The 288,358-nt window shown below is 43.0% G+C and overlaps 7 protein-coding genes and 1 long non-coding RNA gene across 20 annotated transcripts; 6 read left to right on the top strand and 2 right to left on the bottom strand.

The window, feature by feature from the left end:
* Window positions 1-92,093: 92,093 nt before the first annotated feature.
* Window positions 92,094-121,661, top strand: RIPK2 (receptor interacting serine/threonine kinase 2). Of its 3 annotated transcripts, none has more exons than XM_077351965.1 (11): window positions 92,094-92,851; window positions 107,430-107,583; window positions 108,977-109,132; window positions 109,984-110,141; window positions 111,955-112,004; window positions 112,346-112,507; window positions 114,578-114,663; window positions 114,808-114,903; window positions 115,791-115,896; window positions 120,048-120,212; window positions 121,072-121,661. In XM_077351965.1, the coding sequence occupies exons 1-11, from the start codon at window positions 92,676-92,678 to the stop codon at window positions 121,401-121,403; spliced, it is 1,641 nt and encodes a 546-aa protein (XP_077208080.1). In that variant the 5' UTR covers window positions 92,094-92,675; the 3' UTR covers window positions 121,404-121,661. The 3 variants fall into 3 exon arrangements, with proteins under 3 accessions (XP_077208080.1, XP_077208079.1, XP_077208081.1); XM_077351964.1 differs by having other exon boundaries at window positions 111,904-112,004; XM_077351966.1 differs by lacking the exon at window positions 92,094-92,851 and adding an exon at window positions 103,866-104,094 and having other exon boundaries at window positions 111,904-112,004.
* Window positions 121,662-121,806: 145 nt separating this feature from the next.
* LOC143844611 (Y+L amino acid transporter 2-like) lies at window positions 121,807-164,356 on the top strand. Of its 4 annotated transcripts, none has more exons than XM_077351967.1 (10): window positions 121,807-127,434; window positions 137,678-138,186; window positions 142,066-142,191; window positions 152,302-152,446; window positions 153,109-153,232; window positions 155,377-155,480; window positions 157,308-157,404; window positions 159,391-159,540; window positions 161,235-161,418; window positions 163,156-164,356. In XM_077351967.1, exons 1-10 carry the CDS (start codon window positions 127,403-127,405, stop codon window positions 163,245-163,247), a joined length of 1,563 nt encoding a protein of 520 aa, XP_077208082.1. In that variant the 5' UTR covers window positions 121,807-127,402; the 3' UTR covers window positions 163,248-164,356. The 4 variants fall into 4 exon arrangements, with proteins under 4 accessions (XP_077208082.1, XP_077208084.1, XP_077208085.1 ...); XM_077351969.1 differs by having other exon boundaries at window positions 137,674-138,186; window positions 163,156-164,355; XM_077351970.1 differs by lacking the exon at window positions 121,807-127,434 and adding an exon at window positions 127,447-128,140 and having other exon boundaries at window positions 163,156-164,355.
* On the top strand, window positions 131,019-136,680 carry LOC143844614 (uncharacterized). Its single transcript, XR_013234058.1, has 3 exons — window positions 131,019-131,224; window positions 133,191-133,239; window positions 136,420-136,680. It is a non-coding gene; the product is annotated as an uncharacterized LOC143844614 (long non-coding RNA).
* On the top strand, window positions 142,240-147,305 carry LOC143844613 (uncharacterized). Its single transcript, XM_077351971.1, has 4 exons — window positions 142,240-145,570; window positions 146,073-146,156; window positions 146,335-146,418; window positions 146,714-147,305. The coding sequence occupies exons 1-4, from the start codon at window positions 144,949-144,951 to the stop codon at window positions 147,205-147,207; spliced, it is 1,284 nt and encodes a 427-aa protein (XP_077208086.1). The 5' UTR covers window positions 142,240-144,948; the 3' UTR covers window positions 147,208-147,305.
* A 14,102-nt stretch (window positions 164,357-178,458) lies between the features above and the next one.
* OSGIN2 (oxidative stress induced growth inhibitor family member 2) lies at window positions 178,459-189,136 on the top strand. 7 transcript variants are annotated; one of them, XM_077351959.1, is made up of 6 exons: window positions 178,459-178,709; window positions 182,081-182,235; window positions 183,421-183,557; window positions 184,914-185,120; window positions 185,866-185,957; window positions 187,854-189,136. In XM_077351959.1, exons 1-6 carry the CDS (start codon window positions 178,666-178,668, stop codon window positions 188,896-188,898), a joined length of 1,680 nt encoding a protein of 559 aa, XP_077208074.1. In that variant the 5' UTR covers window positions 178,459-178,665; the 3' UTR covers window positions 188,899-189,136. The 7 variants fall into 7 exon arrangements, with proteins under 7 accessions (XP_077208074.1, XP_077208075.1, XP_077208071.1 ...); XM_077351960.1 differs by having other exon boundaries at window positions 178,462-178,709; window positions 184,914-185,105; XM_077351956.1 differs by lacking the exon at window positions 178,459-178,709 and adding an exon at window positions 178,759-178,919.
* Window positions 189,137-193,936: 4,800 nt separating this feature from the next.
* On the bottom strand, window positions 193,937-220,826 carry NBN (nibrin). 2 transcript variants are annotated; one of them, XM_077351953.1, is made up of 16 exons: window positions 220,592-220,826; window positions 216,711-216,844; window positions 215,277-215,425; window positions 213,739-213,898; window positions 212,012-212,115; window positions 208,610-208,727; window positions 208,042-208,232; window positions 206,769-206,866; window positions 205,537-205,672; window positions 202,705-202,983; window positions 201,666-202,125; window positions 200,593-200,679; window positions 199,212-199,367; window positions 197,790-197,903; window positions 197,330-197,379; window positions 193,937-195,618 (listed from the first exon to the last, which is right to left on the bottom strand). In XM_077351953.1, the coding sequence occupies exons 1-16, from the start codon at window positions 220,647-220,649 to the stop codon at window positions 195,591-195,593; spliced, it is 2,322 nt and encodes a 773-aa protein (XP_077208068.1). In that variant the 5' UTR covers window positions 220,650-220,826; the 3' UTR covers window positions 193,937-195,590. The 2 variants fall into 2 exon arrangements, with proteins under 2 accessions (XP_077208068.1, XP_077208069.1); XM_077351954.1 differs by lacking the exon at window positions 220,592-220,826 and adding an exon at window positions 219,670-219,866.
* A 74-nt stretch (window positions 220,827-220,900) lies between these two features.
* On the top strand, window positions 220,901-236,365 carry DECR1 (2,4-dienoyl-CoA reductase 1). The gene is made up of 10 exons (XM_077351955.1): window positions 220,901-221,055; window positions 223,192-223,391; window positions 224,674-224,731; window positions 224,881-224,967; window positions 226,113-226,260; window positions 227,684-227,783; window positions 228,461-228,533; window positions 230,138-230,284; window positions 231,963-232,025; window positions 232,315-236,365. Exons 1-10 carry the CDS (start codon window positions 220,975-220,977, stop codon window positions 232,372-232,374), a joined length of 1,017 nt encoding a protein of 338 aa, XP_077208070.1. The 5' UTR covers window positions 220,901-220,974; the 3' UTR covers window positions 232,375-236,365.
* Window positions 236,366-239,615: 3,250 nt separating this feature from the next.
* Window positions 239,616-269,428, bottom strand: CALB1 (calbindin 1). Its single transcript, XM_077351952.1, has 11 exons — window positions 269,220-269,428; window positions 268,630-268,706; window positions 260,946-261,020; window positions 251,847-251,930; window positions 251,697-251,753; window positions 246,787-246,864; window positions 245,861-245,916; window positions 244,191-244,230; window positions 244,039-244,092; window positions 243,820-243,891; window positions 239,616-241,530 (listed from the first exon to the last, which is right to left on the bottom strand). Exons 1-11 carry the CDS (start codon window positions 269,299-269,301, stop codon window positions 241,417-241,419), a joined length of 789 nt encoding a protein of 262 aa, XP_077208067.1. The 5' UTR covers window positions 269,302-269,428; the 3' UTR covers window positions 239,616-241,416.
* Window positions 269,429-288,358: the final 18,930 nt, after the last annotated feature.

The following is a 288,358-nucleotide window of genomic DNA, read 5'->3' as shown; positions in this document are numbered from 1 at the left end:
GCATAGCATTGTATTCCACTGAGGTCTCTCCCTGCTCCAAATCCCACCTGCTCTGAGCTCCCCCCCCCCAAAAAAAAAAAAGTCTCCTGCTATTTCCCAACCTAGAGCTGGCAACTCTAACCTCAAGCCTGCCTGCCCCACTTTACTCCCATTGTTCTTTAACAAACATTATTATTATTATTTCAATTTATTACCCGCCACTCCCAAGTGGCTTGTGGCAAGTTGCAATGGTCTGAATAAAATCCCCAATAAAACTCCCATTAAAACCCAAGACATAAAAGCACATAAAAACATAGCAAAAAGGGCAGAAGGAGGAGGTTGGTTTTTATACATGCCCTACCCTATGGAGTTTCAAAGCAGCTTACAATCACCTCCCTTCCTCTCTACAGAACAAGCAGCTTGTGAGGCAGATAGGGCTTAGAGAATTCTGGCAGAACTCTAATTGGCCCAAGATCAGCCAATAGATTTCACATAAGGCTCTTCCCTTCCCCAATGTATGACTTGTACTATGCTCAATTCTAGGCAGAACAGTCAAGGATTCTACTACTTTTTCCCATTTATTTCCAGATATGAATGCTGTTGTCATTAGTTTTGATCAACTGCATTTTCTTAGTTGTCAATGTTTGTTTATTTCTTTGGTTCCTTTAGTTGCCATTTATATTTGCATGCTTCTTGATACTATTTCTTTGTACATGACATTTTAATGCATTTCTATGCAACAGAAAAATTAATAACTGTGTATTTTACAGGAAAATAAATTCAAAGAAACAGAAAATGGCACAAAAACAAAGCCTTGTGGGTTGTTTCCCATAAAGGAAAAGCAACACTGGGATGGAGGTATTTGAAGCCATCAAGCTTGCAAAGTTTGACCTCATCCCTACCTTCTGTACTAACAATGCAAGCCTGAATTTTGCCATCTGAAATCCATTGAAGCCAATGAGCTTAGAAGAATACAACTAGGCATAGGGTTATGCTACATTGGATCCCGTAGAGCAGTTTCACTAGCAATGGTAAGGAACTGTATTCATTAGGGGAAGTTTTCTTGTTTTGGAGGAAAGTGTCATCTGCAGCTGAATGGACCCAAAAGGATTCAACCTTTCTTGTTTCATTTTTCTGGCACTGATACTCTTGAATTAGCTCCCATGTGCGCTTTCATCTCAGATTGTTGTCGTATGCAGGAGTATCTATAATTTGACTATAAAACAAGAGGAAAGAAACAAAGTGGCTAAGGAAAGTAGTACGGGGGGAGTAATTAGTCTTAAAGATGCATATCTCACTAGCTCTGGGTGATATTAAATTGCTCCACATTATACATTTTGGTTCCGTTGCATTTCCATCCCCAGCGCCCATTATTACAGGAGTGAGCAACTTGTCCAGCACAAAGAAATTCTCATTGACCTTTAATGTATTCCACACAATGGAAATGCAGTATAAGCCAGAGGTTCACAAGACATTTGCATATTTTCATGATTTACTTCATTTGCTCTAAATTAACATTCACATGTTGGGAACCAGACCATCGCCTATGGACATGTTTCTTCTGTGGTACCATTAGTACAATTTTTAGAATAAGATTGGAAGTTGCATTTGTTCAAAAATTGGAGGGGGGGAGTCTATCAATTCAGGCACCCTTGATTCTGATTAATACCATTTTACAATTGCAAAGGTAGACCAACACTGAACTTGGTAGACTCAAAAGGACATGGTGAAATGATCTGTGGATGTATACACCTCCTTTATCAGCACATGAGAGCCAGTTTGGTGTACTGGTTAGGAGTGTGGACTTCTAATCTGGCATGCAAGGTTTGATTCTGCGCTCCGCCACATGCAACCAGCTGGGTGACCTTGGGCTCGCCACGGCACTGATAAAACTGTTCTGACCGGGCAGTGATATCAGCGCTCTCTCAGCCTCACCCACCCCACAGGGTGTCTGTTGTGGGAAGAGGAATGGGAAGGCGACTGTAAGCCGCTTTGAGCCTCCTTCGGGTAGGGGAAAGCGGCATATAAGAACCAACTCTTCAACATGTTGATAGAGTATTCAGCCACGGACCTCTCTTCAGATGAGGAAGTAGGAGAAAGTCAGGACTGTTTTTTTCCCAATGAACAGAGGTATAGAGATCTTGCCACACAAATAATTATACTTAATGGTTTAGCATTTTATCACATTACTGGCTCACATTACTGGCTCACAAAGATGCCAAACTACAGGAGAGCTTGCAGAAATACAATCATTCCCAGATTACAGAGATCAGTTCCCTTGGGGGAAAAATGGGTGTTTTGCAAGTGGGCTGAATGCTATTAAACCGGGGCCGGATTTACATGAAAAGAGGCCCTCGGTTATTCCACTTATGTGGCCCTTTCACCTCCCATTTTTAAGTTTGTAAATTACATGAGAGATAATAAAATACATAATTACTGTGATATATATCAATATGTTAAATGAAACATGTTGTGATTGGTACTAAACTTTATAAAAAATGTGGAATATAGGCCCCTCTTGATCTTGAGGCCCTAGGCTGAAGCCTAGTTAGCCTACAGGAAAATCCGGTCCTGTATTATACCCTCACCTCCCCAGGCTCTGTCCCCAGATTTACAGGAATTTCCCAAGTTAGATTTGGCAGCCCTATGTGGCTTATTGGTTTCAGGAAAGTTTTGATTTTTTAAGAAGATGGACACAAGAACAAAGAGCAATGAAAATGGGGAGATGAAGACAAAGCAATATTCATCCTCACTTCTAGACAGCATGGCTCCTGGGACAGAGATATGGGAACTTATTTGTTTGTTTGTTTGTTTGTTTATTTTGCAGACCAGTTTCTCTCCCAACTATTGATTAATGATGATGAGGATAAAGTTCATGCTGCAGAAGATTTTAAAAACATGCATTCCCACATTTAAAAAGACTTCCTCAGCTGTGACTCAGGCTCAGACCAATGTGAACTCAGGTCCATTTTGCAATGGTGCTCATGTTCACCCCACCACTATCCAGCCTTCCCTGACAGTTCACTCTTCTTTACACATATGCACAATTACTTCTGAGGAGACAAAAGGGGTCATCGGTAGCCACAACTTGATAATGGCAGAATAGGCTTGTCAAGCATTTCCCTAATTTGAAATTACTTTCCCGAATCATTTTCTGCCAAGGAGGATAAGATTTGCAGTGCTCTTTGCCTTCTGAGTCAATGATTTCCAGTCAAGCAGAGGGCCATTAAATAATTTCCAGTTAAGGAGAGCTCTCTTTTCCACCAGTAGACCCCCTTCCTTCCCCCAAATTGAAGGTTTTTGTGCTTGAGGAGGAGGTAAAGAACTGCCAGGGGCCATCGCTCATTGGTAGACCATCAGTTTTCTGTGTAGAAAATCCCAGATTCAATCCTTGCCATTTCCAGTTTTAAAATGTCAGGAAGTTGGTGAATTTAAAGCCCATTACCTAAGACACTGGAGAACAGCTGCCAGGTAGAGTAAACAATTCTTAGCTCAGTGAGCTGACTCAGTATGAAGCAACTCCATGTGTTCACGGTGTGGGGTTTTCACCAAATCCACTCTTCATGTAAGAATTCAAGAGAACTTTGAAGATTAATACAAGGACATGTCAGAAGCATTGACAGAACTAGTGTAACACCGAGGTATGCCAGGGGAATTTTCACATCATCATTACTATTTAAATAAATAGAGGGTCACCTCATATGTGACTTGTTCCTTGATGGAGATAATCTCTATTTAAGAAAGAAATGCGTATACGTTGTGTGAAAAACACATGAGTGACCATTTTGCCAGCCATCCATCAGTCATGATTTTTCACTCATGATCATTTGCAGAGGTGTAGATTCATTTTCCCCCTACACAAAAATGATCACCATGTAGTAAAAATGTCACATGGGAAACAGCAAGACATTTTGTTCATTCGTGCCTTGTGACAGATTAATCATAATAGAATCGCACTCCAAATGACCTAAAATATGAGATGCTCATGTTGACAGAGTGAAAACTGAGCAATAAGGAACACCGCCAAAGTTCTACCAGATTTTAAAGAGGGGAAACAAGAAATGTGAACAGTATGGCACAGCATTTATGTATTTAGACGCATTACTGTGCAGGGAGCTTTATAGAAGCTCATAAACAAAAGTCAGGTCCTTACTCCAAAGACCTTGCCCTCTAAATTCAGCTGAGATACTGAAAAGAAAGGAAAGGGGATGCTCATTGCTCTAGAAACCTAGATATATTCTTGCCTACTCTTTTTCTTCATGAATATCTTTAAAATCAGTATCAGCAAAACTGTAATGAATAAAACTCCTCCTTATTAGAAAGAAATTGTTTGGGTTGCACATTTGCCAGCATTTTGCATATGGGCGAATTTCACACTTTCCTTTTGGTCAGCTTGTCAGGGTTTTAGATTTAGATTTTGCACTGCATTGGTTTACATTTTCTTTTTAAAATAACCAATGAAGAGTGAAGACACATAATTGTAAACCCACAATGTTTAGCTGAGGTATTATGGGGAATAAATGTTTTCATTGGCAAGGTTTTCAGATAAATGACCTCTTTAGACTATAAGCACAATAATTGCTCATCAATAGATATATCTGACCCCCAAAATTCTTCTTAGATAATCAACACAAATTTGAATTTTACTAGATCAAATGCTTTTCTTATTTGTGCCCCCTTTATAACTAAGAATTCTCAAGCAACTCATTCCAGACAAGGGATTATGTTGTGTCAAAGGTTTCTGAAAAGGAATTAACTTGTATTACCCACATGCTTTACTCCACAAGCATTCCAGATCAGAGTATATGTCCTTACAATACATACAAAATTTCCCTTTACCAAGCAGCTGTGGTTTGGGGGTACATTTATCAGCATATTGTGTAGGTTGGTTTCGACTGAAGCCTGCTCATTTGCTCCTTTTCTTTTCTTTTTCAAGTAAAGCTCTTCACCATAGTCCAGGGAGTATTATTTGCAGCAGGAAATGTTGCAAAAAGTCTTGAAAAAAAGATTTTTAAAAAAATCTGCATGTGGCACCATTCTCACCACTGTACAATTTTTGATGTACAATTTTTGATTGTACATTATGCTCCCCCCTCATAGCGGCTGATGCATTTCCCCCCACAGTATTTGCAACTAGCTTTACAACTATTTTTCTTTTATGACAGTGCCAAAGATGCCTGCTTTTGCATGCATAAACACTAGTGTTTTTTAGTCTCTTCATATGTGCCTCCATACACCAATGGATGCAGGGACAGCTTCTAGTCCCTTGTCTACCAATGTGAGCTTGAGGTGCCCCTTGTTCGGCACAGACCTTCCCACCTCTGCTATGATAACATTACACCAGCAGAAATGAATTTATTCATTCCCTCAGAGGCATTTCAATCCACTCTCTACAAGAAACATCATACTTCTGAGGGGGAAAGGTGGTAGTGTTGGCATTCAAAAGGCTGTGTGCCCCCATGGAAATTTCTTGTTGCGGTCTCCATGTCCATGAACTACAATTCCCATGAGGCCCTGCCAGCAGCATGTGCCAGAGTGGCAGTCAGGTGACACTACAGCTGACCATGGCCTGCCAATGAGAGTCTTTTCCCATCCCCTTTCTACTAGGCTTTTTTTTTGCCTTTCCCGACAGTCATGTTTACATTGGGTCTAGATATGCAGTTCATACAAAATGTCTGGCTCCACCACCCCTTTAAATCTGTTTATTCTGAGATTTCTTGAGATCAGATATACTCTTTAGCGGAGAACACAAAATGTTAAAATATTTCTGAACAAAAAGATCTGAGAATATTGACCCACAGGTTTAACCTCCCATTTTTCTCCTTGGACTTTGACGTTGCACCTATTTTCATCATCAAGCTTGAGTTCTAGGATATGAAAAAGATATTATGAACACATTCAAAATACTCATCCTTCCCTGACCCATGCATGAATAATAACAAGCTGCCACTATATAATTGTACAGAAATAATACTGCCCAAATTGGGGAGTATAGCTTTCAACTAAGAGTGACCCCGGAATGGTATATCATAATTATTTAAATGCATTTGCAATTAGATATGAAATATAGCCAGTAAGAGACTTCAAAAAGCTAGGAATTTGATCAGCTTCCTGAGGGACTGCTGGTGACCTCTGGCCCTAAAGATGTACATAGCTGCTGTAGTTTAGTCAGTGAGGTAAGAACTCCCAAACATCTAGTGCAAAACAAAGAATTATGGAGAAATCTTTTTTAGAAATATCCAAGAGAGGCTGCAACCCCAAGAAGTCTCATTAAATGCAGAGCATTAGCATAAACATGCTCTGGATCTGACTGGTAGCTTCAAATACTAACAATACAAAACTATTTAGAGTTACTCCAGTCTAAACCCATTGGAATCAGTGGCCTTAGACTGGAGAAAGATTGCACTGTAAATTTTAAAACTTAAAATAAAACCTATATTTTACACACCTTCATATATGCTGTCATGGATATATGATCCATGCCTGGAAGCAAGACTTCTCTTTCCCTCAGCTGAGCACAAAGTCAAGCATGCATACCATTGTCTCCATGGAAACAGCAGTTCAGCAAACACCCAAACTTGAGCAGGCCTGATAAGTGACAGCTCCTTCCTTATTAAGAAATGTCCTTCAGTCCAGAGTGACGTTTGAATCCCATGTGGGATGGAACTGCATTTGTCTAAAGGTCTCCAGATACTAATAAATTACTCAGCATATACATTCAAATCAGGAAGGAATATGACAGTTGGAATCTTTTAAACTGGTTTAGCCAAATCTCTGGGGATGCTGGCATAGAGAGCTGGCAATTGAAGCTAGAAACATAATGATCCAGAAGGAACTAGATATACCATTAATATCAAAAAGGTGGCAGAGCAGCTTTCAAGGGAAGCCCAGGGGGGGAAGCCAACAGAAACTGGCTGATCAGTGCAAGAAATGGGAGACAGCTAAATATCAAGCTAAATATCTGCTGTTAATGGTGGCAGGTCTTCCCTGATAAAGAGGCTCTTCCACCAATATAAGAGCTTCTTCCAATGGAGAAAGAACCATTGATAGCAGAATGGAACTCTGGGATCTTTCCCAATGGTTGGTCAGTTCAACCCTTTCCATATGATTTTTTTTTTGCCTTGACCACTTGCTGTATCAGGCTGCAGTGAGATGATGATGATGATGATTCATTTAACTTATATATTGCCACTTTCCAAAGACTCTACCAAACACAAAAACCCCTATATAACCCCCACCCCCATCTAGCCCTAAGACCACAAGACCCCTTAAAAGCCACAAGATTGATAGCCAAAATTCCCTAGACCAGGGGTAGTCAAACTGCGGCCCTTCAGATGTCCATGGTCTACAAGTCCCATGAGCCCCTGCCAGCATTTGCTGGCAGGGACTCATGGGAATTGTAGTTCATGGACATCTGAAGGGCCGCAGTTTGACTACCCCTGCCCTAGACCCCCGAGCAGACCTCTCTGGAGGTGGGGGTGTCGATGTAATACCAAATCAAGCCTGAAGAGGGCGCGTGTCATTCTTAGCACTAGTCTGAAAGATTTTTTCTTCTCCACTATTTTTCAAACTCTGCAATGTGTTTATGTTCTACAGTGAAGAACTTCATTTTCTGCTTTCATTTAAGTGTGGAAATTAATCACCGGGGACTGTAATTAAACATATGATGCTTGAGGAAAGTAGAATAAAATTTGAAGTAGAACATCTTTAGCCTGCATTTTGTCCTCAACATGTTAGATAATGCTTAATGAAGCATTTTACATCCTATTAAAGCTTTATAGCACACGGCACCTCCTCCTTTAAAAATGTCCAGAGCCAGCATATAATTACAGTTTAAAATTAGATAATACTTATCAAATGTAAACACATTATATAACTCTCCCTCTGTAATGGAATAGCAATGTTTATGCGGCTTGTTGCAATGGCAGGAAGCTTCCATAAAACATGTGCATTTGCTGACTAAAATGTATCTCTGCTTTATAGGGTAAGTATATGGTACTAGCAATCTATGTGGTCAGGGGGATTTTTAGGAAAGTTCAACATTTACTGCAGCCAAATCCCAGGTAAAATGCCGCTGCCAGCTAATAGCTGTAATCAGGTCTTGCCCTAGACAAAATGGTGCCCCCAAACTGGATTGTTGTTTCTCCACAGTTCAACTTTTAGGATACTTCATTTTTAAAAACATATAAATACACAAAGGCAAGAGCAATGATAAAAGCCGGGGAGGAGGGCCAATAACAGTTATTCGGAAAATGCCAAAAAACCCACACATACCAAATCCTCACCTGCTGGTGGAAGCCAACAATTGAAGGAGGCAGGTGCATCTCGCTGGGCCATCCTCCAGTGTTGACCCGTAGAACTGGGTTTCAGTCTTAGGGGGCAACATCACAGAAAGGCCTTGGCCTTGATGCCATGTGTGTTGGTCTTCAAGACAATGGTTAGCTTTTGAGTGAAAAAGGAGTGTTGGATTAAATGGGTCCCTGGTTTCATTCTTAAGATGCTGCACTTTGTCAAAAGGCAAAGCATCATTAAACAAGCATTGTCTCTTCACTGTTGTAAGGTATACCTGGAGGAGTATCACCTCTGGGTTGGGAAATACCTGCAGTCTTTGGAGATGGAGCCAAGAGTGGGCAGGATTGATGGTGGAGAATATAATGCTATGGAGTCCACCCTTCATAGCAGCCATTTTCTCCAGGGGTACTGATCTTCGTTGCCTGAAGATGAGCTGTAAAGCTGGGGGATCCCCAGGTTCTGCCTGGGAGCCCACATCCCTATGGCAACAGGGCATGACTGAGACCCAAGCTTATCTAGTGGCTTTTGGAGTCTGTAATTGTAAGACCAGCACCTGCCTTCCTTATTCACTGAAAGTTGCTCATATCCAAATGCCACTGACTGGGTGAGTAATCTGTTCAATCTTGGTGGATGGACTGCTAAAGGCTGTAGGTAGCATTTTTATTACTTTATAAGTCCAGCCAAAAACAAGAGCATCCAGCACTGAGCAGTGGAGGAGAGATGAGACTAAAAGACCCTGCAGGTTCTTAAGTGGATACATGGGATTTGCTTTTTATTGTTTTACTGAGTACAACTCATTAGGACCGTCTCAAAATCCCATTTCTGGAGGTTATAAAGATCCTGTATTTTAAGTTTCCTTGTGTATGCATAGCATTTATGTTTCTGTTATATATGTGGCTGTTCAGTGCGTTATTTTTAAAAAGTGCCACCATTCATATATAATGCGCCACCGAGACCCATTATGCACGGGGGGAATAACGCACATTCGGGGTGGAATGGCGGCAACTAAAATCATGGATAATGCACGGTGCCGACTGCAACCAGCCGCAGCTTCGGTGCATGCCGCCGAAAAAGCCGCGTTAGCGAAACACGGAAGAAAGCGCAGCTTCTGGGTGACCGGGGCGCAACCAGAAGCGGTGCCCGAATCGCAGCGTGCATAATCGGTTACTCCGGGTTTTGCCGCCATTGCGCCCCATCCCATGCATAACCGGTGTGCATCGCGTCTTCCCCCTCTGTGTTTTCTATGTGACCCAAAATCGCCGGTTCGGTGGCCGTGCATAATGGGCCCAATACCCCCGTCAGGACTTGGGAAAGGCTCCCCAAAAAGGTACCAATGCTCAGTACTAGTGAGTACAGCACACAAAAAAATGGGCTTGTTAAAATGTAATATTTCAAGTTTATTATGAAATATGTTAACTTGAATACCTCCCTTTTTGGATAATCATTTCTTGACTCGAAATACCCCCAAATACGTAGGAGGATCTATGCATCCCAGGGTTAGATTGTGTTACATCCTGTATGGTTGCATCCCACATTGCTCCTCAGCCAGCTTGGTGTAGTGGTTAGGAGTGTGGACTTCTAATCTGGCGAACTGGGTTTGATTCCCCGCTCCCCCACATGCAGCCAGCTGGGTGACTTTAGGCTGGCCACAGCACTGATATAGCTGTTCTGACCGAGCAGTGATATCAGGGCCCTCTCAGCCTCACCCACCCCACTATTGTGGGGAGAGAAAAGGGAAGGCCACTTTGAGACTCCTCCTGGTAGAGAAAAGCAGCATATAAGAACCAAATCTTTTCTTCTGACTCAGTGTGCACATGTGCAAACTTATATACAATCATCACCTTTTCTTTTTAGAACTATTATGATACACAGAGTTCCTAAGAAATGCATCTAAAACATATTGGGGGGAAATAATGCATTATGTTGAACTGTAAATCCATTTGTGGATTAGCAGTCTAACATTTACTATGCAAGATAATTATGTGCCCCGTTAAAGAAGCTTATTTTGCTGATTAGACTTCTTTCAGATGACTACCCATAATAGCTGGTAGGCTAGAAACAAATTAAGTTTGGAGACAATGTGCTTTCATGACTAAGGAAATCATTAAATTAATTCCTTTTCCTTTTTGCTCCCTAGTTTATATTTTATTTTACAAACAGTTGTGGGCAAATTCAGATAATTCCCTGGAATGTTGAACAAATGCATGTAAGAAAATAATGTATAATGAATTATTACCATATCAACAGTCTGTCAACACTTCTGCTTATTGGGCTGAAATGAGTTTGCATTCATGCTGGAAAGGCACAACCGAAAGACAAAGAAACTGGTGCTTTCTTGTCTGTTTATTTGTTTGTTTTGCCATCAAGTCACAGTTAATTAATGGCAACTACGTAGAGCAGGGGTAGTCAAACTGCAGCCCTCCAGATGTCAATGGACTACAATTCCCAGAAGCCCCTGCCAGCATTCGCTGGCAGGGGCTTCTGGGAATTGTAGTCCATGGACATCTGGAGGGCCGCAGTTTGACTACCCCTGACGTAGAGTTTTCAAGGCAAGAGATTTCCAGAGATGGTTTGCTGCTGTGCAGTGACTCTGGTTTTCCGAAAGGATAGATTCATGTGGGTAGCCGTGTTGGAATGAAGTAGCACAACAACAACTGAGTCCAATAGCACCCTTAAGACCAACTCTGAGGAAGTGTGCCTGCACACGAAATCTCACGGCCTGAATAAATCTTGGTTGGTCTTAAAGGTGCTCCTGGACTCAAATTCTGGCTTTCCTTGGTAGTCCAAATGCTATCTGATGAGATTGGGCTAGTCTCCTCTTGGGGGGAGGGGGGCCTTTAACAGCCTTATAGGCCCCCAGGCAAAGCAGTGCACTGGGACCCTACCTACATAACTATTCATAGGAATAAAAGCATAAATAATTATCAATAAAAGTAGACATGTTTATTGGTACCTCCAACAAAATCAGTCCTTAAACAATAAAAAAATCATAGTTTATACAGCATAGATTAATCATACAACTGTCCATTCACATATCACAAAATATCAATGTACACAGAGATTAGCATGTAAGTTTGTGAGCACCCTGGGCAAATGCCCAGAGTGCCCAATCGTTAAAACAGGCCTGCCTGCACTGTCCACGTCAGAGCTCCTTGTAAAGTTTTTACCATTAATATAATAAGCATCTTCAGCCTGTCACCCACTGGTGACCTAAGTCTCCTTCAACTGCTGTAAAAGAGGCATTTGATGCATCTTGTTAAGTAGGGCAGAAGAACAACTGGGTTTCAGTAGCTAATTTTACATGGATCATCTAGTATTGTACAGACCCCCTTTTTTGTACAGGGAGAGTTCTATCAGTGCTGGCTAACTGCTAACTTGAATTCTTGTAAGGAATGTCAAACAAGCTGTATCTTGGTCTGATCCAGCAAATAATTTCTCATGTTCTTAAACAAAAGTTCCTACTCAGGATTAAAGCATTGTTCAAGGATTCTGAATATTCACTCTCCGACCGATTATGCGTATAACAACGATGTCATCCCAGCCATCACCCAGCCCTGGTCCAACCCAGCACCTTGGATGACCCACGGTAAGCTTCCGCATTCCCTTTGATGCTGTGGGTGCCATCCGCAAACCTGCACATAATGGAAGAGGGACATCAAATGTCTGTCAGTTTTGCGGAGCCACAGAATTGGACGGGGCGTTCTCCCACCCCACACTGTCGGAAGAGCGGCATGCAAAAGACCCAAAAGACCAAGGGATTAATTCCGGCACTCCTAGATCTAAAAATCAAGAAAGTAATTTTTCCAAGACCACATACTAGCCAAGTTTCATACAACAATTACTCTGGTAGTTGTAGCAATGAGGGATAAGGTGCTAGATACAGAATGAAGCTTCCTGAATTTTAAAAAAAGCCATAAAATATAAGTAACTTATTTTTAAATTGTGCAAAAATAATCAAAACAGCAGTAAACAGCGAGAATAAAAATAATAAAGCTAAAGGTTATAGTAATCACTTTTACAAGCAATGGCCAGATATTACCAAAAGTAGACTGAGTGCATCAAGGTTCCAAAACCTAATCAAGTCTTCTGGTCAATAAGACCCACATGAAATTAAAGTGCCCCAGATCAAGGTTCATCCAAGCACAGAGGCAAAGCAGAAGCTAAGGCCTGATTGAAAAGTAGAATGAAAAACCACTAGAGTGTTGGCTTGATTCTAATTATCCAATCAGAAGGATAGCAAATGATGTAACCTAACCATCAAACCTGTTGCTAAGGAGATGATCTAACCAATTAGAGGGGTTTGCCAGTTAAACTGGATGCCCTGCAGCTGCATTGGGTTCAGTGGAAGAAACACCTCCCCTCCCCTCCCACCCCATGAGCTCAGGTGCTAACAAGACAGGATGAGCCCTCCCAGATTCTCATGTCCTTAAAGCTATCAGGTCTTATGGCTTGGCCAACAGCTACCTTCCATCTCCCTTATGTGAGTCATTGAATGTTCAAAACAGCTTGCTGTGTTTCAGAAAAAGAATTTTCCATCTTTACTAGGCCTCATCCTGAACGAATGTTTGAAATTTGAACAAGAAACTGCATAGCGAGATTAATTTCTTGAAAGGGGAATATACATTTTCTAAACAAATTCTAAATAAAAGGATTCTCATGACGGCAACTTGTTTGGACTACAATTTTTGATTAAGGTCAGGATGCATCCACTCCTTCCTGGAGCAAGAAGGGCACCTTATATGTAAAAAAGAAAAGATGGAGAGGTGGTATGTAATGATATAATCCTAATGAGGTTTCATGCAGCTGGTAGATAAATTAGAAGATTCCTGCGTCATCAACATAAACTGTTGACAGGGCCTTCCAATGAGGGGATGAATGGTTTTATGTGTAATTATTATAGCATTGGGATATAGCTTCTAATTCCTAGTGGTTTATATTTCCCTACAACTGCACAGTCAACAGAAAACTATCATTTAATTGCATTTCCCCTTTGTACCTCTGCGCCTCTGTTCTTCCTTCTGCCCCAGCAGGAATGAAACATTTTTCAATCATGATGAAATGCAAATCCAACAAAGCGCTTCCATGTACAGTTCAACAAGACTGGCTTCAGGATGGTGGAAGTGATTCACATAGCTCTGTCATACTGACTGGAAAGTAAGAAGTTTGTCAACTTCCAGGTGAGGTCTGGAGATCATCCAGTTATGACTGCTTTCCTGACTACAAAGATCAATTCCCTTGGAGTAAATGGCTCCTTTGGCATCTAACATTATGCTTTGCTGAAGTCCCTTTAGTCTCCCTCCTCAGGTTTTATCCAGGAATTTCCCAACCCAGAGTTGGCAACCCTATACCAAATCCCCCCCCCCCCCAAGTGCTGGAAAGGGAGGGGAGGAAGAAACCCTTCAGCCACAGAAAGGCTTCAGTGGATCCAAATCTAGATCTGGTGAGAACCCAGGTTCTAATCACTAAGCCATGGGAGCTTAGTAGTTAAATGCAGGATAGTCACATTCAGCCTAACAAGGTTGTTGTTAGAATATGCAAGATCTCGAGTGTACATGATTCCGAAGCATTAGAAGTATATTCTACAGGGGACATCAGAGGAGATATGTATTTAGTACTGTTAGATTAGAAATTTCCTGATTTTTTTCACATACTCCCCTCCTCCTCTGGAGACTTTCTGCTCCTTTGAGCACACTTCCTCTCTGCTTGCCTCCAGAATAACACAGAACGAACACAACGTAACAGTTCAACAGTTAAACTATTAGGTCTCTGTCTCCTCTCCTATGTTTCTAAATAAAACAACTTTATTCTGTAAGCAGCCTGGTACTGTACTCCTCTTTGCAATTTAAATTCTGCCAACAGTTTTGTGAGGATGAAATGGAATGAGGGGAGAGTACACCATTTTGAGTTCTTTAGAAAATAAGGTGGGGATAGACTGACCAAATAGGTTATTCAAAGGAAAGCCAAGAACAATTAAACAAAATAAAAGACAAGCCTAGTGAAATGGGTACAGCATGACAATTGTGTAGCATTTGGTTTCAGATCCATGTCAACCAGATACACAAAAAGTCCTTGAATCACAACTGTAGGGCTTACCATGGGGAAATTACTCTGATCCTTTTTGACTCAGGCTCTTGATATGATGTTGCTTCAGTGAAGGCAGAGACAGATATAAATGCCTGCATTTTTTTCAACATCCACAAGCTCCCCATTTTATCGTATCCCCGACAGAACCACAACTGCTTCAGTGTCCAGATTGCACCTTTGGTACTATAATCCTCGAGGTTTTAAAACTCCTCGAACTAGAGGTATCAAAAAAGCATGATCCCGATTCAATGCTTTTGGATTTTAATGCAAACTTCAGTCAGTTTATCTAAGAAAATAAGACCCCTGTGGGATCAGACCAGTGGGGAGGGCTAAGAGAGGATGCAAATAGTCCAACGTCCTCCTGGTGGTGTTCCACACAGAGCGGCCATTCAAGCCAATACCTCCCGATTCTGCCACACTGACAGCAATCCTAAAAACACTTTCCTGGGAGCAATCCCTATTGACTAAAATGAGACTTGCTTTTGAGTAGACCTGTTTAGGATTATTCTCGTTGTGTGTCCAGTCCACAGGGCAAGTAAACACAATCATATCCCTCATCCTTCTAGGAAGTCTGTTCCAAAATATTGAATGAAAAGTAGGAGAAACTACCAAAAATATTCACCGCCTTCCGCCTCTTCCCCCGTTTCCAAAATCAACGCAAGCCATAGAGAGAGGTGCAGAGCATGGAGCAAAGGGATTATTTAGCACATTGAATCTCCTTCCTCATATGTGAGGCTTTGCTTTTAATCTTAGCTTCACAAAGAAAGACTAGTGCCATGAATAAAGTTGCCAGGTCTAAACTAGGAAACTCCTGGAGATGGGGGGTTTGGGCAGGGGAGGTACTTCAGTGGAGTGTAATACTATAGAGCCAGTGAGATAGAGTGGTTAGAAGCAGCACCCTCTAATCTGGAGAAGCAGCATCCTTTAATCCAACAGTCCTCAACCCCCGGTCCAGGGACCGGGACCGGTCTGTAGATCAGTTGGTACCAGGCCACGGCTCCTCCTCGTCCTTCTTCCCGGCTGCTGCCTCGGGGGCTGCCCTGCCACTCTGCCACTGGCTCACCTTTGGTGCTCTCCAGCAGCTGCCATGGCTGGGGCTCCCCCTCGGCATGGCACTGCGCAGCTCCTGCTAGCTGCGCCCCCAGTGGTCGGCGGGAAGTCAGGGTCATCAGTGGGAAAGCAAGTGGAGCAGGGGTTCAGGCGGTGGTGGCGACATCCCACAGCAAAAGACTCTACCCCCCTTAGTAAAATTGTCAAGCGTCAACTAGTCCCTGGTGATAAAAAGATTGGGGACCACTGCTCTAATCCACATGCAGCCAGCTCAGTGACCTTAGCCTAGTTACAGTTCTCTTAGGGCTGTTTTCCCAGAGCAGTTATCTCAGAGCTCTGTCAGCCCCACCTACCTCACAGAGTGTCTGTTGTGGGAAGAGGAAGGGAAAGGTGTTTGTAAGTTGCAACTCTTCTTCTGTTTCTTGAGACCACCCTCCAGAGCAGCCATTTTCTCCAAGGGGACTGAACTCTGTTCTCCAGAGATCAATTGTAATTCCAGGAGATCTCTAGGCCTCACCTGGAGTTTGGTAACCCGAGCTGCGAGTTATTGTTGTTGTTTGCAAGCTAATGTTAAGAATTCCAGCACACTCTTCAAGCTATTGATTGCATTAATGACTACTGGAGAACAATTTTGTACCCGGTGGAAACTGGTCCACTCTGGGGGTTAGCCAGACGGGACTGCAGCGTGCATGATGCACAAGCAATGTAATTTATTAGTTACCACATGGGTTTCATTGCTGTGCAATGCCATCTATTGAAACTGGATACAGCACTGAGCTAATTAGGATAAACGACTCAGCACAGTTAGAGCAGAAAGGTCAAAAAGAAAAACAGATTTCTTTAAATGGAACTAACAGTGTGGCGAGGAAGGGAGACAGGAAGAAGAACTGCCTGAGCAGAGAAGGGTTTATAATCAGGTTTTTGTCTCTGTCAAGGGAGGTATTATTGACTATCTGCATTGCAACTTTATATGTTCTAGCTAATGCCCATGCATGTAGCTGTTTGTTCTTCCATGTGCAAATTATCATTAAACTGCTTTGCTGATGAATAGGGAAGTCCAGGTTTTATTACTTCAGTGATTCTCAGGGAGCTCGCTGGCAATTAGGTCTATTTATTTATTTGGCCATTGCTCTGCGCTGACGTTAATTCAGCTCAGCCTTAGCCAAACCCAGGGCACATCATTATTTAGGACCAGCGTGTTATTGGAACGGACTTCATTGGAGGGAGGTCAAGGACTTGAGCAAGCTGGGACTGTTCAGCCTGGAGAAGAGGAGGTTGAGAGGGGACATGATAGCTCTCTTTAAGTATTTGGAAGGTTGTCACTTGGAGGAGGGCAGGATGCTGTTTCTGTTGGCTGCAGAGGAGAGGACACGTAGTAATGGGTTTAAACTTCAAGTACAACGATATAGGCTAGATATCAGGAAAAAGTTTTTCACAGTCAGAGTAGTTCAGCAGTGGAATAGGCTGCCTAAGGAGGTGGTGAGCTCCCCCTCACTGGCAGTCTTCAAGCAAAGGTTGGATACACACTTTTCTTGGATGCTTTAGGATGCTTAGGGCTGATCCTGCGTTGAACAGGGGGTTGGACTAGATGGCCTGTATGGCCCCTTCCAACTCTATGATTCTATGATTCTGTGAAGAATGCTCAGATGTCTCACCATCAGGCATTACTGAGCTTGTCCTGAATGGTGGGAGCACATATAGACCTGAATTCTACCACTTCACAGAAATTTGAAGCCCTGGCCTAAGCAGCCTTCTTCCAACTTAAGCAGCTATTCAGTTTCAAAGAGTGTTGTTTTTTTTTTTTTTTACATCTCTGACTTTCAACAAACCTTTGAGAGCCAGTTTGGTGTAGTGGTTAGGAGTGCGGACTTCTAATCTGGCATGCCAAATTCGATTCTGCGCTCCCCCACATGCAGCCAGCTGGGTGACCTTGGGCTCGCCATGGCGCTGATAAAACTATTCTGATCGAGTAGTGATCTCAGGGCTCTCTCAGCCTCACTCACCTCACAGGGTGTCTGTTGTGGGGAGAGGGAAGGGAAGGCGACTGTAAGCCGCTTTGAACCTCCTTTGGGTAGAGAAAAGCGACATATAAGAACCAACTCTTCTTCTTCATTTGAATTACTTATATGCAGAATTCTCTCAACATTCAGAGAATCATACATCTGGGAGGAGCCGTACAGGCTGTCTAGTCCAATCCCCTGCTCAATGTAGGACCAGCCTAAAGCATCCAGGATAAGTATCTGTCCAGCCCCTGCTTGAAGACTGCCAGTGAAGGGGAGCTCACCATCTCCTTAGGCAGTCCATTCCACTGCTGAACTACTCTGAATATGAAAAAGAATCCCTGATATCTAGCCGATATCATTCAACATGTTATTTAAACTCACTACTGTGTGTTTAAACTGCCCATGCCCAGCTGAGGAGAAACAGAATACAAGTTTTATTCTACTCCTGCCAAATTCCTGGCTCCTCTTGGGAACTTTATGACCATTTTTCAGTATTGCTACATTTTTCACCAACAACTTTTTCAACATTATTTGTTAAGATTCTCCTTCTCTTCCCCCCCCCCCAGCTCTGCACCAGAGGTCCTCTGTAAGACATCATGGTGAATTTGCTAACTGATTACTACGAATTAGTGTATTACTGTGATCTGGCCTAAAGTTACATATAAGTTAGTTGTTCTTTCAGGGGGAGCTAATGGTCAAGAAAGACACAGCAGAGCTTGGAGAAGGTATCAGCCCTCTATCTGAGAGGAAATGGCAGATATGAGTGAAAAAAATGTCAGTATGGAAGTTGGAAGAGACAGAACAGGAGAAAGTCAGACTGAGAATTGTGCAGTGAAGCAGTGCATGGCATGGGGTCTCTCTTCTCTCTGAGGACATGTGGAGTATCCATTCTTCCGCCTTGCTGGAGTGCCTTGCTGCCTCCACCACCTGTGTTCTGTTTGTACATGAAGTAAATGTTACAAAGACACTCTAAATCTCTAGAGCTCTGTCATCCTGAGAAACCTGAGCACAGCACTTGGCACTTCCTACTGCTTAGGGAAGCGAGGACAGGCAACGATATTATCGGATCCTAGCCTTCTGCTTGCCTGAAACCAACACCATGCATTAAGCCTGAAAAGACTCCAGGATCCTTTTCATGAATAGGAATTTGTTCATCCAAGGATACCTGTCATTTTTCTACCCGGGCCCTTTCCTGCCATACAAGTTCTTTCAAGTGATGATCTAATAGCCTCACAGGTTCTCGTTCTGGCTTCCTGCTACTCATATATTCCAGGCGGATGGGTGCTCTCATATGAGAGAGTCTACAAGAGGAGTACTACAAGGAAGGAGAAGTCAGAAAGGGGAGAAGAATAGAAAACGTTTTGTCAGTAGTGCTTGTTAGAAGAGCCTGACAGTGGGTCTGAGAGCACAGTTCAGTATTAGAGCGGTCTATTAACTTATGGTGTGCAGCTGAAAGATAATGTAGGGAAGGGGGGGATGATACTTGTCCTCCTTTTATCCACCAAGCCTCAAAGAGAGGGGAGAAAATCCTGGCAGACCAAAGCCTTTCTTTTCCTATTTTGTTAGAAATTCTGACCTAGTATAGTTAAGCAATGTTAGCATCGTGGCTTGTCCTTTAGAGCTTCATATGTATTTTCAGTATTGCTATTTTTATTTTTTTAATCCAAAATAAACTCGGGGAGGGGGAGGTTAAGCAACGGCCTCCTCCCCCCTTTCGGCCACTGCTGCGTCAAGCTCGCAGGCATGCTCCAATGCAACCCATGTACTGCAAGCAGAGAATCCTTCCGTGCAGCTAGCACACAGCCCTGTTCCTGCCGAAGGCGATCTGTGCATGTGAAGCATTGGGCATTTTGGTGATGAGGCAAAATATAAATCTTTCACAGATATAGCTACTGGAGGGTGAGGGAGAGCAGGCCTCTGAGCAATGTGCAGAATGGCTGCGGCTTGAAGTCAAGCGCCTGGCTTCAAGGAGGCACATGAACATGGCTGGCAAAGAAGTGGTGGCAAAGAAGAAAAGGAGGGGAGAGTTCTGCTGGCCAATTGGGGGAAATCACTCTGGGCCCAACTAGATAGGACAGCATCCTCGTGTCTGCCACAAGGATATTGCCACCGTTAAGAACGTCACCAGGTGGTCCCGAAGTACAGCAGGGCAAATCATCTTTTTCCCCACTACTTGACTGCACAAGTGTCAAAGTGGGGCACTGCCATTTCAGCACTTGAGAAAGAGGGTGGATCAAGAGCACCCCTTCCTGCTGCTCACTGACATTGTTTTTAATTGCCTGTATTAGGCTTTCAGAGCCTCTTGTAGCGCAGAGTGGTAAGGCAGCAGATATGCTGTCTGAAGCTCTTCCCGTGAGGCTGGGAGTTCAATCCCAGCAGCCCGCTCAAAGTTAACTCAGCCTCCCATCCTTCTGAGTCAGTAAATGAGTACCCAGCTTGCGGGGGGGGGGGGTAAACGGTAATGACTGGAGAAGGGAATGGCAAACCACCCCCTATTGAGTCTGCCAAAAAAACACTAGAGGGCGTCACCCAAGGGTCAGACATGACTCGGTTCTTGCACAGGGGGATACCTTTACCTTTACCTTATAAGGCTTTCAAATGGCAGTGATGTCCCTGTGGCAGACACGAGGATGGCATCACATCAAATTTGGCCCTCAGAAATGTGCTCGCCACATGTTCATGCAAGCTGGATGAGTAGGATTCCATTCCATGCCAAGATAATCTATTCATGCTTGTATGAAACCCACAAGAGAAGTCTCAAAGCACACCGTGGTGGAATTCCTCCTCCTTGTTTCTTGTCAGCTTCCTCATCTGAAAGAACTACTGATCATGACTAGCCACAAGCCTAGCGGCACACAGGAAGGGAAACTGGTGGCTGGTTTGTTTTTAAAACTGGCAGCTGTCCTGCTGTGTTGTGGGAAGCGCAGGTTTGATTTGAGAGTCCTCTGTACTTAACTAGGAAGTATTGATTTACCAAATCTGTCTGGAAGATACAAAACAAAAGTTTCAAGAACAAAACACTTACACGCCAAGGGCTAGCAGGAAAAAGATTAACTCCTCTTGCACCTTTTAGATGGACAGTAGTAATTGCTGCCTACAAGCAGTGGGCATATTGCTGAATCCATTGCCGAAGAACTGCTGGGGAGCATGAAGGTTTATATCAGTTGCAATAACACACATGTTTTTTCCCCTTCCTCCTGGACCGTTTCTGCACCAGAGGCTTCACACCGGGCTGCAGGCTGAAGTTTGAGCTGGGGCAGGTTGCCCCGCCTCTTCCTGCTCCCGCACAGGGAAGCATTTGGCCTGGTGCACCTCATCCACTCTGGATTTGTGCTCCTGCATGGTGGCCAGTGCAGTGAAGTTCCCAGTGCAGAAACAGTCCCTGGTCGCACAGTACTACTACCTAGAGTGATTAAGTCACAGGATTAAGAAGGCGAACAAACCGGTCAGTCCTAGAGGAGATCAGCCCTGACTGCTCCTTAGAAGGCCAGATCCTGAAGATGAAACTCAAATACTTTGGCCACCTCATGAGAAGGAAGGACTCCTTGGAGAAGAGCCTAATGCTGGGAGCGATCGAGGGCAAAAGAAGAAGGGGACGACAGAGAATGAGGTGGCTGGATGGAGTCACTGAAGCAATCGGTGCAAACTTAAATGGACTCCAGGGAATGGTAGAGGACAGGAAGGCCTGGAGGATCATTGTCCATGGGGTCGCAATGGATCGGTCACGGCTTCGCACCTAACAAAACAACAAGTAGTATTTAAGGCGAGATGTATTATAATGACTACTTGTTTAAAGTAGTCAGGAAATAGGTTGCTTTTCAAAATATGGTAATCCATATTTTTTAAATATATATTATAATATATTTCTATGATAATAGAATGGCTAGTGAGCTAGGATTTGTGAGATTCCTGGTTCCAATCTGCCAAAAACTCATTAGGTAGCTTAGGCAAGCTACTTATCTCACCCCAGCTCCCCAGATCCATAGGCATAGGGTGGGGGAACATGCCCACTCACTTTGGTGGTAGTGCCCTGAAGCCAGGTAAGGGGCTACAGCTGGTGCTTCTGAGGTGGGGAGGGCTCCCTGGTGTGCCCGTACTGAGGGTGAGGCACCTGGAGCTCAGCCTTCTCTATTTCTCAGTGGTTCTTCTCAGCCATTGTCCACTCGTGCAGATGAAGTGCAGGATGCCCTGCAGCCTGACCTCTCCGTGGTCCAGGGCTGGCTGCTGTGGTAGCTGCTTCAAGGGGCAGCAGCAGCGGCTATGGCAGCTGGTTCCCCAGAGATGTGGCCTGCTCAGCCTCCATTGCTGTCCTGGACAACAGTGGTGGGGGTATTGCCGTTCCTTCCTCTGAAGGTTCAGAATGCATGGCCAGGGAGGTCTTCATGGCGATGTGTCCTAGAGAAGTAGTGGGGCAGCTCTATATACAGGCTTGCCTGTATTGGGGGTACCCAGGTTGCAGCAGAGCTGGAGCTAGGGGGTTGGGGGGCACCCGAGAGACATCAATGGAGGCTGGGCCATAAATTGAGCCCAGCATCTGCCAGCTGGCACATGGAAACCAAGTCTGAGGCAAAGCCTGCCATGCCATGCTGGAGGGGGAGGCTCCAGGGGCCCACGGACCTAGTTTCTCTGACTCCATGCCCAGACATGGACAGAGTCTCCAGCCCTCACCTGGAGGTTGGCAACCCAAGGTGGGTTGGTCCCCTAACTACCCAGTTAACACAAAAATTGCCCCTTTAACAAAGCATTCTAGCTATGGGCCTGCAGCTCCCCCATCTACATCCCTCATAGAAATGATACTGGTCTCCCTTACTGGCCTATTGTAAGGATTATAATGATGTTGTATATGTGAAGCACTTGGAATTTCAGAAGCACTATATAAGTGTAATTATTCTTATTGAAAAGCATCATTCATGCTTAGATTCGTTTGCCTGCATATTCAGGAGTGCTAGAGGACACAGGACAGCATTTTTATCAGCAGAGATGCCTCCATGAGAGAAAGCACGAACGTGTGATCCCATTAACATATAGCATCCCAAGGACAGTTCACAGGACCAAAATATAAGCGTGTGAACTAGCCCAGAGAAAACTCTCTATCTGGAGTTTTTCCCTTTCTGGAATATACAACAAAGCACAAATCTGACCTCGAAGCTTGATTTATTTATTCTCGGTTCTGACTGTGGTTTCCTTAAGTAGCTGGGGGAAAACCTCTGCATATTTGCATTAACCAGTATTATTTTTCATTCAGATCTATCTCTTTTTGACCCTTCAGCTGCTGGGGGAAATAAATCATGTTATTACTCAAATCTAAAACCAAGATTTATCTCACTTGGCATAATAAATCTTGTTTAGAATGCAGACATTAAAAAAAAATACGGAACTCAATGATTCGGTTGTCAAAAAAATGTTAACGTTGCGACAAAATCAACAAAAGCCAGGACATTTAAATTTCATGTCAAATCTCATCCACATAGCACCTCATTAAGCCTCATTGTCACATCCTGTGACATTTCCAAAGTCATCTGCATTCACTCAGTAATGGGCAACTTATGGACAGGGTCCTGAGCCAATAAAATTCAGGATTGGAATCTGCAAAATTTCTCTGCTCTGGTGGCCTGTCCCAGCTGCATTCCTCTCCTGGCAAATCTCAAACATATTGAAAAGCTGGATGCTGTGCAGCACACAGCTAGGCAGTTCGGTGAAGATCAGCCTAGCCATCATTTTGAGGAGAGGCGGGGGTTATGTGTAAGAGTGTACCTTTTATTCTGCTTTCGTTTTTCTTCTCCATACTTGCTTGGTGTTGCAGTTCTTTCCAGATCCTAGAGGAGGAGGGGAGTGTTCTACAGCAGGGGTAGTCAACCTGTGGTCCTCCAGATGTTCATGGACTACAATTCCCATGAGCCCCCTGCCAGCAAACACTGGCAGGGGGCTCATGGGAATTGTAGTCCATGAACATCTGGAGGACCACAGGTTGACTACCCCTGTTCTACAGGACTACTGTACTAACATAACAAATAGTTACAAAAACTTGACTATAGACAGAACAAAGTTTGAGCCAGGGGCACCTTTAAGACCAACAAAGTTTTATTTAAGCCATCAGCTTTCATATGCAAGCACACTTCTTCAGATACAGTGACTACAAGCAGTTACAAAACAATCTACTGACTTAATTGAGCTGTTTCGCTGTGTCTTCAAGGCTTGGAAAAATGGGAGGTGGGTGTTAGGGACTAATTTTACAAAATAATTGTAGATATTTGTGTCTATAGTATAAATCATAGTTGATTGAGTGGGCCAGTGGCTCAAAAGTCAAGCACTTGCTTTGTATGCCAACAACCCCAGGTTCAACCGCTGGTATATCCAGTTAAAAGGATCAAGTAATACATCATGTGAAAGACTTTGAGCTAAAAACCCTGGAGAATGACTCAGTCAGAACAGACAATATCGACCTTGATGGACCAGTGATCTGACTCACTATGAGGCAATTCAATACTTCTAGCTCATTTAACAGCCAGTGAATATATTAATTGCATCTATGCAGTACAGTAACTGACTCCCTTTTTTAAAAATATTGTTCAACTGAGCAGGTAGCAAAACAAAATATATGACTCCTCTTCCCTAATAAATTGTATCACAAACAATCAAAGGAACTGAAAATCACTAATACATTTAGATTTATGAAAAAGTAGTCAACCCCTTAAGTTGGAAGTATGGCCATGTGACATATTTGAACATGACAGTTTTTCAGAAATAAGGAAATCTTGGCTGAGAGAGTCGTTGTCGAGCCAATAGCTTAATACTCCCTGAAACCCATGATGGCCCCTCAATTATTGTATTCCAGTTGCACATTGAGCTCCTGACGATTCCAAGGGGAGTTTCATGTGCTTTGCTAATGATATGATTGGCTTCCATTTTTGGACCTAAAATATACAAGACAAATGTACATCATTCCAGTTCTCCCCTTTGAAAAGGTCTGGATTATCACAGCATCACATGTGAAAAGGTACAGGCCATAAATACAAATGTTTGCATAGCCCAGTGAGCTGTGCCCTTTTGTTTGAAGCTCCCGCCCCCACCCTGTCAGACATGTTGTTAGAAGTAATGACAGATAAGAAAGCTGTTAGAATAGCCATGTGACAGAGTTATTGGAACAGTGTTTCCAGCTATCCCTCGAGGTTAGATATCCTTCCAGACTCAAGAATGATGCCCTGTCAAACCATCCGTCAGAAGAATCAGGACTGGCATCCCAATTCTATGGATCCACTGAAGCAAACTGAAAGCACAGATTCTAGGACAGCGCAGATAGGGAACACCACACCTCAAATGACTCCTGAGGAGAAAAATGTCAAAAGGCTATTTGACTTCCTTTTAGTTAAAAAAAAAAATCCAAGCACTTTATTTTTAAATGTAAGAGACCCATGTAGTATAAGAAATTATAGCATATTTTGTATGTAACATATAGTGTGCTTATTCACTTTGTAAAAAGACAAATGTGGACATATACACTGTTGTTTTCTTCCTCCTCAGTTATTTATTCCATCCTATAAAGAACATAACAAAAAAGAAACAATCATATATTGAAGAAAATCATTTTACTGCCCTCATTAGATTTTTAAACACGTTTGAGTTATGCTTAGAATTGTTTTTAGTCCCCATTTGAACTTTTCACATTGTTCCTCTTTCTCCCACTTAATCCTTACAACAAGGCATACATGACTTGAATTTAGCCAGTGTACATGTTGAACATGTCTTGGTATTTATCATAAAATGTATCCCTTTGAGGCATTCTGACAGAAGACTTCTGCTTCTCCTTGGATAGAGCCACAAACCCCACAGATGGTGTTAACTAGAATGAGCTCAAACAGACCAAGGCATTTGTAGTTCTGTGGCATTCCAAGAATGTTTCCCTGAAAATCAGGCACACCAGGAGCCCAGATTGGATTGGCCATGCAATCTTCGTGATCAGAAACGGCCCAAAGAATCCCTCTTTGCCCCATTGCAGGTAAGGTAAAGGTAAAGGTAAAGGTAAAGGTAAAGGTAAAGGTATCCCCTTGAGCCGGTTGCTGGGATTGAACTCCCAGCCTCATGGGCAGAGCTTTCAGACTGCATCTCTGCTGCCTTATCATTCCGCGCCACTGCAGATACAGATAAAGATACATATTTCCCCAACAGTACAAATAACATTTCCTTTATACCATTTCAGATTGAGTTTAGACTACCCACACCTTGCTGATCCAAATAAGCGCATTGATGAGGTAGGACTCAAACATGAGAATTTCCTAATTTACAGCTCAGTCTCTAGAAGACAGGCTGGCAATCCATGGCACAAACAGCAGTATGAGAGATCATTATTTTTGTCTTGCAGGGCCAATTTTCTATCCAAGGAACTGAAGTGATTCCTGAAGGCACTGGCTGCTTGCTCCCAGTGTGTCCAGCTGTACACAATCCAGACATACCCTTTTATTTGTCAACACCTAGCATCCTTGATGATGGAAAGTGCCATCCAGTTACAGCTGACGTATGGTGACTCCTGTCAAGGCAGGAGAGATTGAGAGGTAATTTGCCATTACCGACTTCTGTGTCATGACCCATCCAAAGACTAGCCAGGATCAACCCTACTTAGTTCCCAAGATCTGGTGAGATTGGGCCAGCTTGGGCATACTTACTGATTATCATGATGGAATTTTTGGTACGTAGAGGTAAAGGTATCCCCTGTGCAAGCACCGAGTCATGTCTGACCCTTGGAGTGACGCCCTCTAGCATTTTCATGACAGACTCAATACGGGGTGGTTTGCCAGTGCTTTCCCCAGTCATTACCGTTCACCCCCCAGCAAGCTGGGTACTCATTTTACCGACCTCGGAAGGATGGAAGGCTGAGTCAACCTTGAGCCGGCTGCTGGGATTGAACTCCCAGCCTCATGGGCAGAGCTTTCAGACTGCATGTCTGCTGCCTTACCACTCTGCACCACAAGAGGCTCTTATTTTGGTACTTACCCCTATTATATTCTATATTATCCCTCATTAGCAGAATGATCCAAATTGGACTATAGACACATTACAGGAACTGTAAGATGTATAGCAGAGATATCTGTATGGTTAGAACTGGGCCAGGCCTCTATCAAAGCTAAAACGTGGTTTCACTCTCTTAAACACAGGTTAAAGAGTCATTTTCTCCACTAACAAGGATGTTCTGCTTTATGAGTGAGATGCAAGGAATAGTCAAGAAACATCTAGTTTTGGCCTAGCAAAGTATGATATATTGAAACTCAGGAAAAGTGAATATTTACTATTAAGAAACTTATAAGGGACCTAGATCACTTTTACTCAGTTATACAAGCTCAGAGAGTATATGCCACCTTCTTTTATTTTTAAACACATTGAGATAATTCAGTCTCTGTATAGTCCCAAAAAATGTTCTTTAGAAGTCCAATGCTGTCTTTGTATGATACTTTAAAGTGAGATCACTTTGTGTTCACAGAAAAGAAAACTCAAAAGTTAATTGGTTTTTGAAGAATAGACATCAGCATTGTCAGTAAACTTATTCAGCTGTCATTACTAAGAAAGATAGAAAAATCAGCACTCTTCTAACTATTAAATACAAGAACTGGAAATCAGGTTTCAAGCACCTTTTTATCTCCAATTATCCCAGCCTATGTTAAATATTTAACAGTTCCTAGTTACAGTGGATCCAGAAGTACAGGCAGGATTTCAAAGAGGCAGAGGAACTAGAGATCAAATTGCCAACATACGCTGGATCATGGAGAAAGCTAGGGAGTTCCAGAAGAACATCTACTTCTGCTTCATTGACTATGCTAAAGCCTTTGATTGTATGGAGCACAACAAATTGTGGCAAGTTCTTAAAGAGATGGGAATACCAGAGCATCTTATTTGTCTCTTGAGATATTTATATGCAGGTCAAGAAGCAACAGTGAGAACTGAACATGGAATCACTGATTGGTTCAAAATTGAGAAAGGAGTTCGGCAAGGCTGTATACTGACACCTTGCCTATTTAACTTGTATGCGGAGCACATCATGAGAAAGGCGGGATTAGAGGAGTCACAAATTGGGATCAAGATTGCAGGGAGAAATATCAACAACCTTAGATATGCAGATGATACCACTCTAATGGCAGAAAGTGAAGAGGAACTAAAGAGCCTGTTGATGCGGGTGAAGGAGGAGAGTGCAAAAGTTGGCTTGAAACTCAACATCAAGAAAACAAAGATCATGGCATCCGGCCCTCTCAGTTCCTGGCAAATAGATGGGGAAGAAATGGAGATAATGACAGATTTTATTTTCCTGGGCTCCAAAATCACTGCAGATGGGGACTGCAGCAAAGAAATTAAAAGACGCTTGCTCCTGGGGAGGAATGCTATGGCAAATCTAGACAGCATCCTAAAAAACAGAGACATCACCCTGCCAACAAAAGTGCGTTTAGTCAAGGTTATGGTCTTCCCAGTTGCAATGTATGGCTGCGAAAGTTGGACCATAAGGAAGGCCAAGCATCAAAGAATTGAGGCTTTTGAACTCTGGTGCTGGAGAAGACTCTTGCGAGTCCCTTGGACTGCAAGGCAAACCAACCGGTCAGTCCTAGAGGAGATCAGCCCTGACTGCTCTTTAGAGCCCTCAGTCCTAGATGAGATCAGTCCTGACTGCTCTTTCATCCTGAAGATGAAACTCAAATATTTTGGCCACCTCATGAGGAGGAAGGACTCCCTGGAGAAGAGCCTGATCCTGGGAACGATCAAGGGCAAAAGAAGGGGACAACAGAGAATGAGGTGGCTCGATGGAGTCACTGAAGTAGTAGGTGAAAACTTAAATGGACTCCGGGGAATAGTAGAGGACAGGAAGGATCATTGTCCATGGGGTCACGATGGGTCGGACACGACTTCACACCTAACAATAACAGTTACAGTAGAATATTCATGGTCCTACAGCTGAGCACTGCCCCTTCAGCAATCTTATACGGGTGAAATTGTAATCTGCCTTACTTGGATAGGTTTTGGCAATGCATCTGAAAAAGGTTGGACTCCTTGTCCCATCCGATATTGGAGTGCCCTTGTTATAAATTTTATTGAAAGCTCTAGATCACCCCTATTTTAGCAATCTTATCTTCTATTGTATCAAAAGACAACACTATCACTTGGTAGATAGAGATTCAAGGACTACATTGGCTGTAGCCAAATATCCACCACGTTTTCCTTTTTTAAAAAAAGGTAAATTATTATTATTATTATTATTATTATTATTATTATTATTATTATTAATTGGATTTATTTCCCGCCACTCCCCGCAGGCTCGTTGCGGGTCACAGCAGTCCTATCCCCATTAAAATACCCATTAAAAGACTTTAAAACAATCCCAACATGGCAGAACTTATTATTCCCACCCCTGCTATCAGAGCGGCAGGGAGGGTGGGGAGGAGATGCTAGGTCTGGGGGGGGGGAATGTTGGCACTCATTTGCTGACCCCGGCCTCAACCAAAAACCCAGCGCAAGAGCTCCGTCTTGCAGGCCCTGCGGAAAGCTGGTAAATCCTGCAGGGCCCGCAGCTCACCCGGGAGCTCGTTCCACCAGGTAAGGGCCAGGACCGAAAAGGCCCTGGCCCTGGTCGAGGCCAGGCACGCTTCTCTAGGGCCAGGAACGATCAGGAGATTCTCCCCCGCTGAGTGTAAAGCCCTGCGGGGGATATAGGGCGGTAGGCGGTCCCTCAGGTATGTGGGTCCCAACCCGCATATAGCCTTAAAGGTCAAAACCAGAACCTTGAACCTGATCCGGGCAGCAATTGGCAACCAATGCAGGTGCCTCAGCACAGACTGGATATGGGCCCTCCAAGGTGTATCAGTGAGGACCCGAGCAGCTGCGTTTTGCACTAGCTGGACTTTCCGGATCAGAGACAAGGGTAGGCCGGCGTAGAGCGAGTTACAGAAATCTATTCTGGAGGTGACTGTCGCATGGATCACTGTAGCCAAGTGGTCAGGGGACAGGTAGGGCACTAGTAGTCGGGCCTGGCGAAGACAGAAAAACGCCTGACCCGCTACTCTCTTGACCTGAGCCTCCATAATCAGGGAGGTATCAATGGTCACCCCCAAATTCCTGGCCTGGGGCGCAATAGTAAGTTGCGATCCTGCCAGGGTGGGTAAGCGCGCTACCTGGTCCTGCCCTCTGCCTCCCAGCCACAGGACCTCCGTCTTGGAGGGGTTGAGTTTCAGGCGACTCTGCTCGAACCATTCTATGTCAAGGATTGAACCAGGAACCTTTGATCTGTGAAGTGCATTTCCTTACATTCCAGGAGCTTGTAATGTAAAGGTATCCCCTGTGCCAACACCGAGTCATGTCTGACCCTTGGAGTGATGCCCTCTAGCATTTTCATGGCAGACTCAATACGGGGTGGTTTGCCATTCCCTTCCCCAGTCATTACCGTTTTACCCCCCAGCAAGCTGGGTACTCCAAGTGTCCTTATTTGTTGCTCAAGATCATCAGTTCAAAGGAGCTTGAAAGACAGGAAAGAACTACCCAATGGCTACTGGGCCACTGTCCATTATGATTACTACAAACCACTGTGACGTTAATCATACAGCTTCTCATCACCACAATTGAAGCATATCCCCTGAAAAGGAGTTCTGGGGAGCTTGAGACATATCTGATGAACTATGTAAGGAGTTCATAGTCTGACAAAGAGTGCTTGCACTCATAAACTCACACCCTGAATAAATCTTTGTTGTTCTTAAAGGTGCTACTGGACTCTGATTTTATTGTTCTAAAATACAAATGTGACTAGCTTTTAAGGCCTCAGATTCTTCCTCTTTGTTTTCGCTGTAACATACTAATACATTTTCCTGTTGGGAATCTGCCCATACATCATACTTATTGAATCTGTGTCTTTCCCTTAAGATACCCTTAGATTAGCAAATGCTGTTTCCATACTACTTTGAATAAGTCCCATTGACGTCCACTGAACTGACTTTGAAAAAAATGGGTTAAGATTCTCAGTTACAGCACTCTCAGGCTGTTTTCTAGGAAGATGCTGGATATCATCCTTTGGAAGACCAACAGAGCCTCAGGCCCAGTTCAATTACCCTGGGGACACTGCTGACATGTAACTCAAAAGATGTTAAAACGGTCTAATAGGAAATAGTTTTAGGAGATATTACTCAATGTGTTAAGTGCTCTGAGCTTGTAATGTTCCCTTTTTCTCCCTAATTTGGAAGGCCCAGCAGTAAGCTCAGTGCAAATTAATCAGATTTTGATTAGAAGAACTACAAATCTGACAGACGTGGAAATTCTACAGACATTCTACAAAATGTCTGGAAGCTTGGAATTAATCACTGTTAGGACTCTTGCTACCATATTGTAGAAACATCAGTGTTATCTTACAGGCAGGCTGTGTCACAATGCCCTAGTGCTAGACTGGAAGTAAACTATTGAGATCTTCCATCTTAATTGTATGAACACAAGTGATGTTGTCGCTTGATACCATTTCAAAGGCATTTCTCCACGGCTGCTACTTTATGATCCATTGACTTGGTGTCCAGATAGAGTAAATGTATCCAAACTATGCTACAGGAAACTAATAAAAGGTCAAGAGATGAGTCACTTTCTGTAGTCTCTTGTCAATTCAACCAATGGTTCAGGCTGAAGCCTAAGGAAAACCATGAAAGTTTCTCTTTCTGAGAAATAGGGGCAAGCTGGCTGTAGCTTCAAAGAATAAGGGAAGGGAAATGGCAGCACAGGTGCCAGTCAGACCATTAGGCCTGAAAATTTTAAGGCCCAAAGAATCTGGCAAGACTTATTACATCTCATTAGCATACAGACTTATGTAAATATGCCAGTCCCCCCAGTTTTACAGCTCACCTCTAGGCAACAGAGATCTGTTCTCCTGGAGAAAATGGCTATTTGGGAGGGTGAGATTCATAACATTAAACTCCACTGAAGTCATTCCCCCATCCCCAAATCCCTCCCACTCTCAGCTCCACCCCCAACCCAGACCTGGCAACCCTTGGCCTATGAGCCAAGCAGGAGGCTTAATTGGACCTGATGCAGCTGCAGAGTATCTGGTCTCATTAGGGCAAATCACCAGACTGGTTGTCACCTGGTTAGCCACACAATTTATTGTCCCAGTTACATCACCAGCCAAATTAGTTAATACCTGGATTTTGAACCAAAGCTTATTTATTTATTTATCATACTTCTATACCGCCCTCCCCGGAGGCTCAGAGCGGTTTACATTATAACAGAGAACCATACATAAAACAGTCTGTAGAACATGTACATCGATAACCAACAATTGCAACCAAACACAACACAGTATTATTATTATTATTAAGGTGCTCAGATATTTAACATTATTTTGTCCTCTCTGTTCACTGTTTTTTTATTGTGTATGCCTGCACAATCTTTTAAAGTATCACTTTAATTATAGGGATTTCTTTATTCTTGAATTTTGAGCTTCAATGTGAATCCAGTTCTTTAGCTCATATTGGCTACAGCTACCAGCTCTTATATTTTGAGTTCTTTAACCTTTGGCCTCTTAATTGCCAGAATAGGGTACCCCAGAAGGTCTGCAGACAGAGTGGAAGATAGGCTGGAAACCTCATCTCCTCTGCACTGTGATCCTGATCAAATGTGAGCATGACTTTAAAAAAAATGCAGAGAGTTCTGTGCACAGAATCTTCAGTATCTTGTGTGGCTTGGCTATCAGCCATTTTCAGTTAAAGGAGATCTCAATGTTCAGTCCCCCAACCTCAGGAAATGGAGGAATGGGAGGAAAAATGTTCTCCAACCTGATGCTCAAGGAAATTCCCCATGACTCTGTGGCCTTTGTCATATAAATTAGGGGGGATTTCTAAAGTATCAAGGTTATGTCACATTCCTCCAACTCCACTCTCCCCAGGCACTGCCCTTTAAATATCTTGGCATTTGCCAAAGCAGTGCTAGCAACCTTAACCCATGCCTTGGGCTGGGAGAGCTGCTGCCATTTAAGATAGGACTGGCAAGATGAAACCTTAGCCTGCTTCTTTAAAAGTCAGCATCTCATACTCTTTACATTTTTAATTGCTGATACTATTCATCTGTTTCTACTATGTAATCAAAGATAGTCAAGTAATGGCCTCCTTTTCCCCATATCCTGAAATGTTTTGGGCCTCCTCTCTGATTCTGGTCTCCAGCCATTCTCTGCCATTGTTGTTTATAGACCACAGAGTTTCAAACTGAAATAGGCATTTGCAATACCTGTGTTTTTTTTCCAAGTGGCCCTAAGTCAGCAAAATACACACAATATATCTCAACTTCCATACAGTATATCTCAAAAGTGAAGTATGATAGACTATTACACCGTGACATTTATCTTCACCCATTAAAAGGATAACTCACCACTGGTGTAAAATAGCTATGAAGATAAATGCTTCAACAGAGGCATGGGGGCATGGGTAAGATATACTGTGTACTCTATATTCCATTTCATTATTAGATTTTTAAAGAAAGGTTTTTTGCTTAAGAAGCTTCAAGGGAACAGCTGCAATGAAGCCTAATGACAATTGATCGAGTCCTTAGCAAATACAGATGTTGTTTGTGTTCAAGCCTGAATATTAGTATTAATTTTTCTTTAAATAGGAGGAACCCATCCAGCTCATTCAGGAAATTGTATATAGGCATGGACATAAGCTCATCTTCTTATTGATTTTTTTGGTTATTTATTAAATCTTTAGTGCTGTGTTCAGGTTTCTAAGAACTCTGGAGTGGTAAAGACTTCAGGTACAACTCTCTGTTGTTTGAGAGAGAGGATATTCTGGGAGTGTTTACCTTAATTTTTCTGCAGTTCTGCATATGTGATGTGTGACTCTGTAGGGGTGAAACAGATGTTTCCTGATCTAGATCTTTGTATATTTGTTGATATTTTGTCAGCTGTTCTAATTTTCTGGGTTTTGCTATGATTAGATGTCTATCGTACACACATGGGGTATCATATTTATACACAATATAAGTAAAATTTTTAAGTAGGCATGCTATGTACTTTGATGCAGTGAGGAAAAAACATTTCACTCAAAGATGACTGTGCATGTCACACACAGCTTTGTCAAGGGCACTGTAACACAACAGCCTCTTAGAATGTTCCACCATCCTTTCCCCCTTCTCTTCCCTGATTCCACATTGGTGCATGATGACACGCATGTGCTTGCCAAGCAAACTCAATGATATCCGAGGCAAACTGTTAATCAGATAGCCTCAGCGGTTTTTGTTGAAATTGATCCCAAGCACTGTATCAAGCAGCTTCATGTCTGCCCAGCTGCCACTGGAGCGACAGAGGCAAGGGGGTGCCTTTGTAATAACTTTTAGAATAAGTAACATGGATTTGACCACCAGTGCAATCCTAGACAGAGTTCCTTCTAAACCCAGTTCCTTGAATGGTACGTTTTTTCAGTTATGGGGAAAGGGGCAAGAGATGTCACAGAATCACTTGCTGTTCATTCCTTCTTTGTGCCTGTGCAGGTTGATACATCCTTTAAATCAGTGGTCCCCAACCTTTTTATCACCGGGGACCGGTCAACACTTGACAATTTTACTGAGGCCCTTTTGCCAAGGGACATCGCCGCCTGAGCCCCTGCTCCGCTTGCTTTCTCGTCGGCACCCCTGACTTCCTGCTGCCCACTGGGGGGCGCTGCCAGCAGCAGCTGCACAGTGCCATGCCGAGGGGGAGCCCCAGCCATGGTGGCCACTGGAGAGCATCAAAGATGAGCTGGAGGCAGAGTGGCAGGGCAGTCCCCGAGGCAGCAGCCGGGGATGAGGACCAGGAGGAGCCACGGCCCGGTACCGACTGATCAATGGACCGATACCAGTCTCCAGACTGGAGGTTGGGGACCACTGCTTTAAATGAATGACATGGGCCAATTTCCTGCCTTTTGCACCTATGCAGCTAGGAGCATCTGTCAGTGAAGTGATCACAATAACTGACTTCGAGAATAGCTAGGTTCATGGACAAGCAGACACTGAATGAACAAAGAGATATCTTGGCCTACCACTTAAGAGTAGCAGTAAAAAGACCAAGATCACAAACTTTAAGCTTTTGATCAGCTCATGCAGGGTATTTAATCTCATCTCCCTTCATTCCATGGCATCCTAAACATCTCAACATAAGATTCTGCCTGGAGAAAGTTAAGGATTTGTTGGCTGGTCAGCAAAAAGGAAACATCTCCAACCATTTTGGAGCACCATAGAAGTGATGGATAGAGAATCCTGGAGTTGCTGTACCAAGAGCTTCCCTTTCATCCTCACTCTACAAAATTGGGAAACAATTAACTGCAGTGCCTAATACTGAGCAGAAATTGGGGAGGGGGGGCTGTTTTATGAATTCCTTGAAAATAGCCCTTCATTCACTGTTTTTTTAAAGGATCCTTAAGAATTGATGGAAATGTTTGATGGACTGCTGAGGCAACTGTGCTATTATTCTCTGGTTTGCTTTCAAATGACAATGGTGCTCCTGTTCTCACATCAATTCTTACACCCATTCAGTTGGCAGTCACACTTCTCAGCACCTAGGAATCATCGAATTCCACCCTAAGTGGAGAGCATGACACCATCAGGTACCCAAATATGACTGTGATCATAACAGTGGCATGAGGCCAAATAGCCAAGATGATCCTAGATTGGTTAGGATATATGTTTGGCTAAAAGAGATGCCACAGAAGCTGCCGATCAGGCTAACAAACAGCATGAACAAGAGTGCATAAAAGAGGATTTGGGAAACATTTTTGTCCCCCTGAAAGCATAGCTTTTCATACTGCTTCATGAGCACATCTGATGCAGGCCTTGCTGTGTAACCACAGACATGCCTGGAAGCTGGAAGCTGCTATGAACTGGCTGGCACTGTCTATAAACCTGGCACCTTAAACAGATATCCCATCTGTCCAATGAGCAGCTAAATGCTGGACATATCTCCAAGTGGATAATCACGCATTCCTCGTGACCCTCAGGTGGCCACCAAAAGAGCTTCCAATAAATCTGTTCTTAAAGATCTACGCTTGGCATGTGTGAGCCTCATTTGGTTTGGGACCATAGTGCCTGCCCCCTGTACTGTTTTCTCTACTTGAATTAATCCCACTTTTTGTCTCACAAAGGAAATGTATGTGGACTAATGGCTTTACACATGTCTCCTTAAAGGGCAAATAACAGCTTCCCAAGACCATTTAATGTGGTCCCAATCTGCATTCTCTTGCTTGGGAATTAAGTTTCAACTCCTGGCTCACACCTGATCAGAAGTTCTCAGACATATGCATCATCCCTCAGTCAGCAAGTAACAGTAAAAAAAGCATTTTGAAATCCCCACTTGGAGTCCCAAATCTCCTTTTCTGTACTAAATGTTGCAAGCTAACCAGCACAACAGTGAAGGACTGACCTGGATTTTCTTTTATTATTATTAAGCTAATAAACCAACTGTGAACGTGTCAGATTTCCAGTAGGCTTCATGTCAGGAACAATTATGGAGACAGCGCTCGCAGAACACACCATCTTCACGCTGAGAAGATAAGAAAAAATTGCCACCGTGTGGGTGCTTTCCCCCTTCTGGGCAAGTTCAGTCTGTCTAGTAATACTGGCAATATTTACGGTTTTAGCTTCACTGGTGCTAATGAGATAACATATCAAAGTCTTTCTATTACTCATGTAAATACCTGGCAGTTTCCCACTATGTGTGGAAACAGAATGCAGAAAATCTATGAGCCTCTTAGGGAAATAATACTGTTTTCTTCCAAACAAAAGACTTATAATTTTGCATTAAAATCATATTCTGTTGACATACGAAAATATCCCTGCAAATGTGTAAGAATACTGTCTGTAGTAATAAGACTTATCTATCCTCCAGCCTAGCTTTGTGACGTGGGAAGATAACTCTGTGATTCTGCTCAGGATCCCTGTAACTCATTGCTAGGCAATGGAGAACTATAAATTAAGTAGAATTTCTCCAGGAAAGCTCTGGTTCATCCTGTGGCAAAAGATTCAACATCCTTCCAAATCAAGCAAGATAGTGTTACTAGAGGAAATAATTTCTCAGAGGTGTACTGGAAAGTATGAAGCAGTGCCACCCTTCAAAAATTCGCACCAAGAAGCCAATGGTAGCTATAAACTGGAGGAGGGCACCACAAAGCATTGGGTGGACTAGCTGACTTCCCATTTCCTAATGTAAATAACAATCTCAGTCACTGGTGGTACTATTCTTTGGTTACCTTAAAATCAAGCACTGTACATACACAAGAGCAGAGCAATCCAGTTTGAAATTTTAACACTTGTTTCATGTAATAGTACGTTTGAATCTGGGGAAATACATGGAGAGCATCGTCATTGCACAGAATAAAGAAGTCTGCCTCATTCCTGTCTGTTCTTGAGCCCCTTCAAATCCTAGAAGGGTCATTTCTGGGGCCACGGAACCCATACTGAGAAATAACCACTTGAGTAAAGGGCTGGAGTAAAGTGAGACAAGGGGGTGAAACTGATTCTTTCCCCTCTTTCCACACATACAACTCTACCTAAGGGAGGAGGCAATTTCATCCCATTGTTTTCTCCTCACTCTGTGGCTTATTTATGTGCACAGTCACTCTAGGAGAGGCAGTCTGGGCTGTTGGGGCTGGGGATTCATTTCCCCCAGTCCTTGTTCAAATAAAGAATATGACCAGATTGGCTGGACCTTGCTAGGTGGCCAATTGGGGGGGGGGGCAGGGAGTTGAGACTATTTAAACAAGCACATTAAATGCATGGGTTCAGTAAGACATGGACACTCAGCTCCAAACAACCAACAACTTTACTGGAACAGGAAACACTAAACAAAGATAACCAGAACTGTGGAATTTACATACATTTTAGAACCTCCCACCAAGACACGCCATTGGCTGTTATTGGAGGCTTGTGATGGATCCATAAAGTCAGTCTGTGATTGGCTGTAAGCCCGAGACCAGCCAATCCTCAGTAAGAATTCAGGATCCTAGTCTTGGCTTCCAACCTCGAAGCTTCTTGGTGGCCACAAACACAACAGTCCCCATGCTGCAGCATTCTGCATCCTTCCTATATCAAGGGTTCATCGGAACATAAGCCATGTGTTGTTTTACTTTACAATATTATATCTGAAGGGGGAAGTATTAATTGCTGTTCAAGATACATAAGATGGGTTCATTTGTTGCATACACATCCTATTGCAATGTCCCTCCAAAGATTTCATTTAAAGTGTACAATATTAACTGGCATGAGGACCAGAGCCTTCAGTGCTCAAACATTCTATTCAGAAACTCCATGATGCCCTATGCACCAACAGAATAAAGTGAGGGTCAAAAGCATACAGCCTTTGCTGGCATTGGATAACAAAACCATATGAATTAGCTTAGGAATGAACCCTTCCCTCCTAATCAAGCACTTTTGGTGAGTCATGACAAGCTACACAACTCGGATCATTTGTACCTCTCATCCAATACAAGAAGCCAGACTTCCTGTATCTATCATTAATTGTAGCTGAATAATTCCCTGCTAGTGACACAAGCCAAATGTAAAAGTTTGAAATGGAGGTCAGAGGGAAGCAAGAGGGGTTTGTGCAGCTTTACAGAGCAATTTAATCATAAATGGCTTTAAAAAAATAAACCTCCAGTGAAGGGACGGATAGTTGTAATGCAAATGTCAAAGTGTGGTTGAGTTTGTTTTCTTTATTTAAAAAAATGCTGATTATTTGTATATGGGGAATATTTTTCAATGCTCAGTATGTTTCATTTCCCATGTGTAGGCTCTCTACTTTAAGAAACCTACATATGCAAGGATCCCTTTGGAGAAGTCATTAGGATACAAAAACAAGCACAAAATACTTCACAAATGATCCCAACTGACTTGGATAGGATACCTTTGTTGAATTAAAATTTCAGAAGGGCCATTCATTAATCCAAGCAGCATACTGGGATTTCATTGGCAGCTGAGATTGTACTCTCTGAGAGTAGTGGTAATGTGCTCCATGACAGCCAGTGTGCTGAGTGAACTCTCATATGGGGGGGGGGAGCTGCCTCATGAAGACTTTGCTATTAACTGGGAGAAGGGCTGCCCAAAATTAAGCATTTTTAAAGTAAGACACGGGCACTACAACACAAACATTTCATATTGAGCCCCAAAACTGCATGGACATGGTCAAGAAAATCGGTCCCTTGTTACCAAGAATTAATTAATTAATTCAATCAATCAATCAATTTATATGCTACCCCATGCCCTTAACAGCTGCTCAGTCACATAGTATAGGATGTAACTATTTTTTTCTGCTTATTAGAAAGGAATAACGCTATTCTGGAAAGAAAAACCTTGTGGAACAAGAGCTGTTGGAAGGACAGTAAATGGATGAGACTGAATGAAAAAGCTAGCGAGATTAACACATACACAGAATAACGAAGACTAGAGGATGAGCAGCATTTGAGAACAACAAAGACTAGAGGTTGGACAACATTTGACCAGCTACTTCTACCTTCTGGATTCATGAAATATTCCTGAGACTAGGAATCAAGCCCGCTGTACTCACAATACAGCAGGCGCTAGATCGTGGTCTCGGTGCAGGCGAGCCTGCAGGCCGCCGGCACGCGGGACATGGCGGCCTGACATTTAAAAATATTTTTGATTTCTTTATTTATTTTGCTCTCCCATATCATAGATTGGCACTATAGCCACTCCACTACATCCCACATTCCAATGAGGCAACCAAGACCACCTCTAACATGTTTTCTTCTCATTCCAAGAGTTCCCTTACTTTTCTGCTTGTAGAAATTCTCAGGACATGGGAATTCCTTTCATCATGCCTCCTGCCAATCAGAAAGCTCTTCTGTGAGTTCACTAGGATTCCTGTATCTCCCAAAACATGAGAAATCAAATTCTTTGTATTCTATTCTCTCAACTATTTTAACTGATGATGCCAGAACCCTCTAGAAAAGTGCTGCAATCTGCCTTCCATGATGTGGCCCTGGAGTTCAGTTTTGTTGCTGTGCTCTCTTATGCCTTCCATGGGAGTTTCCATGTGCTATCCCTTGGAATTTCTTCTGTACTTTAATCTCTGTATCTAACCACAGCAAACATCCCTCTGGCTGGCTCAGAACACTTTGTCTCATTCCACACACACTTTTTATCACCGGGGACCACTCAATGCCGGGGACCACTCAACACCTTTTACTGAGGCCTGGTGGGGGGGGGGGGGTAGTTTACTCCTCTACTCTCAACCACTGCCCTAACGCTCTCTGATCGCTATGGTAATGTTTAAACATCCCTTCAAAATAGGATACAGACACGCCACAACAATGAAGTGTGTTGTAAAGGGCTGGGGGGAGGGATGAAGTAAAGTCCGGGGGGGGGGAGAAAGCGTCCTTCGGGGCCCACCTTCAATTAGTCGAAGGACCACATGTGGTCCGTGGCCCACAGGTTGGGGATCGCTACACTAGACAATGCACTTTCAATGCACTTTAGAAGTACATTTTCCTATTTTGCACAGGAAAATCCAGCTGCAAAAGCACATTGAAAGTGCATGGTCCAACGTGTGCAGAGTGAGCCAAAGACGTCTGTGTAGTCCTGAAGTCCCTGAGGCTCACTTCAATGTTTTCATGCAGTTGCGAGGGTTAGGAAAGGGTTAAGTACCCTGTTGTACTCACCAGTTTGTGTTGTCCTGTCCAGAGCTTCCACAACCACAAAAGATACTGGATTGTAAAATCTGTTTTCCTCATAAGTGACGTTTGGCCTAAGCATTTTTAATATGTCACTCTTGGCCTCAAGATCAAACCAACCAAATCATATTTAAATTGTGCACAATGATTTAAAGAGGGGCTGTGGCTCAGGGATAGGACAGTTGCTTTGCATGCAGACAGCCCCAGGTTCAATCCCCAGCAGCTCCAGTGGGAAAGACCAGGAAGCAAGTGATGTGAAAGCCCTCAAGACCCATGGGGGCCCGGGTCAGAGTAGACAGTGCTGACTTGGATAGACCAGTGGTCTGCTTCCAAAAGAGAGGCTTCATGTGTGCTCATGGGCATCAGTAAATTCACACAAACCTTAACCCAGCTCAAAAATCTTGACATGCCATTCTTTCTGGGAATGGAAGAGAACAGATCGGGTAGAGGCACATTCAAGGAGCAGGAATAATGATGTTTATCCTTTCAAAAAAATTATAATGGAGGAATGTGCTGTCCAGCACAGGAACGAAGTTTGTACAACCGCCTTATAAGTGAGAGAATGAAAAATTCAGAACTGGGAAATCAATGGGATAAAATAATAAGACCGCTATTCTGCTCCAGAAAAGACAAACTGGATAAGTATTCCTGTAGTGGCTTCCTTTTCTGGCTGTAGAATGGAGGGTTTTCAGCACAGAATCACCCACAAGTTAACAAGAGGCTACGGTTCCTTCTATAGTCAGGAGTCTGGCCTGATTACAGGTATGTAGAGCAGATAACACCAATGGCAGGATCAATACTGAAATGAAAATAATAACACGTAGGAGCTGAAAAAAGAAGGGTAGTTTTTGGATAGCTATTACTTTTCCCTCGAGCAACTGAATGGCGTCTTGTTCAGTCTCTTGCCGCCTATCTATCAAAGTGAGCTGCAAAAGGAAATTTTGAAGAGTACAATAATAGAAACCTGCTGCATTGGCAAGTGTAATACAAAAGGATGTTGCTAACTGTCAGGCTTGCATCAATACAAGGGAAGTACAGCAGCAGGGTATTGTATTGAAGTGCTTTCTGAGATAACTGCAGCAGATAGTCTTGCAAGGACTGTTGACCTTTGGATAGTGACATTCTTGTTGGTATTTATTTACTTGTGAATGTGTAGCCTCCTTCACTGCTGCAAAGGCTCAGGGCAAGGGGTGCTTACAAAATTCTTTGCATCTGAATCACTCCCATTGTTGAGGATTTCAGTGTGCCAGGCCTAGCTTTCAGGATGGCCCTGGTGCGTTAAGAGATCTACCATGCTCTCATTTTTGATGTGCAGACTTTGCTTAGACCACGTTCCGCAGTTTCCAACTGAAGGCCTTCTCTTTCCCTTGCTGATGTGCGTGGATTGAATCAACACCCAAATGGGGATCTTGATGTGCCTGCTCCCTTGTACTGGGATGCGTTTTAACCCTGCAATTTAATCGCTGGGTGCATGATTAAATCGGAATGCAAAAAGGAATGCTGATGTGATTTTGATTGCATCGAGATTCCTTGATACATGGTGTTTTAATCAAGGTTCATCGGCAATCTCTAAGGGGTGGGGAGGGGATATGTAAGTTGAAAATTGCAGTGAACTGTGCATGAATAATAATTAAGTGATGTTGCAACCACTTGTGGGGTTTTCAAGGCAATAAGAAGAAAAGAGCTGGTTGCTTGTACCCTGCTGTTCACTACCCAGAGGGGTCTACTGACCCATCCACCTAGGTATAACCTTCTCCCTACCAATGCTAGGTTTAATTTCAATGTCTCATTCTTTTGGGGTTAACCTGAAAATCCCTAGTATGATTTCACTCTCTCCTTGTCTGTTTGTTTTTGCATCATTTCCTGTTTCTTGCCCATTTCTAAAATATTATTTATGCACTAATAAAGTAGCATAAGACATATAAATGGCCTGTATTGTATGTGTGAATTGCCATTATTTGGGGGCTTTTTGCACGGCTTCAAAATTGCACAATGGTTGCTAATTGGAAACGCTATTGATTTGCCTTAACGCACGACGTCGTAGACAATCTGCAACACTCCTGAAACCGATCAGCAAAAAGCGCTTCGTTGTAGCGCTTTCAGGGGAATCCCAAAAAGTGGATTCACCCTCCGGAAAGCGCTACACTCTTGCAAACAATCTGTAACACTAGCGATAAAGACCTGTGCGTTACCATTGTTGCGGTTTCTTCAAAGTCCCTCCTCCTGAGCCTGTCCTCCAAACTTCCGGCGAAGCGATCGCCATTTTTTTTTCTCCGAGCGAGCGGGGATAAACGCACCAGCGAGCCTCTTTCTGTTTAGAGGCTTCCCTGGCTTCAGTCCTTTACCTTTAGTCACTAAGCACAAACCACATAAAAGCCCGTTTGCTGAAATAAAGTCCCTTTATTTTTTACACATTAATTCAGCCGAAAATCGGGCCCGTGAGAGGGGGGGGGATTTTTTTTTTATCACTCGAGGCAGCGTGGCAACGATCATACGATCAAACGACAGCTCACATTAGGCAGCTGGATGGGTCTCTCCGTTGCAACGAATCTACCTAGATTCGTTGCTATGGGTCTGTTTTTTTTTTTAAAAACCTTTCTTAAAGGGAAAGGGGCTGTTTGGGAGCATGCTAACGGCTGCCCATTGGCTGCTTGACGGCCAGGGGCGGGACGAGCTTGGCAATAGCGCTTCCTTTCTAGCGATTTCCGCCGAGACCGGAAGCCTGTGGGAAACGCTAAAAAACGCAACTGATTCCACTACAAAGGCAGGTATGCATAACGACGAATTCCACTATTTTAAATGGCGATTTTTCATTCCGCAAACAATTTGCAACAAAGATCCCCGTGTGTAAAGGCCCTTGTTGTTCACCCAGCGTACACATTACAAAAAAAAAACACATGACAACACAGCAGTGAAAAGTGAAGAGCAACAATAGAAACAAACAAAAACAGAGAACTTCCTGTCATTCCTGTCCAGCACATGCTACTTGAGATATTTTAATCAAAGATACCTGAACTGAACCAGCACCTTTTGCATTCAGTGCCCATACTCTGCAACTCAGCCACAGCCCCTCTCAGCTGCAATTCATGTGCTCATCTTTCTCTGCCCAGGGTGGGTAATTATCTGTAACCGCTCCGGGAGCGGTAGGAATAAAGCCCTAAGGGCATTGTGGGCGGAGAAAGGGTGGAGCCTGTCCATGATAAAAACTCGAGGAGCCAATCGGGAGCTGTGCAGCTCCCGATTGGCCCCTCCAAGTGTCAGTCCATGGCGCCCACTGACTGCATTTTGAGGCAGTAGCACGGAGCGCCTCCCGACCCCTCCTCCCCCAGACCTCGCCTCCGTCGCTACTGTGAGAACAAAAACACATCTCATTTCTTTGTGTGCCTAACCATTCTGCTTCTGCCCTTTTGCCTTGAGACTGCCGACTGAGGCAAGGGCTTGGGGGTAGTGGGGTGGGGTGGATTTGGGAGCTGCTTTGCACTGCCTTAAAGCTGTAAATTCCACTCACTGCCCTTTTGCCTTGAGACTGCCGGTAGCGGAGGCGACAGCTGAGGGTGGTGGGGTCGGGAGCAGCTTCACGCCACCTCATAACTTTAACTTTCACTCAGTGGCTGCATGGCCCAATCAGGAGCCACTGACCAGCAGACAGCTCTGTGATATTTCCCCGCCCCCTTCCCAAGCCGCTCGCGAAATGCCCACCTCCACTTGCCGTGCAAGAACAACGCCGAGACCACGCACCTCCAGGAAACGAGCCCTCGGCCCCAGAACTCCATGCCTCGCCCCTTCCACCCCTCCCTCCCCCCTCCCCCCGATATACCGAGAGTGAGACAGCTCGAGGACACAGTTCTGGCTGGCAGACAGACAGGACATAAAGACCTATCTGGAAGGCTGGCTGGAGAGATCGACGCATGGGGGTCAGAAAGGCAGAGACAGAAACACAGATGGAGTGATCCAGCCAGAGAGAAAAAGAAAGACCAGAGACATACACAGGAACGAGCCGTGGAAGGCAGGACAGAAAACCATCCGGTTACCAGCGACAGGGCTGGCAGGGAAACAGACAGGAGATCAGGGGAGCCTGGATAGATGGGTGCGCAGATAGAAGGAGGGAGGACACAAAGACACACAGAGAGCGAGGGAGATTGAGATATAAAGGCACAGAGACACAGACAGAGATATACAAGAGAGAGAGAACAAGGAAGACAGTTTTCTTAAACTTACTTTCTTAAACTCTCCCATCCATTCTGCCCAAATACCACTAACACCCTGCCACCACGGGCACTCTCTAATCTTCCCTTTCTAGTGCCCATTGTATTTTAAACATACAATGGGCTTTAAATCTAGTTAGAAAATAAATACAAAAAACAACCTATCAAACTCCAACTCAATTTAATTAAACAGCTTTAAAAACCAACAGATGCTGAAGTCCCCAAACAAATGGCTTCACCCCAATTCCCCAAAGCCAGGCAGAATACAAATATTATACAATGCTTCCTAAACATAATTTTAATAAACATGTCTTCCAAGCTTACACTGTGAAGGTATCAGTAAGAACTAACAAATTAATTCCTTGTGCCAAAGCTAAATCGCCATTACAAATGATGCTGTGGACACGGCAATAGCCACTCAAACCACTAACCTATTGCTTGCCATGCTTTGCTCCTGGAGAACACCAGCTCATCATTGCTCAGGGTCAAGGATTCATCTGTTGCTTTAAAAGCTTTACGGTGCCATTAGTGACTGGGAAGATTTTGTAGAGGGGCAGGTAACTGAGGTTGCAGCTTTATGGTCTTTTATTGTCGCTTACAAACTCTGATATTATCCACTCAGGACAAAAGTGAGACAATCAAGCTTCCTTCTCTGCTTGAGACAATGTCAACCACCAGATATTTATTTGCCATAAAGCATGCATAGCTTTCATGCTCATCCAGCATGGGGTCCTGTAAAAAATTAGAGCTGACATCAGCGAACAGTCTGACTGGGTATATGGCTGATGTCCTAGCAGGGGATCCATCAATAAGGGGATCTGGACTGCTGCTCTTCCCTCTTCTTCACCTTGGTGCTTGTTCATCTTAATATTCTGGAACTAGTCCCCAAGGCTATCTGGGGAAAGGCTGGCAAACTAGCAACAGTTGCAAAGAGGAGCATCTGCAGCAGTCCCATTGGTATCTTCACCCACTTCCTCCTGGAAAACTGCCAGCCCCAAGTCAAAACATTCCTGGAGATTTGGGGAGGGAAGGACTTCAGCTGTGTAAAATCCCATAAAGTCCACCCTACAAAGCTGCCATTTTCTCCAGAGGAACTGATAATTGTAGTCTGGGGATCGGATCAGTTGTATTTCCAGGAGATATTTAGGCCCCACCTGGAGGTGGACAACTCTATCCTCTGGGTTAGTAGCAGGGATTGGGCCCTACTGCGATGTGGGCACTATGTAGTAGTTGCCCCTTCTTCCCACCATTGCCTACTCATTTGCTCCTCTTTCATTGTGGGATGGTGCTATACAACATACATGGTTTAGAAGGGGAAGGAGTAGCCACCAATGCTGGACTGCCCAAACAGGCACCATAAGAAGGAAAAATATAATGTACTTTAGGTGAATGCACTTAATTTCATTTCACACAACAAAGCCATTGGATCTCTCTGGCCAACACATGTTTCTCAGAATGTGTGACACTGAGATATATATCTTCAAGAAAAAGAAACGAAAGTGCTTAGCAAATGTTGCTTAAATTGTGTGCTAATTTGTTTTATGTTTGTAAAGATTACATACAGCTCTTATACCTCTTAATGACCTCCAAGTGTAAGATCTACTATTACTTACCCATTATGGCACAAACACAGAGATTGTTTAGCCAAGATGTCAAAGCTGGCCCATAGCAATCAAAAGGACATCTCCACAGGAGACAAGGAACATATGGCACATACAAAATTCTGACAATTTACTGAATTTTCATCTATACATGGGAAATCTGCTTTCCTGAACTTGAATCAAATGCCAGACTTCACTCTCCCCACTACTGCTTTAGTGTTACTCTCTGTCTCTTGTTTCCTGTGCAAGGCTATATAAATACATGTTCCTCTTTGCAGAAGAGGCCTCTTTCCTGTGGTCTCATTACATTAGACTACAGAAAATAAGAGTGCTACCAAGAGAACCAATTTAGGCAAAGGAATTGTTTCTCAACAAGCACAGAAGCAGTTTAACAAGTTGTCAATTTGAAACATTTCAACAGGAGACAGAAGAGAAACACTACAGTACTACCTCAGCTCCTGAGATGACTTAAAGCAGGAGAGAAGGCACTTGATAGCAAGAAAGAAGGAGCTCAAGTATGCAGAGTTTGTCTCTTTCTTGATGCCTCCACTTCTGTCATGGCATCACTAGAATAAAACAGCAGGAAGATAAAGAAAGGGCTAAGTAGGTTTTGAAGAGGTCAACCCTATCTTGCAAGCATGAGCTATGGAAAATTCAGAAAGTTTTTGTGTTTTTGTTCAGCAGTCACATTTCCAAACACACAATCCACATGAGGAAACACAAGTTCTTTGCAAGAATTGGAAGAGACTCTTGAACTGGGTTCAATAAGGCATGGATTTGCCTGTGTGCCAAAACATCAGCTCTTTATTGATCACACACAACTGAACTTAAAACAACAGCCCACTTCCCAAACATATACAGTTCGGAGGTTGCCACTAAAGTGATTGGCCCTAAGTGCTGCCCCCACTGGATAAATACAACCACCAATAAGCAGCTGAATCCTGCAAGCTAGCCAGTGGTGATTATGCATTCCCTATGCTAGCGCTAGGATCCAAGCTCCTGATCTCTGTTGCCCTGCATGCCCAACAGACTACCACTTGGGACAGTATCAGGAGTCATCATGGATGGCAGCTTCCAAGATCTGTAGTCCTGCAATCTCCTATTTCTAGTAGGAGGAACAATGAAAGGAGTGTAGCTCAACTCTTTCATGTTCCTTTTGGGTCAATTGGCACAGTTGGGGCTAAAGGGATGTGAAAATTGTGCTCCACTCATTCTAGTATCACTGCAATTGAGAAAGAGCAATGGTTTACTCCAAACCAAAGAGACAGCAGCTGTAGATGAGGAGGTCAATGGACATTCTATGACGTGGGACCCATAAAAAACGGAAGCTGGCCATGGCTTCTTCTTTTATTCTCCTACATTAATTTTATTACAGCCACTAAATTGTTTCAAACTGATGGTAAAAGAGCCCAGCTACAAACAAAGATTTCATAGAATTGTCAAAGAGCATTATTGACAGTGAAATAAAAGAATTCCGGGGGGGGGGGGCATGCCTGAGTGATGAAATTAAGCCTGTCAAACATATTCTACTTACTAACTAACCTTGCAAGAAAAAAGAAAGATTAGCAAAAGATTGAAATGCACCAGTGCTGATGCCACTTTAGTTGGGCATTAATCAGCATGCACCCCACCACCATTCCACTAAGCAAAATTTGATACAGCCTTCCTCAAGCTGTATCAAAGGCATTGATGTGGTCGCTAATACAACAGGAAATGATCCTTTCATAACACAATACAGAAAGGATACTTTTGCCACTTGAACAATTGATCCTTTCAAAACTAAAAATGTGAGGAATCATCTATAATAATATTTAATCCAGTAGATCTGTAGGATTGTAAGCAAAAACAAAACATGTTTCTCTCTGTAATTAAATGGGGGGGGGATTGCACACCCCTACTATCCTTAGCTTGGCTGGCTCAAATACAAAAGAACCATTTTATTGTTAGAAGATTTCAATCCAGAAATATCTCAATCTGTTGCAGAATATGACAATAGTAATCTCTTTAAAATGCCAGTTTGGTGTAATGGTTAGGAGTGTGGACTTCTAATCTGGTGAGCCGGGTTTGATTCCCTGTTCCTCCCCCACATGCAGCCAGCTGGGTGACCTTGGGCTTACCACAGCACTGATAAAGCTGTTCTGACCGAGCAGTAATATCAGGGCTCTCTCAGCCTCACCCACCACACAGGGTGTCTGTTGTGGGGAGAGGAATGGGAAGCATTGGTGGGGAGAAGGGAAGGCGATTGTAAGCCACTTTGAGACTCCTTCAGGTAGAGAAAAGTGGCATATAAGAAACAACTCTTCTTCCTCTTCTAGAATGAGTACGATCCTGCTGACCTTATGAGTAATTATGAGCAGGTCCACTGTTATATCTTATCCTCCTATATCAATAATTTGATTACAGCCCAGTTCCTAGCAACTTTGCCTTACTTTTGCACTCCTGGAAGACTGTTGTTGGAATGACCTACTGATCCTCATTTGAATGATTTTTCTTCAACAATGGATTTGGAACAAAAATCATGACCCTGAAGCATCCAGCAGCCACTGGAAAATTACTTTAAAAGTCTGCTGTACTGCCTGGCTCCTTGCCGACGGCGTGCCGTTGCTAGCTCACACTTGGAAGCGTACACTTTTTTACATGCCATTACAAACATGGGGGAGGGGGGGAGGAGACTATTGGCAATGACATGCCAGAAGCCTATCCTGAAAAGGGCAGCAGCCAGACATGACTGCTTAGACCCAAGTGGGAGTGGGAGAGTTGACCTGCAAAGGATGTTCTACAGGACAGCAGGCACCAGATTTTCCCATGAGTCAACCTTGGATCCAGATCAGTGTCTTATTCTTTAAAAGAAGACCCCCATAAATATCCACACACAATTACTTTCCCATATCTAAATTGTGATCCTTGGTCTTTCTCAAGCTGCAGAATTCCTTCCAAAGGCTGATATTAGACTTCAGTAAGATGAATGTGTTGTTAGCTTCAGCTTGAACAAGGGCAAAGTTTAATGTCAGAAGTAATTTGAAAAAGAATGAAAACCATTTCAGCTTTGGGGGATGCTTTTCTAGCTCTCTACCAGACATGCCAATGATACTTTTTATGTTCCTATTAAGGAAGGTTACAGAGGGAAGTCATCTGAGTCGGCTGAACTTCACATGTACCTTATGTGTCCAAACCCCCTGTTCCCTCTGTCATTCGAGCATGCAGTCTAGAGAAGAGCTGGAACAGAATATAATGAGGACTACAATTTCAGTTGCAACTTGAAAGAGCTTCTCACAGTTTGTTATTTCAAATAACAATCCATCACATTAAGTGAGGCAGACATGGATGTTGGCATGTGTCTTCCCTAAAGCAGATAATCACGAACCCAGTGTCTCATCTTCAAAACAGGACTAAGGCTCACCTTAACCTTTTCTCTATCTGTCATAAACATGGAGGTGGTGATCCCTTTCCTTTATCATTAAGCTCATTTGATCAAACCCCTTAAGCAAAAGGGGGAAAAAAACACACACCTTACAGCAGAGCAAAACTAACAAAACAGACAAAGCTAGTGGACTGTAACAGAATACATCAGAATGGACAAGAAGGTAAAATACCAAGATTATATAATAAAAGTCTAAAATTTATTTTAAACATTATGTAAAATCTTGTAAATTCATAAAATTTATCTTAAAATTATAAAACACACAGGAGGATAACAGTGGACCTAAGCAAATAAGGTCAGAAAGCTCATATTCATTTTAGCATTTAGAGGAGATCACTATTGTCATATTTTGCAAGTGAGTTATTTCTGAATTAAGGTTGTCTAACAATAGATATTGCACCCAGGATTCAACTAGGAGTAATCCAAAGAGCCCTGGGAACAACACATTGATCACAAAATAGCAAAAGATTGTCTACCTCCCCATTGCACCAGAAGCACAACCCAAACCACTCTGAAAGTGGAATCTTAGCCTAGTGCCCTCTCAGTTGTGCAGTCAGCAGGACACTCAATCTAGCAAGCATAAATGCATGCTTATGGCTAGACTCTGAAAAAAAAGGCTGAAATTTAATGAGGGGCCAAACAGGGAGGAATCCCCAGTGCAGAACTGGAGCATATATGCCTTGCCCAGGTCAATCACTCCCATCCTGATCATCTTCAGTGCTTCCTGATAATCCATATTCCTGATCCTACTAAGGAAAAGGCCAAGACATTCAAGCTTATTAATGACATGACTCTCCCAAGCACTTCTGAAATTATTTTCCTTTTAAAAATGCAGGAGCCCCTCCGGGCATTGGGCAGACTACAGGCAACGATTCAAGCCGGGTGCTCCAATGAACGCTATGCAAACTCCACTCTAAGTGCACTTTCTGTGATCCAGTTAGGCACTCCTGCCATCCAGTGAAGGAACGGAAGAAGTGTATGATCTATAGACTCAGAAACTCCTTTTATCCAAATGCCTGCTTCAGACAAGACCTGAGAGATTGTTTTAGCATTCAAAACTTCAATGGCTGCAGGTACGGGCTGACCTTTAAAAAAAAATACCAGAATCAAGGAGCATTTTTATTGGTCCTAGCAATTTCAGTTTCTGAGTGTTTTTAATTTTATTTTGGCATATTTTCAGAATTTATGTATTTTATACTGACAATGTAATCCAGAGTCTTTTTGAGAAAGGGTGGAATAAAAGCCAAAGAATAGACAAACAAGGGCTTTCCAAGTGAGATTATGGCTAAATGTAACTCTTGGGTATTTCAAATGACAGTTCAAGTCTTCTGTCTAAAAGAAAGCTGTCGTAAAAAAATCCTCATTATTTTAGATTTACATAAAGATTAAAAAGTGGCTGGGTAAGGAGACAGGCTTGTTTGACACCATGTAAAAAGTGGCTATCCCTAGTAGCTCTGCCCCTTACCATGTACCTCCTATGACAATATTTTTGCTGAAATGTGGTAGACATCTTGCTGCACTTGTTTAGAATGCCTGTGCGCAACAAACATAATCAAAATGATCTTGGAAGCTCTTTCATATTTCTGTGACTTCCATAATCCATAAGATTCCATATGGTTGAAGTTTAAAACTGCTGTGTCTAAATACACCTCTGCAGCCATCATATCATTTCTTGACTTGGACAGCACTCAATAAAACAAAAGTCAGCTTTTTTTGAAGGGGGGTTATCATTTACAGCAGCTGCCCAACAAGCCCAGCTTATCCCAAATTAGTCGGGGCTTGGAGGCTAAGTAGAGTCAGCCACTGTCAGTATTTGGGTGGAAGACCACCAAGGAAGACTGAGGTTGCTATGAAAAAAGAAGGCAGTGGCAAACCTCCCTTGCTTATGTCTTGCCTGGAATAGACTGGATGGACTCACCATAAGTCAGTTGCAACTCAATGACTTCTTCTTCTATCATTTATGATAGAAAGAGTGTCGCTGTACTTTTTTCCCCAGACAATGAGCATTAAAAAGCCAGAACAGAATGACCCTACTGAACCCTTGCATTCTGGCTTTGGAACACTCACCCACTTTCACCCCCACGGCTATTATGAATCCGAGGACGTTTCTTTTCTCAAGGTTCAGTAGAAGTACCATTGTGTTTGACACATTTTGCAGAACTCTCACTTGTATATGAAATTAATGCATCTATGCAAAGATACACATGCTCAACGTATTTAATCATATGCTGCCTTTAAAGATATAAATCATGACCTAGGTGCCACATGCCCACTGGAGGATGGAGATGCTCGAGTCCTGTTTTGCCAGGTCCTTGATTTGCATGGGAGTGGATGTGGGGGCAGAAAAAATGTTGCTAAGCCTTCAGTCTTGCTCATTTCAAAGTGCAGCCTATTTTTTAAGGCAGGATTGCCTGCTAAATATGGGAAGTGTTTGATCCCATCAAGTGGTTTGCTTGGCGGTCCAAAACCTTCACCATCTCCTCTGAAGTACAAAAGCATAACCATAGCTGTTGCCTAAATGTTTATGCCACTGATCTTGCAATGCTTGCTTTTCTACAAATATAATAATAAATTGCACTTAATTGATGAATAGAATTTTTGCCAGCTTATTTACTTGTTTTTTGTGTGCTTGATTTTTACCACGATGTGAGGTGGACTGTTTTGTTGCAATCACCTGTTAAGACATTCATTAAAAACAGATTCAAAACTGAGAGCTGCCATGTCTTGTGAAGGAAGAAAATGCCCCCCCCCCAAAAAAAATACCCAATCCTAATCCTGCAGTACCTAATCCTTTGTTATCATAGCTTTATCCTTCTTCCCTAAGCACTGGCTCTCCATAGAATGTCAATACCATTCAAATATAATTCAAAGGCATCTTTGTCTGAGATCGTATCTTCTGAATTCTTTAAGGCATCTGCTTAACCAGGGAGACTGACATAAGTGAGAAAAGCACTGGCCCACTGGCAATTCTGGCGCATTATTTTTAATTTCTGTTCAGCCACATTGCTCCATTTTGTCGATTGCACATTCCTGTGACATTGGCTACAGTGACATCTACTGCTGTCTGAGAGATTTTTAGGGAAAGGCACAACAGCAGAAATACATATTGTTCTGTTGGATTCATATTTATACCCTCCCCACAAACAAAAATCACCCATTTTTGGCAATACAAACCATCTCCAGAATAGATCTAAGCAGGTTCAGTGCCATCCAGAACACAGTTATACCCTTCTAAGGCCATTGACTCCAAGGGACTTAGAAAGGTGTAACTCTGCTTGGGATTGCTCTGTTTGGACTGCTTTGAATTTTACTTTAGATTGACTAGTGCCTTCTGATTCCTGAATGGTCAACTGCATGCCAGTTCCATGCCAGTTCCATTTGGAGGGCTGAAACTCTGGAGTGTCACTGACAGGTATTTAACTATTCAAAGTCATGTCCAAGCTGGTAAGAAGTTACCAGAACCACAAAAAACCCAACTGGAAACAGGCAGGAAATTAAAAGGGTGAGTGTCTATATAACATCAATTAATTACAAAATTATACAGCTTTCAATTCAAAATAGTGTCCATGCTGGTAAGAAGTTACCTCTGAAACTTCTTTCTCTCCCAAATATTATACTAACTCCAGGTGCTTCTTTAGGACTGTTGAACTTTGTATGATGGAGAATTTCTGTTCTCACCTGGACAGTTCAAATGGCACAGCTCTCACTGAGGTTGTTCTTATCTGATTGCATTTCTGAATGAGTATGAAGGAGCTACTTAGGAATGGTAATCAGGGAGCATACAGCTATAAAGAGTGAACTTCACTCCCAAGGACAAAGTCTAGAATCCCAAAGTGGTTGAAATAAGTCAAAGAAAGGTTTGAAGGAACCCAAGGTAATGGTGGTCTTCAGCCTTCACTACTGACACCCATTAGTGGGGCTTCTACCTAGTTGGGTCCCAGACTATACAGGCCAGCTTATATTTCGCTTTATTGCAAAGAAGATGCAACCTGGCAGTGATGTCCACTTGCAACCTCTCTTCCAAGGCCCTGACTCATGGAAGAACAGTTGGCTCCAGTGTCAAGGCCAGCAGCCATCCAGCCCTCAAATCAGGGGTGTGACTTGCCCCAGACTGGGCATATGGGCACACAGCACATCACTGGTGTCCAGGAAGGGCTTGGGGACATGCACCATTTGGGAGAAGGTCAGCCAGTCATTGGAGCTCATAACAGGTTTACCAGCAAGGACCCCATCTTGAGGGGGACAGCATCCCAGTTGGCCTTCACAGTTCTCCCCAGCTCCACCAACTGAAGCATGTGCACTATGACTGTCAAGCGTTGCAAGAACTCACAACAGGCTTCTTTATAAAGAAAGCGTTTATTGAGAAGTTACTTCATACACCTAAGCTAGAAAAGTCAATTCTGCCTGAAATCACAATTGCCACCCCTTTTCAATAGTATTCTCCCGCCCAAACCTTGAAGGTTCCCAAAGGAGGGGGGAGAGGGGCACCAGGTGCCATAAACCAAAGTGTTACTTCTTACACGTCCTTGGGCATCTCCGGATGAGATAGATGTTGTGGTTACAAAAGGCAGACCCGGCTGGCCGGTTCAAAAGACAAATAATTCACAGCTCCCTGAGATAACAGGCTACAGCAAAATAGTTTCGATTTCAGGCATGCAAGCATAATATATGGGGCTTGGGTTATAAAGAGGCCCCAGCAGGAAATGTAAAATGCAAAGCAACCAAACATGGAGAAACCCAGGTTAACCCATGGCAGGACCAGGCACTGATCCTGACAATGACTATGCCCAACAGTCCTGCTGGCTACTCTGAAGTCTGCTGTGAGATGCATGGTTCTCTGGAGAGCTGTGTCTCCATCATCACCACTGCAGCTACATCTCTATGATGAAGAATAATTGGCCATCTATAGCAATCATCTCACCAATGTGGTGACTGCTTCCTGGGCCTTCCATGTAGCCCTTTTGACCTCTTGGAGGGTTGCCTGCATTGATGTCCCAACCACGGCAGCCTGAGTGTGGGGAGCCTTTCTTGGAGGGGCCTCCTGCTCCCGTTCCCCTTTTCCCTGCTAAGAGGGAGTGGGCTTCTTCTTCCTCCCACTGGCCAGCAACATACTGGGAGGGAGCACCTTTTGCAGGAACCTGTATAGAACAGGAGAGGGCAAGCACTGAGGTGGGCTTGCACCCCTCCAGACATGGGTGACTGCCACACTTGAAACTGTGTCACACAGGGGCCATTGGGAAGAATGCAGAAATGTGTTCAGGCTGTGGCCCTATGACTGGAGTGTTGGAAACAGCTTTCCGTGTGATGTCTCTTAACTTGTGACTCTGACAGGAAACTCTCTTTACCATGGAGTTAGGGAGGCAGAGAGGAACACTGACCTCTCACCTTTCTCATCTCACTGACCTGTCCTTAGAGGTTAATTTCCTGTTCCTGAGTCTCCTCTCTCTCTTTCTCCTTCATCCTTCAAGCCTGCAACACGGAAGGCACAAAGATGCATCTCTCTGGCTATCCTGCTATTTACACTATAATAGGAATTTTCTGTTTACCTTTTTAAGCATAGTATGGGGGTCTGGGCTGTCTTCACAGCTCCTGCCCTTTCCAGCCTACATGAGGCCGAGCAGCCATAGTAGTGGTAAAGATGGGGGGAGGGAGTTAAAGGGGGGTGAAGGGTGCAGGGGGTGATGTCACTTCTGGTGACATGTCACATCCAAGGGGTGAGGCAGTGAGGCATGGCCAGGTGACATCACTTCCGGGGGTCCTCAAAGCCTGAACATTCATTTCAGGAGTTCCTTTGTAGTCAGAAGGCCAAGAAGGGTTGGTCCAACATCAAAACGTTCATGATTGTCCACAGTTTGCAAACCGTGAACCAATATGAACCACAGTTCGTGCCCATCCCTAAGAACAATTAATCTGCCCTAATTTACTATGCGGCAGTCTCACGTTAAAGTAAAATAGCAAAAGCTAATTTCTGTTTCCTCACTGTGCTCAGATCCCTGCTGATCCGACTGTGGCCCAAGTGGCAAATGTCTTCAGCCGTGCAAAACTCTAACCATTTGCATTCCACTTTTCTATTACTATTCTGGACATGAAGCTGCACTTTCCCTTGTTTCGTAGCTTCCTACGGCTTGCTGGGCAAAATGTACAATTAGCAAGGCTTATCAGAAGGAAGCCTCCGAACAGATCACTGCACAGACATTGCAAGTTAATGGTATGTGAAGCATCAGCACAATCGGTACTGACTGTGCTCAAGTCTCAGAGTCTTGGCAGCTTCTACAAGGGATGCAAAGTCAAAGGGAACGCTTCTTAGAGGTGGGGCCTGGGGCACCAATGGCAATGCAGGCGGTATTTGCTTCTACAGCCAAGGGGTCATCTTAGCTCTTTCTGCAGAGCGTATGCCTGCTTTCCTCTTCCCCTAGCTCCAGCACACACATGAGACCGCACCATAACAGATCTGTTGGAGAGCGATGGCTGTCTGTGTTCACGCTTCCTCTGTAGGGTTAACAGAAACCAAAAGGTCTGTGGAAAACCCACCTACCTAGCTTAACAATGCAAAACAGATGACGTGTTTATTTCAACAATGTGGTTTTTTTTTGAACAAGAATATATTAAAGAACAACACAACTGATACAAAGACAAATGAGAACCGTAAGCGTGGTTCCAGCGGGCCAATGAAAATATATACAACCGATAATACAGTACTAACAACCCAGAGAAGGGTAATGAATGTCAACAAAGTTTGCCAGCCAAGTACAAAGGGTGGCTGTTTTATCTTCTCCAAACAAAACAGGTATTCCCCCAGATTTGGCAGGCTGAGGTTTCTTTCCCACAAAAAGGCCATTATCTCTGTTTAACTTTGAAAAACTGATCCTGCTCTTCAAGATTTATTAGTGGTAAGGTGTGTCATTATGTTAGAAGCCTTTTTTGATTCATAGACATACAGATTTACAGTACTGGTCTGCCCCTGGAAGAAGCCTGATGGGGTGCATGGGGTGTGAATTCCCCTTGGAATACCTGCAACTATCTCTATTCAGGTCTACCTTTGTTCCTGATCCAGGAACTTCAGCTGGTCCAGAATGCAGCTGCTAGGCTCCTTACAGGAACCGGATGGAGGAGCACATTTGACCAGTGCTCTCCAAACTGCACTGGCTTCAGACTGAAAACCGAATTAGTTTCAAGGTGCTGGTTCTTACCTTTAAGGCCCTAAACAGTTGGGACCTGCAGGACCTCCTCCTCCGTTATGACCCTCAGAGAAGCTTATGATTGAGCATGCAAAACCTGCTCAAGATCGCCTGCCCCAGAGAAGTTAAATTGGCCTCAACTAGAGCCAGGGCTTTCTTGGCCCTGGCACTGACCTTGGTGGAATGATCACGCAAGTGAGGTCAGGGCCCTGTGGGGTCCTCAAGCCGTTCTGCAGGGCCTGTAAGACAGCCATTCCACTGGGCCTATGACTGAGGTCTACCATCAGCAAACTGGCCTCCCTAAAAATGATGAAGATAATACTGACAGCAAATGTTGTATTTTACTCCCTCCCCCCATTGGCATTGGGAAAAGGAAGGAAATCATAAGCTCCTAGATTTTAAAATGTACTGGTTTTTTAATGTAAAACGTTTTAGATCTATTTTTATTATGAACGGTTGTAAGTTGCCCCGAGTCTTCAGGAAAGAGCAACATATGAAGTAGATTATAAACAAATACATAAATGCCAAAAGTGGAATAAAATAATCAGAATTAAATTGTTCCCTACAATATTGCCACTGCTGCAGCAGACAATGGAGTACTATAAAAGCTTGGTCTAGTGGTTACAGGCCGCCATTCTTAACCTGGAGACCCAAGCTTAATTCCTTCACATGCAGCCAGTTGGGTGACCTTGGGTGACCTGTCACAGCCCTGCTAGAGCTTTTCTCAAATAACAGTTCTGTCCGAGCTCTCTCAGAGCCCCACCTACCTCACAGGGTACCTGCTCTGGGAAGAGGAAGGGAGGGCTATTGTAAGCCACTTTGAGACTCCTTCGGGTAGTGAAAAGTGGGAAACAAAAATCAACTCTTCTTCTTCCATAACCACTAATGTCTCTGGCTTCATTCTCAGCCATTGTTTTGTAGAACCTTTGCAACATTTACAGAATTGTGGCTCACCTGAGACTGTTTGCATTGTTTTGCTACAAATCATATGAGATACTTAGGGCCATTCCGCACAGATTCTTTGTAGCAGGAGTGTGGCAAATTGAAATCGCTACAAAAATGCGGTTATGCACAAAGTTGTTGACAATCTGCCACACTCCTGAAACCAATCCGCAAAAAGCGCTTCATTGTAGTGCTTTCAGGGAAATCCCAAAAAGTGGATTCACCCTCCGGAAAGCGCTACACTTTTGCAACAAATCTGCAACACTAGCAGGAAAGTTCTGTGTGTTACCATTGTTGCGGTTTCTGCAAAGTCCCTCCCCCTGGCTCTCTCCTCTGATCTTCCGCCAAAGCGATTGCCTTTTTTTTTTCTCGGAGCGAGCAGAAATCAACGCACCAGCAAGCCTTCATTTACCCGGCGAGGCTTCCCCAGCTGCAGTCCCTCCCCAGAGCTGTTTTAAGTCACCAAGCACCACACAGCCCCGTTTGCTGGTTTATTTTCCCTTTATTTTCGGCCAAAAATCGCGCCCATGCGGGGGGGGGGGTATTTTTTTTCACTCAGGGGGAGCGTGGCAATGATGAAATGTCAGCTCAAACACCACCTGCTAGCTAGATTGGTCTCTCCGTTGCAACGAATCAACGCAGATTCGTTGCAACGTGCGTGTGTTTTTTTTAAAAACTTGCCTCAAATGGAAAGGGGCTTTTTGGGAGCATGATAACGGCCACCCATTGGCTGCTCGTTTGATTGACGGCCAGGGGCAGGACAAAGCTCGGCAATATCGCTTCCTGGCTAGCGATTTTTGCCGAGACCAGAAACCTGTGGGAAACCATAGAAACGCAACTGGATTCCACTACAAAGGCATAATGACGAATTCCACTATTTAAAATGGCGTTTTTTCGTTCTGCAACCAATTTGCAACATAGATCCTGGTGCGGAATGGCCCTTAGTGTTTGGAAGAGCTAGACTCCATAGAAGCATGTTTTTCTTCTTTACACATTCTAAGTTTGCCTGGATCTTGTGGGCTGCTTCTTCAATTAATAGCTGTTTAATAGTTGACCGCAATACAGCAACCACAAGCAGCTGTAAATTTTAATTGCAACTGATAGGCCAGAGAGGAGCCATCTTAGATCCATTTTAGTTTAGAGTCATTTTAGATGGCTGCTTAAGCAAGCACACGTGCAGAGCAGAATGTGGCAGCTGATAGGCTGAAGACTAAAATCCATTGTTCTGTGATCTGTGTTAGACAAGACAGGACATGCTCAAGGCTGCTACAACATCTGCTAGATTACAGCTGAGACTGTAGCCATCTTAAAGAACAATGGGCAGCTTGTGGACTGCATTCAGCAAACCTGCAAGATAAGGGAGGCCAGGGCACAGCTGATAAAGAGGCTGAGAAGAAATGTGAATAGGGCATTGTGCAGCAGTAGGCAGGCCAACCTTGTGTGGAGACCAATAATTTTTCTTATAGCCATAGCATGATGAGTGATGTATTCTACATAAAGACCCAAGTGTAGAGGCTGTATAATCAAAAGGTAATTTATGCATGCTCGAGAAGCTGTTTACAATGTACTATAAAAGCTAATACTATAGTGCCCTGGGTGGATCTCTGGCTGTCTTGCTGTGAGTATCTTTTGATTGCAATAAAAGTTTCGCTCTGTTTGTTTATGCTTCAATTTATTACTCTCCATTCTCAGCCAAGGCCAGATCGTGGCAACTTACAGCATAGAGAAATACAATATAACATTAGAATAAAAGCCACAATTATTAAAATCAGTAAAATCAAATACCCCTAGAAGTGGCAACCAAATCCCTGCATCTCCCGCGCCCTCCCTGGAGCCACCTCCCCACATCGGACTCCATGTATTGCGCGGATGAAAGATATAATGCCAAATATTAAATCATGCATGAGAGGGGGACCCAAAAGATCTTCCAGCCCTAGCCTCAGCCAAATGTCTGGTGGAAGAGCTCCATTTTCCAGGACTCACTGAACTGTGACTGCGCCAGGGCCCTAAGCTCATCCGGGAGCTCATTACACCAGGTGGTGGCCAGGAGCATATGGACACAACAATACATTAGGCTTTTTTTTCTTAGTTGTAAAAGAGATCAGGATGGTAACAGGCATCCTTAGGAAACTGCTCAAGAAACATAGCCTTTATGGGAGGTGCAGGAGTAGATAATCCGATTTGACCAATATGATCCCTGAGCACCTCAGTCCTTCCCTCCCTCAACATGGAGGACTCCGATAATGAAGGGAAGGGCCATGGCCTCATTATCCCTTTGAGTTATCCCGTCTCTCCCTTCATTCAGGGAGAGAAGCTAATCAGAAGCAGTCCTCCTCCTCCGGCAGCAGAAGCCTAAGTATCTCACAGCGGCCCTGAGACTCCACACTCACCGATCCCAAGCCTCTAGAGACTCTGGTGATGCTGTTGACCCAGCTACCAGACTGAGCTGACTCTACACTGGTCCTCTGGTTACACCACCCACTGGATAAGAGACTTGCTCCATGTTCTTGGTCCCAGTTGGCTGCCATTGTCCTCCAGGAGTAAGTCCCTGTCACTCAGCTGAGCAATAGTGAGATCAAAACCAGAGGCAGGTACCTGGTCAATTTCCAAGACAGCCCTACATCCAAGAAAGCCTTGCAGTAGTTGGTGAGCAGTCAGATATGCTGGGCCCAGCTAGGCAGGAATAACTGGTGTGACTGTGGCAAGCAATTAAAGTGTATCATTTGATCTACCCAATGGCTAAGCCTTCATAACATCGAAAGTTTGGATTTGGCTCCTGGTTTTGCTCATGCATTTCTTATTTATATCCTGCTTTTCTCCCTGGTGGGAACCCAAAGCAGCTTACTACATCCCTTCTTCCACTTTATCTTCACAATAACTTATGAGGCAGCTTAGGCTGTATGAGCATGACAGGCTCAAGTCACCCGTGAGCTTTCATGGCAGGGCAGGGATTTGAACTTGTTCCTGATCCTAGTCTGACTCTAACCTCTATACTACATCAGCTGTCCCAGTACATCACACCAAGGATTCCTTAAGAATATAGGCTGGGCTTCTATCAGGCTTCAGTTGTGGAAACCAGGAGCAATGCATTTTCACAAGGTGGTATGAACAACCTGACCTACAAAGCAATGTGCTACTAATCCATATTAAGTCAAACACTCCTGCTACTTTGTGCAGCAACACACTAAAGACAAAATAAGGCAACAGACACTAATAAGACGTCTATGGGCTCTTTTCCCAAACCTCGAAACGGTTTGTGGAAACACATCCTGCAACCATTTGAGTGGGAACCAAGTGAAGTATGAGTCATGGGAAGATGCAAAGAAGTGTCACAAAAGTTGACATTAAATAACCAAGAGAAATGAGAAGTAATTTTGAACAAAAGCAGCTGAACAAGCAACAGATTGTCAAGTCCAGCAAACACTGGGAAAGGGAGATAATGAAGCAGGGCAAACCGTTGTGAGGAGACTAAATGAAGTCAGAGAATGGAGAAAAATAAATAAATGTTGAAAGAATAGTTAAATCTCAGAAGAAAGGCTATGGAACCAGCCAAGCCTTTAAAAGCTGCTCAATGTTGAGGCGCACAACAATCCAAGAGGACACGGAAAGAATAAGAAAACTGGGAATAAAGGATTCTCCCAGCAATGTAGAATAATCTTTTGAGCGACATGAATGGTCTCATCTAGAGATATCATATTTACCGTAGCTGTGGCAATCTCCAGGTTGCACGAATGATGCCAAACATTTCAGAACTTCAGATAGCCATGAGGTGGCTGCGTTTCAATTACTGCTGTTATGAAGAGGGGGATTTCTTTTTTTTTTCTGAAATTCACATTTTAGATATAGCTATCGATTCTTCTTATTCTCTGTTTGAGGCATTTATCTTTCATTTTCCTTTGTAGAGAAATCAATGCCATCTTTCTTCACTTCAGCCCTTGCAGTATATTATGCGCCACTGTGGGTGCTATAGCATGGGGACGAACTTCTCGGAAGACCTTGCTTGCCTCTGAGCATCTACAGAGTGAAATTCTAAGATTTTGCAGAACTTCCCCATCTGCTCTTCTCTCTTTGAATTTGTCTTTGATCAACATGAAGTTGATTAAAAACAAATCCCTAAATGGAGAAGAAGTTGTTGGTTTTCAGGGAGAAATTTGGTAAAAGAGGAAATTAAAAGAATTAATTGACTGGAGTGGGTCATAAGGACCAGACAACTTCGGTCTAGGTTAAGGGCAAAAGTATCCCCTGTGCGAGCACCGAGGCATGTTTGACCCTTGGGGTGACGCCCTCTAGCATTTTCATGGCAGACTCAATACGGGGTGGTTTGCCAGTGCCTTCCCCAGTCATTACCATTTTACCCCCCAGCAAGCTGGGTACTCATTTTACCGACCTCGGAGGGATGGAAGGCTGAGTCAATCTTGAGCCGGCTGCTGGGATTGAACTCCCAGCCTCATGGTCAGAGCTTCAGACAGCATGTCGGCTGCTTTACCACCCTGCGCTACAAGAGGCTCTTTTTTGCTCCATCTATATCGGCTCAATTCAAGGTGCTGGTACTGATATATAAAGCCTTATGTGGATTAGGGTCAGCATACTTTACAGACTACCTTCTCCCTGATTAACCTAACTGTCCACTCTGGTCATTTTCAGAGGTTCTGCTTCACAGGCAAGCCAAGAAAGGACCTTTTTAGTCATGGCACCAAAACTTTCAAACTCCCTTCCTTGGGAGATTCCTCTGTCTGCCTCTATCATCAACTTTCACCAGCAAGTAAAGACTTCTTTGGTTTGTCTGGTATATCTCCAATAACGGTCAGTGGCCCTCTGCCCAGTTCTGGCTTTGTGTATTAGCACTTATTTTGTCCATAATGTATTAATGCTGAAATAATTTAACGTGTTGATGTTTGCCACCTTGGAAAAGCCGAACAGAACTATTTTAAATAAGTCATCATTTCAGTGAATTGAACCATAGAGATAGCGGGACAGAAGAAGAAGAGCTGGTTTTTATACTTGAAGGTTTCTCAAAGTGTCTTACAAACACCTTTCCCTTCCTCCCCCCACAACACACATCCTGTGAGGTATGTGGAGCTGAGAGAGACAACTGCTCTGTGAGAACAGACCTAAGAGAACTGTGAGTAGCACAAGGTCACTCAGCTGGCTGCATGTGGAGGAGACGGGAATCAGATCCAGTTCTCCAGATTACAATCCACCACACTTAACCACTACACCACACTGGCTCGCTTGACATCTTCTCTGGCAGGGACTGCTGCTGCTTTCCTGCTCTCTTCGGCAGGTCAGGGCCATCACTGAAGATGGGCATAGAGTGGTATTGTGGAAAGCCAATATGGCCTCTCTCCGGTCTGACTCCAGCTTGGCTCCTTGGTTTGAACAGACAGCTGTTCTCCGTTTGCCCATCCCTGCTCATCAGCTTCACAGCCCACCCTGCCTGCTGACTGCCAGTTTTGATAATAACCTAATCATCTTGTTAGCTATGAGAACCGTGGGTGTTTGTTTTTTTTCTACTGCTGTAGAGCAACTTTGGCTGTGTTTGTATTACATGTGCATGGATGGTTTTCTTTGGACTCCAGCCACTGTGCTGATTTCCCACGAAGAATATTTCATCAGCAGGATTGTGAAATACAGACTGTCCAACTATGCTATAGTCCTATGAGCCACTTTGCTGTGAGCTAGGAGAAGCAACTCAAAATTTGGCAAGAATTCTGTAGTGCCCTCTTGTATTCCTTGGCATTGTCAAAGCCTCTTACTATACAAACTGAAAAGGCACATCACAACTCTTGGTATTGTTATACTCCATTTTGGCAGAATGCCAGCCATGGCAGAAGCCATGTGTGAAACATGGCTTGGAGCCTTCAAAAACTGACAATGGAACTCAATCTTCTGTATTGTCTCAAGTACTTACAGGCACACTTCTGAGTTCAGAGTGTGAATGAATATTCCAGAAGTGAAATAAGTGTCCTGCTTTTAGTATGACATAATTGACTGGAAAAATAAACCACAAGAAAAGTGCTCTATCCACTTGGTAAGAGAGAGGAACAGAATCAGATGCAAGACAAATGTGCCAGTTCAATACAACTAACTGTAGTGTAGTATCTAAGCAGCAAAAACTTTAGTACTGTTGTTCTTGTTGTTAGGTGCGAAGTTGTGTCCGACCCATCGCGACCCCATGGACAATGATCCTCCAGGCCTTCCTGTACTCTACCATTCCCCAGAGTTTGCACCTACTGCTTCAGTGACTCCATCCAGCCACCTCATTCTCTGTCGTCCCCTTCTTCTTTTGCCCTCAATCGCTCCTAGCATTAGGCTCTTCTCCAAGGAGTCCTTCCTTCTCATGAGGTGGCCAAAGTATTTGAGTTTCATCTTCAGGATCTAGCCTTCTAAGGAGCAGTCAGGGCTGATCTCTCTAGGACTGACTGGTTTGTTCGCCTTGCAGTCCAAGGGACTTGTAAGAGTCTTCTCTAGCACCAGAGTTCAAAAGCTTCAATTCTTTGACGCTCGGCCTTCCTTATGGTCCAACTTTCACAGCCATACATTGCAACTGGGAATACCATAGCCTTGACTAAATGCACTTTTGTCGGCAGGGTGATGTCTCTGCTTTTTAGGATGCTGTCTAGATTTGCCATAGCTTTCCTCCCCAGGAGCAAGCGTCTTTTAATTTCTTTGCTGCAGTCCCCATCTGCAGTGATCTTGGAGCCCAGGAAAATATAATCTGTCACTATCTCCATTTCTTCCCCATCTATTTGCCAGGAATTGAGAGGGCCGGATGCCATGATCTTAATTTTCTTGATGTTGAGTTTCAAGCCAACTTTTGCACTCTCCTCCTTCACCAGCATCAACAGGCTCTTTAGTTCCTCTTCACTTTCTGCCATTAGAGTGGTATCATCTGCATATCTGAGGTTGTTGATATTTCTTCCTGAAATCTTGATCCCAATTTGTGACTCCTCTAACCCTGCCTTTTTCATGATGTGCTCCGCATACAAGTTAAATAGGCAAGGCGACAGTATACAGCCTTGCCAAACTCCTTTCTCAATTTTGAACCAATCAGTGATTCCATGCTCGGTTCTCACTGTTGCTTCTTGACCTCCATATAGGCTTCTCAAGAGACAAATAAGACGCTCTGGTGTTCCCATCTCTTTAAGAACTTGCCACAATTTGTTGTGCTCCACACAGTCAAAGGCTTTAGCATAGTCAATGAAGCAGAAGTAGATGTTCTTCTGGAACTCCCTAGCTTTCTCCATGATCCAACGTATGTTGGCAATTTGATCTCTAGTTCCTCTGCCTCTTCGAAATCCTGCCTGTACTTCTGGAAGTTCTCGGCTCACATATTGCTGGAGCCTAGCTTGTAGGATTTTGAGCATAACTTTGCTAGCATGAGAAATTAGTGCAATGGTCCGGTAGTTTGAACATTCATTGGCATTGCCCTTCTTTGGGACTAGAATGTAAACTGACCTTTTCCAATCCTGTGGGCATTGTTGAGTTTTCCTTTTAGTACTGTAGCAACTCCAAATAGAGAATGTGTTCTCATTCTTTACAGACAGAGGGATGAATGTACAGGAGATGGGAATCATTACGCATGAAAAACTGTTATCCATCCAGGCTGATAGGGCCACATATACCTCACTCCTTTCCCTTTGGAAAATTAGTGCAACAATTCTAGAGGTGCGTATTTAGATATGCTTGAGCCCAAAGTATACCCCAAATTACAGTTTCAGGTTGGCTTTGGAACACCCAAAGAAATGCAAAATTCAGGGAGTGATGACAATTTATATCCTGGAATTTCAGTTCTGCTTTGGCAAGTTGCAGGAGTGGGGCAAAGAAAGCTGACTTGGGACATTACTGTTTGTCACCATCTGTTTCTTCCCTTGGGATAATCAATCCACCCGGCATCTACCCATAGACCTTTAAATTTTAAAAAGAAAAGAACTGGGCAATTTATAAGGGCTGAGCCTGGCACTTTTTTACTTCACCTGGGAAGGCAGATATAATTACTGTCAATTGCGGTAAAAAATAAGAACAAAGTCAGCAACCAGAACATGAAGTCAGGAAGCCAAAGGTTTAGTCCAAGAGTCAATGAAGCAGGAATGTCTGGAGCTCAGTTTCCAGAATTGGGAAGCAAAGGTAAGAGATTAAGAGATAGGGTCTTATTTTCTAGCTGAAAAGGTTAAGAGGACAGAATGCAAGGCAAAAGACAAGGTTCACTGAGTGAATCAGTTCACAGAGGGGGTTGCAAGCAGGGTTACTTCCACAATGAAGCTTTGCTAAGTGTTTCCTTTTATCAGCCTAATTAACTGACTCACCCCTGAAGCACTGTTGCTGCTTCACATTGGATTCCTGCTTCTGTAATAACTCTTCTACAAGAGTTAATGCTGACTGCCATTGTACAATTAAACAGGCACTTCTTCATCTCTCCCAAGCTGTCCAATACTCTCTCTCTAACTTCTATACTTTGCTGACACTCTGATCTCTGTCCCAGTACCCAGAATGATCAACCCTCATTTCCTGATATTCCGTTTGCTGGATCTAATTCTAAACCCAGCTGCTCAGATGGCCATTCTACAAGTGTAGGTCCTGATTCTTCCTTTTCCTCATCTCCAGAGGAGCAGGCAGATGACTCAGTCACAACAGTCCTCAAGAGGTGGCGGTATCCATATCACTAAGTCCTGGCCAGTCCTTGTATACATATTTCCAAAATGAACCACCATCCCCAATACTTTTGCCATTAGGAAAAACAGAGGCATGCACACAAGCAAGTGCATAGGGAGTGTATACATTCGTTTACTAGACAGACACTGGTGTGCTAGTAGCCAGTTTTCCAAACCAATCAAGAGATAGAATGAGGAGCCCAGTAGGAGGTTAGCACCAGTTCTGGTTATTGTCCATTCCCCTCTAGGGCAGCTTGAATCTCCATCTAAACAACCTTCCTGTTGGCATCTTGGCTACTGCACCAAGGACCCACATCATTTCCCTGGACCTTACATGCAGTTATAACCTGCACCTATCTCACCATCATATGCTTTACACAGACTCATTACAGATTTTTCCCCACTGAAATGAGATAAAGAACCATATCATGGCGATGGTCTATGGATGAGACTAGGCCTCAGTAGTGGTAGAACTTGCAAGCAGCAGGACCTAGGTCCCACTCCCACCCCCAGTTAAAAGGATCCAGCAGTATTTAATGTAAAAGACATGAAACCCTGGAGATCCATTGACAGGCAGAGTAGACAAAGCCGACCTTTATAGATCAATGATCTGACTCACATAAGGCAAGTTCATGCCAAGGCAAAAGCCCCACCAAGCTACAGCCAAAGTGAAGATGTATCCCTTTTTCCTACCCTTCTGTGTTTCAGCTTTGATTATGCCATTTAACTTGATATGTGAACAAACTGAAAAGAAAGCTTGATGCACATTGCTGGAGCTGACCTTTGACAGATGAAATGCTGGAGCTGCCAACGAAAGGTACGCCTTTGACAAAATAATAAGAAAGCAATGGATTTAAAATGCAAGCACAAACATTGGAAAGGGGCATTGAAATTAGGGAAGCAAGCATGACCCCCTGCTGTCAATTCAGCCACACTTCCACAAAACCATGAAAAGAAGCAAGTCAAAAGTAATGACGCTCAGCTACATCTACAAATCCTAAATAAGAGGCACTTTATGGAGCCATAATAGATTTTTCTAACAAATAGTAGCATTTCAAAGAGGATCTACAGAACCAACACTGAAACAGCGCAGCATGACGTATTATCCAAAGCATAAACTAATTACAGCAGGCAAAGCCTGGGGAAAGACATTGATGATGGGAAACAAAATATTTTATGTCAAAATCTGGAATAATACGCACAATGCCAACCTTAGTCAATATTTTATGTCAATACAGTGGATGTTAGCATTGTAAATCACTGTGTAAGGAAATGTAATGTCCAAAAAATAGCTAAAATGAAAAACTGACAGCAGCTAGAAGAAGCCATGTCTCTTGTTTGTCCTAACAATCTCATTTCTCATGAGAATTAAATGGCCTGCTGTTGAGACAGCAGCCCAAGTAGCGTGAGCTTATCAGATCTTGGAAGCTAAGCAGGGTCAGTCATGGTTAGTACTTGGATGGAAGACTACCAAGGGTGTCCAGGGATGCTATGCAAAGATGCTCAACGGCCATCTATTATTGCTCATTCCAAAGCGAGGGGTCCTCATAAGACAGCTGCAGCTTGACAGCACTTAATTGTCAAACTCTGACCTCATAGCCAAGGCTAGCCTGATCTCAGCAGATCTCACATGCTAAGCAGGGTCAGCCCTAAGAATCATAGAATAAAATAATTGGAAGGGACCTCATGGGTCATCTCCTCCAACCCCCTGGACTATGCAGGACACTCACATCCCAATCGCTCATCTACTGTAACCTGCCACCCTCTTGAACCTTCACAGAATCAGCCTCTCCGTCAGATGGCTATGTAGCCTCTGTTTAAGAATTTCCAAAGATGGAGAACCCACCACCTCCCAAGAGAGCCTGTTCCACTGAGAAACTGCTCTGTCAGGAACTTCTTCTGGATGTTGAGACGGAATTTCTTTTACATTAATTTCATCCCATTGTTTCTGGTCCGTCTCTCTGGTGCAAGAGAGAACAACTCTGCTCCATCCTCTATACTTTTAAATACTTGAAGATGGTTATCAGATCCCCTCTCAGTCGTCTCCTCTCCAGGCTAAGAAGACCAAGCTCCCCCAACCTTTCTTCATATGTCTTGGTCTCCAAGGACTTAGATGAGAGACTACCAACGGAGTCTGGGGTTGTTACACAGAGACAGGCAATGGAAAACCATCTCTGAAACATCTCTTGCCTTAAAAATCATATGGAGTTGCCATACCTGAGCTGTGACTTGTTGGTAAAAAAAAATCTGTAGAGACTGGATCTTGTACTCTTGGCTTTTGATGGTACAACCTCCCCAGGAGGGATACATGACAAGCTCACTTTTAATCTTTAGGAGGCAGCTGAAGACAGTTTTATTTAGGGCTGCATTTCACTAACGTAGGCCTAACTTGTGTTTTTATGTTTTTTTATGTACTCTAGTTTATGTATATGATTTATATTGTAAGCCATCTAGAACTCCACAAGGAAGAACATTTTAAATAAAAATGAATAAATACATAATTTTTTGCATTTATTCTATTAGCAGTTCGTGCAGGATTCCAGGCTGCATGCTATAGTCCTAGTTTTCTGTTTAAATTATTGTGTTCTTTATATAGGGGAAGAAGAAGAAGAGTTGGTTCTTATATGCCACTTTTCTCTACCCGAAGGAGGCTCAAAGCAGCTTACAGTCCTGGCATCTCTATTTAAGGTTCAGGTATAGCAAGTGATGTGAAAGACCCTGAAACCATGTAGCACCATTGCCTGTCTGAGTAGACAATACTGATATTGATGGATCAAGGGTCTGATTCAGTATACAGCTGTTTCATGTGTGTTTTGTGCTGACATAAGGAGGCTGGGAGTACAGTACAGGCAAATATGCAAGTCACAGCAGCTTTACCCATTGAATATTGTGGACAGGACCAAATGGGGCATGCAGGCTGGAGGCAGCCCTGGGACAAACAAATTGCCTGACAGAACCGGGCAGCACTGAGACAGAAAAGGCGCAGAGGTGTGAGGGGAGCACCAAAGATGTGTAACACTCTGAATGAAGAGTGACACCATAGTAACAACACCCCACAGGCCAAGGAGGTGTTATGGCCAAGTAACCAGGGCCCCCGGTCGGAGGTTGATGACAGAGGTATTTTAAAGTGGAGTTCCACATGGAATGTCAGCAAAGTACAGAAGTTAGAGAGAGTATGGAACAGCCTTGGAGAGAGGATTGGGAAGCTGATGAGATTAGTAATGGTTCCTTAGAGTGCCTATTGTCCCAAAAGTATGTATCTATTTTGGATGGGGAGAGAAAGCCATTAGTGCATCAGCCACTCTGAACTCACTAATCTAAGGTAGGTTCTGTAAACCTGACAGCTAGTTGGCTGATTTCTGAAAAGCCTTGGCCAGGCTGCTGGGCCACATTGGTTGGCCTAATGCAGCTGCCAGAGATGCAGGAAGAGGGCCCTGCTCCACACCCAAAAGCCCATTGTGGCCAGGAGCTGGATCTCTCTCCAAAGCCTAGCCCTCAAGCCACTGAAGGTGAGCATGAGAGCAGGAGGCTGCTGCCCATTACTGGTAGGGTTGCCAGGTGTGGTCTGGGCAATACCTGGGGATTTAATGGGGGGAGCTGAGTATGGGTGAGAATGGGGCAGGAAGGGACTTCAGTGGAGTCTAATTCTATGGAGTCCACCCTCAAAACCTGATATCTTTAGTCTGGACACAAGTATAATTCCAGGGTATCCCCAAGTCCTACCTGAAGATGGGCAGCCTTATTAGGGGAGGGTCACTGCCTCAGTAGAAGAACCTCTGGCATGCTGAAGGTCCAGGCTTCAATCCCTGGCATATGCATTTTAAAGGATCAAGTAGTATCCTGAGATCCTGGAGAGCTGCTGCCAGTCTGAGTAGGCAAAAATGACTTTCATGGACTGAGGGGCTGAGCCCAGAGGCATAGTCACAATAAAAGCCTTCCTGTCCCAGCAGGTATAATGCCATGGAGTCCTCTGTCCAAAGTAGTCATTTTCTCCAGGGGAACAGATCTCTTTAGGCTGGAGATAACCTGTAACTCCAGGGTGTCTCCCGGTCCCATCTGGAGACTGGCATGCTTACAACATGGCCCATTCCAGACTCCAGACCTTGCTTCACAAAACTGGCAAAGGCTTGTAAGCTAGTACTTGTTGCCTTTCAGGGTGCAACAGGCTTTGCCTCTAGTAGAATTTATAAAGCACAGCTATTTTGCAGGGTTTTGGAATGAGCTCCCCGATTGTATTATCTCAGGCTATTTGAGGCTGGCCACACTGTGATCTTACTTAGAGTGTTCAGTTTCCTTCATGTCACTGGTTAGTGCATTGATTTTGTTGCTGTCTCTTATTAATTTCATTAGAAAACATAAACCATTAGGCTGTAATATCTTTTTCTCCATCCAGTTAGGATAATATTTTCAAGGCTTGATCTACTTGCCCAAAAGACCTTCTCAACCAAATTTCAGGCAGACAAGGCAAAGGGTCCCACTTACTGCACAGTCACAGAAAAGACATTGGAACCATAAGAAAGGCAGGTAGCATTACCTTGCATGCAAACAGGCTTACACTTGTCATCCACCAAGAAGGAAGCAGAGTTATAGAGATGCCCCCAGACAACCTCCATTGTTTCCTGTATGTGTGTGTATTGGGGGGGGGGGGTGGACTTCCAGCATTCTCCAGGACACAAACACTGAAGAACAAAGTAAGTGACCACTGGCCAGAAGCCTCTCACAGCAAGCTGAACAAATAAATTCAAAAAATGAATGCATAACCAGGGAATCCCAGCAGAAAAACAGAGCAGTCAAATTAGAGAATCCATACCAATATCAAAGCATAGACTCTCCCAAGTCAACCAATTTTAACAAATGTCAAATTGAAGAATCCAATCCAATATTGAACCAGAGAATATACATTAGTGTTGACTCCAGAAATCCAATGCAAACCAACTTGAGTGAAGAAAACAATGTTGCAACCTTTCAGGATTGTAGATCTCTACGCTATACAACTATCTGTAGAGAGCAATCCTGAGCAGGTCTATTCCATGAAGCCTACTGTGGTGTGGGGAGAGGGAGAGGGTTGTAGAGAGGCCCATACTGTTTGAGCTGATATGGCCCAGCAAGAAGTTATTTACATAACTTTGGAGCAGTATTCTGAGCACATGCTACTACCAAATAATGCAGACAACTCCTTGACCCAGGACTGTTTCAGATTCTGAAAGTGGCATGGGGGGGAGGGCAGGAGCCCCTCCCCCCCATACCTCATTTCCAAGCCAGCAATGGCCCCTTCTGATTTGTAAAATGGCATTCCCTGAATGCATTTCTCTTCTGACCATAGGGGGAAAGAGTTGTGTTGAACAAACCAAGACCCAAATTGCAAAAGATATAATGCCAGATATACTGAGATACAGCATAGGGGAAGAGATTTTTACTATTATTTATTACTATGTTTTTAATATTCTGATTTTAACACTGCTGCAGAAATATATGCTGTACACTGCACCAAGCTTAGATGCAAAGATTAAATAATCATAATAATATTGATGCATAGTTTGGCCCTAATTTTAGTTCTTTCATTGGTGCAAGAGCTGTTGAGCACATAGAAATCTTCCATCTGATCCAACCTGTACAACATGAGTAAAAAGGTAAAGGTATCCCCTGTGCAAGCACTGAGTCATGTCTGACCCTTGGAATGACACCCTCCAGCATTTTCTTGGCAGACTCAATACGGGGTGGTTTGCCAGTGCCTTCCCCAGGCATTACCGTTTACCCCCCAGCAAGCTGAGTACTCATTTTACCGACCTCGGAAGGATGGAAGGCTGAGTCAGCCTTGAGCCGGCTGCTGGGATTGAACTCCCAACCTCATGGCCAGAGCTTCAGATAGCATCTCTGCTGCTTACCACTCTGCGCCACAAGAGGCTCACAACATGAGTACATAATACAAAACTAATTATGGAAATGTAGAATTGAAATGACTGACAAAAATAGAAACAAAATATTATAAGAAATAAGTAGGGAACATTTGAAGGCTGATAAAAAGCTTTCATGCAGTAAAAAAGCAAAGGTAGATGTTGATACGCTAGGTAGTTTAGTTTTTATTATGAATGTATTTAGTTGATTTCTGAATGCCATGTGTACGTTTTATTTCAAACTGACTGTTTTATGGATCTGACACAATATAACCTCAATATGAGGCTGATTTTATTGTTGTACAAAGCTGTATCAATGTTTTTGGATGAGTTACCTTGACTTCGATGCAGTTTTAAAAGTTCATATGGCTCTCTGGAATAACCAAGAATGCATTTATATATATTTTTTTGTCTTTTTAGGAGTGGAGTTTCCTCTATAGCAGTCCTTTTACTCATCCTTTTAATATAGTATATTGATATTTGCATTTTCTACGTGAGTTGTTATATAAACTGTCTATTTACATCATGAAATGTTAAGAAAATTGATAGATCTTGAAGATGAGCTCAAACTAAGTTTTTTCTTTCATTATGACTTTTTTTTTCTTGGATATTAAATCATGGCAGGTCCAGCTATAGGTTCTCACAGGCCCTTAAGACACAGAATATCATGGCCTCGCTATTTTAATTCCCTCCCCATTCTCAAGACTTGGTTATTCCAGAGAGCGAAATGAACTTTTAAAACTGCATCAAAGTCAAGGTAACTCATCCAAATACAACAATAACGGTCAAAACAATTAGTTAATTCTAGGGAGTTTCGCAACTGAGTGGAGGTCTTGACTGCTGCTTGATACCTGCCAAGCTTCTAATAAAGTGAACATCCAGATCAGGACCCAGACCACAACCTTCAAGGGGCAGGGAAGAAGCTGGAACTTCTGATTCTTTGATCCCCAACTATTTAAAACTTAGACCAGGGTTTCTCAACCAGGGTTTTGTGAAACCCTGGGGTTTCTTGCTGGCCCTGGAAGGGTTTCCTGAATGAGTGAAAGTTAATTAATTTTTTTATATTTTTTTTCAAATGTGTTAAACTTTCATCAGGTGATTTGGATCAACCCTCCCCGTTCAAAATGGCTAATAATGGGCCGGGAAGGCGTGCGAAGGAGAGGGGCCTGGGTGGACGTGTACACAGCTATGCTTCCTAACCATATTTTGCATGATAACAACACTTCTGTGGTTTCTTGGAGCCTGAAGAATGTTTCAGGGATTTCACAACAGTAAAAAGGTTGAGAAAGGCTGACTTAGACAATCATTGGTTGCTATCTTTACGGGCCTAAATGAGGTTATTCCCCCAACCTTAATATCCTGCATCTCTATTTGATGCGATTTATGCCACTCAGAATATGAAATGTACAAGCAATAATTTATCACAATAACAGCAATCATATCAATATTTTAGGTGTTCTCTTATTTAACTGAAACCTTGGGTGGAAGTGGAGGGAAACCCCTACAAATCATGGCTAAAATATGGCTTCTAAGCACAGACATTCTGGTGCTCATTGAATGGCACTGTTATATAATTTAAACGGAATTTTTAAAACATACATAAAATATCTATCTCAGAGCAGAAAGCGTAATGCTGTAATAAATCATAGCAAGAACTTGACTTATACAAAGTTGCTTGCATGAGCACTATGTCAGTAATTTAGCTGTTCCTCGCCTGCCCGAAAGGCATGGAAAATTGTGCACGGGGCACTAGAAGAAGACGAAAGCACTAGTCAGCATTTATGCAATGGCAACATGCCTTCTCATGCATTTTAATTAACGTCCATTAACAAGGCCATTGTCATTGGGCGGCTAGGAAATGTCGGTTCATATTATACAGAATATGAATAATCAATATCTTGAGCCAGAGGAGGAGACAGCCATTGGGAGCTGATGCTTTGTTTTCTGTTGATCATATGAACCTGCAGGTGACTGATTTGTGCCAGTGGACCCATAGGCCCACTTTCTGCAATAAATCCATTCATCTTGAATTGCAACAAACACCATCAGGCCCTCTCAGAGGTCAAGGGAAGCCTGGAGCCATAATAAAAAATAATAAAATGACAACACATTATGCATAGAAAAACAAGTTGTGATACTTACAATGCTAAAAAAATAACCTGTCTACACTTGAGGCCTCCTTTGCACATGAGGCCCTTTGAACATGACAAAAGGCTTTCTTAATAGGGATTCCTGTCATGACCCCTGCTCAGCTGGCTCTGGACCCTGACCCAAAAGCCTCAGAGGAGGAGCCTGAGAGTTGGGGAGCAACATGTACTGGGGGATAGGAGGAAATTCAGGGAGAGCCCCACGTCATCTATTCCAGAGGCTGTCCCCAAGGAGTCTGCAGTTGAGGCTTCTCCACCAGAACTTTTATCTGCTCCCTTAGATCCTGGGGCAATTAAGCGTAAGCCCAGGATCCAGATCAGAAACCCACCAGGATGTGCCCCCACCCAGCAGGAGCAGAAGAGGCAGCAGGCTTGTTCTGAGATAGCTGAGGGAAGACACGCTACTAGATTGACAGCATGTGCGCCAACTGTAGACCTAGAATAGATTTAGTTCTCTGCAAGATTCTGGCTCAATGAAACCTTACCAGGAGAGCATCCAGAAAAGCAGTGTCAGGTTGACAGCACAGTATTGGCTCCACATCAGTGATGAAGAGGAGTGTTTGCAGGAGCAGGGTTAAGGTGGATGGTAGATGCTTAGTGTGATGGGTAGGAATTACCTGGGTCTGAAGTCAGGACACTTTGCTGGATTAATCAATTTTCAATTTTCAAAATCACTACTCCTGTGCATTAGAATTAGCCAAGAGGTAGTCTGCAGGAAAAACCTTGGCTCTCGAAAAGATTTGTTGGCAATGAAACCTGAGGTCAAGACCATGTTGACCTCTTAGGGTGGGCTTGAGTTTTCCAGACTACAGAGATCAGTTTCCCAGGAGACTAAAACAGCTTCAGATGGAACGTTCTATAGAATTACATCCCACTGAGCTCCTCCAAAACCCTGTCACCTGCAGACACTACCACAGATATCCAAGAATTCCCTACTATTGAACCACAGTCTGTCCCACTTCTATGGCTGCAGGCTGTTAGTTTCTTTTACACATTGTACTTCCTCTACCATGGAGTCAGCCTTAGCCTTGGCCAATCAGGGCTTCTCAGCCACAGAGCTTCTCAACAAATTCCAAGCAGGCACTGGCTCTGCATGCTTTCTCTTGCTTTCTCAATCTGATTCTTCAAATATTCAGGGTTAAACCCACTCTAGGATATTGCAGGATAAAGGTAGGGTCACTCTAGATCAATCATGCTCGTTGCTGAGGGAAAATTTAAATTGGACAAAATCAAAATGGAAATTGAATTCAGTGGAAATGGCAGGGACTGAATCAACCTGGGATTGGAATAAATGCTCCATGTAGATTCAGCCCTAGCAAGACCTGAGAATATATTTTTCCAGGGTTGGAAATGGCTGCCAGGGCAAGGGGAAACATGTGAATAAAGGAATCCTGGTGCAGGCTGTGCGCAAAGTGTAGCTCTGTTATGCTGTAATACTTCAGACCACTTGGGGGGAGGTGTGATGGAGTTACTCACCTCTGTAAAATGTTTGTTCTGTAGAGCTGGATCCCTGCTCACGCCTTGAATAAATCTTTGTTGGTCTTAAAGGTGCTCCTGGACTCTGATTTTGTAATGGGAAATAGGAACGGTAGCTGACTTGTCTATTTTTTTTAATGATCCTTCTATTTGCCATGTTTTCAGCCTGGTCATCTCTCTGAGATGCTAGTTTTTCACAGCCAGAACATTTGTTTGTTTACAGGAGAAGCATTCAGACATCTGTCTGAAGTGGTACATCTTCTCAAGTGATATATTCTGAGAATAGCTGCTGTGATTGGCCCTGAACTTGAGAAAACTGCTTTAATTATTTGTTCCGCAAGGAGTTTAGGACCTCAGATCCGAGCTGCCGTCGCTTTTATGATCCCAATTCAATCCCAACTTTAATCCTGACAATTCAATAAAAACAAAAAACTGGCTTGGCCCTCAGCATTCCAAAAGGAAACAGAGATCTTGCAAACCCCTACAGCCAACAGAAATTTCTGAAGCCGCCTCATCGCAGAGACCACTTAAAAATGTTACAGAACTTGTTATTTCAAACACACAGGCACACACACACACAGACACAAACTCAGACACACTCTTAAAGAAGAGGAACAAATTAAAACAGCAAGCAAGATGTGCTAGGTTCAACATGCACTTGAACTGTTTTCAAAAGTAAAGATGTGACAAGAATGGCTTTAAACAGGCCCAATTTATTCTCAAAATGGTTATGAACAGAGATAACAGTAACTGAAAATGTTGCATTCAAGTTCTTATTAATACCATGTCATCGTAAATGAGAGTGAAATCCTTTAAAAAAAGAGAGAGATCAATGAATTTGTGACTATAGTGACATCAAGTGGCTAGAAGTGGAGCAGGCAGTGTTTCTCTGTGGTACTTTTAACGATTGATCCAAACCAGGGGTAGCCAAACTACGGCCCTCCAGATGTCCATGGACTACAATTCCCATGAGACCCTGCCAGCGGGTCTCATGGGAATTGTAGTCCATGAACATCTGGAGGGCCGCAGTTTGACTACCCCTGATCCAGACAATCAAACAATGTATATGCACCATCTACATTTTAGCCTTTGTACAACTTTCCCCAAAAATGTTCAAAAATGTTCCTAACACGGGGGGAGGGGGGGATGGACAACAGCAGAAGGGAATAACAGTCTTACAAATAAATATGAGTATTTAAAATCTGTTGTCAAATGTGATCAAGCAAGGTGTTCACTGGCAAAAAGAGCACAGAGCTTGTGGGAAACAAAATAAAATTACTTTAAAACCTAAACTTTAAAATATTCTGTTGTAGAAAGGAAGTTGCTTATGAGGAAAGTCTGAAGCGTCTGGGACTTTTCAATTAGATTACTGAGAGAAGATATAATGTCATAAACCTCTGTTAAAATTTATAATCATGCACGGGGTGGAGAGAATTGACAAATAATTTTTTTCTTCCTTTCCCAAAATACTAGAACTCAAGGGCATCAAATGAGCTGATGGGCAGTAGCTTCAGGATAGACAGAAGGAAATACATCTTTTCACAGACAGGGATTAAAATATGGAATTTGTTGCTGAAGGATGTAGTGATGGCCACAGGAAGAGGCAACTTTAACAAGCTGCAAGATTCATGGAGAATAGATCTATTAGTAGCTACTGCCCATGGTGACTAAAGGGAGCCTCTATGTTCAGAGGCAGTCAACCTCTGAATCCCAGTACCAGGAGTCAACATCAGCAGAAGATCTGAGTGTCTATACCAGGGGTAGTCAAACTGCGGCCCTCCAGATGTCCATAGACTACAATTCCCAGGAGCCCCCTGCCAGCATTCGCTGGCAGGGGGCTCCTGGGAATTGTAGTCCATGGACATCTGAAGGGCCGCAGTTTGACTACCCCTGGTCTATACCCTGTAGTCGGCCCTCCAGAGAAACTAGTTGGCCACTGCGTGAGACAGGATTCTGGACTAGATGGACCACTGGTTTGATCCAGCAGGGCTTTCCTTATGTTCTTATGTTAGCTTCTACAGGATGGCTGGACGTATCAGATAGGTATTTGCCTGGGATCTACTCTAATCATTTATGACATCTTTATCCATGCATTTCAATGACTGACAGTGCAATCTTATGCAGATTGTGATTATGATTTAAACAGGCTTAGACTGGAGTAACAGTGCATAGGATTGCAGCATTCTATGTGGAGGCATCTCTCCTCTGATTGCTTCTGTGAACATAAATTCTGGCTCTATCCACTTCACTGACTTTGCTACTGCAGCTTTTAACCACATGTCAACTTTTTAATGGATTGTCTTGATTGCCCATTCCCACCGTGAAGTTATTGTTAGATCTCACATTTATTGTTTCATTGTTTGCCATCTCCTGGGCCAGGTGGATGACAGGCAGAATTTTGGAGGATCAAATAAGACTGAAAACAAAACAATGGGGGAAATACATACATACATACATACATACATACATACATACATACATACATACATACATACATACATACATACATACATACATACATACATACATACATACATACCTTGGTTTGGCAGCAGTTTGTAAATGAAGAGGAGGAGGAGGAGTTGGCTTTTATATACCACTTTTCTCTAACAAAAGGAGTCTCAAAGTGGCTTACAATCCCCTTCCTTGTCCTCTCCCCACAACATTCACCCTGTGCACCTGACCTTAGAGAATTTCCAGAGATCCATGATGAAAGTATGGAGCAGTTCAATGGTGCTGCACCAGCGTGATGTTGCTTATTCAGGAACTGGCATCCCATGACTTTACCTGGAGTTTCTGATAACTAGAGATTCCTGTTTCCAACTATCATTGTTATGGCAGGTCCTTTAATATTTTCTAGATCAGCATTTTCTAGTCTGTGAGTCCCAGCCCAAACATGGGTCAGAAGCAGGTGAAAGTGAGTCCCAGGCTTTTGCAGTTGTGCCTCCTCTTTTTTAACATAACAAGTTAATTTGGACTTGTGCATCACCATAACCCAAAGCCTGGGAACTACTGTTCTAAATGCCCTCACTGGCAGTCTTCAAACAAAGGTTGGATACAAACTTTTCTTGGATGCTTTAGGATGCTTTGGGCTGATCCTGCGTTGAGCAGGGGGTTGGACTAGATGGCCTGTGTGGCCCCTTCCAACTCTATGATTCAGTGATTCTGAAATGGCTGTGCTATCCACTTTGAGCCATGCAGAAAGGCGAAATGTAACTATTTAAATAAATAAAAAGATAAATCCCTCCCTCATTAATCCATGTCCTTTTGTCCATCACCACAGCCAAAAAGTGCACTCTTCTTTGACCACCAGCGGTCTGCCACAGTAGTCACCAGAATGAAAAACAGTCCATGCAGATACTACTCTGAATAATAATAATTAGGTGTTCTTCTTCTAGGTATGGAGTTCAGCCAGAGTGGGAAAGGAAAACACTCAGCTTGCTGTAAGCATGCATAATGCATGGCTTGGAAGTTGGTTTGCCAGCCATGAATATCTATGCTGCTGCTTCTCTGAATCAGAATCTGGAACAGAAAAAGATAGCCAGGCTACTGGCTCACTTTTAAGAGTCTCAAATAAAGGGGGGGGCAGGGGGACAGAAAAATTTGATTGCATGGTGTATTAAGAAAGGAATTGGTTAAACCGCTTCAGGATTCCCCTGATTTTACACTGAGATACGGCACCTCTCTGAAGAACCTTATCCACAATGGCAGGGTCCTTGTGTAGTTCTCCAGTTCAAGGCTGGTAATGCTGCAGTCCTCCCAACAAATGTGCTCCAAAATCAAACCTGTCTGCTCAAAAAGAGCAGACTAACTCTGCTCAAAATACCCATTTGCCTCTTGAACTCAGCATCCCATATTCTTGAAGGGATATTATCAGAATGTAACAATGAGCTGTTCCTGGGCTCCAAGAACACTGCAGATGGGGACTGCAGCAAAGAAATTAAAAGACGCTTGCTCCTGGGGAGGAAAGCTATGGCAAATCTAGAAAGCATCCTAAAAGGCAGAAACATCACCCTGCCAACAAAAGTGTGTCTAGTCAAGGCTATGGTCTTCCCAGTTACAATGTATGGCTGTGAAAGTTGGACCATAAGGAAGGCCGAGCGTCAAAGAATTGAGGCTTTTGAACTCTGGTGCTGGAGAAGACTCTTGCGAGTCCCTTGGACTGCAAGGCAAACAAACCGGTCAGTCCTAGAGGAGATCAGCCCTGACTGCTCTTTAGAAGGCCAGATCCTGAAGATGAAACTCAAATACTTTGGCCACCTCATGAGAAGGAAGGACTCCCTGGAGAAGAGCCTAATGCTGGGAGCAATTGAGGGCAAAAGAAGAAGGGGACGACAGAGAATGAGGTGGATGGATGGAGTCACTGAAGCAGTAGGTGCAATCTTAAATGGACTCCGGGGAATGGTAGAGGATAGGAAGGCCTGGAGGATCATTGTCCATGGGGTTGCAGTGGGTTGGACACAACTTCGCACCTAACAACAACAATGAGCTGTAATGCAGAAGTAGGTATTGCAGAGGTATGGTTTTGTTTATGTGCAGTTAGTAGAATTCAACATGCCTTCTAGCCACTGGATGCATGCATGTTCAGTATCATGGAGTAAAGCATCATAATATCTCTCGTTGGACATAAAAAAGTTCCATACTACTTTTTGACCACAAGATGGCACCTAAAACATTCCCCCAGCCCCCCAAAATCAGAGGAATTCGGTTAAATCTGCAGCAGCAGCCAAAACAACAAAGTTTGTGGCACCTTAAATTATGGCAGTATAAGACTCTGTGAGCCGGAGCCCACTTTGTCTGATGCATTGTGTGTTTTACTCTTTGTGTGTCTGACAAAGTGCTCTGTAGCTCCCAGTGGCTCAATACCATAATCAAGTCCGTTTAGGCTGCTGATTCTCTCCGTAATCACTCTTCACTCTTACCACCGTGGTGCAATATGAACTGAAACAAAGAATGCACCTCAAACATATGAGAGTTTCCTAACAGGCAAGGCAAAGCAAGGCAATGTTGGAACAATGAAAATAAAGGTGCACCTGGCGATTTTTTTAAAGAACAAAACCAGGTTTTACTGATGAAATTTATCACCTTTTAAAGCCTACTGTAATCACTGTTAGCATTTCATTTAGAACACCCAGGTTTATATTACGCCAGGTGTCTCAACTGCTGTTCCAATAATCATTCTGTTCATGTAGACCCAGAGAGAAGGGGATTTTTGGATGAGCAGCTGCCTTACCTGAAGTCAGACCATTTATCCTTCTGACCAGCTTATTATAATTAGCTATTCATTCGTTTAAGATAGATGATAGATGGATAGATTTCTATACAAGTGGCTCATTGCAGTTTACCAAATCACTCCACAATACTACCCCTCACTGTGGCGTCTCAGGGCAGTGGTTCTGCAAGGCCTCTATCAAAGCCTTATCACCTCCATTTAAATGAGAGATGCCAAAGCCTGAACCAGGGACCTTTCACCTGTTCATGCTGTACTTCTAAGCTATGGAACAACCCCTAAGGCACTTATCCAAGATACCCCAGGTGAACAGGCATAGTCTTAGCACTAGAAAATATGGTTTAACCGAAATAGGGGTGACTTTTGGCAGAGAAAGACCTATGAACAGAATTGAGTGGTTTATCCCTCAAATTAACTGCTTTATAATACTGTTACCTCTGTCAAGTACCAAAGTCATAGCTGATTCAGCAGTGAGCACAGTATGGAAGCACAGAATGAAGGCTTGGGGGCCTGTTTTCGCTCCCCTCATGAACCAGTTATGCATGAAAGATGTTTGCTTGCCATCCTCAAACTGATCAGCGCATTCAGCTGAGGAAGCCTATTCATAGTATTTCTCAAGAACTAAGAAAACAAAACAAAATAAAAACAGCATTCTAGCATAGCTGGCAGATGTGACAAATCAAGCAGATGGCCTCAGTAATTAGCTCAGATTCGGCAGGAGCAGCACTGTTGACATCATCCCCAGAGTTAAAAGCTGAGTAAGAAAAAGAAATATCCTACAATATTGAAGAGCTGTTCATCTTCCCCCAGAAACATCTTCCATCAGCATCAAGGTTAATGGCACATTCATACATGCAACTTACCTTTTTTCTTCTGAACTGTATTGGGCATTCCACTTACATAAAAATATCTGAATAGTTCGATCGCAGCAGCCGGCTCAAGGTTGACTCAGCCTTCCATCCTTCCGAGGTCGGTAAAATGAGTACCCAGCTTGCTGGAGGGTAAACGGTAATGACTGGGGAAGGCACTGGCAAACCACCCCGTATTGAGTCTGCCATGAAAACGCTAGAGGGCGTCACCCCAAGGGTCAGACATGACCTGGTGCTTGCACAGGGAATACCAATACCTTTACCTTTACCTGAATAGCAAAATGTAGGCAATTGTTGGAAACTCAGGTTGTCCTCTCTTGCCCTGGGGACCAATTTGCAGAAAAAGAGGACGAGGAAGATGTGTTGAGCCTGAACAGGAATTGCTTTGGATGTCTGCATGAACACGTGCATCTTATTACAATCAGGGGTCAGTAGGGGGATCTCATGCACTTCTAGAGACCAAATAAGGTTTTTTATACAGATAAAGAATTGTTCAGATTGGAGTATAGGAATTTATGCAACTCACCTGGGAAGTCAGTGGGAAAGTCTCATTAATCTTAATAGATGTAAATTGTCCATAAGCAGCTTGGGGGAGGGAGTCCTAACTGCATATTCTATTTGGAAACTGTCTCGGTAAAGTGAAGAGTATCTTTTCCTATAAGCAGATGCATATTTTCCCTAAAAATATGTACACCCTCTATGATTAACAGCACCTACTTCCAATTTACAGTTAGACAAAACCTGAATAAATGCCAAGAACACCAGTTGCAAGCTATAAAATCCAGCTTGGTTACTCTTTCAAGCATATGACATTTCCTTTGAAAGCCCAATGCACCGGTAACCCTGTACAGTATAAGTCAAAATCTGAAAAGAAACAGTCTACAGTTGCTTTTGGGTTTTCCCGTTAGACTCTACATACTATCAGTACTGCAATATATTATGCAAAGTTGTTGCCAAGAATATCCCTTTTAAAAACAATTTATTCTGCTGTGCCCAGGGGACCCTTCTTGCTTACTACTACACCCCACTTTTGCCCCCACATAACCTCCTGCCTGTGCACCCTTCCTCTGCCCACTTACACATTCTTCCCCCCCCCCCCCCCCGCCTGCAGTCATAGCTGCCCACACTCCCTGCATGCCTTTTCTACAAAGGTAAGAAAGGCTATGGCTGCAGCTAGAAATGCCCCCAGGCATGCTAATTCTTTGTGTCTCACCCCCCCTCCCACCCAAAAGCCTCTCAACATAAAGATGTAACTGTAAATAGTTTAAGACACTCTCATTAGCCTGAAATATAAGAACTAAAGTCTGCGCATGTACTCATTTTACCTCTGAAATTTTAAACCCTGATTTCACTTGACCTTTCCCTTCTATGCTAAATAAAATATTTTGTTATTCTTGAATTTTAGAATGCCTCGAGTGCCATTTAAGATGTTTAAGTTAAATGGGGCTTCCTGACCCTTCAGATTCCTGGGCTGAGCTAACAGCCAAAGTATAGTACTTTGAGAGGGTGGGAGAGTCAGAGTTCTTCAACAAAAAAAAAAGACACATTACTAGGGTAGCTTGGTCAGGAAAGAGAAAGAGAAATGGAGGGGAATTCTTGCCTCTGAGGGAGGGAAATAGACCAGGAAAGGGGGCATCATAGCAACAATAACAGTTAGCACAAAACATGCTTAACAAACCATCTACAAATCCTGGACTGAAATCAACCAAAACAATGGTTTGTTGCAATAGAGGAATGCAGATAGTGCAATGAACACAAATATTACATAACTCTGGATAAACACTCTTGCCCTGCTATGCCAATAATATGTAACTAAATGCAAAATGCAAACAATTGTGGGAATTGCCTGGAAACACTCGCAATGCATATGTGTTAAGTAACACCACATCTGGCAGGAAGTTAATACAATGTTGAAATTGCAGGAGGTGGTGAGGCTTTAAAAACGAAAACAACTGAAACTGAAACTCATAAGACTGCAAGTGTGTGTGCATCATCAAGTAACAGCTGAATGATGGTGGGGTTTTCAAGGCAAAAGATGATCAGAGGCTGCTTGCTATTGCCTGCCATTGTGTTGTGGCTGCAGACGTCCTTGGCAGTCTCCATTCCAAATACTAGCCAGAACTGATCCTGTTGAACTTCCAAGTCTAGATTTTTAAAATGACTATTTCCAAATGGATTTCTTGGATCTTGTTGCCAAGGTTAGTGACCGTTATTTTCCTTTATCTGATAGAATAACAAATAGAATCCACAGTCATGAAGGGACTTTCCCATATTAGCTATGGAGTGACTTATGAAGTTTCCCTGTGCTAAAAGTGTCTTAGCTAGCTGCTTGGGAATTCCCACTTTCCCTTTCACTTTTTCAGCAATATACTTCCTGTGCATTGTCCAAGTGGCCAGCTTCAAAAATTTCACAAGTCATCTGTTGCCAAAGACCTTTAACCAAATGGACAAGTGACTCCCACTTTAATCTTCTTCATCCAAGCTCAGTCTCTGACCTATAACTCATTCTTACCTAGCCTGCATCAGTTGCAGTTAAATAATATTTAGGATACTTTTAAGAACAACAAAGATTTATTCAAGGCGTGAGCAAGCACTCTTCTTCAGACTATGAACTACCATCATGACAAGAGCTCATAGTCTGACGAAGAGTGCTTGCATTTGAAAGCTCATGCCTTGAATAAATCATTGTTGGTCTTAAAGGTGCCACTGGACTCTGATTTTATTATGCGGCTTCAGACCAACATGGCTACCCACTTGAATCTAACATTTCAGGTAGTCATTGCAACTGACCAGGGCCACCCTAAACATGAACATATATGCTCTTAGAAGGTTGTAACTCTGCTTAAGACTGTACAGTCAGGGAACTAGTTTGATTTTTTTTTTCTGAAACAGCAATAGAACTGCATTCTAAGAACCCCAATGCAATCCCAAACTCATGAGACAAAGCTTGTTAGAATCAACATTAACACAGGGAACATGTAAGGAACAAAAAACAGAGACACTTTGATCACTAAGAGGTCTCCCTATACGTTTAAATGCACTGGTACAATATCTTTAAACAGCCCCGTGGCGCGCCGTGGACTCAATAAAAGAGCAAGGGCTGTCTGGGAGGAGTTAGGGCGGGCCCTGTCCGGGATAAAAACTCGGAGGGGCCAATCAGGAGCCGCGAAGCGGCTCCTGATTGGCCCCTCCGAGTGTCCATCCCGGCCCAAGCAGCCAATGGGGAGCTGCGCAAAGCACGGCTCCCCATTGGCTGCTTCGCCCAGCCAGGGAATCACCGCATAGACTGGACCGCCAGCCGATGTGGTGAATCCTCTGGGAGGCCGCACCGCCTTCTCCCGGCCGCTGGGGCGGCCTCGCCATGTCACAGATGCGGCGAGGCCGCTCCAGCAGCCGGGAGAAGGCTCCAGAGAGCCGCTGGGAGGGGGCGCCGCCTTCTTTCATCTTCGGGGAGGGTGGGGGGCGGGAGCCGGCCTTCTCTCGGCCCCGGGAGCTGTAGCGAGGCCGCTCCCGGGGCTGAGAGAATGCCGTTTTTGTCTTCGCAGAGGGTGGGGGGCGGAGAGAAGGCCTATTTCATCTTCGGGGGAGGGTGGGGGGGCGGGAGCCAGCCTTCTCTCAGCCCGGGAGCTGCCTTGCCACGGTGAGGCCACTCCCGGGGGCGAGAGAATGCCGTTTTCGTCTTCGGGGAGGGTGGGGGGGCGGTAGCCGGCGTTCTCTCGGCCCCGGGAGCTGCCTTGCCACAGTGAGGCCGCTCCCAGGGCCGAGAGAACGCCTATTTCGTCTGCGGGGAGAGTGGTGAGGCAGGAGCCGGCCTTCTGTTGGCCCTGGGAGCTGCCTCGCCAAGGTGAGGCTGCTCCCGGGACTGAGAGAAGGCCTATTTCGTCTTCGGGGAGGGAGGGGCGGAGCCGGCCTTCTCTCAGCCCTGGGAGCTGCTTCACTGCGGTGAGGCTGCTCTCGGGGCCGAGAGAAGGCTGGCTCCTAGTGCCCATTTTGTTCAATAATAAAATGGGCTTTATTTCTAGTTGAAATATAAAATATTAGAGCTTGCTAGGTGGTTAAAAAAAAATCCTAGAAAGTGACTCTCCATCTGATATAAGAATGTCTAATATGGAGCCCACATTGTATTGCTCACAAGCCACCACTCTCAGTGCTGCCCAACTCTCATTCAAAGAGCATTCTCATGTGTTAAGCCAAAGAAAGAGTTGAAACTGAGGGGGCCCCTCACACACACGATGCTCTGTATCCATGAAATGGCTCTTGGGTGGGGGCATCTCTCTCTTCTTGTTTCGAATGTGAGGTCTGTGTCTACATGGGCTCTGGCTAATTTTCTATAAATTTTCTGAATTTATATCCCTGCATAATATATTCATGATTCTGCCCCTTCATGTAACTCTGACTCTCTAAGTGCCTTTAGAGCAGTGATTCCTGAACTTTTTCAGGCTGCCTCCCCCTTGGCTTCCAAGACACATCCCTAGTGGCCTCTTGTCCAGACCTCCTCCTGGCTGTCCTGGAGTTCTCCTGAGGGCTCCAGGAGGCCCCCATGCCCTTCCCCAACCATGAAGTAGCCTGAGCCTTTCCAATTCACCTGAGCAGCAACCAAGACGCCATGCTTATTTTCACATAGAATCATAGAATCATAGAATCATAGAATCATAGAATCATAGAATCATAGAATCATAGAATCATAGAGTGGGAAGGGGCCATACAGGCCATCTAGTCCAACCCCCTGCTCAACGCAGGATTAGCCCTAAGCATCCCAAAGCATCCAAGAAAAGTGTGTATCCAACCTTTGCTTGAAGACTGCCAGTGAGGGGGAGCTCACCACCTCCTTAGGCAGCCTATTCCACTGCTGAACTACTCTGACTGTGAAAAATTTTTTCCTGATATCTAGCCTATATCGTTGTACTTGAAGTTTAAACCCATTACTGCGTGTCCTCTCCTCTGCAGCCAACAGAAACAGCATCCTGCCCTCCTCCAAGTGACAACCTTTCAAATACTTAAAGAGGGCTATCATGTCCCCTCTCAACCTCCTTTTCTCCAGGCCTCCAGAACTGCACACAGTACTCCAAGTGTGGTCTGACCAGTGCCATATACAATGGGACTATGACATCTTGTGATTTTGATGTGATGCCTCTGTTGATACAGCCCAAAATGGCATTTGCCTTTTTTACCACTGCATCACACTGCCTGCTCATGTTTAGTTTACAATCCACAAGTACCCCAAGGTCTCGTTCACACACAGTGTTACCTAGAAGCGTATCCCCCATCCAGTAGGCATGCTTTTCATTTTTTTGACCCAGATGCAGAACTTTACACTGATCTTTATTAAATTGCATCTTGTTCTCATTTGCCCGTTTTTTCCATTGTGTTCGGATCTCGTTGAACTCTGTCTCTATCTTCCAGAGTATTTGCCAGTCCTCCCAATTTGGTGTCATCTGCAAACTTGATGAGTAGTCCCTCCACCCCCTCATCTAGATCATTAATAAATATGTTAAAAAGTACCGGGCCAAGCACCAAGCCCTGAGGTACCCCGCTACTCACCTCTCTCCAGTCTGATGAAACACCATTGACAACAACTCTTTGAGTGCGGTTCTCTAACCAATTCCCTATCCACCTGACTATCTGAAAATCCAGATTGCAGTCCTTCAATTTATCCATCAGAACATCATGGGGAACCTTGTCAAAAGCTTTACTAAAATCCAAGTAAATGACATCAACCGAATTTCCCCGATCCAGCAAACCTGTTACTTGGTCAAAAAAGGAAACCAGGTTGGTCTGGCAGGACCTGTTGGAGACAAATCCATGCTGACTTCCTTGGATCACCAGATTGTCCTCCAGATGTTTGCAGATCACTCCCTTTAATATCTGCTCCATTATCTTCCCCACAACAGAGGTCAGACTCACTGGTCTGTAGTTTCCCGGGTCATCCTTCCTCCCTTTTTTGAAGATCGGAATAACATTTGCTCTCTTCCAGTCCTCCGGGACATCTCCAGTCCTTAAAGAGGTTCCGAAGATGATGGACAAGGGTTGTGCAAGTTCTCTGGAAAGTTCTTTGAGTACTCTCGGGTGCATTTCATCCGGACCAGGGGATTTGAACTCATCCAGTGCAGCTAAATGCCTCTCGACAACCTCTCTTCTTGATTCATTCAGCAGACAGAAAGTTCTTGCAATTCAGGTGTGGTGCTTTTCAGTACAACATTTTTTCCCTTAGTAGGTAATACAGAACAGTATATATTTATGAGCTGGTTTTGAAAATATGTAAGGAACTGGAGTTACTATTGAATTGGGAAAATCCCACTGAAACCTTCCCAGGTACTCAGTTCATTGGAGTATGTCTAGATTTATTATCAGCCTTTTGCTAGAATCCCCATGTATGAACTGTACAGAAGATAGATGATGAAAACAGGGGTTGCTCACCTGTAGCTGTTGTTCATTGAGTATCTTCTCTTCAGGAACACATACTCTCCCTCCATCCCTGCTACATGCTCTGAGCTTCAACAGCACGGGAGGTACTGGGGGTGGAGGGTGCTGCCACACAGTAGCATGTACTCATTGGAGCGGAGCCAAGAGCTCTGCTTCAGGCATGCAGCACCCTCTAGAGGCTGTTAGCACCCTCATGAGGCAAGTCTGTGCATGCATAGTCCTCATGAGTTCCAGCACAGAAGATACTCAGTGGACAAGTTACATGTGAGCAGCCCTGTTTTCCCAGGCAGCTGCCATCTCCAGTAGATTTGGCAGGTTCAGTGTGGGCAAGAGGGGCAAACATGAAGAGTCTGTGGCTCCCCTTAGACAAGGGGTCCGCCTGCACTATGGAATAATGCTCCTTAGGCTAGTCACTGACTCTCACTTGGACTTACCACTTAGAGTTATTGCAACAATAAAGTGGTGAATGGAGAATAATGTGAACAGTATTGTTTACTGACATAACAGGCCAAAAACAAGGCAGGGACTTTTTGCAAGCCAAGAAAAAAAAATTCTCAGGTTACCATGACCTGCTTAGCTGTTGGCAGTAGGTAAATGAAAAAATAATTGATTTCACCAGTACATAAAAACTCAATACTATTTAACATTAGAAAGTATATGTTATCACAGGTAGAAAACTTCATAGAAGCATATAATAAGGCAATGCTCACCTTTTCCCCAGCTACTGTCACACAAGCAACAAAACAGGACTGGGAGGAGGTAGCAGGGCTAGAACTAATTCCTCAAACACTAGACCATTGTTAGACCATGCAGTAAGTTTTATGCACTATAGAACAGACCTGATTTATCATATGGAATGTTTGTAATATAGCCAGGAGATCCTAAGATCGTCTGCCTGCCAGGAAAGAGACATTTGGAAGTGGTTTGCCACTGCCTGCCCCATGTCATGGACCTGGTATTCCTTGGAGGTCACCCTTCCCAGTGCTAAACAGGCCCAACCCTGCTTAGCTTCTGAGATGGGACTGGATTGGGCTTGTCTTGGCTAAACAGGTTGGGGTACAAGTCCAGTCACTGCTCACTTTACTTCCAGAGGCCTACAGAATGCATTGCTCTAGAACAGTTGTCTTCTTTCTAGTGAAGGGCTCAGGTCATAGCTTAAAAATCGCCACTTACTGTCAGAAAAGAAAGCCATCTATAGAATTTTCCTTTTTCATTCACTGTTCCAACCATATCTTGGAGCTAAACTCTTTAAAAGCAGGCCCTTAACTCCTTACCTCAGTCACTGAAGAGAAAACCCCTGCTGTTAATCATCTAAAGCTTTAATTGACCCTTCATCTGATTAGAATTTACAATCCTAATTTTAGCACTCAACAAACATGATGTCCCTTGGCCACCAGTCCAATAGACACTGCCTCCCACAAACAATTTTTGAGCATAAGTTTAGGGTTATTGGTTTGGGGGATTTTTTGTTATTTGGTATTTAGCTTTTTTGGTTTGTCTTTCTTGGGACATTGGTAAGTAGCTGGAAGGACATCTTGCACTGTTTAAGGATAAATGGCTATACATTCCAGGGCCTGGGGCATTTATACTTCGTCTTACTCTACAACAGGAAACCAGAGCAGCTTACACTGTTCTCGCTTCAGTTTCATCTTCACAACAACCCAGATAGGTAGGCTACTCCTGTCCCATAGGCAGGGGTTTTTTTTAATGTGGGGGGGAGGCATATGAGCACACAGATGTTTGGCTATCATTATTTATTTGCTTTACTCCCCCCCCCCCCTTCTGCAGACTTTTACAAAACATGCAGGAGACTTCAGCCCTGCCCACTGCTAAGTCAATTTCACGTTTGGAAGATTTATGACAGGATTCACACCTTTTTACCTCCTCCCTTGAAGGACTCGGGCCAGGTTTCACAGGAACCCCAGGTGCCCATTTGGAGGGGCATGGCATTCTGGCTACGGGCCTGGGCTACTCTGAGACTGTGTGACTCACCAAAGTCACTCAGCAAACTTTTGTGGCAGAGCGGGGATCTAAATTTAGGTGTCCCAGATCCTTATCTGACACCTCAACTGCTCCATTGTAGTACCCGTAGGTGTGCGTCTGGCTGAAACCTGGATAGGAAACATAGCAACTGGCTTAGCATAACCTGTAAATGATCTCTTGATGAGAATGGAATTTTACACAATCATATTTCAGCCATGAATTCCATGTGTCTTAACCTGTTGTTTTCCCGCTTAGCCTCCGAGATAACATATATACAAAGTGAAGATCAACTCATTGCATCTAAAGTAGTGACCATGAAAACATGTGTTGGAATGGAATTGTGTTGCCCTTTAAAGTGGCCACAAGGCTTCTGTTTATTTTTTCTCCTCTTAGGAACCTGTGAATGCCAGCTCTGGGTTGGGACATAACTAGACACTGTGGAGGGGGGAAGCCTGAGAAGGAGTTTTTATTGCAGAGGGAAGAGACTTCAGGGGTATATAATGTCAGAGTCCACCTTCCAAAGTGGCCATTCTCTCCTGGTGAACTGATCGGTGTCACCTGGAGATCACTTGTAATACCAGATCACCAGCCACCACCTGGAGGCTGGCAAGCCTAGAATGCTGCCTTGAATTCTAAGGTGGAAGAACCAAGAAGCCATAACCCTTAGAAGAACAGCTTTGCTCCATTGTTGGCTGCTCAATTAAAACTGTTAGCTCTCTGTTGTTCCCTATACCTCCCACTTCCATGATCTTAGATCCTCAGTGGTGGGTTTGCTTTCATTCTTTTGCCCTACCAGTTTCTAAGCCAGCCATAACTTTCTCCTTCAGTGTGGCAGCAGCCTCATAGTCTTTTTGTGTATTCTGAATTCTCCTTTCACACATTTCCTTAGTTTCTCTTCCTCTTTTCTCCCCTTCCTTAAATAAGTGCTTCTCGCTTCCCTCCCTTTGGGCTTTTCCAAAATCTACTGCATTTCCTTCCTTCCTTCCTTCACTTAATGTATTGATGTGGAATCAGTAAAGCCTCTGGAATCAGTAAAGCTAATTGACAATTATTCAGATGGACTTCATGCAAATTTTATGAAAAGCAGTTGTCACAGATAACATTTAACACACTCATGAAGCTGCCTTATAGTGAATCAGCCCCGTGGTGTATCAAGGCCAGCGTTGCCCACTCAGATTTGGCAGCAGCTCTGCAAAGGCTCCTGGGAAGGTCTTTCATGTTATTTGTCCGTTGACCTTTCTTTTGAAGATCACAGGCTGCTGGGAAATAGAACTTGGACCTTCTGTCTGAAACACAGAGGCTCTGTTGCTGAGCCTCAGCCAGGCCCTGCACAATGGTACCTAAGATTGGCATAAAATGGCTCATTTGAACATCCTCTCAGGGGACATATAAAGCTATCCTATGTATATTTGCAGGGAAGTACGACTCAGTGATTTTAAAGGGATTAATTCCCCAGTATGCAGACACAAACAGGACAGGCATGATGAACTACGTCAAAATCCAAACCTACTAAAATAACACACACACCAATGTTTACGTTAAGCTTTTAAGTCCAAAACTCTTCACCGGCTTGGAAGTTGGAGAGGGGGGTTGTTTCCTTGTTTCTACAGCCATCCTGATATGAGTTCTGGAGAACTGGAAACCTTGTGTGCTGCTTACGTTGGGCTCAATACAACCAGGCTTTTGGTCTGGGGAGTCCCAGCTTCAGCGTGCATAAAACCCAGAGCCATAAATGTGGTGAGTTTCCCGTGGGCAGCTGTGTTGCCCCGAAGCCACAGAACCAAGTCTGAATCCGGCGACACCTTTCAGCCCAACACGGTCTGAGTCTGGGGTCTAAGTTCTCCAGGGCAGGCAGGCATCGTTCATCAGAGGCAGACGAACTGCCCGTGCGTCGCAGGTGCCGCGCTGAGCCACCTCGCCGGGCCGGGCCAGACTTTCCAGACGGCCCGCCGCCGCTGCCGCTGCTGCTTTCCCGGAATGGGCGGGCGGAGCCTTCCGGGGTGGCGCCCTCGCCTCCCCCTCTCCCCATTCCTTGCTGCGGGTTCCTGGCCGAGCGGGAGTGGTCCGAGGCCGGCGCTGCTTCCCGGGCTGCTCTGGGCCCTTCGTGCGGCAGGGGCCCCGTCGCGCCCGGCAGGGTTTCGAATAGGTGCTCGCCTTGGGTTGCCCTCCTTGGGGCTGGCGTGGCGCCCTCTGCCTGGGCTCCGCGAGGGGAACTTGTGCGGGACATTGACGCCGCCGCGGAGCCTGCAGAGGCGGACGGAAGTCTCTGGAGCGGCTTCGGAACAATCGGCTGGGGAAGGAATGGCCGGCGAGAGACGCTCCGTCGCGGAAGGGGAGACTGGCCGCCGCCGCCGCGGGGGAAGTCGGTGAATGGAGACGTCGGGGGTCGGCGGAGCGGCCGAGGGGGCAGACGCGAGCTGAGGCGGAGCCGCGCGGAGAGCCCCGGGCTCGGGCGGTGATGCAAAGCGGGAGTGGCGCGGAGGGCGCGCGCACAGGGATCAGCGCCGGAGAGGATTCCGCCCGCGGCGGGACGGGACGCCGCTGCCGTGGGAGACCTACGCCGGAGGATTAGCAGGTCTGCCCGGGCCGGGCGTGAGGGCTATGGCGAGCTGGGCGCCGGCCGCCATCAGCTGCACGCTGCCCACCATCTCGTCCAACAAGCTGCCGGACCTGCGCTTCATCAGCCGGGGCACCTACGGCACCGTGTCCGCCGCGCGCCACGCCGACTGGAGGGTCCCCGTGGCCGTCAAGTGCCTGCAGGGGCCGCTGCTCGAGAGGTAAGAGTTGGGGGTCTGGGGGGGGGGGGAGGGGGGAGTCCGGAGGCCCGGAGTCCGGAGTCCGGAGGGAATGGGATCTTCCCGCAGGATGTGAGCGGCTGTCGGCTCGACGTTCTTCCGAAATCGCATGGCTCATCTTCCTCCCTTCTGCAACTATGAAACCCCCACCCCAAAACCTGCTTGTTGACGTCCCGCCTTTTGGCATTCCTGGCACAACAACTTAGGAAGGAAGTGAGGCTGGGAGAGAGAGGGGTAGGCCTGAGGTCACCCAAGAAAGTTTGTAGGGTGTGTGTGTGTGTGGGGGGGGGGGGTTATTTGGTTCCCGGCCCAGAGATCTAACCATTAGAAAACACTTCTTTTTCTTTTGGGGCTAATCTTCTGATTTCCATCACAATTTATACACTTTAAAAAAAATCTGCTTTTTAATTTTCTTTTTATTAAATGGCTATGTTGTTGAAACTCCAGAAGTGTAGGGAAGCTTTGTGTTCAGCAACTGCTGTACAAACTCTGCTGTGTTCACAGTAAAATCAGAGTCCAGCAGCACCTTGAAGACCATTCATCTTAAGCCATTCATCTGGACTCTGATTTTATTGTGCTACTTCGTACCAACAGTTACTCATTTGAATCAATGATCACAGTGTCCTTTCCTCCCAGGCCTCCTTGATGAGGTCTAGTGGCCCTCGAGTGCTTCTGCCCGAGCTCAAGTAAAGACAGTCACTTTTCCAAGTCGCGTCTGTATAAGCAAAGAGAAGGTTCTGGCTGTGCACAGATATCAGTCCGGATTTAAGGTACAATGGAGTCTTTCCCGAAAGCTATTGGTTACATCCTGAACTGCTGGCAGTAGACATGACAACCCAAATAGATAAGGGTATCTGCTACAATGTTTGTTTTGATGCTGGTGAAGAAAATAGCCTCTGAGTACCTTGTAGCATTGTCCGTTGGTATGACAAGATATTTATTCTTTCTCTTTGTCACCTTTGGAAGAAGTCCCATTATGTCCAGGCTACTCAAGATAAAGTTGTTCAAGAGTCCAGCAAAGTGTGTGAAGGTGCTTCCCCTTGTTCCTGTGCTTCCTCATCATGTGACAAACATAGCACGATTGGCAAAAATAATTTACATCATATTCAGTGGCTGGTCCATAAAACAACTGAGAAAAATCTCTTTGGTGTTTGTCACACCAATGTATCCAGCAGAAGGGCTTTCGTGGGTCTGTTGTGGTAGGGGCGCAAACTCAGCTTGAAACATCTAAAAGTGCTTGGATCAAAGGCCTACACTTACATTCCTAGAGAAAGGTCGACCAAGATGGATCGTTGAGCACAAGGTAGCCGTTTTGTGGGTTACGCACTGAGATGCAAAGGATACAGAATCGTCAGCACAGAAACAGTATCTTTAATGTGATCTACATTGATGAAAGGGAAACATTAAGAAATATGGGGAAAGTAGACATCAGTTAATCTACATCAGGCTTTCTCAACCAGGGTTTCATGAAACCCTGAGGCTGACAACCCTGAAAGGGTTTCCCTAATGGGTGGGAGTTGATTAATTCTTTACATATTTTTAAAATGCATTAAACATTTATAGGGTGATATGACTATGGTCTTGTTGACCTGCTCCCCCCCAAAGGCCAGTGATGGACCTGGAGGGGAGGGGCCTCAGGTGGGCATGTGCACAGCTATCCTGTGCGGTGCCACTTCTAGGATTTCTTGAAGCCTGAAGAATGGTTCAGGGGTTTCTCGATGGTAAAAAAAGTTTAGAAAGCCTGATCTACCCCAACAGAGAAAAATGAAGCATAGTATAGAGCAAACAGAAATAGTACATCAGAGCACTATGGGCAACACACATGACATACCTGCAGAACCTAAAGAACCAGAAAGGTCTTCAGAGGCAAGTGTGAGATGGTCAACCAGATCAAAAAAAGGTGTACCACCAAGAAGACTTTGTTATTTAGCAAAGACAGAAGTTAAAGCTGAACCTTGCACATGGGAAGACATAGCAAGAATGTCTGCCAAAGAAGCACAAAACCAGAGAAAAGTTGCAGAAGAGATTGAATCTGTGATCAAGAACCAAACATGGAAACTTACAGAACTGCTTCCAAGGAAGAGGGCACCTGGATACAAGTGGATCTTCAAAACCAAGCATGATGCGGAGGGAGAGGCACACCGATACAAAGACAGATCGGTTGCTAAAGGATACTCTCAGAAGTACAGAGACAACTATGATGAATCCTTTGCACCAGTAGCGAGACATACTTCAGTAAGAATGCTCTTGAGCATAGTGGCAGCGAGGAAGATGCATGTGGAGCATCTGAACATAAAGCCTGTTTTAGTACATAGAGAAATAAAGGAGGAAATTAAAATGGAAGAGCCACCAGGGTTTGGACAAGCTACTTGTGGTATAAACAGCAAAAGAGAATATATGGACTGAAACAGGCTGCAAGATGTTGGAATGAGAACCTGCATCAAATGCTAGGAAGGATTTGAGCAAGGCAAGCCACAGAGAAACACACTTTCTCTTCCTCAAATTTCCTACTAATTTTGGGCAAGGTTTCTGAGAAGTGAGGTTTTCCTGTCTTCTTGTGGTTGGTGTTTTCTGGACAAATGTATAACCACCAAATTCAGTCTCCATTCCATCCATAACTTCTGCTGCCTTAGCTACAGAGGCAGGTTTCTTGTGTTTAATTATCTAGCCTCTTGTGGCACAGAGTGGTAAGCAGCAGAAAAGCTGTCTGAAGCAATGTCCATGAGGCTGGAAGTTTGATCCCAGCAGCCGGCTCAAGGGTTGACTCAGCCTTCCATCCTTCCAAGGTCGTTAAAATGAGTACCCAGCTTGCTGGAGGGTAAACGGTAATGGCTGGGGAAGGCACTGGCAAACCACCCTGTATTGAGTCTGCCATGAAAACGCTGGAGGGCGTCACCCCAAGGGTCAGACATGACTTGGTGCTTGCACAGGGGATACCTTTACCTTTAATGGTACCAAGTATTCTTTTGGTACCAATTTATAAAATCACTTTAGACCTGTGAGCACCTCCAGATCTGCTTGAGATTTAACTTGGCTCCCTTCCAGCCATCTATTAGGAAACTTAACTGATTATCCATGCAATTAACATAATCCTCTAAAATCTGTACTGTTCTACTGAGAGCCCATAACATGTCTCTCCCCTCCTTTAGATAAATCATAAGCTGTAGACTACTGAAGACTCATTTCTGAGTAAAGTTTATTTAACCTGGAGCATATCTGAGCTTCTTGTTATTCGTAGGCATCCTCTTATCAGACATATCCAAATACTAACGTGCCCTTTCAAAACAAGTGAAGAAACTCCCCATATCATCATATTTTTGAAATCTTGGGATTTCTTACCAATCGGAGCTAAAGCATCTGGCATTCTCTTAGAGCTAAAATTTAATTAGTCAAATTTTAAGTTTTGGAGGTCAGTTTCTTGCTCCTTTTCTTTTCATGGCAATTTTGCCATATCTGCCTCCTACTCTTTGTCCTTCAGGACTAATTCTAGTTTCTTTTCTCTGAAGGCAGTCTGCCTCTCTAATTCTTTTTCTTTTGGAGAATAGCTTCCCTTTTCAGTTCCTTTTCTCTTAAGACAGCCTCCTCCGTTCCAGTGATTTTCCAGATTTCTTTCTGAATTGGATTAATGTTCTGCTTAGCTCCATTCTCGTCTCCTGCTATTGTCACAGCCACATTTTCTGCTACTTTACTCTCTTCTGGAGGCATCTTGACAAATGTCTACCTCACAAAGTTTTTTTATGTGACTAAGCAAAGTATTCAGAGCCAATATGTTTATTGCAGTTGGTGACCAGATCCATCCCAGCCCTTATTCAGACTCATTCAGCCAGAATCTTCTACATTTAATTGTTAATCGTTAAACCGCTCTTGCAAAGCGGTCTAAATAAAAGGGTAAGGGCTAAAGGGTAGGAAAAAGGGAGGGCCCTGTCTGGGATAATAACTCAGAGGGCCCAATCAGGAGCCGCGAAGCCGTGGTCAGGGGTGGGGGGTGGAAGGCGATTGGCTGGCTGCTGGACAGGCAAGCAAGCCAATTGGAGGAGGAGACACTTGGTCAGGACAGCCGCCCTGAGTGGGTGTTAAGTGATGACTTAAGCCATGAGACACGCTCCTTCTCCAAGGCCTTACCAGAAATATTAAGTGAAACAGATGTTCCTAGGGTGGGAGCTTATTATATATCACCTATAGCTACGCTGAAGGGAGAGCATTGTAGTGCAATAGTGTAAATTCCCTTCTAGATTCGGAGTCATCAATATTAGAAAGATAAGGCATAGGAGATAACCTATTTAGAAGAGAGATGTCATAGTGGATTATCGATTCTCAGCCAATACAGTGTTGCAGCTGACCATAAACTTGTCTAGACCATGGTCAAACATCACCACATGCAGTGCAGCAATAGAAACAATTGTGGGGAGCAGCAGAAGATTTCTCAAAAATGTGGTTTGCACTCTCCTCAAATGAATTGTATTAGTAATAATTGTCAGTGGGTGCCCCATATAACAACTGCACCTGGGGAGCAAACTATTCGTTATGGTGTAAACATCAAATAAAATTTCACACTAATGGTAAGGAAGGTGAGGGGGGAAATATAGGGAGAAGAAGATGGAGAAGGGTTGGCAGAGGAAGAAATGGGGGAGATTGATAGAGAAGGGGGCACAGGGAAGGAAGCAGAGGTGAGGGGATAGGATGCAACCTCCCCACAAGGTTCTTGAAGGGTCACTAGTTGCAATCACTTCTTAAATAGAGATTGCTTACTCCCTTATGATCTTTTGTACTGAGTCCTGGATTTTCCATTTATTTTGCATCTATTTCACTAAGGATAAACAACCCTTAGGGAGGGGGCAAGGAGAGCAACAAAAAACAATCTGGGCTAATTTGAATGACTGACTTCAAGTGCAGTTATTTTACTGAAGTCCTTTTCAGATTCCAGTGATTTAAGAGAGAAAACAAGGAAGTTCTAAATAACTTCTGATGACAGAGACTGTCATGAATGGGAGCGGTCTTGATGATCAGAATTGAACGAATTAGGGCAGATCAAGTGCTCTCTTCTGCTGCAGAATTCTGGTGCAGAATTTCTTCCTCCCAGAATTCAGTTTCTCCTTCCTGCCTGCCTGCCTGCCTGCCTGCCTGCCTGCCTGCCTCTCTCTCTGCCTCGCTCTCTGCCTTTCTTTCTGCCTTTCTTTCTGCCTTTCTGCCTTTCTTTCTTTCTTTCTGCCTTTCTTTCTTTCTTTCTTTCTTTCTTTCTTTCTTTCTTTCTTTCTTTCTTTCTTTCTTTCTTTCTTTCTTTCTTTCTTTCTTTCTTTCTTTCTTTCATCCACCCACCCACCCACCCACCCACCCACCCACCCATTTCGCTAGCGCCCGCTGTATTTTTTGTACAGCCGGCTTAATTTCTAGTGGCATAATATTCCACCAAAGTCCCCCCCCCCCCATCAGCTCCCAGAACTGGCCACCCTGAGTGTCCTGTATATTTTTTCTAGCCTACAATATCATGAGTCGCTCACGTCATCATACATACTTTAGATACACAATTAGGCTGATGCTGTTTATATTTATAGCAGAGAGATGCAGGGGTGGTGAGATCTAATAAAAAGTAATCAGATAGCTGAATATTAGTCACTCAGTTTGTGGTTACTAGATAGGCTAAGTAGAAGTAAAATAAATATAATGCATGACGAGGAACCTCTATCTGATTATCATACATTAGATTTTATGTGACTCCTACTTTTCCTGTCTGACCACATCTCCACCCAGTGAACCAATTACTATTTTTATCCTTCTTTCTGTTGTGCATATAATGGAATTATACTTCAGTGCATCTAAAGAAGTGAGCTGTGACTTAAGCTGGAATAAATATTTCTAGGATGTATTACACTGTATTATTATTAGTACTGCTGTTTGGTCCGCTGCCTCCTTTATTACTTATTTGAATTGGTTCTCCTTGGTCTCAGTGAAAAACTGGGTCCCAACACCCCACTTGCATAAATTTCTGGATTCCCATCCAATAATCTAAACTGAGACTGTTAATAAGTCTAGTTATTTTTGCATGAGTTTCCCAGTACAGTAAGTGAGACTTGGGTAATGTGGGCCCTCCATGGGATTTGGGTGAGGACGTGAGCTGCTGCATTTTTGTATCAATCGTGGCTTCCGGAGCAGGGATAAGGGAAGGCCTGCAGACAGGGAGTTGCAGTAATCCAGTCCAGAGGTGACCATTGCATGGACCACGGTGGTAAGATGTTCTAAGGCCAGACAGGGTGCTAGTAGTTTAGCTTGGCAGAGATGGGAAAATGCCAGCTGTGCGACTCTTGGGATTTGAGCCTCCATGGTTAGGGAACTGTTAAGTATCATGCCCAAGTTCCTGGACGATTTTGCTGTTTTGAGTATCACACCATTCAGGCTGAGGAATCACACATCCTGGTCTGGCCCTTTCCCACCTATCCAGAGGACCTCTGTCTTTAATGGGGTTAAGCTTTGTGTGACTACACAAAGTATTCCCTGTAAGACAGTGATTTACTGTTTAATTGTGTCAATGTGATTACTATAGGCAGATGGATCTTTACTAAGAACTGAAAGCAAAAATAAAAGGGGGGAAGCCAAAAATTCATGATTGGCTGAAGAAAGTAAAAGAGACCTAACACAGTGAAACTAACTACCTGCCATCAAAGCAGAGACACTTCCAGAAAGCTTGCGTTCACAGAAATGGCCCACACTTTTTGTGGCCTCCCACACTGACTCATAGGACTGGGAAATGGGGTTCCTTCAGCCACTAGTCTGAGTGCACAACGTCTGCCTGTCATGGGAACTAGCCTTTAACCACTGGCGAGAAACAACCATTAGTATTGTTACTTGCTCCACTTTCTTCTGTCATGGCAAGACTCTGGCGGAGATGGGCTGGCAGCATGGTCTCCATTTGGCATTCTGTGGACCCAATGAACAGTGGCAGCTCAACAATGGATACTTTGTGAGGCTGTCACCCCATCTGCCACCCATGCTGGTGTTAACTCTCTCCACCATACTATCCAGGACCAAGAGCAGAAGATGTTCTTTCCCTCCTCCACCACCCATCTTTAGGCACAGTGTAGTAAGATGTGCGTGCTCAGTTGCACTTCCTGAAATCTCAGATGTTGAGACATTAAATTCTTGGACTGGGTGTGGTGAGTAGAGGTTTGCCCGTCAAGAGTCTGTGGCACCATAAATAATGCAAATGTCTTGGATTAGGCTGCTTTCAAATGCTCTGTTTACCTCATAATCTCAAAGTAGATAATCCACTCAGGTGTTGCCATGTTGATTGTGGCAGCCTTAGTCAGAGGTTTGCCATCAGAGATGTTTTGTTTCTTCAGATGGAAGTGGGAAACAGAGCCAAAGCCTACAGAGATGTATTTGCCAGGGGTTGCCAGGCAGGTGAAGAGGCAGTTTGTGGGCTGTCTGTGATGAGGTAAACGGCTGAAGAGTAAATCATTTTGCTGAATGGAATGCCATGCTTGTTTAGTATTTTAAAAACTCAAAATATTCAAGCCAACATGAAAACCCTAAAGATTTGAAACGTTTATATTCCACCTTTTTAAAAAAAAGTCCAAAGTGATGAACAAGAATAGCAGCAGAACAGAGCTGTTCCATTGTGTTTTTAATGGAAATAAAAGGCATATTACGTATGAACCGCAGATGAACGTTGCACATAGCTGCATTAAAAGAAGCACAAAATAACAATACCATGAGAATAAATCATACCAATTTCAGAGTAGCAATAAAAAGCTTATTTTCCTTTGTAGAAGGCAAAATACAGTATAAATGCCAATACAAATAAAATTGTCCAGAACAACTACAGCAACTGAATAAGCAAAGGTTCTTATTAGGTCCATGAAGTACAGTAACAATGAAATTCATATAATGTAGTTTTCCTGTCTCTCCCACACCCTGCAGCCTTTCCTCAAATTTTGTTCCTTAGAATCAGTAGGATGTCATGAACTTTTATGAACAGCAGGAGCACAGTTTTAAAATAAGATTTAAAACAAAGTTTGCAGAAGAAATCAAAAAGAGCACAATAAAACGAGCAGTGGTGACATTTTTGTGAACTTTAATGTCAGTCTTTACAGACCTGAGGCAATAAACATATTTGCATACAAAAAAGATGCCTTTGAGCTGTGATTATATTGATGGAAATTGTTGTAGCCTACAAAAAATTACCGTATCTGCCGGCGTATAAGACGACTGGGCATATAAGACGACCCCCCAACATTTCCACTCAAAATATAGAGTTTGTGACATTACATTACAGTACTATGGGCCACTATGGGCAGCTATGTCTATCCCAACTGAAGTGCACTCGGCGTATAGGATGACCCCCCCCCACACTAGGAGGCATGTTTTTCAGGGGGGGGGAAGTAGTCTTATACGCCAGCAAATACTGTACTAATAAACAAGTGACACAAAGTTAAAAAAAAAATAAGCACAAACCCATTAAAGCATTATGTGTGAAATACAGATTATAATAATTGACTCACAGTGGCACAACAGTTTTGACAAGATAACAGCCCTCATTGTTATATTTTTTTGGGGGGGGATCAAGACAGCGAGTCCAAGAGGGGGTGGTACATAAATTAAACTATGAATAAATAAAGCAGCTAACACAGAACTAAAATGTTGAGCTTTGGCCATTTATGGAGAGGTTTTTTTTTTAGGGGTGCTAAAAAGGAAATACAAATGTTACCCCGACAGAAACGTGTGTGGGCTTCCACAGGGCAGGTAGTGTAATCCTCCTATGCATATCGTACTGAAATGTTAACAATGGACATGTAAGTCAGTCATGGGTCTGCTTTTGTGTAACATCTTAATAAGAAAATGCAGTTCCTAGGAACATTAGCTAGGAACTGGAAATACCCACTTCAAATCTAAGTTTGGCTCTTTGTACAGGCTTGGGCAATCTTTATCTCCCAAGTCTGAGTTCTGTAGTAATGAAATGGTGACTTCTCATACAAGTTTATTACCATGAATAAGACAAACATGTGAATGGATGTGTAAACTTATCAGGAGTTTAGGATGCTTATCAAAGCTGTAGACCTGCCTACAACTGATTTAGAGAAGACAGATAATTAGAAAATGGAGCACTGCTATAAGTTTATTTTTCATAAAAATATGAAATGTACACTATATAGAATATAGTATACTATATTCTTTGAAATTCCAGTGGACAATGTTGGGGATTGCTGGGGGGGGGAGAGACTTGGTACCCCTCATTGTGGCTTAAGCTAATTTGGAAGTAGGTGGAATTGTAATTTTCCTTAAAGAACAAATTTATACTTGGGATATGCTCTTCCATGCACCATGCTGGCTTGGGTCCAGTGTATGCCTGAATTCCTCCACCTATACATATTGGCCCATGTTCTGAGGCCCTGTGGGGAGAAGGGGCTTCAGTGTTCCTGCCTGTGCTATTTTGGGGAGGTCAAATGGCAGGCAGGGCACGTGGATCCCCTGCAGCTGGGCAAACAGGCCATACCCAACTTGTGACAGATGTATCATCTAGTTTGGCTCTCAAAGATGATAACACAGAGTTGCTGTACTGGACACTGTAGGGCAGAATGACTCAGTATTCTGTTTCATTCCTTTTCCTGGAAGAATGTAATGCCTGTCCAAAATTTGTCACAACCCTTTACTCTCAGTAAGTAGATCATGTTTTTCTAGAACTCAAGAGCTCTGTATCCAGTAGAGCAGCGGTCCCCAACCTTTTTGCGGTTGATGACCGCTTTCGGGGGTGGGGGAGAGCTGGCAGCCCGGGCACCGCGCATGCATGGCAGCTGCATGCAGCTGCCAGCAGGAGGTGCAAACCCGCATGTGCATTTGCGTCTGCCAGAGTGCCAGCGGCCGTGTCTGCCTCCCCCCCCCCTTGCAGCGAGAAGCTATCCGGGCTTCTCTCCCTACTGCGGGCGGGGGAGAGGCAGGTGCAGCTGCCGGTGGCCCGGTACCGAGGCCTTCTCGGCCCAGTACCTGGCTGCGGACCGGGGGTTAACGACCCCCACAGTAGAGGAAATTATCTGCTCACTATTCTCATCTCACAAATTCTCACCTTATTTACACATTCCAGTGGAATCATAGAATAGAATGGCTGTGTTATTATAATGAAGCAAAATCAAGTATGGACTTCGGTAAGCTAGAGTCTATCATGTATGATGTATGAAACAATACCTCAGGGCGGTGGTCCCCAACCACCGGGCCACAGCCTGGTGCTGGGCTGCAAAGGCCCTGGCACCGGGCCGCGGCTCCCTGCCTCTGTAGGGCCGTCCTGGCTTGCGCATGTGCGTTTGCGCCATGCACGGCCAAAACGTGCATGCACGACCCGGCCGCGCATGCGTGGCCGGGCGATCGCCCTCCCTGCTGTCACCGGTCCACAGCCTGAAAAACGTTGCAGACCACTGCCTCGGGATACCGTTCACAATTTCCCCTCCCACCATGTATATTTATATATCTGCATAATACATTTTCCATTTTTGCATCTAATGACGTGTGCTTCAGCATATGAAGGATCACACTACAATAAACCAGTTAGTATTTAAGGTGCTACAGAATTCCTTAGGTAAGCATTAAAGATTTTAATATTCAGAAACTAGTGGTTAAGCATTTCAGTCTTCCAGGTGTTTTAAAACTGTTCTCACTTTTCAATTGTATGGAAAGTAGAGATACATTACTTTAAAGTAGGGGTTCCCAAGGCAGGCCCTTGGGGGCATTGGAAGGATCCAGGGGGCAGCGAGGAATTTTAACACTTGAGGTTTTTGCAATATATTGGAGGTGAATACAGTTCTAATGAAAGACAGTGGGCTCTTTCCAGTACTATTTTTCATGTACAAATGTATGTACAAATAAAGAGAAATATGTATTTAAAACTAAATATTTGTATAAGTACTGTTGAAGAAGAATGTCACCTGAAATATTGACTGTTCTGTAAACACTATGAATAGAATTCTCTAAATTCTGTTCTATACATTTATATTTTCTCTTTTTTCTACATTTATTGAAAATGGTTGTCTGGAGGTCCTGTGGACAAGTTCTAGCCAGGCGAGAGAACCCAGGTTTAATTCATGAAGCTCTAACCATATTCAGTACATGATTTACCTTTGAAACCACCACCTTGCACCAGATGAAGAAGACGAGTCGGTTCTTATATGCCGCTTTTCTCTACCTGAAGGAGTTTCAAAGCATCTTACATTCGCCTTCCCTTTCCTCTCCCCACAACCTTTGAGGTAGGTGAGGCTGAGGGACCCCTGATATTACTGAAGAAGAGTTGGTTCTTATATGCCACTTTTCTCTACCAGAAGGGATCTCAAAGAGGCTTACAATCGCTTTCCCTTTCCTCTTCCCACAACAGACACCCTGTGAGATAGGTAAGGCTGAGAGAGCCCTGATATTACTGCTTGGTCAGAACAGTTTTATCAGTGCTGTGGTCAGCCCAAGGTCACCCAGCAGGCTGCATGTGGAGGAGGAGCAGGGAATCAAATCTGGCTGGCCCCTTAGAAGGCTGCACTCCTAACCACTACACTAACCTAGCTCACATATCTTATAGTGGTATTCCTAGCAGATGCATTTCACCGATTTACAAACTGTAGCATATTATGCAATATGGGGGATGGAACAAGAAATCTCAGGGGAGAACAATTTGAAAATCCTTCCCCCCTTCCCCAAATATACCTCTGCAAGATTTTCTGTGCTCTCAGCAGCTCAAGCAGGCAAATCCCCTTCAAGTCCCTTTTTCTGTTTAACAGATGCTCAACCTCTGTCAGCAGCTGTTGCCTACTAGGGAGCATGCAGCCTTCATTAGGATAGTTGTTTCCCCTTTTCAGTTGGTTAATTGACAATGGTATATATATTTCTTTAGACCTGGGAAATCCCAGGCCTCTAGCTTATTTGTGGTTGACACAGTTTTACTGCTGCTATTATAACAGGGACTGTCAGTGGAAGACAACCAAACCTTACATTGACTACAATATAACATTAGTTCCAATAAAAAAAAAACCCCAGCAGTGGCATAGGGTAGCTCTAGGAATCACATGAAATTCTAGAACTACTTGGGTCAATATGACATGACACTGCAGCTGGCATCATAGCCTGCATATCCCTACCCACAGACCTCCTGCAAGTTGACAGTCACTGCCTGGGAATCCTAGCCCTGCTATTACGTCGTGTTAATAGTTTCACCTGCATCGTGCCATGAGCATGACTCGCTTACTGTTAAAGGGCATATATATGTGAAAAGAAGTCTGTGCTGAAATATGTCAATGCAGAGGCTGAAAAAATTGTATGATTTTGTCATTTGATACCCCTACAAGACAGAAAATAATATTTCTGTACTTGAGAAACGTGAAGGGCTGGGGAGAAGATGTAGGGGGGTTGGGGTACAAATGTAATTTCTGGTTTCGACATGAACACGCAATGGAAACTGAGCAATGGCCAAGGACAGAATGGTGGTTCATAGTTCCCACTGATGAGTGTGGGATCCTCTGTGGGCCTGATTTATATCTAGTATATTTGGAGCTACATTTTTTCAGCAATTTATACAACCTGCTTGGCATAAAAAGATGTTTTATATTTACATTTGTATGTGTTTGTTAATACAATTTAGACCACCGAAGAAGGACCAAAGCATGTTTGGTCTTATTATATGCTAGCAGAAAACCCGTTGTAGAAAAAATACAATGGGTGCTGGCAGGGGCTCCCTCCATCCAACTCGGGCAGTTCTGCCAAGGCTTGGCGAGGTCACAACAGGGCTGCTTAGGACTGGGTTGAGTGCTGGCAGGGGCTCCCTCCCCCCTGACCCAGGCCTGATGTCCCAGGCCCTCCCTCCCAGCTCCTGCTTACTCTCTGGCTTACCTTTCCCAGTCAGTTCAGTAGAGCAGGCTGGCACTTCTTTCACGGGGAAGAAGTTGGAGGGGGATGTGGCCAGGGATGGGACAGCCTACCTGATTGCTCATTTGTTGGACAGATGGCTGATCAGGTAGGCAATGAGTCCCAACTCCTCCCACCACCCCAGTCAGGCTTTATTTATGTTACATTGTATATGGCACTGGTCAGACCACACCTGGAGTACTGTGTGCAGTTCTGGAGGCCTCACTTCAAGAAGGACGTAGATAAAATTGAAATGGTACAGAGGAGAGCGACGAGGATGATCTGGGGGCAAGGGACCAAGCCCTATGAAGATAGGTTGAGGGACTTGGGAATGTTCAGCCTGGAGAAAAGGAGGTTGAGAGGGGACATGATAGCCCTCTTTGAGTATTTGAAAGGTTGTCACTTGGAGGAGGGCAGGATGCTGTTTCCGTTGGCTGCAGAGGAGAGGACACGGAGTAATGGGTTTAAACTTCAAGTACAATGATATAGTCTAGATATCAGGAAAAAAATTTTCACAGTCAGAGTAGTTCAGCAGTGGAATAGGCTGCCTAAGGAGGTGGTGAGCTCCCCCTCACTGGAAGTCTTCAAGCAAAGGTTGGATACACACTTTTCTTGGATGCTTTAGGATGCTTAGGGCTGATCCTGAGTTGAGCAGGGGGTTGGACTAGATGGCCTGTATGGCCCCTTCCAACTCTATGATTCTATATGTATAACCATTATTGAGATCTAGTAGTTATTGTATGTGCAACTTAAACTTGTAGTTGTATACTATGTTCTGAGCTTTTATTTGTATTCTCTCTGTATTTTTTTTGCAAGAGATTGTTGTGCTTTATTTACTGTTTTAGACACAATATATTTCAAAACCCTATCCCTCCTTTAAAATGTCCAGAAACATACAACTCCACTCCCTTCCCGTTCTGGCTGCAGTCCCATGCATCTCCAATAAGTTGTTGCTCTGTTTCTGACACAAGAACAACATGGGATGAAATTTCCCTCTAGTGGGAGATCCTTCCATCTTGGGCTTCCATTACCCACCTCTGCTCGACAGGACAGGGTGGATGAAATGGGGGAGTTCCAAGGCATGCCAGTGTCCATTCCACTGTGAAACCAGAAGTGACATTATCTCATGAGTGTGACACTGAGGGATTCACCCAAAATTCTGTTTGCTCTAAATAGACAGCGTCACTTCTGATTTTCATCAGATGTGATGTTGCACATTGGTGCAATGCCAGCTATTTTGTATCCCACCATTTTAAAATTAAGTTTTAAAATTTAAAAACTTGCAACTTGCATTTCCTCATGGTTCAAGGTAGCCACTGCAGAGTTCTCAGCTAGAATTTGCAGCCCCATTCCCCTCCTCCTCTTTTAACAGTCATCCAGATGAAGCATTCTAGAAAACTTGAAAGTTTGTGCACTGTACTGTAATGATTTCATTAAGAGTTTTTGGGTAGCTTTTGTTCTTCGATTTTGCTTTCAACCAATATGACGATTTCAAATCTGTTGACTCTTTGTGTGGGTGTGCATTCATGGGACTTTAGTTTACGTTTCTGATAATAAAAATGACATAGACAATGTATTTCTGCTTTCTCTTTTTTGCCTATTATCTGTCTTTTGAAAACTTCAATAAAAATTATTTAAAACTATATTTATAGGCCTTGATGTAGTAACGTTCGTTTTTGATTTGTTTTTCTTGTAGTGACCGAAAGATTCTCTTAAAAGAAGCTGAAATTTTACACCAAGCGAGATTCAGCTACATTCTGCCAATCCTGGGAATTTGCAATGAGATTGAATTCCTAGGAATAGTGACAGAATATATGCCAAATGGGTCATTAAACCAACTTTTACATGCAGTAAGTATTATTTGTAGCATGTTCATCAAGGCCTTTCTCCCTGCTCTCAGTCTCAGCAATGTTAATATTTCATTGTTGTAAAATGAAGCATTTTTGATTAAGAAAGGCATGGAAAACAGAAGAAACACAATACTATTTTTAAAAGCTGATAGCAAATTCATTTTGAACTATTGCAGAATACATCCAGCAGCCAGCAATTGGGGTTGGGATGGAATTGAAAGCTTACTAACATTAAAATGTACACGAATATCCATAGTTCCTAGCTGTTGTGATATTTTAAATGTTATATGGATCAATTGTATTATCTTCTTTTGAACATTGTTTTTCCTAACATGTTGTATTGTTAGGCTTGAATTATTGGTAGTGTGTAAGGCAGCTTGTAGTAGTCAATTGCTCCTTTCTGAGAGGATGAATCCTGGTCTCCTTGAATTTTCCTCAACAATTTGATCTAGAGATGTTGGTTTTCTTCCCCCACATTTATATTTGACTCCACAACTCCCCGAGTTTCAGATCCCTGGCACACAGCAGATGTGCCAGTTTGTTGTTCAGTATCTCTGCGCATCCCTTTCAAGGAAAGCCTAGTGGTTGATCATGCATATCACTTCAAGGGAAAGCCTAGTGCAGGGGTAGTCAACCTGTGGTCCTCCAGATGTTAATGGACTACAATTCCCAGGAGCCCCTGCCAGCATCCGCTGGCAGGGGCTCATGGGAATTGTAGTCCATTAACATCTGGAGGACCACAGGTTGACTACCCCTGGTCTAGTGGTTGATCATCTGAGGACATGTATACAACCATTTATGACTGCATGTTACTAGTTGAGAGAGCAGATACAGATCCTCAGCTTCATGAGAATCTGACCACTCGATCCCTGAGAATTCATTGAACCCTCCTTAGACGAGGATGATTTATATTTACGAATGTAGCAAATTAATACTCGAATTATATGCATCCTCAATTATTGTTGCTCAACTTTGAACCATCTTTTAAAGGTTCAGCAAATCATGTTTATTTTTCAAAAGAAAGAGAAAGCCTTCTGAAAACTAGACAACCTTTTTGTGTTTAGGGCAAAATATAGTACACATTTTAGTTTTGTTACCTTGCATAGTGACAGCCATTTGTTATAAAGTGGTTAAGAATATTGGATTAGCATTAGGGGGACCTGGGTTCAAATCTCAGCTTGTGCTATGGAATCTTGCTGGGGTGGCCTTGGGCCAGTCATACTCTCTCAGCGTAACCTACCTCACAGAGTTGTTGTGAGGACAAAACAGAGGTGAAGATAATGATGCGAGCTGCTTTGGATCTCCGTTGGGGACATCCAAATAAATACTTTTTAAAAAAATAGCTAAAACAAATATTACTGCAAAGTTTTAATCATTTTTCTCTTTTTCAAAGAAAAATATATATCCCGACCTTGCATGGTGCCTGAGATTTCGCATGCTGAATGAAATAGCTTTGGGAGTAAACTACCTTCACAACATGAGTCCTCCCCTTTTGCATCATGATTTGAAGACACAGAATATTTTACTTGACAGTGAGTTTCATGTCAAGGTATGCTCTGTCTTTCTCTCTGTTGCTCTAAAGGGGGCTGAGATGTTTGTTGTTTTGCAGAAAAGAGGAATCATCCCAGTAAGGGAAATGCGACTGCTCAAGACATAGCAGTATAAAGCACATGCTGTTTGTAAATATAAGACTCATTACTGTTCAGGAAGCAAGCATAGGAAACAGTTTTATACCATCAGATCTTCAATTCACTAGTTTCTATTCTGACTTATAGCCATTCTTGGATATACAAAAAAAATATTTCCTAACATCTGCTCCTTGAGACCCGTTCACTGGAGATGCCAGGAATTGGGACCATAAAATGTTGGCCATTGGGTTGCAAAAAGGCAGTCATAATCATTCCATTGGATTGACAGTGGAATTTTATTTCATCAGATTTCACCACTTTGGGAGGGGAAAAAACCCTTTACTGGGCATCCCTAAGCAGAATTATACCCTTCTGGGCCATATTGTTTAACTTCAGGCACTTTGGTGTCCCATTTTGCTACAGAGATGTTTTTAATTTGTGACTGTATTGAAGCATACAACCCCATGGGTTTTGCACCATGATAAGTGGTTGAAATTGTGCAACAACTTGGAATCTGCTTCTTGTAGGTGTGTGGAAGGGCACAGCGCTAAGTGACTAGCAGCTAGTGCCTTCATATGAAGAATCGGTTTTGAAATGCACACATCCTGGATCAGCAGTGCTTTTCATTTTATCACTACATATTTCTATAGGTTATTTGATTTGGCTGTATATTAATTTCCAGGGTATTTTTAACAGAGAACATTTTTCACGGTATTTGTTTGTTTGGAGGGGTGGAGTATTTCCCATTGACTTGAGGTTTTGTTCCTCCCAGATTGCAGATTTTGGTTTGTCAAAATGGCGCATGGTGTCCATTTCACAGTCACGAGGAGAGAAAACTATGTCGGAGGGAGGGACTATTATCTACATGCCACCTGAAGATTATAATCCTAATCAGAAAACACGGGCAAGTGTGAAGCATGATATATACAGGTATTATTAGTAATATTACTACTTTTATGATTGTTATTAAATTAAATAGTGTTAAATAACGTATTTTATTATTCTGTTTTATGTATTTTACTTGTAAGTCACCTTGAGTTTAGTCAGATAGAAAGGCAGTTAATAAATGTTATAAATATTTCTATCATCGTCAGAGAATTAAAGAATGTACATACTGTTGCATTTCAGAAGCAACCTTCCCTCCTCAGTGTTACAAATACAGTATAGCAGAATGCTAGTGTCTGCATTCAAACATTGTACAAAACTGGGATTTAAACAGCCTGTGGTGGGAGGGGAGAGGTCAAGAACTTCCCTTTCAAATATGTTGTTGTACTAGTGTTTTTAGACAGCTTCTTGACGAGCATACAGATCAAAAAGTTACATCAAAATGAGTTTTTTAGAGGGCTCTGGAACCTGGGAAATGTTATCCATTCTAAAAGTCTTCCTTATGTAAAAATAGCAAAGACTTCAGAGCTTAAACATTTGTGGATCATCATAAGTGTGACATAGTTGCATTCTGTTTCTGTACGCTCAAAGTATGAATTCTGTTATGGTATATTGTAAATAGAAATTGGCCACAAGAAGATCTAAAGAGACAGTCTCATTTCTTTAACATACTAGAGGCAAACATTAAAAGCAAACTTGTAGAGTATTGTCCTTGACTATTTGGGGTAATTCTCTTCGCTGATTTCACTAGTAATTTAAGTAAACTAACAAAATACACATTGGCTTGTATTCAACAAGCTGTGCGTAGAATGGAACAAACCTTATGGAACAGAATATCCTGACACCCTACTACCCCCAGCCTCTCTCCTGCAACACTGAGGATCAAACAAAATACATTGTGGTTTTTCACTTAACACTTATTTTTATGTGTTTTTCACAGCAACATGGCAACTAGTTAAAAGAAGGAGAGCCCACAAGGAGAGGAAGGGTTCCTGATATCCCCCCCCCCCAAGTTTTCCCATTCAAAAACTGCACCGGGGAGTTATTTCACCAATTTGGCTGCTCCATGGAGCACTACCTATGCATAAAAAGGTAAAGGTAAAGGTATCCCCTGTGCAAGCACCGAGTCATGTCTGACCCTTGGGGTGACGCCCTCTAGCGTTTTCATGGCAGACTCAATACGGGGTGGTTTGCCAGTGCCTTCCCCAGTCATTACCGTTTACCCCCCAGCAAGCTGGGTACTCATTTTACCGACCTCGGAAGGATGGAAGGCTGAGTCAACCTTGAGCCGGCTGCTGGGATCGAACTCCCAGCCTCATGGGCAAAGCTTTCAGACGGCTGCCTTACCACTCTGCGCCACAAGAGGCTCTGTACCTATGCATATGGAGCAGCAAAATCAACAAAATGATTCCCCATAGTACATTTTTAATTTGGGAAAACTGTTTTTTGGGGGAAGGGAGGAGCCCTTCTCCTGTAAAGCCATCCCTAGCCCATTTAGGCTTTCTTTGTTTATTTTAAGGGAAATTCCCAGTAGTTGCTGTGTGACTGCAGGAAACACAGGAAAACAAGTGTAAACAAGTGAAAACTGTCAAAGACCCTCCCTAAATAATGTTTTTTTTAGGATGAAGAGAGTCTCACAAACAGAAAGGGGGTGGGCAAAGTGAAGGTTTGAAATTCAAGGGAGAATCAACAAATACGTTCCCTCCCTGCACCAAAAAAGCTCCCCCTCTCCACAGAGGGATAACTTTTGGTGATGGGAAATGATATGACAGTAGTATGATAGTAGTATGGGGATTTTTTTGTTCAGCAGAAAAACATGGATGAGATCTTCACTGATGTGCATTTGTACTTTAAACAGCTATGCCATTATAATGTGGGAAGTGTTGTCAAGAAAACAGCCATTTGAAGGTCAGATTCTTATCTTTATTCTGTTAAAAGGGCAGCAATTGTGTAAAAAACTAATAAGTCAAAAATTCTTCTTTGAAAAATATACACTATAATTTTTTTTAATATGACCAATACTTCCCCCCCCCCTGAATTTTAAGGTGCTTTATATAATCTGGGAAGTTGAAATTCTGGGTTTTGTTTTCCCTTACCAACCATTTATTTATTAATAATTGTAATTATTTTGCTTGCAAAATAAATGTAATTCAAAGTGACAGATGTTGTTTTTATGTTCAGATGTAATTTTACTGCTGGAGAAATAAGTGCACGTATTTCTAACAAATGCATAATATCTGCTTTGACAGATGTGATAAACCCCTTGCAGATTATGTATACCGTGATGCAAGGAAAGCGTCCAGACACTGGCGAAGAGCATTTACCACTTGACACTCCTCACCGAGAACTGATGAAGTCATTAATGGAAAAAAGCTGGGCACAAAACCCAGAAGAAAGGCCTTCTTTTTCATGTTAGTTTCATTTTGTGCTGTGCGCTGAGAAGTTGGCAAACTTTGCCTATGGCCTAGTGCTGTTTAATTTCTGTTACTTTCATGGAAACATTCTCATTGTCCGACATGCATCTGAAAGAAATGCGAACAAATTGTGCCCAGCAGTAGATCATTCAGTCTAAAGGTCAATGTTGAATGTACAATCAGACGCCATTTACCCCGCATCTAATGTGCCTCTATTACAAATGTTTGGGGAGATCCTAAACATATAGGCAGTTAATGTGTCTTTACACCTACACAAGATGTAATCCGACCTGAGTTTTAAAAAACAGGGCAGAATATAAATCCCATATTGAATAAATAATTACTGGTGAGGGTGAAGTACCTAGAGAGAGCTAGCAGAACCTAGTGCAGAGGCCCCAAGCAAGCAAGCCCCAGTAAAAATCCAAGAAAAGATGTTAAAATGAGAAAGGGGAAAGCATTTGAAAGCACTCAAGCAGAGAAAAAGGGAGCATAGCCAGGGAGCTGAAATTCAAGAGACGCAGCAGACTGAAGTGCAGCGAGATCTGCTTACTGAATATTCAACAGGAGATTACAATTCGGGGGACCTGCAAGGATTTGCAGGTGGCACCTCATTTTCCTCTCCCTGACTTTCTCCTTTCACTGAATGCTCCCATCACCTCTTCCTGCTTCTTCCACTCCTTCCACCAACCTTACTTTTTATCTACCCCTCTCTCTTCAGCTTTCACTTATTCCCTCAGCTTGGTGGCCTCTACCCAGGAAAATGACAACCCAATGGCATCATGCTGGCCACTAGCCCAGTTGCAAGTTGGAGAACCCACAAGGACTTATGGTGGCACCTCACTTCCCCTGGAACCCCCATCCTGCAGTCTTTCCCTCCTCCTGGCAACCTTCATATTCTTATCATTTTCTACAACTTTCTCTCCTTCTGACCCACCCGCCAGTCTATCTTTTTTTCTGCCCCTCTATCTTCAGTCATGTTTATTATTACTTAATTTATGCCCTGCCTTTCTCTGCAATGAGGACCCAAAGCAGCTTGCATCATTCTTCTCCATTTTATCCTCGCAACAACCCAGCGACGTAGGTTAGGCTGAGAATGTGTAACCGGCCTATGGTTACACAGAGAGCTTCCATGGCGAAGTGGTGATCCAAACCTCGGTCTCCCAGATCCTAGTCTGAAATTCTAACCACTCCATCACGCTGTCTTCTATGGGGTGGCTCCTGTTCAACAGTTAAAAGCAGCCAGGGCTGGGTCACTGGTGCAAGTCAGGTAGCAGGTTGCCAGTGGGAGGCCAAAATAATCCTCGATAGGGCCTTGTACTCGCCTTCCCCCTACCTTTAACTAACAGAAACCATGCCTTGAAGACTGGCAGTGTTGTGTGGTGGCTAACAATGATCACCAAAAGCATTTGTTTCTTAAAGCCACGTATGCTGCTTCTGTTGGGGGGCGGGGGGGGGGGAATGGAATGCCCAGTGTCTTTTTATATACATTTCAGATTTTTGTCCTCAAAGCTGGGCCTTTTGCAGGTTTATGGAAAGAGCTGATTAATGATTCCAGTCTCACTATATTAAACTTTTAATTTTGCTGTTTGCTTTATTGTTTATGATGATTTTATTATATAATTCCATCTGTTTTGTTTTGTTTTTTAAACTCCTTTTAGTATTTAGTATTTAGTATTTTTATGATGACCCATGCCATTGATAATTCTGTAGGTTATTCTGTATTTGTAAGCCGCCTAGAGCCAGATTTGGCTGAGAATTTATAGGACGATAAGAGGTTTCCAATTTTAAAAATACACGTCATCTTAGAGTTAGGGGCACATGGTTGTATGTGGTGGTTTGGGAGTAGGGGGTCTTGCAATACAGTCCTAGACAGAGTTATATCTTAAGTCTACTGATGTTAGTGTTTTTAGACGGGTATAATTCTGTCTAGGACTGCACTGTTGGAACCTTTTAGCCATGTTGACAGGGCTTGTCCTTAAGTCTTTCCCAGCAATGCCTTTTGATAGTTCTGTAATTACTGTTACGGATCTACTTCTCTTGAACTAAAGGTCCTTTTTTCTTGTCCAGACTGCTTAATAGAGCTTGAACCGATACTGAGAACATTTGATGAGATACCTATGCTTCAAGCAGTGATACAGTTAAAGAAAGCCAAAGTAAGTCAGCTTTCATTGACAACGTAACCAGAAAATGCACTAAATATGATTAACATATAATCGCAAGCTTGAAATTGTATACCTGGAGACCATGTCCTTATAATGCCGGGGTGATTGATGTAAGCATGCTAATGTTTCTTTCAGGCACATTATGAGTGGCAATGTCTTCATTTACCGAGCAAGATGGCCAGTAATGAGTCAATCTCTCTTAACATCCCAGTAAATGATAATTCACAACAGGTAAAGCAGCCTTCTCAATTGTTATTACTAACACCACCATAACAACTAAGCTTTGATTTAGTATTTGGAATCCTCCGAAGTACTTAATATGCTTTTTTTCTCCCTTTCCATGGTGCTGAGATATACTCAAAAGCACCTAAAAATGGCTGGAGTGTCCCTGCCATAGACACATTCCAACAGTGAGGAAAGGGGGGGGGGTTCTTTTTCAAATCCATGCAGTGCATACTTGGGATGACTTTGATTTTACAAACAGAAAAAGGAAGTGATACCATTCAGAAGTAGATATGTACAGTACAGTGTATGAATGTGCACATGGGGGTAAGAAAAAAAAATAGTGCAGATTTCAAGAAAGGCATAAATACTGGTATTCCGGGTTACTTAGGTTCTCATTACAGTTTTGGTATTTGGATTGGGGAGGCGGGGACTTCTGAAATGATTCAGGTCCATTTTTTCCTATAAGAGTGGCAGTTTTTCAAGCGACACCAACAAGTGACACCTGCCTGTCCACAAAAGAACCCACAAATCTTTAGAACATGGGATTAAGGGTTCCAATTATGTAAGATCTTGAATTAGGGCTGTTGTACTTGGCTCCATTGTGTGTGTATTGGGGGGGGGATGCTGTAAAATTGAAGAAAAAAATAGCCCCCCCCCCTGTTATTCCCAGTTATTTCCTAGTATCCTGAAAAATCTTGAATTCCATTTGGACATCCAAATAGTTCCAAAAAATACTAATAATGTGGTTTTTTATATATATTGAGACTGGCAATATCCAAGTGCATATCTCTAGTCCAGAGAGCAATGTGCCATGATAAACACTAGAAACTCCCAGTGGGGAAGGATGTTATATCAGGCTTTATTAAGTGTGCATATGATTACCTTTGTTCCAGGAATCATGTGATTCTCTACTCCAAAATGACGGACTTCCACTACGAAGCATTCCCCCAGACATTTCAGAACATTGCTCTGAATCTCAGTACAATATGCTCTCAGAAGGTAATATGCTTTGGACACAATGTAGCATTGGTTATTACTGATCAGAAAATAAGTTTGCACCCATCCCTTTAGGTTGCCAGCAGTGTGCTAAATACTGAATGGCTGTCTGTCTGTCCATTAAATACACATTTAGTCTGCCCTTCCACAAGGATCTCAGGGCTACATAAGTGGATTATTTGTCCTCTCCCTTTCTCTCTGGGACTCAAGGTGGAGCACACAGAGTGGGCCAATGAAATAGGATTTCGGTTGTAGAAGGCTAAAAACTAAACTGGGTTGTAGAAGTTTTTAGAAGGCTAAAAATTAAACTGAAACAAAGCTGAGCGTTAATATGGCACATTAAATGATGAAAAATAACACAGTAGAATTCAACACTCAGCAAACCATGCACAGTAGTTCAGGTCACAGTCCCCAGTAATTTATCTGAGTAACTTTGTAAAGCCTTTTGTGCAGTCCTTCCTTTTTATCTGTGTAGAAAATTCAGGTTTGCATAGTTTGTAGAAAACCAGGGAGTGGGAACCTTCCTGACCTCCTCAGGCCAGCCATTCCAGTTCTCTTTTCCTCTGTTTTATCTTCATACCTTGCGATGTACAAGTTAGGCTGGGAGAGAGTGACTGGCTCGAGGTCACTTAGTAGACTTCATGACATACATCTCCTGGTTTCTGAAAATTGAACTACTATACTACAGTAGTTCCCATCTGTTTTGGGGCACAGTTTGAACTGTTCTTCATTCCACAAAGTTCCGAAGCAGTTGGGGGCTGGTGTGCTTGGACCACCTTCTCCCATATTGTCCAACCTGCAGCTTAAAGGGCCTTCTTAAGCTCTACTCTCCGTGCCTCTGCCGGCAGCTATAAGGCAAGTAGTGATAAATGACAGCTTTGTACAGCAGTGGTGCTTTGCCTCAACTATCACTGTCACCAGGCCAAAACATTTTCTTTACCCAGGCTTTACTTAAGGGGTTCTTCCTTTTTTTAGCTGTTGTATTGCCTGTTCTGACCCTCACAATTGTCATTTTAGCCCAAAGTTACAATTTTTAAGTTGTCGTGTTTCTTTTATGAGCATTTATGTCCTGGCTTGGTTTTATTTTTGTCATATTTTTATTGACTAGTACTTTATTTATTGGAGCCTCTTGTGGCGCAGAGTGGTAAGGCAGCAGTCATGCAGTCTGAAAGCTCTGCCCATGAGGCTGGGAGTTCAATCTCAGCAGCCGGCTCATGGTTGACTCAGCCTTCCATCCTTCCGAGGTCAGTAAAATTGAGTACCCAGCTTGCTGGGGAGTAAACGGTAATGACTGGGGAAGACACTAGCAAACCACCCCAAATTGACTCTGCCATGAAAACGCTAGAGGGTGTCACCCCAAGGGTCAGACATGACTCGGTGCTTGCACAGGGGATACCTTTACCTTTACCTTTACCTTTACCTTACTTTATTTATTAACTATTGGATTGACTTGTTTTACTTCCTTATTATCTTAGTTGGTTTCTGCTTTGTTTTATTTGTGAGCCACCTCAGTCAGGTCTGAAGAAACTCAACAGAGAAATTTTCTAAACAGACACATAAATTTTTGTCCCAAGTGACTTTCAATAGCATTGACAGTAGGGAATGAACCAAAGTGAGTAGAGAAATCTAATGGGGTGGGGAGATGAATTAGCAGCATGCAAATGAAAACAGGTTAATTACAGTGCCATCCTAGGAATTCTTTCCTGGTAGTAATTCTCATTGAATAGACCTGAGCATAATTCAAAGTAGGCCTGTTTAGGATAATTGCTCTCCTAGACTGCAGGTCCATGGGGAAGGCATCCAGAAATACTCTGTGCTCTTTTGGGGGCAGTCTTCTACTGCTTCTCAAACTTGTGCTGAATAAATATATTTTAATAGTAAATATGTGCACTGTGCCTAATTCATTCAGCTTTATTATTTATTTATTATTTATTATATTTATATACCGCCCTCCCCTGAGGCTCAGGGCGGTTTACACAAAGGAATCCTAGTTCATTATCCTGCATGGTGTGAAGCAATGTATAAAGGAACACAAACTGGTTAAACAAGAGTAGAAGTTCAAGGGACAACTTTCTAAGTTGTCCTAAGGGGAAGGTACAACATGTCTGCATGGTCTGTCCACCTCTGAGTTAGAAAGTTTGAGTTATACTGTATTTAACAAGGCTTTTAACTCCTAACATTCCTCCAATAAAAAGAGATTTACAACTTGACTTGCCAACATGAGGCCATAATATTTTTGGATATATCATGAAATAATAAGCAGTCCAAGATTTGTACTCTGAACTGCAGAGGAGAGGACACGCAGTAATGGGTTTAAACTTGAAGTACAACGATATAGGCTAGATATCAGGAAAAAAAAATTCACAGTCAGAGTAGTTCAGCAGTGGAATAGGCTGCCTAAGGAGGTGGTGAACTCCCCCTCACTGGCAGTCTTCAAGCAAAGGTTGGATACACACTTTTCTTGGATGTTTTAGTATTCTTAGGGCTGATCCTGCGTTGAGCAGGGGGTTGGACTAGATGGCCTATATGGCCCCTTCCAACTCTATGATTCTAATTTTCTCCTAATGATGCAGGGGATGCAGGCTAGGAGTCTTGGTCCAATCTTTTGGTCAAGAGTCTGGGTCATCATTAGAAACTTAGTCTTCAGGATGTCATTCCTTCCAGTTCTGTTGAACACTCTCCCAGACAAAGTGCATGACAAACCAATTTCTTCTGAATATTTCGCTTGAGAAAGGGTGGGAGGGAATCAACCATATTAATAATACTGTAAGGGGGGTGGTGGGAGGAATTGGGACTCATCACCTAACTGCTAATCAAGTAGGCTGTCCCATCCCTGATTGGCTGTCCATCCAATGAACAGCCAATCAGGTAGGATGTCCTGCCCCTGGCAACATCCCCCCTCCAACATCTTCCATATGGAAGAAGTGGCAGCCCACAGGAAGCTAGGTTGCCAATGGGAGCTGGGAGGGAGGAGGGAGGGCCTGGGACTGCGGGCTCGGTGGGGAGGAAGGAGGGAAGGAACCCCCACCAGCACTTGCCCCCCCCCCCGCCCCGAGCAGTCCCGTCCGTGGCCTTGCCAGGCCTCAGTGGGGCTACTAGGGGGAGGAAGGGAGTACCTGCCACTGCCCCACCACATCCTGCAAAGGCCCTACCCGGCTTCTCTAAACCTTGGTGGGCCTGCGCAGGGCAGGAGGAGGAGGGAAAGCTAGCACCTGTTGTATTGTTAATTACAATGGTCTTTTTTGCTAGTCTTACTGTAATATTTATTTTTGTGTGTGTTCCCCTTTTTTCATACTGCTCAAGGAAGTAAATTGAAGCCTGCAGAGCTTAATGGCTTTCAGTTTTGAGCTAAGCATTAAAAGCCACTACTGTATGGCTGCTGATGCTTGGTTTGGATAGCAACACAAGGACGTCTTAATTACTGATCACCCTGAGGCAAAAAAAGAAAGCAAAGAACTGTGGCAGTTTGACTCTTTCCAAGTTCTTGAATGAGTGACCTTTAAGCAGTGTTCAGAAAGGAGCTTTTCTGTGCAATCGGATGCTTATGCAATGCAAGGGTGCTTGTGTTAGTCATCATACAGTTAGCAACTTAGCAAATTAGCAAACTGGAGATCAGAAGCTCTGAACCAGGGCAGAAATCCCCTTTCTGCCTTCCTTAAATGAGAAAGATATGTTCTCAGGTAGAGTCAAGTTGCTTTTCTTACCCTTCCTGCTTGGTGAATTATTGATTCTACAGAGCATAGAGCAGGGGACTCCAGCATTGTGCTGTGGGTGCCATGGTGCCTGCCAACACCTTTCCTGGTGCTTCCCCAGTGTTTTTTAAAAAGTGGGTGGGTCCAGTTGGGGCTTTTGCCCAACAAGCCTTCTGATTGGCCATTGGAGATTTGATTGACACTGCAGATTTGCCCAACGAGACTTCTGATTGGCCATTGGAGATTTGATTGACACTGCCACTACAGCACAATAATCTTCAATGATCTTACTGAAGGAAAGCTTTGGTGACCATTTTCTGGCTGACTCTGCCTCCTTTGGCAGCCGGGGCTGGAAGCAGTCTGGCATGGCTGCTGCCGTGCATAAAGGGGTCTTTGTGAGTTTTGTTGGTTGCTGTTTTATTATTTGAATACAAAAGAATACCGCGTATCTTTTTCATGCAGGTCGTCATGATACTTATAGTGGGACAAGCTCACTAGTAACATTGAAGAAAAATAACTTGCCATCTTCAAGTACTCATTCTTATGAATCTCAACAAAGCTTCTCCTCATCTGCCAGTTCTAATTCTTCAAACTCTTCATTTCTGCCACCAGCAGGAATGAATGCAGGTACAGTGGTGCAATTTTTACGTATGATTAATTATCATTAATTTGGACATTTATTACTGAAATGATAGATGTGTCTAAGCAGCTGTTCTCAGCCTTTAGAATTAATGGGGTGGATTCATGTAGCTTTCCTTCAGCTGATTGTGGTGGTTCTTCCAGTGGAAGAACGACATGATTTTTTTTCTCTCCTGTGGGGAATTTTTGATTGGGAAATGCCAATGGTTCATCAAGAGTTGACTCTCCTTGCTGAGCACAGTACCCTCAATACCTACCACAGCCCATCATGCGTGAATTTTAGAATTAGAGTTAGAATTAGCATGTCAGCAACCCTGACATGGAGCACCCAAATCAGCATATATTTTGGCTCTTACATAAGTACAAATGTGTACTGCAGCAGTCTGTGTATCTTTGCAGAATTACTGACCTCACAAACGTTTTGTTGGAGAATCTGGTGGATAAACAGTGGCAAACTGTTTTTGAAGAAAGTGTTAATTAACACACAATTAACACACATTTATTTAATAAATAAATAAATATATAAATGAAGATCTGCAGATGAGGACCTGTTATGAACTTACTTTAATCTAAAAAGTAGATTGTTTCACTCTTAGAAGGTTAGATTTTATGAGTCCATTCTGCAGCACGTTCCTCTATCACAAGACACATCCAGTGGTACAAGGGGCAATGGAAAATGCCTTGCACCATAGTAAAGTACTGCTATTAGTAGAACAGATCCAGTGGATCCAACCCATTTCTGGTATTTAAACTTCTGACAAGTAGGTAGTTCTGTCCATGTAATTTAGCATCTTTTAGTGTTATTTGTACAGTTTCTGACCTTCATTTGTGCCTATTCTTTTGTTAGATCTTATACTGAGGACTGTGCGCCATGGTATTGCTCATCAGTGGATCCAAAGTAAAAGAGAGGAAATTGTGGACCAGATGACTGAAGCTTGTCTTAACCAGTGTTTGGATGCCCTCCTATCAAAGGATTTAATTCTTAAAGAGGATTATGAACTTATCAGCACCAAGCCCACAAGGACTTCAAGAGTCAGACAACTGCTTGATACTACAGATAGCCAAGGAGAGGAAGTTGCTAAAATTATAGTACAAAAACTGAAAGACAACAAGCAGATGGGACTTCAGCCTTACCCAAGTATATCTCCTGTGAATAAGCCCACATCATTGAACTTATAGAAGATGGAGTGAAGAACTCGTAATGTTTTCTGACCAGTAGGATTCTTGTTTCTGAAATGTCACTTTCTAGTTTTTGCCATATTGTTCTAGTATGGAATTCTTTTTTTTTTTTAAGTCTGGTAAGTGAAAGTATGGTATGTAATACCATTGTCATTTTTAATGTTTTAAAAATATTTTTACACCAAACACTTGGAATTTGATACACATATGTTTTGTGGACCTGTAGAGAGAGAAAATATAAAAAATATTATGACAAGATGTGCAGCTTCACAATTTTTATTTTTGTTCTCTGTCCAGCCAAAATTGCCATGGAGAAGAAGAGTTGAAAATCTTGGTGTAGCTCATTGGGTGGTTTCCCCATTGCCATCATGGGTTTTCGTACGGTACAGCAGTAACAGGGCTTCCATGTGACACTTTTCCTTGCAGTTTCCCAGCCCCAGTCCCCCAGCAAGGATCATCCTCCCCCTCTCCTCTGAGCCATTGGGACTCTTTCCATTTTTAAAAAATGCCAATTTCATATTGTTAGATCTATATGGCATTATAATAAGTGTATTCTTTTATTTTCTTTTTTTTAAAGAAATCTTTAGCCCTGGGATCTCCAAGATGTTCTCCCCAACACCTGTTCTGATACATGTCAAGTGTTTTTAGAAAATGAGGCCATGTGGAGGTTTTGCACCATAATAAAGTCTCTGACTGGCCACTGGAGATTGGTTGTGCAAATGTTTCAAAAGTTGCTGTGTCAGCAGCTGTCACCACAGTCTTCACTGTGTAATTTAAAGTAAGCTGTATATGCTAGAAAATATTTTTAAACAACGTGCCTTTTAAAAGGCACTATGTTAAGCAAGATGTTGAAGGGTTACCTACCCCCTGACACTTTGTGACTCACCCCCTTGGGGCAGCTCTTGTTTGCTTGTACCAACCACCCTGAGTGTGAATTCCAAATGTGTCTGTAGACAAAAAGACTGGGGTGTCCCTGCCATAGCCACTTCTGTTGTGGAGATATGGCTTTGCTCTTACAGCTCAGTAATGAAGGAACTAGAGACTTATTGTCAGTCAGTAACCTTTTATTGGCATAAAATGTATAAGACATATAAAATAGGGTTTAAAATTTCAACAAAATAATAAAATGGGGTTACATGACCAAACAAATCTTAAAATGATTAAATAAACTATAAGAGATAAAATACAAGGTAGGCAGCATATTATAAAAGCATCTTAGTTAAAACTCTGGCAACTAAAATGGTTATCTCTGGGTCTTTGTCAGAGACCAGAAATTGCAAGGTCATAGATTTACTTACAGAAGGCTTGTTTCCCAGCAAAGCAACAAAGCTGTCATCCCGACACTGCTCATATAAGGGGCAATCTAGCAAAATATGTGAGACAGAGTCAGGGCAGCCAGAACCACACGGACAGAGTCTCGCATGGTATGGGATATGATGGAATCTTCCCTCTAAGACCTTTGAGGGGAAAGCATTCATTCGTGCCAGGAGAAAAGCTCTTCTCAGGGGTGGGACATCAAGGAGATGCAAATATGTAGGCATAATATTTCTCTGCATAATGATGCCAAAGAATGCTGGTGAGCAGACTCGAGGCTGGGTAGGTATGAGTTCCTGCTGCTCATGGTCTAAAATTCTCTGTTTAATAATCCGGAAGATACATTTTTCTTCCAGAGGTAGTAGGGAGTTCAGATCGATGACAATGGAGACTAATTTTTGTTCAATAGCCTGGAACCATTGAAATTTAAGAGGGTCACTTTTTAGACAAGTTAAAAGGCTGCCAGTTTCTATTCTAAAAAACAGTCTGACCCAAAATTTAAAAGTAGCTATCCAGGCCCTTGTCACTAGAGCCTAAAAAAAATAATAATAATAATAAAAAATAACTAGAGACTTATTTTTTAGGCAAAGAGAGAGAGAAAGAGCTAGAATTTCATAAAACCTGTTCCATTTATGTTGGTATAGGAATATCACAATATGAAATGGGACATTTAAAAAAAACATTCAAAAGTGGGAGGAGGAAATGGCTCAAGGCAGAGAAAATGACAGCCTGGAAAAACTTAAGTTTGCTACCCATGGGATAACCACCCTGGCTTTACAGTAATGTTTCCCAACACTTGGGAGCAAAGCAGATTTTAGAAAGGTTGGAGAAAAGCCAGGGAAACTCCAGGAGGACCTAGTAGTAAAGATAGGATTAAATATTTTCAGATGCCTTCATAAAAGGGACAATATAATAAGATATCTGAAATTGTCTCGGGTCGGGCAGTATCACAGGGGCATAAACCTAGCTCCACTGAGAAACCTGCCCTCAAGGGAAGCTGAGGGGAATGAGTTAAAGCGTGCTCTTAAGAAGGCCCATCAGTATTTTACTGTGGAGACCCCAGGAGGGTCTAAATTCATTACAGTGTATTGAACATGGTACATATAACTCACATGTAAATCTATTTGATCTAAAATTATGGCTTTCAAACTTTCCATCCAAAGAGGAAACTATTCCACATTGGTTTGTCTGCTAAGAAAGTCCTGCCTGTCTGATCCTGTATTCTCACATATTGCAGAAGAGTTAGGGCATGTGGTGGTATGTACAGTGCACATGGAGTACTATGTCTGTTGGGCCAGTTTTCCCATATGGCTCACGCATGCTGGAACATTTGCATTACTCATCGGTATCTGTTGCTGAACAACATCAGTAGTCCTTAGCAAGTTGCCTTTCAGTGATGCATGTCTGCTGTTGATAAACTTTACTGAGAGACACCTGGTAAGTTCTTGGTGTCCTGTTAGTGTCAAATAAGATTGGCTGGTTTGACCTTTAAAGTGTGAGACTTGGACAATTCAAAGATAGCTTAGTGCATATCCTTTTCACAGCATCTGCTAAAGCTCTGTTTTATTTTTCTATTATGTTGTGCAAGTTTGTTTTGAATTATGAGTTTTTAAAAATGTGATTGCAATGTGCTGTAGAGGTCTGAAAGATAGGGTACAAAATACGTTCAATAAGAAATAAGAGTTCCAAGGAGCTTCAGAATTCACCAGAGCACAGTTTGGCAATTGATACTCTTAACACACTCACTGCGACCCCAAAATTAGGGTGTATTTTATCCCTGTTCTTGATTTCTTCAAGGCAATACAAACAATAGAGATGCATTCCACTTCTTCTATGTGCTTCTGTGTATCAGATTCCACTGTTTAGCGTAAAGATATCAGAGAGGAAACTACAGCAGCAGTAATCCAATGAACATGTGCCTCCTTGTGGAGGTCATATGGAATGTACTGCTGTACAAAAAGCATACTTTTAGAATACTGCTTAAGGCATGCCTTTCAGGATAATCGCTATAAAAATCTTTAACTCTTTGCTTTCCTGAGTAAAGCCAATGAACCTGGTAAAAGCATCAGGGGCCAATCATAGGTTTCTGGAGACAATCAAGCAGAAGGGAGAAGTGGTAAAGTAGGTCACCGTATTAAATTTATATGAACATCTATATTAGAAACTACCTGACCTTGCTGAAACCAGCACATCTCAACTCATTAGGGGACCTGCTTACATAACCCTCCTCTTATCTATATCAATTTGAATAGACTGAAGACAAGCCCTGCTTTTATCAGCACTTACTTTAATAAAACTGATATGTAATATTGAGAAAATATTGTGTATAGATTGCATCTACATAGTTTTCAAACATTTTTATGACTTGCAATTAAATGTTTTGATGGACTGTGCTTTTTTAAAAGCTTAGAAGTGCTGAATAAACAGATAAAGTACTGTGGATAATTTTGCACAGAGCCAGTGAGCCTTGAGTGTCAGACTGGTTGAAGGAATCTGATTGGTTAGCATCAACTGAACACAGTTGATTTCTTAACTTGATGCCAAGGAGAACAGAGTCTGATTTCAGCCCTATTGAGAAAAGTTGAGTATTTGGAATTCAACCCTGATGGAGAGCAGTTTTAATATAGACAGACAGGAGAACTGGGGGAAAGTTGGTAAGGACAAGTGGATAGTTAAATGGAGACCAAGAAAAAAATCAGTACTGTTTCAATTTGGATCAAATAGATTTGGGCATAGCCAAATCACCTAAATCTCATTATTGGTGTAGAGATTTGGATTCAGATTATTTGAGTATAACCAAATGGATTGGGCCACAGCCCAACAAACAGTGATGGTTCTGCTGGGCAGGCTCTGCACACACACACACCCTTTTCACTGCAGAGATTTTCTGGGATTTTCTGCTGGGCTTGTATTGCCTTGCCCTTCTTCTCCCACCATAGGGAACAATGGAGAATGGAGGCACCATCTTTTGGTCCCCACAGAGTTGAGGCAAAACTGGATTAGTTGGGACAGTTGAGGCTGCTTGCTAGGAAAAGATTTTGAATGTGCCTGGGACAGCCAGGTGGCCTTCCCACAGCTGGTCTGGCTTACCCTGCCTACCTGTCTCTTTCCTACCAATAATTGCTTTTGCCAGGGAAACCAAAATGGATGCTGAATTTTCCAAAGAGGTCAGAAATCTCTAGTGAGGATGAACTGCTTGTAAGGATTCTGGAATTTGTTAGGATACCTTGGATAGCAGACACAGTTGATTTCAGCTCCCCCCTTTTCTATTTTCTCTTTGTTAGATTTCTCTTTCTTGGTCTCCAGTGCCTGGATTGTTTGCTGCATAGTCAGTCTCCCTGCCCTGCCCCAAGGATTACTGCTCACTAGTGACCACTTCAGCCCCCAAAGTCAGCTGCAAAAATCGAAGAAGCAAGTCATTCAGTGTGCCACAGCCACATGGGTGCGGAATGTAGAATTCCCTTCCCACAGTTTCCATTATCACCCTTCATTCACTGAGGTCACCCTATTCTACTTTACCGTTTCGGAGAAGATGTCTCATTTATCAACACCAGCAGGTTTGCTATACAGGGCCACATTGCCATTCTTCACACTCTATTGCAAGCTTAAAATAGCACAGCTGTCACTATGTTACAGAAGGTTTTGGATTTCTAGGAACTGTAAATAGCATTGCAGCAATGAACCCGCTCAATGATTGTTTTGCAGTTGTTTTACCAGCACTGGCAGTGTCCAGCTTTTTCCGTTCAAGACTATTTTGTCATTTTTCATTTAATTTTGTGGCAGAAGCCTTATAAGGAGTAGTAGTAGAATAGTAGTAGTAGTAGGTTCTTATATGCTGATATAATAATTTGCTAATCAATTGAAGAAGAAGAAGAGTTGGTTCTTATATGCCGCTTTTCTCTACCCAAAGGAGTCTCAAAGCGGCTTACAATTGCCTTCCCTTTCTTCTCCTCACAACAGACACCCTGTGAGGTGGGTGAGGCTGAGAGAGCCCTGATATCACTGCTTGGTCAGAACAGCTTTACTAGTGCTGTGGCGACAGCTGGCTGCATGTGGGGGAGTGCAGAATTGAACCCGGCATGCCAGATTAGAAGCCCGCACTCCTAACCACTACACCAAGCTGTAGGGACCTTTGGTGTCATGACTCCTGTTTTTACTCACATACTAGTAAGATTAGGCTTTGGGGAGTTTTCTATACAATAAAGGGAAGCATTTTGGTGGTGACAGAAAACAAGTCACAAATGTTGAGCAGTCCTGTTATCTATGTGGCCAGTGAAGGTGGGGAAGCTGCATGGAATAAACAACCTCTACATATATGGACTGTGGCAATTAGAAACAGCAGAACAGTGTGCCTTATATCCAGTACTAACCTGTAGCTTTGAATATCAGGTGCTGAGAGGAAACAGGAGGGCTAAGTCACAGCCAGGTGGTGACACTCAATAAGCTCCTTTCAGCTGCTCTTTGTCTTCACAAACACAAACTTATTCCTTGACCCTGGCCTTCTTGTTTTGACTGCTGGGTAGCAAAAGAGAGCAAGAGAGACAGAGTTTAATTTTCCAACACTCATTAACCTTAAGTTTCTACTCACAAGACGCCAGCCTGGACTGTCTTCTTGTTCATTGCCTTGTTCGGTCCTTTCTGATCCTTGGATTCCAGCAAGCCCATTCTAAAAAGGGGAGCTTTATATGTCTGGAGGAAGTCTAAACAAAGTACCTCGGTAAGATCTTTGTTTTATGAACTTTTAGATTGTTTGGAATTTTAGATAGCAGCTCCTGTTCTGGTATGAAATATATATCCAGGAACCTGGGATGTGTCTAGAAGAAAAGGCAATTTCCCTTGTCGTAAGAACCGAAATCTAACTGTACACACTAAGCAGCCCAGCCAGCATCCTGTGATCAGTTTGGGCCAGCAGGGAGTAGGGAGCAACTTGGGATGTAATATTATATGCGTATGAATTGTGGGAGTGAGAAGGATTGGGAAAGCCCACTGTGTAGTCAATTGCCTTTTACGGCTGTGAATAGCAGCTGCTAAGAAGAAACAGCGGGTGATGGTTGTTGACATGAACGATGCTTCTACAAATACTTGTACATGGACTTCTACATAGTCCAGCAACAGTCTCCTTAATATGAATAACAATTTTTAAACTATGTTTTACTGTTGATGTGCTACTTCTTCGAAGCAATCCCTGTCTCCTACGGGGGGTGGGGTCAGATAATTCCTACATTTCCTTATGCGGATGGAGTCCAAAATATGCAGCCGAAGGGAATCTATGCCAGTGTAGTGCCACAGTTGACCTGGCTAAATCTTTATGCTGGTGGAAGTGACTGTGTCCTCAAGTGAGGTTTCAAGTACACCTTGTATTGCTTTGCTCTGCTGAGCTACCGGGCAGCTTGTGGTGTGGTCTCCTATCTATTTGACGGTATGTCTTTTATTATTCTGTATCAAATGGGTTCTTCAGCAGACAACTTGCAGTGTGCAGTATCATCAGCATGTCTGTAGAATAAATGGTGCCCTTACATTATTGGAATCCTCCTGGGAAGCAGCTGAGCTTTCCCTACAGTCTGTTGGATTACGGGAGGCCTGGGAGGGAGGGTGTGCTAGTATCCATGTGCTTGTGCCTTGTGTGTGGGAGTGTTTCTGTGTATTTGGTAATAAGCAGCATGAGCAAGGCATTCCTGCTGTTTCATGTATGAGTAAAGGGGTCATTATTGAGGAACATTGTGATGGGAGGTGGAGTTTCCAGGGATTCTGTGGGAGTGACTAATGTTATTGTTGCTAAGCTGTCTTTGGTTTCTAAAGCTCTGGCTCTGTTGCCAGCTGTTCTGTGAACAGAACATAAGATTGCAACACAGTTACTTTGCAATTAGCCCTTTATAGTGTGAGGATAAGGGCTGCCTGTTTGGTTGTTACACTATCTTCGTGCCTTTTCCTTAAGGAATTCAACATTTTGAGCCCACACAATCTGAGATGAGTTGTCTTCCCGAGGCTACACGTCCGGGGTCACTGCTAAATATTCCAAGTCTACTCTATATTGGTTTCATATAGTTGGACTCTGGTATCTCTGTGCGTCAAAAGAAACATGCACAAATATATGAGAAAGTGCAAGATGCACGTGATCACCTCTGAGCTTTTCAGCAAGGAGTATGGGTGTGGTGTATATCTTGGGACATTTCAGATTTCTACCTCAAGCCCTACCTATTGTTGTCTACAGTAATTGTCTACAGTGTCTATAAGAAAGACTACACTGTCAATACTGTCATTCCAGGGGACTAAGTAGACCAAGGGTAGTCAAACGGCGGCCCTCCAGATGTCTATGGATGACAATTCTCATGGGAACTGTAGTCCATGGACATCTGGAGGGCCGCCGTTTGACTACCCCTGAAGTAGACAATACAGACCTTGGTAGACCAAGGATCTGGCTGAGTGTAAAGCGGCATGTTTCTATGCCAAGGGAACATTCTTAAAATACCTCCCAAGCTACTACTAACTGTTGTAGTGCCCAGTTCTATGGAGTTAGGACATTTCTAAGTGTTTTTTCTTATGCAACCAGCTGACTTGCTGGGTCTTGAATCTCCAAGTGAAGTCAGGACATCTTTTGGAATTATAACTGACCTCCAGATTGCAGAGATCAGTCCCCTGGGAGCAGTTGGCTGGTATGAAGGGCAGTTTTATGAAGGACTTGTTTGAAGTGCAGATTCTATGGTATTATACCCTGCCAAACTTCCTCCTCTTCCCATGCCCCACTCTCTCCAGCTCCCACCCTCAATCTTAAGGCATTTCTTCACCCAGACTTGGTAATCCTAGTTGACCCACTCTCCAGCTTGACTGATTTGGTCTGAATAAGTAACTCATGAAATGATTGGTTTCTCTCTGAGCCCAGTAGTCACATGCGAAGCACATGACTGCAGCCATCATTCCATTCATTGCTCTGAAAACAGGTTACTTACTCTTAGCACTCTCTACAAGCTTCCACTGTGACCACTGCAGTCGGAAACTGCATGGCACTAATGTCAAAACGCATTTTAAAAGCATAGAGCTCAACCTATAAACAACTAGAGAATTTCTGTGCTTGCCACAAACCAAATTCATTTCTAGGAATTTCTCAGACCCAGGGGCTGGCTTTGGCTCAGACAGTTGTTATCCATTAGTAAACTTGAGTTGTTTGGCTGGAAAACAGTTCCCTCCTCCTGTTGATTTCAGTTTTTCTGTTATGGGGACACAAATAGCAGCACAGAGAGAGAGAGAAGGGGCCAATGAGTCGTATCATTTACCACTTCTCATCATGCAGCTGCTTGATTACTTAGACCCCGAGGTCACTGTTCTGTTCTTGGAGTTACTTCTGCCTTACACTAAATGAAGCAAGACATCGGTTATACATGGGTAAGCCTTAATGTTCTCTCTTCAGTTTCCCCCCACATACACACACACACAGTTGTAGATTAATGATAATGTTCTCCTATTGATAGACTTTAAGTGATATGAATTGGGGATTGACCATTTGTGTGTTTTAGAATATGTTTAAATAAATAGAAATGGTCAATATTGTGAGCAGTAACGGCTGAAGATCTCTGCCTTATCCACAATCTTCAAAGAATGTGCTTTCTTTTATATGGGACAAGAAGCATTGCTCCCTTCTACTGAAATTGGAGAGACAAAGGGTGCTTGCACTCGAAAGCTCACACCTTGAATAAATCTTTGTTGGTCTTAAAGATGCTACTGGACTCTGATTTTATTGTGCTGCTTCAGACCAACATGGCTACTCATTTGTATTTGTTTGGGTCAGCATGATATCTGGTGGGTTTGTTTTTTTGTGACGTTGAGCCTTGTTTTGTACATTTGGTTTTCTCATGGTTTGGCAAGTGCTCCCATAATAAACACTCCATTTACAGCTTGCATTTGGTCATGCTCATTGGCTTGATTTGAACTCTGATACAAGCGTGACTGAATTTTCAGTGATGAAGCTGGCACCATTTGCTCAGTGGCTAGATTTTTTAAAAAGTTTCTTGTGGCACCTTTAAAAACTAACATTTTTATTGTTATCTATAGAAACTAACATTTTAATTGTAACTTAAGGTTAGGCTCGGAGATTTGTGAGCCAGCCTAAACTTATACCACAATACACGTTAAGTTTTTAAGTTTTTAAGCTGCTTCAGGATTACTGTGGGTAGCCAGGTTGGTCTGAAGCAGCACAACACAGGAAGAGGGCTTGCACTCGAAAGCTCCCACCTTAAATAAACCTTTGTTTGTCTTTAAGGTGCTACCAGACTCTGATTTTGTTTTGTTGTCAAGATTCCTGGTTACTTCAGCTGCTGCAAACTAATACAATTGCCCTGGAATTGGTCTTATATAGTTGTCATTTCCACAGACATTCACCAGTCAACTTTTATAGGCCTTTCCTTCCTTGAATATATGAGAAATGCTAAATTATTCCATAGGATCTACACAGTTTTATCCTTTCAGCCAAGGAGAGTTCTCCCTCCATTTTATCCTCAAAACCAACTTGTGAGGTAAGTAAAGCTGAGAGAAAGTTAGGGAGCATCAGGCTGGAGTGAGAATTTGAACCTAGGTCTCCTGCTATCCCAATCCAAAACCCTAACTGGAGAGCCAGTTTGGTGTAGTGGTTAGGAGCGAGGACTTCTAATCTGGCATGCCAGGTTCGATTCTGCGCTCCCCCACATGCAACCATCTGGGTGACCTTGGGCTCGCCACGGCACTGATAAAATTGTTCTGACCGGGCAGTGATATCAGGGCTCTCTCAGCCTCACCCACCCCACAGGGTGTCTGTTGTGGGGAGAGGAAAAGGAAGGCGACTGTAAGCCGCTTTGAGCCTCCTTCGGATAGGGAAAAGCAGCATATAAGAACCAACTCTTCTTCTTCTTCTAACCGTTATAATCTTCACATTCAGATTGTAAATATGGCCCTCATTTTTATTAACCATACTGAATCATGGTAAAGAAGAAGCAAAATATCACGAACTACTATACAACCTTGTTCCCTCTTGGACACCTAAATGAGGTGGGAAAGATGTGGCAGTAGCCCTGAGGTGAAGGAATTGGTATTATATCATCAGGCAGCAAGTGAAGGTTCCAGTTTTGAATGTTAATCCATGTAAAAGAAACAAGCCTCCTCCCAAATAGAAAAGCAGAATATCATGGGGAGAACTGTCATCCCGCACTCTGCCTGCCATATTGATGTTATATTTGCAGTTTGAAATGAAGCAGTCCATTCTGCCAGCTCAGTGTCCTGTGATCCCATTTCAGGCTATAACCATTGTAAAACATCCAACAATCTGAAACTAGATTGTAGTCTGATGCCATTCTAAGATGGACTTGCAGAAATCTAGCTGCTGTTACTATATATTCCAGGAGTAGTCAAACTGCGGCCCTCCAGATGTCCATGGACTACAATTCCCAGGAGCCCCTGCCAGCGTTTGCTGGCAGGGGCTCCTGGAAATTGTAGTCCATGGACATCTGGAGGGCCGCAGTTTGACTACCCCTGATATATTCAAACACACACTCAACTGAAATGGACTTTTGTTGTCGTCAAGACAAAATAGAGGAGGGAAGAATGATGTAAACCACTCTGGATTCCACTGGGAAGAAAAGCAGGATATACTTGAATACATAAAAGTCATCCCCTAGTGGCATCTTCTGATCTTATCAAGAAGGGCTGGAGTTGCCTCAAACAGTACCACCCAATTCATCTCAGCAAGGTGGTCTGAATACTACCATGGCTAATAGGGATGAAAGTTGCTAAGATCCTAGAAAAAAAAACCTGGGCAGATTCCCTCATCAGTTGTCCAGTACAGGTCACCTACCAGGGAAACCAAGGGTGTTTCTGTCCCATAGATTGTATGGGCCCTTTTCAATTTATTTTCCAGTCTGTTTAATACACAAAGAAACATAATTCACTCACCACCATGCACTTGAATACCATTTCCTTCCCCCAAAACAAATTACAGTCCATCCCAAGAGCTGGTTAAGACCTGTGGGTACTAACAATGAACTTACTATTGTTCAGGGCTAGTAGAATGACCACACTTTGTTTAACAAGTTGAATTTCGATTATCTGGTCCTCAGTGCAGATTCTCCAATTGCCTATATTATTTTCACTTTGTTTATTTGTTATTTAGTGTTGTAATTTATATATAACCCCTCGCTGCGATGTTATGTGTGTTAGGACATGTAGTGTCTGAAGTTCTGTGAATCTGAACTTCTGACTGTGATAAATGAGTGTACGTAATCGCCAAGAACCGTGGGCAAATGAGGTTAACTGTAAAATGATCTAGTTACTCATTCGACTGAGCCTCCTGCATTTGTTTGCATTTCTCCTGTAAGGAAGCACTGATCCTTAGAACTAATCATGCCATGATGTGAGCTGTGAAATAATGCCCTTTCACACTTTTTGTGTCAAGAGTGTAAAGTTCAGACCTGATTATACAAGTCAATCACTGAATTCCCTTTGATTTCAAAGGACGACAGGATGAAATCCAAAAAGAAGGCTGCACAAGAAGAACAGAACTGTCAGTACAAACTATTTTAATCCACTCGGGTCTCTACTGAATGGGATAGATGCTTCAGGATTTTTAGGAGTCCAAAAGGGACTGCTGAGGCTTCCACCTTTTTGTAAAATGCCCATTACTTGTCCTTGTGAAAATAGCCTGTGAAATGTGCTCCGGGCCATAACTCAGGTTTTAATGGGACTTAAGATGCTTATGCTTTTATGGGACTTGTAAGATGATTGTGACTTGCCAGGGGCTATAAATTGAATTATATATAAATAAACAAAAAGTTGTTCCATTATAAGCCTTTCTAGGTGCCTTTCTGGTGCACAGAACTGTAGCTATACTTTTGGAAATCTGAATCTGTTCAATCCATCAATACCTTTAGTAACATATAAAATCTGTAACCACTCCGCAGGAGCTATATAAATAAAGCAGTAAGGGCAGGGGGGGGGCAGAGTCCAGGATGGGGAAGAGAGCCCATGAGAAGCACCTCCTGATTGCCCCCCCCCCCCGATTATCAGTCTGGGCCAGGGGGCACAGCGCAGCTCCCAATTGGCCCCCTGAGCCCAGGACTTGCCCAGCCTAGGGTGGGAGGAGGGCGGGAAACTAGGATTCCCAGCTAGGAAGGGAGCAGGGATGCCACATCGGAGATGCGGTGGCCCTGCTCCTTTCCCAGCCGGGAAGCCCGGGCCTGAGGCAGGAGGGGCGTGGAAAACGAGGCTTCCCCACCTGGGAAAGGAGCAGGGACCTTCCTCCTTTCCCCGTGATGTGGCTGGGGTCCTGGGGGGGAGGGGGCTGGGGGCCATGCCAAGGGGGTCTGCCCAGGAATGATGCTAGCGCCCACTGTATTTAGCATACAGCAGGCTTGATTTCTAGTATGTTAATAAACCAGTTAATAAACATACCTTATGATGTCTGTACTTGCAGCCACCATAACAGATTGGGAGAATGAAGCACTTTAATGTAGAAGTGCATTCAAAATCTGCAGGAATATTGTGTGCTAAGCTGTGAGATTTAAAAGCAAAGGTGAGGGCGATTTAGAGTCCCCCCCCCCTGCCCTCCCCAAGCTCTAGTGAGATACATTATGTTTCAGCGTCCTTGGATCAAAGAATTCAAAGCCAAATTCCCAGTAAGATATGTAAGGTAATACCTAAGCCATATCAGTTATCCATTATTGCCCAGCCTCCTATTAATAGTTAATGGGGGTGGAAAGTGCCATCAAGTTGCAGCCATGTGGCAACTCTGGACTTCCTTAGTAGTCTCCCATCCAAGCACTAACTAGGGCTGACCCTGCTTAGCTTCAAAGGTCTGACATCAGCCTCATTCTGGACCATCCAGGTCAGGGCAATAATTAATAGCAGACAATGATAAGTTTTAAATTCCGTCAAACATGTTCTCTTTTGTTAGACAATAGCTGTGTTTATAGTTGAAAGGGGAATGCACACAGACACAAAAAGAGGTAGGCCTCAAGCGGGGACTGAATTTGAAGGATCTGCATTTCACTATGGCTGCTCTCCTGGGCAAAATGGTCATTTTAGTACCAACTTCAGTGGGCTTTTCAAGAATTTTGTTGTGCAAGACTAATTTGTTATAAAGGATCAGGTTTATTTCACTGAGGTCCCTCCCCACCCCAAATCCTGCCCACTCCTGGCTCCACCCCAAAGACGCCAGGTATTTCCCAACCCAGAGCTGGCAACTCTACATGTGTATGGAGCAATTGCCCCCTTCTTCTCTCCCTGTTGAGCCGCTAACTTGGCTAAGTGTTTGACCTCTGTATGAATGAACAGCTAGGCCCAATGATGAGCAGTTAAAGCATAGTTTGAGGTCTTTGAAATGAAGGGGGGAAATTAGAAAACATGCCTGTCTTTAAGAACACAAAGGCAATGATAATGCACGGCAAAACAAGGCTACAGGTATTACAGAAACTAGCAAAACAGCCCAAATCAAACTCTCACCAAATTGGCTGGATGCTGATTTTACCCTGGCATTTCTCTGAGAAATGGGCACACGAGAGAGCCAAGAGGCAGCTTTCGATACTGGTTAAGAGCAGCAGCCTCTGAGCTGGCGAGTCAGGTTTGATTCCTTGCTCCTCCCCATGCATGCAGCCAGCTAGGTGACCTTGGGCTAGTCACCATCCTGATAGTGCCCATTTCTGTCAGTCTGGCGAATGGATTCAAGTGGGTAGCTGTACTGGTCTGAAGTAGAACAACAAAAATTGAGTCCAAGGCCACCTTTAAGACCATCAAAGATTTATTCTAGGCATGAGCTTTTATGGACCCCCCCTTTCTTCTTTAACATCTTATTGACGGCTGGAGTTCTATTCTCCCATACCCTCCGCCGGAGGTCTTGGTTAAGGGGATTTTTAAGCTGTTTTAACGCCAAATCATATCTTGGATTTTTTATGGTTATTGGATATTTATATGGTTTTTAGGGGAATTTTATTGGGGTTTTTAAATATAACCCACCACGATCCTCTCGGGAGTAGCAGGCTAAAATCAAACTATTATCATCATTGCCATTACCATTACCATTATTATTGTTGTTGTTGTTGTTGATAATAATAATAGTAATAATAGTAATAATAGTAATAATAGTAATGTGAGGCACACTTCCTCTGAATAATGGAACAAGGATCATGAGAGTACAAGTATATAGAAAAGGTAAACCAGTGGCAAATTAGTAAATGGTGTCATAGTATCTAAATTATGCCATATTATGGCCACATAATAATTCTTTGCTAATCAGTCCTTTTGAGTTTAGTTGTAGTTCACAAAAACATTGGAGAAATAAAATTGTCCATGTTAGTAATTAATAGCAGACACTTTCCTAGTTGTGATTCCATCTTCGGCCATAAATGAGGACCCTTCCCCCCCCCCCCATGCAGCTAGAAGTATGATCAGAGGGTGCTGGAGTGGTAAAAATTGCTTGTGTGTGTGCATTTCACAACACAGTCACATTCCGTTTCTGTTGCACAGCTTCCTCTGAGAGGTTCCTGTTCTCACTTTTTGCACACATGCAACTATTCTGTTAAGAAATCACAGTTCTAGACGGGATATGCTTACGTAAACTGCTGGGGGATTGTATTATTAAAGGCGGGGGGAGAGATTGGAAGAGACTGCTTTGGGGATTCTGTGGGCATCACTTTACTTCAAGGTGAAGATCCAGTTCCCCTCATTCATTATTCTCCCTTGTGTCCAGTCGCCATGTGAGAGGAAAGTGCTGTGCCAAAAAGGAATCCAAAGGAAGGCTGATTTCTTTCATGCTGCCCTGCTAACCAGTCAAATGGGAGTGGTGTTGTGTGGAATGAAAAGCACAGGAGGGTGCTAGGCAATTGCAGAATGAGCTCTCCATCTGGTGATTGATGAGGGTTGCCTGGTAATCCATATACTTCATTTGTCTAACATGGGGACTGCATCCCTTTTTTTGTCGTCAAGTCACAGCCAGCTTATGGTGATCCTGTAGGGCAGGGTTAGTCAAACTGCGGCCTTCCAGATGTCCATGCATTCGCTGGCAGGGGCTCCTGGGAATTGTAGTCCATGGACATCTGGAGGGCCGCAGTTTGACTACACCTGCTGTAGGGTTTTCAAGGCAGGAGATGTTCAGAGGTGACTTGCCCTTGGCTGCCTCTGCATCATTGCCTTGGACTTCCTTGGTGCTCTCCCATCCAGATGTTAGCTGGAGCAGATCCTGCTTAGATTCCAAGATTTGGCTGGCCTGGGCTTGGGCTCTAATACAACTACAATTACATTTTACACAAATTTGAAATTTGGACTGGTTTCAGAATTGGGGAATGGACTCCGGGGAATGGTAGATGATCGTTGGATCATCTTGGAGGATCATTGTCCATGGGGTCGCGATGGGTCGGACATGACTTTGCAACTAACAACAGCAGAATTGGAATGCGACATAAGACAATGATGTTAAGAAAATTAGCTTGAGAATTCCTCTATGAAAAATTTGTTTGAGCTGTAGATCCTAGAACTATGCCCACAAGGTATAAGGATGTGGATATATGTATGGAAATATTTCCATGGTCAGAATGTGACAATGGTAATTAGTATTATAATTAATGTATCTGTCAGCTGCAAATGTGTTGGTACATTTGGGATGCAATGGGAACTGAATCCAGATAGGAGCTTGATCACCTATCGTATCCTCAAAAGTTCAGTTGCTTTATTATGGAACATTCTCAATTGCATGGGGAAACGTTTCTTGTAGCATTTGCCTGCTTGGTCAACAGAGCATTACTGCCACATTCTATGACTGGAGGCTACCCAGGCGACTATCTTCACATTTAGCTATATCTACCATGGAGTAGATATACTCTTAAGGAGATGTCACAGTTTCCAGTTGCCTGTGTCCTTTTCTGTCCTTTATGATGGCATGTTTTTTTGGGAGGTTTCTTTTAAACAAAACAAGACAAAACATTGTCTCCTTCTGCTTCTTTCCCAGGTAGTAATTCATTGAAGATGACAGACCCTTGGATAATAGTTTGCAGCAAAAAGAAAACCCCCAAGACTGAACTGAGCTTGGTGACGGAGGAAAAAAAAGACAAAATGAAGATGAAACAAGAAATCTCCTTGCTCAATGGCATTTCTTTAATAGTTGGGAACATGATTGGTTCTGGAATATTTGTGTCCCCCAAAGGCGTTCTGATGTACAGTGCTTCTTATGGACTTGCGCTCCTCCTCTGGGCTCTTGGAGGGATCTTTTCACTGTTTGGAGCACTGTGTTACGCTGAACTGGGAACATCCATAGTTAAATCTGGAGCAAGCTATGCCTACATTCTGGAAGCCTTTGGAGGCTTTATAGCCTTTATCAGACTATGGTCTTCCTTGCTCATTATTGAACCAACAACTCAGGCTGTTATAGCCATCACTTTCGCTAACTATATCGTTCAGCCAATGTTTCCACTCTGTGAACCACCCTATGGAGCCGTTAGGTTGATTGCAGCTGCTTGCATCTGTAAGTAAAAAGAGAGTCAGGCAGAGTGATGATTTCATTGGATTGCAAAGGTTCAGGAAGTCCACTGTCATTTGCCTTTGGGGGTGGGGGAGACATTGGTAGAAACGAATTTGGCTTCTTCCAGTTTCCTCTGAGAAAAACATGAGATTTCAGTTAATTCAATAGATATATAGCAAGGCAGTGTTCCCCAACCCCTGGTCCAGGGACCGGTACTGGTCCATAGATCAGTCAGTATTGGGCCACGGCTCCTTCTCATCCTCCTCCCCAGCTGCTGCCTCGGGGGTTGCCCTGCCACTCTGCCACCGTCTCACCTTTGGTACTCTCCAGCAGCTGCCATGGCTGGGGCTCCCCCTCGGCGTGGCACTGCGCAGCTGCTGCTGGCAGCGCCCCCTAGCAGGCAGCGGGAAGTCAGGGGCACTGGTGGGAAAGCAAGTGGAGCAAGGGCTCAAGCGGCAGTGGCAACGTCCCTCAGCAAAAGACTACCCGCCCGGGCCTTAGTAAAATTGTCAAGCGTTGACCAGTCCCCGGTGATAAAAAGGTTAGGGACCACTGTAGTAAGGTATTTAGTAGCTGCCTGATAATAGTAGGGAATAAATGAAAAACCTCTGCCTGTGTCTATGACAGTCACTTTTTGTCACTATCCAGTGCAGAACAAGAGAATCCAAAGCGTTCAGTCTGTATAATGTCTTATATGGGTGGCTGAAACAGATAGGAAACCACAAAGGGGAGCTTCAAAATAAATATTAGATCAGAAATGAGAGTATTATTCAGAGCAGACTGCGTTTGGCTCACCGTTGTCTGGTATAGAAAGACAATCTTTATGTTCTTGTTTTGCAGGGGCAACAATACTGTTCTTAGTCCACTTCAATCATTTGAATTTTATTTGTGTAATTAAGAAGACAGGGTCAGGGTTAGCGTCCCACTTTTCTCCCAGCTGACCCAAAGCAGTTTGCAATGTCATTCTCTCCTCTGTTTCATCCTTACAACAATAACCCTGTGAGGTGGCTCAGGCTGAGTGAGACAGCGACTTACCCAAGGTCACCCAGTGAGCTTGCATGGCTGAATAGAATCCAAACCTCGGGTGTCCAAGGTCCTAGTCTGACTCTCTAACCCATGGGTGGTCAAACTGTGCCTCTCCAGATGTCCATGGACTACAATTTCCATGAGCCTCTGCCAGCAGCATGCTGGACATCTGAAGAGCCACACATTTTAACCATTCCTGCACTAACGACTCTTAGAGCCTGTTTGGTATAGTGGTTAGGAGTGCTGACTTCTAATCTGGCCTGCCGGGTTCGATTCTGCACTCCCCCACATGCAACCAGCTGGGTGACCTTGGGCTCAACACAGCACTGATAAAACTGTTCTGACCGAGCAGCGATATTAGGGCTCTCTCAGCCTCACCCACCCCACAGGGTGTCTCTTGTGGGGAGAGGAATGGGAAGGCGACTGTAAGCCGCTTTGAGCCTCCTTCGGGTAGGGAAAAGCGGCATATAAGAACCAACTCTTCTTCTCCTGCATTTGTGTGTGCATCATTTTATGTATTTGTTATGCATTTGTTATAAATTCTCAAGCTGTGTCACCATGGTGAGCTGATCTAAAGCAAGAAGTCTGCCCACAGTGTAACCAATCCTTTGACAATGATCCTAGGACCTAATCACTGTTTCCTCCATTTTGTAGATGGAGAAATGAGGCTGAGAGTTAGTCTTCCCAAAAGCAACATGATGCATCTATGGCAGAGCTGATCCCTAGATCCCTTGAAACCAAGTCCAACTCTCTGCAACAGGACTTGAATTTTCTCCATTGTGAGCAATCATCCCTGTCTTTAGTCTTCAAATGTAGATTGACAGCTAGTGCTCATTATAAAACAGATCTCCTGTAACTACTACTTTGAGTCATAGCAGAATAGATTGTTTGCTAGTTACCTGGTGTTATATGCTTTAAAAGGGTGTGCAGTTCCCAAGGGTTTTTATTTTACATGAGCTTTGGAGATGAGCACTGTGCTTAACTAAATCACATTTCGCAGGAAGCTGCAATGTTCTCTTTGAATACTAGAGGGCACTAAAAGAAAAAGAATCTTTATCATCATCTTGCAGATGAAACAGACGGAGTTGTAAAAACAGGAGAGTTCCGGGTTTTGTACCCATATTAATTTTTTATTTAAATTGGTTCCACTTTTTCAGAAAGTAGCAGAAATCACTAGCAGTATGCAATTCAGAGCCTGAAATATTCATACTTACTGAATAACGCCATAGTCAATTATATGAATTATATTATGAGTTCAATGTGAATTGTATTGTTCCATAGTTTCATAATAATTCCTAGTATTCAGGGTCCCATTGACTCAGCTGGAAAGCTGGGTAGGCTGCTTGCAAGAAGGCAAAAGTGAAATCCTTTCCTTGGACAACCAGGCCAGGCTGCTTGAGACAGGAAACAGAAACATTCCCCAGACAGCCTGGTGAGGGCAAAGAGCTCTGACAGGTATTACCATGATTTTGCTGGAAGGAGGACACAGCGGAGGCAGATGTGGAACTCTGCAAGCCTAGGCTGATCAGCTTGACTTACTGGGCTGCCCAGGGCTCTGTTGGGGGAGGTCTGATTATGGTAGCAGTGGGAGGGATGTCTTGCCCAGCAAAAAGGCAGGACAAGCAAGTGGGCATTCTGTTGGGCAGGGGACATTATCATTCATGCCTGTAGCCTGGATCTGTGGGATCCCCCCCCCCCTTTAAGATCCCCCTCCCATTGCCAGGTTTTCCCTGAGGTGCCTTTTCAGTAGGTGGGAACAGCACCTTCCGGTCCACAGTGCAGTGGCTGCCATGACTCCTCTTCCTGCCCCTTCCCTTCTCCCAACTGCTGCCTCAGGACTATGCTCATGCATTCAGCTGTGCTGTGCCCACTGTTGGGGGAGGACATCCCTGGGGGCATTGTACTGTTCAGACTTCATCCCCATGTTGCAGATTGTTCCTAATGCCTGGCACTGCTGAAGAGTTGCATGGCAATGGGTGGGGACATGAAGGGAGGCTTGCCACAACAGGTACTGGCAGCAAGCAGAGGCCTAGGCCTGCTTTTCAGTCACGTCACTGTCAGAAAAATAGTAGCATCACTTCTGGTACTCACCATAGCTTCTACCACAGAGGTTTTGCCCAAACACCAGAGCATGGCTGTATTGCCAGCAGGCCCTTTGGGAATGGCATTGCTGTGTCTCCAGTGACATGGTGGGAATACTGGGATAAGCCTGCCCTACAATGATCTGAGGAGGGCATTACCTGGGGGCAAGGGATTCCCTGCCCCTGGCAGAGGCCTGCCAACCCTGCACTGCTGTCTAGCCGTAGTAGCTATGGCCATGTGCACTTGACACATCTTAACTCTTGGGGGTTGGCACGGGCCCTGGGAGAGGGATGAAGCTTTGCCTTATTTTTAATGGAAAGCAATCTTTTCCTGTTGATTTTATTGGAATTTCAGATATTTGGGAAAGTCAGATTTTTCTAAAATCTGAAGCGTCGTGATTCTGGGTTCCAAATCTGGATTTTTGTGTTGGTGCACATCCTTAGAAATCTCTTACAAAAGCACCAATAAACACTAAAATACATTAAACTACTAAAAATATTGGTTTACAGCCTAACACTGTGTTTTCTGGTGGGGAATGAAGCCCCATCCAGAGCAGGTTGACTCCTTAATCTCTGTTTGTTTCATCACTGGATGCTTTTCATTATTCATTTCTGGGAAATCTGACTCCCCTCCCCCAGCCCAGTATGTTCTTATTACCTTCTTTTGCTCAGGGAAAAAATCCTATTAAGTTAATGAAAATACTTCAAGTGACCCATATCTTGCTGAAGTGCAGCTAACCATGCATATCTTGCTTGTGTCCCATTTCTTTATTAGGCTCCCTGACATTTATTAACTGTGTCAATGTGAAGTGGGGAACCAGAGTACAAGATCTTTTCACATATGCAAAAGTTATGGCCCTTATTATGGTAATAGCAGTGGGACTATATAAAATTAGCCAAGGTAAGAAATACTGTGAGTGAAGAATGCTAACAAAACTGGATAGTACGCTAAGAAGGCCAGTTTACACTGCCTACCTTGAGTGTGTTTTTTAACTCATGTGGAACAATGTATTGTATGAAAACATTACTAGGCTAACAGAATCAAGTGGTTAGCCATGTTGGTTTAAAGGAGCACAACAAAATCTGAGTCTAATGGCACCTTAAAGACCAACAATGATTTATTCAAGGTGTGAGCTTTCGTGAGCAGGCACACTTCATCAGACAATGGAGTACAGATATAAGGAGAAAGTAAATTAGTCACAAATTAGTAAACAGCATCATAATGTCCATATATGCAGTATGATCGTTCTTTGCTAGAAAAGCAAATCAGTCTTCCGGGTTCACTTGTTGTTCACAAGAATATTGAGGCGATAAAAATATAAAGTTAGTGATTAATGGCAGAAACTTCCTCAGTTGTGAAAAGAAGTAATTAAAAGCGACTTGTTGCTAGCCCCATCTAACTCCAACCAAGCATGGAGGCATCTCCGCAAGGGACAAAATCAGAGAAAATCTGTTGGAAGACAGGCCCAAAAGAGACAATAACAGAACACCACTAATGGTTCCATATAACTCTCAACTCAAAACAGTTCAGTGCATCCTCAGTGACTTACAGTCTACTCGAAAATGACAGTTCATTTTCTCAAGTTCTGGGTGGCGAACCTTTTCTTGTGCACAGACAACCTGCCAATCTCAAACAATTCCTCACCCACAACAATGTAACATCTAATTTGAACATGGAGAGCTTGCAACAAACCCAGATGCCAACTTTGCTGCCACATATAACACAATCACTGGACCTAACAACATCACCTATACCTACACCTATACCATCTTCTAATGATCATCTTCTAGTATTGTATATGCTATTAAATGCCAACAATGCCCCTCTGTTCTCTACATAGGACAAACAGGACAAACAAGCCTTCTGCCAAAGAATAAATGGACACAAGTCTGACATCAAAAATCACAGGACTGAAAAACATGTAGAACACTTCAACCTTCCAGGACATTCAATAAGGGACCTTAAAGTAGCTGTTTTATTGCAACAAAACTTCAAGAACACACTAGAAAGGGAGATTGCAGAAATGCAAGTTATTACAACCTTCAAAACAATGGAATCCCCAGGACTCAACAAGGATATTGGTTTCTTTTTTCACTATGTATGTTAACTTCATTCATCTCTTATATCCACACTCCTTACCATCCCCTCTTCTTGTTATTTTATTTTGGACAATGACTGATGTACATAAGTAAGTTTGTAATGCTATCTAGAATCTAACTTTCTGTTCTTAGGAAGAATAACAAACTCAACGTAGCTTGTCAGTTGTGGGGATTCCCCCATGACTGGGTGGAGATGGATGGGGCTAGCACTAAGGGCCATTTCGCACGGCTTCAAAGTAGCAGGATGGTTGCAAATTGGAAACGCTACAAATTTGCCATAACCCACGACGTCGTACACAATCTGCAACAGTCCTGCAACCGACCCGCAAAAAGCGCTTCGTTGTAGCGCTTCTAGGGGAATCCAGAAAAGTGGATTCACCCTCCGGATAGCGATACACTCCTGCAACCAATCTGCAACAGTAGCGCCACAGACTTGTGCGTTACCATTGTTGTGGTTTCTTCAAAGTCCCTCCTCCCGAGCCTTTCCTCCTAACTTCCGGCGAACTGTCCGCCATCTTTTTTCTCCGAGCGAGCGGGGATCTACGAGGCAACGAGACAGCGACTGGCTTTCAAGCAAGATCACTTTCTGAAATTCTGCCCGGACACCACAATAGTTTTCCAAAAGCACAGTGGCACACACCGTCACGTTCCAAACATTTGCCCATAGCTTAAAACCCCGTCTACCTTAGGCCAGTACTAGCGGAGTCAACGTACGGGGATCCTTTTTAAAAACTTTCCTCTGAGCGTGCCAACGAACGTTCGCCGCTCGCAGTCTCCTGTTTAGATTAGTGGGGTTCAATAGATATGATTCGAGGTGATTTCATGAGGGGCGGTTTATGTGTAGTGGGTCTTTGTGTGGTTCCGGGTGCGTGGTTGTGCTTGGGTGCGGACCACCCCTTCCATCGGCGGCTAGACCTCCGGCAAGCGGAGTCGCCGTCCGCCGTTCATTTTAAAAAAACTTTCAGCTGAGCGTGCCAACGAACGTTCGCCGCTCGCATTCTCCAGTTTAGCTTAGAGGGGTTCAATAGAAATGATTCTAGCATGAGGGGCGGTTTATGTGTAGTGGGTCTTTGTGTGGTTCCGGGTGCGTGGTTGTGCTTGGGTGCGGACAACCCCTTCCATCGGCGGCTAGACCTCCGGCAAGCGGAGTCGCCGTCCGCCGTTCATTTTAAAAAACTGTCCGCTGAGCGTGACAACGAACGTTCGCCAGTTACATGTCATTGATTTATGCTTTGGTTGGTGAATATTATTGGGGAACTGTCGCGTACCACTGCAATTGCTCTCGGTTTTACACCGGCATGCGTTTTTGTAATGGCGGACATCTCACTAAAATGGCTCCCGCTGCATGTTCAAACTGCTCTTCCCGCGTGTGGACGAATCAGCGCATGCGAGAAGTCAAACAAAAGGCGCTAATCTGGCCATTAGGAGCAGATCCTGTTCCCGCGCGAGGAGTTTTGAACGTGGCATGTGACCTAATGTGGCCAATGCGCGTGTCCCCTACTGCCCTCTACCAATCAGGAGCCGGCTAGTCCCTTTGTCTTTGTGTGCGGGAAGGTATATGATCCGTTGCACCCTGCACCTCGCACCACCATTTTGCTCAGCTACTAGCGAAAGCACCATGGAATCCTCTTCTCAAGCCTCGTCCGTCCCTGCAACCGGCCGTGGCCCAACTTGGAGGGACGCGGAGATCAGGGACCTGATCGCGATTTTCTCGGAGGAGAAAATCCAGGACGCCTTCCAGTCCTCTCACAGGAATAGGGAGGTCTTCGAGCAAGTGGCCATAAAGATGCGTGCCCTGGGCCACAACAGGACCGGCCTTGAATGCCGGTCGAAGACCAAAACGATGCGGGCGGAGTACATGAGAGCCGTGAACCATAACAAGGGTTCCGGCAACGAAAAGGTGACCTGCCCCTACTTCGAGGAGCAGCGCCAGCTGTACGGAGACGGGGAAGGAGCCGGCAGGCTGAAGCGCGTCGGGAGGAGCCTTAAGGTGGTTCGGAAGCCGGCTGCCCCGGTCGAGGAACCACCCGCTGAGGAGGATCCCGGCGAGGGCACCTCGTCCAGCTTTCGGCCTCCACCCCCCGTCCAGCAACGACCAGCGGAATTGGTCACGGTGGACCTGATGGCCATCGCTCCTGGGGAGCCGGAGGAGGTTCCTGAGCAAACGCCCCTTGCCTCCGGTAAGTAATTTTCTTTTTATTTTATATTTTATTGTTTTTATATTGAGCAAATGTGTGTTCTGACGTTTGGGGATCGTTTTCTCGTGTGTTCGTTGCTACGCATAATATGATAGGATGTTTGTGGATTGCTTTGGGTGGCTTTTTAAAACGGTTGTGTTTAACCAACAACCCAAACAGTTTTGCAGCATGCCTCAGCCATAGGCCTTCTGCAGCGCTCTAGCCACTACTTTGGGACCTTGATGTGTGGTTCAGGTTGTGTGCTTGCTCCTTTTTCACTATTGTATGCCTTGTGTTCGTTGCAACGCATGCTATGCTTGGATGTTTGTGGATTGCTTTGGGTGGCTTTTTAAAACGGTTGTGTTTAAACAACAACCCAAACAGTTTTGCAGCATGCCTCAGCCATAGGCCTTCTGCAGTGCTCTAGCCACTTCTTTGGGAGCTTGCTGTGTGGTTCAGATTGTATGCTTGCTCCTTTTTCACTATTTTCTGCTCTTGTCCACAGAGACACAGATGCCTGGGACGGTGGTCCTAGAGTCCCCTGCAGCAGTAGCAGAGGACAGTGATTCTGGGGCGTCCACAAATGTTGGTAAGTATCAGTTGCAATAAGGGGGGGGGGGTTTAACTGCTTTGTGCTTTTCTGTTTGTGCAGGGCAGCAGCACTGCCAAGAGACAGAAGATAGTCCCTCAACGTTGCTGCTTTAGGGTTTGAAGCTAGCTTTGCCACACTTTGGTCCTAAATCATGTTCTTTTTTCCCTTTTTTCAGATTTTATACCCGGGACACAGGAGGAGGAGGAGCGTGGGGTGGCTGGACCTCCTGCCCTGCGCAGGAGGATACAGATACAAGATGGTGAGCGTGCATGAACTGTTCCTTTCGAGCCATGGCTGCAGGGCAATGTCTGTGTGCAATAACTGTGTGCTTCCTTTTCATTTTTGTGCTCCCCTGGCATTGTTCTGAGTCTTGGTTTAACATGTAACCAAGAAAGGCCACCATGGGCAAACAAACAATAACCATGTGCTCCCCTGGCATTGTTCTGAGTCTTGGTTTAACAATATGTAACCAAGAAAGGCCACCATGTGCACCAGGGTGGGTTTTGACTGTCTCGTTGTTACTAACAGTTCTTTTTCTCTTTTTTTGCCAACAGAGGTCCTTTCTGAAGACGACGAGCCAGCTGGCTCACCACCCAGGGGCGCTCTCCCGGCTGAGGAGAGGCTGGCCAGGGAACGCGGCAGGCTGCGGCGCGTCTCCGTCCTGACTAGTGTGGGAGAAAGGATCCTGGAGCACTGCCAGGAGGAGTCCAGGCGTGCAGCTGCTGCAGACCAGGCGATGCTCTCCCTCGTGGCCCAGGAGGGCAAAAAATTCCGTGCCATCCTTAGAGATTCGAACAACTCACTACGCGAAAGCGTGGAGGAAGTTCGAATGATAAGGAGGCTGATGGAGAGGGCGGTCGCGGTTATGGAGGCGGCCCCCCCTCCTCAGATTACAGTGAACGTCCCCCCCCCAACCCACACCCCCCCACCACCTCCAGCACCCCCCCACCCCCCCCCCACCACCTCCAGCACCCACCCCACCCACCCCCTCTCAGAATGCCGCGACCCAAACGAGAAGGAGGACTGTTCTCGGGAAGAGAGTCGTTAAACCCGCGGACAAGTTCTCCCCCTCCTAGTTTGGGCCATTTTGTCTGTTTATCTGTGTTTGCTGTTGTCTGTTCAATAAAGTTTATGTTTTTGACTCTGTCTCTGTGTACCCTCTCTAGTGATTGTGCCTATTCTGGCACCGTTGTGTGGGTTGGAGGTTGGAGGGTGTTTTAAAGGTTAAAGGTGTTTTAGGAGTTTGGGGTGAAAGGTGTGCGAGTGTAAGGAGTCACACTGGAGTCTTTTTCAGGAAATTTACAACAACATTTTATTTTCAGAAACAGTTCAACAGGGGAAAAAAACAAGGGAATGTAACTTGGACCCCCCCACCACCACCCCCACCCTCCAAGAAAGCCAACTTTTTTTTAACAAATTCAAATATTTAACAGGGATAGAAAAATGGGCAAAGTAACTGGGAACCCCCCCAACACCCCCCACCCCAAAACACAAAAAGAAAACAAAACTTAGGTCCCACCGCTCCCCTCCCCAGCCCCTTCCAGCTCCCTCACTCTCCTGCACAACCGTCCCATGGTCCCCCGCACTTTGCGGCGGAAGAGGTCTTCGTCCTCCTTCTTCTTAACTGTGTGGGGAGGGAGAAAAAGTACACATTAGTGCCAGACATATTTTCCAATTTTTTTAGTTTACATGCATACACTTTTTGGTGGCCGTAGCCACAGTGTGAGAAGAGTTGGGCAGTGGGGAACATAACCTACGTTCTTCCGCCTCCCTCTGCTGCCTTTGCTGCTCTAACTCCCCTTTCAGGTCTGCCACTTCAGCCTCTAAGGCAGCCACCCTGGCCTCCATGGCACGCAGCCTTGCCTCCATAGTTTCTGCTATAGAAATCAAACAAAGAATTTAATAGCACTTAAAATGGAGGCATCACAGCAGGCTCCCATATTGCTCCATGGGGGAACACACACATGGGTCTCCCGCACAGACATAAAACTCTCACCTGCAGCCTGTCCCGAGGTGGAAGGTCCCTCTTCCTCCCCCTCCTCAAGCTCTGGTGCTTTTGCCATCTTGGATGGTGATTGTGTGGCTGGGCAAAGAAAAAGAGAAATCATAATTAAAAGCACACAAACCAGAGATGAAACACAGCTGGTAGACACACCACAGTTAGAGTCAAAGCGCATAACCAAAGTGGTTCTACACAGTACTGGCGGGCTAAGTCAGAGGGGGTTGACAGCATCTAAGTACTTTCTGGAATTTCATTGGGGACAGTAGGGGAAAGAGGCAGCTAGTCATGCCATGCATGTTTAAGGGCAAAACACAACGAGGGCAGCACTTACCCATATGCCTCCTCATTTCCAGGGGGGGCTTCCCAGCCTTCTCCCATATTTTCACCATCTGGTCGTGGAAGACCATCCTCCCGCTTGGCTGCGGGACCCCCCCCCCCCACTGCTCCAGACTGTTGAGGAAGTCCAGCTTCACTCGCTTAAATTTTGTCCGGACCTGCTCCCAGGTCCGGACATAGCCCCTCTCCCTCAGCTTTGATGCCAACACCAGGTAAGCACCCTTGGTGTGGCAGTGGGTGCTGGCCATAAGGTGGCCAACACTTTTAGATTGGAGCACTAGCTCCAGAAGTGCCTCAGCCTCGGCGCGCTGCCAGAAGGAGCCCTTCCGTGGCTTCGGCATCTTCGGAATGACGGTTAGGGAACGAACGTGCGTTGCTCCGATCGACCACCCCTATTTTAAATGTATCAAAGCTGCCCACCAATAAAATTATTCCTTGGAACATAAGTGGATTGATCCTCCGGTTTGACAGGGGTCGCCAATACTTCCTGGCTACCCGCCTCCCCGAACTTTCCCCGTTCAGCGCTTCCGTATTGTGTGTGTCAATTTCAGTGGGGAGTTAGCATTTAGGGCTGTCAAAGTGCTTTTCGACCAGAGAATCCCCGTTTTTTTGCAGGCAAAGTACACAAACCGCACAAGACAAGGTTAAACAAAGAACACCAAACTTTATTCAACAACAGAGTGGGAAAAACAATTAAACACGCCTCCTGTTTCTGTAGATGTGGGTGGCTATGGCGTCCCGAACCTTGCACCCCTCAGCATAGATCCTTTTTCTCCTTGCTTCAGGGATGTCTTGAGTGTCCTCAAGGACCACAGGATCAGGTTCATCCACAGGGAAGGGGATGTTATGTCCCTTGTCCTCGCATATGTTGTGCAAAATGACACACGCGATGATCAGCGGAGTCACATTGTCTATATGCACATGGAGTCGGGACATCAGGCAACGGAACCGGGACTTCAGACGTCCAAAGGCACGCTCCACTACATTCCTTGCCTGGGAGTGACTGAGGTTGTAGTGGCTCTGCACGTCTGTCCTTGGCCGCTTGTAGGGAGTCATGAGCCAGCGTCGTAATGGGTAGGCTCCGTCACCGAGCACCAACGCCGGCACACGCACGCCCTCAATGGTGGCGGTGGGGTTTCCTGGAACAAAGACCCCTTCGTCCATGGCTTTCCTGAGGTTGGATTCCCTGAAAACAAGGGCATCATGCCTCCTGCCACTCCACCCCACCTCGGCATCGATAAACCGTCCGGAGAAGTCCACAGTTCCTTGCAGGAGAACAGAACAAAAGTCCTTCCTGTTCCCGTACTCCTTTATGCTTCCCCCGGGGGCACGGATAGGGATGTGGCTTCCATCGACGGCCGCAAAACAATGCGGGAATCCAAGCCTGGCAAACCCGTCCATACTCTGGAATAAGGGAAAGAAAAGAATATAAGCCATGGCATGTCAGCGTGGGGTGTATCGCGTCTTCGTTGCTGACCTGTCAAACAAGAAAAAAAATTTAAAGGGCAAAGGGGATCGAATGACACTCACCGCTCCAAGCCGGTCTCCGAGGCACACGACTTTGCTGAACAATTCCGCCTCCATGGCGAGGCAGAACTCCTTAAGGATATCGCCAACCGTAGTGACTCCGAGTCCGAATTGCTGGGCTACTGTCCGGAAGTACTGAGGGGTTGCCAAGTACCACAATGCGACCGCCACCCTTTTTTCCACTGGCACGGGGCGCCGCATGCCAGTGACTTGCCTCTCCATGCGTCCACGTAGAGCCTCCACGAATTCAAAAAATGTCCCCCTAGACATTCTAAAGTTGGCAATCCAGTGGTCATCATCCCAGCGAGCCCACACAAAATTTTCCCACCAGTCAGAGGATCTTTCGTCCGCCCAGAACCGGGGGGGGAACCGGACCTCTGCCAGAGCTTGCCAGTGCCTCTTTGCCGCCATGGTTGCCCGTTGAGAACATCTTGTGCTGCTGGTCATCGCTCTGGCAATACGTTCTCGGTATTCCTCTGAAGCAGCCCTCCTATGCTGCACAGTGGTGCGGATACGCTGGACCAACGCAATCATCCGAGCCAACAATTGAACAATAATCCTCTCCATTTCAACGTTAACCTGTGCTGCGGGCAGTAGGCTACGCAAACAAAGAGAGGCCGACCGCGTGTCTGCCCAGGTGCATATAAGCAGGTAACCTGTGGGCGTGTACTGTGGGCGGGGATTAACCTTTCAAACATATCAATGCATCAACCTCTGGTTCATAGAAAACAATAGAAAACACGTTCCAAGGGCGCCAATGATTTGACGATAACGCGTTGCTACGGGTTTCCCAAGGTTTTTTTAAAAAAAAGGGGACCCCGACAAGTCCGGCTTTAGGGTCGAGGTCAAAGGTGTGCCCGCAGTTTGATTGACGGGCACGGGAGGCCAGAAGCGCTAAAAAGGGACCTCCTTTGTAGCGAAAAGACGGAGAACCGGAAGCCTGTGGGTTACGAAAGTGACGAGAAGTGAAAGTGCTAAATTCCGCAAAAACCGCAGCTGTGCGTTACGGGCACAGCTAGTTACATTTCGCTAGTTGAAGTAGCGATTTCGCTAACAGCAACCAAATAGCAACTTTGAGCTCTGTGCGAAATGGCCCTAAGTCACTTTTAATTGCTTCTTTTCACAACTGAGAAAGTGTCTGCCATTAATCACTACATTTTATTGCCCCAATGTTCTTGTGAAAGACAAGTGAACCCAGAAGACTGATTTGCTTTTCTAGGAAAGAATTATCAGATTGCATATTTGGACATTATGATGCTGTTTACTAATTTGCTTTCTCCTAATATCTGTATTCTTATGATCCCTGTTCCATTGCCTGAGGAAGTGTGCATGCACATGAAAGCTCTCGCCTTGAATAAATCTTTGTTGGCTTTAAGCTGCAATTGGACTCAAATTTTGTTAGGCTAACAAATCTTGGTGCGGTGCATTTATGTGTTGCCTGTTCATATGAGAGGAGCATTCTTGTGCATGTCTGTAAATAATTGCAAATAAGACAGATGGTAACCACTAGTGAAGTCCTATTCAGTTACATCAAGTTTAAAGCTACTTAATTCAATGTGTTGACTCGGAACTGAGTGACTTTCCATAGGATTACACTGCTAACTAGCATTAATCAGACTGGGATAGCTGTTCACACAACATTTGTCCAGAATAATTCTATCAACTTGAGTTAATGAGTTGTTCCACAGATGGCTTACATCAGCATCCAGTCCCTCCTTGAAATTAAAGTTCAATCAATGGACTAAATATTTTGTTGTCTGTTCCTTTATATATCTGGCAAAGATGGGCATGCACATCTTGTTGGAGTGAATTTTTTATGGTGAACAAATATCAGTAATTATACTGGATAATACAAAGCTTTTATGATACCAGATTCATATGTTCATTTTTATGTGTTACTTTTGGTGGTTCTCTTGCATATTTAACTGCTAGTGGGGACAGTGTATCATCCCTAGACAAAACTCATGGAAGGCTCCAAATGAAAATTGTTCGGAAAGGACTCCAGACTGAATAGGTGCTCAGAGGAAACTGACCTTCCATGAGTTTTCTTCTCTGATTTGAGGCAGTTTTTATGTGAACAGACCTCTTTCAAGGTCTGCATTTCAACTGCATACTGGAGGTATGTATGCATTAATTCATAGAAAAGACAACATGAGATGACTTTTTACCCACCTTGTTCTCATAATAAACATGCTGAATGTATCCCTATTTCATGTGAATTGCATGTAGATTATATGCAGATATGTAAATAACTGCAGACTTCTGACATTTGCACAGGAGAAACTGAAAATCTCAAGTATCCATTTGAAGGCTCAACAACAGATGCAGGATTCGTTGCTCTTGCTCTGTATTCAGCCCTCTTTTCCTACTCTGGATGGGATACGCTGAATTTTGTCACTGAAGAAATGAAAAATCCAGAAAGGTACATACATGCAACAGGACTCACAATAATGGCCCCTTTTTTCATCCATTTCTGATGCTTATGCGATTGTTGAATCTAAGAGCCAGCTCGGTGTAGTGGCTAGGAGTGCGGACTTCTAATCTGGTGAGCCGGGTTTGATTCCCTGTTCCTCCCCCACATGCAACCAGCTGGGTGACCTTGGGTGCCACAGTGCTGATAAAGCTGTCCTGACCAAGCAGTGATATTAGGGCTCTCTCAGCCTCACCCACCTCACACGGTGTCTGTTGTGGGGAGAGGAAAGGGAAGGCGACTGGTAAGCTGCTTTGAGACTCCTTCAGGTAGAGAAAAGCAGCATATAAGAACCAACTCCTCAAATCATCTGGCTTCCTTTAGACCAGGGGTAGTCAATCTGTGGTCCTCCAGATGTCCATGGACTACAATTCCCATGGGCTCATGGGAATTGTAGTCCATGGACATCTGGAGGACCACAGGTTGACTACCTGTGCTTTAGACTTTGATTCTGGTGTCACTTTTTGAGTGGTGAGGTTTTTGCCACTTCATTCTGATACGTTCGATGTATTAGCAAATAGCCCTATGATTGTTTGACTATCCCCCCCCCTCTTTTTTTGTTTGTTTTACTGTATTGAGAATATTGTGCCAGACTATTTTATCTCCCTCTGCAGGAACCTGCCACTTTCCATTGCAATTTCAATGCCTGTGGTAACAATCATTTACTTGTTGACGAATATAGCCTACTACGCTGTGCTGGACATGCCATCTCTATTAGCAAGTGACGCAGTAGCTGTGGTAAGTTGCAAATCAAAGGTGGTAAATTCAGAACTTAGAATAAGTACTGGACTGAAAATAATGAATTAACAACAGTGGAGCTTATCATACCTAAAAATAGTCTTCCTTTAAGACATTCACTATCATTCACTGTGCATGTGCGGGGGAATGTTTTGTTCTTTTAATCACAAGTGAAGAAACCAAGAGAGAAAACTGCTTAATATATCAGTCTCATCAAATCTTGGAAACTGAGCAAGGTTGGTACTTGGACAGGAGGCCACCAAGGACAGTTCTGCAAAGGAAGGCAACTGCAAACCACCTCTGCTTCTCAGGAACGTGATCCCAGAGGATGCCGTGCCATAGCTGACTCTTCATCCTCATCTAACAGCTAACTGAGATTTGGGGACACTTTTCAATTCAGTGGCAGTGCCATGGATACACATGAGCCTAAGAAGCCGCCTGGTCTATTTATGGATCGCTTTGACCCAGCTTTCATCCCGGTTGTATGCTGGGTCCTTGCCCATCCTGGCTGATAAAATCATGTAAAGATCACATTAAAAATAAACAACCCCTATCTATTATAAATCAGTCAGTTCTGCATGGCTTAAGAGGGCTTTTCTACTAAGGCCATAGGGTTGCATTGTACTAAATGATCTACAAAGTAGATGATTTATTAGGGACTGTGGTCTATACCAGGGGTAGTCAACCTGTGATCCTCCAGATGTTCATGGACTACAATTCCCATGAGCCCCCGCCAGCAAATGCTGGCAGGGGCTAATGGGAATTGCAGTCCATGAACATCTGGAGGACCACAGGTTGACTACCCCTGGTCTATACTACTGCATATGGCTAAATATTTTGTGACAAGTATAGATTTGAACTAAAACCACAGTAGGACTAATGGAGCTGGTTATGCAAATAAATCATACCTGTATTTGGCTTTTGGCTTTTAAAGTTGGGTGCTTTGGCAGAATTTTTGCTTGATTCAGGTGTGTGATGGGAGGCGTTGTTGTACAGCACATTAGAAAGTGATGTGTATGTAGCAGAAGCTGCCAGGAAATGCTTAAGGTGGAACAGGAGAGGGAGCTATTAGCAGTTCAGTTCTGCAATTGCCATCAGCACTTCCATGGAATGTGTGACTATTAGAAAACTCTTCTTTTTACAAACAGCCACCACCACCAATTAGAAAAATGTTATAAATCACAATGCAAAGAACCCGGTTGTTCACATTGAAGAAAACCATCAGTGATAACCTCACACAGAAGGCAGGAAACAGCCAGGATGGAATGCCTCCATTATGACCTATTTCAGCTCCAACTGGAAATCTCCTTGTCCAGGAATATTTCTACTGAATGTTAATATCACTTTAATTGATACGTTAGTACCATGAGCCAGTTTGACTAAAAAGTAAGATAAAAATATAGAGTTGGATCCTACCAAAGTTTCCTATTAAGAGTAGTAGTTTCCCCAGCTCTAACAGCTTTCCACTGTTGCAAAAAGCGGAGGGGGGGGGGCACAATTGTCAGAAAAGTTCCCTGTGATCCAGAAGATACGTTTGTGTAAAGTGATGCCAAGGCACAGCCAATTTGTGACAACCCGGCAAGGCAAGTGAGAAGCAAAGATGGCCAACCATTGCCTCCATTCATGGTCTTTGGAGGCTAGACTTTATGGCATTATATCCCACTGAGCCCCTTCTACTAACCCTACCTCCATTCCCCAAACACCACCTCTTCAGGCTCTACCTCCAAAACTCAAGGAATTTTCCAATCTAGTGTGGGCAACCCTACAGCCTGAAGGGTCTAAGCCAAGCAGTCATCACCCTGCTCACAAAGGTTTTAGGGCTTGGCTCAGCTGGTTTCTTGCTGCAACAACCATACAGAGCAGCCACCTACCATGAACCGTCCCTGGAGGTAAACTGCCAGCCAGCACTACTTGTTACCTGTGAGTAATGCTTATCTCCTGTCATTACTTAATCACCCACTCACAGGCAATTTATTATGGATCACAAAAATACCCTAGCTGTTTAAAAACCTTTTCTTTCTTTTTTTTCAAGGGAATCATTTTTAAAAACAGGCTGGCTGGCTGTGCTTAAGCTGTAAATTTCCATGACAGTCAGCTCACATTGTGAAACTAGCTGAATGAGCTCTTTCTTTTTCCTATTACAGACTTTTGGTAATGAAGCTCTTAGCCATGCTAAATGGATTATCCCCGTTGCAGTGGCCATGTCTTGTTACGGAGGATTAAACTCGTCTATTATTGCAGCTTCCAGGTACAAATTAAGAAGCTATCATTGTGCAGGTGAAGTCAGAAAGGTTTCCTAAGTGTGAGTGAGTGGAATACCATACCACCCTAGTGCTTTGTGAAGCTTTGTCTCCTCCTCCTTGCATTTACAAACTGCACCAAAAGAACATGTTGCTCAAAAATAAACAAGCTGGAAAGTGACGGTAAAAGCACAGCCTACTGTTTAGCAAGGCAGCTGCTCTGTCTCTGATTCTGCCTGTGCAGTGAGTCTGGTAAACTGTAGGTGCCTTATAGCAAAATTAAGTTTCATTTATCTGGTACGTTTGTACAAAAGGGAATTGTTAGGGGCAAAGAAGATCCTGTTTACCTTCTGGGATTCTGTAGTACAACTGGGACTTTTTCAGACGTTACTTTTGGGGCTATGCAGCCATGTGTATCAGAATTATATTACACACAAGGCTGCTGTTTTGCCGGAATAGGATACCATGTTTATCGTCCATTTTTGGTACCTATGTATCAAACCTGAAAAAGACATATGATGTCCTGTACAGACAAAATGGGAACTACATGTATTACACACACCTGGTACCTATGCTTAGATTCACCAAATGTAACAATTGAAAAGATCTATAGTATTGGTGATCTATAGTATTGGTGATCTATAGATCTATAGTATTGGTGATCTATAGTCACCAATAGAATCTATGGATGGGTGGATATGAAGATGCATCAGTCGTTCCAACAAATCTGCTTATAAAGACCCAATTCACACAATCTAAAATTAGCCTACAAGTGTTTGTGCAGAATAGGACGATTGTAGAGTTGCTTCACCTCTTAGCCAATTTTAATCTGTGGTGAGCTGAGTAAAACATTTCCTATACAATATTTCATGTATAATCTAGTTGTGAGGCATTATAATCAAACAGCCATTTTGCCATATAGGCAACTATATGTGTACTTCTTGTTGCATACCGGCGGTGGAAAGTATATCTAATAGTGCTTCTGGGCTCCATTTATGTTTTTAGCAAAACAGCACCAACTCACCTTATGATAATTTCTGCTATAACTTCTGATGAACTTCTGCTGAAACTTCCATTTTACAAGATCAATAGTTTTCAATGGGCCCTTGCAGTGGAAGTTTTAGCAGATATTGGAAGCATATTTCCCCAAGCAGAAACTTCCTAGCACACGAATTCACAGGATCCAAGCCCATGAGGTTAGAAAATACAGTGCTATCAGGTGGTTGGTTGTCATCATGCAGAAAATCTCCATCATTATGCATAACTCCACTCCCCCCAACCATATTCATCCAAGCTCATTCTGTTCAGTATAAGAGAGAACATTGTATGAGCAGTGCCCTTTTTGTCACCATCTATGGCGAATGCTATGTGTCCTGTTGCTGAAACAGATGGTGGGGATGCTCTGTGACATTACTGTCAGCACTGAGATACATGAACGTATCCTCATGGAAGTCATGTGACAATGGCCCAGGCTGCTCATGCAGCCACTAATATGTAAGAACACCCTTAAAAAGAAATGGTCATTTCTTACAGTGACCTCGGGCTGTTCCCTATGTTATCCATTCTGTTTTGTACAGCTGCCTTACAGCTGCCACGCAGAATGTGAATGGATCACATAAGAATGTCTCACATCAGCACTGCATCCCCTGTTGAAGGCAATAGCCTTGGCAGCCTGTCAACCAGGCCTCAGGGCTGCTTCTAGCAATACCTATTTTTAATCCATGTGTTCATTTTCAGCCTGTTCTTTAGATTCATGTCACCGTCACTTTGTTAGCATCTAAGAGGACTATGCCCTGCAATGATTCACCCCCCATCCCTTTCACATTTTATCTTAGGCTTTTCTACGTTGGCGCCAGAGAAGGACACCTCCCTGACAGCCTAAGTTTGATTCATATTAAATGTTTCACACCTGTGCCTGCTCTTATTTTTAATGTAAGTATTTGCAATACAAGGTAGCAAAAGACATTTGCATTTGTTACAGTTGCATGGGGGGGCTGTTTTGAAACCTATAGTAATCCGATGTGTGATTCTAGCTCGTGCCACATGTTGAGAGCCAAGCAAATTCACTTTTCCCTTGCCAAGCTTCAGACTGTGTGAACTACTAATGCATGTGATCACAGCCCTTAGAACAGGGATCCCCAACATGGGTGCCCAGCAAGGGATTCCCTGAAAGCCATTTGATTCTTCTCCAAAGCGTCAGCTTTGAAGCACTGGAAGCACACTAGTCACAGCTCAATGGCCATCGGGCACTAAGTCCTTCCATAGAATCTTTAATCATAGAGAAGAAGAAGAGGAGTTGGTTTTTATATGCCACTTTTCTCGAAGGAGTCTCAGAGCGGCTTACAGTCGCCTTCCCTTCCTCTCCCCACAACAGACACCCTGTGGGGTGGGTGAGGCTGAGAGAGCCCTGAGATCACTGCTCGGTCAGAACAGCTTTATCAGTGCTGTGGTGATCCCAAGGTCACCCAGCTGGCTGCATGTGGGGGAGCGCAGAATCGAACCCGGCATGCCAGATTAGAAGTCCGCACTCGTAACCGCTACACCAACCTAGCTCTAGAGTTGGGAGGGGCCATGCAGGCCATCTGGTCCAAGCCTGCTCAATGCAGGATCAGCCTAAAGCATCCAGGATAAGTATCTGTCCAGCCACTGCTTGAAGACTACCAGTGAACCACCTCCTTAGGCAGTTGATTTCACTGCTGAACTACTCTGACTGTGAACAGTTTTTTCCTGATATCTAGCCAATATTGTTCTACATGTAGTTTAAACTCATTACTTCGGGTTATAATACAAGCCTACAAGCATTGACTCTGCTTTACAAAGTTAAGTAAGAGTTAACTCTGCCCAAGGGTAGAGTAGTTGAGGAGGAGCAGTCATGATATGAAGATGATTCATTTGCTGCCTAGAATATTCCACTGCAGCTGTGCACTCTGACCCTGGGTCTTAGAGGGAATACTGTGCCTCTGATTGCCTGCTGCAGGAGCTGGCTAAACACAGTGCTACTTAGTAAGCCTTTTAGTAAATGCCAGATGGTCAGATGCCTGTATAAGTCCCAGTGCAATACTCTGGAATATATAGATTCTGATCTAGCAAGATGATTGGCATGTTTGCTGGACTGAGGCAACTACTGGCCATTTTATGTAATGTTATATATGAATCTAGAGGATATAAACAACACATGTCAAAAAATCAAGGACAAAATCCTGTAGGATTTTTTTGTATGCAGGATTTGAAAAATAACAGTAACACAGTGTAAAAATTCAATTGAGTACCTGTACATGGCTAATTATATAAAGGTAAAGGTAAAGGTATCCCCTGTGCAAGCACCGAGTCATGTCTGACCCTTGGGGTGACGCCCTCTAGCGTTTTCATGGCAGACTCAATACGGGGTGGTTTGCCAGTGCCTTCCCCAGTCATTACCGTTTACCCCCCAGCAAGCTGGGTACTCATTTTACCGACCTCGGTAGGATGGAAGGCTGAGTCAATCCTGAGCCGGCTGCTGGGATTGAACTCCCAGCCTCATGGGCAAAGCTTTCAGACAGCTGCCTTACCACTCTGCGCCACAAGAGGCTCTAGGCTAATTATATACAGGTACACAATAGAATTAATAGCCTAGGGTCTATTTTTTATGAATATTCTTTTTTAGGCTGTTGCTTTGTGCTGTTTTATTCATTGCCTTGTTCTTGATGGGTTTTTTTATTGCTTGGTTTTATTCTAGTTTTTTTTTCCATGACTGTTTATGATTGATAATTGTATACTATTTTTTGTTTTTGTAGTATTTTATTTTGTGAACTGTCTGGAGCAGATCTCTGAAGAGGCAGCATATATATATATTTTCTAAATAAATAATCTGTTTAGACCATGTACATAGGATTCTTCTCTTGTTCGTCTGACGTTTTTCTTCTCTTTATCCCTTGGTAGGGGTTAATGACTTTGATATATCTCCTTGTGGAAGATGTTTTTCTTCTGATTAACTATTACTGCTTCAGCTATTGGTTTTTCGTTGGACTGTCAATTGCAGGATTAATATATTTACGATATACCCAGCCAGATAGACGACGTCCTATTAAAGTGAGTAAATAACAGAATTTAAGCATAAAAACGGAGAAAGAGAAAGAAAGAAACGGTAGCTCTACTATTAAGAATGTGAAGACGAATGAATATGCTGTAAAATCACATTTCCTCCTCTGCTTAATGTTCATTTGAGCCTAGAAACAAACTGTATTAGGATTTTCTGCATATGGAACCCAGTTCTGTATTGGAATGGGAGCAGGAGACAGATGTTCTGGGCGCTGTTAGAAAAAATACATCAGATTACTCTAGCCATGTGGATTTATTAGAAGTTGTTTTTTTGTATGCCACTTTTCTCTACCAGAAGGAATCTCTCCCCACAACAGACACCCTGTGGGGTGGGTGAGGCTGAGAGCAGCTCTGATATTACTGCTCAGTCAGAACAGCTTTCTCAATACTGTGGTGAGCCCAAGGTCACCCAGCTGGCTGCATGTGGGGGAGCACGGAATCAAACTCAGCTTGCCAAAGTAGAAGCTATTGCTATTAACCACTACACCAAGCTGGTTTTCTATTAGTTTTTTGGGAGTTGACCTAAAATTAAAGCTGCTGTTATTATCATGCTACTCAGATGCAGCTTAAGAATGCAGCCAGCCACTATGGAAGTGCAGGATGCTTTTTGTTTCTCTTCCCTAGAATTTGGCTAACATGAGGAAGAAGGAATTAGCCTTGACATGCCATAGGTGGCAACAACAAAGCATCACGTATGAGTGATGTAGGAAAAGATTCTTTTTCTCAGGCATCCGCTTCCTCCTTTTATGTTCAAGTTTTACAGATCCTTAGAAATTGAAGTTATCAACTTAGAATGTATGATTAGAAGCAGTCTTGCATTTTTCCTAAAAACATCTCTACAGGTGACCTTGCTCTGAAGAGCCAGTCCAAGTAATTACTCTCCCCCTCACACCCACACACACACAACTTAGCACAAACAGAGGAGGTGCAAACAACCTCCAGGAGGCACTAGACTTAACCAGAGGGGCAAAATTCTCACATACAGACAGGTTTCATATTGAATTATCATGGCTAAGGACATTGTCTAAACTGTAAGGTGATGCACCAAAATATAAATCTATTCATTTATTTTAGCTACTGAGACCCAACTTTTCTACCTTCATTTCATCCTCACAACAATAGCCCTGGGATTTACATTAGGCTGACCCAAGAACACCCAGTGAGCTTCCATGATAGAAGACGGGAATTTACCCAGCCTCCCGGATCCTACTCCAGCACCTTAACAACGACTGCGTCTTGGGTCTCAAACCAACTTAGGCAAGCCACTGCCTCTCAGACTAAGTCCACCTTCCTGCATCTGGGAAACAGAGGATATTACTGGCCTACCTTATAAGCATACTCCAAGAATAGCAACACAATAATGTGTGCAAAGTGCTTTAAACTCATGCACTGCTACACAGGTACTAAGTATTAGTCTTAACTAAGGAGTGATATCTCATTCATCTTTGTCCTGCCACATTATACAGAAAGGAGAGCCCTGACTAACAAACCACTTAATTGCTACGTGCTTAATACATGGAATCAATACTCCTTCCAATATCTAACAAAAACTAGTGGATCCAAAGCAAATTAGCAGGTATAAGGGAATTTGCATAAAATGACAGGGGTCCTTTTGCATGTTGGATTATTCTACATTTCTTGTGTACTTTCCCCTGTAACTTGCTTTGCTCTTTTTGCATATGCAGCTCAGCCTCTTCTTCCCTGTTGTGTATTGCTTCTGCACCATTTTCCTGATCATCATCCCTCTGTACAGTGATACAATCAATTCTCTCATTGGAATTGGTATAGCACTCTCTGGAATCCCCGCATATTTTTTGGGCGTCTATTTACCAGTTGAAAAAAGACCTCGGTACCTTCAATGGCTTTTTGGTAAGGAACATGTTGGAATATGCAAGAACTATAGTGTGCATGAATGAATGCGGGACTGTTCTGCAAGAAGCATTGAAAGAGATGTGTAGTTAGCATACTGAGGTCAGGAACTTCCTGATATTTTTCAAATCCTCTCCTCTGTGTCCTCATTGTCTCAATTGAAGACTTCTTGTTCCTTTGAGCATTATTTCCTCCCTGCTTGCCTCCACAACAGACTGAATGAACAACAGAGTGATTAGATTGCTAGGAATCCGTCTCTTCTCTCTTTCTTCAGTGCCACAGGAAAGGGTGGCTGACACCAGGGTGTATGCAATGCCTTGCTGCTGCCTGGCCCTCAGCATGCTCAAGGCCCATTCCCGCCCCAGCCCCAATTGTCTATTGTATTCCTGGATGCAACAGGCTTTGCCCCTAGTATAAACTATAAATACCCTATGCAATTCAAATGAGTCAAAAGTCTCAATGCTGTCAAAATTCAAAATGGCATATTTTTTTTTGTAATGGTAGTCATAAATAGCCCTGATCTTGTTGGATCCTAGAAGCGAAGTAGGGTCAGCCCTCGCCAGTATTTGGATGGGAGACCTTCAAGGAAGACCAGGGTTGTAACACAGTAGCAGGCAATGGCAAACGGTCTCTGGATGTCTCTTTTTCTGAGATTGGCCATAATTCAGCTGTGACTTGAAAGTACTTTCCACCAGTTATACATAATGTGATATCTCAGGTTCCAGAAGTCTGGTTAGCATGTTCCTTATGGGAAGGAAGGAACTCAGAAGTTGAGCTGTACAATAAGATAATGTAAAAATGTTAATTATTTATTATAGTGCACAATTAAAAACAGAATAAAAACTACATAAAAATTACACAGAACTAACAGTACATAAGACCAAATGTGTTTCGACCCTACTGGGTCTTCCTCAGTGGTAAGAACTATGACAATACAGCTTTTTTTCTGACACACATGAGATACAATCTCAGCACAGAATTATATAATAGCGAAGAGTGGTGAGCATATGCAGCTCAGCCTCTTCTTCCCTGTTGTGCATATGCCATAGGAGGTGGTCTCCAAAAAGTCTAAAATTTACATATATGGGTTGGAGCCATAATTTACAGATCCCATTCAACCACTCAACTACACTTTATAATGAGTTTAGATATTTTAGATAGAGTGTATTGTCACAGTTCTGACCACATAGGAAGACCCAGTAGGGTCAAAACGCATTTGGTCTCATGTGCAGTTAGTTCTGTATAGTTTTTATGTAGTTTTTATTCTGTTTTTAATTGTGCACTATAATAAATAATTAACATTTTTACATTATTTTATTGTACAGCTCAACTTCTGAGTTCCTACCTGTAAACGCTGGGTTCCTTTTTTTGGTTTTGGTTTAGCATGTTCCTTATACCAGAAAAAAGAACACTAACCCACTGGTCATTGCTCTTAATTATTAATTAGCTATCCGTAACTGTTGTTCTTGAACTGAAATACATACTTAAGGATCAGCACAATGATGATAAAGCCTTTCAGTGGCTGCATATATGATATTGCTTTCTCTTGTTTGGTATACCAGTTTACTATCATAATACAGACAAGTCTCATTATCCAAGTGTTCCTTGAAATAACCGAGGCACTCGAATAAGCAGGCTGGAGTGCCGTTTTCATTAATCTTTTAGCATTACATAGACATGCCTTGAAAGTTTTCATTTTCATAATGTAATCTCTGTGCTGTTTCTATTATTTTGTAGCTACCATTACCAAGTATGTACAGATGCTGTTCTGTTGCTGTCAAGAAGACTTTGACCTAGAAACGGAGGCGTCAGAAACCAAGGCTAAGTAAACAGAAATCGGCTGGACAGTTTCTGCACATAATTCATCTGTGTGGCTGGAAATTGTGACTTGTGCCCAGAGGCCACACCCCAAAGTAGGCACAATGGCACAGTGCATCATTTGGCTGTGCTATATTATATGCCCTTTCTCCAATTACCGGTTTCTGAAAACTTTTGTGCCGGTTTAATAACTGGTAATAATAAATATGTAATTTTTTTTAAAAATGCAAAGGGCAGTATACAAAAACAAGCACTTAATAAGTGCTACGTTGCAAAGGTCCCTGCCCCACAAAGGTGCCAGTGAGAATCAAAGGCTGGGGAGAAGAAACGAAGAAGGAAATGGTCCCAAGATGATCAACTCTCTCTCTATAGTTGTACTCACCACCTCATGAGGAATGTTATAAACATTATAAACTTTAGCTATTTCACACCTTTTACAGCCACAATCTCCTTTTATTCAGCATTGGTTCTCACATTACATCCAGGGTTGGTTCTTGAACCCACCCTAGCAACTTCTTGAAGCGGCACAAGGAAGAAGAAGCCAGTGCTCTGGCCATTGATAATGCATTAATGGAATGGAGTTCAGCTTGCCCAAGCCGCTGAGGGATGCACTGATGGAGCTAGGCCACTGCAGGCTGAATCTGAGCCAAGCCCCTGTAGCATTGCCTGGTTACAGGCTGGGTGAATTTGGAGCATCATCGCAATGGATCATAGAACTGGAAGGAAGGCTACCAGTGATACAACCACAGATAGTGGCGTTTAGACCCAATCTCAGACTTAGCTGCCATTGGCACTGCAAACCATCAATTTGCCTTATTTCTTTGCAATGCTGTTACCGGCCCCTGCAGCAAAATACTAAGTAGCACAGAATTGCCACCATGCATGCAATTCTGTACTCCAGATTTATAATATCTTGGACAAGCAGTGATGTTTTAAATCACAAATGGGATGTCTGCTAAATTATATCTATAGCAGCAGATTTCTTTGAGAGATGGCACACCACTTTTCTTCTGAATAAGCAACCATTGGTAATACGCATTTAAACTGCAAGTGAAATTTGCACTCAAAGCATTTTATATTATGAAAAAGGATGGCAGTTTGTAAAATATACTTTACTTTTGAATAAAACTGTTTAAAAGATGTATATGTGTCTGGTTTAATGGGGTGAACCCTTGCTTTATAACAGGACCAAACAAGCCTAATCAGTCAGATCTAAAAGGAGTCAGCCCAGGCTAGTATTTGGATGGGAGATATACCAAGGAATACCAGAGTCATGGCTCAGAGGCAGGCAATGGCAAATGCCCTTTGGATGTCTCTTGCTTTGAAAACCCTACAAAGTTCCCAAGGACCCTTCCCGCACCCATTACATATAGTGAGATGCTTACCTTAGGTAGTTGTTATATTCCGGCTGCTCTGCATGACATCGCCAACATCCATGCAACAAACAGCTGGCTACATCCTCCATTTTAAAGCACTATTTGGGGAATCACATAAAGTTGATTCCCCAAACTGAAAATGTTTTCCCCAAGCGGACAAGCAGCACACTACACGTTAAACAAATATATGGAGGCGAAGAAGCGGTATCTCTTCCTGCCCTCACACCCACCTCCCTCTCCATTCTCCCGGGGATGGATTTGTTTTGTTTTGTTTTTAAGAAAATGGCCTGGAGCAACAAATGGGCATACAAGCATGCAGGCAAAACCAAAAATAATTTTTCCCAAAGTTGTCACACAAAGCATGCCTCTCTGCAGTTCCTCCCACCCAAAATCAGGAATGAGATTAATTTTTAAACAATTCAAGACTCGTGATTCCATATGGGGTGGTGTTATAAAAAGCACTATGCATCTATAATTAGATACATAGGTGATTCAGTGGAGAACTATTGATTTTAAAAAATTGGCGGGCATCGCAGGACCTTTAAGAAAAGGGCAAAGGGGACTGGCTGCCTGGCTTGATTGACAGGTGGAAGAGAGTCATGTATGAACTGTGTTGATATCTTCCGCCATTTCCAACAGTGCTTGCAGAGTGTAAGAAGCTCAAAAAATGTGGCAGACTAACAGCAAGATGGCGAGAAGGTGAGGAATGGCCAGAGGTGCAATAATATTTAGCGCTATGCCATTACGCTGGCATACCGCTATTTTTTCAATGTGGTTGTGACTTTATGGCACTTTCCACCACAACCACAGAACCTCAGGCTAGATATCCACTTTGAGACTTTTTGAGAAAGGCAGAGCATAAATGCAGTAAAATAAAAAAACAGACATCCTCCCAGGGTATTAAGGTTCCTGATAAGACTCCCTATGCATTACTAGGGAGTTTTGGTTGGTGGGAACCAAATGGATGAAAGAGAACAATCATGTTGGTCTCTTTTGCCTGTTTTCTATCCCTTTCCACAAAACACCTGGCGTGAATGTATATTTTTTCTTACTCCATGATTCTTTGCCTCTCAGGTTTTCTCCATCACAACTCATGGCTACTACTATTCTATGACAAAGAAGATTTCTCCAGTCCTCTCCTGAACACAGGAATCCTTAGAGCTGGGGAAACAACACCTAAAGGGTTATAATTTATTATTGTTCAGGATATTCAATAGTAAATGAAATGCATCATGAATGAAAATAAATTGTATTTGTGTATTACTCATAATAATGGACTAGAATCAAAGTACAAGAACCTAAAAAGGTCAAAATAAAGGAAAGGAACTAAAGCCTCTGTAGGGTAGAATTTAGTACCAATATTTATTGAAGTTAAAAACCCAACGCTTATAGCACAGTTTCAATAACATCAGTGCATGCATGCATACCAATGCCTCCATTGACCAGATGAATTTTGGCATCAATGGTCAGGCATAAAATTAAAATTGCATACATAAAATACAAAAAAAATACAAGAAATGTTATATACAGTTATTTCCTTTATATTATAATATATATACCCTATATATACACTATGGACATTAGTCAATTCACTTAGTCAAGTCAGATTTTATTGCATGTAGCCATAGGCTATTACAATACAAAAGGAAAATATAAAAGGATTTAAAACATTTCAAATCAGTAATAAAAAGAATGTGCAATCTCAGACAACAATCACTTAACATTATAAAAACGTTTCCAGACTACATATGTCCACCATTAGTCAATTCGGTAGACCAGAAGACCAGATGAAACTATTTGAAGCCTCTAATGTTTCAAAAGCAGGCCCTGGTCAAGGTAAGCACTTTCAGTGTCCAGTAAAGTATCATGTAGGAGCCAATTTTCATCATGCTGCAGGTATACCACAATACCAAAATACCACAAATAGATCAAAGCTCATGGAACAAAATGCTCATATCTCCCTTTTCCTGCTACAATCCCTGATCCCTCCACACCCACCCACCAGTCCTGCTCTTGAGGATCAGGGGACCCTCCACCAAAACAGTGTGGAGTGCAAAGTGGATCTGCAGCAGAATAGAGAATTCAGCAAGAAATGTTTGCTGCTCTGCCCATGGATATACTATTCTATTGTTAGAAGGGCTGTTACACTAGCATAAGAGCAGCTTTGGACCCAATCCAACATATGCTGCTGAAAAAGTTGCAAGCATGGCACAACCAGACTCAAGTGTATTTCAACCCAGTTGGTTTGATTAAGAAATATTTAAGCATGGGCCTCATTATTCTGCTGAAACTGAAATTAAATGTGCTTAACATCAACTGCCCCCCCCTTTGTGCAAGCATGTAGCCAGCCCTGTGCAGTCTTCGTTTGCCTAAAGTCACTGATGTGAACATTTAAGACATGTCTAACTCTGCATATGATTGCAGGCTTAATTTCAGTTGACCTGTCTATTATTCCTTTCTCTGCTGTATGTTCTGAAACTGTGATGTGACACCCCATCATTTCCTTTAGCAGGGAAGATAAGGAAGGGGAGATTGGTACATGCGTATTTTTGATGTCCTGCCTCTTTAAGAACAGAAAAGTCCTGCAATACAGCCAGGGAATATGTGACAACTTGATAAAGCAAACACTGCTGTGCACAGATTATTGCCAAATACTATACAGTGAGAGGAAAGCATTAAAACAATAACACTGCTGGGAGATTTGTTTTAGTCGTTTTCGCAGTAACAATGGAATATGGGAATAGGGAGCTTGAAGTAATTCAAAATATTGGCAAACAAGCTGAAAGTTTTCCTTGTTGACAAATGGAATTGGGAGGCCTTTCTGCAAAGGGAGCATTCAGAAAAAGTTTGTGTGGATTATTCATTTGTTTGTTTATTTATGTGCTCTCTTATCACACAAATAGAGTCTCCAGCACAGCGGGCCTCAAGGCATTAAAGTGTTAAAGATATTTAAACTACATACAGGCCAACACAACCAGGGAGGAGGGCCATATGTTGGCAGAAGACGATGATGGAGGGAGGCAGACAAATCCCCTTAGGGAGGGAGTTCCAAAAATTTGGTGTCGATCTTCTACTGGAGGTGGGGGGTCCCCTGCTTTCAGGTCCCACCTCCCCGCCATCCATCAGCTGGCCAGCAGGAGGAACTCACCCTGAAATTTGATCCTATTGTCTTTGTTTCCAGATATACAAGCACCATCCCTAAAGACAAACAGGCACTCCTATGAGGCAACAGATCAGCTGTGGAGGTGGAAACCACTCTCAAGTCACAGCTGACTGAGGGCAACCTCATAGGACTTCAGTGCAACAGATGAACAGAGGTAGTTTTCCATTGCCTTCTTCTGTCTAGCACCCTGGTCTTCCTTAAATTTTTGAAAGTTTAAATCTAAGGTTAAAGTAAAAATGCCCCCAGCTAAATCAATAAAACAGCAAGCTCTAAATCCTTCCTCCCATTTCTCTTTAAAAGATGACTGCCATTCAAACGCCTTGGGGAGAGGCCAATGTACAATGTATGAGTCTTGCTGTTACGGTGGCATAAATCCAGGTGGCAAGCTCAGCTGTATCGATGTAAGGAGGCATCTTACAGGCTAGGCTAAGTAGGTGGAAAGCTTTTCTGCAACTTTAACTTGCTTCTCCAGTAATAAGATTGGGTAACCCCAAGGCTCTTAACTGAGTCAGCAAGGGTCAAATGAACTACTTCAAAAGTGGGGAAAACAATGTGTCCTTCAAGGCCTCCACCTTTCCAAGCCACATTATGTCTCTCCTTTCAGAGTTTTGTTTCAATTTGTTCAAACTTTGTTTGTTTATTACGTTTATCACAGCAGTCAGCTTTATCATCAGCTGGAAGCACACAAAAAATCCAGACTACAATTCCCATGAGCCCCTGCTTTAGATGCTGGGGCCTGTGAGAGAAAGGGAAGTGTGTGGGGTAACAGCATCCCATAGCCAGATGCAAGAAGACAAGAAGCAGTGGTCCCCAACCTTTTTGTCACTGGGGACCGGTCAACGCTTGACAATTTTACTGAGGCCCGGGGGGAGGGGGGTAGTCTTTTGCCGAGGGATGTCACCGCTGCCTGAGCCCCTGCTCCACTTGCTTTCCGCCGGTGCCCCTGACTTCCTGCCGCCCACTAGGGGGTGCTGCCAGCAGCATCTGCGCGGTGCCACGCCGAGGGGGAGCCCCAGCCATGGCAGCCACTAGAGAGCACCAAAGGCAAGCCAGCGGCAGAGTGGCAGGGCAGCCCCCGAGGCAGCAGCCAGGTAGGAAGGCAAGGAGGAGTGGTGGTCCAGTACGACTGATCTACGGACCGGTACCAGTCCCTGGACCGGAGGTTGGGAAGTGCTGCATTAGAGCAGTGGAGTAATCCAGCCAGGAGGTTACAAAAGCATGGATCAGCATAACTAGATCTGCTGAGTCTGGATAATAAGAAAGTTGGCAAATCAGATGCTGCTGATGGGAATTGCTCCTGGTCACTTAACAGAGCTGTAAGATAACCACCTCATAGCAATTTGACCCACTGAGGATACATCAGTTGACCATTCAGAGTTTTTAACCCAAAAAAAGGATGCTCGACCAGCAGCCAGCTATAATGGACCTGCTTTCAACACTCTAAACTTCCATAGAAATATTCAGAGCTATGATGACCATTAAAAAGTCATGACTCCATAAATGAGATATGACTTCTTTTCATCTCTATGACCTAGAATCCATATTTTATTATTCTTCTGAATTAAAAAGCGGTGTGCAAAACAATCTGGGCCCTCCTATCTTTGCCATGATAAACAAAGATATTTAATCACTGTTTGTTAGCAGCAAACAGATCTTCTTTTCAAATAACAGGCAGAAAGCAGGGTGCTCTTTCAGCCAGCATACTCATTTCTTTTGAAAGAACCTTTTCAGGTAAGGATAACAGAGGTGATAATCTCTTATTATCCCTTTCCAATTTCCCTCTTGTAATATACAGTCTATTTGCTAAAGTAAAATATACTCTCCGAGCAAACAGCCTGTTTCTAGTTGTTCTAATTGGATGGCTATAGAAAGATAATAATAGCTATCACAACCACCAGGTTCATTTGATTGCAGATTGTTAGATGCTGCTCAATACCAGAAAATGTGGGCGTGGGGGAGGGATCATCACTTTGCTTCTGCTAAAGGCATCCATGGATGGAAGCCTGGCAACACAGAAGGCAATTTAAAAGTGCTCAGTGACGTGACACAATTTTAGGTAGGGGCAAAACAGAAGTTGACAATTACCTCCTACAGGAAACTATTTAATATTACTTAAATGATGTGTGTTTACTCTCCTAACAAATAAAACTGCTGGCTTTGGGGGCTCTCAGCATGGGTGAACACAACAGAGAGAGGTGGCTGAAGCTGATGGGTAGACAAAGGTTGGGTTGAATACCTGGCAATGTCATGCTATAAAGAGCAAGATCTAATCTGGCCAGCAGACCACTGTACAGTCACTGGGCCTTCGCTAAGAGAGCTACAGATTGCAATGAAGGAATCAATTGCGTTCCAGAACCCAGATTGACTGTAGTTCCTATAAGTCAAATGATACATATATGTCACCTCTTGATCTGAACATTTTGACAGCAATTCTAAAACCATGACTGCCCTTCCCAGTCTCAATCTCCTTCTGATTTCTTGATTGCCGACTCTCTTTTGGTTGATGATGGAGTCAAGAAATAGAAAATCTTGAACAATTTCAATGTCTTCATTTTTGAGCTTAAATTTGTATAATTTCTCAGTAGCCATTACTTGTGTCTTCTTGAGGTACAGCTGTAATCCTGTTTTGGCACTTTCAGATTTAATCTTCAGTAGGCGTTTCAAGTCATCGCTATTTTCTGTCAATAATGTGGTGTCGCATGAATATGTCAAATTGTTACTGTTCCACCAATTTTCGCTCCACCTTCATCTAAATCTAATCCGATATTCCTTATATGTTCTGCATATAGATTTAAGAGACGGGGAGTTAAAGTACATTGTTGTCTGACACATTTGCCCACTGGAAAACACTGTGTTTTCCATCTTCTGTTCTAACAGTAGCCTCTTGTCCAGGCTATCAAAACCATCAGATGTTGTGGCACACACAGTTGCTCTTAAACCAACCATAATATTTCATGATCCACACAATCAAAGTTTTGCTGTAGTCTATGAAACACACATTGATTTTCCCCAGAAACTCTCTTATGCTTATAAAACCACTGTAAATTTGCAGGGTGAGCTATGCCTTTTCCTTGAATACCTGACATTTTTCATTCCATATATGTTAGCAGTCTTTGTTACAAGATTTTGAGCATCACTTTAAACATGTGAGAAATTACTGAGATGGTCTGATAGTTGCTACACTATTTGATGTCCTTTTTCAGAATTCACATGTTATTTATTTCCAGTCTGTTGTTTTTTTCAATATTTGGCATTTTCTTGTTAATCATAGAATCATAGAGTTGGAAGGGGCCATTCAGGCCATCTAGTCCAACCCCCTGCTCAACGCAGGATCAGCCCTAAGCATCCTAAAGCATCCAAGAAAAGTGTGTATCCAACCTTTGCTTGAAGACTGCCAGTGAGGGGGAGCTCACTGTGTCCATAGTCTTTCCTTGTGTCCATAGTCTTTCCTCCCACTTCCTACCCCCAGTAAGGATAAAATAATGGAATTTAAAGGGGGGGGGAAATGGTTTGATGAAAAAGCTAGACCATTCTCCTCTTCTATTGATTCTATTTTTGTTGCAATCTTAGCTAATATATAAAATGGCAGGAGGGGAATCCCTTACAATCATAAAACTATGTATTATGTAGCACTCTATCCTGGGCCAAAGTTGATTAACTTACTCTACTTCCCTTACAGTTAGAACTAGTGTGGGGTTTAAAGAGTGGAGTGCAAATTTCACTACTAGCTAGAGGTGGGGGGGGGGGGTCAGTTTTAAAGTCCTTTAGGTATTCTGGAAATTTTTACCGAGATCTTAATACTTTAAGTCCTGATGCTTTGTCTTTTAGATTTGGTGTGATATAAAGATGAACAAATGCAGAGGAATTCACTGAACACAGCATATCCCACAGGAACTCGCATGACAGACTAAACCACCATTGTTCTGTTTACAGCATTAGGAACAGAACAATTAGACATTGAAACTAATAATCCTCCAGCACGTGTGCCAGGAAATCAAATACACATAGAGATTTTTAGAAAAAGGATAAACTGTACCACAGGGGATAGTAGAATAATGGAATAATTTTCCATTAGGGATGCATTTATATTCCCATGACTTATTTGCATTTTAGTTATCCTAAATATAGCTTTGTAAGAATTCTCTCCTAATCCCATTAATCTTTATTTCTAAATAAAAAGAACTAAATAAATCAAAAGGGCTATGAACTGTCCCCATTGTGCTGCAGTGGCCTGTCCTTCTGGTTTTGTATTTTGGTTTTGAAACTGGAAGGGACGAGGAAATAAGTCAGCTTATCAGAACTTGGGGAGGTTGAGACTTACTGAATTTACTTATTTGGACATGTCAGAAAAAATGGAACGTCAGTTGTTGGGGACATGGCACAACAGGCTTTAGCACTGTCAGGCTGAATGTTTCCTCCCCTTTTTAATGAACTTTTATGACAGCAGGCCTTGTTGCCCATTTCTTGGTAAAGTCACACTCTGAAGGAGAGTATCTGGCCAATAAGGTATTACTGAGGGCCAGCTTGACTCTCTCTTCCATTTATTCTATTTAGAGAAATCTAGGTTCCTCCTACTCTTTAGGGAAGCAATAATTAAAGCTCTTTTGTGCAAACTGTCAACTGCCACCTCCTTGGGAGATGGTGGGTTCTTCATCTTTGGAAATTTTTAAACAGAAGCTGGATAGCCATCTGACAGAGAGGCTGATTCTGTGAAGGCTCAAGGGGGTGGCAGGTTACAGTGGATGAGCGATAGGCTTGTGAGTGTCCTGCAGAGTGCAGGGGGATAGACAAGATGACCCAGGAGTTCCCTTCCAACTCTTATTATGCTATGATTCTATGAATTCTGTACCTTACTGCTCTGCAAGAGCATTAGGCTTTGCGCCGGACGCAAGATCGGAGCTTGAGCCGGACTAGGTTGTCCTGCCTGTTCTCACACAAGGGAGTATTTGGCTTGGTGCCCCTTGTCTGCCTCCGATTTGTGCTCCTGCATGGCAGCCTGGGCAGTGAAGTTCCCAGTGTGGAAACAGTCCACTGCAAAGACTCACAATGGTCAAAAAATGATATACATTTAAGCTGAATCTTGCTTTAAGTTGAAAGCCTTACGTTAGACAGAACTGTATGAACGCACACTGTTTGAATAGTAGTGTAATTCTGGCCTTCATCTACTTCAGTCATTTAAAAAGTATAGCTCTTTTCCCTCAAAGCCAAGGAAGGCAGGGAGAGATCCATGAGGTTAGGAGCCAGAAAAATCGATCAATACTAGTGCATTCTGTTTGAGGTCTTTTGTTAATTGAGAAACTTTACTTGGGTGAACATTTAAATGAATAAGCTGGTCACTTGCCATTTGTATTTTTGTGAGAGGTTACGAGTCAGAGGCCAAAAAAAAAAGGAAAAGTAAAAACTTTGGTGAAGGAAACCTTGATTCCTTTCAGGCAGTCTTTGGGCTGCAGAGGAAGGGAGGAGGTTGGAAAATTCCATTCCACAAGCAAAGATCCATTCATGATTTGCTCAACCTAACCCATGTTTACTGAACAGATACAATTGCGCCGAGGCTTACAACATCTGATTTGTGTACCCATTTCCTGGGAATGTTCTTGAATGGCAGTGCTTTGCGTTAAAAGACAAAGATAGCTAGATCAATTGAATAAAAAATCTTTTACAGACCTTATAAAAGGCAGCATGTTGGATCCTACCAGCTTTCATGCTAGTGGAAGAGGGAACTTTCAGTTTTGACACTTGAACAGGCTATGAGGGGATCATGGGACCTGATCAGGCTTATATATTTCAGGTGGGATGGAGCTACATTAAGGTGGAAATCAGACATATCTCCTAAATAAATATATTTTTACTTGCGCCATTAAATAGATACCTGTAATAATGGTATCAAAGATGGATGCGTATTGTTGCAGAACTAGTTATATTTGTGAGTCAAAGTTTTAGAATGTCCAGGAATAGCTGGAATAGCACAAAAATCCATAAAATCATTCTGATCAGGAACCACAGTAGAGTACAGTGAACAGCTGTTCCACAAACAATCATGGCTTTACAGTCATTCAGCTCTGAAAACCATTTTTGTACACAACTTCATTCCTTCACCTTATTTGATCCTTACCAAGGGTCTGGCAAACATTAATGTTCTAACCTTTTTTCCTCTACCAGTTTATATAAACCAAACATATGCTTCCCATTTGGTAGCTACCCTTAATGTGTCATGCTTGTGCTTCATATTTATTGCAAATTCCAGAGGAGGAGCTGTGCTAATCTGTTGCAGCAAAACCAAAAAGTCATGTTTGGCAACTTAAAGACTGCTTTGTTGAATTTTGCTTCATTTCCTACCTAATCAACAAGGTGCATGCAGTCTTCTGAAAGGGGCATATTGTGTGAAGATAGTAGTTAATTAAAAATGATCAAACAACCTCAGTAGTTGTTTCTCTCTCTTTTTCATCTTAATAATGTAAATGCTCCATTAAAACATGGATGACTTTCCTTTAGTGACAGTCTTTTAAGACTTCAAAGCTGTTAGATACGTCTACACTGTCAGTTATTCTGATGCCATTGGTAACTTTGAATACTAGAGTTGTTACAGCTTTCATGCATTGTGCTGTGTGCTCATATCCTTCCAACCGATCATCAAATACGAAGGAAAGATGAATTAGTTACAATAGGCTGCTTTCAGTTTTCAAAACTTTTCATATTTGCACTTGTGGAGGATAAACAATGGAAGAGAGATGGTGTAAATATTCTAAAATATTATCTTTACAAAAGAGCAGAGCTGATTCCTTTGCTTTATAATTAAGTGGTGTGTTTTTTTTTAAGGAGAGTTTAACGACAGAGTTTTATTTTGACTTGATTAGTAGTTTGTTCTGATATTACTTATCAAAGGAGTGCAACCAGATCTTATTAAACATAATATCAGTTTTGAAAGACTGGAATTATTACTCTGGAATCTAATACACACCAACCTGGACAGAAGTCCTAATGAATTATGTGGAACCAACTTCTCAACATGCTTGCATAAGATTAACATATTAATGTTAACCACTCTAAAGATGATAAATGGCTTGCTATCCTCACATGGATAATTAAAAGGCATAACAATGGAGTAGGGGGCCATTTACCCAAACATTTCTTCTGCCGTCTCAGTGTTCAGTCACAATACGAAGCATTTTAGGAACCTCACAGATGGATATTTACTTCCATCTGTTATCCCAGCAACAACAAACATAAGTTTTCATTGCTCCCGAATGGCCAGGCTAACGTCCTACTGCCTGTATTTGGCTGGCTGCAGGGGTATGCCTACGGCAGAGTTCTCTTTTCCCATTCAGGGTTCAGTTTGTTAATAACGTCCCTGTCACATGGTCTGGGGCAGAATGAGAAAAACTGCCCAGGAAGCCCAGAATGGAATGTAAGGCATAATCCAAGAACACAAGAGTGTATAGGTTCAAACTGGTTCAAACTGGTTTTTGTAAAAAAAAAAGAGGTAAAAATATAAATAAGCAAATTCTAATAAATAATAATTAAATAGCTGCTTTACAGCTTTTACTAAAGAAAATGTCTCAAAAAAGCAAATGTAATATTCAGCAAGATTTATCCTCTCCTACTTCACAGAAACAGGCCTTATTTGAATACATACATACATACATACATACATACATACATACATACATACATACATACATACATACGAGTATTCTTGTACTGCCTCCACACTGATATTTACCTTAGATAATCATGATAAATGCTACATGCTACAGGAATTAGAACATTCATTTCAAATACAGAGTCTGACAGATGATGACTAAGTGCAGAGAAATAACAGAGTTAAGGGACATAGCTGTACTGCCAAAATCTCTTTATCTGAAAAGAAATGTAGACAGATTTGCTGGTTTTCACAGCAGGTATACGGTATCCAATTTTTAAAAGACCAATGATTAGCCACAAAACCTTATATCCACCATATTCTGTTGTTGGGCGGAAACTTTGTGACTAAGGAAGACAATTTCTGCTATTTTTGTCTCCTAGGAACCTCAAGAACAACTTTTAGGGAGGTGGATGCTACAGCACAGAGTGTCAGAGAAGCAGGAAACACCCTGAAGTGGGAGGAATCAGTCATAGAGCCCTTTTCTTGGGGGCAGGGAGCTGACTGCCCTAAACCTCATTGCCTTTCTTTCCACCCACCCTACTTAACCATAGGCAGAACAGCAGGTTGGTAAACCACTGCAACCAACTTCAAATCCAGACATGGATATTTGGCCATGAGAGCAGGGTACAACTTCTACATACCCTTAATTCGCATCTGCTACCTGAAAGTGGGAGGAAGTATCCATCCTCGTTGCTGGGTTAGAGAGGCCTAAACTGTTTCCTTACAACAAATAAATAAGAGTTGAATTTATTTATACTCTGCATGTCTCCCCAATGGGAACACAAAGTAACCCTTTCTCCATTTTAAACGTACAACAGCCCTGTGAAGCAGGTTATGCTGATAGTGACTAACTCAAGACTACCCCTTGGACTTTCATGGCAAAATGGAAATTCAGATCTAGGTCTCCTAGATACTAGGCTAAAACTTTAACTAGCACACAATGCTGAATCCTTTCAGAAATGCTGTCCATGTGCATTGTGCATGTCACTGAACACTGATTTATTGAAGTACATTCTCTAAGTGACTGAAAATTACCTAAAAACAAAGCTGAATTTGTTATATCCATGAAAGCTTTTATATGTCGCAGAACAGCTATTTATAATGTAAAAGTGACAAGGTTTTGTTAGTGGATTAGTAGCTATTGCTTAAAAGGAATTACTGTTTATCATTTTATAATCCTGAATATGAAATGTTTGGGTTACGAATCTGGCTGTATTAACTAGAGGCCTGAGTGTGTGAGAAAGATAGCATATTTAAAAGTGATTGTTGAAACCCTCTCTTATGCATTTACAGACGTTTCATTAAATATACCTTACCATAAGGTGTATATATTGATAAAATAGCAGATCTATGCAAAGATATCCAATGCCCCTAAATGATAAATGGACACAGGACGTCTAACACTGGCACCCATTTTCCTGGTTTGAAAGAATTTTCAAAAATAATTTCTGGGTGACATAAACAGCAAGGTGCTTGCAGCTCAGTATCAAGTACCAGGCTTGTAAATCATGCTGGTGGATATTATGCATGTGTGGCATCCTAATGACACAAGACAAAGTTAGGTTGGAAGAGAAGCCAGTGTGGATGTGAGCTTGCTGGAACTGGAAGTGTGCTTTCCTTCATCTTGGGAACCTCCAAGTACAAACAAAATGTGGTGCCCCATTTTCTCCTCAAAATCCTTTAAGTAGTGAGAACTGCCCATCCACAGCCTAATGGATTATTGTTGGGGGGGGGGGGGAGAGTGGGTAGAACAGCCTTTCTCAACATTTTTAACATTGAGAACCCACTGAAACATTGTACAGGTGTGGAGAAACCTCGGAAGTGATGTCAGCAGGCCACACCTTCCTGCCACACTATAAGTGACATCACCTAGATATTCCCACCAGATGTGGCATCACCAGGCTGTCCCAACACCACAGGACATGGCAGCACAGAAATATTTTCAGATGATTTGTAAACAGAACATATATGCACCCTGGGCTGGCTACCAGTTTGCTCTTCTCCACTAAAGAAAGCCTGCAGTGGGAGCCTGCAGAAACAGGGCTGGGGCAGGCCTACACTCCTAAGTCACTTACACACACACACCCATGCCAGAAACTGGGCTGGAGCATGTCTATGGTGATCTCCCCACTCCCCACCTGCAGTTAAGTTAAAATAAGAATAAATCTCTGTGGACTCAAGTCGCTACCACATGCAACTAGCCTCAGCCAGCAAAGATTTGTACAGTTGTACCTTAGTCATGGGGGGGGGGGTCCAACATGACCATATAAGGCTCCCACCAACAAGGATTTGTATGGTCAGGGCCCCGCCCCTTCCCAAACCCTCCAGGCCCATCATAGCCATGTGGGGGGGGGTCAACATGACCATATAGGGCTTCACCTGCAAGGACTTGTATGGCTGGAGCCCCTCCTCTTCCTACTCCTACTTCCAAACCCATCATTAGCCACTGGGGGGGGGGTTCAACATTACCATATATGGTCATATCACCTTTTTTTTAATTTGAGAAAAATTATATAAAAATTAATTAGCGCCCACCCAATCATTGAAACCCTTCTGGTCCATCCCTAAACCCTAGGGGTTTCACAAACCCCTGGTTGAGAATAGTGGGGTCTTCCAGCACTGGATTTTAATGTAAAGTCCTCTGCCTCGTCCTGAAATTTCCACCAGTCAGTCCCCAGCTTTCCATCGCATCCTCCTCCTCCTCCATCCAGCCCACAACACAGGCCCAAGGGATGAAGGCGAGTCCTGCTTAACCCAGCCCTTGCCCCTCCCCCGTGGCCCTAGCAGCCCCTTGGCGCCTGGCTGGCATGGCTTCCTTGGGGGGCTGAGAATAAACCAGCGAAGTCCGGCGCGAAACTGCAGTGATTCCTAGTCCAAGGGACCGGTCCCTGAGCAGCGACAGCGGCTCTCCGCTTCCCGTGAGGCCCCACAGCGCTGGAAGTACCGGCTCGGCCTCCTCCCTCCCTCTCGCCAGAGGGCCGCTGAAGCCCCCCATCCCTTCAGGCCGCGGGGCAGGGCTACGAGCGCGCCGGCGGCCGCCTCCCGCAGAGGCTCCTCCCTTCGCTGTGAGTGGCCTAGGGCCGCCTGTGAGGCGAGAAGGCGGGAGGGACGAGAGCCAGCCAACAGCGGCCCCCAGCGCGGCGGCGGCGGCGGCGGCAGAAGAAAGAGAGAGAGAGAGAAAGAGGCGGCCACGGCGGCGGCTCCATCTCTCCTCGCCTCTCCGGCTGCCTCCCTCCCGCCAGTCCCTCATGACGGTTTGGTGCTGCCGCTGCTCCCTGGCCAGCCACTTCAGGTATCCCGCCGCCTCCGCCCCCTGCCCTGCCCGCGCCGGGCCGGCCGGGGGAAGTGGGTTTATGGGTCGGGAACGCTGCTGGGGCTCGTGGCGGCGGCTCCTCCATCCTTTGCCTTCCGGCTCCTCCCTCGCTCCGCTCCGCCCGGCCGCCCGCCGCGGGAGTTGCCGGCTGAGGCGAGGGGGAGCCCGGCGCGCCAGGCCGGCATCGCGGTACGGAGGGAGACGCGCCGGTGCGGGTAGGGGCTCCGCCGTCCTGGGCAGGGAGAAAGGCGAGGGGAAGGGAATCGGGCTCTGCGGCGGAGAGAGCGAAGCAGGCGGAGGTATGGCAGGTGCAGAGACGGGGAAGAGGAAGGAAGAAGCTCTCTCCCCCCCCCCTTCAGAAGCAGAAATTTGCATTGATTGTGAGTCACCGTTGTGGATCCCTGAAGAGACAAGAGGGGGATTTCTAAAAGTTGAACTATTTATATGGCAACGCGCCATCTGTGGATCCTGCCTCCTGCACTGCTTCAGGCCAGCACGGCTGCCCACCTAGATCTGCCTGGAACCCAGTTGGAGACAGGATTCAAAGAGAGCTTGTTGTCATATCAGTAGTCCCACCCAAGACCCACAACAGAACTGTGTTGGAGGGAGGAGACAGATGCTCAGTTCTCTCATAAATTGTTGGGTGTGTATTGTATCGGTGTGTACGTATAATATGTATTAAAGGTAAAGGTATCCCCTGTGCAAGCACCGGGTCATGTCTGACCCTTGGGGTGATGCCCTCCAGCGTTTTCATGGCAGACTCAATACGGGGTGGTTTGCCAGTGCCTTCCCCAGTCATTACCGTTTACCCCCCAGCAAGCTGGGTACTCATTTTACCGACCTCGGAAGGATGGAAGACTGAGTCAACCTTGAGCCGGCTGCTGGGATTGAACTCCCAGCCTCATGGGCAGAGCTTCAGACTGCATGTCTGCTGCCTTACCGCTGCACCACAAGAGGCTCAGTATAATAAGCATTACTCGGTACTGAAGCCTTGTTTTTAGTAATTGAGAGAGATAAAAGAGTAACTTTCCTGACCATTGTTAGGTTTGGACTTATAGACTGAATTTACAGTTGTAGTGGGAGGAGAGGGGTAGAGAAGATAACAGATTCTTTTGGTTTATTTTATAAATTGTGGGGCTTGTTAAAGGTTCTGAACTTTTATTTTAAGGTGTTGGATATAAAGGTGTGAAATAAATTCTTCCATGTGCACAGACAGGTGAGATGGTGTTCACTTGGCTTTCTGTAGTATATAAACAGAATGATCGAAGTTGTAGTTCTGGGGATGTTTTTATTAAAGCCCCAAATTGCAGGACACCTCAGATTACTTGACAATGGACTTGCATTTGTCACTCTGAATGTGGTGTGAAACCACAACAAGTTCCAGTGTCTACTGCTGCCAGATCTTCTTGTCTAACTATCAGTCTTGAAATGGCTGGTTAAAAAACTATTAGGCAACTATGTATAAGATCTTTTAATTGCATATGTGTGCATCCTGTGAAATGCATATGTTGCATCTGTAATACAGAAAAATGTGTAATTGGCATTTGTGTTACTTTTTCTTTGGATTTTAATGTAAAGTTCCATAAAAGAAAAAGTGAAAAAGACAGTACAGTGGATCACTGTATAGGGATTGCATTCTTTGGAAAATAATACAGCTTGATTTAGCTTATAGTCTGAATTTGCCAGATCTAATTTAGTAATTGTCTGGATTCTAGGTATTTGCTGAGAGTACACTATTTAAGGGTACACTAAGGAAGTATTCAAAGAAACATAAGATAATGACCAAATTGTTCAAAGCTTCCTTTTTGTGAGATAAAAATGGAAATCAAAGGGGTAATTAAGTATTAGTCATGTAAGAATCTTACTGTACTGTTTCATAAGATTGCACTGGAGTTCTCTGTGGTTACATACCGGATAGCATATTGTTCATGGAACAGTCTTGAGAAACTAAACTAATAGTTACATTATAGGCATCATTACACTAAACAGAAGTAACTTGTACTTATATATTTACCTTTTAAAATTGCTATATTCTGTGCAAACAGGATAAATAGTTTCGGTGATAGCGGATAAAATTGGTTTTTTAGGAGTTATAGGACTGAAAATTAGACACTATGATACAAAATGGTTTGTTGCGGATTGTTCATGCTGCTTTCCTTTTGAACAAAATGTTTTTTTTTTGTTTTCTTATTCTGCCAACTAATTGCAGTGCTTGCTGAGTAACATATACCATCTTGCCTGAGTTCCATATCCTGAAGAAGTATTTGGTAACTACACAGATACAATGTGGAAGGAAGTGAGAGGGAAACTAGGAAATCACAGCATAATTTTAATTTTGATAGAGTGCAAATAACTTGTCGTTTTATTTTCATGTTAATTAAATCTCATTATTCTTACTAGACACAAGGTCTGTAGGTTATCTTATCCTAGTGTTTCCTCCCCCTGTAGGCATGAGAGTAAAGGATGGGTCCAACTTGAGAAGGGTTTATAATGTAGTAGATGAATCTGCATGCTCATGTTGACAGTCTGTGATCTGTTATTGTACTAAGCATGCTAGTAAGTGCAAGATAAGTGCAGGTGTTTTAATGAATATCTGCAAGATTTGGTACAGCAAGGAGATAAACAACTGTGCTGAATTGTACCAGAGGACAATGACAATGACTGGGACTAATGTGTGCTGGTTCTGGGATTATGCTGATGCAGTTTATGGTGCAGTTCTGTGCAGGGGTCTACCCTTCTAAATCTGTTGAAGTCAGTGGGCTTAGAACAGTGTAACCTTGTTAAACGTTGCACCATTAGAACCAGAAATAGCTTCCTAAATATCATTTAGAATGTAGATTCAGTAAGCATGGAACCTGGCAGTTTCCTGGACTGTAAAGAAGGAATCAATTGTAGAACTGTATACAAGTTTCTGAGAACGTGTTTCTGAGAACGCGTCAGCTGACGCAAACAACTTTTCCTTTTAAAAAACTTAATTCTTGGGGTTTAAAGTATATAGATATTACTTCTTTAATTCAGCAAACAAGTCCTTCAGCTGATTGTCAGATGCAGAGATGTATGATAAAATACAGTCATGAGAACGAGGCAATTCTTTACAATAAAATAATCTTAGTGTCATTGAAAACATATACTTTTCCATCCTCAGGAAAATGTACGTGTTCGTAAATTCTTTTTCCCCTCGAATGGTAACAAATTAACAGTAGGTACAAAAAATGGTGTTCTACACAAATTAGTATGCACTTTGCTTAATGCCAATGAAACTTTTAATAGTTATCCTCAAAACAATGATACTGAGTTAATTTTATTAAGGAATTGTTATAATGCTAAACTATTTCCCCCCCTTTCAATAGAAACTACTGTAATCCTGAAACCGACGGACAATTTTTGAATTCCTTAGTGCAGTATTTGGGCGACAACCTTGGGACAAATGTTAAAACAATGCCGCTGCTAGAAGAAACTACTCTACCTGTAGATGCACCACTGACTTTGCCAATGGTTATAATAGGTGAGTTGTTTTCAGAGAATTTCAGCAGTAGCAGGGTTAAAATTCTGCATTAGTAAACCTATTTATATAGTGCCAACATTGCCCTATGGTCATTACATTTTTATACAATGGTCAATCGTTTTACTTAATAGTGTTTAAAAGAATTGCACTGTAATAGATATCTCTAGATAATTGCCTCTCTTTAGTATTTATTCAAATTCAGGACATACTCTTTATTCTTCTGTGAGCTGTTACCCCCACAGTAAAAGTATTCTGACTATTTTTCTGCTTCCAAAGATGTCTCCATAACAGAGCACTCTGTTCTTTAGTAGAAATATTGATATGTTTCTTAGCGAAAGTTGCAGATAACCTGTAAAACTGTGCAATTCACAGAGTACTTGGTAAATAAAAAGTGCTCTGGTTTTGTACTTGGAAACTGGACATAATTGTGATCCATAGCTTAAACTCATTTGATGCTGAGATAAATCGTTTGACTTATAATTGGAAGACATCATGTAGCCTACAAAGGGGTTGGACATCTGGTGTAATATCTTAATAGTAACTTGGAGTATGTAGCTGTTCTTTACATCAGATGATGTTTCCAAATTTGCTTTCCTTGGTGATCACCGAAGACTGCAAGCGGAAGTGGCATAAATTGTTCTGATAAGGTCTGCATTTACAAGGGGGACATACAGTTTCCTGCCATTAGGCCCATATGCTTCAAAATCAGACTTGGCATCAGCTTTCAGTGGCATGATGTTATGCAAATACTGTTCTGAAGTGCTGCTGGAACCAGTATTTTTATCATAGCACACAAATCTGCGTTGTTTTGCTTGCTAGGGGAAAAAGGCCCCCTCCTTCTACTTCCCATTTTAAACACCCCCCCCCCCAAAAAAAACCCTGGTGTTCAACAACAGTGATGTAAAGGTCAATAGTAAGGCTGGAAATTAATTCAGTACAGTATAGTAATTGCATGAAATACACTACATAATTAATACAGTACAGTAATTAACATGAAATAAACAAAATACTTGTATTTCATAATCGGATAATAGTAAACACACAAGGGACATAGTGCAGACCCAAGTTATCTCATTTATATTCAGTAGGATTTACAAGTGTGTAACTGTAGCTTGATCATGGCTATTGTTTTGGTTTATTGTAACTTTAAGCTTTAATAAGTCATGTTATGCTATTTTTAAACAGGTAATGGGCCTTCAGGAATTTGCCTCTCTTACATGTTGTCTGGATACAGGCCTTATTTGTCTTCTGAAGCTGTACATCCAAATCCAATTTTGCATAGTAAACTGAAAGAAGCTAGGCATTTGTCTCTTGTTGATCAGGTGGGTCCTTCTAACCTTATATTCAGTTTCTTAACATGCATATAAGTTTAAACAGGCAAAATATTGTCATGGGGTGGCTCTCCCTCCTCCAAACCTACGATGAGCTAAGGATGTGGGGTGTACCAGTGTTGCCAGCCCAGATTCCAGGGAGGAAGGATTGGCGAGTCTGGGAAGGTTCCACCCTGGGGGTTGGGTTGAAAGGCAGAAAAATGCCAGGCCAGGGGAAAAGGGCATGGGTGCCACCCTGGGATGACTAGAGAGTGCCCAGGTGCCGGCAGGGGGGAGGGACTTGGGTACAGTCGAACCCCCTCCTCTGAGGCTCATTAAGGAGCTTGTCTGGAGGAAACAGACCGTGGAGGGCTCTGCCTTACAGGAGTCACCCACTGAATCTCAAGACCCCAACACATATTTATTTCAATGTCTATGAAATACTTTTTTCTAATACTTCTGGTCACAAAAATGCACAGCATACCCTTAACTTGAAATAACTTGTATATTAAATGTCTAATAAGATTCATCTGATTCAACACTTTCTCTGGCAATGGCTAACCAAACACTTCTGGAAAGTTTACAAACTTTTAATACTTATTCCCAAAGCCTGGTGATCCTCTGAATATGGATGGCCAATTTTTAGGTATCCTGTTTAATAGCTTATTTATTTATTTCTTATATTTATATACCGCCCTCCCGTGTGGCTACCATGAATGTGTTTAGTCTTCCTTTAAACAAATGGGGATCATTACATTAGGTGAATCTGTAATGTTACATGATACCAAGTGGATTTATTACAAATATAGATAGATTTAGCTGTCTTGAAGGTAAGAGACAATCCAACCCTGCAAATTATTGATAGGGATTCACCAGGTATGTGACCTGCATATCTGTCTGTGGTATGCAGTATTCTGATTGGGTATGACGTTATTAAGCCCACTGATTAATGGAATGTGTTTGTATCCAGTGCAGCCAGGAAGCAGGGGGTGGGGGGCGGGTGGAATATAACCAACAAATAGTATGAGTGGGACATTTCTTGGTAATGAATTCTAGTACAGGAAACCTGAGAAGCTCAGGGAGACTGGTAAGCACTGTCTGCTCTTGTATACGTGTTCAGTGAGCCTCAGGTGAACAAAGCAGCCTTAAGCAGTCATCCTAGCTTTTGATGAACAGAACATGAAGAGACCTGGTGGGAAGATAAAAAAGTGAGTGCTGAGTCTTCAGGAATCTTATGAGGAGTGCATGGGAGTGTCATACTTGGTAAACACAGAAGTGAGACAGGCAAGAGAAGCTACAGTTCTTTTAATAAATCACACTCTTTTTTTACCCTAATAATTTCCAGTTAAATTTTCTTTTTCATCCTAGGAGTTAGAATACTTGTCCGAAGGCCTGGAAGGACGTTCTTCTAATCCCGTGGCAGTACTTTTTGACACACTGCTTCATCCAGATGCTGACTTTGGATTTGACTACCCATCTGTTCTTCACTGGGAGCTAGAACAGCAACATTATGTTCCTCATATGGTCCTTGGCAAGGGACCACCTGGTGGGGCTTGGCATGTGAGGAAACCTGTGGTTTGTACTGTTGTGACTTCTTCAGTCTCCCATTTCAGGAGAAATAGTCTATATTATGTAGAGCACTCACTGTTTTCAGAGAACAGGATAGTATGTAGTACTGGGTAGTATTGAACAGCAGCTTTGTAATCTTTGCATGCATTTTTGTATTTTTGTTTGAAAAATAGACGTATGCTATTACTTGTATAAAAAGGTAAAGGTATCCCCTGTGCAAGCACCGAGTCATGTCTGACCCTTGGGGTGACCCCCCCCCCACTAGCGTTTTCTTGGCAGACTCAATACAGGGTGGTTTGCCATTCCCTCCCCCAGTCATTACCGTTTTATCCCCTAGCAAGCTGGGTACTCATTTTACCGACCTCTGAAGGATGGAAAGCTGAGTCAACCTTGAGCCGACTGCTAGGATTGAACTCCCAGCCTCATGGTCAGAGCTTCAGACAGCATGCTGCCTGCCTTATTACTCTGCGCTACAAGAACCCCTTATTACTTGTATACGCTTGTGAAAATATGTGATGTGCTTCCAACAATGCAAGCCTATGCAGTTATTCCATGCTGAATATACATATGAAATTTCTCCAAGTTTTCATTAACCCAGCTTGGTTTAGTGGTTAGGACTCGCCATTAGGGATGCATGAAACTATTTTTTTTATTGTAATTTTGAAGTGAATGCTAGTCATTTAATTATTTTATAGACTATATGAATTTATGTAACAGTAAGCAAACTTTGGGAAATAATTTTTTTTTCCAGTCTATGGAAAGTTCTATGCTGACCATCAGTTTTGGAGATTGGATGGAGTTACCTGGATACAAGTTTAAGGACTGGGCTGCTGCTAAACGCAGGTGAGGACAATTATATAGTGTTTGATTAAGGAGAAATTATTGCTTTAAGTAAATGAAGAGCTCAAGATTTTTATGTGTTTATTTGTGATGCATCTTTTAGTGAATGGCAATTAGATATTCTATATGTTCTGTTAATATTGTGCCCACAGTGGGCTATGAGAGCAATACTTAGCTTTCATTTGCAGTAGTAGCCATTTTTATACACATTCGTAAATCCATTTATTAATCAGGTTTTCAAAACTGGGTGCAACATGCTAATACTGGGGACAGAACGGCTTTTAAATGCTGATATGCTCTATGGCATTTTCCACATTAGGAGACATACCTTGTTTTAGCCTTGCTTTGGATTTCTTTTGGACGCTACAAATTGTTTCCGCATTTGGGCTTTCCTCCCCTTATTTCCCAGGCTGAAAATCATGGCTTGCTTTCTGCACTGAGGGTGACGGAGCCAGCCTCCCATCATGCTTTGCTCCCTTCACCTTCTCAAAAAATGTGTTTTTTGCAAAATAGTGCATGCTTGCACCTTGGTTTTTGTTGTGCCCCTTAATCCCCCCATTCTCTGCCCTTGGGCACCTCTCCCTCTTCCTCCCATAGTGTCCTGAATTGAATATTTTTTAAAAACCCTTTGGAGTATCACATTATAACGCTGCTGTGCAAGACTGCTTTTTTGAAACTTAGAAACATATTGTAACAAGATCAGGTGTGGGGAAAACCTGATTGCACGCATTTCCATGTTGGGCAGCCCCAAGTCAAACCCTGTTAGATCCTGCTTGAGAAGATAAAATTGGGTTTTCTGGGGATTCCTTTGCTGCGGGGCAAGTGAGGGGGCAAATTTTAGTGCGGAAATCTAAACAGTAATACATTGGAGAATTACCCCTTGTACTTTAAGAACAGAATGCTTTTGAACTCTGTTGCCATTTTGGAGGCTGCCCGGCAACCACAACACTATTGTTGTTCCTCCCAAGGCTTCTATAAAGCAATGCCATGGGTGTGGGATTAGGGGTGATCTTGGGAGTGGCCACACAACTTGACCAGGCTGCCAGGAGAGGGATGAAGGAAAAACTGAAGACATGAGCTGATAAAAATGGTTGGGTTGTGGACAGGAAATAAAAAATGAAGCAAGAAAATGGGGACTGCCAGGGAAGGCAAAGAAAAAATAGTGGGGAAAGGAGGACACTAGGGAAAATGAGTTGCCCACCAGAAGTCCTTGTGAGTCCCCCAACTGTAGTGCTATATTAACAGAAGTTGTTGTCAAAAAACTCTTATTCAGAGTTTTGCTTATGAATGACCATTTTCCCTGTAAGGGTTATCAAAATTATAACCCTGTAGGGGTTATAAAGAACCTCTTGTGGCGCAGAGTGGTAAGCAGCAGAAATGCTATCTGAAGCTCTGCCCATGAGGCTGGGAGTTTGATCCCAGCAGCCGGCTCAAGGTTGACTCAGCCTTCTATCTTTCCGAGGTCAGTAAAATGAGTACCCAGCTTGCTGCGGGGTAAACAGTAATGACTGGGGAAGGCACTGGCAAACCACCCCATATTGAGTTTGCCATAAAAACTCTGGAGGGCGTTACCCCAAGGGTCAGACATGACTCGATGCTTGCACAGGGGATACCTTTACCTTTTAAGGGTTATAAAAATTAATTTCCAATTGGCAATTAATTTTTATAACCCTTACAGTTGTGACTGAAATATGCTCACATAATGGGTTTCTGACACATTCAGTGCAAATGTCTAAGTGAATAAAGAATGCATTTTTTATTTTAACACTAATGGCAGAACTGGAAACTTGTGTCTGAGGAATATAACTAGAAATAGGCTGATCAGTTATTCTTGGAGGTGAGGAACATGCTTTAGTTATGTGTTTGTATGTGCAAATAACCAGAGATATTTTGTTTCAGAAATATAAAATGTGACAGAGTTCTGCCAGAGGAAATTGCTAGCTACTACAAGCACTACGTTAAAGTCATGGGCCTACAGAAGAACTTCAGAGACAACATTTACATTACATCTGTATCAAGACTTTACCGAGAACAGGACCATGAAAATCAAAGCCAAGTGAAAGAACAAGTTTCAACACAGCATTTCCAAACACAAGAGCAGGATGGACAGAACCCACCGATCAAGAGAAACTGGGAAATCCGAGGTTATCAGAGAGCAGCAGATGGCTCTCATGTACCGTTCTGTTTGTTTGCTGAGAACGTGGCTCTTGCTACTGGAACCTTTGATGCTCCTGGCCGCCTACAAGTCGAAGGAGAAGATTTTCCCTTTGTCCTCCATTCCATGTCTGATTTTGGAGCTGCTTTAGGCAAAGGAATGTTACGTGGAAAAACAGATCCTGTCCTAATCATAGGTGGTGGACTCACAGCCGCTGATGCAGTTCTGTGTGCTTATAACAACAACATCCCTGCAATTCATGTATTCCGCAGAAAGGTCACTGATCCAAGTTTAATTTTCAAACAGTTGCCTAAGAAGCTTTACCCAGAATACCAGAAGGTTTACCATATGATGTGTTCTCAGTCCGTCACAAACATGGACTCTAATCTGCATTCATCTTATGTCAGTTTTCCTGAACATCGAGTACTTTCATTTCAATCCGATATGAAATGTGTCCTTCAGAATGCTGCTGGACTGAAGAAGATCTTAAAGTTCTCTGTAGCCTTAGTATTAATAGGTTCTCATCCTAACTTGTGCTTCTTAAAGGACCAAGGCCAGGGTATAGGTCATAATCCAAATGAACCAATTACGTGCAAGGGTAACCCCATTGAAATTGATCCCTACACATATGAATGCACAAAGGAACCCAATCTTTTTGCAATAGGGCCTCTGGTTGGAGATAATTTTGTACGTTTTTTAAAAGGAGGGGCACTGGGTATTGCACAGCACTTGGCTAAAAAGCAGAAGCATCAACTCATTGTTGAAAGAGGAGGGGATGGAGTACCGTAAAACAAGTAGTCACAAGTATCTTGTAGGTAGCTACTGGCATATACTAATAAGTGATCTATTAACATCTAAAAGTTATTGGCAGCCATGTTTTTGTTACACATACAAGTCCTTCATGCTTGTATTGCCTTGTAGAGGATGATGACTTACAGTATTTCAGCCTTTACAAAATACAGAAATATTGTCTGTTTTTTTTTTACTGGAATTCTTTCCAGATAAAGAGGAAATGAAAATCAGCTGACTTGCTTTGGTTTCATACCCTACTGAGAAAACATAACTACTTCTCTAGAGTCAATTTCTGCCCAGGAGTTTTTTATTAAGTGTTTTACTATAGAGAACTAAACTGAGTTCTAAGAGTAGAAACTTAACATAAATGATAAATTAAAGCAAATGTCTAGCAGTTTATTTGCAGCAAAGGCTTTATTTTGATATGGGCATATTGGCATTTATAGCAACCTACTAGCACTTTTTAATTGCCTGCAAAATAAAGATTGCTTTTTGCAAGGAGAAATGTGGTAAATTATACTTTAGATCTAGCTTTACCATGGTAACAGGAAACAGTTGTCAAGATTACATTCCTGTTCCCATTACATTTAGGAAGAATGTTATGAAGACTGGTGTAGATGTGATTTCTACTACAATAAGTGCTCTTATTATATGATCAGTGTGATGAATAGTGAATTACTAATGTAGCTCATGTACAGCTAAAACCTGAGATACAGTTTATCCTTTGCTCACTATTTGCAAAAAGTCATTCCTTAACAAAAGCAAGTATTGGGTCCTACTTATCATGAGCATAGCAAAGGTCTCAGCCTAGTCTCTCAGGTCTGAAAACAGAGAGAGTATAGGACTGAAGCCCCAATCTTTGATTGGACACACTGAGTCAGCCTCTAGTAGTGCTTGTAGAAGAGAATTTCTGTTTGCAGACTGCTTGGCACCCCCAAATCCTATTTCCTAGACTTCCTAGGGAAAAGCAGTGGGGGGGGGGGCAATGCAAGTTGACTGCAGTTGGAAGAGGGAATCAGTAAATCACACAAAAATGGAAGTATGAGCAGAGCAAGCCATATCATTTACATACAACCAAGAGAATGCTAAAGTTACTTTAGTGTCATTGAAATCTAGCACATTAAGCCGTAAACTCAGAGTCCAGTAGCACATTTAAGACCAACAAAGATTTATTCAGGGCGTGAGCTTTCGAGTGCAAGCACTCTTCATTAGACTATGATCTCCTTATGTGACAGGGAATATATAATATCATGTAAGGAGATCATAGTCTGCCGAAGAGTGCTTGCACTTGAAAGCTCACACCCTGAATAAATCTTTGTTGGTCTTAAACGTGCTACTGGACTCTGATTTTATTGTGCTACTTCAGACCAACATGGCTACCCTTTTGAATCTAACATTAAGCCATAGTTTTAAGAAGTTTTTTTATGTGCAGTCAAATATTTTTGTAGTTTTCTACTGCTGTGGCTCCATTCCTGATGAAGAAAAGTGACCTGCCTTATTAACTGGAAGCTGAAGCAGTAGAAACGGCTAAAAGAAAAAGAGGCTGCATTTACCATTTCCTTGCGTGCTTCTGTGAATTGTAGCCAGTTAAAGCTGTAAAAACCCATTGATTTCAATGAGGTTTATGCATACTTATCTTCACTTTGACAGCCGAGTGCACCACATATCAGGTCTGCATGAGCTCCTCACCCCCAAGCAGCCTCCTTTTTACTGCCTGACTTGTAAATTTGGGTTTTCGAGACTTCAGGGATAGTGGCACAAGCAACTCCACTGTGATCCAAAGAGTCCAGGATCTTCTGTGTGCAAGATTAAGCTTGTATACCTCATGGTTCATGGGGCCGTTTTCAACAGACCCCAAAATCACATGCTTGTAAATTTGAACAAGTTGAAAAGTTGGCTGGGGGGTTGGCAGTTGAGTGCATATGTTAGAGAGGAAAATGGTCCAGAAAACCCCAGTCTGGATCATCTACACCAGGGGTAGTCAAACTGCAGCCCTCCAGATGTTCATGGACTACAATTCCAATGAGCCCCTGCCAGCGTTCGCTACCCCTGATCTATACTGTGTTGTCATAGACTGCTAACCAGAAAAAATTAATAACTGCAAAACCACAAGACAGATTAAACTCCCTGCAGCTATCCTTTTGCTGCTGCTCCTGTATCACCTGCCACTGCTTGTAGCACAGCTGTAACCATGTAAAATGGCTATCCTAATTATTTTTGTTAGGAGGATCCAGAATGTTTCTAAAACAGAGGAAGAAGTTATTTATCTTGATCAGAAGCACCCATAGAATTTTAATGTGGCTGTGTTGCTCTGTTTCACGAGCCATTATAATATATGATCCATTTTTCATACTGGGACTGTGACCCCCTTCCCCCAGTCTACTGGACTACATGGTATTCCAATAATTAAACCAGAAGCAGGCAAAACACTCCTGTTTCAGCTAAGCAAAACAGAATAAGACTCTGCATGTAACTTATGGCCAAGGAAGTAGTAGATACTCAAAGATGTGTATGTTTAATACAAGGATAGCTCTAGTTAAAATAATTTACCCAACCTCCATTGTATTTCCAAATCACATGCAGCGTACTAGACTTCTGTTTGAAGAAATTCATCCAGGACCCAACTAGATGCATAGTTCTCTGGATTCTAGCCCTTGATCATCACTTAAGACTACTACATAGAGGCTACATGGTCTTTGGGCTACAGGGGGGGGTGGGAAGTCTTGATTATTTTGTGGGCTTGCAGACATGGCCTGTTTTGCATCAAGTTCCTGCACAAGGCAAAAGAGCCAGGGAATTAAATTACATACCTGCTATCAAATGCTATGCTTTCACAGCACACAGCACAACCTACAAATAGCCCCATTTAAAGCTAGTGAGAATGTTATGTCAACCATTTGGAGATAATTTATTCATATTTTTAGCATATTGAAATAGCTAGCCTCTAAAACATACTTTATGGCTGAATGCTGAAAGCAAATAGACGGTTTTTGACACTTTTAATATTAAACACCCCTATCTTGGTCATTATGCAAGCTGATATGCATTGGAATAGCTCCATACCTACACTGTTGGCATGATACTGCCCACAGTATTGCAGTGATGCAGTAATTCGCATATTTGCCTCTATTTGGTTACCACTTGGACAATACTAGAAAATCTGGCTGAATGCTAGAAAATAGATACCTCTCAAAGCTGCATGTCTAAATTTTTAATTTGCAAGGTGAACATTTGAAGTAATACCAAGAAATTAAAAGATGGTTTTGGAAACGCTGGAGAGCTGTCCTATGGTATTTTTAGGATTTGTCATTGCAAAACAACACACTTCGCTTCATTTGGTTTTAATTCCTTGGAGGCAGTAGTACAAGATTCTTTTCAGATTCAGATACCTTTATTGGCATATGATTTGATATACATATAGCAACAAGAAATGGAGTAGTACAACATTGATTTTAACTATGTGACCCAGTTGATACCTGAAGGGCAAAGCTGTTGTTTTTTTTTAATTTCCTAGGTAAGACAGCATCTTGTAAAAAACTGCCTACTTGATGAGCAACAAAGTTATGCAACTTGTCATTTCTTTTTTAAATGTTTGAAGGTTGTAAAATGTACAGAACTTTTGAAAGAGCATGTGACTTGCTTGAATTTTACAGGCGTAAGTATTTTCTACCCATGCCTTTATCCAACAATGTTTTTTCTTCAAAGAATACTGGATTCCCAATCAATTTTTGAGCTGCTTTCTAAAGCAACAGCTCATAAGATTTGGTCTACAAGTGCTGTATAAAGACCACCATTAGCATACATCCAGTTCTCTGATGCATTGTAGCTATACCACTGAGAGGGCCTACTTTGACCCAAGAACTTGTGGTGCCTGTTTATTCGACATATTAACCTTCATAAGACAGGTTCAAAAATCTCAATTTCCAAGGTTATAAAGCTAAGCAGAGAAAATTAGGACATCTGTCTCTGGCTTTAATACCATTTGTATCAGGTCCACTGAGGCTACACTGGACTGTTTGCTATTATATTGCTATCAGTCACTTACTTTCTCAAAACATAATTGATATGGCAGAGTCAATCTGTGGCTTAAAAGCAAGTAGTCAAAACCCACTTGAGTAGTTTTTCATAAGAAGAAAATTGCCCTTTACAAATAAGAGATGAATGTCTTATGAAGGAAGTTTACTGAGCAAGTATCTCACACTGAATAGCCCCAAAGTGCTAAGGCATATCAAACTGTATCTCATTTCTAAAAAAAATCAATTACAGTAACTCAAGCAATTCAAGAAGATGGGTAGGCTTATTAGGAGCATTTATTCAAAGCTGTAAACAAATAAATGAAGAATGGGTTAATATGTCAGTATGGCCCATTATGCACGGGGGGAATAACGCACATTCAGGGTGGAATGGCGGCGACTAAAATCACCGATAACGCACAGAGCCGGCTGCAACCGGCCGCAGCTTTGGTGCATGCCGCCAAAAAAGCCGCGTTCGCGAAACGCGGAAGAAAGCGCAGCTTCCGAGTGACCGGGGCGCAACCAGAAGCGGCACCGGGATCGCCACGTGCATAATCGGTTACTCTGGGTTTTGCCACCGTCGCACCCCGCCCCGTGCATAACCGGTGTGTGTCGCGTCTTCCCCCTCCGCGTTTTCCATGTGACCCGAAATCGCCATTTCGGCAGCCATGCATAATGGGCCTATCAGGAGCAAAAAATCAATTTAGATGTGAAGGATGTTTGATGTGTTTTCTACATCCTCTTACAGAGCATCAGAATCAGGGACTGACGATTCCAGTAAGAAGCCTGGGTTTTCTTCTGCAGCCTAGGATAATCTTAACAGATTTTTCATATAGTTAAAACCTTGCAAAATGGACTAGAAACTTAAATGGACAGCTATGTTGCGTTCCCAGACCTGATCAGAGATATTACCACCCACTTTGGTGTTTCAAGGCCATAACTGGAACACTGTACTGGTCAGAGACGCTGACAAATTAGGAAACATATTTTGAAATTATGCAAACCAATAAAACTTATGCAGCTTATTTTGTGAAATGGTAATCTGATACTTTATTGTGAAGAATTTATGGTTTGACAGACAGGAAGTAGTTGCGACCAAGAGATGGGAATAGGCATGACGACATGATGGCCCAAAGGATTCCTCCATGGATCTGACCCTCAACTTGTTCTTCATTATTATATATCACCTGGTATTCAGCCTACGTTTCCTAAGCTCATGATTTGAAATGAGTGAAGTCATCCCTTCTCCTGTCACATGCTTGCAGATCAATGAGACCCAAGTCTGGAAAGGCTGAAAATCCCCACCCTAGATGAACTCCATGGATTTCTTTTTTTAAATAATCTACATACACAGCCTTCAGTTACAAATATCAGAGACTGTAAAGATTCTCCTTGCTGTCTTATCAAACAGCAAAAAGAGGAAATCTCATTTCTTTTGTGATAGGGAATGCTTATAGGGAACCAGGTTCTTTCACCAGAATGGGGAGGTGACTTCCATCCCCATCAGTCTGAAATAAATTGAGACATCTAACCCTCTTCTTTATATGCCATTGTGTAATTGTGTTAGTACAGAATTAGCAGAAGTTTGGCGATCCATTTTCTGTCTACAAGTAGCAGCATATTCTGCAGCTGCTGGAGGCTCATTCACAGACATGTGACACATTTTGAGAGTTTATGCGTAGGATTCTCAAATGATGTGACTGAACTTAAAGCCAAAAGGGTGTAAGGGAAATTTCCCTCTAGTCTTTTCCCTACTGAACAGAGTACTTTGCACCTTAAAATGGGCAAGGGCAATGCAAGACCCTATGTGGTTCCAGAATGCTGCTGAGTGGGGCCTCCTGTGTTAATGAGTAGCTGCTCACACACAGCCTTAGGAAAGAACACTGGTGTAGGATACAGCAGGGGTAGTCAACCTGTGCTCCTCTAAATGTTCATGGACTACAATTCCCATGAGCCCCTGCCTGCCAACATCTGGAGGAGCACAGGTTGAATACCCCTGGGATACAGGACAGGGACAGTACCTGCTTGAACAACAGAATGACCCATCTGAATCTATATAAGAACAGCTTTCTCAGGTCAGAAATACCGTGGGACACAAAGCAGAGCCTGTTTCCAAAATAGTGCACCTCATATCTGCTACTTTTCTAGTCAGTATTTTGGTGCCAATGAAAGTGATTTGAGGCTAACATCACAAAACACGATTCTACATAAATTTACATCCTAATAAAATTTAATTTAGTAAACAAGCAAAAAAAAAAAAAAGACCTGAAATGTAGAAAACAAATCTGGAGATCCATGCTACAAATTTCAAATCAAGTCCATTCATAACATGTTTAGAGTCCTTATTTCAGTCTTGTGCAAGTCATACCAAAAAAGAAAAAAGCTAAAACAAATGCTCTTTTAAAAAACAAAACTTTCTGCTTGTTTCTTTTTATAAAGCAATATTTGCATCCAAAATAATGCTCCTAAGTTGTAAAATGAATTTTAAACACTTTCAGCTGTAGCTTGATTGAATCAAGTACTGCTAAAAGTTTGCAAACAAGAAATGTCTTTTCTTCTTTACAGGTTCTCAGAGGTATGAGCAAAGCGGAATAAACCTCTTGATGTGACAATGTATAGCCTGCAAGGAGGCTAAGCAAAGTTTATTCTCTGCAGTCGATCCGAATCAAGAGACAGCTATCTTCTTTTTGTATGTGGATTATACCTGTAAAGTGAGGGAAAAGCTTGGTTAGAAAATGAAAAGGGAATACATACATATGTACTGTAAAGCAGTGGTCCCCAACCTTTTTCCGGCTGGGGACCGGCAGGGCAACTGCCCCGCCTGCGCAGCACGCATGCGCGATGCGACCCTGATTCCCTCTCCCCCCCTCCCGCAGTAAGACGCTTCCCGGGCCGCAAGCTTGCGGCCCGGGGAAGTTTTTTACTGCAGGGGGGGCGGGGAGAGGGAACCGCGGCCCGGACCGCAGGTTGGGGACCACTGCTGTAAAGCCCCTCACGTTTAATATAGATTGGACTCAAGAACACGTTCAGTTTACAACATACATATAATGCTTGAAAGTGCAGCCTTCTAAATTCATGTACATTGTAAGAGCCTATAGTCATCTGATCTGAATGTGTATAAAACAGATTCAACTACTTACTGAATGGCTAGCTAGATCCTATTGTGACGAGCTTTTCTACTGCTAAAGAGCAACAGGACGTAGACGTACTCTGCATGGCTAGAATATTACTGAGGACTTTATCTAGCTAGAAGCCCTTTCTACAAACACTTCTCCGTTCATTTTGACTATTTGCCATTAGAACAACTTCAGTCAAGAAATGTGTTTATGCTCCAAAGTCAGATCCCACTACATCCCTAAAAAGCAGAGAAAAGCTTTCTCAATTTCTAAGCACTTATTTCTGTAATGTACATTACTATCAAATGGTAGAGTGATGTTTCCCCTTAGGATGGACAAACTGTACCCTGCACGAGCACAAGAGGTAGGAAAGGCAATTCTAGTGTTAGAATGCTTTAAGTCTGGTTTAATGCACTACTGGCAAAACACAATAGCTTGCTGGTCTGACTCTGGACATGCCCAACGTTGTGTTGAAACTGGATCGCTTCACCTCACCAGTTAACATCAAGCTTCAGTTCCCCTATGAGAGTCAACCAAGCCCTGTATTCTTATGGGGAAAAACCCCAGGAGGATGACATTTCAGCTAAAACCAGTATACAGTGAGTCTTCCTTGCGCTGGAGCTGTTTCCCATGACCTAAAAGAGCTCCTTGCACACCACTGAAGACAAGTAATTTATGCAGAGATGGATTTCTTCTCACCTTCTGTCTCAAAAGTATACCCAATTGTGTTTGCAGGAGAGACTCAGCAATATCAAGCATCTAAAAATGGCTTTGCTATCTGCCTCTCTAGCAACCATGGGTCTATGCGAAATTAGCTATGCAAAAATTAGCTTCAAAAAGAATGCAATACTGGAAGGCTACTGAGCAGCAGTGAAATAGCCAATATTACAAATTCCATTAAGCAAAAATGCTCTGTTTTGCAAACTCACTGGCAAATACATTAAAAACCCAGAAATTTTCACACAGTAAGGAAGACAGGGATCATTTCTGGCTCAATACATTCTGCTATGTAGTTTACTGGACATATTAGTCTAACAGAAATGCTGGAGGAAACAAGCAACTTTACTTGCCTTACAATGGTAGGAAAACTTCTGGCATGGATGCCAAACAGCAGCATACCAGATCATTTTGGTTGGCACACAAAGCCAGTTATTTTTAGTACATTTAGTACATTTTAGTACATTTAAAGCAGTCTGAGTGTTGGGAAGCACAGGCTTATTACATGGGACCAGAATAAAACCCTTAGAAGAACAGTGAGGACACTGTTTCAGCACCATTCCTAAAGATGACCTAGCTTACCTGAAGAGATCATCAGCGAGTGACTCCTCTCTTGCTTGCCGACTCTGTTCCTAGAAAAATAAATGTTCCTTTTCAGAATCTGTTCCCAAGATGAAAATCTCCTTCATACATTTATTTGCAAATACACTGCTCAAAACATTGGTCCAAACTCATGGCCAAATTCACTGAATACAGAGAGTTGCTCAATAAAGGGAATGCTACTGCAAGGAACAGCACATGCGGACACCTGAAGAACACTGAGCAACAAGTCCACACCGGAGAGTTTCCAGTTAGTGGAAGCATGTTGTAAAGATTTGCTTGTTTTTCCAACTGTCACTAGAGAATTTTCAGCACAGTTACACAATCACGCAGCAAATGAAAATGAGTTAAGGCCACCTGTAGTACCACTAAAATGCTTTGCAGATTAAAATGAAATATCTGATGCTACTGGCACTTCACAAAGGATGCTTGTATTCCTCACCTCCATTTCTTGCCTCAGCCATTCTTCCATCTCAGAATTCTTCTTAGCATAATGAGCTACCAGATCTGATCCCCCAATAATGTGTGGAAACTGTCCTGCTCCAGGATAAGGAACCTGTCAAAAGCAAAACATATACCAGTAGTTCAAAAATTCAGTCAGAAAATAACAATCTCCAATGTACTAGGGCAACCCCCACAAAACTCCAAGATTTAATTTTGTCATAAGATGCTTAAAGAGATCAAGTATTATTTCTTCATTAATCTGCAAAGAAGCAGATGAAACTAAATAATATTTGCTATTTACCATTTGTATGGAGCCTAATAAAACCTGACTTTTACAAACTGGTTCTATATCCAAGACCTTTAAAACAAGTGTAGGCATATAACAGTAGGGGGCACTGCATGCAGTTACGAAAGTACATAAACTGACCTGTAATTGGGTTCTGACCTACAGATATGCACAACATGAAGAATTGTGCTGATCCCGAGATTCTATTAACATAGCTCAGAATCCACAGGGATGCTTCATCTGAGTGCAACATTCCAAACTTCTGTTGGCTTCACAGTGTTGGCTTCATACTGTTAATTCTGTATTTAGTTTTGATACAAAGTGGTGCATATATAGACTGAAAGGCAAATTGGTTCAAAGAATTTTGGACTGCATTATTCAGAATTGTGGAGAGGGAAGAATATTAAAATATAATTTAAGATATGTTTCATTGATATATTTTGTATTCTGCTACACTTAAGCATACCACTGACCATTACAGAGCGTTTTTGGCTCTGGTCCCGGCCTGGTAGAACAAGCTCCCAGACGAGCTGAGGGGCCTTCCGCTAGGCATTTGGCTAAGGCCAGGGGAGATACCAGGGTTCAATTGATCTGTGAGTCCCGCCCCATGTCAACTGCCAAGCTTAGATGCGTGGCAACTACATTTGACAGCTTGTAGACAACATCGTATGTCACTTTGCTGGCAGGATGTGAGCAGCAGGGAAGGGAGTTATGGGGAGGTATTTTGATTATTGCCTGCCATCTTGTTGTTGTAGGTAATATTGGGGGGGAGCATGTTGATTTTATTGTTTTATTGTAGTGGGGCTAGTGAGCCCAGTTTATTCTGTAAGCTGCCCCTAGCTGACTTGTCGGGAGGGGCGGGATATAAATTTAATAATAAATAATTAATTGGAGGAGTTACAAAAAAAGCCCTGGAAATTATTTAAAAGGGTGTGGAATCTGTTCCAACTTCCACAAGACTGGAATAATTGTTCTACGCATGTAGGAAGGTCAGTACATGTACAGATTTAGATTGAAAAACTAATTTAATTTCAACCAAATCTGGAAGAAGCAATGATTTGTATACACTTTCCATATACTGTGAAAAGGGCCCTCTTGTGACAGATTTTTTTAAAACAAACAATGCATACCAACCTTTTTAAATTTTTTGAAGTTGTGCAGATATCCATAATTTGTTTTTGCGCTGGAATCAACACCTCTCCTTGGCTGACTGACCACCAGGGATCGAAATTCAGTCAGTAAAAGCTTGCTGGGAAGATGGCTGCTATCACTTGCAAATGCATCAGGATTCTTGGGGAGTGAAGGTGGGAAAAATATAATAGTTAACTGAAGCTATTCTGTGTTACTTTTATGTATGCCATCCTACTTGCTCATGCTTCTTTGGATCCGAATGGACCCAGCAGCTCCTTGCACACAGGGCTCAGAAAATGTACCAGCTCCCACAATGGAAGAGAGAGATGGTTCCAGTTCCCTATCCAGAGGGAGAAACAACAGAGTAGCAACAGAGCCACTGGTGCTGTGGCTGCAACACTATGCTGCTATCGAGTGGCTAGCAGAACCTGACAATATACAAGGACAGCCCTTGACTGTGCCAGGTCCTGCCAGTTTACGTAGAGCTGCCAGCCATGGCTCTGTTGCATCCATTGTATTCCTCTCAATACCCACTATTATGGGCTGCACACCAACCTCCCCATCAGTGGCACTCAGTGGGAAACACCTTGCAGTCAACCACGTGAGCTGCTGCTGAGCGAATGCCATTTTACTAAGTGAAACTAAAGTAATGTACAACTCTGTGTCCTTTCTTGAATTACCTATAAATTAATTTTTCTACCACTCTAATAATTTGGCTGCAACTATGTTAAATTTATATCTTTACCAGTACAGGCTAGCCTGATCTCTTCAGACCTCGGAAGCTAAGCAAAATTGGCCCTTGTTAGTATAGAATGGCAGACCTCTCTAAGGTAACCAGGCTTGCCATGTGAGGCAACCACAAATCACCTCTGAACACCTTTCACCTTGAAAACCCCACAGGGTCCCCATAAGTTATTTGTGACTTGACAGCAAAACATTGTTTGTGAGTGTCCTCCATAGCGCAGGGGGCTGGACTAGATGACCCACGAGGTCCCTTTCCAACTCTATTGTTCTATGATTCTATGAAAAAAATTAGCTGATTTATCTACAACTCCATTTATTTGCAGGGTGACATAATAGTTTACCTAACCCTTCCTACATCAGTCTTTCAAACAGGAATAGGGAACAGATTTGGCTTTCATTCTCAAATGAACTAAAACCTGGTGTTTGACACAGCTAAATGGAAGGCAGAAGAAACAGGTAAGGAAACTAGTAACAAAGTCAGTTGGGAATATTAGATACTATGCCTCCAAATATGAAGCAAGACATCAAAAACTCATCCTGCCACGCTTGTTACCTAAATTGCCTTCTGCTTTACCTTTTGTAAATGCACACATGCAAACACATATAGAATATTAAATGTTAATGTGAAGACACTCCTTACATGTAATTCATTTCTTCTGCTGGGTGTTGATTCTTCTTTAATCTCTTGTTTCTGGACTGACGCTGGAAGGGTCTGTTCATTTTCTTGCTGTTTGACACACAAAGTAGTGATAGTATATATATATTAGATTTAAAATATCCTGTGGAGGGATACATGGTTGAAAACATACATTCTCCCCTCTCTTACAAAATAACAGTTGCTTGTTTCCTCTTTATTTAAGTAACATGTTCTTTACATGGGAGTTTCCAGACTGCAGAGGAAACTGAAAAAAGTTTGCCAATCATCTCAGAGTTCGCTAAGCTTCTAAATTAAGCCTTGCAAAGTGACTTACTTGGAGTTTACACATAAGTTAAAGAATGGAACAACTTTAACGAAAAATATTGTTCTGAGTAACACTGTTACTGATTTATTGTGGCAACCTAAGGTCAGCATGCTTTATTCAAGAATGGGCCCAGACCAAAGAACAAGGCAAAAGGGAATTCAAATGAAATATTAAAGGTACAGAACCTGAGAGGCAGAGAGAGGCACATCATTTCAAGGTGAAGTAAATGCTCAGAACTGTGCACTGAGGTGAAAACAGAAGGAAGACAGGACCAAAAAAGAAGGTAGGTGCCACATTTTCATTATATATATATATTCTGCTTTCCTCCCCAATGGGTACCCAAAGCAGCATACAAGATCATCTTCCCCTTCAGACTCTTGAAGGGAAAATTATGAATACAAACTAATTTACCCAACTAATTTTTGTTTAGGAATCTGAAAAGCAGTTCTCTACAGAACTCATCAGACTCTCATAGCTTCTAATGGTAGTCTATTGGAGATACCCTGCAACCACTTTTCCGAAAGGCAAAGACATGTAAGGTTTGCCTACACTCTTAATGTCAGTTCTGAATAGTACAGTATCCTTTAGGTTCATTCTGCATGTTGGAACATTTTCTTTCAATGCAAGAGCTTCTTAGGTGTGAAAAAAGGGCCACCACATACGGTAAACTATGCAGGATCCAACCCATGTTACTGTTGCAATCTAAAGCATCAAAAGTATTAATGTGAAAAAAGGAGGAAAATGCCTTTACCAATAGCTTCCTAGTGTTTCTGTTTTCAGAACTTCCTTCTTGAACACCACTTCCCTCCAGTTTCCTTTTTTTCTTCATACCACCACTACTTTTTCCATCACCACCTCCTAGGTCCTCTTCCCAGTCTAACTCTTTGGCCTCGAAAACAAGCTCCAGTGAAGCAGCCTCTTCTGCTAAGTCATCCAATTCTTTTCTTTTTGTGGCAGATTTTCTAGCAGGAACATTTTCATGAGGGTTTCTTCTTTCTGATTGGCCGCTCTCCATCACAGACTTTGTAGTGATGTCCACAGAAGACTGGTTCATTTTCTGATCCAAAGTACATTGCCTTTTTTGAGATCCTCCTGCTTTCCTTTCCAACAGCAAAGATGTTACGGGTTGAGCACAAGTGGAAGCCTGGGGTGATTTCTCCTCTACCTTTGCCTGCTTCGACACAGATGTTTCTCCTTCTTCGTTCCTTTCCCTTAACCAGAGAGCAAGCAGTTTAAAGACACCCTCTACAACACATTCACAAATACCCATGCTATGACTGAATATGAACAGACATAAACTGGGTTTACTTATATTAAGTCAAACCATTTGAATTAAAAGTGATAGACATTTGGGGTGGTATATAAATTGAATAAATAAAATAAATAACTGTTATCGGTCACGTTCAATAAGACCACCGTCGTTCGTAAAACAGACATCGTTAAGCTAGCAAAATGAAAAATAAAAAGCCTGGAGTAATCTTGACGGAAAGAATATGTAACTATAATTTTGAGTAACAGTCTTGCAAGGCCAGGAGGCTGCAGTGGGAATGGGGTAGGAGGCAAAAACAGAACTCTGCTCGTGTTATTTCACCTCCTTCTTCCTCCCCACCAATGTGATTGTTATTCCACGTGGTTCCTGAAATCCTGGGAATAAAATTCCACAGGGCAGAAATGGAAGGGGAAAGCAGGAAAGGTTGAAAGTTAGTATCCAACCTACTTTTTTCTGTCCCCAGTATTGTAGTATGGCAGATTAACATATACTCAAACACAAGAAATGTAATTAAATGTACCTTTTCTTAGTTGTTACTTGGAAGTAATTTCTAATTGAATTGGACTGCTGCTGTGAGCTGATTTCTCTATTTCTCCCATACCCTGGAGTTTTAGAGGGTGAGAATGATAAACTGCCTTGATCAGTCCATGGCTGCCTGTTCAGTTTGGCTGTGGTTGGTCTAATGTTTGCAGTACCAGTTCCTGCTGGAGTCTCCTTTACAGTAGTTCTGTCCAGTGGATCTAGTTTGCCTTTCTGATCTCGAGGAGGTATTTCTTCATGACTTCCAAATATATCCATGCTATGGAAAGTAACAATAACAGAACAGGAAATGTAATTATGAAAATCAGTATGAAGATTAAGCATATCCCTGAATGAGCACAAATAAATACACACAACCCTCACCACCACAATCTGTAGTCATCTGACATCTAAAAATCAGTGCCATTAATTATTTGTGTGGCTCATGCAGGACTAGCACCTAAAGGCGGAGAAAGCTTCATGGTCCCCACTCCATCCATCCATTCACGAGCCAGAGGAGCCAACAGACCAAGAACCCCTTGGAGCACGAAGGCTCTTACAAGATGACTTCCTTCCAGGTAGAGTTGGAGAGAACGGCCATCTCAGGAAACCTGAGAACCACATTCTTTTTTAAAAATGGCTTTTCAGCCCTAAGAACAGCATGGCTTCCCTAACAAGCCACAATTTAGAATGGGATGACACAGGGAGGCAGAAGGGGATATGGCCCTTCATCCTCCACTTGGTTTTGGTAATAAGAACTTCCAACACGTGAGCCTCCTTTTCAGAGTAAAAGCCAAGTATAAAGATAAAGGTAAAGGTATCCCCTGTGCAAGCACCGAGTCATGTCTGACCCTTGGGGTGACGCCCTCTAGCGTTTTCATGGCAGACTCAATACGGGGTGGTTTGCCAGTGCCTTCCCCAGTCATTACCGTTTACCCCCCAGCAAGCTGGGTACTCATTTTACCGACCTCGGAAGGATGAAAGGCTGAGTCAACCTTGAGCCGGCTGCTGGGATTGAACTCCCAGCCTCATGGGCAAAGCTTTCAGACGGCTGCCTTACCACTCTGTGCCACAAGAGGCTCTATAAAAGCCAAGTATAAAAATCATAATAAAACTTTTGACACTTGGAAAAAACTTTTTCCAAACGGAAAAAGACTATTTTCCCTTTAAAATGCTAACAGTAGCATAAGAAGTCCAATCTCCATTAATGAAACTGAAAAGGAATTGATGACCTAAACGCTTCTTTTAAAGTGTGACCGAAATCCAACTCAGATCTATGTATGAACAATTTTTCCTTTTAGACACAGAGACCTGAGGTCTTCACCTCACCCTACATTTAAAAATAATAGTCTGCACCTAGAGATGATCATAGCAATGGTGGTTGTTATAGAATGGTGTCAATTAATGTTTCTGTGTGGTTATCAATTGTGTTGTCATAGGGGTTTCCTTTTGTATTTTAACTTTTCTGCAAGCTGCCTTCAGCACTCACTTTTGGAGGGGCTGTAAGTCAGAATCTATGGTTTTAAAATAAAATTTTAAATAAAATACATGTCCTCATCAAAATCAGTTAGGAAATTTAGTAATTGAAGAAGAAAGTAACTACTCTAACCAACCCAAGCTCTAGAGAATTTCCTCTTGTAAAATGAAGGCATGGTAGTCAGAATGACTCAGACTAGGGATGGGCACAAGCTGCATTCTTGTGGTTCGGTTTATGGCTGAATCATGAGCCGAATGAGTTTTCAGTTCCCAAACTGAACTGTTTGTATAGGCTTGTGAGCTGCAAAACCCTGCTTTCTGCTCCCCATGTTCTGCACGCGCACACACACACACACACACACACAAGGCAGCGGGGAGATTGTTGTTGTTAGGTGCGAAGTCATGTCCGACCCATTGCGACCCCATGGAAAATGATCCTCCAGGCCTTCCTGTCCTCTACCATTCCCCGGAGTCCATTTAAGTTCACAACGACTGCTTCAGTGACTCCATCCAGCCACCTCATTCTCAGTCATCCCCTTCTTCTTTTGCCCTCAGTCGCTCCCAGCATTAGGCTCTTCTCCAGGGAGTCCTTCCTTCTCATGAGGTGGCCAAAGTATTTGAGTTTCATCTTCAGGATCTGGCCTTCTAAGGAGCAGTCAGGGCTGATCTCCTCTAGGACTGACCGGTTTGTTTGCCTTGCAGTCCAAGGGACTCGCAAGAGTCTTCTCCAGCACCAGAGTTCAAAAGCTTCAATTCTTTGACGCTCGGCCTTCCTTATGGTCCAACTTTCACAGCCATACATTGCAACTGGGAATACCATAGCCTTGATTAAACACGATTTGTTGGCAGGGTGATGTCTCTGCTTTTTAGGATGCTGTCTAGATTTGCCATAGCTTTCCTCCCCAGGAGCAAGCGTCTTTTAATTTCTTTGCTGCAGTCCCCATCTGCAGTGATCTTGGAGCCCAGGAAAAGGAGAGATTAGGACAGTTTAACACTCCAGTTTTGTTCTAGTTTTGTTCCCTATCATTTCAAGTGGGCAGCAAAACAAGAAGGTTAAAGGGGCTCAAGTCTAAGGGGTTGCGCGAGGGAGCCCAGGACAGCAGAGCTGGAAGGAAGACACTTTTCTCCACAGGCCCAGCTTCCTCTGCTTCCCTGTGAAGTCCCCCAGACTGTCCCGAAGAGTTGAATTGAACAGCCCAAAATTCAGTAAATTCAGCACATGCTTTGCTGAACGTTACTTCCCAAGCCCCAAATCAGTCCAAGTTCAGGTCCAATTCTGGCTCATAAATTGGTTTGTACCCATCCCTAAACTTATTTTTAAATAAACAGCATAGAGGAAATCTTAGTTATACTGTACCACGTGTCCATCAGCTCTGTGTCTGTTACATATGCTTTGATATCACCTGTGACAGCAGGCATTACAGTCTCCTCTACCAGTGCATTCTGAGAAAGACTTGACTGTTTAACAGATGATGGAGCAGCAGGTTTTATTCCTGAAAATTAAAACACAAACACAACAGACGTTAGCACTTCAGGTGCACACATTCAATTTTAATACACCTTATAGGGCAAAAGTTAAAACGCTTATGTTAATCTTATAACAGGAAGCCACGGATGATATTTTTACACACTATATATTGTGTTAGTTCCATTCATTTCTTTCACATCCTGTACCATAAAGCATGTTGCAAAGTAACGACTTCATTTGCTACTTTGTGTGTTTTCTTTGACCGTCTATGCACTGGGAACTTCACTGCCCCAGCTCCTGTGCAGGAGCACAAATCGGGGACGGATGAGGTATACCGGGCCAAATGCTCCCCCGTGTGGGTGCAGGAGGAGGTGGGGCAACCTGTCACGACTAAAATGCCAGCCTGCAGCCTGGCATGAAACTTCCAGTGCGTAACTGGTCTTAGACAGTTGTTATTAAATACCTAAGATAAAGTACTGGCATAGATACAGAGAACTGTGAATTAAATCCTGTGAATGGAAGGGATCTTTTCTGCTGTTACCTTCTCACTGTAGACTTTTGAAAAACTGCTTTTGCAGGTTAAGTGACCTTGGAAAGAGCATGAGGTATAGAAAAAGGAGCCTCACTAGGGTCACAGGGCTCTCCTACCAAATCAAGGCTGCAAGTCCAACTCGGTCTGTGGCATTAATTATATTTCATATGTATTTTAATTATATTTATTATAATTATATTTATAATAAATTAATTATATATTTATGATATATTTCAAATACTTAGATCAAGATGGGCAGCCGTGTTAATCTATTTGTAGTAGAAGAAAAGGGCAAGAGTTCAGTACAAAATTTATAGCAGGGTATGAACTTTTGCAACTCATTGCTCCCCATGCCATCCTAAACAGCCTTATACCGTTCTAAGACTTTGGATGGGAGATCAGAGGAGTTAACTCTCTACTGGATTGTATTGAGATTACATGAAATCTGCAAACACAGGATAAAACCTTATCATTAGTAGAAATTAGTACTATTCCATAAGACTGCAACTCCACATCAAATGCCTATCTGCTGAATCCAGTTTGCCATAGCAAAAGAAAGGTTTATAAAAAGGATAAATTTTGAATTTACCTGTATTAAGAGAAGTTTGAGGATTACAGTAGCTTTCTGTGGATGCAAAGATAACTGCTAAACCAATTTCTGCCTCTGAAATTGTCCTATATTTTTTCCTATTAGAAACAAAACAGAAACAATCCTAATAAGCAACAGGAAACCACCAAACAAAACACAGAATTCTTTCACTGGAATCCAAAGGGCCGAATGCCACATGTTGGATCTTCTCTGGTTTCCTTTCCCTAACACAGTTGATTCCCCACTACCACTGGTGAGCCCTACAGAGCATTCCAGATCACATAAGGGGCTTCAAAAATATTAATTTGTATGAGCACAGGTCTTCGAGTTACCAGACTGATTCAATTAACATTTATAACGCAATAACAGTCAATTCTAATAACTCCTGCCATGTCTAGACTTTGCTTTGTGCGATCAAGTTGCAGCCATTGTATGGAAACCTTGTAGGACTTCTAAGGCAAAAGTGTAACAGAGGTGGTTTGCCACTGCCTGCCTCTGGGTTGGGAGGGACCCTGGTATTCCTTGGTGGTCTTTCATCCAAATACTAACCAGGGCCAAGCTTGCTTTAGCTTCTGTGATCTAAAGAGATCAGGCTAGCCTGGACTATCCAGGCCAGGGCTTCCAGACTACAGTGAATGAAAAAATAAGGTGCATCATCAAAAAAACACATTTCAGTTAATGTATCAAAAGGAAAATACTAGAAAAATTACACACAAAGTTTTTGTGGTGCAGGAAAATTCCAAGTTTTGAAATGATGCTGTTTCACTATTTCATAACAGCTTTTAACACTATGTCAAGAATGAAGGCTCCATCTGTGAACCTGCTAAACCTCTGAATTGCTCAGTTTAGCATAATCCCCCTGAAATCTTGTTAAACTAAACTAGAAATTTCCTGGTGCAAATGATTTGTTGTAATTAGAAGATTTTATTTTAATTTGCATGCAGTAAATTCCCTGCATATCATAACGTTTAACTATACACACAATTCATTTTAACTCCATTACCCAATGCATTTTCACCTGGGATTTATTGTCAAGCAAGCATGCTTAAGATCACAATCTAAATTACACAGGCATTTATATCTCCATGCAACATACGTACTAGCACAGAGAGTGTCCAAATAACTGAACATAACTCTATGATACTGCCCATCTCATTAGAAGCACTCTCAAAATGTCAACTAAAATTTCCTACTCATCTAAAACTACTTTACCGTAAAATGAACTACAATTACTAAAACACCAGTGGTCTTGCTGAAGTGAAATATGCCATACCTTTCCAAGACTGTTGTGATGTTATCAATCCATTTCCTCTCCGAGTCAGAAACAGATGCCTGAGAGCCTGTGAGTCCCACATCAATAACACAAACATGAGGAGCTGCTAAAGAAGCAGCATCTTCTGCTCCCTCAGTCAGCAATTTTGCTTCTCCTCCTCCAAACGTGATGGCCGGACTCAGTTTTGCATGCTAAAATCAAATACAGAATCCATACATGTGATAGAAGAGACTCCACCTACTCTTTTCAGGTTTTAAAAACTGAATGAAATTCTTCAACAAGTATAACATTGCAAAGAGAGAACAATGCAAGAGTGACCAATTATTTCTATCGCTATTTTATTAGAGTGAACAAAGGAAACCCTGTGATTTGTCCCCCTTTGCCATTAGAGGAAAAAGAATGCAAGGCCAGGAGAGCACCTTTCTCATATAGTACAAATGCTGTATACATGCAGCAGTCCTACCAAGGTATCAAGTCCCCCACTTTTCTTCTTCTGCAGAAATGCACTAACAAAACATCTTAAAACACTTTTTGTCAAGACAAGTGCAGTAAATGCAGAGCCAGTTACCTGCTTAGCAGACAGAAACACAACTTTTTTCCCTCTGAAGATGACTCTTCTGGCAGGACGTGCAGTCAGATCTAATTTTTCATTCCTAATAGTTGGTTCATCAACTGGAGGATGAAAACTGCAAAGAGAATAAGTGGCTGTGAAAATGTAACTTCTACTTTATGGTGTTGATCATTACATTTAATGTCTAGATTGTTCAAAAGAAAATTAATGGAAAATAATAATACTGGTTGTGCAGCCATTACCATAAGCACGCAAAATTGAAAAACCTTGGGGGAACAGGTGAATTCTCCTCCATGTCTCTTAATCTTTCCCCAGTTTGGATATCATGTATTATACGCTGACAGATTTATAACTTAGTTTTACAATGTTTCCACTGTAAAATCTTAAAATCTGAGTCTTGTGGGCATGACTTTGCAACAGAACTCAGTGTCATGGGGGTACATGCGCACCACAGGAACAAACATCACTAAAAATGAGCCCAGTGTACTGCTTAAAGCACTTTGTACTTACACTGAAAATAGGGCCCTTTCCCACTCCCTCATCCCAAGATTTGAACGTAATGCATACCAAGACCAAAAACGCTTTTAACGTCCCTATACATCTCCGGCTCCCTTTTACTGTGTGCAGATGATTTCAGCTTGCACAGACAATTGTGCTGCATATTATTAATACTCTAAAGATTTGAAGTCACATGACCAACCTACACTGCCTAGTGTGTCAAATTACATTCTTATGCTTGTAGAAATAAATTTCTGTTTGTTCAAGTGGGATAATAAGTTTTCATCATCTCCTCCCTTATCACTCCTCCCCACCTCCGTATTCCACCTCCGTACTCCCCACCTCCCCACTCCAATCTCAAAAGGCATTATAAGCAGAAACTATCTATTCCACAAGCACAGCCCTACTTGTGATTCTTTAAATCCAATCACTACAAATCACCTACTTCAAATATAACAATCATAGTTTAAATATTAAACATTATTCATTACCGCTTACAGTTACCAGGTCCTCTCTAGAGATGATATAAATTGTGATTTTAATTCCAAAGTCATAAGCTGCTATTTAAGAAAATGTAAAGGGCCTAATTATTTCTGCCAATGAGAAAACCTGATGATGCTTCATCTCAAAATCTGAAGTTGAGCCATATGGTGTAGAAGGCTCTCTTATTAGGCTAAGCATTAATTATACAATTTCTTCCTACAGCACCAAAACTGTTTTGTTAGTGCACCTATTCTCAAAAGACAGCCCATGCATCACTTTGAAAATGTTGCCATAGAGATATCCATAGCAACCCCTGAAAGTGAAGTAGATACCGGCCTCATAACATCTGAAAATTTCAGCAGCTTCCCAATAGCACCCACAACCACAGCTCAATAGTCCTCACTTTATGCAGGTGGCCAGATATAACTGTATGCTGAGGGACAGCTCTGTTCCAACCACCCTCAAAGAGGCAAGAGTCAGAATCCTGCTTATAGCAGTCTTCCTTGCTTTAACAACTTGGTCAGTATCCAAGCTCATGTTTTTTAAAGTCAAGTTAGTTGGAACACCTGCAGAAATTCCTGGATAGTAAGATTTTAACTAGGTTCATTTCAATACAGAAACCCTGAATAACCAGATTGCAGGATTTGCAGGTGTATGTATATACTTTCCCTGTTCATTTCTTGTATTACTTCAACACAAGATCACTGTGCAAATTAAAATAATACTTAGTGGCAGCTACCACCACAATGTTGGGCTTATTCTTATTTTTTTTAACTATTCCTCTTGTCCCCAGCACTTGGGCATGCTTTTTGGCTGGCACTGCCCCCATGGCAATCATTTAGAGCGGTGGTCTCCAACCACCGGGCGAAGGTCCTGGCACTGGGCCGCGGCTCCCTCTCCCTGCCCACCCCCAGTAAGAAACTTCCCAGGCCGCAAGCAAATCGGCCACAAAAGCAGCTGATTAGCTTGCAGCTCGGCAAGCTTCTTTTTGTGGGGGGGGGAGGGAAGCAGGGCCGCGCATGCGCAGGCCGGGCCGCGCATGTGCATTTGCACCATGCATGGCCACAAACGTGCATGTGCAGCATCCCGCACAAGAGCGGCACTCCCGCACATGCGAGGCCGGGCTGCACATGCGCAGCCGGGTGATCGCCCTCCCCGCCGCCGGCGGTCTGCAGCCTCGAGAAGGTTGTGGACCACTGATTTAGAGGCTCTGTCCACCACCTTGTTAGAATTCCAGAGGTACCCACTGGCTCAGAAAGGTTAAGACCTAGCCTATAAACTAGAATTCTAAGCCACATTTCATTTCAAACAAGGAATCGTTAATCTGTATGTTATACATAATAGGATAAGAAATGTACAGACTTCTAAATTAAACAACATAGCATTTTTATTTAGGTGGACTTTGACTTTTTAAGCATGCTAGAATGCCTGCAGTGGCATATTTGTATTTTAACTTCTGCTATATTGTTTCCCTATTATTATTATTATTATTGCACTGTTTCAAGTTGTACCATTTCAAGTTGTCTTTTTATGTTTCATTGTTCATATTGATATTTAAATTAAAATGAAGATTGTAAACTTTCCAAGCAAGATTAAAAACATCATTTTATAAAAGGTTAGTAGGATTTTAAATAGCAGGGCTATTTTGGGGAGACCAGTTAGAAGAAAACGCTGAGCAACACAAGTGCACACACACCCTCTAAGGCAGCCTTTCTCAACTTTTATACCCTTGAGAAACCTCTGAAACATTATTCAGGCTTCGAGAAACCCCAGAAGTGGCACGATTGTCCAGAATAGGGTTGGGAAGCATAGCTGTGAACACGTCCACCTGGGACCCCTCCCCTTCCAGGACTATCATTGGCCATTTTGAGAGGGGTGTGTGACCATATATGGACATATCATAGCACCTAGTATTATGCTGTATTTAAATAAAATCAATCAATGGTTATATCGCCATTTAAAAATTAAAAAATATATAAAAAATTAACTCCCACTTATTCAGGAAGCGCTTCCAGGGCCCTCAAGAAACCCCAGGGTTTCACAAAACTCTGGTTGAGATTAAGAAAGCCTGTTCTAAGGTCACTTCTTTTATCACTTAAGGACAAAACAGCAGCATTTTGACATGAAAGTAATACTTGTTTCTTGAAAAATTCAGAATTAAACATCCCCAGTATTATTCATATGCATATAAATATGTAATAAAATTGATTTAATAGAATCTGACATATAAAGCTTTAATGTGCTTTAAGTGGCTGAGGAGAAAGCTGATACATGGCTTGGGTATGATGGCTACATCTAAGCAAGTCAAGAATCAGGTTTTTAAAGTTTCAATAAGTGTTATATAACAGAACAACAGCCCAAATTATAAAAATTGTAAACCATGTAAAATGTAGGACGTGCACTAACAAAGCATATTACCTTTCAAGCTTAGGTAACTCTTGTTTGGTCTGAATCGCTTTGATTAACTCAGCAAAATATTCTGGCTTTGTAATTGGCCGACCACAGATCAATGCACATATTGTCTAAAAATAAAGCAGAAAACTATTACTCTAATTCTCAATAATACAAATGTAATACTGGCTGGTCATATTTGATTCTCCTCCTTTGTAGTCACTTTTGCTCCTGTATCCCTTCATTGGTTCGGAGTACTTTGCAAAATTCCAGGTGCCACATATCTATGGTATATAGACATTTCATTGCGGAACCTAATAATTTCAGCAGTGTCTCTCAGAAGTACAAGTCTTATTTGTCAATAATAGGATAATCAGAAATAGGGGGAAGTTATTTTTTGTTGGGATGATGACACCTGGAGCTATATCTGTATTTATATAAACACTTGTCATCAAAGCTGTAATAAAACTATGGGACTAAGCTTAGGTTTTATGGCAGCATTGATTAGAAAATACGTCACTAGAATGAGACTCAAAAGGACAAAAAATTAGTTTATTCTAAATTTGGGGTTCTAGAGCTAAAGAAAATTTGTTAAGTAAACAGGGTATCCTGTTTACATTATTGCCTGTTGATAACATTCTGACAGAATGATTGCACCCTTCAGTCTTCCGACACAGAACGTTCCCATATTATGGCTGGGATAGGCAAAAACAACAACTAAACAAAACGCTATTTTTCAGATCCTGGTATATTGAACCCAAAAATATTGTATTTCCCAATATTCTTGAACCTCAATACTGGTACAGTTCTCAGCTTCAATAAATATTTGGAAATGACAATTGTTTGGCTCCATTATAATCTGTAGGGATCACCAGAGTCAATGGTCCCCATAAGCTATAATGGAGAATTGATTTGGAGGTACCCGGGGTGGGGGCACTGTTTTTTTGAGGTAGAGGCACCAGATTTGCCGGACAGTTGCTGGTGCCTCTCCAACCCCACCCCCCCCCCCCAAAAAAAAAAACAACCCTAAATTTGAAAAAGATTGTACCAGGGGGTCTAAATCTAGGGGCACCCAAAGAAAGTGCCCCATTGTTTGTAACAGAGGGTAAAATTGGCATATAAACTGGCCCCTTTAAAATGTAAATGCTTTTTGCAAGCTGCAGTACTGCGAATGAACTCTGAAGACATTTAAAGGGACTGAGAGCAATACATCTGCTCCTCAACCCTTCTGTGTTTTACATTTCTCTTCCACTTCCACAATGACCCAACAAATCCAACTTCCCATCTCTCCACTTAATTTATTTATGGTTTCTTTAAGACCAAAAGCCAAAGGCCAAAATTCTCAATGTCTTAACCTTCCTGAATGACCTTTCTACTTTCAAACAATTAAACCTCAAAACCAAAACTTTGCATCTGCATCTCAGATCTGTCTCTTGTACCCAGCCTCAACATGGTATTATTTTATACATGCTACTTTTGATTCTAAGGCATTTTTTCCTATACAGATTACAAGGCTGATATCTCCCAAAGTGTTACAATATTCTTGCATGGTAGTTCCTGCTGCCAGGGAATCTCTCTGTGTTCAAGCATGTAAGCAGATGATTCAAAACAAATCAAAACAGAAAAAGACTGATGAGTAAGACTTCAACCCGTTTCGTTGTAACAAACAATTCAACAGCTCTACAATTTTCACCAAGTAATCTTCCTTATTGGAAACATCTGTATTATATTTGCATACCAAACACGCAGATTACCTTCACAGTAACTTTGACTGACACCATGGCAAGATGAGTACATTCTTCTTTCCATTCACTCACTACATGGCCTCCCAGCTGCAGTATGTTTTGATTTAAGACATTCTTTTGTGAGAGATCTAAGCACGAAGAGCACACAACCAAGGGCTCATATTCTATTCTGCAAAGAACAGTAATAATCAACGTAAGTGTTCAAGAAAGACAATCTGTCAGACACAATCAGTCCACCAGGGCACTGAAAGTATTTCCCCGCCCCCATCCCCAATGTAAACAATGCCACATTAGTCCAAATGACCTGAGTCTTCAAGATCCACCCATCAGTACAGGCAAAAAATCAAAGTAGTAAAATACTGCAGTTTAAAAACATCAAAATATTTAAACACTTAAAACAAAGTGTATATAAATAAACAACTTAATAAAACATATAACAAAACCAGGGAAAATAACCAAACTATGCAGAGAAGTCTTCTCGTATTGGCAGGAGGCAACAATAGAGGGAGACAGCTGAATCTTCCTGGAGGGGGAGTTCCAAAGTTTTCTGAGCCACATCAAGTCAGTCCTTTCTCACGGTGTCACCTATCTAGCCACAGATGTCCAGGACACCCAAAGCAGGGCCTCCAAAGATTACCAGAATAGATGGGTCTGTCTGTCTAATTTACAGAAGTAAGAGAAACTTAAGGCACTGAATTACTAGCTGCCAGAGGCATGGTGGTGTAGTGATTACAGAGCAGACTCTAATCTGGAGAGTCAGGTTTGATTCCCCACTCCTCCACGTGCAGCCAGCTGGGTGACCTTGTGCTAGTTACAGTTTTCTTAGAGCTGTTCTTGCAGAACAGTTCTATTAGAGTTCTCTCGGCCACACCTACCTCACTGAGTGTTTGTTGTGAAGAGAGGAAGGGAAAAGTGTTTGGAAGCCACTTTGTGACTCTCTTCTTTTTCTCTAAAGTAAATTTCATATTGACTCCAAGCATGAGGTGGCAAAAGATGCCCTTCCTTATCCTGATACACTAATATACCAAGAGGAACTGTACCATCTCCTAGGGATGATCATTTCCAGTCCAAATATATATCCAAAAAATACCTTACCAGTATTTTCCAGATGTATTTGAGTGTCTGATCTGGGATTTTGGGATACTCTGGAAAATGAGTCCAGAAAAATCCCAAAAATATTTGGAAACAACTGGGAACATGGTGAGCCAGTTTTCAGGCTCCCAAGATATTTTGTGCCTTCAATTTTACTGTGTGTCTGTCTCACCTGGGTTTGTTATTGGTCTAATGGTTTGACTTAAATTCTAACCCTCTGAAATTGGTTTTGTTGTTTTGCAACACTGTCTTGTTACTTTCCCTGATTCTGCATTGTTTCTTTGGGCTTGTTGGTTTTGTCTGCTTTGGGAGGTTTTTGGGACAGTGGCTGCTTACGTGTCTAAGCTTTTGTTCCAGTTTACTATATTTTGCATATTCAGCAGATTTCAGTGTACAACCCAAACATAGCCTTCCTTTCTGTGATTATTTTAAGAAACAATGCAAATTGATCTTACCTATACTTGCTTTCAAAGACTCCAAAAGTGATTCTGTCACCAGACTGCACATTTCTGGAACTGCCACTTGGTAGTTTGTCCCCATTAACAAAGGTGCCATATTTAGAGGTGTCTTTTAGTGTTAACACAGGAAATGTAGATGATTGACTCTGAAAACAAACATTTGTTAAAACATTCGGATACCCAAAACATTTTCTTATTTACCTAGAAAACATGAGATGGCGTTGAGGATGTTTGTGATCTCTGGCATATTACGCTAGCTATATTGACTTTCATTTCTGAATTTAAAAAAAATGTCTTGAGCAGCATACACAATGGTTTTTATCCCAACTTGTGCAAGCACAGCACAGTAGACTACTTGCCAAACAGAAGACCACTTCCTTGAAACTGCATCCTGCTGTGCCCCCAGAAATCATACATCCATGGGTTACTCAACTACTAGGGGGGGCATTGTCAAAAATTCCAGCTTACTGTTAGCTGAACAGTCAGCTGCAGGTAAAAAATTTGGTTGAAACTTTACTTCAAATTGTTTCAAAGTTTATTTCAAATTGCTTTTATATCAACATGCAATATCATAACTGCATTAAGGAGGAGGACACTACAGCAAAATATTTTTGTTTTTGCTGCATTCTTTAAAGCAGTGGTCCCCAACTGTTTTATCACCGGGGACTGATCAACACTTGACAATTTTACTGAGGCCCGGAGGGGGGGGGGGAGTCTTTTGCCGATGGACATCGCCACTGCCTGAACTCCTGCTTGCTTTCCCGCCAGCGCCCCTGACTTCCCGCTGCCCACTGGGGGGCGCTGCCAGCAGCAGCTGCGCAGTGCCATGCTGAGGGGGAGCCCCAGCCATGGCGGCTGCCGGAGAGCACCAAAGGTGAGCCGGCGGCACAGTGGCAGGGCAACCCCCGAGGCATGGCACTGCGCAGTTTATTTTAACAAGAATATGTATATTATTACTATAAAAGTTTATACTATATTATATCAAGGTTATTTGCCCAGTTTTTGCCATGCCCTCCCTCCAAACAGTATACATGATCCTCCCTTCCCTATTTATCCTCACAATAAAGCTGTGAGGTAGGTTACTATGAGAGAATAGTTGATTCAAAGTTACCCAAAGAGCTTCATAGTTGTAGGTATTGGAATCTAGTCTATACAGATTCTAACCATCATACATTCCATCGGTGCATTTTTTACTGTCAGATACAAGTCAGTACTATAGTATGGCTGCCATCCTATGGACAGTTACTTGGAAGTACCAGTGAACATACTGGGACTCACAGAAACAATAAGGGAACTTGTATCAAAGTAACAGAGGGACATTCCTTTTACTAGGGTCTGATTTGACTTGGGCGACACTCATTCAAATTCAATAGCTATTTTATATTGTTGTACAATGGCCGTGATGAATACAGTTGTCTATTTGGTACTTACAAGGTTAACTGGAGGATGACTAACAGAAAGGACTGCATGACTACGGCTGATTGACTGATCATCTTGAATTAAAATGGCACAGTTCCTGCGTCCAACAACATACTCGACGCCAATTAGAAGTCGATATGGTTCACCTGAAGAGTTTAAAAGGGAAGTTATTAAACCTTGGATTGAGAAAATATAGCAACAAATGAAACCAAGCGTCCCCCGAAATATCAGCCCTATTCACATACAATGCAGGAACAAAGAGCTTGAATGAAATTTTTTTTCACACACAAAACTAGCCTGTGTAGTTTGAACCACTTCAACCACTAGTGGAGAAAAGCACTGGAAGCAACAGAGAGAGGTTGTGGGAGATGACAGGGGACAGACATTGCTTGCCTTAACTACAAATGTCTGTGTACAAAAGAGGCCTCTCCTGTACGTATCTTGAGAGGGTGGGGAAATGGGGGGGGCATGAAATTCTGTGCACTGCTAAATTGTTCATGGGCAAAGCTCAGAAGTGACACAGGGTAGTTCTAGGTATCACCAGATACCTAGGGTAGTTCTAGGTATCACCAGAAAGCCCTTCTTCCCTCAGCAGTCTCCTTGCCTTGCTGTCCTTCATCTCCACTCTCAGCCAGGATGACTGACAATCTTTCTCTCAGGCATCCCAAGACCCAACAAAGTGAAAATATAAACTATGTAATAAAACATTTTTTAAAATTAAAATTCTTATTTCATCTCAGGCAATAAGCAAGATGCACACTGTGAATTTACTTGTTTCATTTCTAACAACAACACAGTGCAGTGTTTCATAGTGATATTTCAGCTGGGGGAAGTTGGAAATGTTTGAATAAGATACCTCTGAATGGAACTCAAAGGATTTCAGCTTAGTCTAGCCAAAAAGAGGAAGAGACCAATAAATGCTCACACTGGTAACCTTGTTTCAATTTCTCAAAAGACCTGGGAGAATCACAACACACCCCTATTTATGTCTAGAAGAAGAAGAAGAGTTGGTTCTTATATGCCGCTTTTCCCTACCCGAAGGAGGCTCAAAGCGGCTTACAGTCGCCTTCCCATTCCTCTCCCCACAACAGACACCCTGTGGGGTGGGTGAGGCTGAGAGAGCCCTGATATCACTGCTCGGTCAGAACAGCTTTATCAGTGCTGTGGCGAGCCCAAGGTCACCCAGCTGGCTGCATGTGGGGGAGCGCAGAATGGAACCTGGCATGCCAGATTAGAAGTCCACACTCCTAACCACTACACCAAACTGGCTCTCTACTGAGAAATAGGGCTTCCTTCCGGGTAAATGTGCACAAGATTGCACCCTCAGTCAAAAGCAGAAATAGTAAAATGGAATATGGTGAATTGCCCTTGCCCATAGATTCACTAGTGAATATGTTCAAAAGAATATGTTTCCAGTAAAGTGGTTAAAATGTCGGACTAGAATCTGGAAGTCCTGGGTTCAAATTTCCACTCTGTCATGGAAGCTTGCTGTGTGACTTGGGCCAGTCAAATACACTAAACCTAACCAACCTCACATGGTTGTTATGAATAAAATCAGAGTCCAGTAGCACCTTTAAGACCAACAAAGATTTATTCAAGGCGTGAGCTTTCGAGTGCAAGCACTCGATGGTCAGACTAAGAACTGACCATCATAACAGTAGGAATATATCTTTGTTTCCCTTACATTGAATAAATCTTTGTTGGTCTTAAAGGTGCTACTGGACTCTGATTTTATTGTGCTACTTCAGACCAACACGGCTACCCTTTCTAATCTATGGTTGTTGTGAGGATAACATGGAGTAGAGGATTTTGTAAGTTACTTTGGATTCTCAGAGGTGGGGTATAAAGAAAGGAAACAAATAGTTCAGAATGACAAGTTATACAATGAAGAGTATGTGTGAACCTGAAATGCCCCATTACCTTTCATGGAAGAGAGTTTATCTCTGTTGAAAGAGACAATTACACTCAAAGCATATCATACACAATTCTTTTGGTGAACTAAAGTTAGCTTATCACCAGTTTTCAGTATTTTTCTCTCAGTTAAACACTGTGGGGGAAATAAATCCTACATCACATTTAAAAAGCTATATATATTATTTGTATTTTCCCATACAGCTTTGTATTTGTTTAAACATTTAAAACCAATCCCCCACATCAAATATTTCATTTGGTCTGTACTGTTTTAGACCAAAGATAAGAGAGTGTTCTGGTAGATTTCCCACCATATAAAGGGAATTTCCACATGCAGAAAACACAGGTCAATGATTTGTTTATTGCAAGACAGGTAAAAGGTAATTTTTTCTATATACATGGGGTAGGGATTTGGGGGGGGGGGTTGTTCCAATCATATTCAGCCCCACCAACAACATGAATTGGAACCGTCTTATTACAGGGTTACTGCTTTAGGAGGTCTTGGTTGCATTTTCACAGGTCTGAGAAACACACATCACTGACAAAACAGTGATATTTTTTATTTCAGTAAAAGTACTCTGAATCTGAAACTGTGATTTTGTCCCACAACGCTTCTTAATCCATCCTGTTCATGCAGGCACTCAGTGTACATACACCTGGCCCAAATTACACGGCAGTGTGCACAACTGACCTGATCAAACACATACACATCTCACATACAGCAGGCATGCAATTCTCCTTTACATGCACACTCAAATATTCTCATGTTATGCTCAATACATCATTCAACCGCCACATTGATACAGGTATTGGTCTCTGGGGAACAGACCAGTCTTTCTTGCCACACAGAAACAGGGCTGGTGAGGGGTTGCCCTTGTGGGCCACCCCCGTTTCAATGCTTAGGAGCCTTTCCTTGACCTGTGTTGCCATCATCCTTCCACGCATTCAGGACAGGGCGGGTGCTCCCCGCCTCATCGCCCCAAGCCAGCAAACGTGCAGGAAACCGGAGTGACTCCAGAGCCGGACCGCGCACATCCTCCCTCCCCGCCTCCTCGCTCACCGGCACCGCGCTCGGCGACAGGAACCAGCTGCCACATCCCGAGGGGAACGTCGGCCGCCGCCGCCGCCGCCGCCGCCTCCTCGGCGCCCTTCCTGCCCTTTTCCCGCGCGCTTTCTTAGCTGTTCTTCTCGCCAGGGCAGGAGCAAACCATCGCATTCCTCTGAGGCGACTTCTGCGCGCATGCGCCAGACGCCCCCCCCCCCGAGCCCCGTGATCATCGGGACGTAAGAAGAGTCGAGCGATACGCCCCCTTCTCCAGCCCCGTGACCATCGAGACGCAAAGCGAGTAGAGCGGCACTCTTCTTCTCGAGCCCCGTGATCATCGAGACGTAAGTTGAATAGAGCGGCACGCCTCCTCCTCGAACCCCGTGATCATAGAGACGTGGATGAGTAGAGCGACCAGCCCAATAACCATGAATCCAATTTCAAGTCCAAGGCTACTTTAGATAAAGGATTTTGGAACTGTGTTCCTACTCGGCTGAACTCCGTCGCATGCTCATAAAATGTAGTTTGTGGTAGAGCATGGATGAGGCAGGTCGGTAAAACGATTCAAAGGAAAACGGGTCACAAATTCCAAAATAATTAATAAAAACGGGACCGCTGAAAACTATATGCCTTGTTTGTGCATGAAAGTAAGACAATTCCCTGCCTTACAAAATTTTTCCAGGGCACCTTGAAGACTAACAAAGTTTTATCATCTTAAATTGCTGTTCCATTACATTGTGAAGACTATTGTGTTGTTCAAAACTACTGTTGAACTATTGCTGATATATTAACTACTTTATATGTTAATCCGTTCTATGTATCCCCCCGCATGGAAGGGCGGTATAAAAATCTAATAAATAAATAATAACTTCTGGGCATAAGCTTTTATGTGAATGCATCGATTTATTTATGTATTATACATTAATATTTAACTCACGACTGAAAGGGAAACGGGGGCGGCAAGAAAGCAGCCAAATGGCCAGTGCCTCAGGCATTGCACACGTTTTTGCAGCGCTGCGAACCCTCAGAGTCACATTTCTCCACAGGAATGGGCGACGAAGACGTAGTTCCCAAAGGGTATATGCTGCCCTGCAGAGCCAAGTGAAATCCTGGACTACGCGGCGGCGGCATTCACAACAGGCGCGAGGGAGAAGGCGCGGCCCGCTTGCCTCCTGCGCGGCGGAATGCGGAGTGAGCGGGCCCTCCCGAGATCCTCGCCTGGCTCCGCCCCGTGCCGCCCCCTTTGTACCCGGGACAGAGCGCGGACGGGTTGGAAGGCACCCCCCCACACACACACACACACACTGTGGGAGCGAAAACATGGCGGCGGCGGCTGTGGGGGTGAGGCGCGGGTCCTGGAGCAAGTTATTCCCGCGGCTCTTCTCTGCTCCTGCCGCGCGGGTAAGGTTCCCACGACCGCGCCGCCTCCCTCCTCAGAAGCACCCGCGCCTTCCCTCCCTGGTCCCCAATGAGATGTGTGTCCGCAGCCCCAGGAAGACGGAGTCTTAGGTCTTTTTCTCCCCCCCCCCCCCAGGAATCTTTAAAAAGCCCCAACGAAGAGACCCTCAAGCACCAAATTTATTTATTTATTAGATTTCTATACCGCCCATTTCTTTGCAGCTCTGGGCGGTTTACATTGAAACAAACAAACAAGCACAAGCCTCTGTCTGAAGCGTTCATTGTAGATTCCTTCAGATCGGTTTCTTCTCCCTTCCTCGGGTAGGGTAGTGATTACGAAGCAATTCTGGATTTCATCTTCCTCCAAAAAACCCGCGCAGCGGCCACTTAATCTTGTATTGCTTTGCTTTGTTTTAAGAGTTGATCTTGGGCTTTGAAATCATACTCCAGCGGTCTCCATTGTCCAACCCTCTGCAGAATGCCGGGAATTCACAACTGCCGGCCCATCCACAGTGATTTCAATTCCATGCCCAGATGATGCCCCCCCCCCAAAAAAAAACCCTAGAATCCCTGGAGGAAATTCACCTCGCAACCCCAAAGTGGTGATTGGGATTTCCCTGGGAATGCAGGAGCCACAAGAGCCAAGCATGGGCTTCTGCTCAGCCACTAACTATCTGCCTAAATTGGCAGAATTTCATCAAAAACCACAGAGTTCCTCAAAACTCTTTTCATCAAAATTTTGGTAAATATTGGATGCCAAGTAATCCTGAGTAATACTTTTGTTGATCTTTCTCAGTATTTTCAACCTTCCTATTTTTGTCTCACATCTCTTTCCTGTTGAGTACAAACATTCCTTCACTGGCAAAGCATATAAGCTTTCTTGGTCTACATGCAAAATTTCACTTTAGCCTTCAGATAATCTTTTTTAAATGACCAGAAAGTTTCTTATTAAATTGATCACAGTAGAACCACCATTCATTTAAAAAGTATACAAAATGTATCTTGTATTCTGTAATTGCTTTACCGTAAATCACAATAAATGTTTGGGGTAAAAATTCACTGTTCGGCATTCAGAGTTTTTGTTCGTATTAAATTGGGAACTTAATTTTTCACGAGACATAGGCATATAAAAACAAAGGAAAATACTTGGTACATGGGTATACTTAATGTCCTGTATCACATTCCCAGTACTCAATATATTTGGTAATCAGCCAAATAACCATGAATTCAGTTTCAAGGCCAAAACTATTTAGACTTAAGGGTTTTGGAACAGTGTCCCTACTCTGCTGAATTCGATAGCATACTTACAAGATTGTCAAATGTAGTGTGTGGTAGGCAGTGGTCTCCGATCTTTTTATCACTGGGGACTGGTCAACACTCGACAATTTTACTGAGGCCCGGGGGGGGGGTAGTCTTTTGCCGAGGGACGTCGCCACTGCCGCCTGAGCCCCTGCTCCACTTGCTTTCCCGCCGGCATCCCTGACTTCCTGCTGCCTGCTGGGGGACGCTGCCAGCAGCAGCTGCGCAGTGCCATTTCGAGGGGGAGCCCCAGCCATGGCGGCCACTGGAGAGCACCAAAGGTGAGCCGGCAGCAGAGTGGCAGGGCAGCCCCCAGGGCAGCAGCCGGGGAGGAGGACGAGGAAGAGCCGTGGCCCTGTACCGACTGATCCACGGACCAGTCCCAGTCTCCAGACCAGGGGATAGGGACCACTGTGGTAGAGCATGGGTTAGGCAGGCAGGTAAAATGGTTCAAAGGAAAACAGGTCAAAAATTCCAAAAATATTTAACAAAAATGGGACTGCTGTAAACTATATGCCCAGTTTCTGCATGAAAATGAGACAATTTCTTGTCTTACAGAGTTTGGGTTCAGTCCTTGAAGACCAGCAAAGTTTTATTATTATTGTTATTGTTATTGTTATACAGATTAAAAACAAAATTCTGGGTGTAAGCTTTTGCATACATGCATCCTTCTTCAGGACTCAGACTTTGTTCTGCTGCTTCAGAATAACCTGAATCTATTTCCTGTTTTGTTGGCTATGAGGTATTTCTTTTATGTCTCTAGTAGGCCTATGTATGAGAATTGTTTCTGGGCTACATGAGATAAGATCTAATCAGCATTATGCTTATTTCCCTTTTCAGCTTTTGAGCCATGGAACAAAAGTAATGTATCAAAGCGATACTCCCCAGGCTGCCTTCTTTTCACCTCTTCAGAAAGTAATGCTGCCACAAAATACTTTTGAAGGGAAAGTGGCCTTTATCACAGGTGGAGGAACAGGCATTGGCAAAGGAATGACAACGGTTCTTTCTCATTTGGGAGCAGAATGTGTTATAGCAAGCCGGTAAATTCCAGTTTATAGACACTTGGTAATCAAATCTAGTTTTGTAATGTGATGTAAAGATGTAGAATTGGTTTTATTCTGATTCTGTATATTCAATACTTAGTCTTTTGGTATACATAAGGGGGTGGCAGGTTACAGTGGATGAGCGATAGGGTTGTGAGTGTCCTGCATAGTGCAGGGGGTTGGACTAGATGACCCATGAGGTACCTTCCAACTCTATGATTCTATATGCTGGCTCAATGAATCTTGTGCATTGCACACTGCGACATATTTGGGATATCTGCAGCTTATGTGAAGTACAATTTGCTTGGCTGGTATGTCAAGTGAACTTTGAACTGATGGCATTTTCAGTGGACTAGGGAACCGAAGCCTGAATATGCCATGTTAATTTTTAACCTTTTTTGAAAGCCCCAGAAACAGCCTAGGTTTTAAATGCAGGGTATAGTTAACTGACTTCACCATTTCAGGTTATACATACTGTGTGTTTCATTTTCACTGTTCTCACAATGCTTTTTAACCTAGTAGGACCATTTTCATCAGCAGAAAAGCTGGCTTGATTCAACCCAGTGTTTTAGAGACAAGACATACAGACTATTTGGGGGATGTTTTTCTTTTCCCTGTTGCATTCCCTATTGATTTAGAATCTCCAAAATGCTTCATTGTTTATAGTGATTGGCAGTCCCCCCTGCCCCCTCCCAGATTCGTCACTAGCCAAAAATCTTGCAAAACTGACTCAAGCTGAGAGTGTCAGGGCTAGCAATTCACCACTGCCCATTTTTTGTAGGACAAGCAATTTCTGATTCATGTACAAAGTGTAATGCACAAGATGTACTTCAGCTGCCAGAAGGGTGTGAGGCCAAGTTCCATGGAAGAGAAGTCCTGACTACTTCTCCTTATCCAAAGAGAACTTAGCATCCATCTTGACAGAATTGGTGAAAGGCTTCCAGAAGGGGTCAGGTGGGCTGGTTGAGCAGGAAGGAGTGGCTAATCCATTCCATGCATTCTAACAGGTATTATATCTTGGGACCTGCCAACTGTTGGAATGGTCGCCTCCAAGCAGGCTGTTTTCAGTTCCTGAAAACTAGAGATAATATATTCTCTATTAATGCTATGGTCCAGCAGCTTGCTATTTGCTTTTCTATGTTTCTCCATCTTGGGAAGAGTGCGGCATCTGAGAGCAACAACTTCTTTGTTGATTGTAGATGCAAAAATCTTCAAATGTTGTACATTAGACTAAAGTGTGTTTCATAAAGCATATGATATGTGATTTCCTTTTTTGTAGGAAACTTGATGTATTGAAACAAACTGCAGAAGAAATTTCTTCCAAAACTGGAAATAAGGTATGTGCTTATCAGTTGTTAGTAATTTGTTAGGAATTTTACTGATTCAAGAATGTACTTTGAGCTCCTGACTTGTTTAAGAAGTTGGATTTGCTGCTTTTTGTTGTTATTGTTGCCGGTAGTGACATTGGTGATCTATCATTACACAGGTTCATGCAATTCAGTGTGACGTGAGAGACCAGGCTTCTGTTAGCAATGCAGTTTCACAGTTAATTAAAGAGGCTGGACATCCCAATGTGAGTATTCTACTTGTAAAGCAAGGATTTGACTAATCATTAGTGGAAACAACTTTTGCTATATTGAAAACAATTCTGTAATTCTAGAAAAGCAAACATTTATGAAAAGTTACCTTTTTAAACGTAGTCTTCATTGTCAGGTTCACAGGAACTGAAAACAGCCATAAAACAAAGTTTCTGAAATGGGATAAAGGATTGAGTCTTATGCAGTGCAAGAATATTTGTACTCATAGACTACAAGGATCCCCTCTCTTCCTGCTTCTGGGGGTTAGCTAACCCTTGAGAAAAGAACAGGGGCCCTGCAAGAGGAGGAGAGAACTGAAATATCACTCGAGTAGAACAAATACAGAATTTCTGGGACCAGTGTACCTATGAGACTGCCTTCTCCCCTGTAATACCCCAAGAGCATTACAGTTCTCAGACTAACATCTGCTTAGGGTCCCCAGCCACAAAGAGGTGAAGTGGGCCTTGACCAAGACCAGAGCATTTTTGGCCCTGGTCCCAGCCTGGTAGAATGTGCTCCTAAGAGAGTTCAGGGCTCTGCAGGACTTATCAGTTCCACAGGGCCTGCAAAACTGAGCCGTACCACCAGGCTTATGGTCGAGGACTAAAATAACACCCACCAATGAAGGCTGACCTCACTGTTGGAGGAAGAGTGAGTTAGAAGATGGTCTCCTTACAAAACCCTGCAGAAATTTTAGCTGAGAGTATTTTGTTTTAACTGTATATTTTAAATATTTTTACCCAGCAGGATATAAATAAAAATATATTATTACTAGTAGTAGTATAATTCAGTACAAAGATGGTAGCTATTTATATATTCATGTCTTGTGATTTTTTTCAATTCTTTCAGAGGAGATTTGCCCAGGAGTATATTGTGGCTTGCTTACAATTGACGTGTGTGACTGATTTGTTCATGTTTGAAATGGTCTCACAATGTGCCCTAAAGAGTCCCAAGAAACATGCGTTATTACTTGCAAGATGATATGCTTCTCTTTTCTCGATGTGGGTGGTGGTGTGTTTTTGCAGAAGCTGCACTTGGTAAATGGCATCTGTCCTGTAGGTATCTCAGAATGCCACCAAGTTTCATAAGTGTGTGGGGCAGGCCCCAATCTCAGGATTTAAGCTTCCTTTCTCCACTTCAGATTATTATAAATAACGCAGCTGGAAACTTCATTTCTCCTTCTGAACGCCTTTCTGCAAATGCATGGAGGACAATCACTGACATCGTCCTTAACGGGACTGCCTTTGTCACTCTGGAAATTGGAAAAGAACTGATTAAAGCACAAAAAGGCAAGTCCAGTTCATGCAGACATAGCTTTGGTTGCAGGCTGGGCAGCAATCGTTGTCTGAGCCCCGTTGGCTCCTTTTTATTGGGACCTCAAAGTGATTTTACATGATGTATTCTATTATTGCAAACACAAGCCTGAAGCGGTAATGGCAGAAAGATCCAGAGGCCTTGAGAAGGCTGGAGAAGTGCCTCTACATAGCCCTCACCTTAAAATCATTTCAGACAGGAGCCGTGTCAATCTGCAGTAGGAGCTAGATTTGAGTCCAGTAGAACCTTAGATACAAAATAAGAGTTTTGAGGTAAAAGCTTTCAAGATACTATGAAGGGAGCTTTGACTTGACAATTTCCTTGGTCTATGGACTCAATCTAGCTGTTCTAGCCTTGAAAGAAAGAGCAACACTGCAGAGGAGCAAGTAAGGGCTGTTCTTAGCTTGCGCTCATCCACATGCTGCCGTTGCCTATTCTCTGTATCTCTGAAGCCTCCGAAGTGGAACAGTGCCTACATATTCCACAGATGAATTTTTTGGCAGCCTCCACATAGACCATTATTGCGCGTAATTTAAATCCTAGCGTGAGCCCTTGCAGGGTGCTATTTTGGGGTAAATACTCTTAACCTTGCTCTTCAAAAAGTATGGGAACCTCGACATGATGTCTTGGATGGGGTTTGTGTCCCATTAGTGATCGTTATTTAAGCACTAAGTCATGGCTGAATACCACTGTAGGAAACAGATTGTACTAATTTTGTTTCTAAATCATTTTGGTAGTCATTGGCTGAGGACATTATGCAACCTATGGTGCTACTCTTCCTCGGGGAGTTATTACTGGCACTTTGAAGAGCAAAGCTGGATACTGATTAGCTTTTAAATCATTGCGTACACACGGTAGCCTACTTGTAAAATGCATTCAGTGAAATTGCACATTGTACAATTAAAGCGGTGTTGCAAATAAAGACTTGAGATGTCCACTCATTGTTCAGTACAGGGGAAAATGAATCCCTGGTTGCAAAGGAAAACTTATGTGATATAATTATATGGGGTTTGATTCCATACAGCATCAGTAAAAGGTACTGGCAAAGGTGACTTGTTCTCCCTTCCTCTTCCCTTCAGCGCCTACCTGTGAGTGCCCAAAAACAGACGCCATGGATAGGGGGATTTGTGTGGATAAAAAGCCATGCAGGCATTAGGAGGAAGCGGAAGCCGGAGGAAGCCTCTTGCTCTAGTGGAAGACATCTTGCATCAGGACCCTTCTTCAAACACTGATGCCACTTCCTGTTAGATCTTATTAGGTTTTTCTTTGGGGGGTGGGGAGTCTGAATTATAAACATTCCTGATTTCCTGTTTTAGTGAGAATAATTATGCTGGAGATGTCAACTGTAGGGCAAGGGATGCAACAGACACTTGATGTTTGTCTTCCTGCGTCTTTCAGGGGCAGCATTCCTGGCCATTACAACCATCTATGCAGAAAGCGGGTCTGGCTTTGTATCGCCGAGCGCCTCTGCCAAAGCAGGCGTAGAAGCACTCTACAAGTGAGTAATGTCGGTCAGCCCTCTGTGTCACTACAGTCCCAGTTAGGGTTAAGGAGTGATTTACTCGCTTTCCAAAATCCCATGGGATGCTTGCAGTTCATTTATATATGACAACTAGAGCTGTGCATTTGGCCTAAACTGATCCCAAAAAATACCTTACAGGTAACCAGCAGCAGCCTTTGCATATCATGGGATAGTACTTTACATACAATCATTCCATTCTGGCCACTGTTTGCTTTGTCTGAAAAGAGGCAAGACGCATATTTTCAGTTTCAGTACATGCTCCTTGAAAACGAGAATTGGGGGGATGTGTTGCCCTTTTCAGATAAAAATGTTCCACATACAGAGATGGTTATGCATAGCACAACTCATGTTAGTTATATGTGATAGGAGTCCCAGAAGCATAACACCCAGAAAGGGTTACTGTCAGTACTGATTACTTCCTAAATTGTGGCATTTTGGTAGAAGACTTAGTATGTGCAAGGAACGAGGTGGGGAAAATAGAGACATTTGTACATAACTAAACAATCATCAAATCTATGAATGTTTCTAGGGGACAGCATCCACAAGTGAAAAGAAAACTGTATCCGTAAGCCCCAAAATTAAAAAAAATCAATACTAGTATCGTCTCGTTTTATCTGTCCTGTCTTCACCAAGTCTGTTAAATTAATTTCTAGGTCTCTTGCAGCTGAATGGGGTAGATACGGCATGAGGTTCAACATAATCCAACCAGGTCCAATAAAGACAAAGGTAATTTAACAAACTAGGTTTGCCATCAGCTTTGCTGGTATCACACCATAACCAGCACACTTAGTTCAGTTCAAGGACTGGCTGTACAGGCCTAAATATGATCATGGGGTCACAACTAAAATTGGTTTAAATTAATGCCTATTTGTAAACACATTTCTTCAGAATTTGTGGCCAAACGTAAAGAGAACTTTTATGTCACCTCTCCAGGAACATCCCCAAGGTCGCTAACAAAATAAAAATAATAAAAACAAAATATTGAAATGTATTAATTGTTTTTACAGTTTTACTGTGGGATTTTATTTTTGTAACCTGCCGTGAACCAGTTTGATGGGAGTGGCAGGTAAGAAATCTAAGAAATAATTAATAAAAATCCAACACTGAAAAACACCAGACAGCATAAAAAAATTCATCATAAAACAGACCAGTGACAGCTTAAAGTAACAGTTTCTAGGTTAAAATACTGTTAAAGGATCAGCTGCTTGATTAAAAGCCCGGGTGAACTAAGCATTATGGTGTGGCACCTAAAAGAAAGCACCTTCGGGGTCAGGTGACCCTCATGAGAAAGTGAGGAGCCACCACAGAAACAGTTCTGTCTCTGGTTGCAACCCACCTCACTTCTGAAGGTGGGGGCACGAGCAGCAGGGCTTGTGAGGCAGGCCTTAACCAGCAGAGTGAACAATATGGGAGGTGTTGGTTCTTCAAGTATTCTGGCTCCAAGACATTTAGGGCTTTAAAGGGAAGAACCAGCATTTTGAATTGTGCCTGGAAACATGCTCAGCACAATTATTTAGGGTAGTTTGGTCTTTCACTGCCCTCAAGGAAAGACACCAAAATAGTAGTTAATTGGATATTTGCTGTGAGGTATTTACGAGCAATTTTGTGGATCAAATCTCAACCCTGGGCCATGACCCCATCCCCCAACCATTGTTACAATAAGGCAACCCTGCATAAGGTAGATTACAGTAATCTAACGTGAACGTAAACAGAATATGGATCCCTGTGGCCAGATAATGCTTTACTTGTTATATTTGGAATTGTTGTGGCTGATGGGAAGCAAGCGGTTCACATCCTCCTTTGGCTTAGTTCAAGCCCTGGCAAAGGCTTCAGAGTTAAAATGAAAGGTGACCGAGCTCTGATCCCCTCCCACATATGCACACATTTCAGCCCAGAGCCATGAAGGTAGTGACAAGCGTGGTGCTCCCACCCAGGGGAAACTCTTAGCTTGAGTAGTTGGTTGAGGATGTAATTCTCTGTTCCATCAACTGTTCTCCTGTGCATTTTAATGAGTTCTATTTGTAGCACTAAGTTCTGCTTAGTTAAAACAGCGTATCGCATTGTATCTCCTGTGCACACATTGCTTTGTCTTTTCAGAACTGTATTTTGAAAGAAAAAAATGCTCATTAATGCTGCAGTCCTTATCTGAGCTAAGGTTAAGTGCTGGGTTTGTTTTTTCAGTCTGTTAGATGCACTGGAGTCACATAAATTCCCTTATCTCCCCCCCCCCCATGCTATCATTTAAGATGCATTTACCTTGATGGTTTTATGGTACGTAGCAGGGGAGGCGTTCCAGAAGCAACGATTGGATGAATGTTCTTCTTCTCTAGGGAGCTTTCTCTCGTCTTGACCCAACTGGCATGTTTGAGAAAGGGATGATTCGGAGGATTCCTTGTGGCCGCCTGGGAACTGTAGAAGAAATTGCCAATCTCGCCACCTATCTCTGCAGTGATTATGCAAGCTGGATTAATGGAGCAGTAAGTTCTGGCTCTAGTTGACACAACACATGCATCAGCTGCTGCTGGTTCCAGAAGGCTGAAATTCATTGCAACCCAGATATGAGCACATTATTATTGTTGTTGTTGTTATATTTATTTCCTGCCACTCCCGAGTTTTTCTTGTGGCAGGTTACATGTCATTAAAAACCTGCTAAAAAAACCCAATTAAAACATAATCCCCAATATGGTGGAAAACCCCTCTCCACCCCCCCGCTATTAGAGGGGAGGAAGGAGGTAAGTACTCATACCTGGAGCGGGGGGGGGGGCGTAGATCTACCTCACCGACCCCAGCCTCAACCATAAACCTGGTGGAAGAGCTCTGTTTTATAGTCCCCGCAGAAAGCCGTAAGTTCCTGCAGGGTCCGCAGCTCGCCCGGGAGCTCATTCCACCAGGTTGGGGCCAGGACCGAAAAGTCCCTGGCCCTGGTTGAGGCTTGTTTCGCTTCCCTGAGGCTGGGAACGATCAATACGTTTTAACCCGCAAAGTGTAAAGCCCTGTGGGGGGCATAGAGTGTTAGGCGGTCCCGCAGGTATGTGGGTCCCAACCCGCGTAAGGCCTTGAAGGTCAAAACCAAAACCTTGTACCGCATCCGGACAGCAATTGGCAATCAGTGCAGCTGCCTTAGCACAGGCTGGATATGGGCCCTCCAAGGTGTACCAGTGAGGACCCTAGCAGCTGTGTTTTGCACTAGCTGAAGTCTCTGGATCAAAGACAAGGGCAGGCCCACGTAGAGCGAGTTATAGAAATCTATTCTGGGGGAGACTGTCACATGGATCACTGTGGCCAAGTGTTCGGGGGACAGGTAGGGCGCTAGTGGCCGGGCCTGATGAAGATGGAAAAACGCCTGGCCAGTTACCTTCTTGACCTGTGCCTCCATGGTAAGTGAGACGTCAATGGTCACACCTAGATTCTTGACTTGGGGCACGATCATACGTTGTGTCCCTGCCACGGTGGATAAGCGTGCTTCCTGATCCCGCCCCCTACCACCCAACCACAGGACCTCCGTCTTAGAGGGGCTGAGTCTCAGGCGACTCTGGCTGAACCATTCTGTCACTGCTTCCAAACATCTGGCAAATGGTTCTGGGGGAGAATCCGGGCGACTGTCCATCAGGAGATAGAGCTGGGTGTCATCAGCGTACTGATGGCATCCCAGCCCCAAACTCTGCACCAGCTGGGCCAGAGGGTACATAAAGCGGGAGGGGGGAGGGACTAACGAGCCCCAGAGCAAGTATGTGTTCCACATACCTTGTGAGACTCCGGTTGTCACTAATTTATTTTTGTATTTGATCAGTTGTTTTTAGCATGTTGGTTATAGTACCTATCAGAACTATTGAACAAAGTCAGTTGGAATTGTTACTGGGGCTAAGAAGGTAGGGGAAAAACATCAATTACCTTTATATGTTGCGTTTCTCCCCAGTAGGAACACAAGCGACTTACACTGTTCTCCATTACTCCATTCTGTCCTCATAGCACCCCCGTGAAGTTGGTCAGGCTGAGGGTGTGTGACTGGCCTAAGTTCATGCAGCAGGCTACTGTGGCAGATGTGGGGATCTGAACCTGGGTCTCTGAAATCTTAGTCAAGCACTCTAACCACTAGACCATCCTGGGTCTCAATAATAATCTTGTAACTAGGCATCTTGTACGTTACAATTGCAGGTCCTTAGATTTGATGGTGGTGAATATGTCTCCATGGCTGGGGAGTTCAATGCCCTACATAAGGTAAGAACTGATGCTTTGATCTCAGTCCTGCCAGCCTTTCAAGGGCTCAGAATATGCTTTGCTCCTGCTGAAATCAGTGGGACATGCAGCACAATCCTCAAAGGAGCTGCAGCCTTCTGTTAAAGTCAATGGGCTGAGAAAGTGCAACTCTGATTTAGGTTTGTAGTGCTAATAATCTTTAGTTTTGGCTGAGTTGTTCCCGTTTATCTCTAAATAAACATTTGAACTTTTTTTTTTTAAAAAAGAGCAACGTCAGCATCTTCACTAAAATACTTTTTTTGTGCTCTAGGTTACCAAAGAGCAATGGGATATGATGGAAGCGATGATAAGAAAAACCAAAGGCTCATAATTCGGGGGGTTTCTTTTTACTTTTTTACTCTTTTTCTTTTCAAAAGTACTGTAATCTACAAATCCCATACACGACCAGTGCTAATAAAAAGACTGACTTCTGTATCTGTAGGCTTGCAAAATTAAAACAGGTAATTTTAATAACATAATAATAATATTAATAAGATGCAACACTAAGATTGGTGGTTTATAAATAATAAATGTTATGCAATTATACAAACATCTTTTCATGTGCTCATGAAGGGGTTTTAAAAAATTATTCCACAATACTGTATCAATTCTGTTGGTATTCTATTCTGCATTCAGATATAAAATCATCTCTGGCCAGTGCAGATGGGTTCTTTTGTGGGGAGCACTCTCCAGAGAAGTATCACAATGTCATACCTTTTCCAGTGTCCCTGAAGAAGCATCCTCCCTGATGCGTACATGAGAACACGTGGTTAAACTCCTTCTGCGTCCCTGTGTCACAGTGGACAAAAAAATACAGCAACCTCCACCACACACACAAACACACAACAGCTGATGCTATAGCACACAGTCCTAAACTTGCCTGTGACTCTTTCACAGCCATTGATGGAGTTGCCATGAATCATCACAAACTCACTAAGTATTAGGTCAGCAAAATGAATGTTATCTCAACAGCACACCTTGAAAGAAAGTGAAAGAAAATGAATTTGGCTAGGAATACTGTATGCTGAACCTAGAAACTAGAATACAGGAAGAGAGAGAGAGAGATTGGAAATCTAATAGTACAGCCCAAAGCAGCGGATTCAAAAGAGGATTGTCCTGTTGAGGACTGCTGATACCTAAAGGAAGGTGAGCAGCGGGCATGACCTGAGAATGGCCTAAGTGAAGGAGTGGGAGAGAATTATTATTAGTTACATTTATAGTCCGTCTTCCTCCTAAGAGTCAAGGTGGGTTACATAAAAATATATATAATCCCATAAAGGTAAAGGTATCCCCTGTGCAGGCACCAGGTCATGTCTGATCCTTGGGGTGACGCCCTCCAGCGTTTTCATGGCAGACTCAATACGGGGTGGTTTGCCAGTGCCTTCCCCAGTCATTACCGTTTTACCCCCCAGCAAGCTGGGTACTCATTTTAACGACCTTGGAAGGATGGAAGGCTGAGTCAACCTTGAGCTGGCTGCTGGGATCGAACTCCCAGCCGCATGGTCAGAGCTTTCAGACTGCATGTCTGCTGCCTTACTACTCTGCACCACAAGAGGCTCTTATATAATCCATAAAAAACCCTGAATTATTATTATTATTGTTGTTGTTGGATTTCTAACCCACCGCTCCCCTGAGGCTCACGGCGGGTGACAACATGTAAAAACCCCATAAAACTAATACATAAAAACACCTAAAAACAATCCCCAACCCACCCCACCTGATGGCGGCGGAACTATCCGGGAAACCATGGGACACTGCTGATGTGGGGGGGGGGGGCGATCTAGAAAGGGGAGTCGCCAGCCTCAACCATACGCCTGGCAGAAGAGCTCCGTTTTGCAGGCCCTGCGGAAGGATGAAGAATCCTGCAGGGCCCGCAGCTCTTCTGAGAGCTCATTCCACCAGGCAGGGGCCAGGACCAAAAAGGCCCTGTTAAGGCCCTGTCAGCACTAACCCCCAAAGTACCAAGATGGCAAGGTCCTGCCTACCTCCCTCAGTAATCTAACAAGGAGTGGACTAGAAGTTGTATAGAATGACCTTAAAGAATGCAGAGGCCAGTTGGTGACGCTCTGAGTAGCAGGAAGCGCCTTTCTTTGAAGCAAGAAAATGTGAGGGGTCTGGAGGCTCGAGCAGAGGGCTGAGCAGCCAAGGGATAGTGGGGCTAAAGGGAAATACGTAGGCAGTATTGTATTTCTAAAACGAAATTACCAAGTTGAGCTGATCAGTGACAGGTGTTTAGTACAAGGAAGCTTGGTGTGAATTAGATGCCAGAATCTGTGTTGGATCTTGAGCTAAAAGGACAGGTGGTGTATATATTTTTGAATAAATAAGAAATGATAAAGTTTCTTTAAATTAGCAATTGCTGAGACTGCTTTAGGATAAGGGAGGGAAGTTCAGTGACTTTCTGGAGGTGCCTTTTGATGCAACGCAGACATCCGGCCAGAGTTCAAAGCGTTCCATCAGTGCTGAGCAAAATACTCTGTTATGCTAGAGGAGTGTTGCATTATAGGCGCATTCCTGTCTCCAAACCAAATGGATTTGCATGGCAGTGGCTCGCCCTCTGTTCTCCCACACCTCATTCCCTGGCTTCAGAGCTTTGCCTTTGAAACAGGCTTCCATTGAAGTTCATCATACCGAGCTTTCTAGTGAGATTTAGCCTTTCTAGTGGAACACACATTGAGATTTATCCTTAGAGGGGTACTGGATTAAATGAACCCAAGACAGGGAGGAGAGGAGTGGGTAGTTTTAACAACAGAGGCCATATATTGATTAGCTCCCTTTGCCCCAGCATCCTGGGAAGAGGTGTTCTACTGTTTGCCTTCATTTGCATTGAAACGCTTGTTTTCTGACATCTGTATTAATGTCACAGATCCAAGGACACAAGAAATTTATATTCACGGAGAGCAAGTGTTTAGGAGGAGGCTTCGGCTCAAACTGCGCTGTAATCTATGAAATGAGGGAGGCAATTTGTTTTTCTCCATCCTTAAGATGGTCAGGGCAAGGGCTGTTATCTTCTGTGTGCCCACGTGGTGGAGCCATCGCACCAATTATTCCTGCATCCTCACTTCTGTGCAAATTTGACAGTCCTGGGCAATGAAAGGGGACGGCTTGCAGACAAGATAAGAAGTTTTTGCATAGTTGAGGGATGCCCTAGGTTTTCTGGATATGAGTTTCATAAACTAAGAAAGATATTTCCCAAAATAACCAAATGAGGATCAAGGAGGCTTTGTGCTCTTAGAAGAGAAGAACCTGGTTTGTCAAAGCCTCTACAGATGTGAGCTGGGCATTTCCCAATCCTAATTTCTTCAGACCAGGAAGTGTTTAATTTTTAAGGCCTCTGAATACATTAAATAGTGTGCTGGGCCAGAGTGGGGGATTGGGTCCAGAAGAAACTCACACAAACACTTCCCTGGTGTCTAAACGGAGAAGAGGGGAGGCAGTTTGTATCATGGAATCAAAGGCAAAGTTAGGACTGGGTGCATATTTTAAGGGCCTTATTTTTTAATCACAATGTACATTTTAAACGCCTTTCCTTCTGGGCTCATTTCCCTTCATGAGGCACAGAAATTAAAATGGGGACGGGGAAATCGATCAGCTGAATATCTTTTAATCTGTGTGTCTTCCAGATGCCGTGTTGGGGGTGTTTAGTGGAGTAAAGGTAGCCCTTTTAAACTCAGACATCCGCATGTGTTGCACTTGAGGTAATGCCACAGAACAAGGGTGTGTATGTGTTCTGTTGTGGCAGAAAATGACATATGCACAAACCAACACCTAAGATCAGGGGTAGTCAAACTTCAGCCCTCCAGATGTCCATGGACTACAATTCCCATGAATTCACTGGCAGCATTCACTGTCGGGCTCATGGAAATTGTAGTCCATGGAGATCTGGAGGCCGCAGTCTGACTACCCCTGGTTTAGAAGATGTGTGTCAATCGGGAATTGTCTCCTGCTCAGTGAATTGGGACCTGTGGATGATTTCTCTCTTAGCGGGACCCTCCTGGGCAAATGACCTGGAATGGAGAAGCCTCATATGAATATGGGTAGCTAGCGGTAGATTAAACTAGCGATCTCCAACCTGTCGGCCGCGGACCACATGTGGTCCTTCGACTAATTGGAGATGGGCCGCGAAGGACGCCTTCTCCCCCCTCCCCCCTGGCCCTTTACTTCATCCCCCCCGGCCCTTTACAACACACTTTGGGTGTCATTGTCTCCCATCACTCCAAGATGGGACTATCTCGTTGCAGAGAAACAAACTCAGGGTCCCCATTGATTTGTCATTGTCATGAGTTAAAATTTCCATGAAAATAAAATGTTCCTTATGGTCATTGTTGTGGCGTGTCCGTATCTTATTTTGAAGGGATGTTTAAACATTACCATAGCAACCAGAGAGTGTTAGGGCAGTGGTTGAGAGTAGAGGAGTAAACTACCCCCTCATCGGGCCTCAGTAAAATTATCAAGTGTTGAGTGATCCCCGGTGATAAAAAGGTTGGAGACCACCATGGTCCATGCAAAGGCAAATGGACTTTGATCTGGGCCACAGCTGGGCAGAAGACAACCTGGCACATTTATCTCACTAGAAGACTCATTGGGAATTAAATCTGCCCCATCTCCTGCCTTCAGTGACAAGAGACGCTATTACAATGCCGAGTCTTCCGGTGCCACATTGCATCCAAAGAGAACTGTGTTCCTGGAGAGGGAAATTCCACTTGTTTGGGTGAGCTGGAGTCACTGCAGAGGGTTTGGTGACTTCGGTCTTTGCAGTTTAATAGGCGACTTGTGAATGCAGTAACCTGAAATGGTGGTGGTTCTGTACTGGCCTGATTTTCGAAGATTCATGCCACTGGCTGCTCCATTTGACACCTCTGGGACTTGTAGCCCAATGGTAGCTGTGAAAATCAGGACACTTATATATAGGTCCTTAATTATGGAATCCTGAGCAGAGGGGGTTTTTTGCCACCCAAGTCTGACAGTTTTTTTTTTTACGATCATGAGTACTGATTTCAGTCTGCATTGCTAAGTTTTTATGATCCTTTTAAATAGTTCCAGTGAGGACCATTCATGGATGATGAATTTCTCTTGATGAAATCAATATACCTGCTGCTCGTGTGCTGGCATCTTATGTAATATGCCCGCTATTGGAAAGCATTCATTATGGACACCTCCCTCAAAACCAAAGACTTGTAAGCAAAGTAAAGGGCTGCCATAAGCCCTCGGTACTTGAGATGACTGCTCTATTCTGTGACAACAGACTGGATAATCTGGTTTAACCTGAGTTTATTGGAATTTGGGGGCTAAGCAGGGTAGGCCAGGGTAGGACTTGAACGGGAGACCACCAGAAGGCAGTGGCAAACTCTCTCTTTTCCTCTCTCACATCTGTTCTTCTAGGTCTCAGAAAACAGAAAACCTGCTACCTGAGATCCTCAACCTGTGATATTGAGATTAAAACCTCAAAAATGTGATTTCCATGCACTCTGGTCATTTTATCTGGCTTACTTAGGGGTAGTCAAACTGTGGCCCTCCAGATGTCCATGGACTACAATTCCCATGAGCATTTGCTGGCAGGGGCTTACAGGAATTGTAGTCCATGGACATCTGGAGGGCCGCAGTTTGACTACCCCTGCTAGAGTGACCGGTGCAGTTCTTCTTACCTGTTCAGTGATACCCCTGACTGTATCATGAAGAGTTTCTGATTGGGTCCTAAAGGAAGCAAAGCACAAATACTATATTTTCAAACATCTGCTAGTTTTGTGTCAAGATATCTTCAGTCATGGTTTTCAGGTGCCTGCCTTGCATATCAGGAGATGGCTATACATAGTCATCTGTATATGCATGTTAGCATTGTTGTGTAAGTAGGGGCAACATGTGTCCCTGGCACTAGTCCATAGGAGCAGGAACCTAGATGTATGCATTCATATATACCAACGTTAGAAAACATGGATGTGGCAGAATCTTCAAAAAACAGCAAATAGATATCAAGAGGGCAATGCATAGGAGTGCCTAAATTGTAATGATGGAAATAGCTTTTGATTACACATCTGCTAACACTATGGCTTTGGGAGTGAAATGGAAATACCTCAACTGTTTTGATGTTCCCAGTAGTCTGTGAGCCTATGCATATGTGCATTTATGTACATGTGTGTACATCTTTAGGTGTAAGAAAGTAAGTTGTTCGGCTTCAGAAAAAAATAGCTGGCAGGCAATTTATTTGTACAAAAGCAGCTTAACAAAAATCCAATTAGCAATTCTTTTCTGTTGAACCAATTCATGACCCTCGCTTCTGTAATCCAGTATAAGAACCAGATTATTTACTGTGGATTATTTACAAACATGTACTGTATAAGCCCCTCCCCACCGCCTTCCTTTTGCAATTAAGTATGAAAAGACAAACCCATGGTTTCGTTGACAGTCTAAGTTTAATCGTTTTGCAATTCATAACGATGCCTGTAGGCAGATATTCAAATCACTGTTCCCCTTTTTAAAACACACAATTATATTTTACATTGCATAGAGAGATTAGATGTGAGTGAAAAGAATGAGATCACTGCACTGGAAGTGGAATCATTAAAATTGACTTTCTTGACCTGCCTTGAAACCTCTGAATGTGTTACGCCTTCTAGTTCTCTCCATTTAATAGTACATGCTTCAGAAATGAAATGCAAGGCACTTGCGTTTTAGAGGCCATTTGTACCTTGTGGTATGAATTTTAGCCATCGTATAAAGGTAAAATCGGTGTCTTTTGCTAGCTACAACCATAAGAAACCTACCCTATGCTCGTCCAGAAGAAAGCACACTTTAAGCAGGGATTTCGTTTTACCAACATGAATATACACAAGGCCTTGTTCCTTCTCACATCAGGGTAAAATGAGGACACTTCCACATCAGTTAGAGAGCTGTGCCAATTTAACAGGGACTGTTGGGAGAAGAGAAACTTGCTCTGCTGAATGTAACCAAAAAGCTTTCTAAATTTAGGTTCAGTTTTTAAACTTAAAGGACTGCATACAATGCAGACTTGGTATGTCAAGGAATAATGGAATGTTTAAATGTCTATGTAGCCTGGGTATCTTACAGGAGGGACTTGAGCTGTCTGTAGCACAACCCATGCAGGTTGAGTTATTTGGACTTGAAGTTCTGCAGTCAGTGGACACAATCCAGGAGTAGTCAGTGATGCCCGGCATCCTGATTTCACACATGTTTACTTGGCAGTAAATCCTACTTTTGTTTAGACTCTTCCCCAAGTACAGAGGGATGTACAGCCTTAATATCATTGAAAACTAAAAACAGCCTGATGCTTTGCTTGTGTACTCAGAAGTAAATGCCACCGTTCAATGTAACTCATTTCTAAATAAGGGTAGATAGGATGATTACAACCTTAGTCATGCCACGGGCTTCCCTGGAGCTTCAATGGGAGTTAATCCCAGCTAACCTTTTGCTGAATCAGGGCTACTGGGATGAAATGGGCCAAGGTCAACATTAACCGCAGAGAAGATAACTTTGTGTGAACTCACGTTTTGTTTTGCTTTTTCAATTCCCTTCTAAACAGCAAGATACAGGAAGCAGACAAACTAGACACCGATGCTTAGTATAGTAAATTTAATGATAGATTACACTGAATGATGTAAAAACAGCAGTTTGTCAGAATTATAGTATTCTGCAAAATGTGAAAATAGTATTAGAAAATGGTTTGTCATATTCTGTGACACAGCAGCGTCCACTGATACTAAAGTTACACGGCTGGAAGGCTCTGTTTGCCTTTTAGTCATTCTCCTTGTTCAGTTTATTTCCCCAGTTTGCCCACTAAACGAAGACATTTTGACTCATTGTGATTCTTTGTCTCTCTAGGCCAGGGGTAGTCAAACTGCGGCCCTCCAGATGTCCATGGACTACAATTCCCATGAGCCCCTGCCAGCAGCATGCTGGTTTGGCCACCCCTGGACTAGAGGTTCCTCATGAAGTTCAGTGTCTCATTATCCTGGGGTTCCTGTGACCTCTGTACATCACTTTAGAGGAACCATGTTGCTTGGTGAGAAATAACACTGTAATTTGCTGCAGTGCTCTCTTCCATAGTACCAGTGCTTGTCTGACACTAGCCCTAACCCTCTTCCCGCTGCGTAGAAACCTTAGCAGTTACACCCCTTCTAAATCCATTGAGACCAATGGGTTACTCCAGTAAAAAAATGTTAGGGTTGCACTGTAAATGTCCGATAGAATCGGATCCATTAATGCCCTTCAGTCTTCAGTCTTCAGTCTTATGACAATCAAGTCTTTACCCACCAAAGCAAAGTTCCCCTTTTGCACTCAGCAGAGGGCAAGTGTTGGACTGTAAACTGGGGGCCTGATGACTGAAAAGATCGTAATGCAGCTTCTAAATAAGTAGTGGCCAACTTTTGTTGGTAAGTGTGCCCCAAGTCACACAAAGTTGCCTTGATCAGGCCATTGGTCTATCGAGGTCAGCACTTTCTACTCTGACTGACAGCTGTTCTCCAGTTTTCCAGGTAGGTGCTTTAACATCGTCTTCTACCTGATCCTTGATGTCAAGGAGTGAACCTGGGATGTTCTCAATGCAAAGCAGATGTTCTGCCACTGAGCCCTGATCCTGCACCAAACACAAAAATATGAGTGAATGCTATTCCTGTTGGATGCATTCCTTGGAATTTGACAGCAAGAAAAATACAGTTTATGTGTACATAGATGTATACCATAATATGCAGATCAAATTTATTGTCCAGTCCTTGGAAGCCAAAGGAGAAATTCTCTATAATGCATGCTGTTCCTTGTACTTTGAGCCAGCAGGACAGTTCCAGAGGTGGGCAAGACTGGGTTTTAGGCCGTCGTCCTCCTGTGCAAGGGTGCCACAGAAGACCTGCTGTCGGTACCACTTGCCATGACTGTTCCATAGATCAGTCACTTGTCTTCTCTGTTCCACGGACAAGCCTTTCTTGGATTCTGAACCTACGTCTCCCTCCATTGTGCAAAGAAGCGTGGCTCAGCCATTTGTTAACTGTTAATTGTTTTGCCAGTGTCAGAGACTATAACAAGCCAAAATGATCCAAGTGGGGGTGTTCAAACCTGCTTCTATCCTCCCCCACCCGCCCGGAAATACACTGACACTGTAATGTTTTGTGTTAAATGAATCAACAGATTGGCCCAAACATAGATACTCTCTTTTATCAATCTTATAGTTACAAAAACTGTACATTACAAACAGTATAGAAACAAGCTGGAAAGAATGTGCCACATCCCCTGGCTAATTATCTATATGCCGCTTTGAATTTACAAGATATAAAAGAAAGTAAAGCCTATTCCCTTATAGTGCACAGTAATTCTGTTGTTGTCTTCAAAGAGAAATCACTAGTTAAATGGAAGTTATCAACAGGTTCTAATTGCCTCCGGTGCAGAGGATAAGAGCGAGATCATTCCGGAAAAGTTTTCCTTTGTCAGACAAGGCCATGATGCTCTTCTTGTATGTTGCAATGTTGTTAATGTCTAATTCCTTGAGGGTGGAAAGAGACAACGCTTTATTGTTGGTTATTATCAGTACACACATGCAAGCTGCCAGCGCTATGTAGAAAGAGGTTATATGGTACTATTTCATCAAGTTTTACTATGGAGAAGCTAAGGGTTGGCTCTTACAAGCTTTCGTGCCAACAAGAGGCAAGCTTCTGAGCACTGAAAAGGCTCTTCCAGGAGATCAAGGACACCTCATGGACAAAAGCCATTCCAAGCGAGAGGATGCACAAGGAAGGCAATGGAATGAGATCAAGTGGAAACGGGTAGGAAGCGAACCGGCATGCTTCCACTGTATTAAGCATGCATCTAAAAAATGTGTCTGGATATATTTTAGGACATTGTGTTTTGGCATGTTTCCTTATGTTAATTGGGGCATCCTCAAACAATGGGCTCAAGATCAAAGTCTTTGGGATGTATCCGAAGGCGTACTTTAGTGATCAGAAATCTTCCGTGAGAAGAAAGGCACCTTTGAATTAAGCCTGTTTGTTTTAAACTTGGATTTGATTTTAAAGGCTCTACTGTTACAGCAGATGCATATTCTTTTACAGCAAATGCATAAATATCCTTTATGTCGTATAAAGCCGTCGTAATAGGAACTTTATCCCCCAAAATTGCCTCGGTTTGCAAAGAGTCCTTTGATGCCAAGCAAAGAATCTTCATGCACCCAAATAAACCATTTACCACCGGAGCACAAGTAATACGATTCCATAGAATCTACAGTCAGTATGGAACATCATTTTAAAAAAATAATTAATTAATTATTACAGCAAATAAACATATTTTAATCACTGTGCCATTGGCATGGCATATTTATTTCTAATCAGCGTGACCAATAAATGTCTTCTATGCTTCCAAAAATGCTATTTTCCATTTTCATACCCCCGGCGACCTTTACTCCCTGTGTGGGTTTGCAGCTAGTGGCCCCGTCCCAACATCTAGTGAGCCCATAGTTGAACAAAGGTCAAGTATTGGACTTCCACAGTTCGGCAACGCTACATTTGGCAGCAGCGATCCGAAACCACGTGAGCATTTCAGAGGATAAGAAAAATGTGCTCTTCCAGCTACGATACAAGAGCAAGAGGCATCTGGGCACATCTGGTTTCTGTAACTTTGTCTGCAACCCCTTTCCAGAAGCCGTGAATGGTGCAAAGAAACACCACCCATGGAGCTCATCACCAGTAGCATCACACCCGGTAGCATCACCGGTAGTATCACACCAGGTAGCATCACACCCGGTAGCATCACCGGTAGCATCACACCAGGTAGCATCACACCCGGTAGCATCAGTACGCAGCATGTGCATCACCGTAGCTCATTTGGTGCACAAGGTAGTTTTATTTGGGGAGTTGGGGAACACCTTTGCAAAAATCTTTAGGGATTCAAGAGGCTGGGTTTTTCCTCGCAGCCTAAGGAGAGAGATGAGAGAAATGCTGACAGCTGACTCTTGGCTGAAATGACTGTGTGCCTAGTACAGAAATGATAATACTTTGCTAAAATGGAAGTGGGAATAAACTGCCACTTTGATATGATTGATGTGAAGGCACTGAGTTGTTATGCCCTACTTCTAAATAATACTGCATTGGATCCTAAAAATTGCAAGTGATTTCTGCTTGCCAAATGGAGCCTTGCTGCCACCTGCTTGCTGCTGCAACCCCTCGTATTGATTGAGGCGGTGTGGGATCTGGAAGTGGGAACGGATGGAAATAAGCAGCCTCCCCTTGCGCAAACAGAGCAGCGTTCTGTTCATACAGTCATTGTTGGACTTCTGGCCTTTAGCTTTCAAAAAGATCAGAAACAATGAGAATGGGACAGTGGGACAGTAGCAAGAGTGTCAGACTAGGGCTCAGGCTAGCTTGGTTCAAATTCCCATGGATTCATGGTGCTTGTTGACTTTGGGCCACACCCTTTCTCTTTCTGCCCAGTCTACTGCACCGAGGAGGAGTAAAGCAGGGGTTGGATCCCACCAGTTTTTTCTGCTGTTGAAGAGCTGAGAAGGGCTCCCCCTTGAACCTTGTTGAGGATCGTGGGGCCTGCAAAAGCAAAAGCCACTTGGGAAGGGGGCTGCAGTCAGGATAAGAATTAGGTGAGGTGGAGTGAAAAAAAAAGCTGGCTGGGTGCAACTCCATGGATGCTTCTATGAACTGGGAGAAAAGATGGGATACAAATGCAGTAGATGGATAGAAAAGTGTCTTGGCTGTTAAACTGAAAGGGGGAAAGCCTTTAAAATACAATTTAAATACACCTTTAGCAAAAATAAAACCGTTAAAATTACCGATTTGTTCTTTTCACAAAGATTTTTCAGCAGAGCATCAAGTTCCTGTTCATCTATGAAGCCACTTCCGTCCTGTGGGTTGGGAAAGGAGGGAAGAGGAGAAGGGCATTCCTTGTATTAATTTCAGACCCTTAAAGAGTTGAATCATGTCTTTGTGCTGCTCATTGAAGAACAGTTCCTCCATGTCTTTTTATTTGTTAAAAAAAAAGGTTTACTTACTGAATCAAATGATTCAAACGCTTTACTGAATTCGTTTTGACTCATTTTGACACCCTAACATTAAAAAAAGAGATGGTGGTTAGAACAGTTGTGGCTAGGATTGATAGGAATGTCAACCCCACATGCAAACTTTAAAACATGAAGCTGCATACCTTAAATTTAAGGAGAAAGTTTTCCTGTACTGGGAGCAATCTTTGGAGAAAACACAAGGGTAGGTGAAACAGTTACTGAGCTGTTATAACTTGACAGGTAAACTACACAAGGTCTACAGGCATCTCTGTAGGAAACACAGTGGGCTCCATGGATACTGAGCAGCAGATATTTAAAGTGATCTGCACACATGCATCACCACCACCCACCCACCCACCCCATGCATTCTGGGCTGGCAAAAGCCTTCTTCAGAGACAGCACTACTTGTTCAGACTTTTGATACCGAGATTATTTTATTGTATTTCCTTCACATTACAAAAGGAACATTTATTGATATCTTTTGAGGGCCCAAAGTGCTTCATACATATTGTTATGAGTTCAAAATACCTGCCCAAGCAGAAGGCACGTTTGCTTGTGGCAGCCATAACAATGCAAGCAGAGCCTGCTGGGTTGGTCCAGTTGTCCATCTAGTCCAGCGTATTTTTGTCATGCAGCAGCCAACCAATTGCCCAGGAGGGCCAAACTAATGTGGCCTTTCTGTGATGTTGTTGCCTTGAGGTGTGCTGCCTCTGCATTGAGAGGTTTCTGTTATCATGCCAAGTGGCTATGGATGGACCTATTCTCCTTGAATCCTCCCGTGGGTCTGCCAATCCTTTCTTAAAGCCCTCCATGATGTGTGGGATGTTCCTACCTGCTCTATAACCCAGCAGCAGACTACTACTATCCTGCTGTGACTGGGAGGGTAAAGGAGGCTGGACCTGAAGGTGGGGCTGGGTTCAGTGGGGGACATTGCATGCAGGAAATCCCAGCTTCAGATTCACTGGCATCTCCAGTTAAAAGGGTGAGGTAGACGGGGATGTGAAAACCTCTAGCTGACTTTCTGAAGAGTTACTGGCTCAGAGTAGACAATGATGGTGATGATGTTAGCCATTCAGTCATGTCCGACCCTCGGCAAGCCTATGGCTCGGCTGTCTACACATCATTCGATCTTGCACTGATTCTTTCAGTTGTAGAGCAGACAATACGGACCTTGATAGACCAATCAAAGTCTGTGTCAATCCCACCTTCTGACCTGTAACCTACCACTTGCTTCCAGGGACAGAGTTCCACTTCCATTAATGGAAGAACAGGACAAGTTACTCTGCCTGCTAAGTTAGATTTTCTACTGTGAGCCATGTTTTCCCCAGGTGCTGTTCTTGAAGTTCTGCTGACCTTCAGAACAGGGAGGGGGGCTTCTTGGACTACAGTAGGAAAGGGAAGTAGAAGAGCAGCTCAAATCCATAAGCAGATTTCATTGGATACTGGCTGGTATTTTGTAGTGTCTCCATATTGCAGAAGCGGAGCAAAGGCTGAAAAAGAATGGCTCATCTAAGCCTATCTAGTTAGTTTCTGGATGAGAAAAAAAATGAACAGGGATCTGTCCCACTGCCACTCAGTTTTTTTAGCCAATAATCATCTTTTTTCTTTTCTTTTTTTACTGAAGTCTTGTTTGAGAGAGCTGGCTTTGAAGAAGAGCTGTGCTCCCAAAATGCACTGGGTCTTTGAAGCTTATTTTAATAAGCTATTTTCTCAGCACCCATTTTGTTGAGGTTGTCTTTCCATCTCTTCCACTTTCTACTGATTAGTCCAAACCTCTATTTGTGTTTTTGCATTCTATCTCTTAAATACATACTTGGCCATTTCAGTCAGTTCCAGCTTTCCATCATTGTTTTCATCAAACATCCGGAGCTGAAAGAACATAGGGGAAGTCATATGAACTTTCTGTTTGTTTATTTTTTTTTCAAGATACAAAGGAACAATGCACTAAGACCATTTCCACACCAGGAAATTTACTGTCCCGGCTCCCATATGGGAGCACAAATCCAGGGCGGACAAAGTGCACTAGGCCAAATGCTCCCCTGTGCAGAAGCAGGAAGAGGCAGGGCAACCTGCCCAAGCTCAAATTCCAGCCTACAGCTCAGTGCAGAGCTTCCAGTGCAGAAACGGTCTAAGAGTCTTCAAATTCTGGGTGTTTGCTAATTAAATACACGATTGGGACTAAATTATATGAAATCTGTTCAGTTTGCCACTTGGTTTTCCCCAAACACATTCATGGCACTGAAAAGGGAGAGGGGAGTATAAATCAGAGATTGACAAGAATTGATTCCTATAAATAGAAAGATTTTGTGATAATACAAAAAAATCACAAACCATTCCTTTTAAGGCTGTTGTGCCAGAAGCACTCAGAACCAGAATAAGGGAACTCTGCCATGTATACAAGTTGATTGACCATAGGAGGAGTCTCGTTTTCCCCAAAGAGCAGTCTCCTCCCAATGCATGCTGTAATTTAAACCCACGTTTCACTCCTCCAGCATTAGTGTGGCTGAGTGAGAGCCTGCACCTTCCTTCTGAATGTGCACAAAGGCCCACAGATTTTCCCCAGTTATAATTTCTAAGGTCTTTGTATCAGAGCTCCTCTTCTCGCTCCTGAAGTCCAGACAAACTTAACTAGAGGGGGAGTACTGAAAGAGGATCACCGAAAGGCCTGCATAAATAGCTTAGTGTGGCTCAGAAACGTAGCAGGGCTGTCTTTCCATGCATGGAATTGCTCCATCTTACCATGATATCTGTGTATTCTGACAGCTTTGAGTCATCAATCTGCTTGTTTGCTTTCTGTAGCAAGTCTTTCAAGAAACCCTAGGACAAAAGAAACCCAAGTGATTAAGAGATGTCCTAAATCAAATCCCTTGCCTGATGTGCTTGCTGAAATTCATGATCGATTACAAATCAGAGAAGTTCATGCTATTCTTCTATGGCCAAACTTGCATTTATGTGCAAGGAAACAATAGTAAAGATAGGGTTGCCAGTCTCCAGGTGATGTCTAAAGATTTTCTGGAATCACAACTGATCTCCAGGTGAAATAGATCAGTTTCCCTGGAGAAAATAGATGCTTTGAGGGGCTGACTTTATGACACTGTACTGCAGTCAAAGAGCCTCTTTGGTAAGGCAGCAATTTGGGCACTCCTATGCATCGCCCTCTTGATATCTATTTGCTATTTTTTGAAGATTCTGCCACATCCATGTTTTCTAACGTTGGTATATATGAATGCGTACATCTAGGTTTCTGCTCCTATGGACTAGTGCCAGGGACACACATTGCCCCTACTTACACAACAATGCTAACATGCATATACAGAGGACTATGTATAGCAATGTATAAAGCCTCTTGTGGCGCAGAGTGGTAAGGCAGCAGATATGCAGTCTGAAAGCTCTGCCCATGTGGCTGGGAGTTCAATCCCAGCAGCCGGCTCAAGGTTGACTCAGCCTTCCATCCTTCCGAGGTCGGTAAATGAGTACCCAGCTTGCTGGCGGGTAAACGGTAATGTCTGGGGAAGGCACACGGCAAGTCTGCTATGAAAACGCTAGAGGCCGTCACCCCAAGGGTCAGACATGACCCGGTGCTTGCACAGGGCATACCTTTACCCTTACCTTACTGCAGTGAAGTAAGTCCCTCCTCTCCCCAAATCTCACCCTCCCCAAACTCTACTCCCAAGTGGTTTCTCAACTAGGAGCTGGCAACCCTGGAAATTTAAAATTGAAACCCAAGAATCAAGATCAGTCTTGTCGACACTGCCTGCAGTTTGGGATCTTTTGTGTGCACAATATGGCATAGACATCGTTAGGGAGGCTGCTACTTCTAAACAGTAACTCCCATTCTGCACTCTGTTCCTTTCTTCTTTTCAGCCTGGCAGAATCTCCCTTTTGAATGTGCGGACAGGGCTGCCATTGTGTGCCAACACAGCAGCTGCCTTAAATAAGCCACAAGCAAGCGAAAGGGGGAACTAAGCCCAGCACTCCGCTGCCCCCTCCCCCCAAATGATTGACTGATGCCGGCACGAATCCTTGAGGCCCGTTTTGTGAACGCCCATGATTTCCATGAAGTCCCTGATGGATTTGCCTTTAGAAGTACACATACCTCAGGGCTTGAGTGCCCAGATACCTCTCTGGGCAGGGAAACATGTACAAAACCCATCTTCTTCTGCACGTTGGATCGAAGTGAGTAACTTTAACCCCAGAACTTTACATTTCCCAGGAAGTGCTGTATATCAACTGTGCAACAATGGCAACTCCAATTCAGTGCTAATCTGAAGCACTCCAGACAACCACACAAATATCTCTTTGCTGGCTAGGGTTCTCTGAATGCAACAGAATGCACGGTCAATGCCACATCCCTCCATTGTGGGTGCTCCCACGAGAACCCCGCTGGATAGGGATTATAAACTATATCTGCATGGTCAGATATTTCTTCGCTATTACCACTTTTCTGAGTCTCCTTTGTCCCTTTTGTGTTTCCTTTTCCTTTATTTCTTTTCAGCGATTAAAATTTGTTTTTGACCCCAGGCCTGGGGATGCTAAAAGGCACTTTCATCCTTCAAACCCTCCCTCTGAGTGTTCTTTCCCCCAAATCCAAATACAGGCCTTTTATTTATGTGTTGTCTATAAAAGAGCACATTTTAATAAAATGCCCCATTTGCTGCACTCAGAAGAGCAGGCTGACATTCGGGTCTCTTAATAGAATGTAATTTCCTATGGCAGAAACATGAAAGGCTGATCAACCGTTCTACCCGTAGGAGAGGTAGGTGGAGAGGATAACTCAGATTCATTATTTTCCTGAGTCAATTTTGGCTTTGTGGGAAGACAGGGAGGGCAGAGTTCTCTAGCTTGCATCAGAACTCACCCCTCCAACTGGTTTTTCAGCTCCTCACTATAAGTTTGATTGTTTGTCTCCGTAGGACTGAATGCTGCCATTCGGTATTTTTGTGGATTATGGGTTTTTTCCCCCCTCTTCTCCTTTGAAGACGCATTCCATGTTTCTTTTTGCTAGTGGAGCTGCAGCAATGAGTGAGTTGCTTCACTGGCCTTAAACTCTCCCCCCTTTCTTTTCTTTTTTTGCTGTGTAAAATGATACTTGTTTTCCCAACAGATCATTTGACTGTCCTAGTTTAGTGACATTTAAAATTCTTTATTAAGTAAGAAATCTGGAGAACTTGGGAATTCTAAGTGCCTATCAGCGACAAGCAAAATGCACGTACCTGTTCTAACCTCTTTCTATTATTCTTTGGAGTATTGATGGGTGGGTTTTTTTAATACTTTGGACCAGAATTTTTAGCTGACACTGATAACTAGGAAGAGAAAGTTAGATTACAGGGAGTGAGCTGAGCTCGAAACAATAACCAAATTGTAATGTGAAGCCTGCTGAGTAGGTAAGGACTAATCCCAAATTTCCATTCCTCAAGTGGCAACTAGCAATGTGTAGTGGCCTCACTGCCATGCTTGATCTTGCCTTTTCCAAGGAGGGAAACAACAGTCAGTCTAGCAACAACAGTACATCTAGGAAGTACCAGGAAGATACACCAATAAGGAGCAAATGGTTAACTTCAAGCCCAGTAGAAGCCAACAAGATTTCCATGGCATAAGCTTTGAAGAGTTAATGCTCCCATCATCACTGTAGGTTGTAATTCTCAGAGGCAACTGTGAATTAGCTTCTTATTTAAACAGGCAAGAAACTTTTGAAGCCAAGAAATTTCAGGAAATAGAAAATGCATACAATTTTCCTCATAAGGCTCCCCATCTACACATGAGTGGAATGGAGGTATACATTCGGTATGCCATCAAGGGAACACTTGCATTTGTCACCTACAGGCACACTAGATGTTCTGCAGTCATACTAATTACCTTGTGACAGGTCTGCCTCTTCACAGTATATTATAACAAGTATATATGATGCAATTAGAGTTGTATTTTCCCAAAGTCACAGCATGATCAAATGTATATAGGATGTTTGATAAATGCTGAATGCAGTGTGATCATATTAGATGGACAGATAAATGGATAAACACTTGGTCCATCTACACTATCCACCTGTTCTAGATAGTCCTAATCTGACCTAATGGTCTAGATCTGTCCTAATACTGCCTGCTCTGACTAGCAGAGGCCCCTCAGAGTTTCTCTTATGACTTTTCCAGCCCTATTCTGTTTGGAAATTCCAGGGACTGATTGATTGATTATTTAGATTGGAGATGCAATGGGATCTAGCATTCTATTACATACTAGCAACACACGTTGGCTTCAGTAGAATGAGTAACAAAGCTAACGACCAACTTCTGCACTCTTGTTGCCACACAGCCTGTGCCAAATGCTGCACCCACCTGCAGAAGAAGGGTGGGCACATTTGGAAGGCTACTCAAGGTCTGTGAGTGGTGCACACCCTGCTCTGAAACATTATTTATGGAAGGTGCCGTTTTATGACTGGTTTTATGACCCACCAAACCACCATTTTGCAACTCGTACACATGGACACGTGAAGTACATTATAGGGAGTCAGACTATGGGTCCACTAGGATCAATATTATATACTCAGACTGGCAGCAGCTTCCAGGGTTTCAGGTGAAGGTCATCAATTATCCAATACTTTTTAAACTGGAGAGGCCAATGATTGAAACTATGACTTTGTGCAAGCCATGCAGATGCTGTACCATGGAGCAACTGTCCCTCCCCATAGTAGCTCCCAGAAACATAGGAGAGGATCCTACCTCTATCCTACCGTGTCACTGGGCAACGATTATTTATTTAAATATTTATATTACACTTTCCTCAGGTCTGATGCTTTCCTCCCATCTAAGGAGCAACACCCTAAATTAAGTCACTCTTCCACAGGAGAAAGAGCCACTTAAATTAAAGCATGGCTTCTTAGGTTGGAGGAAGGCTGCTTGGAGGCTTGGTAAGCCCACCTCATAAAGGCTACCCTTCTTGGAGTTACATGACTAACAGTACAATCCTATTCAGACTTACTCCAGTATATGTCCACTGAAAGCACAGGGCTTAGACATCAGTAACTCTGCCTGGGATTGCACTGTGAACATTCTCCTTATAAAAATAAAATCAATTCATAAAGGAAGTATTTTTTAAAAATAATATAAACAATTATGTTAAAACCTTTCTCCCTTATAGACTTCCAGTTGTTTGTTTGTGCTTGGGAAAATACAGTCTGGGACTCCCACACCTGCAGTCTGAGATGCTAAAGTCCAAAAACAGTGGCCGTACGATGAGTTGTTTGTGTAGGGAACCTCTCTGTTAAGCCCAAAATGGCTTTAGCTGGAGTAAATTGACCAAAAGCCAATGCTAAAGCAATTTGCAGTTCCATTAAAGAGCTTCTTTGAAAGCAGAATTAATGACATCCAGTTCATGCTTTTGTATGCTTCAGAAGGAAAACAACAATACTAGATCTGAATACATTTACCCATCTGTCTAATCTATACACTATGGAAATTCCCTCTTTCCATGTCTCCAGTTAGTATTTCTGAGGTCCACTGGAAGCACTTTGCATCTCCTTTTGCTTCTTTCTCAGACAGAAGGAATTATTGTTGAATGAGTCCCTTCCACAATCATTACAAGACAATTTTGGACTGAGCTTTCAGAGTTAAGGCTGCATTTGGGTGGCTTCAATTGTACCATAGAGAACGTCTTACCTTAAGCTCTTCAGCATCCATATAGCCACTGTGGTCACTATCATATTTCCTCCATGTCTGGAAATGAGAAGTGAAGATATTTTTATTTCAAAAACCACAAAAAGATGTTTCTCATTAACTTTACAAAAAGGAGAGATTTGTGCAGCTTACCTGCATAAAGTCTTCACTCGATTTCAGCTGCTGGCACCTAAAGAACAAGAGGAAGTTTTCTTCTGTGGGTAAGATCTGAGCAAGCTGCAAAAGATTAAGAGGAAATATGTTTTTAATCCATTGTTAGATATTCAAAGGGGGAAAGACAGCTACTATAGCAGAAGGAATCATAAAGTTATTGGTGGTCAAGTTACTTTGGGAGCAATCCTCAACAGGGATTTTTGGGAAATGCTTCCCATTTTGTTCCTTGGAACTGACTCCCAGGAAGGCGTTCTTAGGAAAATTAGGATATTGTTTTATCAGTAGTTTGTAGGTCCTGGGCTCAGCACTCCCCCCCCCCCCCCAATCTCCTCTTCTGCAGGTCCCGTGGAAATAGACTGTAGTTATACAAGGACATGATAATGAAGCATTCCGTGTTGGAAGCCCCAGAGAAGGAACCAATATATTTGTGCAGAACTTGGAGTACATTAAATAAACACAGTGCTATGTGTGTATTTTTAAAAGGTCTGCCTAGCTGTTGTTGTTGTTTTTAAACAATAGGGTAACAATGCAGGCATTTTCAATGCAGTTTTCATTACTGAGAAGACTATCGATGGAAAAATATTTAATGATGCTTTCCCCCCAAAAAAGGATGAAAATAAAAGCCCTTCTTTTTAGAGGCGGCTTTCTCACTAATGGATTCAACAGCTGTGAACAATAGCAGAATGGGCGGGGGGGGGGAGGAGAGAGCGTGGATCCTCATTGTATTCCAAGGTTTTTTCATTACATTTTTGAGAGCAGATTATGGCTACGGATCTGCCACTTCTGTGGCAAAACAAGAAGGACCTCACGTCTTGCCCTGTGCCTCACAAGGGCAGCCCACCCTAACCTTGGAAATCTACATGCCTTTGTTTTTATCTTTTAAAACTATATTAAAAATCAACCATTAAGTATCACGGCTGTCATTAAACATTCAAGGAAACTTTCCATATGATTTCAATATTTGTTAAAAAAACATGTTGAGATTTGTTTGTTTATTTGGGGAAATTATATGCTGCCTTTAGAGTTTCCTGATCAAGGTGTCTTAGAAGTACAAACAATACCATATGCTATGGCAGGGGTGGGCAACCTGTGGCCCTCCAGATGTCCATGGACTACAATTCCCATGAGCCCCTGCCAGCAAATGCTGGCAGGGGCTTCTGGGAATTGTGGTCCATGGACATCTGGAGGGCCACAGGTTGCCCACCCCTGCAATATGGCATTCACACATCATGAATGAGCAGTATAAAAATAATACTGGCCAGAATCCAGTCAGGAGTGTCGTCATGCCAGTGACATCCAGGTGACACTCTCTTTTTTCTCTTGGTAAGTCTCCTCACCAGCCAAGTGATTGGCAGCTGGAGGGGGCACGGCCTGTCCGCCTCCTCCAGGGGACCTGGCAATGCTAGCTTGTGATGATAAACGGAAGGAGAAGAGACCAATGTAAGCCAATTAGAGTCCCCACTGGGGAAATAGGCGGGGAGTAAATAAAGTAGTAAATTAAGCTATAAAAATAATCATGGGTCCAGTAGGACCTTTAAGACCAACGACATTTAATTCTGGGTGTGTGCATGCACACAAAAGCTTATACACAGAATTAATCTTTGTTGGTCTTAAGGATGCCACTAGACTCAAACTTTGTGCTGTTGTTTCAGACCAATATGGCTTCCCACCTGGATCGAAAAAGCATTGTGTCTGTCCTTTTCAGCCTGGCCCCAGTTCCATTTTCCTTAAGGTAATTTCCGAACCTCTTCTCTTTATTTTAGCTTTGTAGCTGCAGCCTTTTAATCCATGGCCTTTTACTTTAAGGCACTTGGGTCATTGTTCTGAGCATCATTTTGAATGGGCCACGTCTTCCTTCAAAAATCATCTCACTTTTTATATTAAATGTTTCCAAGGGAAAGGGAGATGTGAACTTGACATTATTAAAATATTGGGTCATATAATGCTGGCCCTAAAGGCTTCATTTCTAAATCTACAAGAGGACTTGAAACAGATGCCTACATTTCATACATGGGAGCAAAATACACTCTTAACACTGAGGCAGATTAATACTCAGGCAAATGGGAATAACAGTCTTAATGGATTTCTTTCGTAATTGGGATTTTAAATATTGTATTTTCTGCTTCAGGCTAGATCAGGGTGAAATCGACATTCTGCTAAACATGTAATCCAGCTAAAGAATAAAGGCATTCTTTTGCATTAGTGTATTGCCAGAGTCTGATATTTATCATTGTAATGGGAAGACATTTTGCTGAAGACCAACTTTCATCCTCTGCCTATTTGAAAGTTACTGCTGTCAGACAGGGCTGAGGAGGACAATATGCATTCTCTTAAAGGAAAGGATAACAGAGGGAGACTTCAAAGGCTACCTAATTAATGAGCAAGACACTCCTTTATCACATTCTTTATTATCTCACTCAGCCTCCCAGAAGCTCTGAGCAATGTGCTTGCTTCTCACTTCCCTCGTTTTATCCCCATAACACTGGGAGGTAGGTGAGGCTACATGAGAGCGATTGGTCCAAAGTCACCTCCAGTGTCCTCCTCTGCAGTTATGCCTGTCTAAATCCATTGAAGTGTAACTCTCCTTAGGATAGAATTGCTAATAAGATCAGGGTTGAGTAGGGAGTTGTGCCTCGGTCTCCCCGGTTCTAATGAGACACATTAACCATTATATTTTGAGACCTTCCCAATACAGTCCCACTTGTAGCCCAATCCTCATAAGGTTTACTTGGAAGCAAAACAGCTGAAGTATGCTTCCTGCCCACTCACTTTGAGCATAGGAAACCTATGTTCTAAATGTTTTAAATAAAGGAGGTGATGTTTATTCACTGGTCCCTAGTCCCAAGCATTCAGAGAACTTCAGCCTTTCAAGTCCAAATATTGAAGGAGTATGATTACAGGTGGTAAAACCTACAATTCAGACATGGGTGTTTATGTCTCCAACTGCCTACAAAAATGTGTCACTTGGAAATGAATGGCAACGTGGAAATAACAATTTTGGAAGTAGTTATAGGAGTCAATATGTGATTTCAAAAGTTATTTCAAGGAGGGAGAACAGCATAAAAGTTGTGCAATATTTCCTGAAGAATGGCTTTATCTTTTTTCTGGAAGGCCTTCCATACCAACAGTCCATTAAAGAATAATCTACTCAGAATCCTAATTTATGTAATGGAGCTTACTCCCAGGAAAGTGTTCCTAGAATGGAATAATTCTGCGTATGACTGTACAGAATACCCATCTTTCACTGGTCAAGACAGAACTGATTTCCTGTTTTTTAGCCACGATGCAGAACTACAGCTGAAAACAATGATTCAGAACTGGACCAGCTTTAAAAGGCTTTCTTAGAAACAAATAAAACATTTTCCATAGGCAACAGAGGGGTTTGAGCCAGCGTGGAAAGTTTTAGAAGCATCAGGATAATTTCTATCCTATTAAAATTCTGAATAGGGTAGTAGGACACACAACGGATCCAGCATGGCTAGAGCATCAACATGACCTCAACATCAAAACCAACATAACCTCATGTCATACCAGTTTCGAGGTTTCTTGTCATAACAGGAGATCTTGGGAGAACCGTAGAGCATTGTGCCAATGCAGTGATATCACTGCTGGGATCATGCCAGAAATGACATCATAGTGTTACGATGCATGTTGCATGTCCCTGTCCTCCTAAACTTCCTTCCCATTACCAGAAATGAGCTGGCAATGGTGCTTAGTGTCGAAGCCGAGTGAGAAGCGTTTTTTTTACTCAGAGAGGGGGAAAAAACCCTTTTTTTATCAAGTGTTTTAAGTTGGCTCACAAACAATAGGACATCCTTGTGTCTGTTTTCAGTTCTAGCCTTTTGACTCCAACACTGTGGATTTTTCCTGGGCTTGCCCACAGTTCCATGAAGTCTTCAGAATACTCTGCTGGGGCCTTTGTTTTAGTTCCGAGACCAGGACTGTTTCTGCACTGGGAACTTCACTGCCTGGCTTCCATACAGGAGCACAAATCCAGGGTGGACAAGGTGCACTGGGCCAAATGCTCCCCTATGTGGGAGCAGGAGGAGGTAGGACAACCTGCCCCACCTCAAACTCCAGCCTGCAGCCCAGTGTGGAGCCTCCAATGCAGAAATGGTCCAGGACTAAAAACCAACTTAAGCTAACAGCACATTCTGTTCACATGCTGAAGCTCGGGCTGCATTATGACTTTTGTGGGCCCTAGGCACAAAATATCAATATCAATATTAAAATTATTTTTGATATAACTTGAAAAACTATTTTTCCATTTTAGGCAAAGTTTAACACATTTTTGTGAGGCCCTAAGCATTTCATTCTTTTTCTTGTGTGAGTAAAATAAATCAAACCACTATCTTCAACTGTAAATGTTCATTTTTCTCCTGATTTTAAAAGAAACAGAAACATTTTCATAGGCTCTAGGCCCTGTGCCTAGTACGCCTAATGGATAAGGCTAAACCTCATTTCATATTGGGAGCCTTTAGAACTTCTCAGTAAAATGATGCTTGACTGAGTTAGGCAAACTGGATTTCCTCTTGATCTGCAGGCAGGAAAAACAAATATTTTGTGGTCTGGGGTCACCCTGGCTTGTATCCTACCCCTCTGGTCAGTGGAATTCATAGCCTTCATCCAATGGCAGAGGCTCTTCCATAAGAAGAAGACATCATGTGCAAGGAGACAGCTAAGTGGATAGTAGTATTTCCCAGAATACAGCAGGTCCTGGCACTGCTCCAGAAACACACCTGTCCCAGATGGAAACCAGGGCACTAGCGCAGGTTCCACTTGGGACCAGATTCTGTCTTACTGCTAATAAAAGAAAAATTCATCTGATATACTAAAACTTGGGCGACACATGGTTACATTCCTGAACGGTTAATCCAGTATACTAAGAGAAGCCTGCTCAGTGTTATCAAGATCCATTTCCAATGGAACCAATCCACATCCATCAAGATATTCCACATAATGTCACAAGCCAGCATACCTATTAGTCAAGTTTTTCATGCATCCTGGCCTACTTGATACTGACAACCATCCGCTCCATTTTGGCACTGCCAACAGGGAGGAAAATCCAGGGGTTTACTGGGGTATCTTGGGCCAACAAGCCAAATATAGCTAACAGCAGCTAAATAACGCTGCGTTATGTCTGGACGGTGAGATTGCCAAGCATGGCTGTGTCAAAAGACAGGAGGCCTGGGTGAATCACAAACTGTACAGGCTTACAGTAGCCCAGGAGAGAGTTATTTCTAGAGTCATTTCACGCATCTATGCCCAAATGAGTTTTACTTTACTTTCACTATCTTATGTGGATTACTAAATGAAGCCTTCTTGATTTGCATTTTCTTTCTCTGGGTATGGAGGGAAAGAGGGAGAGAGAAACAGCTCTGAGGCTTTGACACATAATGACTTTACTCCTTGCAACCACATTTGAACATGCAATAATTGAAGCCAGAGTATGTTAAAAGGATGAGCTTTTGAAGCTCCGTTTCAATGTAACCAGTAGAGTGAGGAGGAGGAGAGCTTTTTAGAGGAACACATTGCCCATCCAGCTCTACACATTAGCCGGGGGGCATGGATAAAAAAGCACCATACTAATGTGCACTCTTGAAGATGCTCTCAAAACCTCCCCTCACTTAAGCAGCAGTGCTGAAAATATACTTTGTTAAGTCATTCAAGCAGCTCTTTGTCATTTCAATAGCTTTTATCACAAGACCAGTTAGATTTTGAAGATTTGGAAGCCAACTTTGTCTGGATTTCTCCCCCCTCCCCCAAGCCAGGAATAGAAGGCAAAATAATAAAAAATGAGAAGAAAAAGTTGGACTCCTCAGGGGCTCCTTGGGAATTCTCCTAATGCAGCATGCCAGTGAGCTAGCATTAAAAGCCAGGTATCTTAAGAGAGGCAGACAATGTCTGTAATATTGGGTCTGAATTGTGATTCTCTCACGTCCCACTAGCCAACAAAGGGTTAACAAATGGTTTTATTAATGGCCAACCAGTTATGCCGCTATGGAAGCGTACCTGAAAATGAACCCTGCATAGTTCAGTGAGACTTAGCCTCATGTAAGCATGCATAGGTGTGAAGCCTTAGGTCTAAAGGTAAAGGTAAAGGTATCCCCTGTGCACGCACTGGGTCATGTCTGACTCTTGGGGTGACGCCCTCTAGCGTTTTCATGGCAGACTCAATACGGGGTGGTTTGCCAGTGCCTTCCCCAACCTTAGGTCTAGGCAGGGCTGTTTTTGAGGCAGCCCTCAAAGGTACTCAATGCCAGCACCTTTTTCACAGCTCTCCCAAGTCCTGAGGGAGAAATAAGTGGAAATCAGTGCAACCTTATGCATGAGTATTGACACTATTTTAAAGTACTCATTCTAGACTTGTTGCCCCAACCACACTGCTTATAAAAATTGCTTTAGTTGCATTTGGCAGCTCCTGATGCTTTGTTTCATCTTTTTGAAAAGAGCGGTAACAGTGATGGGGTCAAATGCATATATTTTGTTATTTGAGGCTTTACTCCCATCCTTCATATTAATTATCTTTTTATGATCCTTTTTTTTGTGTGTTCTTTTTTTTTTTTTTACAATTGGAGCCAATCCCTTTTCATCACTGTGCCACCTTGAACGTGCTGTGCGCCTGGGCTTCCACGAGGCTAGACGATTTAATTATTAAATATAAGTAGACAATCCTTCAAGTTTAATTATAGTATTTTACATGCACAATTCCCATGAAGTCTAATTCTGTGCATGTTTGTTTGGGCATCAATATACATGAGCTCAATGTGACTGGCAGTGAATTACCTGTGCATAAAATTACCGTTTATAAGGCCCTGGCTTGTTACCAAAATATTCAGATTTCCATAAGGAACTGGAGACTTAACTCCCTTACTTTTTTACACTAACAGATACTGAGAATGTTCATCTATTCTACTGGGCCCAGTACAGTAGTCAAGATTAAACCCTGTTTAATACTACCAATACCACACAACAAGTGACAAGTGTAAAATCTAGGATCTACATTTACATTTCTCCTGTCCTGTCGAAAGGAATATAAAGCTTCTTCAGCAATCCGTGATCAAACGTATTTTAAACAAGAAAGGAAAAGAAGTGCCTCTTATTATTCAGTTTCACAACATCTTTTTAAAAGATTATGTTACCAGCTAACCTTTCAAAGACGACATGGTGCACCAATCCAACACACTGGCTACAACCCAGTCAAAATTCAGTGATTTCAGTGGGAGAGTTAAACATGTACTCAGCTCTCTCCAACTGACATAAACATGATTTATATATGTTGTACTTTGTCTGTATTATGCTCAACAACTGACAACAGGAAGAATAAAAACAACAATACAACCAACACCCTATGAAAAAGCAAAATACCAAATCAATGTCATTAGAAGCAAGTCTAAACAAATATCTCCAAGATCAGTAACACAGTCCTCAGCCAACTTACCTCCATTGAGGTCAATGTCACACTATTTAGGAATTGTACTGTGAATTTTGTAAGTCCCCCTGCATCTGCCATGTACCCCTGGCTGTATTTTGCTCTTCATATTGGCTATTTGGGGTTTGAGTTTTTCTCCCAGATGAAAATATGATCACTGCTATACTTTTTTAAAAAAATTGTAAGACTCTGTCACAAGATTAGTGCAGGTTTAATGGACCACCATGTAGGAAATGAGTATAATCTAGTTTCACTAGTGTATATTTAGCATACCGTGGGTTTTCCCTTCAGTATCAGTTTCATAAACCCTTAAGGCTAAAGAATAGACGTCTAATACTCTTACTGTGCAATCCTGCGTGGAGTTACACCCTTCTGTCATGGGCCTACAAGGATGTAACTCTGCTTAGAACTGCCTTGTTTATTTTCTTGCATGGGAATTTCTTTGCTCTTTGATTTAGCCAGGGCAATGCAAAACTGAAACAGGCTTCCATGTCGGATTGGGACCCATGAGCCATGTAAGCACTATATATCCCTGGTTGAACCCTCATGAAGCTTCTGTATACTGAATAAAACCGCTGATCTATCAAGGTCAGTATTGTCTCCTCTGACTGGCAAAGTCTCGGGTAGCAGTGTATGTATCAGCTGCTACCTGAGCCTTTTAAATGGAAATGCCAAAGACTGAACTTGAGACCTTCTGTGTACAAAGCAGATTCACTGCCAACAAGCCACAGTTCCTGGCTTTGTTCAGCTTCTGGGGCTGTGCTTGTAGTTACCGATCAGAAACTATGAACAGTACTCCAGTTAAGAAGTCCAATGATGTCAGCTCTGTTGGCACTCTGATGGCACTTGCTCAAAATCAAGGACACTCATCTCATCCCCTTTTGCTTCCCTTTTACTTTATAGAAAAGATGAAAATCACTAGGCATAATAGAAATTTGAAAAGTGTGTACAGGAGAGAGGAAGGGGATAATGAGAACTTTTTGTCCCTCTGTCATAATACCAGCTTTGTTTGCTGGGGAGCACAGAGGGACCTTACCTGGAGCAACCAGGTGGGGAAGCAATGACTGTAGGAAGAGTAGAAGGTCCCTGGCATTAGCCACAGCAGCAGCAGCAGGAAGGTAGGTGGAGAAACCATCCTTTCTGGTGAGTGCCTGGAGAAGCAAGAACTAGCAGCTGGGCAGGGCCCAGATGACTGACACATAATGGAGACTCCCCTCTCCAGGCAACAGGAAAGGGGGTTGGAGGTGGAAGGCTGGCATTCTGGGGAGTTCTTTAACTAGCAGTCTCAGTGTTGAAATTGCCTAAGTTCCTAAATGGAAAGTAGTGGCTACAAACGCATAGAACTACCTGTTCTCACAAGTGGAACAAAGCCATAGGCTTCAGCTGCATTTGAGAACATTTTAAATGATCGCTTTAAAAGAAATACCAGTCTCAAGATGATATCATTCAGTGAGGAATGGCTTGTTTTTCCATTGGTATTCTCAACACAACATTTCACAAGTTTGTCAGATCAACCAAGGATGTTTTCTCTGTAACATCCAAACCAAATCAATAGAAATATGTATAGCCTTCCTGAGTAAAAGCCAACAGTTACAAAAATATGCCTGAAAAGACATTTTAAAAATATTTTAAACATTCTTCCTTACCTCTACGATTCCTATCTTTCCATCAGAACTCTTCCCATACTGGTCCACAAATTTTTTCATTTCTGCGGTTAGATCCTATAAATTTAACAGTACAGTGTTATTTACTTGAACGAAGCACACTTAGAAAACTATTGGAGGGGGTCTACTCAGAGGTAAGTCACATGTTAACCACTGGGGCTTGTTTGCTTTTAGGAAAGAAGATTGTAAAGGTATAAACTACAATCCAAGGAAGGAAACTTTCTAAACAAATTCCCATGAAATGCACATAGCAACTTCCCAGTGAAGATTATTCTAAATAGTTTTTAAATATAGTGATTTGGGATTAAACAGGAACCAATGCTGCTAGTTCTGTCATATGTAGCATCAAGTTACATTCTGAGGTTTAAAAAGTCTAGGAACTTCTGAGAATCAGCTTAGAATCTCACCTTTCCAAATTCTGCATTTGTCATCATTTATGATTATGATATTTAAATATATATGTGTGGGTGAGAAAACTCAGGTTTCTTATTTTTATATCATCTGCCAGGAATAGCAAAAACCATTCAACATTATGTTTTTCCATAATTTACACTATTTAAGTGAGGATAGTTACAAGTGCATAGCCATCTTGATCTGTGGTCTTATTTAAAGATCAAAAGATGTCCAAGGTATAAGATTTTGAGAGTCAATGCTCTTTTTGCCAGAAGGTATCTATGGAAAGTAGCTTTGTCCTTTGAAAGCTTACACCCTAGAAATCATGTTGGCCTTTGAAATTCTACTGGGCTCAAATCTTGCCATGCTGTTTAAGTGAACAATCCAGAGATAATGTAGACATTTTCATCATGGAACAGATACCAGGAACATGACAACTTCTCATTTGTCAAAATGTGCATGTTGGGGTGGGTGGATTCATTAACATTATCACTTCTCATAAAACATGTCTGACCCCTGGCAACGTTTGTATGAGACAGTTCAAAAGAAGGCACGGCCAGGTCAGTATTCCCTTGTGCCAATCCAGCCATATGGAAGTAAAGTTAACATCTGCTTCCAAATGCATATCCCCATGCATCTTCTGGCCAAGCAGGATTGGTGAAAAATCTTTGCCATGCAGGGCCACAGTGCTAGAAAACTGCCAGTGCAATGCAGCAGGACAGGAAGCATCAGCCGAATTGGTCAGACATTGTGATGGCCTTCTCTCTTCCACTCAAATAGAAAGCAATGAGAAGATTATGTTGGTTTGCAGAGAGAGCATCTTGTTGGTAAATCTGATTGGCTGTGTGGCGCCACATTTACATGCAAGATGCTTTACTGCATAGGCTGCCATACTAAGAAGGCCCTTTCAGGGATATGTGTGCTTTAATACATTTTAAGTCACAGTGTATTAAGGAAATTATCTGTGAACAGGTAAGGGAAAAAGCTGGAAAGACTTTCCATGGATGCATGTGTCTCTTCTCCCAATGGCAATGTCCACATTTGTCCTAGTAAATGGTTAAAATGACTATGTCTAGATGGTTAAAAATGACTCTCATTTATTCATAAAATACTCAGAACAAAAACCAGAAATTCACAAATTTAAAATGAATGCCCAAGGTGTGTTGACTGCAGATATGCATGTGTGAATGATGACAATACCGGATGGATGTCGGAAAATGAGTATATACTTTCACATTCTGAAAAGGCTCTATCACATACAAATTGTTCTCAGCATTCAGCATTTATCAAAGTATCTCTGAATGCTCATATGTTGAGCCAAGTTATAGAATCATAGAATCATAGAGTTGGAAGGGGCCATACAGGCCATCTAGTCCAACCCCCTGCTCAACGCAGGATTAGCCCTAAGCATCCTAAAGCATCCAAGAATAGTGTGTATCCAACCTTTGCTTGAAGACTTCCAGTGAGGGGGAGCTCACCACCTCCTTAGGCAGCCTATTCCACTGCTGAACTACTCTGACTGTGAAAAACTTTTTCCTGATATCTAGCCTATATCGTTGTACTTGAAGTTTAAACCCATTACTGCGTGTCCTCTCCTCTGCAGCCAGCAGAAACAGCATCCTGCCCTCCTCCAAGTGACAACCTTTCAAATACTTAAAGAGGGCTATCATGTCCCCTCTCAACCTCCTTTTCTCCAGGCTGAACATTCCCAAGTCCCTCAACCTATCTTCATAGGGCTTGGTCCCTTGGCCCCAGATCACTGAAATATTGACAGCTAATATGATCACTGAAATATTGACAGCTATTAAACTGGCACCCCTGAAAGGAATGAGGGATGGGAATGGGATCTTTTTTTCTGCAGTTGTATTCACAAATCCCTGACAAAAGCACCCTGCCCTATCCATCAGTTCCACAGCAAGCCTGCCGACTTCAGTACTACAGCACACGCAGCATTTATTTTTATCAAGATGATTCCGATATCCTGAACGATGAAAACTGTGCTATAGACCAGGGGTAGCCAACCTGTGGTCCTCCAGATGCTCATGGACTACAATTCCCATGAGCCCTTGCCAGAAAATGCTGGCAGGGGCTCATGGGAATTGTAGTCTATGAACATCTGGCGGACCACAGGTTGACTAACCCTGCTATAGGCTATGTCACATGACCACATTGAGCTGCCTTATAATGATTCAGCTCATTGATCCATCAAGGAAAAGGAGCTGGAATATGAAAGAACACTTGTTCATGAATGAATATGAAACAGCCTTCTACTGAATGGGTCCATCAAGGTCAATGCTGTCTACTCAGACTGGCAGAAGTTCTCCAGGGTGGCAGGGAGAGGTCTTCACTAGATTTTGATTTCGATTGCATGTTTTTAATTGCATAAAAAGAGCAATAATAATAAAAAGGATAAATCTAAAGTTTAAGACAACAAGAAAGAGGGGGAAGAAAGAGAGGGGAAAGCAACAGAAGGAACAAGCAGACAAAAATCTTATAAAATATAGTCTTTCACATCCTCTGCCTCATCCTTTCAACTGAAGACACTGGGGATTGAACCAGAGAACTTCTGCATGCCACCTGGATGCTCTACCACTCAGCCACAGTCCTTTCGCTGAAAGTTGCTTTATAAGGATTCTTTTAGGCAGCTAAATTGAAAGGGTACAGAAGGAGCGACGTGGATGATCTGGGGCCAAGGGACCAAGCCCTATGAAGATAGGTTGAGGGACTTGGGAATGTTCAGCCTGGAGAAAAGCAGGTTGAGAGGGGACATGATAGCCCTCTTTAAGTATTTGAAAGGTTGTCACTTGGAGGAGGGCAGGATGCTGTTCCCGTTGGCTGCAGAGGAAAGGACGCGCAGTAATGGGTTTAAACTACAAGTTCAACGATATAGGCTAGATATCAGGAAAAAAATTTTCACAGTCAGAGTAGTTCAGCAGTGGAATAGGCTACCTAAGGAGGTGGTGAGCTCCCCCTCACTGGCAGTCTTCAAGCAAAGGTTGGATACACACTTTTCTTGGATGCTTTAGGATGCTCTAGGCTGATCCTGCGTTGAGCAGGGGGTTGGACTAGATGGCCTTTGTGGCCCCTTCCAACTCTGATTCTATGATTCTAAATGTCTGGTGCTATTTCTATGCTTTGCTTGGGTTTGTAATAGTGTGTTCATTTCAATGAATTTATGATGTTTTAGAGTTTTATCCATTTAGCTTTGTGATCTGCCTTGAGAAAGTTCTCCAGACTGGCTGGCCTGTATATTGTCTACACAAATAAAAGTATCAACTGCAACTGTAAACAAGCCCAAGAGTCACCCAGAATTCTTCCTGGGCACTTTTGCAGCACTGATGCACAATGGTTCTCCTAATTCTAATGCATTTTCAGGATTTGCCTTTCAGTTAGAGACTGCCGTAGGAGATATCCTTTGAATTCATTTTCAGACCTGGTTAGATATTTCCATCAACTTTACATTATTTTCTTGTAAAGATAGCATGAGAATCAGATGATGTGGTGCCTCTCCTTGCAAAATGGGAGTCACCTTCCCGAGTTACTAGATTACTATTCGTTATAGCATCATTGGCAGAAATTCTATAAGTATATATCAAAGACCGTTTATGCACTGGAGGTTTCATACCAGGCTGTAGGCTGGAGTTTTAGTCGTGGCATGTTGGCCCACCTCTTCCTGCACCCACACGGAAGAGCATTTGGCCTGGTGCCCCTCATCTGCCCCTGATTTGTACTCCTGCATGGGAGCTGGGGCAGTGAAGTTCCCAGTGCGTAAACGGTCAAACTGATATTCACAAAATCAGGCAACAGTAAAGGTAAAGGTAAAGGTATCCCCTGTGCAAGCACTGGGTCATGTCTGATCCTTGGGGTGACGCCCTCTAGCGTTTTCATGGCAGACTCAATACAGGGTGGTTTGGCAGTGCCTTCCCCAGTCATTACTGTTTACCCTCCAGCAAGCTGGGTACTGAATCCCAAAATATGAAACTATCCAACAAATGATAGAATATTTTTTCTAGTCTAAATAAAAGCCTTCTTGGCCCACCAAATGACATCTTCTTTTCCTACCGGTTTTTCACTCTCTACAACAGAGCTGCTTGGATGTCTTCTATGAATTTTAGGATGCTTTAGGATGCTTAGGGCTGATCCTGCGTTGGACTAGATGGCCTGTATGGCCCCTTCCAACTCTATGATTCTATGAATTATTGTGCTTAAAAATGATCTCAAGAACATATAACCAAATTCGAAAGAACTGCAGCACTGATTGTAGGGAGAGGCAACAACAAATAACCAAGCCTTCTATGGAGACTTAAAACCTCTTCATTTTGCCCTCGGCCATTTCTGGCTAAAATTCCCAGTGTTTCATTTAACTTTATTATAGCAAATGTTTAATTTTCCACCATGCCGTTCAGCCTGCTTCAAGGGACAATGCATGTGTGCCACCATCTGCACATGACATTTTGTTGCACAGACACATCAGAAAATCCCCAATAATCTGGGCCAGTGTTGGAAACAAATCCCCATGCAGGTTGAGACTGGAGTTGACTCTGGCACAAATATTTAGTTTGCAGAGAGGTGTTTTTTTTAATGGTATGTTGGAAAATATTCATCAACAATCCTGGACTGTCCATCTATTTTTTTTAAATCACCTATGATTTTAAATCACCTATGCAAATGATTCCCTGACAGCCACTTGTAATTCAGCTACACTTGATTCTTGAATGCATTAATTTGGTTTTATATTCAGCCCTATCACAAAGGCATGGTGGCAGAAATAATAAATATTTTAGAAGAGCAAAAGATTAAGCAATTAATATTTAAGATTGCGAGCCAGTAAATTGGTTAGAGTGTTGGACTAAAGTGACCCGACTTTGAATCCCCACTCTACCATAAAGCTCACTGGAGGATCTTGAGCCAGTCACTCTCCCTCAGTCTAATCTACCTCACAGGGTTGTGGTGAAAATAAAATGGGAATGTGGGTGACACTCAAGAGAAGGCCTATAGGGATTTTGTATGATAGTCTTCTAATTTTTTTTTTATATAACTAGGACTAGATCTGAAACCAATTTCAAATAGGGGGGAAATGGAGAAAGATTTTTCTAAATTACATTGGGTAATTTTTGTTCAAAGCTTCTAAGGACTTGTGAACAGAGGGGGTAGATTTAATAAAATTACTTCTAAAAATAAAATGATTAATCTCATTCTTGAAAGGATTTGCTTCTAATGACTGCAGAAGATGAAGTGAGCACACACTAGCAAAATGTATCTGATAAGTCAAGCATTCATTTGCAAAATAGTGACAAATTATTAATGCAACTTAATCACAACTTTTAAAGTTTTAATATGTTAGAATAAACATCTAGAAAGGATTGCTATTGAGATACAGTATCAAACCACAACTGTAGCTGAAACTCGTATTTTCAGTTGCCCGGTGAACTCACAGATTATTATAGAACAGCTCAAATGTATTCTAAATATGGACTAATCTTACAGAGGAAATGAATAAATATTTTAAAAATTCATAAACTGAATACTCTCCTATTTCATGACCCACTGCATTCTCTCATGATGGACTTTCACCATTTAAGATTCAAGGTTAAGCTTGACTTAAGAATTCATTTTATCCTGTTATTTTAAAAAAAAATTTAAGGAACAGGAGTTGTGGCTCGGTGGTAGAGCTACTGCTTGGCATGCAGAAGGTCCCAGGTTCTGTTCTGTTCCCACCATCTCCAATTTAAATAAAGGGTTTGTATTAGCTATTGTTCATGAAAATCCCCAAAACCAAAGGGAAATAGAAAAGCACTTAAACCTCCTCAAGGAAAGGTAATGAATATATGATAGTAGGAGAAATGAAGACATGCCACAGTATCCTATGATGTTCATTGATGTAACTGCAAAATCCTGTTGAATACTATATAACTTTACCCTGCTTTGTGAGCCACCATGAGCCAGCTAGTCCAGGAATTTGGTGGTATATAAATTTTATAATAAATAATAAAATAAATAGATAAAGGATTATGTTCTAGGCAATGTGAAAGATCTCAACCGGAGTCTCTGAGCATAAATTGTTATTTATTTATTACTTTATCATATGGCATGTGTGTCATTTAGATCAGGGATCCTAAGATTGCCTTCAGCCAGGCAAGAGACGTTTGGGGGTGTTTTGCCACTGCCTGCCCCATGTCATGGTCCTGATTTTCCTTGGAGGTCACCCTTCCTAGTGCTAGCCAGGGCCAACCCTGCTTAGCTTCTGAGATCTGATGGGATTGGCTAGCCTTGGCTACCCAGGTCATGTCAGAAAGTATCCAGGTCCAGACTGAGTAGGTCCCAGTGGTCTGATTCAGTATAAGGCAGTTTCATATTCATTAATGAACAAGTCTTCCTTCAAATTCCAGCTATTACTTCCCATCTAAGAGATCCTATTTCTTATTTCAATGAATGCAAGGACAATTAAAATGCTTTACTCCATTCAGAAACTTCTCTTGAAGCTCCTAAACAAGAAACCGATGTATTGCCCTTGTAAGGTCTCCAGCAAAACTTCTTATTCGCCTGTACAAGCCCAGGGACACCCTTCTTCATGCTAATGTTCCAGTTTCATGTGTTCAATTAATATCTAGTTAGAGCTTCAGCATATCTGTTTATTGGCCACCAAGGGGCAGAAACGTATTTCAGCCCACATATTAAGGATGTAGCTGACTCATTTTTAATATTCCTTCGCCCCATCTGCAAAATCCATGGAAGTAAACAATTGTTTCTGTACAAACAATACACTAAAGCAGGGGTAGTCAACCTGTGGTCCTCCAGATGTTCATGGACTACAATTCCCATGAGCCCATGAGCCCCTGCCAGCATTTGCTGGCAGGGGCTCATGAGAATTGTAGTCCATGAACATCTGGAGGACCACCGGTTGACTACCCCTGCACTCAGGAACATTTTTTTAAAAATTGTTGCCTTCCAAGGGTGATCGACTGCAGAACAAAGTGGAAGCAATTAAAAGTGACTTTTGGAGCAATGCTACACTTGGAAGTCTCATCTTATTCAATGGGGCTTACTCTCAAGAAAGTACCTCTAGGATTCCAGCCTTTGCTATCTAAGTCTCGCCAGATTTCCTGCGCTTGGATGCCAGCTCTATTCCATCCCGTCACGTTTTACTTATTAAGCAGGTGGGCAGCTATCGACGACAGCTACCAAGCTACTGGAGTGCACAGCAAGACATATCTTTTTCCGTGGAGACCATTTCTTTTTTTTTTTTCAATTGGGGAAAAAAATCTTGACCTACCAAGCCTGCTTTCTTTCGTGCCTGCTGCAGGTCCTGGATAAGCGCCTGCAGTTCCTTGCCATCCAAGTAGCCACTGCCTGAAATACAAAGAGAGAGCGAATGGCTGTTAGGGCGGTGGATGGCTTCTCTCACTCTCCTTCCCCGGCAGAGAATGGCATTTAGAGAAGATGCACTGGGAAATCACACATGTTTTGTCCCACTTCCCAAATGCTGAACACCGGGCTTTGGTCTTTCCTTTCTTTTCCCCCCTTCTCTTTCTTAAAAAACAACAACAAAAGGACTGGAGACGCTTAAACTTTTAAAAAGACGGGGTGGGAGGGAGGGCGCCCCGTCGCAAAGCAGCCCGAACCGAGCATGGTCCATAATCGCCCTTCCCAGCAGACGAGATTGCGAGTGTTTCCGTCCTTGGCGATGACAGGCAGAAACTTCTGGCGGGCGCCGGGCAAAGTTTCCCGCTTGCAGAAGAGAGAGGCAGGCGAAAGCGCTTCTCGCCGCTTCCTCTGCCTCCCCGAGTCTCGCCCGGCCCTCCAATCCCCTCCACCCCCGCTTGGGCGCCAAGGCGGGACAGGACAGGAAGGAGAAGGAGTCACCGTCAGAGTCGTAGTGGTGCCAGATCTCAAAAAACTGCGCTGCGGAGATCTCCGCTCCTTGCAGGTAAGTTTCCACGGCCATGTCGGGCGCCTGGGACGGGGCTGGCGAGAGCGGAGGCGAAGAGCGCGCCGAAGGGCTACTGTCGCTGCCGGGTGTCGCTGTCCGCGGTGCTGACGACCAGTCCAGGCGAGTCCTCGGCGCTGTTCGCCGAGCGCTCTCTATTTATCCGGTCGCGGCACGCCGAGCCACGCCCCCCCCCCCCCGGAGCTCGCCCCCTCTTCTGTTTTCTCTGTGCAGAGTTCCTCCTCTTTTGGCTTCCCTTAAAAGGTAAGGAGGCAGGCTGCTCTTCCAAGAAGCAGGGAGAAATCAGGCACTGCCTTCCGGGGTGGGGAGGGGGGTGTCCAAACGTGTTAATCGATAACAATGACGAAATGGAGCTGTTGAAAGAAAGGTCATCAGGATCAGCTCATTTTCTTTTCTCAGGAGGACCAAGTGGGTTCTCCATGTAGGCCCCCTGGATATGGTGCACCATGTGCACCCTGAGCTTTCTCCTGTGGTTATGAAGACCAATGGACTATGGGGATTTGGCTCAGCAAACACTCAGCGTCAGCCCCCTCCAGTTTGAGAATAGCTCAGATGGACAGCAAGGTGAAAGACCACTGAGACCTACCACTTAGAATAGACAGTTCTGACCTCCACAGACCAATGGATAGTCCCAATATTAGGCACCTTCATATGGCCATGCCATTACCCACCCTAAAGTCTTCAGAAGTAGCCCTCTTAGTAAAGCAAGACTCTCTTACTAGGCTTCCACTGGACTTCCACAGAATCTGGACACCACATAAAGAAAAAATTGAGTAAAAATGTTAAGCTGGGCAGTACTTGAGGGATCAAAACATATTCCATGCATATGTACGATGAATAATTAGATTTCAAAGGATGAGGTATGTGTACACTGGCAATTTACAAAGAGCTGAAATATTTGAGTGGAGAATCAGTTAAGGGTAGTTTGTTTTTGAAAGGATTTCATGGCAGGGAAGTTGGATCTAGTGGATAATTTCATATGTCCCAATGCTAAGTAATTATTTCACTTATGTTAATTCTTCCTGCATTCTGTCCTCTTACATCCCCATTTATATCTAGCAGCTCTGACTCATCATATCCACATAAGGTTAAGGTGCATACTGTACACCATTCACTGCACATTTGGTACAGTTGAGCTACCTTACTTATAATTATGGTAAGGAAATTAACTCCTTCGGCATACATTAACGGCAATGAAGGAATATTAATCTGTTACTGATCATAAGTGTGCTTGGAAGGAACCTTGTGTATGTGTCTTCATATTAATTTTGTGATGAACAAGAATTCAAGAGTAAACATACAGGCTCCATAAAATGCACATCCAGAGCTTTGAGTTGATTGAAATCAGTAAGAATCAAGTGTTGTTACATATCAGCACACATTAATAGTTATGGTTAACCCAAATCATTGTGAACTGCCATTATAGCATGGTAACTTGTTTAAAATGGTTGTTTTTATTCACATACTTCTCAATAATGTGCTGATCACAGGAGTCCCTGCAGGCCAGTTTTGGACCTATGATTGATAAAATCTCATGGGAAATTGTGGTGCTTAAATCCATGGCAAACCTTCCCCCATATTATTTACTGATTGAAAGCATCTGGGTTCTCTTACAGAGGAAGAGCTATGGAGCTATGCTCAGCCTCTCTGGAAATGCCCGAGAGAAGGACGCAGGCGGTACAAGTGTGTGATCAAGTTTGGTGGAAGGCTTTCTGGGACCAATCAGTATATTTAAAAGTGCAACGTTAGGGAGGGGGTGAAAGAAGGTACTGGAAGGTGAGAAAGAATGACAGAGTTGGCATTTCCATCATTTTTTGTCTGAAACAGGTCCCTTCCAATGAGGTGACCTTTTATATCTGCCAAGTATATTGAATTTCCCAGTACAGTGCAGAATTTCATCTTCTAGCAGAGTGTCCTAGTGGAATTTCAGCACTGAACCAGTTTCCACTGTCATCTTACTTGTTGTTGACATTGGTACAGCTACTGGCAGCTCACTATTCTGAAATAACACAGTGAACGCATTGTCTTCCATTGATCTCTGGGTTGGAACTTGGAAAAAGCAGGGCCAGTTCGGATCTCTTACGCTTGATCATCGTTAGACCGAAGAGTGAAACCTTCCCAGTACAAGTTGTTTGTTATACGTAGAGCGATGTGACTTCGTGCCTCACTTCTCACTTGAATATAGTTTTGACTTTGAAACAAAACCTTGTTTGGGTGTATGTTTTTGTGGATTTTGAATGCAAGTAGTTCTGCATTCTTTAATTGATTTAATCAGTAGATTAAATCAACTGGAGTTTTATTTGACTGATCAGTTAGGGCCAATTTTCATCAGTGAGGGTGACGCTCAATTGATATGCTGTAGTTAAAGGCACAGAGGGGGATGGGGGAGGACGTTTTGTTCCTGGTGTGCTACAGCAAGAGGGCATGGAAAAAGAGAACATTCCAATGATCTTGCCAACAATGATCGCTTTTGTTCATTATACCATACCTTAGCTTACGTTTCATTGGGTAGATCCAAGCAGAACTTTCATTGAAGTTTCAGTAACAGACAAATGTATTTAAATGCCATGCGTTCGTCAGTTAAAAGGCAAGTCAATGACATTTCTTTAATCATCAATCTGATATGCGATATTAGGTATTAGATTTAAAAAATCTTCCACTGGTGAAAATGGAAATGTGTACACAACCAGTGGAGTGACATTGGAGGGAGACAGTTTGGTGTAGTGGTTAGGAGTGCGTTCTAATCTGGTGAATCAGATTTGATTCCCTGCTCTCTCACATGCAACCAGCTAGGTGACCTTGGGCTCGCCACAGCACTGATAAAGCTGTTCTGTTCGAGCAGTAATATCAGGGCTCTCTCAGCCTCACCCACCTCATAGGGTGTCTGTTGTGGGGAGAGGAAAGGGAAGGCGACTGTAAGCCACTTTGAGACTCCTTCAGTTAAAGAAAAGCAGCATAGAACCAACTTTTCTTCTTCTTCTTCTTCTTCTTCTTCTTCTTCTTCTTCTTCTTCTTCTTCTTCTTCTTCTTCTTCTTCTTCATTGGTCAATTTATGTGTAAGACTGATTTACCAAAGTCTTTTGGTCAGCTAAAAAGATGTATCTGGTTAATTAGGTGGCAGAAGGTTTTAATGGCCTTTATTTTAGTAGAGGGACTTTCAAGCTTAGCTGTTTTGGTGTTCATTCGGTCCCCAATGGTTTGATTCCACCAGTTTCTTATTACCCCAGTGGGTACATGACCATTAGTAGGAAAAGACAACCGACAATTCGCAGTCAGGCAGAATGTTTAGAAAAGGAATCCTTTTTTCACACAAAGTTAAAAGGAATAACAACTGCTGGACTTTAACCAGGATCCATTTACATAGGAAAAGAATCATTGTCTGCTTAAGCAACAAATCACATTTCCATGCCCTTGTGAAGAAAACCCAACACCTGTATATTAAAGGTAAAGGTATCCCCTGTGCAAGCACCGAGTCATGTCTGACCCTTGGGGTGACGCCCTCCAGCGTTTTCATGGCAGACTCAATACGGGGTGGTTTGCCAGTGCCTTCCCCAGTCATTACCGTTTACCCCCCAGCAGCAAGCTGGGTACTCATTTTACCGACCTCGGAAGAATGGAAGGCTGAGTCAACCTTGAGCCGGCTGCTGGGATTGAACTCCCAGCCTCATGGGCAAAGCTTTCAGATGGCTGCCTTACCACTCTGTGCCACAAGAGGCTCTTATACCTGTATATTAGCTGCACACAATAATGTAAGAATGGCTGTTGCTGGATCAGGCCAATAGTCCAAATCCAGTTTCCCAAAGTGGTGAACCAGATGGCCCTACAAGATTCAGAAGCAGCAAATGGAGGCCTTGTTGGTACCCTTCAGTGCTGGTATTCAGCAGGTGACTGGGAGTTCCCTTCAGTTACCATTACTAATAGCTACAGATGGATTCAACCTTCATGAAGTCGTCTCATTCCTTTAAAAGGCCAACTAAATTTGTGGGCATCATCGTATCCTATAGTGGCATAGAAAAGGGGGACTTCAGATCTTTTAATGTGAGATTACGATTTTATCTGTGCCTGTGCTATTAAGTATGAAACCAGCGCTGGGGTTGGGAAAGAGCTGCTATTCTAAATGAAAGGGTAGAGAACAAAGAACTGGTGCTTTCATGCGCCACATATGTAAGTATCTCTGTCAACATAACCCATCTTGACTGTCTAGTCTAAGCCATCATGATGACCATTATGAGTTTATATTATTATTTATTTATTGCATTTATATGAGCCTCCGGGGAGGGCGGTATATAAGTATGATAAATAAATATACTGCAATCCCTTGCGGCTCAGGGTGGTTTACAAAGAACATGAATTGTGTGATAGATTACAATATAAATTCGGCAACTGTATCACTAACAATAACCATAACATCAACAACAATTGAACATTTCATTAATCATTGGTAATATTTTGACCACAACCCCTGCAGAGCAGGCATAATTGAATGAGAGGGGATTCTCTTACTGACCTCAACCAAATGCCTGGCAGAAGTGCTCCATTTTGCAGGCCCTGTGGAAATGTGTTAGCTCCTCTGAGAGTTCATTCTACCAAGTGTGGCCCTGGTTGAGGTCAGACGTACTTCCTTGGGGCCAGGGATCACCAGCCAGTTAGAGTTGGCTGAACAAAGTGCTTTTAGGGGGCTTAGAGAGAGAGAGGAGGTATCTCAGGTACACTGAGTCCAAACTGTGTATGGCCTTAAAGGTAATTAGCAAGACTGTAAATTTGATCCAGGATTCAGCCAGTAGCCATTGCAGCTGTTGGAGCACAGGCTGGCTGTGGGCTCTCCATGGTGTTCCCATGAGAAACCTGACCACTGCATTCTGGACCAATTGTAGGTTCCAGATCAGGGATAAGAATAGCCCTGAATAGAGCAAGTTGCAGAAATCCAGTCTAGAGGAAGGAGATCGGGAAGATCTGCCTTTTCCTACTTCTTGCTTTCACATTTGTTAAATGAACTGAGAAGCATGTTAGTTATCACAGCAACGCATAGGCTAATTTCATATGCTGGCCATATTCAATTGATATATATCAGGAAGGCATTAAGGTCTCCAAAAAGTGATATCTGCCCCACAAGAATTCGTTATTGAATTCATTATTTGTCCACCAGTTTGCTGTTAAGTTTGCCACATCTTTGCTGAAAATGTTATCAGATGACTGGGCTAATCGGGAGGGGGGCAGCGGGGGGGTCCACTATGGCCAATGAAAACGTAGTTTGAAAAACTCAGCCTATATCACAGCGATCAATATTCTCTGATTGATCAGATTTTTGGCTAATGCAGCTCTGTAATGAACTTTGTAACATTGGACAGCCTATTTAATACACTTCATGCTGATCCTCGTTTTCTTTCGGTCAAACATTTGATGACTAATAGTTTACATGAGCAATTTTATACTATATTTACTGGTTCTCCCCTTTCGGGAACCACTTGGATACTTAATTCCAAGGCACAGAGCTACTCTGTGCAGGAATGGTTAGCATTCAGCCATAACTAAAATCAACGTTTCTTCCTGACCTTGAGACCAAACGGTGCATCTCACAAAGCAGCAGCAAACGCATGTTCAGTCAGGAATTCTGAATTAACAAAATAAAAAATGTGATGTGGCTCAAAGCTTGCCAAAGCTGGACATGGACAATCAGCAGGCAAAAGTGAATCTCTTAAGACTGAAAAAAGACAGAAAGAACATTGGCCCAAGGCAACTTCCAAGGCAAAGCCCTGCATCAAAGCCAACCAATGCAGCATGCAGCTTTTGGACAACTGCAGAAAGTTTCATCAGAATGGATATTATAGAACAGAACCAAAAAAGGTTCTGGCCAACTGCTCAAAATTGTTATCGGGCATCCCAGGTCATATAAAAGGCAGCATTGTACTGTGGTTAGAGTTTTGGATTAGGAACTGGAAGACCCAGGTTCAAATCCCTACTCTGTGATGGAAATTCGCTGGGTGACCTTGGGCCAATCACATAACTCTGCCTAAACTATGAATAAAATGGGGGAGAAGAAAATAAGGAAAGCTGTATTGGGTCCCCTTTCGGGTACAAAAATAAATGAATAAATATATTCCATCTCAGTACAATCCTAAACTGGTTTATAATCTTCTAAATCCACTGATGCTGTAATGGGTGTAAATGCTTTGAGATTGCACTGCTTGGTGATTATTTTGTTTCCTCGCTCAGCTAAGCACTTAGGGAGACGAGGGGTCCGTATCTTTTCTGCAAAAGGAAGTTCTGAAGTTTAGAAACTTATTAGCAAAGATGGTTGGTAGCAATCTGGATTTTAACTTTCTTGCAAGACATTTGGCATCATTCCTGCTTTGACAAACAGTGATACTTAAACACATATCTTAAACAAATAATTTCCCACAGGTTTACTACTGGGTTTTCACAATGGAAAAAGCAATTATAACGTTTCCATAAAATATATCTTTTCGAATCTAAATATGTGGGAGCTTTGTAAAAGGTCTCTGGGCAGCATGGATTATCAGAAAGCAGCCAGAATGAAATAGCTGCTAGCCTATTTTTAGAAGACAATTAACATTATACCCAATCTCAATATAACTATTAATGGCGCAATCATAGGTAACCCTTTTAACTGACTCAGTTGAAAAAGTAGACAAAACATTAACTCGGTTTTACAGCTTCTAGATCCCTTCATCCATTAAAATAGATGCAGACTAAGGAAGGCATAATTTTGAGCAGAGTAAGCTGTCGAAACGATCTTAGAAACGATAAAGGAAACTGCAATTTCAACTTTCCTTTAAGTAAAACGAAATGGTAACACTTTGGGACATGCAGAAGGTCCCAAAGGTGCTTGGGTGGCAGGGCTGCTTCTTCAAAGCAATGCTGGCAGGGGCTCATGGGAATTGTAGTACATGGACATCTGGAGGGCCACAGTTTGCCCACCCCTGTTCTAAGGTCTCACAGAGCTGCTGCTAGTCAGAGGACAGTGCTGAGAGCGATAAAGCCTTAATCTTGCTTTGTGCATGGCAGTGTATGTTTGCATGCAAGGAATTCTGTACACAGTATCCACAACATCTTTCATACTTATCTGAATCAGGTTACAAATCCTGGATCTAGCCTTAGCTATATGGTCCAGAGTTGTCTTGGAAGCTAAACAAAGTGGAGCCTGGGGTCGGCAAGGTAGACTGATCCCCCCCCCCCCCGGGTTTGAGCAGCAGATCAACTTTTGACCGACTTCCTCACCCCTCTGGTAGTGGGGATGGGGGGGGGGTTCCGCCAGGTTTGGGATTTTTATGTCTTTTAATGGGGGTTTTAATGGGCTTTTATGAGACTTTGTAACCCACCACAAGCCGGTCTCAGAAGTGGCAGGAAATCAGTCATGGCACAGCTGTCACCATGATCCCCGATCCCGCACTGCTTCCCTCAGCTGTGCAATGTTTTGGCTGATGCACATCTTGATCACATCCAACCACCGTGCTCTCTATCGACCTGGGTCGCTATAACTCATCTGTGACTTGATGGCACTTTCCACCACTGGATGTTTTCTCCTTGGTATTTTCTTAATCATTCCCGTGTGATTTTCTATGGTATTGACCATGTACCAAAACATCTGAAGAGCTGAACCTTGGCTTGAAAATAGGTTTTTCAAGCTCTTTACTTTGCAGAAGCCTGAGTTCAGGGACACAACAAATAATCTCATAACAAGCAGAGTTGGCTAATGCCCGACTTCCCTTGAAACATCCTATAAGTGGTAATTGTATGTATATATTAAAGTTACACAGTGTAGCTCCTCATCAAAGAGTGAATATATGGCACATCTATGCTTGCCTACTCTGCACAAGCACTGCTGAAATTTATTCTCTGTCATCAGTTCCTTGGTTAATGGTCTTGTAATTTTTAAAATACAATCAATCATAGCGTGTAGTCTCTCTTTTGCAGCATTAACTAAGTGTTGCAATGACAATTCTACAGGGAACAGAGTGCTATTTTTTTAAAAAAGTTTCTTTGTTTGCAGTTCTTTGTACATAAAAATAAATAATCGGAGGGGCACTTAGACTTCAATGAAGTTTCTAATGAGTGAATGGAGAGTATGAATTGATGGTTGCTAGGCAACTGCAGGATGGCTTTTCCTCTCTGAGGGTTTTAAGGGCAAATGGCCTGAAGTTTAGCAGTGATATGGAGTCAGAGGTATAGGATGTAGCAAGTTTCCTGGTACCATAAAGAGAACATGTGCAGAAAGAGTAGTTTGAAAGAGGCTCGGATGTAGCTTAGTAGTATATTGTGATGCTCCATCCAGCAGACTGATTAGGAAGAGAATGATAGATGTTCCAAAGTAGTCTACTCAGAGTGGTATGGTATGCTATAGTAGGTAGAGCGGCAGCCTGGACAGCCCGGGCTTGAATCTCCACTTCTGCCATGGAATCTTGCTGGGTGACCCTGGGTTCATCCCAAGCTTACAGAGTTGTTGTTATGGACAAATGGGAAGAGAATTATGTTCTAAGCTGCTTTGTCCCACCTGTGGAGCGAAAAATGCAAATGCACTCTAAGACTGAAAGGGCATGTGTAGTGTCCACCCCCCCTTTTTTTTCATCCTGGTCTCACCTTGACTTTCATTGGTGATAGCTAAGCCCTTCACATAAGGAAGTGTCCCTTTCTGGTTTTTTTTGTCTTGTTTTGGAGCTATAGAAAGGTTCTTGGTGTGCCACCAACATAAGCAGTCATCATATGAATGACAAGACCTCCCACACCTACAGTTGGGACCATATTCTTTGATTCTTGTCATTGACGGGTTTGTAAGCTTTGCTTTTTCCCCATTGTACAAACATTTTCCCTCTCATGGAACCTTTTGGATCTTGGTTTTCTCTTGCTTTCCCTACATCCCACAGGTTATTCTATAAAAACAGTGGAAGACTATGGGAGGTCATAAATAGAATGCTGAACTTGGTTCATGGAGACTGAGATTCAAACATTTAACTGTTCATGAAATTCACTGGGTAACCTTGAGTTCACATTGGATAAATGCAATGTAACAGCATAATGAAGTAGCCCAACACACACCACCCTTAGAGAGTACAAATGGAAGACATAAAATAATGGAAGATATTTAAACAATCAACCCTCAAGATATACTTCTTGCATCTGATGAGCAGAATTCTTATAATGCCTAATTTTCATCTATCATATGCCATGAATCAATAGCAGAATTTGGGCATGGAGATAGGGTTGGACTGGACTTCTCCAAACATTCTAGGATATTTGCACAGGGCATTTAGAGAGAAGGGACTATTGTGGGATCGAGGGGAGTTCACAAAGAGCTGGATTAATATGAGAGTTAAGCACCTGAGCTGTATATGGGGGATCCTCATTTCAATCCATATTGGTGAGTTTTTTTCCAAAGGTAGAATATACATGTTTAAATAAATATATTATAAATACATTTCCAATCTCAGCTCAGCCAAGAACATATCAAGGGTCAAACATAAGTTATTTTTAGCTACATCTGTCATATGGAGATCTTAACACTGGTCTACCATATGCTACTAAGGATTTCCAAGATAGCGTACTTTGAATGTTTAGGATTACATTAATTTAATGATATGTTATTATACGTTTATTTCATACCCAAGAAACTGCAGAGCTTCTGTAACTCATTACAGCAATTCTTTAACAGATGCATTAAATGACAGGAGGTCAGAAGTTCTTTTCAGATTTCTTCCCTTCTATTTCATAATCCTTTTACTCCAATATTGAGCTATTCAGTTGCTGGCATGCACAGACTTCTTCGTTTTCAAGACTCCCCTGAGAAGAGAAACTTCATATTTAGCAGTCATCATTTCCTTACAAGATAGCAGCCAGTTTTAATAGACTTTGCCAGTTGTAAACACTTTCCATTACCTTTACTGAGGTTTAGATCAGAATATCAGCTGGAACCTAAGGCCTAATAGGCCTAATAGAAAGGTAATCCAAAACACAAGAGTCAAATCAAGGTTCGGAGACATGGGGATAAATCCAGAATGCAAGGTACATCTGTTTGGTAAGGGCACAATATTCACCTCACTAAATATTCCCAAAGTCCTAGGATGAGCTGACAGGTCCTCTTGAGGATTAGTAATTAATTAAATGAGAGGAAGCGAAAGGCCAGAGTAAAACATAAATGCCATGCCAGGGGTTATTAGGAAAGGGATTGGAGACAAAACATCCAGTATCATAGTGCCTTGGTATATACCTGTGGTACAGAATCATTTGGAATACTGTGTATGTTGCTGGTTGACCCATATCAAAAAAGGACATTGTAGAGTTGTGGAAAGTACAGAAAAGGGCAGTTCAAATGATCCTGGGGTTAGAATATTTTTCTCATGAGAGAAGTTAAAGCATTTGAGGCTCTTCAGTTTAGAAAAAAAGCAACTAAGAAGGACATGGTGGAGATTTATAAAATGATTTGCAGAAAGTGGATAGAATGTTTTTTTCCTTCTCCCATAATACCACCTGGGGGATCCAATGAAATCCAATTGAGATCAGAGCACTACTTTTTCATGCAGTGCAATTAACTTGCTGCCAGGGGTGTGGTCATGACTATTAGCTAAGATGGATGAATGAGCATCCATCTTTGGAGACAGCATATTTCTGAATGTTAATTGATGGGAACAGTGTTCATGGAGGCTTTGGGAAATAGGATGCTGGGCTAAAGGTACTATTGTTGTGATCCTATAAGGTTCTTCATCTTTTTTAATCCACTCACCTTTCTGTCTTCCTCCTAAGAGTTCAAACTGGTGTACGTGGTTTTCTTTCTCCATTTTATTTTCAGAACAACCCTGTGATGTGAGTCAGATGAAGAAAGAATATCTAGGCCAAGATCACCTAATGAACTTCATGGAAAAGTGGGACTACTAATCACAGACTGTGTTGGAAAGAGTGGTTAATAATGCTTAATCAATGGACCAACAGAAAATTCACTTTAGCAGGGAATCCCATGTGTGAGGTCATGCAGAAGGCTGAACGCAACTGAGAAACCCAGTTGCATTGGATTCTAGGGCTCCATTCAGGCACTGATGTTACTTTCCTTTGTCACAAGGAGCCTTCTCTATGTGCAAGAAACTCTTCTGCTGCTGGAAGAGCCTTTTGTTCCTGAGGAGGTTATTTACCTTTGGAGAAAATGTGATCATTAGTGAAATTGAATCATAGGATCTGAGACCCCTTGGTTTTCAGGGATTCAGAAAGTATAAAACATAGCCCGTAAGTCACTACTTGATTAGCATTGCTTATTGCCCAGCTTTCTCACTGAGATAAAATAATAGTCAATTATTTCTTGAGTGCTACTCTGGATACTATTTTGGCTAAAGGACAAGGTTTGAATGGAGTACAGTTAATTACATTCCAAAGGTGAATTCACTGAACAAGGTCACTGGATAAAGTTGACAATGCTTTGCCTCCTTTTTCTTCTAAGCAGCATTAAGTGCCCAATCTCGCCTGCGTCCTTTGCAAAGACCACTTTTGCCGTTGTTAGGTGGCCTTCTACAGTTCAATCAGGCCGATCTGTGCCTCGGACCTAATGCAACTGATTTCACAGACAAGGCTTCGGTAAAAACCAGCCCATAAAGAATCATCATCAGGAACTATCTGTAGCCAAAGTGAAGCTGCAGTCAATGAAGAAGATGGACTCAGTGTGATGTGATGGCAGGGGTGCCATTTAAGGATGGCAGAGGAACATCACAGACTCTTGCTTATAAGCCATGCATGAGCATTCCTAAATAGCATCTATATTGATAGAAAATTGTATTTGTTGTAAGTAATGACATGCCTATTCTTTATGCATGCCAAAGGCAAAAACACTCTGTACTTATTGGGTGACTGGCCTGTGTGGATGGCATTGCCGTAAAATATTGTAAAAGCAACCATAGTAAATACATCTGGAATATTTTTGAACCATGCCAAAAATCTCACCTTTCTCTTGTCAAATCTCTTTGGATTGGAGCCAGATCAACATTTTGCATGGATGCAAGGACTTCTGCCTACAGTGTGTGATATTCCTGCCTCTCTCTCTTGTGGCAGCCCCAAATGCTCTCTGAAATCCCGAGGGTCATGTTCTATAGGCAGAAATCCATGGGCCTCAGGAAATGTTAATGTATATCTGAAACTTTGGCTGCTGGGATTTGAAGAGGGTACTCCTATACAACAGTGGTCCTCAACCTTTTTATCACTGGGGACCGGTCAACGCTTGACAATTTTACTGAGGCCCGGTGGAGGGTAGTCTTTTGCCAAGGGATGTCGCTGCTGCCTGAACCCCTGATCCACTTGCTTTCCCACCACCCGCTGGGGGGCGCTGCCAGCAGCAGCTGCGCAGTGCCACGCCGAGGGGGAGCGCCAGCGATGGTGGCTGCTGGAGAGCACCAAAGGTGAGCCAGCAACAGAGTGGCAGGGCAGCCCCTGAGGCAGCAGCCAGGGAGGAGGGCGAGGAGGAGTCACGGCCCGGTACCATCTGACCCACGGACCGGTACCAGTCCCCGGACCGGGGGTTGGGGACCACTGCTATACAACATAAGATTTACACCAGAGAGTTCAGGATCTGAGATTTCTCAGGCATGAAACAAACAAGGTAGTTTGGGATGAGTCACAGTCACTCAACCAATCTACAAGGAAGGCCTGTTGAACTAAAGCAAGGCTCCTCCGTGCACTCTTTACTCCCTGCAGATGGAATACACATATGGTAGCTTTAAATCTGTAATCCTGCTAGGAAACAAGAATTAGGAATGACATAAAACCATGGCCTGTAGAAAAATGAAACAGAAAGGCCTCTTATATTCAAGAAATATATATATATATATTCCCGTGTGAACCTTAGTAGGCTGTTAGTACGTGTAATTTTTATATGCCTGGCAGTACAATCTAATCCTGGAGAGTTTCCAGACTGTAAAAATCAGGTAGGACGTAATGATAGGTTGGGCAAGTATTCATTCATGCAGTATCATAGACTATGACTGTGTTTTAATAGATATCCTCAGCCCCTGGAGGATAATGGAAAAAGTGGGTTATCTAATTCCAAATTCCTTTATTACAGGTCAAATGTGTATGGCTTAAAAGCGGAGAAATTACCTGACTAAAGTCTCAATAAAGCGTAATATGGAAAAACCAATAATGAAGGCAAACAGTCTACCTGGGTGAATAGGTTCAACTTTTAACACGGCTGAACTTATAACTTACTCAGCACATTGTTCTAAGCGCTGCTATCATAAAAGTCTCTTTAGGCTCCGAAAGCTATGTCCCAACAACGTGGCTTGCTTTGTATAGCTGGCAAATGGATGTGATGGCTCCCAAGTGCCTAACAAAGACATCCAGAACTTCACCAACATTATTGGAGGAGGCTCTTAAGGAGTCACACTTAACCATGAGAGCAGCTTGGAGTAGTGGTTAAGAATGGCAGCTTCTAATCTGGCGATCCAGTTTGATTCTCCACTCCTCCACATGAAGACAGCTGAGTGACCTTGGCCCAGTCACAGTCCAATTAGAGCTTTTCTCACACAGCAGTTTCTCTCAGGGCTCTCTCAGCCTCATCTGCCTCACAGGGTGTCTGTTGTAGGAGAGGAAGGGAAGGTGATTGTAAGCCACTTTGAGACTCCTTCAGGTAGTGAAAAGGGTGTAGAAAAACCAACTTTTCTTCTTCTATAAAATACATTTGGCTTCCTGAAAGCTTAGCTAACATTCCTGATGACCACTATAAGTCCACTGTTACCTGATCCAAAGACGATGGAATTGTATGAACATTCCATACCCCAACATTCTGTAATCTGAAATGTAGCTTGCCTTCTTATCTGCTGGAATTCTGAATACTACAGATTTTGGATGAGATGTATCAATATTGAAGTGGATCCTATCTCTGTTCTGCTATTGGGCATATGTAGATACATGGTTATGCATGTATTTAAGTGCCCCTTTTGTTGGAAGAAGAGTCATGTCGTGATCTCAGTCACTTTGTGGGCATGACTAGCCACTGTCTTGCCCTCCTTTTGACTGTTACTGCTGCTTCTTTGGGTAAAATCCAGCCCTCTTTGTCATGGGTTACCTGAGGCCACAGGGCTGTATCCCTGTAGAATGCCAAACTGCTAAGGCAAGTGGGTAAGGACTTGTACAAGCCTCCCTGTAATTAATTTTTTTAATTTCTACATGGCACAACACTGGGGTGCTACAGAATCTAGGCCCACTAAGCAAAATAAGCTAAAGGACAATCGCTAACTAGGAATGTACAATCCATGGCATATCTGGTCTTGGTTACTCACAGAATCCCCTCACCTCTGGTATATCTGCAAACTTCTTTAGCATAGTTCCCCCCATCGTACTTTGTAAAATTTTATTTGATTAAGATACTTCTATAATTGCAGGAAGAACGCATAACTACCAAATTTCCAAAGACCAGATTACAAAGCTAGAAGTACAAAAATATAGAAATACAAAAATGCCTAAAAATACCATACTATAATCTAGTTATACTACCACTTATTTCTTATTATGGTCTGATCTTTTGTGTATTACAATCAATTAATTAGACATTAAAATTGTCAGACTAGTATTTGGGAGATCTGGGTTCAGATTCTCACTTGCGCCATGGAAGTTCATCTTGAGCCAGTCAGACTCTCTCAGCCTAAAGTGCCTCTCCAGATTCCTGTAAGAATGAAAGGAAGGAGAGAAGAACAATGCAAGCTGCTTTGAGTGTCCATTGGGGAGAAATGCAAGGTAAAAGATTTAAATAAAGACGTAAAGTTAAGTAAGAACTTAAGAAGAGTCCTACTGAATCAGACTAGTGGTCCATCTAGTCCCACATCCTCTCGCACAATGACCAACTAGCTCCACTCAAGAGCTCCACTCCAACCACAGGGCATAGAGGCTGAGGCCTTCTCCGGTTGATGCCTCCTGGCTCTGGGATGCAGAGGCTTAATGCCTCTGAACATGAAGGTCACCATGGCTAGTAGCTACTGACAGATCTATCCTCCATGAATCTATCTAATCCCCTTTTAAAGCTGTTTATTCCTGGGGCCATTACGATATCCTCTGGCAGCAAACTCACCATTTAAATCAATCTTTGTATAAAGAAGTATTTCCTTTTGTCTGTCCTGAATCTGTACTGTAGGTAGACTACAGATCTTTTAACTAAGGTACTTCCAGACACCTGGAATCCTTTTAAACAGAGATAACAAGGAATGGATAATTTTACCACCAGCCAACTGCAATGGTTGCCCAGTGGTTGCATACTTTCAATTAATTACATGTTTAATGTATTTGCATCCCTAGAGCTGGACTGGCATTGAAGCTGTCTTTCATGTAGCACTCAAATGTCTCAATATCTAGAGAGTTTATACAAAGAAGAAAAAGGAAAAAAGGAGGTCAAGAGGGCCTGTTTTATTGATGCTTTAGGTTGATCCTACATTGAGTAGAAGGTTGGACTAGATGGCTTGTATGACCCCTTCCAAGTCTGTGATTCTGTGATATTGGCAGCCCTGCATTGCTAGAGAGCAAAATTAGTCTTGTGTGTTAATGGAAAAGGGTGAAATTTATAACACTGTCAGCATACAAAACGTAAGTAAGTTAAAGCTAACAGAAGCCAAATAAGGGCTTTCTTAATGCAATATAGCACATTGACCAAATGTTATTGATTTATTGGTTTAGACTAAATATTCACGCTTATGAAAATGCTTATCTTTATTGCATAATACAGGCGGATTAGATATTCCTGCAATATTGCTTATGATATCCTTGTCATTTATCTCTATACAAACATAGTTACTCGGCACATAATTTTACTATTGCCTCCGTGGACCGTTTCTGCACTGGGAACTTCACTGCCCCAGCTCCCATGCAGAAGCACAAATATGGGGCAGATGAGGTGCACCTGGCCAAATGTTCCCCCATGTGGGAGCAGGAAGAGGCAGGGCAACCTACCCTGGCTCAAACTCCAGCCTGTAGCCCAGCACAAAGCCTATGGCCATTTAGCATGAAATTTCCATCTTTCATTCACTCATTTTTAAGAGGAAATCTGAGTTAAATCCTTGACAATGAGTTCTTCTGATTGTTCTTCCCAAGTGTCGTCCCCTACCCCCCTACGTTAAGTGTTGTGCGGAATCCCAGTTTCAATACAGTGAGCAACACACTGTATAAAAAGGAAATGACTGAGCAGAAGAAAATGTCACATGTCAGTTGCTCATTACACGGGGTTTCCAGTTATTAATGAAAATATTTAATGCATAGGGCCAGACTATGCACCTATAGTTCTTTGCTGGGCAGACATTAATGGAAAGCCCACAAGGGCTGTTTGCAGCTTGCCCCTTGATAACTGGTTTTTAGAATAATGGTCAGTGGAAATGTCATTAACTATCCTAGCTAATAATGCATTGATAGACTTGATCTTATTTTGACTCATGTAGAACTCATAGTTTAATCTCTAAGCCATAACCATTTCCATCCCCTGGGTAGTGAATTCTAAACACTGACCATTTTTTTGTGAAAACATATGTGAAATTATAAGTTCCAGTACTATGGGGGAAGGAGAAAACTTTCAGTCTATCTCCTTTCATGACACTACTCATTATGTTACAGACCTCTATCAGGCCTTTTCTTTTAGTCATCTTTTCCTTAACTGAATGAGGGTTTGCACAACTACCAGCCTGAATGTAGCCTTAAAATAGCAGCTAATAAGAAATTCTAGAAATTTCCTGGGTTTTGTGCCAAATGCTAAAATAGTAAGGTTGTTACCTTCCCAGCAGCCACAATACATACTTGTCTTTGCCAGCTGCTTCATGAAAATCCCTTTGATAAATACATCAGTTTTCTATGTCAATGGATTCATGACAATGCATTTCCTTCTACTGATTTAAAAGAAGACGTCTCACAGAAGCAATCTCAGATAAGGCTTTAAGTTCTAGCCCCTACTAGATTGGGGAATGAATGTAAATCAGACAGTTCAACAGAAATTGCCTGAGCTAAATATTCATGGAATCGCCCCCTAGTTACTCCAGTTATGATTTGACTCCCAGCACTTCTGACTGCTCTGATTGACAAAGTTTCTTGAGAGTGAACACACAAAATGGTGACTTCAGGGTATCTGCCCATTTCAGTAGACCATACTGGGAGCCATTTTCTCCAGCACACGACAGCCCATCAGTCCAGATCAGGGGTAATCAAACTGCGGCCCTCCAGATGTCCATGGACAACAATTCCCATGACCCCCTGCCAGCAAATGCTGGCAGGGGCTCATGGGAATTGTAGTCCATGGACATTTGGAGGGCCACAGTTTGACTACCCCTGGTCCAGATCTTCTGAAATTGCCCTTCTTTGAATGCCCCACATGTAACCAAAAACTAGGCAAGCCAGCAGGCTCCTGTTTCTGGTGGTGCCTATCTCTATCCATAGAGATTGGTCTGGTAAAAAAAAAAAAAAGTCACGTTTTAGGTGCCAAGTATTTCTCAGATTTTTATTTGATTTTTTAAAAATAATGTCCGAGTCTTATTACTGTGTTTGACATTTAGATATTTATATTGATGATTGTCATTTCTTTGTTTGAAGACTGCTTTAGTTACTAGAGGTTTTATTTGTGTGGTTTTAGATGTTGACATTTGAAACTACCCTATGAGAGCCTTTTAAGGTAAACATTGCAGGGTAAAAGTCTCTTCACTATATAACATGTAAATGCTACTTTTGAGTTGCATGCAATATCTGCTGGAGAGCTGCCATTTCTGGACCTTCTTTTTGCTGAGTATCCTGGGTAGCCAGCTCCAGGTTGGTAAATTCCTGGAGATTTGGGGATGGGGGCTAGGGAAGGCTGGGCTTGGAGGTGGGAGGGACCTCAGAGGGTTAAGGTGTCATAGAATCCCTCCTCCAAAGCAGCCATTTTCCTTTGACAACTGGAGATCGGTGGTTATTCCAAGGGATTATTAACATTAACATTAACATTAACATTAACATTAACATTAACATTAACATTAACATTATTATTATTATTATTATTATTATTATTATTATTATTATTATTATTATTATTATTATTATTATTATTATTATTATTATTATTATTATTATGCGATTTATTGCCCGCCACTCCCTTGCGGCTCGTGGCGGGTTACAACATTCTAAACCCCCATAAAATCCATTAAAATCCATTAACGATAACTACAATCCCCCAATTAATAGTTAGCAAGCTAACATGGCAAGATCGGCTCAACTTCTCCCTCCCCCTACTAGCAGGTGGAGAGGGGATACTGATGGTCCCATCCCCAATCCTAATTCCAGGTCCCGGTCCCGGGGGGGGGGCATAGATCTTAGCCTTGGCCTCAACCATAAACCTGGCGGAAGAGCTCCGTCTTGCAGGCCCTGTGGAACGATCGAAGATCTCGCAGGGCCCGCAGCTCTCCCGGGAGCTCATTCCACCAGGCAGGGGCAAGGACCGAAAAGGCCCTGGCCCGGTCAAGGCCAGGCGTGCCTCCCTAGGGCCAGGAACGACCCGCCTCAAGGTGACCAACCCTGTTTATAATGAGAGGCCCAAACAACCATATTGTTACTCTAACAGCTGGAGTATCTTTCTAAGAGCAAGATACGAAGTCCAAGCTACTCCAGCCATTCTTGTTTCAATGAGATTCCGAAGGGCTGGCTGAGATTGCTTTATGACTCAAACGGTCCAGTGTCTGCAAGGTTAACATTTGCAGTAGCTGGTCATTAGTGAGTCAGAGCAGGGAATCCAATTTCAGAGCTTAACCATCCCCCAAAGTTAAGTTCTCTAGAAACTGTCACTTCTGCTCTCGGTTGAGGTCAGGTGATGCCAAGTTTAACTGGAAAACTTTACAAAGTTGAGAGAATAATAGATTAAGACCTCTTAAATTAAACATTTAACTTAATTTAATTAAACATAGTTGCACCTGGCTCTGACTGGAAGCATGTGAACACTGCCTTATGAAATCTTAGTTTGGAGGCTAAAATATATATAACATCCCTATTTGATCAGCATAATATGGGCCTGCCACTTCTAAAGTCTGATCAAATATCTTGCAGCCATTTTGAAATCTATGGCATTATTGACAAA

The sequence above is a fragment of the Paroedura picta genome, chromosome 9, assembly GCF_049243985.1.
Source record: "Paroedura picta isolate Pp20150507F chromosome 9, Ppicta_v3.0, whole genome shotgun sequence".
Taxonomy (NCBI): domain Eukaryota; kingdom Metazoa; phylum Chordata; class Lepidosauria; order Squamata; family Gekkonidae; genus Paroedura; species Paroedura picta.
This window is presented reverse-complemented; position numbering and strand designations above follow the sequence as displayed.

What these genes read in the sequence shown, in the direction of transcription:
- LOC143844611 (XM_077351967.1), top strand. Translation starts at nt 127,403, where the DNA reads ATGTCTGGAGGAAGTCTAAACAAAGTACCTCG. An exon ending in GATTGCAGCTGCTTGCATCT is followed by an intron (nt 138,187 to 142,065) that starts GTAAGTAAAAAG and finishes TTTCTTTATTAG; the next exon opens with GCTCCCTGACATTTATTAAC. An exon ending in TGCCTGCTCTTATTTTTAAT is followed by an intron (nt 157,405 to 159,390) that starts GTAAGTATTTGC and finishes ATCCCTTGGTAG; the next exon opens with GGGTTAATGACTTTGATATA.
- RIPK2 (XM_077351964.1), top strand. Translation starts at nt 92,676, where the DNA reads ATGGCGAGCTGGGCGCCGGCCGCCATCAGCTGCACGCTGCCCACCATC. An exon ending in GTGAAGCATGATATATACAG is followed by an intron (nt 110,142 to 111,903) that starts GTATTATTAGTA and finishes TTTTTTGTTCAG; the next exon opens with CAGAAAAACATGGATGAGAT. An exon ending in AGAAAGGCCTTCTTTTTCAT is followed by an intron (nt 112,508 to 114,577) that starts GTTAGTTTCATT and finishes TTTCTTGTCCAG; the next exon opens with ACTGCTTAATAGAGCTTGAA.
- NBN (XM_077351953.1), bottom strand. Translation starts at nt 220,649, where the DNA reads ATGCCTGAGGCACTGGCCATTTGGCTGCTTTCTTGCCGCCCCCGTTTC. An exon ending in ATCACAACAGTCTTGGAAAG is followed by an intron (nt 206,867 to 208,041) that starts GTATGGCATATT and finishes TGTTTCTAATAG; the next exon opens with GAAAAAATATAGGACAATTT. An exon ending in TCAAACTTCTCTTAATACAG is followed by an intron (nt 205,673 to 206,768) that starts GTAAATTCAAAA and finishes TTTAATTTTCAG; the next exon opens with GAATAAAACCTGCTGCTCCA.
- LOC143844613 (XM_077351971.1), top strand. Translation starts at nt 144,949, where the DNA reads ATGATCCGTTGCACCCTGCACCTCGCACCACCATTTTGCTCAGCTACT. An exon ending in GCAAACGCCCCTTGCCTCCG is followed by an intron (nt 145,571 to 146,072) that starts GTAAGTAATTTT and finishes TCTTGTCCACAG; the next exon opens with AGACACAGATGCCTGGGACG. An exon ending in TGGGGCGTCCACAAATGTTG is followed by an intron (nt 146,157 to 146,334) that starts GTAAGTATCAGT and finishes CCCTTTTTTCAG; the next exon opens with ATTTTATACCCGGGACACAG.
- OSGIN2 (XM_077351956.1), top strand. Translation starts at nt 178,771, where the DNA reads ATGGGTCGGGAACGCTGCTGGGGCTCGTGGCGGCGGCTCCTCCATCCT. An exon ending in TTTGCCAATGGTTATAATAG is followed by an intron (nt 182,236 to 183,420) that starts GTGAGTTGTTTT and finishes ATTTTTAAACAG; the next exon opens with GTAATGGGCCTTCAGGAATT. An exon ending in TGGGCTGCTGCTAAACGCAG is followed by an intron (nt 185,958 to 187,853) that starts GTGAGGACAATT and finishes ATTTTGTTTCAG; the next exon opens with AAATATAAAATGTGACAGAG.
- DECR1 (XM_077351955.1), top strand. Translation starts at nt 220,975, where the DNA reads ATGGCGGCGGCGGCTGTGGGGGTGAGGCGCGGGTCCTGGAGCAAGTTA. An exon ending in GAATGTGTTATAGCAAGCCG is followed by an intron (nt 223,392 to 224,673) that starts GTAAATTCCAGT and finishes CCTTTTTTGTAG; the next exon opens with GAAACTTGATGTATTGAAAC. An exon ending in ACTGATTAAAGCACAAAAAG is followed by an intron (nt 226,261 to 227,683) that starts GCAAGTCCAGTT and finishes TGCGTCTTTCAG; the next exon opens with GGGCAGCATTCCTGGCCATT.
- CALB1 (XM_077351952.1), bottom strand. Translation starts at nt 269,301, where the DNA reads ATGGCCGTGGAAACTTACCTGCAAGGAGCGGAGATCTCCGCAGCGCAG. An exon ending in CGAGTGAAGACTTTATGCAG is followed by an intron (nt 251,754 to 251,846) that starts GTAAGCTGCACA and finishes TCTCATTTCCAG; the next exon opens with ACATGGAGGAAATATGATAG. An exon ending in CGTTTGAATCATTTGATTCA is followed by an intron (nt 243,892 to 244,038) that starts GTAAGTAAACCT and finishes CCCAACCCACAG; the next exon opens with GACGGAAGTGGCTTCATAGA.